The sequence below is a fragment of the Colossoma macropomum genome, unplaced genomic scaffold (genome assembly GCF_904425465.1).
Source record: "Colossoma macropomum unplaced genomic scaffold, Colossoma_macropomum, whole genome shotgun sequence".
In the NCBI taxonomy this organism is placed as follows: Eukaryota; Metazoa; Chordata; class Actinopteri; order Characiformes; family Serrasalmidae; genus Colossoma; species Colossoma macropomum.
This window is the reverse complement of record NW_023494788.1, coordinates 17,606,498-17,872,120: the sequence shown is the minus strand read 5'-3', so window position 1 is coordinate 17,872,120 and position 265,623 is coordinate 17,606,498. Positions and strand designations below refer to the sequence as shown.

General features: G+C 38.0%; 11 protein-coding genes and 1 long non-coding RNA gene across 22 annotated transcripts; 6 read left to right on the top strand and 6 right to left on the bottom strand.

Annotated features, from left to right (window-relative positions):
• The first annotated feature begins 3,207 nt into the window (after nt 1-3,207).
• On the top strand, nt 3,208-5,428 carry her11 (hairy-related 11). Its single transcript, XM_036567842.1, has 4 exons — nt 3,208-3,234; nt 3,373-3,468; nt 3,570-3,663; nt 4,767-5,428. The coding sequence occupies exons 1-4, from the start codon at nt 3,208-3,210 to the stop codon at nt 5,426-5,428; spliced, it is 879 nt and encodes a 292-aa protein (XP_036423735.1).
• A 32,345-nt stretch (nt 5,429-37,773) lies between these two features.
• fgf20b (fibroblast growth factor 20b) lies at nt 37,774-40,579 on the bottom strand. The gene is made up of 3 exons (XM_036568689.1): nt 40,306-40,579; nt 38,813-38,916; nt 37,774-38,646 (listed from the first exon to the last, which is right to left on the bottom strand). Exons 1-3 carry the CDS (start codon nt 40,577-40,579, stop codon nt 38,401-38,403), a joined length of 624 nt encoding a protein of 207 aa, XP_036424582.1. The 3' UTR covers nt 37,774-38,400.
• A 3,049-nt stretch (nt 40,580-43,628) lies between these two features.
• Nucleotides 43,629-69,158, top strand: micu3b (mitochondrial calcium uptake family, member 3b). 2 transcript variants are annotated; one of them, XM_036568687.1, is made up of 12 exons: nt 43,629-43,912; nt 47,535-47,679; nt 49,989-50,020; nt 50,131-50,209; nt 54,500-54,547; nt 54,697-54,779; nt 55,203-55,274; nt 61,874-61,965; nt 62,819-62,990; nt 65,105-65,213; nt 65,360-65,517; nt 66,179-69,158. In XM_036568687.1, exons 1-12 carry the CDS (start codon nt 43,667-43,669, stop codon nt 66,245-66,247), a joined length of 1,305 nt encoding a protein of 434 aa, XP_036424580.1. In that variant the 5' UTR covers nt 43,629-43,666; the 3' UTR covers nt 66,248-69,158. The 2 variants fall into 2 exon arrangements, with proteins under 2 accessions (XP_036424580.1, XP_036424581.1); XM_036568688.1 differs by lacking the exon at nt 55,203-55,274.
• Nucleotides 69,159-70,659: 1,501 nt separating this feature from the next.
• zdhhc2 (zinc finger DHHC-type palmitoyltransferase 2) lies at nt 70,660-89,109 on the top strand. The gene is made up of 13 exons (XM_036568685.1): nt 70,660-70,919; nt 77,371-77,397; nt 77,633-77,727; nt 79,558-79,678; nt 79,873-79,942; nt 80,040-80,072; nt 81,245-81,365; nt 82,351-82,483; nt 84,056-84,182; nt 84,268-84,357; nt 85,328-85,443; nt 86,677-86,740; nt 87,360-89,109. The coding sequence occupies exons 1-12, from the start codon at nt 70,793-70,795 to the stop codon at nt 86,715-86,717; spliced, it is 1,101 nt and encodes a 366-aa protein (XP_036424578.1). The 5' UTR covers nt 70,660-70,792; the 3' UTR covers nt 86,718-86,740; nt 87,360-89,109.
• A 278-nt stretch (nt 89,110-89,387) lies between these two features.
• Nucleotides 89,388-96,594, bottom strand: cnot7 (CCR4-NOT transcription complex, subunit 7). The gene is made up of 7 exons (XM_036568686.1): nt 96,421-96,594; nt 95,161-95,369; nt 94,905-95,098; nt 94,119-94,280; nt 92,575-92,719; nt 92,310-92,420; nt 89,388-90,615 (listed from the first exon to the last, which is right to left on the bottom strand). The coding sequence occupies exons 2-7, from the start codon at nt 95,275-95,277 to the stop codon at nt 90,484-90,486; spliced, it is 861 nt and encodes a 286-aa protein (XP_036424579.1). The 5' UTR covers nt 95,278-95,369; nt 96,421-96,594; the 3' UTR covers nt 89,388-90,483.
• Nucleotides 96,595-96,610: 16 nt separating this feature from the next.
• On the top strand, nt 96,611-103,004 carry LOC118806953. 2 transcript variants are annotated; one of them, XR_005007156.1, is made up of 5 exons: nt 96,611-96,710; nt 98,464-98,591; nt 100,063-100,245; nt 101,949-101,998; nt 102,233-103,004. It is a non-coding gene; the product is annotated as an uncharacterized LOC118806953 (long non-coding RNA). The 2 variants fall into 2 exon arrangements; XR_005007157.1 differs by lacking the exon at nt 100,063-100,245.
• Nucleotides 97,665-120,892, bottom strand: mtmr7a (myotubularin related protein 7a). 2 transcript variants are annotated; one of them, XM_036568681.1, is made up of 14 exons: nt 120,647-120,892; nt 115,726-115,848; nt 113,910-114,072; nt 112,011-112,168; nt 110,498-110,626; nt 108,405-108,539; nt 107,882-108,014; nt 105,843-105,952; nt 105,627-105,752; nt 103,461-103,510; nt 102,128-102,328; nt 101,848-101,982; nt 100,010-100,136; nt 97,665-98,822 (listed from the first exon to the last, which is right to left on the bottom strand). In XM_036568681.1, the coding sequence occupies exons 1-14, from the start codon at nt 120,662-120,664 to the stop codon at nt 98,460-98,462; spliced, it is 1,971 nt and encodes a 656-aa protein (XP_036424574.1). In that variant the 5' UTR covers nt 120,665-120,892; the 3' UTR covers nt 97,665-98,459. The 2 variants fall into 2 exon arrangements, with proteins under 2 accessions (XP_036424574.1, XP_036424573.1); XM_036568680.1 differs by lacking the exon at nt 120,647-120,892 and adding an exon at nt 116,759-120,637.
• Nucleotides 120,893-126,563: 5,671 nt separating this feature from the next.
• On the top strand, nt 126,564-148,045 carry slc7a2 (solute carrier family 7 member 2). Of its 2 annotated transcripts, none has more exons than XM_036568683.1 (12): nt 126,564-126,876; nt 128,992-129,376; nt 129,632-129,787; nt 130,420-130,585; nt 130,678-130,814; nt 130,968-131,190; nt 132,431-132,567; nt 135,124-135,226; nt 139,456-139,646; nt 140,909-141,075; nt 142,695-142,803; nt 144,795-148,045. In XM_036568683.1, the coding sequence occupies exons 2-12, from the start codon at nt 129,013-129,015 to the stop codon at nt 144,947-144,949; spliced, it is 1,908 nt and encodes a 635-aa protein (XP_036424576.1). In that variant the 5' UTR covers nt 126,564-126,876; nt 128,992-129,012; the 3' UTR covers nt 144,950-148,045. The 2 variants fall into 2 exon arrangements, with proteins under 2 accessions (XP_036424576.1, XP_036424575.1); XM_036568682.1 differs by lacking the exon at nt 132,431-132,567 and adding an exon at nt 132,004-132,143.
• Nucleotides 148,046-150,734: 2,689 nt separating this feature from the next.
• On the top strand, nt 150,735-156,922 carry pdgfrl (platelet-derived growth factor receptor-like). Its single transcript, XM_036568679.1, has 6 exons — nt 150,735-150,918; nt 151,834-152,077; nt 152,677-152,828; nt 153,016-153,315; nt 155,902-156,038; nt 156,530-156,922. Exons 1-6 carry the CDS (start codon nt 150,864-150,866, stop codon nt 156,719-156,721), a joined length of 1,080 nt encoding a protein of 359 aa, XP_036424572.1. The 5' UTR covers nt 150,735-150,863; the 3' UTR covers nt 156,722-156,922.
• Nucleotides 156,923-157,310: 388 nt separating this feature from the next.
• Nucleotides 157,311-199,400, bottom strand: mtus1a (microtubule associated tumor suppressor 1a). 7 transcript variants are annotated; one of them, XM_036568672.1, is made up of 15 exons: nt 199,257-199,400; nt 191,282-193,146; nt 190,367-190,598; nt 188,366-188,536; nt 184,680-184,781; nt 184,146-184,253; nt 174,183-174,406; nt 169,817-169,883; nt 162,520-162,734; nt 162,089-162,194; nt 161,870-161,943; nt 161,691-161,786; nt 161,062-161,178; nt 160,766-160,863; nt 157,311-158,767 (listed from the first exon to the last, which is right to left on the bottom strand). In XM_036568672.1, exons 2-15 carry the CDS (start codon nt 192,992-192,994, stop codon nt 158,551-158,553), a joined length of 3,540 nt encoding a protein of 1,179 aa, XP_036424565.1. In that variant the 5' UTR covers nt 192,995-193,146; nt 199,257-199,400; the 3' UTR covers nt 157,311-158,550. The 7 variants fall into 7 exon arrangements, with proteins under 7 accessions (XP_036424565.1, XP_036424566.1, XP_036424564.1 ...); XM_036568673.1 differs by having other exon boundaries at nt 161,062-161,175; nt 198,966-199,398; XM_036568671.1 differs by having other exon boundaries at nt 198,966-199,396.
• Nucleotides 199,401-203,437: 4,037 nt separating this feature from the next.
• Nucleotides 203,438-207,342, bottom strand: fgl1 (fibrinogen-like 1). Its single transcript, XM_036567841.1, has 7 exons — nt 207,092-207,342; nt 206,437-206,608; nt 206,169-206,328; nt 204,823-204,920; nt 204,545-204,633; nt 204,255-204,442; nt 203,438-203,949 (listed from the first exon to the last, which is right to left on the bottom strand). The coding sequence occupies exons 1-7, from the start codon at nt 207,155-207,157 to the stop codon at nt 203,790-203,792; spliced, it is 933 nt and encodes a 310-aa protein (XP_036423734.1). The 5' UTR covers nt 207,158-207,342; the 3' UTR covers nt 203,438-203,789.
• Nucleotides 207,343-211,910: 4,568 nt separating this feature from the next.
• asah1a (N-acylsphingosine amidohydrolase (acid ceramidase) 1a) lies at nt 211,911-215,847 on the bottom strand. The gene is made up of 14 exons (XM_036568669.1): nt 215,721-215,847; nt 215,533-215,579; nt 215,311-215,401; nt 214,540-214,623; nt 214,325-214,403; nt 213,913-213,987; nt 213,773-213,818; nt 213,531-213,675; nt 213,373-213,427; nt 213,137-213,218; nt 212,795-212,926; nt 212,581-212,704; nt 212,414-212,470; nt 211,911-212,305 (listed from the first exon to the last, which is right to left on the bottom strand). The coding sequence occupies exons 1-14, from the start codon at nt 215,787-215,789 to the stop codon at nt 212,216-212,218; spliced, it is 1,176 nt and encodes a 391-aa protein (XP_036424562.1). The 5' UTR covers nt 215,790-215,847; the 3' UTR covers nt 211,911-212,215.
• Between the last annotated feature and the right edge of the window lie 49,776 nt (nt 215,848-265,623).

Here is a 265,623-nt window from a genome sequence, read left to right as displayed (position 1 = left end):
GTCTTTCACTTTGATATCACGGTGGGCTTCACGGACCGCAGCCTTTCAGGCCTCCTCACTGGAAAGAAACAGGGTCCGATCTCATCTCCTCTCTCTTTATTAGTCGTGTGAATATTTCAGCTGCTTGATCGGATCACAGGTTTTAAAGGTCTCTGCTGATTCTTTTCAGCACAGGTGGAAGCAGAGGGTGCTTTGTGTTTGGTATTGGCTTGTCCACTGGAGCGTGCTTACGAGGCTGATGAATAGTGTTTGAAGCCCTCCAACCCTTTGAAAGCTGGACCGCCCGTGTGAGCTGACTGCGTGTGTCCACTTATATGAAGCGGTCAGGCAGAAGACAAAACCGCAAAAGTAATGTTTATTTCTATAGATTTGATGCTACGATAGTTTCAATAGATCAGCTGTTTCTTTTTGCTTTATTTTTCTTCGAGGGACGTTTTCCCCATATTTCCCCAATGATGAAAAATTACAGGGGGACATATTCCACCCACATCATGAAATTATGCAGGATAATTTGGGATGGCTGTGAGCTTATATTATCAATAAAACGTTTTTAAGAATGACTTTTCCACAAAATCTCCCACATCAATTAAGTCACTTTGTCATTGCAAGAGGTATTTATTATGGTCAATTGTTGATTTATACCATAATCCTCTTTCTGCTCAGTTATCATCATATTCATCATCTTTAAGGTATTTTGACCTAATATTTATAGCAGCATGCAAATCAGACTACGAATTTTAGTGACATGCAATGGGAAACTGCTATTGTACACTCACAGAAAACAAAGCACTAAACTGTCACTGGGGCAGTACCCCTCTTGTCACTGGGGTGGTACATCTGCAGTATCTTAGTTCTGGAATATAATTGTACCAGAATTAATTAAAGTGATATTTTTTTAAGGTTGTATTGACTCCAATTATTCTGTCTTGTCTCCACCTCTCCACCCTTTTATTTTATTGTTCTGTTTTAAAACATTACTTTATGAAAAGGTATTTCCCCTGGAGAAAACACATTTAAGGTACACAACTGGACCTGGACAACTGGAATGAATGAGAAAAAGTACCTTATTTCTTACAGTGTTATAAAATGAAAATTGATGTTCCTATTCCTGCAAAAATATTGTTTGCTTTTTGTACTAATATAGTAACTCTAACTGTAGGTCTGAATGTAAGAACTTTGTTAACCGCCCCCCCACACACACACTTGTCAGTCCAAATGTGCACCCCTGCTTTACCCTGAGCTATGAACATCACAACATGGATCACACTGAGTTTTTTTTTATTTGAATCATTTATGCTAAATTAGGTGCAAATAATGCATAAAGCCTGGAAGCATATTAGAGCCAGAATACTGATACTGTAGAAAAACCGAAAGAATTCTGTTGCAAATATTTGGAGTTTTTTGAAGAACTAAACAGACCCAAAGTAATCTGTGTCACTGGATAAGTAAATAACACTACAGGACTTCCAGATGCATGTCTTACTCATCGAAGAATGCAAATAACTTACATACAAACTTCTAATTTAAAATGTGGCTATTTCAACCAATCTGCATTAACAGCGCCCATCAGTTGCGATAAGTGGGTTACGCCCATATTCTACAATGAGCTTCAATTTCATTTAAATAAACCTCTCGAGGAGTCCTTTAAAGCAGCATGCTCAGACATATAGACCAACACCAATTTCTCCCATCAGTTTAATATGTATGCCACTAAATGTTTAGTAGTTTGTATGGTTTAGCAGTATAGTTTGACTTTCTCCATAAGGCTGGGAGCTGGCTGTGAACGGCAGTTGGTGATCTGAATATGATTTATCTGTTGGCTGTTGATGTTGGTGTACGATGAAGCATCGAAATTCCTTTAGTTAAGTGTAAACCTTTGACCTTCTGACCTGGCCTCGTTTTAGGTGCAGTTTGTGCTGCACAACTGGCCCCCAAAAGTTCACCAGGAGTCCATCTTCCCACCACATGACTCTGAGTGCATCAGCACGTAATAAAATCGTTAGCTACACGGGTCTGGGTGACCGATCTGACACTTATGGTTGGTTCCCACGACAGAGATGTAAGGGATGCTTCAGGATTTCTTCGACATTTTTATACCTCAAACATCAACCGTTACACCGCTTTCGCTTAGCTACCGTTAATGAAGCTCTGCTGTTAAGTCCTGTTACTAGAGGTTATTGTAATTATTTTGAAGCAGAGGTTTGTGGGTCAGACTGAAGTCCTGTTTCGATGTGTATCAGCGTGTGTCGGTATGTTGACTCTTGTCATCAGGCCGTTCTCACTTAAAGCAATCCACTCACACGCCAGCACACTTAACAGAATGGGGCTAAGCGTTTGGGCATCACACCTCTGAGCATACACAGCCCACCCCACCCCCAGCCCCCCTTACCACGAGGAACGGCTCTTTTCCTTGTGGCCACGCGCGGAATTTGGGACCAAGGATTTCAAGTTACACCCTCACGTTATGATATAGACACGAACATTGTGAGTAATTGCACTGTTTATAATAAAAATAGCCCATTTTAACGGACATGAGATTGACACCCTGTTGAAACATTTGACCATGGAAAAAAATTAAAATATTTGCTTTGATGCAAAAAGAATATGAAAACTAACTCAGTATGAACGTGAAATTAGACGCAGAATGTGCGTAGATTTCCTAAAAGTTATAATCGTGAATTGTCGGGGCAATTCATTCATTCATTCATTCATTCATCTGCAACATGTTCAAGTACATTAAATAGATACTCAAAGTCCACTAGTTTCCCCAAACATGTTTCCTAAAGCAAGATTAAGCATACAGACTAATAATCTCAGATTTAAAACGTCATTAACAGTACAAAGTACAAAATATGAACAATCAGCTCCTAAATGAATAAAACGGATTTCTCGGTAAACCAAAATTCAGCCCTCTTCCATGTTGTAAGGTTTTCCCTGACATGCTCCGCCTCCTGCCTTCTGATTCGCTAGTAGTTCATTCTGTCAATCAGTTCGTGTTCTCAGTATGAATTAGCCAATCATTTCGAAAAAGGCGTGACTTTTTCCCCGACAACGCTTCGCTTCTCCACCAATCAAGAGCGTCACCTCTGCGCCATATAAGTTCTAGCCTGGTCTTCTTCACTCATACTGCTTCACTAAGATCTTCCAGGACGAGCTTGTTTATATGAAGACACTTTCCTGACTTTATACGGTTCTAGAACTTCCACTATGGCCAAGACGGAGACCCTGAGACGAGTAAGTTACATTTATTCTTTTTTAATCAAAACTGTTTTCTCTTAAACTGCTCGTTATTTGCAGGATTTGCAATGGAATTTGTGGATATGTTGAAACCAAATCTAGTATTTAAATAACGTTTTATTCACCCCTTGTTAGACGTTGAAGCCAGTAATAGAGAAGAAAAGAAGAGACCGAATCAACCAAAATCTGGAGGCACTGAGGGCCCTGCTGTTCAGGAGCACTGCAGACACAGTAAGAACACAACTCTGATTTTCGCTAGCTGTTGTAGTCCAATTGACTCTACCTGATAGTCACTATATAGATAGATATAACTCTCCCCTCTTTCTCCACAGCGTTTACAAAACCCTAAACTGGAGAAAGCAGAAATTTTGGACCTGGCTGTTCAGTATATACGAAAGAACACATGCAGGAGGGCAGATAACAAAGGTATGTTATATTATATTGTATGATATCATACAATATTATAGTATTTTACACTGGCAGTTAAAAAGAATTACTCTACACTGATGTTTAGCATACGTTTTGATGTGTTTATCCTGCGCAAGAAATGATGGCTGTTCCCAAAATACAATGGAAGATGCCACTTTCAGTTTCAGCCCATTGAGATCTTGTGGGGCTACATTTGTAAATGTGTGAAGAAGAAAAAAACAGCCACTATGGATATTGTGTGGATAGCAGTGAACAACATATGTGAAGCAGTCCCTCTAAATGATCCTGGAAAAACTACACTCTTAAAAAGATGGTTCTTCAAGTGTTCTTTAGTAAAGACAATGGTTCTATATACAATCAAAGAATCATTTGCATGGTGAAATTCTTCTTCAGGTTAACAAAGAATGTGTTGTATATGGTTCTATATAGCACAAAAAAGGGTTCTGTTGCTGTTACGATGTCAAGCTTGTAACAATAGAAGAACCCTTTTTGGTGCTATATAAAACCATTTCCAAAAAGGTTCTTCATAGAACCATATACAACACATTCTCCATCAATCTTAAGAACATTTCACTATGCAAAGAACCATTTAAGTGTGAAACGGTTCCATACAGAAATCATTGTTGTAAATAGAACTATTCCTTTAACTAAAGAACCCTTGAAATACCATTTTTAACAGTGAAGTGATGAAGATACTTTAGACTGCTTTGTCACTTTCCTAAAGTTCCTAAAAATGAGTTAAAGGAAGTGCTTTCACACACATTCCTCACTGCTGTTTACAGACCATCTGTAGGAGTTGGATTTTTCTGCTCCACAAATTTTCCAATGCATTCCCACAAGACCTTAATAGGTTTCAAATTGTTGCTGAATTTTATTTTATGAACTGTGTAGCATCTTCCATTGCCTTGCTGGAATATCTGCCATTTGTTCTGGTTTCCTTTCTGTAAGTGAACAGACTGGATAAACACCAGTTGCTAAACATTAGCATTTGGCACATGTTAATGTGAACAGTATTCCAGTGTATATTTCACATTATGCTGGCTTTGTTATGCTTCCTTCATGAATAACTGTGAATAACTAAACATCCTCTTCTTCTGCAGTGTCTGCTACTCCTGCAAACCAGGAAACAACACAAACTCAACTCAAGGCACCAAAACCCATCTATGGTGCTCATCCCCATCAGTGTGTCTCTGAGTTCACCTCCTACATGAGCCAGATGAACCCGTCTGAGAGGGAAACCGTTCTTCAGAGTCTGGAATACTATCTGGACAGTCAACATGAACATTTTGGCAGAGCTGGGAATGAAACAGACACTAAGTCAGCCAGCGCTCTGACAAAGCTCAGCTCATCAACATCATCCCATCACTATAACCAAGATCAAGCCCTTCCTGAATCGTTATTACTATGTTATAAATCTGCCAGTCAAAGCAGCATTGTCTTCACTCCATCAGCTTCACCAAACCACCTCTCCCCTCCACCCTCTCCTCTCTTCTCCTCCTCCACTTCCTCTTTCAGCACCTCTCCTCCATATTCATCTGTTCCCTGCCATCTGCCTTTTGCTCCTTCTGGGTCTCCTCCCTTCACCAAACCTCCCATCACTTTTTTTGCAACGCCATTGTCTGTCTCTAGTTCTGTAAGCGTGCCTCAGTTATTGCAGCCTCACGTCTCCAGAGATCTCCCCACACCACCCTCTCCCAGTCTGGATATGAGAGGAGATTTGCTGCCTGTCTCAGCCCAGTCAACATGGAGGCCATGGAGCTGAAATGGCATTAAGCACCTACCTTTGGTGTCTTACTTAACACACGACCAAGCTAACTTGAACCATTCCTCTTAAATGCCTGGGACCTGCTGGTGGGTCCAGACTTCCAGTGCTCGCTCCTACAGCTCAGTCAGTTTGCATGGTTTTCTGTGCAATTACTGAATGATAAGCTTTAGTTAAAAGTTAAAAATGTGGTGCTCTCTCTCACCTTAATTGAAAAAAAAGGAGGAAGACTTTTAATTGTACTGACTGCAAATGTCTTGAACATTTTGGTTTTGCATTTCCTTGCTTTATTTATTAAAAAGTGGTTCTATATGTATCTGTACTACCTATTTTTCAGTTAGTCTACATAGAAAGCTTTTATATTTTAGTGTATATATTTGTAAATACTTAATTATTTTAAATATGGTGAAAAAAATCCAGACACTATTTTCTACCTTCTATTTCCACTTCTCACTGTGTATTTCATGGAAATGATTAAAAAACTTCTGAAATATAAAGAGCTTTGTCTTTTTTTAATTCCTAGATCAACATTTTCTTGTTTATTCCGATGGTCAGATAATTTTTTAAATAAAAGTAGATAAAGTTAGATAAAGTTTTTTACTGTTTGTTAAGAAAACACATAGAAATACTTTACCACTAAATCGTTAAGAATCATTTGTTATGTTAAATTTGTTTCTGTTTTATTCCATAATAAAATAATCTATACTGCTGGGTAATTTATCACAGCATAACATAATTAAAGTTTAGAAATTAAGTGAAAAGTGAAAAACACTCATTCATAGTTTCTGTGATGCGAAATACCCTGAAAACTGAAAAAAGAACACATTGACACATTGAATTTCAAAGTAAATAGATAACAAACTAACAAGATTTTTTTTTCATGATTACAAGAAAAACAAACAAGTAAAAAATTATAAGAATGGATTCAAATAAAAGAAAATAATTTTAAAAGGTTATCACATTCACGCAAACACACATAACGTCACATGCAAAAGGTTAAAGAAAATCATCAGGCTAAAACTAAAAGGACAGAGAGAAGAAGTGGTGGGGGGGCGAGGGTGAGAGTACTTGCAGGTTTCTTCCCTATCTAACACAGATTTGGTCAAAGCGTTTATAGCTTTATGCAAACTACATCTAAAATAGACAATCTACATATACACAGATTTAGATGGGCTTAGAAACAAAACTAAAGTGTCATTGGTGAGATTTAGTCAACAAATAATAGTGTCCCTCTTAATGACATCAGCAAGAGTCACTCTCAGTCAGGCTGAAGGCCTTGAAGGTTCCCAAATGGTCACCTTTAAACTAGTTATACATACATTTACCCAGTTAAAACATAATAGTTAACTATTTCTTATAATAATAATCCTTAGTTACTAAGGTAAATCTAGTTAAGATCAATTAATTTTGATGAGTCCTACAGACTAAAGAGTCTTGTGCTCAAAAAGCTTTGCAGCATTCCTAACAGTTTTGTTGGTTTCTGTTAATTAACTCTTCATTTTCTAATTTTTAAGTATAATTCTCTTTGCAAAATGTTATTTTGGGGTCATAGCCTACTCTCATGTTAAATGTGAATTTGGAAAGCATTGTGCATGTAAATCAAACTTAACCAAATTAGCCTTCACCCTCCTAGCATTGATAGCATCGTGTGATTGGGGGAGTCCTAACTAGCGGGTGGAATTGGAGACGACTAAATTGGGGAGAAAACCGGGTAAAAATTAAAACTTAACCAAATGTGTGACATCTGATTTTGTTTCATGACTCCAGAGTGGCTCCAGTACATTTCCTGAAATAGCTGATAGATGTGCATAACACATTCTTATGTCATGCCAGAGTGTCCCTCTCAAGGAACATAACACAGGCCTCACAGAGAGGCCAAAAGTCAAAGAACTGTGCTTCTAGGTGTAAGAAATATATTCTTAAGCAAAATATTCTATATTGAAAAGATTTGATTGCAGGAGTCTAGACCCCTTCAATACACTGTAGATTGAAGTACTGTAAGCAAGACACCATAAGGCATTTTGAGATGTTTTATTTAATAATTAAAAGTTTTTTTAGAACTTAGTTCTTTTAAACGGTGGTATAAATAAATTCACATCTGATCACAGGCACAGTATTAACTCTCTGCCATGCATCCCAGGCATACCATACATTACATACAGTACATACATACATTAAATCAAGCCAACAAGCAACAAATTAAGGCTGAATAATGCAGCTATAAAAACCAGACATTTTGAGTGTCAGAAAATTCCTGGAATTAACACATTCATGACACAATTCATGTGCACTTGTGCCAACCAGCCTCAACATGAGGTTAGTTGGCATAAGATTAAAGGGTACAGTTTATGGAATAAAGCTACAAATAGAAATGATCAGAGCTTTTAATTTAAAACATACCACAAATATAATTATTCAGTGGCAACCCAATAATGTTTGTGAATCAATTAAACACCAGGAATGTTTCATTAATTTAATTATTGGCTTGTACCAAGGAACAATACAAATAATAATAAGAAAAACAAACCTCAGCTTACATTAAACCTCACAATTCATCATAAACATCTTTTTTCTATTTATTGAACTAAAAATTGTCATATGTCAAATTGTCAATCATATTTATGAACATAAATAGTTTGTGTTAAAAGTTGTTTTTATGATAGACTCTCACTTATCATCAAATGCAATAAAGCTTCATTATAAATGTAAAGTAAATTCGATATAAACAGTGATATAGTGCAGTACTGTATTCTATATACTATAAAATATGTTTCTGAGAATGGCCCTACACTGGCAGGCTGACACATGTGGCAACCAAGCCCAAAATCAATGAGCCAACCAAACCTAGCCATATCAAGACTCAATTCTGTATTTACTTCATGTTAGCATTACTTATTGTTGGATTTCAAATCATATATTAAAATGTATCATTGCCATTTCTACTAAAATTAATGTTAATGTACAGTATCTCTCTTTAAATCATTTCTATTACATATTTACACAGGAAGTCATTTGTTTTGTTTAAACACTTAAAAATCTAAAGTTTTTTTCCACTTTAATAGATTGTAACGTTTAAAGTTTTTCGCAAAACGAGTGCTGGTCAGCATTTATGTTACCTGTTTGGGACAGTATCCTACTGATCTAGAAGTGAATACTGTGCCAACTAGCTCCATTCTCCCATACTGCCTTATCCAATCTAGAATTTTAACAAGAACTTCAATTAATGAATGCTTGAACTAGTGCTTTGTTTGTCTTTGCTGCCATCTTCTGGTCAGGTACATATAATCATGCTCACTCAAAGTTGAATTTTATTCACAATTTGTTTCAGTAAAGAGGGATTAAACTGATTTTATTAATATTTTTGCATAAAAAGTTATAAACAAAGCCATTCAGAGTGTTTTGATGTGGTTTATATTCACCAGTGTGGTAAATATAAAGTGAGCAATAACATTGCAAAAAAACACATACACATAAATTTGTTGTAAATTACAAGCTACAGTTTAAGCATGATCTACACAGACCAACATATCAGTATACTTACCCCACCTCAAAATGGTTAAAATAAAGCTATACTCCACATGTGTATCTATATATTAATTACTAAAATCAAAAGTGCCAGTTCATTGCCAGTCATTATAGGGTGGCATGGTGGCTGTCGAGTTGTTTACATTATTGAAAATATTTTCCATTAAAGCTGCACTATGTAAGATTTGGGGATTTAGAGGCCTCTCTACTGGAAATGTGTAATTGCAGGATGGAAATGTGTGGAGGAACATTTTGTAACGTGGGTTGTGCACCAACAATCGAATGAATGTGATAATTGCAACGTGTTGAAAGAGTACTGGAAGAGCACTCAAAACTTGGTGAAGGACTATCATTTTAGAGTTTCCCCCTCTCCCAAAACACCTGATACAGCTGAACTAATAAATTAGCCCTTCCTGAGGCCAGCTGGGTGTGGAGCAGGAAAAACACCAAAACATGCAGGGCAGTGGTACTTCAGGACCAGGATTAAGAACCACTGTACTGTTGTCATCATATCTTCATCAGTGTAATGTTAATTTTGTATTTGTATTTGACGTTAATATATAAAGATGTATGACTTGGTCTGAGAAACTCTATTCAAATCTGACCTGGCTGCTCTGACTTCACAATGAATCTTTCAGGCTTTACAGAAAGTGACTCACAACAGCGCAGATATTATATTTTAGCATGTTTTTTTTCCTCTACCTCAGAAATGCTACTTTCAGTTTTAACAGAAAAGATTTACATAGTGAACCATTTTCACAAAGTACAATGAGTGACATAAATAGCCATGTTTTAGTTTTTGTGCTTTGTTGCAATGAATAGTGAGAATATGAAACAGATCGAAGCATTAACTTGAAACAGAGCTAAAATGCTGTAGTAGCCCTGTTTATCACTGTAGCTGCCTCACATGAAGCAGTCTCTGTGTCTGTACAAAATGACAGCAGTTTTTGTAATATTCATGTTTTAAAATGAAAGTAGAACTTGTATATGTAATGTTAGTTTCTTCGTTTACATTTAGCTACCTATGTTAGCTGTTGCTAACAGTAGCTAACACTATCTTCCCAAACAAGGTAGCTTTTATTATGCTGGCACCAGCTGGCTAGCATGAAGCAGTCTCTGTGTACAGCCAGAGACATTATAAACGAGGAGACCCATCTTTGTTTAAAATATGAATGGGAAAACTTTGTTTGTCTTTGTCAGATTTTACCATTGTTTTCAGATCTGTTTTTTAAACAGTAATTTAGCCTTCAATTTGGAGTATTTTTGACTCTCCCCGTTCAAAGAGATAGGAGCCTGGTTTTGTATGGCTGGAAATAACTGCCTGGCAGCTGCTCAGTGAACAGACTTTCCTACAAGGACTTTGGTACAGCATGCCAGCGATTTCTGTAACAGTATAAAAGGAACCAAAACTTTTATACATAACATGTATTTGGTAGACTTCATTTAAGCTCTCTTGTAGCTAATGAAAGACTAGCGGGCTACAGGTGCTAATTAGCTAGCCTACAATTAGCAGTTCAGGGAACACCAGCTTCATATGCGCAGCAAACATTAGCTGGCTGGTTACGTTAGCAATCTGCCACACAGCATCATTTCACTGCTCACTCAGAAACATGGCTCATGGCTTGGCTTGAGCACTGTAGTTATGCTGTGACTTTCTGACTTGCCTTTTCTGTTTAGTTGTTTGTGATGTGGGAGAGCTATGCCATGTCTCTGACATAATGTGCCAGCTAATGTTAGCTGTTCATACCAAGCTAATGTAGGAGAAATTAAATCGCTGATGGTTTAGTGCCTCATTAGCCACAAGAAATGAGCACAAAAAACACTGGTAAATGGGATGCAGAAAGCTGTTTTATGCTAGCTGGATAACAGTTTGAGAATTTAGCCACTATCTAGATAAGGGCATAAATTTCTTGAGAAAACAACATTTGTTATGTCATGATAATAATATACATAACTCAAGCTCTTGAGAAAACAAATGAAAATAACTCATGATGGTGGAAAAATGGAATAAAAGAGACATTTAAATCCATGGCCCTTTAAGCCTTCTGTACATAGTAAATCTGCAACTTTAATGCTTTCATGTGGTGCTAACATTTTATTTAGGCTAGTCCCTTTGAATGTTAGTCCCCATGACTTGTCATGTCAAAATTACCACAACACTTAAAGCAATTAAGCCAGTTTCTACTGCGTCAACTCACGGTCATGGTCAGCAGAGGGCAACATCAGATAGAAAAAGCAGGTTCAGGCCTTGCTCGAGTTCATTTGCCCCCAGGAGCGTCACTCTACAGAGCATAGCGCTCTCCGAGACATAGAGCTCAGCATTGTTACCCACCTGAGCAGCTTTCTGGCGATAAGCCGAAGACACATGACTTCTCTCTCTTATAAATGTCAGTATTTCTCTCGCACTCTTTCAGTTCGGGATAAGTGCGCACCCTACTCCTTATCTGCTGCTCACATCTCTATTACACGACCTGAATATTTTCTGTGCAAGGCACCAAAGGATTTGGCTGGAGAAAACAGACTCTCTGACATGATAGAACATGTCTTTGGATAATGGTTATTTTTTTCTCCCCCCGCCTCCCCGCTTCTCCATCGTCTTCTCTCATCTTCACATTCAGGAGCGTCTCTCTGTACTAGTGCCATTACCTCTGAGGTGGCCATTGTTCATTGTGAGGGAAGCAAACAGGCACATATAATGCCTAGTTCTGCTTTTCTATGATGTCTGTCCACAGGTTGCAATGGGCAGTGCTGACCAGGAGGGGCACAAATTAAAGATCTGCTCTGGCTGAGTAGAAAAGTAGCTCCGCAACAATGATAATTAAAAGTGGAGGGGTTAAAAAAATCTATTGCAGTTGTACAGGACAATTGCTAAAATCCCCTTAGGTGTTTCAGGGCACGCTGATTAAAGTTGATCCTGTTAGTCATAGCTGTGTTAATGCTGAACGCAGCCCATGCATTCCTGATTTGGCCCAAACAGGGAGGGGAGTGACTTAAAGAAAACATTGAGGAAGATCCAGCCCTGGAGATGTCACCGCTTTTGTCATGGTTTATTGGGCTCGGAGGTAAATACATTTGTGTTGGCACATCTCGAAAGCAATTTGTTGAGGCAGAGCTGCTGTCAAACACTTTCATCACACGTGCACACACTTGTACTCACCGATTCCCTCCAAACACATATACACTTGCAGGCATGCATACACAAACATTATCAACTCATTGGGGATGGAACCATTTTTCTGTATCTTGAAGTTGTGAAGTGAAGCTGGCTGGAACTCTGATAGGCCCTCATGTATGTGTGCAGCACGCTTTCTGACAAAAACCTGCAAACCAAAATGTTTAGGAGCGATCCATACTTTATCTGACTTTCCAACATAATGATTAATTTCACATTAACAGACTGTAACCACAACAAGCTATTTTTAACGCCAATGCCAATGGGCCTTCAAGGATTGTGGCAGGAGGTGCTGAACACACCCACATTTGGAAGGCTTGCATACTTTAACCTGCAATCTCAGTCTAGTCAAATAAATACAACTACAGGTATTCAACCTTGTTATTTTACAGCGAGGTAAAGTAGACCTTTAAGCATAAATTATTCCTACTTCCTTGTAAAGCTGGCAGGTCTGGTTAATACAGCAATGGGTCGATTTCATTTCCTCATTCTGCAGATCCAGATCATTTCATGAAGTTCTGGAAGGCCTCCCGAGCTATATCAAAATCAGAGACCACCCTTTTTAATTTTCAGTCAAAATGGCCATCAAGTACAAGTTATTCATATTTCAGGAGGTATTTCTAAAAAGGATTGGATATGATATACCAACTGGCATAAGAAAGGGGAAAGTCACATGAAAATAAAAACCAAGACTTTCCTGAAGATCAAAAAATGATTAAAAGTCACAGAGAAAATGGGATTTCTAACAACCATTAAAGACCTACTAGGCCAGCAAAACTGCAGGTAAACAGTCCTTAAAGCTTTGATCTTTGAGAGAGATGAGAAAATCAAGCTTCACTCTTGCTCCATCCCTCCACTGTTACAAGACAACTCTACACTATGAGTCTAAAAGGAAGTGTAGCTGTCAAGAAGCCATTACTGAGAAAAGGAAACAGACATAAAAGAAGAGCATTTTCAAATCAAACAAAAAAGCTTCTGGCGTTCTCAGAACAATGGACTGCCCACTCCAGAGTCCAGACCTCAGCCTCACTGAATGTGTTTGGGATTATTTGGATTGTGACAAGCAGAAAATCAACCAACTTCTAAGACTAAACTTCTGAGGTGTGAAAAAATAGATTTCTTTAAAAGAAACTGAAAGCAAGTTTCCTGAAAAACATAGAAACTGTGATGAAGGCAAATGGTGGACACAATAAATACTGTTGATAAAAAGGTTGATATTATATGTTATTACTTACATTTCTGTAAAACTATGTTCTGTTTCTTTTCTTATGCTGTAAATGTAACTGACTCTTTCACAGTATTGTTATTGTTATTTTATAATGATCGAAACAATGACCTTTTGGTATCCAGTCTTAAGTTATGCTGAATCAGCTTTCTGGGGATATTTCAAATAATCTTTCTTTCAATACTGCTGTCCATTTACAGTGCAGTAATACATATGCTATAAGTAAGATACACATAAATGCACATACTGTATGATAGTTCACTTGGTTGGTTTTGCTCTGTCATTTCATGCAACATGATAGGTGCCCCTGATCCACTGCAGAACTTTAGGATTGCTTTCATTAGCTGCTGTAACTAACTAGCTGACTGAAGAGACACTTTTTGGATTTGGCCTGGCTGGAAACAGTACAGGAAGACACTGAAGAATGTTGAGCTGTCGCTACCCAAAACTGAATACCATTTTCCCCTCTTTCATTTCTCTTTTTTTTTCTCCAGCAAAACAGGCTTTGAAGTTAATAGAGAAAGGATTCCGGATTGTAGCAAATTACCCACGGACTGGAGCATTTTTGACATAAGTCCTGAGAGGTGGGTGAGCCACTTTTCCTGGCGGCCTGGCCGGGAGCGTTTAATCTCGAGCCACAGGAGACAGCGGCGCTGACAGACTGACAGCACGGCTGGACACGCTTCCAGGGAGCAGTGACGGACATGGCAGCCCCCAGAGCAGGGCCACTGCCCACGCATCACCACACAGGTAAATACAGAACAAGCTTTCACCTGTGCACAGACACAGAGCTACAGGACCATCAGTGCTTGGACCAGAACCAAACTTCATCACGGCTTTAACATCTTTGTATGTCCACATCTTAAGGCTCATTGTTCAGTAACAGCTTTATAGATGACAGTATGACATACAGCACCAAAACCACATATGCAAGTCTATTTAAGATTACCTTACAACTAAGGCAAATGTGATTTGGGAATACAGTTTGCATGATACTAATTGGTGAGGTATACATTTTCATTGTTAGTTACATTAGCTTTGTAGCTCAGTGCTAAGCTAAACTAAAGAAGCAAATTTCAGACACACGTCTTAGCAAATTATCTACATTCAGAGTAAATGGAAACTTCATTTTTTTGGCCAAACTATACTGAGATTCATGAAATCCTATGAAGATTTTTCATGCTTGTATTTGAGGCCTACTTGATTACTTGTTTTCACATTTGGTACATTCTGGTTAACTTTTCACCCTTTGACAATAGAAATGTTATTGTTGGGACGTTTAGGAGATTGTAAGCCATATCAGAGATCTCATAAAAAAGCCTTAATAGCTGCTCATAGAGGCAAAGTGGTAATTCAAAGTCTAATGTAAGCAAGGGCCCTCTCCCAGTTCTGTAGCCCGCACTTAATAGATAGTGTATCCGCCTCCAGTCCCTGATAGTCAAAACAAAGACTACTTAACAATAGCTTTGGAGGCCCAGCATTGTGGCGTTCAGATACTATTTTGGCACTTTGATTCTATTGAATCACGTCTTTCAATAGCCTACTGTACGATTCCTCTGTATTAATTTTCAGAGGCTATTGTTATACAGCCTTACATTGACGTGCAAAAATAAACCCTTTCATAATGTTCAATGCTATTATTTTTCTTCTAAATGGAATTTAGATAGAATCAAGAATATGGAGTCTTAATTGTCTACGTGACCCTTTTAAAAAAGAATCTAACTCAAACTGTTCCCGAAGCTGCCTTAGATGTAAGGTTTGGCTGTGGTGTTTTGTATGTCTTGCCCTGAGGTTGCGTGTTAGCTGAGCAGTCTCTCTGGTGTCTAGAAGCCAGTGGTCCTTGCCAGCTCCCCTGACCCAGGTCCACCAGCTGTGGGTGGGCTGTGACCCAACTAGCCTGCAGCCATGCTGCGCTAAAAACCTCTGCACTCTGCTCTTGTAATCCTTTAGGATGCACTTCAGCTCAATCAAGGGGTTATACCCCCTCTCTCTCCTCTTGCCTCTTTGTAAAATCAGGAAGAATTTAGCGTGTCAAAGGTTGAAACAAACAAAACTGATAGCAGTTAAAAATAGCGAGTTATTTCTGTGGCAGCTAAAAATACGGGAAGAGAATCGTTTTGATCTGTCTGAAGTGCTGGTATGTGGAGCATACTGAAGTAAATCATGGCTACATTGATAAAATAAAAAAATAAAACAAAGACTACAATGTAGTTGTGTGCACGAACACATTTAATTTTGCAATTCATTGGTGCATAGAACAGGAACATAACATTAATGACAGAAGGTATATTTGCTATTGCTGTCAGCAGATTTTAGCGTATACACAACCAATGTAGTGTACACACAATATTTAAAAAATCTGTATAGAGTATCGTGCAAAGGTCAGAGACTGTCAAAACAGCCATTAAGCCTAGTTATTCATTTTTCAGGAGATATTTTTGGAGAAATTAGATGTAAGATAATCCACTTGCATAAGGAAGGAGAAAGTTAAAAGAAAATGATTTTAACAAAACTGAAGTTTAGGGAACTATTAAAATAATATATAGATATAGAGAAAATGGGTCTCCTAATCACCATACAAAACCTGGTAGACCACCATCCTTACACTGTGAGAACACACAGCTCAACACAATGGGTCTGAAAGGGTGTCAAGGGTGGATGGCAAAAAGAAAGATGGACCGTCTGTATTGAACTATAGAATTTTCTATATCATCCTAACAAAAAACGTATGTCACCAAAATGTTAGGATCACAAGATAAGGCTTCTTAACTTTATAATGTAAGTTAATGTAGCAAGATTTTAGAGTCCATTCAACACAAAATGTTCACACAATGTAAAGGACAGTGGCTGTGCTCCAATACGTAGAAAAGTAAAAATGACAGCCTTGATATCAATATAGGGCAACATGTTGCTTGAACATGTCATGATAAAGAAATAACACAATGCCATGCTTCACTGAGCACTGGCAACATCTGCAGGAGAAAACAGCAGGAAAATACACATCTGCCTCCATTAAACCAGCAATGTAGTGTTTTGAGGAAAAAAAAATTGGAGTGAAACAGGGGTTTCCCGAAGTAACACTAGCAAATCCATGCACGAACAAGTAACTCAGAGAAGGAGAAAAGTACAGGCTGGAAGTGAGCCAAATACTGTCTGCTTTTAAGATATTGTCGTAATGCACATGTATGACCACATTAAAGAGCTCAAAAAGAGTCTGTAGCAGCTTTTCAGGTGCTGGTTTTGGAAATGACCCACTGGTCAGGCATGATGTTTTGTGATTTTCATAAGAGTAAAATGTCCAAATTCAGAAGAATTCAGCATGCAGTAGTACAAAGAAATTGGTTTTAAAGAGCATTAAAAAAAGTAGGCCTCATTAAGAACTTCTATGATAAGTATTTCCTTTTATTGGGCTCTTTGTTTATTTATTTATTTTAGAAAGACAGCTTTTCACACGGACTTGTAAAGTCTCCTCAGGGCATCTTCACACTAATTCTGTGATGGAAATCACCTTGTGAGAACAGCTTTTAAAGCAGCCCTCCTTCCTTCGGTCACTCACCTACTGAAGGGTCGTAGGGATCAATGACCAGTGCAGGCCGACTGCTCTGCGGAGAAGACCAAGGAGGCCCAAGAATGTCAAAGCCATTCAGAGCACAAAGCCAATGCCACAGTTCCAGATCATGTACTGGGTGGTCTGGAGAAAGTACACGGCCTCGCTATGGCCTCAGGTTGGGTTAAAGAGTTAAAAGAGCCACTCAGAGGTGTCGTGATTGAGTGAGTGATTTCAGCAGTCTGAGGCAGAAGGTGGGGCTGGATCTTAGGTGCGCACAAGGAGCTTCAGTCGCCTTTTGAAATGGTTAATGCCAGCTGTTTGTGTGATCCTGCTGCCTTTGATGTTTGATGTGGAGATGTAAGACAGAAGAACAGCTTTGCGGGAAGTTTTCCATGTGCTTGTATGTCAGCTGAAATGATGTCTGTTTTGACATCTTCAGTCCGTGCACACAATGCGATACAGACAACAATGGAGAGATCCTGGCAATCAACAATGAGACCTACATCTTAGTATCATCCAAGTGACAGGCACTGGGATGAAACAAAGGATCAGACTTGACAGTGAGCTTGAAACTGCATAAAAATATCAATATCAGTATCAAGACAGTGAGGATTACAGTGTAATTTAACAGTGTCTACTTTGACAAGGTACATCATGACTGATCTAAAATAAAAAAAAAAGATATCAGGGCATCCAGCACTTTGAAGGTTAGCGTGACAGTGTGTGTGGTTCTTCGGATCTGTGGTCAATCCTTTGTTCTTCCTTATTTGTTAACCGAGGTGAAAACACAGAGATCTAACCTTTGGATAACGACAAGAGTCATCATGGAGTATTCAGACTTGATGAGTGGACCACCAAGCGCAAATCTCCACACAGGAATAGAGGCAAAGCGATATGGGCCTTAGTTCCCTGTGTTAAGATACTGAACGGCGAGCTCTCTTTGGCAGAAGCTAAGAGGCAAGGGGTCCTGGTGGCACTTTGTCTGTCTCAGCGAGATGTGAGAGATAGAATGTAATGATAAGTGCCATGAAAGAAGCTTGTCCTTGCCGGCTCTTTTTTTTTTCTGATATTCTTTTCACCCACACTACCACCATGATCCTGACAGAGAGACTTTAAGAACTGAGGAGTTGGCAGAGGCACAGCTGGGGTTGACAAGCAGGTTCTAGCTGGTGACAGGATGCACAAGCTCCACTGAGTCTGCAGAGGCCAATCTGATGAGCTTGCACACTCCAGTGCAAGTAATACTCAGCTTCAGAACAGACTGCATGAAGGACAAAATAAAGGTTCCTAAATGATTCTTGGCTTTGGTGTTCAGTTCTAGGAACTACCTTTAGTTTCTGTATTTGCAAAGGAAATATATTTACATATATTTTTCAAAATACTGTATTTACATGTAGCAAGTTCTGTTCTACAGATACAGACAGTGGTCCATCTGTTTTTTCTGCATACTTTGGTAGCCGCCTTTCACCATGTTCTTCAATGGTCAGGATCCCCACAGGACCACCACAGAGTGGGTATCATTTGGGTGGCGGATCATTCTCAGCACTGCAGTAACACTGATGTGGTGGTGATGTGTTAGTATGTGTTGTGCTGGTATGAGTGGATCAGACACAGCAGGGCTGCTGGAGTTTTTAAACAGTTCAGTGTCACTGCTGGACTGAGAATAGCCGTCCAACCAAAAATACCCAACCAACATTATCATGTGACCACTGATGAAGGACTAGAGGATGACCAATGGAAACTGCAGCAGCAGATGAGCTACTGTCTCTCTTTACATCTACAAGGTGCAGCATCAAGGTAGGAGTGTCTAATAGAGTGGACAGTAAGTGGACACAGTGTTTAAAAACTCCAGTAGCCCTGCTGTGTCTGATCCACTCGTACCAGTGCAACACATTCTAACACACCACCCCCATGTCAATGTCAGTGCTGAGAATGATCCACCACTTAAATAATACCTGCTCTCTGGTGGTCCTGTGGGGGTCCTGACCATTGAAGAACAGGAAAAAACCTTCTTCAATTTTGTTTTGTGTGGGAGATGATGCAAAGGGAAAAAAGCTATTTCAAGCACATTTAAAGGATGGTGTGTGGGTCATGCAGCTTCAGCTACAGTCCGAAAAGCTAATGAACAAATTATGCACAACAAATTGAACATCAGAAACAGAAATATGATTGGGCAAAATGCTAAGACTATATTAGCTGATGAGCAATTTGCAATTATGTGTGAGCAATTTGCAATTTTCTGCTACATTGCGCATATTAAAGCAGCATTAGCAGTAAAAATGCTTAGATGCTGCATCAGCTGCATTAAGCATGACAGCAAGCTTGTTATTATGCAGTTGGTGCTGAATTAGTGGCCGATGGTATGTATACACTGTTAGCTTCATCTTTCTTTACACATTACCTGGTCTCTGAAATTCTCTGTGGGAATTTCACGAGAGAAGGCAGCTACCATACTTAACCTCCTATCTACACGCATGACACAGCACTAATACCTTCTAATATTACCCCAGATATACTCTTCTGCTCTACGAAACACACTAACCCTGTGTTATCAGTTCTAAATGGCAGTGGACATCAATGTCAAGCTTAAAAGGGCTATTTCCTCTTGCCTAGTATGTTACCTATATGTACTGAGGCCAATATTATAGCTGTCATCTCCCCCCGTGTTCCGGCCATAAAGGAATCTTTTGTTCTGCTTGTAACTTAGACATTGTTAAGCTCTCAGGTGCACAAAGTATGCTAAAGCATGGAACAGTATATGTGCTCTTGAACATGGCATAACTGTTTCCTGTTGACAGAGTAGGATTCCTCAGCAAGCGCTTGCTACATGTTTTATTCCTTACTGACTTCCCTGGAACATTTTTATACACTTTACATTCCGCACACTCTTAAAAATAAAGGTTCCTAAATGATTCCTGGCATACAGTTCTAGGGAAACATTAATAGAAATGTTATGTGGAGGGTCTTTAATTTTTAAAAAGGTTCTTTACAGTTCCATGTCAAATTTAAACAGATGTTCTTAAGCCGCAGAATTGTTCGCACCTTTGTGCTCTTGAGTGTGCGTAGATTCCATTCTTTCCCAAGAACAAAGCCAACCTAAAAAGAAAACATTGGTGAATGTTCATGAAAACTGCGTAAGTTGGTTTTAATAAGAAATGTCTTCTTAAGAATGGTTTGTGAATGAGGCCTAATGTTTGCATTCTATATCAACCTCCTTTTTTTTGGGAGAAAAACTCCATGATCTAGCCCCCTTTATGTTTTCACACATTGAAAGGTTCTTTAGGGAAACAAAGTGGTTCTTCTATGACTTCAAGGAACCTTTATTTGCAAGTGTGTAGGTGGATTCTGAATCTCAGCTTTTTATTAAAGGCATAAGAAATTTGTGTTCTTTGTTGTTAGTTTATGCGAATATTTTCACTGAGGTCAAATTTTCCTGGAATGTAAACATAAATAATGAACTGTAAAACATTCAGTGTCTAGAAAGTGACAAAATAAACCTCCCTGGCTTTTTGCCTAAGGGCTATGGATTCTGTTGATTGTTGTGCTTGGTCACCATAGGTGAAGCTCATAGTGGATCTCATAGCCCTCTTTTTTTTTTTTACGTGAGAGATGCTTTTGTTTGACTGTGACAGGGGAATGCATGGCTAAACATCGCTTCAGCTCCTCAAAAAGGCCTTTAATGTGCTCTGAGGTGTACTTTGATCTGGTCGTTCTTACCCATCTGCCCTCAGCCTTAAATAGGTGAGTATACCTGTTACGCTTATTTTGGTCCAAATCAAATGCTAAATCCCTCCAGTGTGAGGACTCAGAAAAGCACAGAAGGTGACAATGTGCTGTTAACTTTCTGAATCCTGTCTTTGTCTAGTGAAGATTATGGAGATACAGAGAACCGTACAGTGTTACCTGACAGTTTAGGCCTCTATTCTTTTACTGGCTGTTAATCTTCTGTTTCACAGTCAAACTGTAAAGCTGGTTAGAGTCCTCCTAAACAGAGCTGAATCCTACTAAATCCAGTCATAAAATTAGACAGAGCGCAGTTATATTTTTTACAAGTAATGGAATGGGACAGCTCCCCTTGTGATTGCACGGGACTAATGTTTACATAATGTCTTTCTCTAACTACGTTTGTATCCAGGAAACTGTCAGCTTAGTCCAACGCAAGCTGCCAAAATGTCAAGCTCCCTTTGGTGCTTCGAACCTTTGCTGTGATATTTGATGTTAATCTCACTTTGAATCCAATTTTAGAAATCCAATCTATTTCTTTCTTCTTATTCCAATTGAAGACCCTTCTGTCCATCAAGGTTATGAGGTTTTTATTATTGCAGGTTTGCGGCAGAGGGAAGATGGCCGGCTGGCTGACAGCAGTGGTGTGATGCCTCTGAGATTAGACTGCCTGCAATAAAACCAGCACCTGCATGGAGTGTGATTTCAGTGCCATCCTCTCTGCCGCAGCCCTAATACAACATTTCCTCCTGCATGAAACAAAGCCCCCCTTCACCATGCGTTCTTCACAAAAATAAAGAGGTTAAATGGGAGATATGGTGATAGCGGTGTAACTATTTTACATAAACAGTACTTTTTCACTGTCAAAAGAAACACTCATTTCTCATAAGTGGATTATAGAAGAAGGAAGTGATGTTCTTAACATTTTGTCATAACAAAGCCTCGTAAAACTGAAATGATAACTTTATACAGGGAGGGAAAAATCATTCTTAAGGGATGTTTCTTTCATTTTTTCAAAGGTTCTGTATAATTCAGTCATTGGAAAGCAAAGAAAGTCAGTCAGAATGTTTTCATGTGAAATGGTTCAATGTTGAGAAAGTTACAGACTTTGATTTCTTTTTTTACAGTGGTGGTGATAGGAACCAGACGTCCCAATGTCTACAACACAAATATAGTCAATGTATTTACTGTCCAAAGTGAATAGTGAACTTACATGATGCTTCTAAATTTTCATATAATGTCAGTAATTATGAAATAGTGGTGAATCTGAAAAAATAAATACACACATTTTGGGCCAACTTTTTATAAAATCTATCATAAAACTATGTCTCAAGCATGATGCAGTTTATTTGTAACAGTTTTGTGTATTAGCTTTCTGTGAGGGAGCTTTTAGAGGTATTAAACTCTTCAGACGCCTGGATCCTATCGCTGTAAACACTTCTCACTTGGTGGGTTTCTCTAGAATGGAACATTTCACATCAAATCAATCTGAGTGATTTAACAACTATTTATGCAGAACTTTTCAAATTGAGAATTCCTCTTTAAAGGGCTCAAAAACAAAATCTCCTCACTTTTTTGAAATTAAAGAGTTTGGTGTAATATGTAAACATTGTCAAAGTTTCAAAATGTGTAGTTGACTCCTCTGTCAATACAGTCCATATATATGGAAACTAAGGTGCAAAAATAGTCTGTTTTTGACTTTACAGTTTTTATGATGTCACAAAAACCAACACATTTTCTTAAATCTACCTACTCAACCTACAGTGGTTTAGCTCCACCCATTTTCACTGAAGTTATAAGGAGTGCTTCCGTGCATACTGCTTTTTAAATGGTACAGGGCCAATCAGAATAGACCATCATTTACATAACATTAAGTAATTTGAACCATTTACAACTAATTTTGAACCGTCTCTTTGTCCATCCATCATGAAATCTTCACCAAGTAAAGGTCTGCCGGCAATTTAAAATAGTTTTTACAAAAATGGGAAAAGATGCCATTAAAAGATTTTCTTATGATATTGACACAATATTTCTTGGTAATGGGAACCTGAAATATCTACCTGAAATCTACCAAAAATGGCAAAAAACATTTCACTTATTCAGCTGGATTGAATGTTATGATAGAAATGGAGCTGCAGCAATGTACAAGCACGCATTTGTAGTGAATACTGATGGCGTGCGGTAGGGAAAGGGCCTGTGGGACCATGCATACATCACGCTGGCATAATTAACATCTAAGGCTCAGGGTCACTCCAAACGGCCCTCTCACGAAATGCTGGTGCAGGCATTCTCTGTCTTCAGAGCTGCTTTTGATCAATCAGTTTGTCTCCACTTTATCTGTATGGACAGGGTATTAAAAGATTACCTGTAACGTAACCATCATAATGGCTTTTGATTTGCACGCTTAAGCTAGGAGGAGTTAAGGGATGTCATTATAATGGTGATCTATGGTCATCTATTACCAGAGACTGCAGTGCTGTGTGATGGTGGGAACCCCATTTATACCTGTCTGCTGTGCAATTTCCCTCCAGATAATTACTGCTGGGATCAGAGTGGTCTCTAAAGAGAAACCCATTGAAACAATGAGCAGGAAGTTTTTCTTTCTTTCTTTTTTTTTCCCAAGCACTTCACAGAAATAACATCTTGCCCATAATTTGAAGTTAACCTGACTCATGGAATGATTAATACCCCTTACCTATTTCATATAATTCATTTATTTGACACATTTCCTATAGTTGGCCCTCTTTTTTTAATTTGATTTTTCTTTTTATTCCAGTTCAGGATAAAGCAAGCGGTTATTTTGAAAAACAGACACTTTTTAAAAGGAGGAAAATACATTTCTACTGTAGATGTGCAACCTTCAGACTTTAATAACTGATCCTAAGCTCAAATTTCTAATTCACCATCATTCACTGCAGACATTCTTTCATATGTCAGATGGCATATATCTTATCACCTGGTGTAGCATCTTGTTGTGGCAGATTGTGCTGCCTTTGATATCGGAGAGCATGGAGGTTTCACCTAAATAAAGGCCCCTTTGTACTCTGCTGATTAACTTCTGTACATGAGCTTTTTGATAAGATGAAAAAGCTTTCTTCATGAGGCCTGAAGCCATGAGTTTGTTCACTTTATGCCTATTTTGCACATTTAAATGGTATATGATGAATATTGCCTTCATTCATTTAAATATAAAACACTTGAAATGCTAAGCTTTAGCAGTTACCATATACACCAGTCAGCCATCACACTCTATTTACACTCTTTGTCCATTTTATCAGCTCCACTTACCATATAGGTGCACTTTGTAGTTCTACAGTTACAGACTGTAGCCCATCTGTTTCTCTGTATAGTTTGTTAGCCCTCTTTTATTCTGTTCTTCAATGGTCAGGACCACCTCAGGTATTATTTAGGTGGTGGATCTTTCATTTATTATTATAAATAAATAAAGGTATTATTATTCAGGTATTATTTGGGTGGCGGATCATTCTCAGCACTGCAGTAACACTGATGAGGTGGTGGCGTGTTAGTGTGTGTTGTGCTGGTTAGAGTGGATCAGACACAGCAGTGCTGCTGGAGTTTTTAAACACCTCAGTGCAGATGAACTATTGACTTTACATCTACAAGGTGGACCGACAAAGCAGAAGTGTCTAATAGAGTGGACAGTGAGTGGACACAGTGCTTAAAAACATAGCACTGCTGTGTCTGATCCACTCTGACCAACGCAACACAAACTAACATGCCACCACCACATCAGTGTCACTGCAATGCTGAGAATAATCCACCACCCAAATAATACCTGATCTAGGTGGCCCTAGGGGGTTCTGACCATTAAAGTCCGCAATTGTAGAACTACATGTGCACCTATATGGTAAGTGAAGGTGATAAAATGGACAAAGAGTGTAGAAACAAGGAGGTGATTTTAATGTCATGGCTGATGGGTATATTTCTCTGATTGCATAGTGAAGCATGTTTTTAGCTTTTATGAATTTGATTGTAGGATTCGACAGAGCAGTTACAACAACAGAAGAGTTTCATTGCACATGTTTCATTAATGCCACACTGTAATCTACAGTGCGGTTGTGGTCTAATTAGACAGTAATACATTTTTTTGATGACTGAAGTCTGTGACTCACTCATTGGTATCATTGGATATATTTCCCGGTGATGTTCTCTCAGGCCTGTAATGCAGCCATTTTCAATTCCTGCATGTGTGTGTCAAATTCAGCTTAGAAACAGTAATTGTGAATTAAAATATTCAGAAGTTTGTTCTCTGTAGATGATGTGTTCACTTATTTTCACTTAGAAAATCAACAAAATGTCATTTTGACTGGGGTGCCCAAACTTCTGCAATCGACTGTATGCCCATACCACCATGTTTCACTCATAAAGTGATTTGGATTATGAGATGTTTTGTTTTTTCTCCGCACTGTGTGCCTGTCATTACTGGTACAGGATAATCTTCTTCTCATCTTTCTGTTCAGCTCATTGTTTTGCATCTTGTGGTAAAACCCTCAGACGTTGACCTTTATTACTATACCTTCAGTGTTGGGCTTCATCGGTTTAACATTTTTTTCCTCATTGAAAGTATTCTTAGCGATCTGCTCCTGTGGTCTTCTGTGGTCTGCCAGGCTGTTTGTTATAAGCTTTCTGGTAAAACTAGTTTAATATTTCAGCCCTGTAGCTCCCATGAACTAATTTTGCCAAGACAGGCCAAGAAACAACAACTACCTAATATCTAGCTGCTAATGGTCTCGTGAAATGGGTGGATGTCTATGCAAAGTGCTGAGATTTCCATATGATTCAAAATTGTTGTTTAATTTTCAACTCCATGAGCTAGAGTATAGAGGCAAAACAAGAACTGTATCACTGTCCAATTGTATACAGACTGCATTGTGTTTTATATGATGTATTCAATGCCTGAGCAGCTTAAGTTGTCCCCGTGACAGGAATGTCTGTTTTGAACAGGCTAACACGCATCAGATGAAAAACCTACAAAGCACTTCTGAAAAAGAGCTCCTTTGATAATCTGTTGGTACACATTTGATCTTGAGCCATTTGAATTTGTCAGCGATAAACTTTCAAAGGAAGTGTATGGGCCCGGGGCTATGTTCTCAGAAGTGGATTAGCACGGAAGGGAAATCATATCAAATTTATTTTGATGTTGGTTTGTCAAGAACTGTCTGAGTCTCTGGTTTGGTTTGTGCTGTGTCCAAGTCACATGGAAATTTACACATCAGCCAGTCAAATAATGTCTCTTGAATATAAATGTCAATATGTGTGGATCATTCTACTGAGCTGGTTCAAAGTCAGAGTTGAAAACACATTTAGGGCTTTTAACTGACTTTGACCTCAAACTTATATCATTTTGCTTTGAGTGACCATATACCTTAAGTATGTTTATTTTATTAAAATAAACGGTTGAACATTCCATTTGTCAATAAACACCATAACACTACCAAAACATTCAGTAGTGACTGTTTTGGTAGTTACAATTTTAGTTAATTTTGAGCGGAGCTCAAAAACAGTAGCCATTACATGATTAGCAAACACAGCTTTGAACAGTTGTACACACAGAAAATCATAACATTTTTCAAAACACAAAAAAAGTTTATGCAATTGCATGCAAAATATGTTTTCGGTAATGACAATTCTTAAGGTTACACACTGATTTTCAGACACATTTACTTTAAAACAATGAGATCTAACCATTCACCATGAGGGACAGGGATGCAGTCTCACTTCTTGCTCTAAAATGCAGGGGTGTGGCTAAAACAAGGCTCCACCTATTGACTAAAACTCTTTGTGTGACGGTAGTGACATAAAAACGAAGCACATTGTTTTTTGGACAAAATATTTTTATTGAGAAATTGAACTCATGATAAATCTAAATCTGTCAACCTCAAAGAAATGAAAAAGATCAAAAAGAACAACATTGAAAAAAAGTGCAAACATTTATCAAGTTGAAATTTAGGGATTAGGTTAATCAGAGTTGTGACTAATCACATAACAGCACAGGTGCTGTCACTCACAAAACATGAGGAAATTAAAATGAAGGAGAGCACATATCTATTCATATTTCACATGAGTATATGCACTTGAGTAAATGGAAGGAGTTACTACCCAGCTCTGATGTAAAGTCCAAAAGTCTCAGACCACATTGAATTTTTTTTTTTCATTAAAACCTGGAAATACACAACAAAATTGTTAGAATCTTGAAAACTTTCAAACAGAGAAAAGTTATGATAATTAAGAAATTAAGAAATTCTGCACTATTTCTGGGTCACTATTCAAACTGAAGAAAATTTGTGTTCAAAAAGGTCAGTTTTTTTTGTCTTATTCTTTCCACTGAAACATGTTTAGATGACTTTAAGATTTGATCTACTGATCTGAGGCTTTTGCCAACCTATGTGGAGTCCATGTCAGCTTGAGCCCACACTGTCATTAAAGCAAAAAAGGGACATACCAAATACAAAGAAATTCTGAGGTTTAGGTAAACATTCAAAGATTTTACCTCTCACTGACATTGTTATGCTGATAATATCATTTGTAATGAAAAACTTTGTTCTTAACTTAGAAACAAATGCAAAATAGAAGCATTTTCACCAGTAGTCTCAGAGCTTTAGACCCCAGTGTATATAGTATGTTTAGTGGTGAAGTGCACCTTTATTCAAAACACTTCTGTTGATCTGCTCTTAATGCCCCCTGATGTGTTCTTTTTTGGTTTTCATAGCATAACTGCTTTGTCAAAGAACAACTTTACAGTGTCTGATGCAAACTATTTCTATCAAGGTGATGGAACTCTGTGCCAGGGGATTTCCTTTTCCTCAGAAGCTTTCTAAATTACTATGGAGGTGGTTTAGTCCTGTGCCGAAGTGCTTGTTTGAAGTTGCTTGAGCGAGTTATGGTTTCCCCTTGTTCAGGTCACATCTGCCACAAATAAGACGTGCCGGGCAAGTTAGTCATGTACGTTGCATCGCCTGCGTGTTTAGATCTTTTGCAGAGAGGCGAGGATGCTGGCATGTTAACTGACGTTTTGCAATGAACTAGATCTGATCTTACTTTCATTCATAAATTTGTGCCTTTCACACAGAACGTCAAGATCCTATGAGGTTTTGCAACTGACATAATATTGCAGCATATTTATTACACTTTGAATGGATGCCAAGTTCCTCTAATGTGAGGAAGCCTTGCTGGAATTACAGGTTGATATGCAGACAATAGACAGTGCTTAAAATCATGTCTTGAATTGGCCTGTACATGTATCTAAACCACTGAGTACCACATGTACTGACCCCACCCCTGTACTGCCAAACTCTTATTATAGCCTTTTCAGAGTAAGAATAAACAGTTAAATGGTCAGGGCCCACTGGCAGGCCCACATTTTTATTACACACTCTATAAACTAAGAACAGCTCAGCCAGTTTGCATTGAAACCCCTGTAGTTACTGAATAATAAGCCTTAATATGTAATGGGATTTTAAGTGGTTAAATGCTGTCCAGTCCAATATTTTTTGTGAGGGGTCATTTATGGATCATTTGTTCATTTTCTACCCTGTTAGCTATAGTAGTGCTAATTCACAAACACCTCTGATGACATGCAGGGGCTTGCCATGCTCAGTGCCGTGATTTATAGTGTGGCTTCATGTGTGTGTGTTTTAATTGCAGCTGTACACATTGACAGGTGGCCTCTCTGTTTGATATCCACACTGTGATCTTATAAAGGACATCACAAAGAAGCATGCAAAGAGTCTTTGTGCACTAGATTTCACAGAAAACATACACTTTACGCTTTAAAGCAGTTGTATATATTGCACTGCACTGTGTCATACTACAGTATGCTTTAATAAGCACATTATCTTATCACTTTGTAAATTTTGTTTCTCTGCTTTTAGCGTTTCAGCTTATTAAACTATGTTCAACTGTTTTCAGCAGTGAAACAGCTAGACCTTCAGTTTGGGCCACAAATGCTAATTTCTTCTGGTGCCCCAATGGGATTTTAGTAGTGTGTTAGCACCAAGCTAATGGCAATTCACGTGCACATGGCAATTCATATTTTTGCCTGGTCCATAAATATTTAAATTTGAGCTTAAAGCGCACACTTTCATCTTTAATTTAAGGGTATTTATTTACATTCAAATTGGATGAAGGTGTAGCAATCACAATCATTTTCATATATAATATGTTTGTTTTTGCTTGTCAGCCTAATGATGGCTTGCTTCACTGGCAGTGACAGCTCTTTGGATTTATTGCAACTGATTCCAAATGCAAATGCCACATTTGAGATTAGCTCTAGAGCTTTTATCTGCTGACTTGTAAGTAAAATAATGAGGTGATAACACACACCTGACCATGAAACAGCTGGGTACTTTTGAGCCCCTGAAAATATATATAATGAGTACATACTCTCAAATAAAAGCTGAAAATCTGCAGCTCATATCCATCTAATTTCAACTCTGATATGCTGTGGTAGACAGCTAAAATAGCCATAACTTTATCAATGTCCAAATATTTATGGCCCTGATTGTATATTTTCCAGTTTTAAAGTGACTTTTTTAGTAAAAAGCCACAAAGTAAAGCTGATGCTATTTTAATTCACTGACTGACACGCATCCAGTGAAGTATCTAGAACTTCCAGAGGGCCTAAAACGATATTTTTTCCTACCAATTGGAGTGCTAGACTGGCTGTATCTGCCTAGACTCCTGATCTCCTGATTGGATAATTTGACATTGTGCATGTCAAGGATTTTAACACTTTAAGCAAAACTTAATGATGAAAAAAGAGAATTACCGCAGTACTTGCAGAATTTAAATACAACGAACACGATGACTGTATTAAATAAATCTGAATTAAAAATCACATCAGTGCCAGTGTGTTTTTATTCCTGCCATTTTTGCTTACCGTTTCTATGCTGCCAGCCGTCTGTTCTTTGGTATCTTTGTAATTATTTATTGTTACTTGTTGTCCGGCATTCTATGTGTACCTCTTTCTGAAATGCGCAATAGACCTCTATCATTTTTTTTTCTTGCTCTCCTTCACACACTTTATATTGTCTGCAGGACTATTCTGGTGTATTTTATCAAAAAATAAAAAAACACACGTCACACTAGACCTTTGCTGTAAACATCTTTGTATTGGGCAATAAGTAGTGCATAGAAAGAATGACACACTTTTTATTCACAATTCAACACGAATAAACCAGAGGGACCAATAGCTGGAAGTACTGTGGCACCAGGAAATCACACAAATGACTGACAAGCGGAAACAATCTTTCTCCAACAGACATCAATATGTTCTGAAGGCTGTTTTGAAACAATCAAAGTTATTTGCATTTAGACAACAAGCAATCAGTCACGTCAACAGAAATCTTTCCTCATCTTTTTCTGAGTGAAAGAGAAATCCATACAGAAATCTAATCTCAGTTTGCTCAATAGCATGCTGTAAAATATTTAGTTAATCAATTTCAGCATCTCTAATTATGTAATCTAATGTGCTAAGTTCCAGTGTAATGCACATTGCGTTTCTAACAGAGCTCAACAACAAAATCCATCTTGTTAGGGTGGAGACACTGGTTGAAGAACATATTGTTCCATGAAGTAAGAAAATCAAGTCCCACTTTACATGGAAAGCCTCCATAGATTATCTGCAGATGGTATTCACTTGATTCTAAACAGTGTTAGTGTTGAGAATCATTAGAAATCATTAGCTAGGGTCAGGTTTAGGACCAAGTGTAGGATTAGGTTTTGGGTTGAGGTTAGGGTTATGGTTATACCCAGGGTTAGAGTTATGGGAAATTAAGATAAATTGGATAGATACTTAGTTGAATGTAAGTTAAATAGAAGATAACCATCCACAGTAGGCCATTCAATTAAAGTGTTATTGAAAACCATTCAAGGTTTAACACCAATACAGTTGCAAAGATAAAGAAAGGAACTAGTGTTAAACCAGAGTTATTCACACTGTAGTGATAGGAACCAGACATCTGAAGAGATTAATGCCTCTTAAAGCTCCCTCACAGAAAATCATCACAATAATTTGTTTGCAAATATTCTGCCTGATGCCTGAGACATTATTTTATCAGTGTTTTGTGTCAAGGCTTTGGCCTAAAACTTATTTTAAAACCCATCCATGGCAGACATGTGTATATATATGGTGTTGTAAGACCAAAAAGTCCTTCAAGAAAACCTTTTTTTTCAGATTTAGGACTGTTTTACCATTATCACTATTGCATATAAAACTCAGAAGACTCATGTAAGTTCATTTTGGATGGTAAATAAAAAGGCTATATTTGTCCTGTAGACACTGCAATCCTTGGCTCCTATCACCACCACTGTGAAGAGATCAGAGTCATTAAGTTTCTCTACAATGAACCACTTCACATCAAACCACTCTGAATGACTTTGCTTAAATCTCAACCACTGAATTATGCTCAAAGTTTTAAAAATCGGTGGAATTCCCCTTTAAATCAGCAAACTGCTCTTGTTATCTAACTGTACTGCTGCAGGTTGGCGAGTCTGTGTGGTCTGTGTGGAGGTTACCGAGTTGCTTAAAAAAAACAACACCTGATTTGTTTTCTTCCACTGGGTACAATTTGTATGCTAAACTGAATTGAAATAGTCAGTTAAAGTGTTTAGTCACATGGCACATTCTTCACACCTATCAGCTTTCCTTGTGTGCAAGGCAGAGCTCCTCTAAACCCTCTTTTCTTTCGCTCACCTCTTGTTTTGTTATTTTACCTGGCAGTCCAGGTGTGAAGGGGTGAGGCCATGGAAAAACATTCAGTTCTGTAAGCTTGTCATGAAAGAATCCATTGATTGACCTCTACATCGAGGAGCACAATGACAAATGGGTTAGCAATTTTCCGCCTCACTTATGGGCAACAATGCACATTTCCACTTTCACTTGGAAGCAGAGAGTGCACGGTGCACATACTTTTCTCAGGTTCGGCAAACAGTGCCCAGGAAGTCTCGCAAATCTTGACAAGCTGCACTAAACTTTCAACGAATTGTGCACATACTGTAGATGGCCTTTCATCAGCAAACCCCAGTTCAAGCTGCATCTCTTTCCTCTCAGCTGTTACTCTTAAATGCTAACGTCATACCTATAAATAATGTACCAGAAATAAGTGCTGAGAAATGATCCTGGCTAACATGCCTGATCACCTCATTGGACCCCTTTGGAAGGACTCATTTTAAAGGGACTGAGCACAGCTTTGGTACACAATCAATTCCTAACGATTTTCTTTTTCATCCAAGGATATTATTCCATGTTTTGGCTGCTGATTGAATTACTCCCAAGTGCCTGAAGAATGTTTTAGGTGAAAACTATGGAAATTAACCAATTGACCTTTCCTCTGACCCCTAGGATAGGAGAACCCTGCGGGAAAAGTCACTCTAATGCAGGAAAATCAAAGAGATCTTTGAGGCCATTCCATAGAGCTGCGGGCAATCCCCCTAAAATTCCCACATGTGAAAATTAATACCACATCATATAGAACACATGAATAAGTTATGCTTAAAAATGATCAGGCAGATACACATCTCAATAATGACCAAAGGAAAATTTAAATTAAGTGACCAGAAAAAATACCACAACTACTACTGCTAAGCCGGTAATTAAAAAAAACAAAACAAAAAAAAGGGTTTAGGTTTTTTGTACATTTGTGTACTTTTTGAAGTGGTAATTTGTATTGGAATGCCTGTCCACCCACTGCTGGACAGGATAATGGGTTTGTCCATCCAGCCTACGAGGGCAGTGGCTAGCTCCAGTCAACAGCGCGCTCATGTCCTGTAGGGATAACCTGTCACAGCACTGAGAGCCTAATTGATGCCTCATGCTTTCAGGAGCAATTATTGCGCCCAAATGTCAAGACCTAATTTGTGGCTTTATAAGTTGGATGCATGGGCCGAGGGGAGGCTGAGCGGTGGGCTCCGCTGGGAGATGCCGCGCGGTTTGCTCAGCAGATGTGGGGTGGTCTGGGTCTGAAAGTCTGGGGCTGAGGAGCAGCCATTTCGAAACATGAGGCAGATCGCCTGAGGTCCTAACTGTCTGCAGGGAGACACACGTACGCATAGTAGAGCAGCTTTAGGAACCTGAGGTGAATGTAAGATGTGGGGTTTCATAATATATGTGCATATATGTAATGTTATTTATTAATTTTATATATATATATATATATATATATATATATAATGATAATAATAAATAAACAATATATGTTACCTGTGTGCATAATGCATGTAGCACCTTTTAAAACAAATTCGCAAAGTTACTTTACAGGGAGAGTTTTTCAAAACCAGCATAAAATATATTAAAATACTTTATTTATTTATTTATTTACAGTGCTGTGCAAATGTCACAGACCACCCTACATCTAATTTCTACCCAAAACAACCACTAAGTATAAGTGATTCATTTTTTCAGCATCAGGAAAACAGCAGAAAACATATATTTAACAGAAAATTACACAGAAACCTCAACAACTTTTGTGTACCCTTTGCTTTTATTATAGCTTCTATTGTTTTCAGGTGACTTGCTTTCAGTTTTTTGAAGACATCTGCAGGGATATTTTTCCACACCTCCAAAGGTCAGTCTTAGAAGTTGGTTGCATTTTCTGTTTCTCACAATCCAAGCAATCCCGAACACATTCAGTAGTGCTGATTCTTTTTTTTTTCATTTGCTTTTCTCAGTATAATATTTTGAATAATTGCTTGAACGCCATTTTTGGAAATTGCTGTTTGTTTTAATTATTTATTTTTAACTTTCCCCTTCCTTATGTAAGTGGGCTATCTCATACCTAAACTCCACAGAAACTTCTCCTGAGAAAAACAAGACTGGAAAATAAATAATTAAATAAGTGAAAGACGGTTTCTGACCTTTGCACATTTATTTATTTATTTATTTATTTATTTATTTATTCATTTACAGCAAATTTTCTGAGACACATTTATTTCCTGCTCATGGTTTTGCAATCAGCTTTTACAGCAGTGTATTTGTGCTCTGAATTTGGTAAGAGAAATACTTAATAAACATTTCCCTCTGATTTTCCATATCTATAACAGTGCTACTCACACTCATCCGTGAACGCATTATAATTGAGTCACAAACTGTCATTAAAAGTGCCCTGGAGTGCTAAAATACTGCAACTCCAGGAAAACCCCAGAGGCTTTTAGAAACTCAACGATTGGCTCAACGGCGTAAGTCTTTTCTATTGTCTCCATAGTGATGGAAACAACTCAACAACATTTCCACTACAGTTGACAGCTTTTAAAGTCGAGTGTCAGGAAAACAAGTGTGCAAAGCTTAATTGCAGTTTAGGAAAAGCACGCCTCAAACATGTCTCACTAAAAAAAAGTGTGTGGCATGTGGTGAAGTTGGGCGGGTGAAGAATCGCTCAGTTTGTTTTTTTTTGTTAAAGCATCCCTTCATAGTATTGCATATATGTCATGAATTTCCTACCTATTCAGTAGACGAAGACTGTTCGGCACTAAGCCATGTAAACAGCATGGCATTGTACTTTGGCTTTAAAGAGGTCATTTACTCTTAAAGGGCTCTAAATAAATACTTGCTATGTGTATTGTCGGACACCACCCTTATGCAAACAGATGCCTATCCTTAGAAGAATCCGCAGCTTTAAATCAGCAGGTGAGCCTTAGTGCCATCCCCCCCGGCCCTTCTCCGGTCAGTCTGTAAAAATACGAATTAGACTTTATTGTAATCCAGACAGACAACAAAGCCATCTAGGCTGTATTATTTCCATGTGCTGGTGTGAGAGCACACACACACACACACACACACACACAGGACCTTACAGATCAGAGACTGAGGAGACGCTGACAAGTGCTGAGGGAACACCTGCACTGCCTGACTGAACTGACGGAAAGAGAGAGAGAGAGAGAGAGAGAGAGAGAGAGAGAGAGAGAGAGAGAGAGAGAGAGGGAGACAGAGAGAAATGAGAGAGAGAAACAGGAAAGAGAGAGACGAGAGAGAGACAAATGGGTGAGAGTAAGAAACAAGACAGAGAGAGAGAGAGAGAGGTAGGACAGAGAGAGACATTGAGATATAGACAGGAGACAGAGGGAGAGAGTGTGAGAGAGACACAGAGAGGCAGAGAGAGACAGGAGACAGAGGAAGAGAGTGTGAGAGAGACACAGAGAGAGACAGGAGACAAGGAGAGATTGTGAGAGAGACACTAAGAGAGAGGCGGAGACAGAGACAGAGGGAGATAGTGTGAGAGAGACACTGAGAGAGAAGCAGAGAGAGAGAGAGAGAGAGAGAGAGAGAGAGAGAGACAAGTGACATCAATCTACAGGCAGGTGTGGAAGTTAGCAATCTCTCAGTCTCACTCACTCACACACTCTCTCTCTCACACACACATACACACACACACCTCTATCTGATTGGATTTCCTTGAGAGCTCTTTGACTCTTTGAGGCCGCGTCTGAAGTGATGAAAATAAGGGTGCATCCATTAAGTGCATGAGGTAGGCCTGAGAGAGGGCATGGATGAAGGATTTAAGTGTTGGCTGTAAAGTGCTTCGGACCACCTGCTGCAGGGACAAAGGCATCATTTTCAACCCAGACAGACTCCAAAACACCGCTTTAACAAGTGCCAAAAAGTATTTCATGGCATCAGGTATCAAACATCCAGAATGTTCAATTGACCCCCCCGCCTTGTGCCTGGCTGGACCTTTTACTGGAACAGCGCAGTAAACACAGTTAATGGCAGTGAACACCTTCTGAAAATTTTACTGTAATATTTTCTATGTTGCATACGCAAACACACATACAGTCTAACTAAAGGTGCCAAAATGGTATTTTTGAGAGATGAACCACATTTGTTTACCTACAGCAATTATAGATATTTAAATAGATAACCTTTAAAGAGTTTGAAGACCCTTTAGTTTAAGAGGGAATTAAAATTATCCGCATAATTAAATCTTAAAGATGTAAACAAATACAGTGTGGTTTGAAATGAAATGCTCCATTGCTCTATGGCAAAATAGCCCCTAAAGAAAAAGCTGTTTTCAGATGTATGACAAATTTACCATTAGCAATATTAGATAGAAAAACTCTCCACCACAGTAAAGAAAATCCAAGTTTGTGTGTTTCTCTATAAAGCACCGTTTCACAACAAACAAGACTTTGTTTACTTCTTAATAATTAAATTATGTAGAAATGTTGACAAATCTGTGAAATTTTCCTTTAAAGAACCTCCACATGATGTAAATTTCTATACACTGTTAGAAATAAAGGTTCTGTGCAGGTGCATTTTTTGTTTATCAAGGTACAAACAATGTAAATGTTCCCTCAAAGGTACAACAGCGGTTTTAAGGTCCAATTTTGCACCTTTAATAAGTTTTTTTCAGGTGAAAAGTATATATTTGTACCTTTTCATAACCTAATGTTTTAAAACAGAACAATGAAATAAAAGCCTGGAGACAAGATGGGGTGAGTCAGTACAACTTAGAAAATATCATTTCAGTGGACAGATTTTGGTACAATTATGTTCCCTGACTGAAGGTACTGAGATGTACCCTTGAGGTTACCACCCCATTGACAAGAGTGGTACTGCCCCAGTTAGTTTCATACCTTTTTTTCTGAGAGTGTACCAAATAAAGTTTTTTATTAGAACCGTACTAGCAAAGAACCATTTAGGATCTTTTTTAAGAGTGTAAACACACAAATTGCTGATGTCATAATAAACCCTTATATTTTCAAAATGCCAACTTTTCAAGAGAAAGAAAAAAGTAGGTTTTTATGTAAGATTTTATTCCAGTAGACTGTTTTAACTGACCAATTCGCACCTTGTGAAGGCTAATAGGTGTTTTGATATAAACAATATGACCACAACAATATGCAAGCATGTGATATGAATAAAATATATCAAAAATTAAAAGGAGACGATGGATTTTTTCACTTTATTTTTCCACAGTGCAATCATCTGCCCATTGTCTATAGATATTAACATGCTTGGGGAGGAAGGAAAAAGCTGTGAACTGTATAGTATTATGTAAGGAGCTTTTGGAATTTAGCTCTGTCTGTAGGTCTGGATGAATAGGAATAAGACGTTTCATTCCCTATAGTGTGAACCCCTCTTTGTTTCCACTCTCTCCCGCCCCCATACACTGCTCGCTGTTGTAAGCTGTTCAGATGGGAAAATCCCACAGTATCACATACCGGTAAAGGTTGGCAGCATGTAGGCTCCCCTGTCAAGACAGCCCCTGGCTCACCATCACACAGATGCTGAGATCACAGAGCGTAGCCTTCATGCTTCGACACAAATACTCTTCCAAGCGTTGTGGAAACTGTAGATAGATATGCTTTTTTGGTCACTGTTGTGGAAATTGCTCATTGAGCCGTTTAAACACATTCAGAAAAAAAAGAGAGGAAAAAAGATTACAGGTAGGTTTAGCCTGAGGTATCTAAATCTCATATTGTCTTTTTGTCCAAGTGATGCTTGGTTTAATTTGTGTATGCTGGTACAGACCTCACTCTTGACAGAAATAGACAATGTGCGAAAGTAAAAATGGAAAAAGGAATCTGAAAAAAAAAGAAAAGCAGTTATTTTGAATATTTTGTTCTTATTATAGCCTTCCACGATAGAGGGAAAAATAAGTGGTCTTTTAAGTGGTCGTATTAAGCCAGACCATGATGTAGTCAACAGAGATTGCTTAATATTTGTCATTTTGACCCTAGTTGTGCCGGGCCGCCAGGCCACCAGTCTACAGCTAAAGGTCAGTTTTTATTCCACCCTGATCTTGTCATTGCGAGGCTGTTACATGAGAAGGTCTCTAAGAGGAGCTTTGAAGTTGATGAGTGCCGGACAAGCCTTTTGTTCTCAGCCTAACTAGTGCCATGTCAACAGCTTGTGCCTGTCTGTGCATGAAGCTATGTTTAAGGGAATAACCCTCTTCCACGTGACATTATATCACTGAAATATGCAGAAAGAAATACACATTTCACCCTATTTCAGTGATATTTAGTCAGGTCCAGCATGTATACCTTATAAAATATTTCAAATCAGTATGACAGGTGCTATTTAAAGACTCAGCACAGATTGAAGTTAAATAGATTGGGGTCAACTTTCTTGGTCCTTCTTGAAACATACTCAAAAAAATGATGGTCATTCTTCATACATCAGTGAAGCAGGATTGGTCTTGCAATTTTAATGGTAGCAACAATATGAGTAATATTTTGCACTTCCATTATATGAGGACATCAGATTTTTTACTAGCTTAAGGCACCTTCTACTGTGATATCTATTTAGATAGGTCTACATTTAGGTGTGAAAATATATATTATCAAATAAATAAATACATCAAATAAATATGTGTGGCATGAACTGTATAAATAATATCCTATAAGATGACGAGTCCTGTTCTGCACAGGTTGCAGTCCTGACAGAGTTCCAGAAAGTCTTTCTAAACCAGTCTCATTTATCTCCAAAGCAGGTCAGCAGTAAGCTGAATCACAAAAATTTCTAAATCTTGTCATGCAGAGCCGCAATCGAACTGAAGTCAGGAGGTCAGGACCTTCTCTTTGCTTGCTTTTTACCAACAGGCCTAGCGTTCAAAAGGTTCTGTTAGCCCCACGTTCACTGGGACACCCACTTAACTCTCAGCACTCAGGACAATCAGGACTGAGCACTTCAGTGCATCACTACTGGCCCGTACTCTCACTGGCTCGTGCACTGGTGCTAAAAGCCAACCATCCGGTTCCCTCGTTCCTATAGGGTAAGAACTGGGCTTATTCCTCTTCTAAAGCCAGGCTGATTGGTCTCAGCTGTGGCCTAGCACTTCTTTGTAGAGTTCAGGCACTTTGTCTGGGTCCACCGGCCTGGGAAGGAAATGTGTGAACTTTTGATGTCGCCTTGATTTTGTCCCGTCCCGTGGCGTCCCGTCCCTGTTGAGGGCCACATAATAGCGTGCCCCCCTTTCTCCATGTTTGTAGAGGTTGGAGGAGTATGTGTTGTACCAGTTCTCCTCAAACTGCTCCCGGAAGACGCACTCAGCTGTCAGCTTCTCCTGCAAGAAGGCAAAGTGAATATTAGGCCACGTGCAAGTAGGACATGTAGAACACAAGGGTTAAAAAGGGCTTATTTGGCTTCAGTAAGAAACACCATGGATACACAAAAAGGAACAAGCATACTATGCACCACTGTAATTCCCATGCACAGTCAGTAACACTTACAGAGCCATAGAGTTCCCCCTTGTCATTCATCCCAAGGTAGAGGCCACTGTCCACTCCTCTGATGCTGATTAATCCAACTGCCAGGCTTATGAATTCCAAAATACCTGGGGAAGAATAAATCAATTGTTCTAGGTATGTTCTCTGAAGTCCAAGCTCTTGTCACAGATTGTGAGTAAGCTGCTGGAGCTATCCTCTCTCACCCACTCACTCACTCTCTCACTCACTCACTGACATTCTACAGACATACCAGCTCTCCATGAACTTCTCTAGAGTAAACTTCTGCTTAAAGTATATTGCTGGTCATATCTCTGCATTGCAACATATCTACTATATATAAATGATAAAAGCTGTGCTAATAACATACTAGAGAAATCTACACCTGTACCAAGTTCAGGAGACTTGTGCAGTTTTCTGCAGAGGTTTGTAGAGTAGCCTGAACTACCCACAAGTAGAATGTTCTATAACTCAAGTCCTGAGTTATAGAACTGAAGTAACTCTGAGTAACTGAAGTGAGTACTGAGTTGTAGAACTGCAGTGGTAAGTCTGAATACATCCAGCATTTTGTTAGGTGCCGTTTGTCTCTTTATGGTTTAAAAATTGCTTAAAGGGGAACTCCCCCAATTTTTCAAAACATTTTGGTTTAATGAATTTGTTAAGATGTAAACAGTCATTTAGAATGATATGGCCTAAAATGCTCCATTCTACAGAAACTTACAGTGTCAGGACTGTTCACAGTGGTGATGATAGGAACCAGACGTCCACCTCTAAAAGCTCCCTCACAGAAGATTATTACATGAAATGCTTATGAATACGCTGCCTGATGTCTAATACATTGTTTTACAGTAGTTTTGTGATAACGTTTTTGGTCTAAAATGTATTTTAATTAATTTATTATAATCTATTCGTGGTGGTGGTGGAGGGATACATAAAGGGTGTTCTATTTTACCATCATCAGCAGTACTTTTAAAGAGACATGTAGGTTCACTGGTGGTTTTGGAAAGTAAGTAAAATGGCTATAATTGTGCTGTGGACATGGCAACCTCTGGTTCCTATTACCAGTGTTAAGAAACCAGTCAGTAAGTTTCTCTGAAAAAATAAACCATTTTACATCAAACCACTTTGAATGACTTTACATCTAAACCACTGAATTATACAGAAATTTTGAAACATCAGTGGAATTCCCCTTTAAGTATGATAATGAGAGGTTTCATCAACATCACTACAGCTGAGGTGCTGAAGACAGAAATTGTGAAGGACTCAGTAGATTCATTTCCTCACAAATATGTATTTATAAAGTATTATGATTACAAATCTCTCAGAATTGAACATAAGCACATGGAACTTGGTACAAAGTAGACTATTTCCTCACAAATGCACTTAATCTGAAGTAAGGAAAGATTAGAGTGAAAGGAACTGGTTCCTGTCCAACTCAAATGCACTTCAGTCGTGTTTAAGAGCGCAAGTGACGGTTCTAAAGACCCCCTGTCCCGTACCGAAGCGGCTGTGGTCCTGTCTCGTGCCCTGCACCGTGCCGTCCGGCAGGATCTCCAGGTGGAAGCCCGTCCTGCAGTAGAGCTGCCGCCTGCGCAGGATGCCCTTCAGGTGCGTGAGGTCTGTAGTGGGGCTGCGCGAGAGCGGCTCCGCGGGCATGAGGAGGCGCTCGGGCAGCAGCGCGAGCCCGTCGGCCAGCGCGGGCATGTGGAAAGGCGAGCTCGCGCCGTCCGCAGCGCCGTGCACGAGCGCGCCGAACTCACCGAGCCCCGCCATAGTCCGGCCTGTCCGGTGAAGGCGAGCAGAGCGCTGGATGGAGCCTAAACGCGGCGGCGGGTCGCTCCCATGCCTGCTGGGGCTGCTGCTGCTTCTGCCGGCCTAGTGTCCCACTCAGGAGCAAGGGAGGTCTGAGGGTGTTAGGTGGGGGTCCCGAGTGAGGGGCAAGAAGTGTAAGCGCGCGGGATAAATCACCTCTGTCTCCGCGTTAGTCTTCCTCACTCAGTAAACATCCAGTTTTAATTCAGGCAGGTTTGGTTTCTGAAGGTTCTCCTCTGAGTCGAGCTGCATCCACCGCGCAGACAGAGCTGGAGTGTGTGCGAGTGTGAGTGAGTGTGAGATCGTAACTCAGGAGCCCCCGATCAGGCAAGGTGAGCGTGAGTGTGTGTGTGTGGACGTGAGTGTGTGAGATAGAGGGAAGTAGTGTGTGCTGTGAGGACGAGGAGCGCGAGGCAGGTGCAAAGCGCGAGCGGTGGGCGGGGACTGGTGGGTTAGACCTGCCCTGTGTGTGCGCGCTCGCGTGTTCTTTGGCCTCAGGCGGGGACCAAATATCCCCCAGATGATGGAGCACATAAACATAAAAATGCTTTTTAAAATGTATGTGTTATGGGTTGTGAGTGTAGTACACACTTTAAAAGGATGGTTCTCAGTGGTTCTATTTAGAACCATTTAGAACAATTTCATGCATGTTTTATATAGAACTTTTTTGAAAGTGGTTCCATACAGGACCAAAAAGGGTTCTTCTGTTGTTATGATGTCAAGCTTGTAAAAATAGAAGAACCTTTTTGGTGCTATATAAAACCATTTTTAAAAAGGTTCTATGTAGAACCATATACAACACATCCTTCATAAATCTGAAGAACCATTTCACCATTTCAGAAATAACAATTTAAATATGAAATGGTTCTATATAGAACTCACAGTTGTAAATAGAACCACAGTCTTTACTAAAGAACCCTTGAAGATTTTTTAATTGTGTACTCATTTCATTTCTCCTGTGGTTACAGTTAGGGTTTGATGGAGGTAAAGCAGAGCACTATAGAGGGGTCAGTGGATCCCACACCCCATACATAGGAATACAACTGGAAAATATAAACATTGGGACATTGTGGGGTTAATTCAGGGATGGATTATTGACCAGACCAGTGGGGACAGTGCCAGGGGCCTCAGAGGACCTCACACCACAAGATCCAAGGAGGCTCAAATACTTGGGGCTAGCTTGTCAAGCTTGTGATGATATAATGCTTATATGCTTACATGTCTAGTGCTTATACTGACCACTGCACATATAAGCATTAGACAAATAGGAGTTGATATGAACAAATGCCTAAAGGAATTAAATAAAACAAGAAATGTTATCTGTTCTCAGGCACCTCAGATCGTATATTAACATTTATTTTATTGCTGCCATCCAAATGAGATTTTACCTTCAATGTGTGTTGGAATACCTCTGTTTCTGCATTACAATTCAGATGAGCTTAAAAGAAAAAGTGAAGAAGTCTTGATTCAAGTCAGTCTTTAGGTACACAAATTTTACACATAAAGCATAAACAGTTACAATGTAGACACAACACATTATCAGACATTAATGATTAATAAGGCTAATTTTGCTTGTGTTTGTCAAAACAAAAAAGATATAAATGTACACAAACACATCTTAAGATGCTGGTGAATGGGAGCATAACAAGAACATGAGCCCTGGGTTAAATGCCAGGTGGTCCATACAAGAAAATTCCCTCTTCCAATACAGAGGTTTTAATTAATTAATTAACAAATATGTTTTATATATATGGTATATATATTTTTTAATATATAATATATTAACTAAATATATTTTATTTACTGGGGTTAGGTTTCAACATCCTTCCTTAGCAAAAAAAAGGGCTCTATATAGTGTGACCCTCTTCAGTGCTACACAGAACCATTTTTAAAGGTTCTTTACAGAGCAGGTCATCCATCATTGAAGAGAACCCTTAACAATGCAAAGCACCATTTATGCATTGAAATGACCCTTTAAGATGTTGTGTTTCTCAAAACAACCAATGCCTTTACTAAAGAACCCTTGAAGGTGGGTCACCTTTTTAAATGATGTTTAAGGGTATTGTGGAGTTACGTGGTAGGTGGTCTGCATATAAGGAAAAGCTCTTTTTCCAAAACAAAAGTTTCTTTTTCTTTTCCCCGATATTAAAAAAATAAAAAAAAAAAACATTTTATTTTATCAAACGTAACATTCTATGAAAAATGTTCTCTTGTAACAATAGTGGAAGCCTTTACAGTGCCATATAGAACCATTTTCAAAAAGACAATACATTCTCCATCAATCTAAAGAACCATTTTACCATGCAAAGAACTATTTAAGCATGAAATGGTTCTATATAAAACTTTTAACTCTAAATACACACTTTTTAAATAAAGTTTTATAAAGAAAACATGAACACTCAGAGAACCCTTTGCATGATTAAAGGGTTCTTTGCATGGTGAAAAGGTTCTTCAGATTGATCGACAGTGTGTTTATGGTTCTATACAGAACCGTTTTGAAAATGGTTCTTCTATTGTTACAGGCTTGACATCATAACAGTAGAAGAGCTCTTTTTGGTGCTATATAGAACCGCTTTCAAAAAGGTCTATCTGTGGCATCTATGGCACAATCTAAAGAATCTTGTAATGATGCAAAAAACCCTTCAATCATGCAAAGGGTTCTTTGAGTGTTCATGGTTTCTTTATAGAACTATTTTCTTTACTAAAAACCCTTAAAGAACCATCTTTTTTAAGAGTGTAGAACCACTGCCTTTACTAAAGAACCCTTAATAGGATATGGGCCCTTTATTGGAAAAACTAAAAGATGATAGCACTGAAAATAAAAGGATACAGAGTGGTACAGGTAACAGATACAAAACACAAAAAGATATAAATATGAACAGCTCACGTCTCTCCAGTTCCCCTGTTTTCATCCATGAGCTGTGAACTGACTCTGTATCAGCTCCAGAGTGAGCGCTGCTGCTGCTGGAGCTGAACGCGATCTGACGGGATGAAGCTGCGTGTAGCGCCACATCTCGCGAGGAGTGAGTGAGCCGCTCTGTCACTGCCATGATGGCGGCTCTGCGTCGGCTTATCTCAGCGGGACACAAATACATCGCTTACACGAGCGGAGCAGGACTCCATCCGAAAAGCACACGCTCGCTGAGACGAGCCGGAACCAGACTGGGTCTCGGGCTCGGAGGAATAGCGGTGTATGAGCTCTGGCTGTCCCGGGACGATGAGAAGCAGGGCAGCAGAATAAGTCAACACTGTGGACTGGTGAGATCACTCCCAGCTGTGGCAGCGAAAGAGAAGGTATGGCTGTGAAATAACGGTTAAACAGGGCGTAAACAAGAGGCCTTTAGCCCTCCGTGCTGTTTCACACGCACTTCAGTATCGCGGCATGTTAAGAGTCAACAAGAGGCTCTTAATGAGTTTTATATGCTCGGTATCAAAGGCGCTCTCCACCGGGAGGGGTGCTGAAAATACCATGTGAATTTGGGTTTTTGAGCAGCCCAAAAATGCCACATATGGCTGTAACGACATGCATATATGACTGTAATAACACCAACCATGTATGAAAAGGAATACAATGCAGTTTGTCACTGGAGCTTAGAAGTACAATGAAATTTAGTTAAGATCAATCATACTGGCTAAACTTAAAGGGACAACTGAAATATGTAACCATGGCCGCCTGTGTTGTAAACATGCCCACTTGTGTTCCACAGCGGTGCTACAGTAATGTCTAAAGCATAATTTTCTGGTATAAAGACGAGGAAACCCCCCTTCTAGTGATGTATCTTGAAGGTGAGAGGAACTTCTGAATAACCACAAATGCTTAGAGCTGGGTTTTGGGAGAAGGCTTTTTTTTTAGTTTTCAAAAAATATTATTATGTTATCATTATTTTTATTTTTAAATGGTAGAGTGAGCATCACATTCTACCATCTCTACCGGCCAGCATGGGTTGAGCACTGCAGAGATTCTCATTAGTTGTATGATGTATTTGTGTAATGCATGCTGGGTATTGTAGTGTCAGAACACTGATAAATGAAAACATGGAAACAGTATAAAATCGTGAATCCTGTCAAACGGATGAGGCAGAGGCTATGGTGCTGCGCTGCAGAATACTGAATTACCTGACACATTACATATTAAAGGTTCATGAGACCCTGATGAAAAAAAGACATGAGATTTAATAAACCTGGAAGCCATTTTGCAAAAGTAGTGATATTAACTGAACAAATGGCATAACAGCATAGCCAGCATAGACACTCTGAAAGTGTACATTCAGTAGGATGTTTCTCATGTAGCACATCATTTTAAGCACTTTCTACTACATCTGTGGATACTTTAAATATGAATCAGGCTAGTAGTGTTATTAGTTCTGGCAGCATATCCGATATCATAGACTACTGTGGCAGTGCTAAAGATTGCAGCATGATTTGGTAACTCTGAGAAATAGATCAAACTAACGTAATTTGAAAACTTAAGCTACCCTTTGCATTATGTTAAAATTTCATAATGAACAGACTAATAGAAATGGTCTAGATGACTTGGGAAAAAGGTATAGTACAAATTAAGAACATTTTCCCCTCTTCTGTTAAGTTACCAATTTGGAGATATGAGATTTTGTTCTGACATTTTGTTTTGACATTTTTCCTGGTCCATTTATGACATTTGTTTTGTAAAACAGTCATATTTAATTTTTACATTAACATGTTACAAACTCTTTTTATCCCAGATTTAAACAGACTGTCTTTGTTATTGTGCTTTCAAGACTGATATATGTAAATGACCTCTGGCTGCCCTTAATTGTGCGTTATTCTGAGGTTGGGAGAAGCATACATTTCCATTTTTGGCCATGGATCATGGATTTGTTTTGTGTTGTACTAAAACTGTTTAGGGTGAGTTGTGAGCTAGTTACCTCCAGTTTTCTAGAAGCTTGAGTTTATTTCTTCATAAATACGTGACAAAATGTTGAATTAAGAAGAAAATAACATCAAACGTTGAATAAAAACATTGAACAAGATAACAGTTTCCATTTAGCTGCCACTAATGTTGTCCACTGTAGATGCCCAGCAGTGTTCGATAGCTCTCATAAACTGTGGAGATCAAAGTAAGATTATCTTGGTTCCAGAAAGCACCACTGAGAGCACTTGTTCAGTTCACTGATTTAGTCCATCCACTCCTTTCTGCGCATAAAAAAAGCACAAGAAGACAAGGGCTGTACCCTAATCATGTTCTTGGCATCGGTCTCTCTGGCAAGTTTGTCCAGCGGTGATCTGTGTGGACTTCATTGGTTTGTTGGATCATTAAACCATGCAGGGTTGACTCAGTCTGCGTTGCAACCTCCCTTACACTGTGTTCCTTTTTGTCTTTGCTCCCTTATCAACTCGGGAACAGGGGCGAGGGGTGGGGGGAGCACTGGACGTAACCTTGACTTGTGGATTGAGACGCAGGAATCCAGGGCTGAGGTAACGGGACACGGCAGCTTGGCAGCAAGGCTGACATTTGATGTGGGTAATAAGTAGCAGGGGCACACATTCCCAGGGTGTTTGCTTGGTGCCCAGTGGGCCTGGCTGCCTGCCACCTGGGAAAGACATCAGCTCTGTCCTCGTGAGCTCAGGCTCTTCATATCGATGCTTCTGAACGTTTGAGTCCTCAGCCATGTGGAGGAACTAAATAAGAGGACATGCATTAAAAAAAAAATACCCAACATTATTCAATCATGTGTGGGTGGAAATGTCATGAATGTAGTATGGGAAGTTTTGCTTGTGGATGTTTTGCTGAACTGATCTTGACACTTTTAAAAATAAAGGTTTTTAAATGGCCCATATTCCACATTTTTCTTGGTCCATTTATGACATTTTACCAAAAGTAGTTAGGATTCATTTTTACATGACCATTTTCCAATTTATTTTATCCCTTAGAATTAAACAGGCTGTTTTTTGTTATTGTGCTTTCAAGACTGATATATATGTAAATGATCTCTGTTCTGACTGGCCGTCCATTATTGTGCCTTATTGTGAGGTTGGGGGAAACCCAGAGTTCCTTGTTGGCCATGCATAATGGATTTGGTCAGTGTTTTCAAAACTGTTTATGGTGATATTTTAGGTAGTTTTCTAGAAGCTTGTGTCTATTCCTTCATAAATGCATAAAACATTTAAATAAACTTTAATTTAACAAGATCACTGTTTTCATTCAGCTACCACTTATGTTGCCCACTGTAGATGACCAGCAGTTGACTAATGTATGCAAATGGCCTCTGTTCTGATTGGCCACCCTTTATTGTATCTTACAATTAAACAGGCTATTTCTGTTACTGTGTATTTAAGACTGATATCTGGTTCATATATATATATATATATATATATATATATATATATATATATATATATATACATATATGTGTGTGTTTGTGTGTGTGTGTGTGTGTGTGTGTGTGTGATCTGATTGGCTGTCCTGGCTGAAACACTGCTAAACTGCTTTAAGCTGGATAGGCAGATATATGTAAATGTGTTTCATGACATCACAGAAACAATGGAATTAAAACAGTTTCCATATACAGACTATATGAACTGTGGAGCAAATGGTCTGTTTTGTAACAGTGTTTACACACTACCTCAAGCTCAAATTTAAAAAAAACACGAGGAAAATTCAGTTTTCCACAATAAGGGCCCTTTAAATAGTTCTTTAGTTCTAGGAAAAGATGTTTAATTGGCATTCAAAAAAATGTTCCTACTTGAATATCTCACACTTGAATATCTCATTTACAAAAATCGTTCTTTAAAAAAACATCCATTGAAAAGTTTTTTTTAGGGAAACAAATGTAGTTTTTTGTATAGCTCCAAAAACCCTTTTGGCACTGCTATAATCAAGGTGGTGGGTCTTAACTTCAGTGTCAGTAATTATTAAAAATAAATTTCTATGTTATAGACCAAGATACATGCTGACGAAGAGGACATGGCAATGTCAGCCCACGAGCACAGATTCCGGTTGTTCAGCTCAGTGGAGTACGAAGGACAGCTTTACATGACACCGTTGGACTTCATTGAGTCAGTCACTATGAGTGAACCAAAGAGTAAGCACTACTCCTAAATTCTTTGACACTGCACAAACAGTTTATACAGTCTTTATCTCTCACACTGCACATACAGAACAAATACATGCAGCTCTCAGAAGCTGCCTAATGATTGAGAAGAATACACATGGAATTCTATTTTAATCACTGATTTAGTTGTTAAACTGAGAGATTATACTCCTTTTCTTATACAAGTAAACCACCCAGTAGATCTTTAAAGGTAGCTATGACTGGTCACTGCTAATGGAGTCATAACACCTGCATGAAGATATCCATCTCTACCAGCATAACACTTAAGGCCCATTTCTGTTACAAAAATCTGCAGAACCATTCCCAAACATGTATTTGATCTCGACAAGATCTCACCTATGAATGAGAGTTTTAAGATTGCTGCTCTACAAGGTGGAACATTAAGACAGGCCTCGTTGACAGATTTATTATTTAACTATGTTTTTTGATAAGTAGCTATTTTTATGTTACAGTGAGAAAGGTTATAACTAGGATATTTTCATTTCATGTAATGATGTTCACCTTTGCTTGGCCCAACTTTTATTTTTTCCCATGAGGTCCACTTTTCTGTAGTGGACCTCATTTCTGTAGTTTTAAGTATCAAAACAGTCCTAATATGCTACTGTTTACATGGCTATATTCAAACCCCTCTTTATCTCTTAGAATTAAACAGGCTGTTTTTGTTTATGTGCCTTTTAGTAAGTGATGTCTTTTTCTGATTGTCTGCAATTCATCATACCTCAATTAAAAAGAAGTCTGGGCTGAAACACCCCTTATGACTTCAACTGAATAGGCAGAGCTTAACTGTTGTGGGTGGACTAGGTGGATATATATCAATATGTTCATGTTTGTGACATCACAAAAACAATGAATTCATAATGGGTTGCTTTTGCAGCTTAGTTTCCATAATTGGACTGTATGGACTGGGGACTGAATGGTACATTGTGAACTATTAACAGTGTTTGCACATTACATCAAACTCTTCAAAAAAGTTATTAAAAAAGCCATTATATAGGCCCTTTAAATGTTCTGAATGGAGGTGTAGAATTCAGCTACACCCATATCCTTGCTGTTAGAACCAACAGAAGAAATGCTGGTTTGAAGCTCTTCTAGTTGCACTGGGGTCATACTGGTATGCCTCTTTGCACCCATGACTCATGGGTAGCAATGATATCTTAAAAATATAAGCAAATTGTCAGCCTAGATTAGGGCATCAGCTTGGTTGGGACACATCAGTAGTGAGTAAACAAGTAAATTACATTGTTTTTTCATTCATTTAAAATAATTGTAATAATTTTTATAATTATTTATAATTTTTTGCACTAGGGTCCATAAGATCTAAATTGCGCCACTGGTTTTTAAACAGCTTTAACAAGCTTTTGTCGTCCTGAAACTTGGAGCACAGTTCTACACTGCTAGCTGGGAGTTGGACTTCCTGGAATGTTCAGAGAGGAATAAAATGTGAACTCTAATATGAAGGGCACACATTGCATCACCGCTTCAAGCACATTATTTTTAATGGCATATGCTCAGCTAAAAGGCATAATGGTATTTATGGTTTTATGCCTTGGCTATAAAGTCTGTTTTGAGTGTGCTGTCACTGTGCATGTTTGTGAAAGTCTGACCAGAGGGCCATTACGCATAATGGAATTTCATTACGTACACACAAGATATGGGTCATATATTAACTTGTGATTGTTTTGTTTTTCTGTTTGCACTAAAATGACTAAAATGTTTTGCATCTTATTTCTGATTTGTTTACATCATGCCCATGAATCTACTAGAATGTTTTTTAACAGTGCACTATAAGATGGCCGAAGCTCTAGGCTGGTTTCGGGTCTGGATTGCTGTTAAAAGCAGTGAGCATTTTTAGATGCACCTGCATTTTGATGGAACAGAGCTGTGGAGCTCTTTTTGCAGACTCATGACTGATTTTGCAATTCATGGAGAAAAGCTTTGTGGTTCTAGTCAGACTGCTGAGAGAGGAGGAATGCTTTCAGTCAGTCGAGCATTTTATGACCCCTCTGCCTTATCGCAATAGCATGGCCTTGCCATTCCTTTGGAACGTGCGTTACAGTATTAAACAATAAGATCACCGCATTGCTGTCATTTTGGACTGGATTTATGATGTGACTGGATGAGAATGTTACCTAGACCCATGTCCAGACTGAGAAATGTATTATACTGATTAGTACACTGTGTTAATATACAGTCCATTGATGCCTATGTTTATGCTGACACCAAAATGCAAGAAATGCAGGATCTGACTCCCTCATGTAATCAAATGTCTTCTGTTTCAGAAAAGAAGTTTTGGAGATCCTTGACAAAAAAGGTACGTTAAAAAAAGTTCTTACTCATTATTGCTCTTATGTTTACTTCTTGACTGTATTTCAATGACAAATATAGGTGAATTGTTTTTTTAATAATCCCTTCTTTTTGAAGGATTTAGATAAGATCCTATCAGACACTCCTCCTGTTTGGAAAGGATCATCTCGATTTTTCAGAAACTTACATGAGAAAGGTGAGACCTTAAGACAGGTTTCTGTCATCCTATAGTTTGTACTCTTAAGGATAGGTATGCATTTACATTTACACTCGTTAGGCAGGGACTCTTATCCAGATTATAAATCCATTAAAAGGATTTATAACCTCAAACAGAAGATTCTTATCCAAGCTTGATCAAGCTGAAGTGTAACTTTGGGCAAAGGAACATTTAAAAGTACAGCAGTACATCTGAAAAAGCAACCTAGGCTTACTTATGTTTTTGAACTAGTGAATATATTATAATAAAACTGCATGTGCACAGGTACTCAGTGGTGTCATATGAGAGATTCATAGATCAGGGTTGGCCAAGAATGAGTCTTAAGAACATAACAGTAATAACACTGGAGATGGACAGGGATGGATCAGGGTGTTGTGAGATGCCTAGACACAAGAGTCCTTGGAGGCCCCCCACATGCTACAGTAACATGTAACCAAAAAAGTCTTGAAAAGTGAAATTCAACATATTTCTATGTGCATTTTGAAACAATGAACAGCCTCATTAAATAGCAATATTTTATTGTCTGTAATTTTTGTATATGATTTAAAGATTTTTAGCCAAACAGAGAAAACCGCTATCACACATTGTCTAAAACATCCTATTAAAATATCAAACGCAACAAAATCCCAATAATAATAATATAAAAACTGATCTGAGAACCAATAACATTAATTTATTTCATTTTTTTTAGTAATTTAACATATTTAAGGGCTATTCATTAATCTAATGTTTACACATGCAGTGGACTTTCCCAGGTATTTGGGTCACCTACAGCCTTGTGGCCTAAATCCCCCCAGGGCCTTGCAGTCAGAGACTTATGGGCACTGGCCCCAGTGGCCCAGTCTGTAATCCATCCCTGTAGATGGAGCAATTTGGACCTGAAAAGGAAGCTTCTCCCACTACTGAGGGGCAAAGGCACTAATGCAGCTCAGTTTTACCTTGCAAGCATGTTTGCACCTAAAAGGAGGATTTTTCAAACTTTGTGCAAAATTCAAAAGTTGAGATGTAAACAAAGTCATTCAGAGTGGTTTGATGTGAAATTGTAGGACATTGTAGAGAAACATACAGTGGTTGTGAGAGAAACCAGAGGTAATGAACACAAATTTAGCCATTAGCTATTCTGCCTATGTGCCAAGTTTTAAAATGGAATGATGATCATGTTAAAAACATGGTTAATGTGGAAAAATGAATGATTTTAAAATAATATGTTTTAGGCTAAAACGTTATCTCAATACTATCATAAAACAACATCTCAGGCATCAGGCAGCGTATCTTCTGACGTCTGGTTCGTATCACCACCACTGTCAATAAGTTTCTCTACAACGCACTGTTTCACAACAGACCTTTTTGAATGACTTTGTTTGCATCTTAACAATGTAATTATGCAGAGATTTTCAAAAATGGTTGGAATTTTCCTTTAAGGAAGGTCATGCCAGGCACCCTGAAGTCAAAGATCTTAGTTAGAGCACTATGTAGTGGTGTAGTTCTGAACCGTGCTTTGAAAGTAGCTGAACCCTTTGAGACTTGGAGAGCAATAACAGTGAGTTTTGTTTGGTGGATAGTTTGGTCCTTGTTGCAGTAGTAAGACAGTGGAGTAATTTCAGTAAGGAAGTTGTGTCAAAGAAGTTCTTAATATTGAAATGCTACAAGATTCACAGACCACAAAGAACACAGGATGGAATAATTTTAGTTATGATTTTCATTTCCCTTTCACATAACTAGGACAGTAAACCTCTTCCAAATACAGCAAACATAATATAGTGTGCTGGCTGTATATCTATATCTTATCTTGGAATCTAGCAGAACTGTGACTTTGCTCTAGGGGAAGCTCAGATATGAAGGTGACAAAAATCCCTTACATACCACGTGGCACCTTAAATAGAAAAAAAGATGTGTTCAGCAGGGGGGTAACTGGAGTACAACGCATTCCACAGCCAGACATTTGTTCACATATTACCCAATCCTCTAATGGCCATGTTATTGCTCTGTTAGTCATACCCTATATTGATTTGATTCAAATGAGTACCTAATTTTCATATGAATAAAATGTATTACATTAACACATTGTTTTAGTTTACTTACGTTTGGGATTAATTGTGTTGGTGCAACATACAGTGCTGTGCAAAAGTTAGAGACTTTTCCATTAACATGGCTATTAAGTACAAGCTATTCATTTTTCAGGAGATGTTTCTGAGGAGATTAGATAAAAGATAATCCACTTGCATAGGAAAGGTTAAAGTCAAATAAAAAAGTGAAAAAAGGAGTTTCTAAAACTGGAATTGAAATAAAATAACTAAGATTCAGAGAAAATAGGGCTAACAAACATACAAGACCTGCTAGACCACCGAAATCGTCACCATCAGATAAACAGCACTTAAAGCTTTTGTCTTTAAGACAGAGGAGAAAATCAAGCTCCACTCTTGCTTTAGATCTGAAAAATCCACAGGTGTTTCTGTCCATCCTTCCACTGTGAGAAGACAACCCAGCGCTATGAGTCTAAAAGGATGTGTAGCCAAGAAGCCTTTACTGAGAATGGAAAAAAGAAGAATATTTGCAAATCAAAAATTGAGCTGCTGGTGCTCTCAGAACAATGAACTGAACATCACAGAGTCCAAAACTGTCCTGGGATTACTTGGATAGTGAGAGACAGAAAATGCAAACAACTTCTAAGATTGAACTTTGGAGGTATGGAAAAAATGTCCCTCCAGAATTCTTTGAATAATCCGAAAGCAAGTCTCCCAAAATGAATGGAAGCTGTAATAAAGGCAAAGTGTAGACACACTAAATGCTGAAGTTGATATTGTATTTGGTTTTTGAGGCTTCTGTGTATTTTCTGCTAAAAATATGTTTCCTGCTTTTTTTCTAATGGTGAAAAATGAAGAAGTTGTTCTTAATGGCCATTTTGACTGGAAATGAAATAAATGAAGGGTGCTTTTTGACTTTTGCACAGTACTGTGTTCTAATAACACAATTTTGTCTGTCAGTGTACATTAGGCCACACAGCTGTGCGTTGTCTATGTAGTGTGCCTTCTATGGCCCCTCCTGAGTGCCAATGCTGGAACCTGGGTTTTTTAATTTACCCGTTAAATTCTGAAGGTGCACTTAGGTTTTTCAAAAAAGACTAGATTGATCTCTGAACAAAGCTTTGCTTCAGATGACAGGCAAAGCTGTTTGAACCCTGCAGTGTTGAGACTTGCCCCAGTGACAGCCCCCCATCACCGAGGACAGTATGAATACTAAGAATGGCGTTGGATTACAGCTCTCACACTGACACTCTATGTGAATTGTCTGTGGATCTTTGTATTCCTGACAGGATCTACTTGAGTATATGGGCTCGGTTTCTTTCTGCAAGACTGAAGGTGTGTGACTTCTTGTCTGGAAGGCTGCAAAACCATTTACCGCCTCAAACAGATTAGGCCTAAACCAATGTTGCCTTACTCCTTTTATGTATTGTTTATCTAGTTTATTGGCTGGAATCAAATCATTGTTTTTTTAAGGCCAGAGTTTCTATAAAGGGATATGACTCTAGATACATCTTACAAAGAGTCTCCATAAAGAGATATGATCCTAAATACATCTTTAAATGTCTTACAAAGAGTCTCCATAAAGAGATATGATTCTAAATACATCTGTAAAAGTCTGCCAAATCTGCTTTGAGCACAGGGCGTAGATGTAGTTACTCATGCTCGCACAGATCGTTTTCTTTTATCCTCTCCGCTAAGCATACCGATGTCCTTTTCCCACAACACTCAGAGCAGTCACCCTGAACTATCTGAGCTCGAGTCACTATCTTTGCCTGCAAACAAAAGCCTGGGAATGCTTTCAGTGGCTGCAACAATTCTCCTTAAGTCTCCCCTGTCCTGACAGTTGCTCTTCCTTTTTCTCGCTTTTTCGCACAACAAAAGGACTCGCAGGCCTGAAAGAAGAACACAAACCCCACATCAGGCATCCGCAATCAGTGACAGCTCACTCGAGAATGTTTTACACCTAGGAAAACAAACAGAAGTTGGCCCAGGAGCCAGCCGCTTCGGGCTGCTTTTGTTTGGGTTTGTGTCCGGCCTGATTACCTGACTTTTAGCGTCTCTGTTTGTGTGGAAAGAACACCAAATAGGAGTTAAGAAGGGAATCCCCTTAGATGTTATCAATTGGAAAAGAAGAGATGTCAAGTTTTAAATGACATATGATAGTTTGTTTGATTTTTAAGGGGAAGTTTTAGGATCAAAGGTTGTTTCAACTGTCAAGAACTCTGCATTCTGTGCTGTTTTTCAGGCATCATCTCATATACAGAGTATCTCTTTCTTCTTTGCATTTTGACAAGTGAGTATATGCTCGGGTTGTATGTTTTGTGTTTTGCAATAGGGTTTAAATTCTGTATATATACTCTATATAAACAGCATGGATTTTCAGATGTCTGTGTTCCTTTTCTACCCACTGAATCTCAGCTTTTGTTGTTCATCATTTTCTAGAGCCTCATGCAGGCTTCAGAATAGCTTTCAACATGTTTGATGCGGATGGCAATGAAATGGTGGATAAAAGGGAATTCATGGTGGTATGCTTTTTTCCCCTTCCGTTTGTTTAACACAGTTGTGTGCAAATGTTCCAACACCCCTGGTAAAATAACATTTTGTTGAGAAGTTAACATAATCTCTGCAGGGAATATACATTTATATGGGAATAGTCTGCAAATTTTACCATCCAATTTGTAGTTATTTTCTGAGTTTAACAAGACAATAAGACATAAAATATAAAATGTGCCATAATTTTTCCCAATATGTTAAATAATAAACAATAATGGTGCATTAGAATGTGCAGAAATGTGTTCCCTGTAGAGGATATGTACTTTTGTTTTCATTTAGAAAATCAACAAAACATGTCCGGAGGCGCCCAAAGTTTTGCAAACGACTATGTCTATGTCTATGACTATACTAGCGCATGAATACATAAAGTCAAAATGATGACTTTTCTCGTTTAGCTGGAGGAAATATTTCGTAAGAAAAATGACAAAAAAGAAAGGGGAGGAGATTCTGACAGCTCATCTCAACTGGTAAGAGAAGCATTTAAGTGTGTCTATCAGCCATCTAATTCATTCCTATTCACTTGACATTCACTTTACAGTCCTCAGTGAGATGAATAACTGTCTCGTTTAGAATAATAAGCGTTCATTTAGCAGAAATGTAAAGTCAGACATGTAGAGTTTGAATAGGATGAATGGGAATAACTGCATCTACTTATGTAAGTTTAACATTGAGAGGAGTCTGATAACTGGCCTGTTTGGAGCATCTTGCAGCATTACTACATTTCTGGCTTGACCACAAGAAAATATGTCTGAAATGTGTGCCATTCTCTTTCCTGTATTGTGCATGCCACCGCCATATGCCATCTTCAAGAGTGTGGAACTGTATGGATATCAAGGTTCTGTCAGCAATGCTGTATGTATTTTAATATGGTTAAGAATCATTAAGAGCATGTTTTTGACTAGCATTCTTAGCCTGCCTGTCAGTGTATGTGGTGTATATCGTGACAGTCCGTAATATTATTGCATGTCCATGTTTTACTATGATGTTTGTACTGGAAACAGTGGTAAAGGCTGGCTTTTTAAAGTAACTTTGCTCTTAAAAATTAAGGTGCCAAAAAAGGTTCTTCGGGGTGATGCCAACACTTTTAGTTCCCTAAACACCCTTCAAAGGAGGGGTCTTTAGAGGGACACTTAGGCCAAAATGAAATATGTACCAGTTGTACACACGCTTAATCGTATCCAACTGTAAACCAGTAGTCTCTAAAGTGAGATTTTCCAGTTTAAAGACAAATTCCCTTCTGATGATGTATCATGAAGGTGGGAGGAACTTCCAAAAAACGACAACTGCTTTGGATCGACTTTTTGGGGGTGGCCAGTTTTAAAATGTTTCATTTTATATTTTTAGTTTTTTTTGCTAAATGCAAAGGGAAGCCAGATAGCTATCATTAGTGCTAGTCAGCTGGATACCTTACCTCAGTTTGGCTTCTTTTCTCTGGCTGAAAGGCATTCTACCTCCCTGGTTCTGGATCTACATTATGGAGCTTCTCTGACAGGCACAGAGCAATGTCCTTTTGCCATCTAGTGTGTAATGTTTGGATAAAGTCAAATGAAGTGACCCTCATGCGTGGCTCAGCCTCAGAAAGGCAGGACAATGCAGCCCTAATGGATCTCGGCCGAATGCAAAGCGAAACATGTCTCCATTGTCTGGCAGTGCAGCCGAATTGCATGGAGAAGAGAACAGATGATTTATGTTACTTGTCTACTGTCAGGTGGCGCTCGCTGAGGCATGGTCTCAAAGATTTCACTTAAAAGGCCTTCACCTGAAGACAGACAATTCCTTCAGGACCCCCATGTTTTATTTTTACAGTTACTTGAAAAGTGGTATTTGGGCTCAGATTACCTTTTTTTGTGATGGCCTGACCATGAAGAGTGGCGTGCTAGTCACAGCTAACACTTGAAGAATGAGCCAGTCCCAGCAGAGAACAGCAAAGCTGGGGATTTTTCTTTTTTAAAACTTGCTTGGGTTTTGTTCAGGGGTGCTTTTTTCTTGTCTCTTGCAATCCCACCCACCATGGTCTTAATTGCAATCTGTGAGTCCTACGATTGATTACAATGCAAGGATAGGAGACTGTATTTGCACAGTATTGACATTTGGCACTGGTTTTTGCAGCATTTCAATGGATCATTGTAGTGATCCTTGAAAGTATGTTGCCTCACCGACTGAACCTGTGCGCCTAGTCATAAATCTTACATTTTGTTTGGTGACTTATAAAGCACTACAGAAGAACAGTGTTTTATCAGGTGTGTTACCTTTCCAAATCCCTGCAGGGCACAGAAGATTGGAAAAAAAGTTATGTAACAAAAAATATATTGTCAGCAAGTATGTCCAAATTGGTAACTTTACAGGAGAAGGCAAAAACATTCTTAACTTTTAATGTAAGTTAAAGAGATTTTATTCCATATAATTTTGGAGCATTTGTATTGGTGTATTCATCAAGAAATGCAACAAAGTACTGTGCAAAAGTCAGAGACCACCCTTGATTTATTTACTTTCCAGTCAAAACATCCATTAAGTTCATTTACGTATGTTTAAAGAGCATACATGTCCCAACAATTAAATATAATGCCGCTTTTATCCGCAGCATTTAGTGGGTCCACTGGTCCACACAGCTTCTATTCTTTTTGGGAGACTTGCTTTCAGTTTTTCAAAGAAATGTGCAGGGAAGTTTTTCCACACCTCCAAAATTCAGTCTTGGAAGTTGGTTGTATTTTCTGCTTCTCATGATCCAAGTAATCCTGATACTAATTTAACATTCCATAAAACCTTGCTCCACATATTTGATGTCCATTTTCAGGGTTCTAGTGCAAATTTTCTTCTTTCCTTTTCATGTACACTCCACACAGAGAGGACCTCAGTCAGGGAATTAAACCCAGGCCCTTCTTGCTGAGGCGACAGCACTACCCACTGCGTTATTTTTCTGTTAATTGTGCTCGCTGCTTTTTTTCTGACACTGGAAAATGAATAACTTGTGCTTAATAGCTGTTTTGACTGGAAGTTGATAAAAGGATGTTGCTGCTTTTTGCAGAGTACTGTTTGAAATGAAGGTTCTTTAGATCATTTTGGATAAATTGTTCTTTATTAGTTGACAGTTAAAAAGACATGAGGCCTTTGATTTCAGTAACGTTAAGTCATGAGGACCCATCACACAACAATGCAAACGGCAAATAATAGTTAGGAGAGGATCAAACAAATACAGACCTTTTGAGGACCAATTTAAAACTAGGTTCTTTTTAAAAGCTTTAAAGTAGCATGTTAATTCCCTGATGAGTACAGGGTTCCTATGATGTTGCCACTATGACCAAAATGAGCTTTTTGTAAATTTGTAGGTAAGTTTTCAGGATATGTATTCAGAATACAGAAGTATCTGTATTGTTGCATTTTGTAAAGGCAGTATTCAGAATGCAGTTACTGTTCATTTTTTGGAAGAATATTGTTAGAATGCTTTCTTGCTAAATTTAAACATATATACCATTTTTCAAAGAAACACCATCATTGCTTGTTTTGTAACTATTTTAAAACCAGTGTATAGAGTGTAAAGACATACTCTAAAGAAGAACTAAAAAAACAGCAACAAACACTAAAGTTACTGCTAAAGCTGATAAATCAATATGATGATCAGTTATTAATCTCAGTGTTACTGAGCTCTGCTAAAGCCTGAGTAGACTGATAAATTAACGTGATGAGCCAGTAATTACTCTCAGTGTTACTAAATCCTTTGAGAGATGATTGAACTGAACAATCTACTCTGAAATGGACATGTTCATGAGTGATAAGCTTAGCATCAGTGTTGTACTGGACCAGTTTCATAGCAAGTTACATTCATGCTGTTAACTGAAATCACATCACTTAGCTAAAGATTTTGTTATGGAATATGGTGAAGGGTTTACTTAGTTCAGGAGATGGTAGTAGGTTAAGGGAGCGGCAGTGGACTGAAGCAGGCAATGAGAGCCAATTTTGTAACTTCATGTAAATTGCCTTTTTAAAGTGAATTTGTTGTTAAATTAATATCAACAAAAGAATTAAATGAAGTACACTGCCAAACAGCAAGGAACAGCACAGTTTTTGCTATGTATGCAACATATATAGTAAATGTATCCTGAATACAGTACTTTTTATGTATTGTAATGGAATACGCTGCTGAATACATTTAGCACAGTATATTCAGTATTCAGCCACCACTATTTTTTCAAAGTATTGTGGAATATGTAAGTGGAGACAGGACTGAGTTGAGCTGTATAGTGTAGAGAGCGCTCAAGATTACCCGAAACAAGTACTGCCTTTATAACCCGTGACCTGCTCTTATAATAACTAATGAATCCAAGTTTACGGTCTCCTTACAAATGTTTATGATCTCTCAACAGATGTTTAATTTGCCATAAATTCAGTGGCTGACTCAGTTATTGTCTCATTTAGCATTTGTTCAGAGTGACCTGCATGTTTTACATGATGATTGTCCTATTATGGCCTATCATACTCTCCACCTGAGGAAAACAGTCAATATTAAAGGAATACTTAAGCATTTTTTAACCTAAGTTCTGTCTGCAACATACATTTGATTACCAGAGACAATAATGTTCTTGTATTTCATAAAGAACAGTCTCAAAATTCACTTGTAATAGAAGCCAATGGGCAAGTGTTTCAGTATTCCTTTAAGATGTTTGCAACATTGCTCTCTTTCTAACTCTAATATTTTTTGATATTATCTATATTATGTTGTAGACTGCATGTCTGTGTGCATTTTCCTGTCTTTTTAATGCCTGTTGTAAAGCCTGTAACAGCTATACTTCTGATATGCAGGTCCTTAAAAAAGAACAGCCTCAGTTTGAACCCAGAAGCTTCTGGGATGTGCTGAAGCAGGGTGCGAGAATAGTTCTCTTTTCAGATCTGGTGGAGGTACAAATACGCTCTGTCTCATCAGTCTTATGATTTCAGTATGCCATTTGTGAATAGCTCCAGTTCCTTTCTGTCCATTGTGAAGTGAAGTTGTTGTATGTCTTTCCCCCTATATGTCATTTATAGATGCCAGTGTAGCCTATTTGTTGAGCTTTGTCACTATCTGGATAGAACAAAGAATCTCAGTTTCTCAGTATGCAGCAAAGAAATACTGTAATTGTGCTTCAGAAACAATTTGCTCCACAACCAATCGATATACCCATGCTTAAGTCACGAATGCGCTCTTTTGTGGCTACTGTTACAAGGTTAGACAAGCTTTAGGCTGCTTTTACACAGTGAAACTTTTATGCAACTAGTTGCATACTGTGAGTCACCTGCAACATAATTTCCATGCAACTTGGCAGTTACACAAAGCAGTTCAAAAACAAAGCTGCTTGCAACACTTTCCATCACTCCACTAGTTAGCCAAATGTACAGATCATTATTTGCATGTTATGATACACCGTGTCTTTCTCATTATATACACTCATTAGTAGATGTAATTGATATATTTGCAGCATTTTTATTATCTTCCTATTATTATATTATCTTTCCTTATTTCCAGCTGTCACTGCCGTTCTTTTTTTCTCTATATTTTTACATGTCTATCTATGGTTCTTTACTGTACACTTGACTTTTTTTCATCTGTTGTATGTTATATTTTTGAAAATTAACATTTAAGTAGCCAGTACCGTTATTTTCTACTTAATGTTTCGCTCATTCTGTACTACAAGCACTGCGAGATCACTGCGACCGCATCTTGCTCTCCCCACCAGTAATAATTTTCATCATTTGGATCCCAAATGAATCTGAGCTCTGTGTAGAATTAGGGGACATCAAGAGAGGAGAAAGTCAGCTAGCTATGTAAATTATGTCAACATCAGTATATATACTGGCAAAAGCAGCTGTTTAACAGCTGTTAGCAAATCACTGTCATGGCTCAAGAAACTTAACAAAATGAAAAACTGCCAAACTTGTGTCAGTCAGTGGGGGTCTCTTTTTCAACTGACCAATAAGCCATCTTCTCTTTTATTTCATTCTACATTAATCTGGTGAAATCAGTGGTTTCAAAGTATGTCATTTGATCACATTGATGAGCTTTTAGCATTTTGAGTAGCTGTTTCATGAAATCTGTTCCATAAGCTTGAGACGGTTGCAACTATTGTAGCTGAGTTTCAAATGAGTTGCAGGATGCTTTACATTATGCAGTTTAAGTGAAATTCATTTTAATGCAGGAAAAAGTTCACTGTGTAAAGCTAGCCTTATAGGTTGTGGCAAAAATCCCATTCAACCCACTGAAAAGCTCAGATTTTGTCAAAGCATAGAGGCAAATTTATTCTTTCCAATTTGCATAATTTCAGTTAGCTACAATACCATCCAGCTCAGTAGCTTTAACTGTAAACTAAACGTTATTTGATCTCCGGCCGATGCTCAATAGTTTGAATGGGATTTTTGGCAACATTACAAGAGAACATGCTTGTGGGAGGAACATGATAGGTCAATCCAAAGCAATCTAGAGGCTAAAAAGGTCAGTGTGCATACAGCTATTATGCAGCCACAGTATATCTGTTTTGTTTTTGGCATATTTTGCAGCGATGGGGCTAGATAAAGTACTGTAAGAGCCTGTTCCCCAAGGAAAAAGCCTCATCATCATCAGCAACAGATGCAGCCTGAAAGGAAAGGACACTGACATGACTATGCAGATTTTTTGCATGAGTAACCTGTTTGCTGTCTGGCATGGGTGACTGCTCCTTATTCTGTCCTTGCTGTTACACAACAGACTACTCAAATAACGTTTAAATGTTTGACTTAACCCACTCAAATGACTAGCTCTTGACACGCAACAAGACAATCTGAATCAATCTAAAAGTCCAAAGCAAGGCTTCTGTTTAAGGATGTGAGACACTGATTTTCACCTCATAAAATACCACAAAACAGAATCAATAGGCCTTCATCACAAAACATTAGTCTGTGCTAAACAATTTTGCCTCATTTCTGTGTCTGTGTACTCATCCTGTGGATAAGCCATTTTGGAAAATGTTTGATGGTTTATTCTGTTACAGATTTTGCTCTCAGTTTGTTGTCGATACTGAGTGATGTCTATGTTTTTCACCATTTGCTTTTGCCTTCACAGCAAGTACAAGAGAATATCACGGACACAACTCTGTTGGTGCACTTCTTTGGAAAGAAAGGAAAAACCGAGCTGAATTTTGAAGACTTTTACAGGTAAAAGACCAATTAGATCAATATTCAAAAATATTAATAAAGATGAAACTCTAGGAAGAGTTTAACCCAGTGTTAAACATGTTTTACAACAGAAATAAATAAGTAATAATTGATAATAATTCCTACTTTTCTAGAAATTATGTATTATGTCAAAATAAATGTTCAGATTTTGTCTTAAATGCCTTATTTTTCCTCAAAAGAATTATTTCTGTTGAAATAATCACATACTTACTTACACAAACTTTTTTTCTTATTTTGTCATTACTTACTAACTCGTTAGGAAATAGGTTTGATCTAATTAGTCACAGTTTGAACTGGATGAACACAGGGTAAGTCTTGCGGAAGCAGGCTTTCATACAAAACAAGCCTGTGAGCCAAAGGCATGGTTATATTTAAGGGTGGGTGATACAGCAAAAATATCAAATCACGATATCATGATAAAGACATTTTCACAGTACACGGTATGTATCACAATATTTTGACACAGACAAAATGGACCAATAGTGCCACATTTTAAAACTGCCATCAAAAACTAAATGGACAAAAATATGGATATAATGATTTGTATTCAATGTTTTTCACACTGCACTGCACTACATCCAATTATACAAGACTAAGTATGCTCTCTATGTAATGAATCATGCTGTATTATCAGTATTTTCTAAGTATGGACGATATCTACGATTTGCCTAGAAAAGCGTGTTGTTTATGTTGGTAATTAGTGCCTCTCCTCTCTGTGCTTAATTTAGAACTTACTATAATTATTACTGCCTGTAGAGCCCGTCTAGTCCTTTACTCAGTTCATGGTACCATGTCCTCTCAGCACCGCATCTGTGTCTTGCTCTGTTGATAGATTCATGGACAACCTGCAGACAGAAGTGCTGGAGATTGAGTTCCTGGCCTATTCTAAGGGCATGACCACCATCAGCGAGGAGGACTTTGCTCGCATCCTACTGCGCTATACAACTGTAGACAACATCAGCAGCTACTTGGAGAATGTGCGTCAGAGCATACCAGATGAGAAGGTAAAGCTTTTGCTCTTTTGCTTTTCTCCTCCTATCTACTGACGTGACTCTGCTCGCCACAGCTCACTGATCTTTGACAGGCCCGTATGTGCGAGCATGCCCCTACTGCAGCACAGAGCGAAGCCTGGTTTTTTAAAAGCATTGTCAGAGTTGCCATACCTGGTGTTGGATTACTTTACAACCATATTCTAGTATGCCTGTAGTATATTTCTCCTTTTTTGTCTTTGTCCCTTCTTTGCATTTGCCTCTCTTTGTAAACCAGTAATACAGCTCAAGTAAATGTATTTTTGTTTGTTTGTTTATTCAATTGTTTTTTGTTCATATGCACATTAATCAATCAAATGGTAAATGTGCCAGTATTAGCAAACTGGATAAATGGCCATACGGTCTAACAATCTTTCAAACACAATCTACATCAAAGACACAAGACAGCAATTTACATGCAGATGAGTTAGCAAAAAGGGTTCGTTCTTTGACTCATGGCATTAATGAAAACCTTTCTGTGCTATACAGAACCATTTTTAAAACGGTTCTTTGAAGAACTATATACGATTCCATTATAAAAAGAACCATTTAACCAGGCAACAGATATTTGAATAGTTCAAATTAAGATTTCAAATAGTTCTTTGAATATTCACAGTTATGTATATAACCACTGTCTTTAATAAAAAAGCCTTGGAGAACCACCTGTTTAAACATAAAGTTGTCCTTAAAAAAAGGGTCAAGGGCTCTTAAGTAAACTCATGAATGGCAATGTTGGGTTCTTTGCATGGTTAAATGGATCTTCTCTATGATGGAAAACCTGTTATATATGGTTCTTTAAAGTAGCAGTTTTCAAACTTTTTAGTGTAAAGCCCCCTTTATGGATAGTAAGTACTTCTGCAGACCCCTTAGCACACCCCTCCCAGCCCCCAGTTTGAGAACCATTGCTATGCTTAAATATATATGAACACAAATAAATAATATGAAGAATGATTAATGATCACATGGAAATTTCAGTGTATAATGACATGAATGAAACTGCCAGTATTAATCAAACGTCTCAGCATAAGAGTGCTGATCGAGGACAAGCAAAATTGATTTTACATATTCTTGTTTTAGGAAGTAATAAATGTTGCCTAAGTTCCAATTATATTGCATAGCGCTGCCCCCTCCAGAGGTCTTAGTCTGGCATTTTTAATTTTCTCATTACTGCTAATAAGTGTACTCAAACTGTGCAGCAAAAATCAATGTAAAAGCAACGGAATCTTAACATGATGCAAAGGGTCTACAAAAGAGAATCCTTGTGTTTTAGTTTATTCTCTATGCAAACTGACCCATGTATTAAAAGGTTATAAGTTTTTTCACCTTCTGAGGTAGCTGTTGGTAGATGGCCATTGATGATGAAGTGTGCCTAATCATTGAGTTAAGAGATTTTTTTATGCAGTTCACCTTGTAACAACAGCAAAGCGTCACATGTTACTCATTAGTTCATTTGTAAAAGAGACACAAGAAGGGCCTCACAGAAAGAAAGGGCTCTAGTGCCTGAAAATGGATGAGTGAGATTCAAAAGACTTCTGGGCTGGTAATCTGCTAGCCTTGAGATGTTTTGGACAGATTCCTTTTGTTTTTGTTTATGTGAGAATCAGGTTAATCTTCTTTAGAAAAAATCTGCAAACAGCTTGACCCTTTCTTAAAGCTTCCAATCCCGTGGTGCTGACAGCTCGAAGTCACAGGTCTGTATCAGGACTCGGGCGGGTACACTTTGACTGTTTGACCAAGTTATTTTCTGCCTTTAGATCTGTTATCTGTCTGATGGCTTCAAGGTCTCTTAGACACTTAAGGTTTCCTCTGATTGAGTCTGGTTCAGATAATACGTTGCTCAGAGCTTGGCATTTATTCTCAGTGTTGGGACATCTTTTGGAGAGCCATTATTTTTATGCGTTTTCTCCCATGATGGCAGGTTTCATATTACAAAGTCTCTGGGTGACACAGGACATTTTGTCTTAATGTCTTTCTAAAAAGGCCTTCATAAACTTAGCATTAAAAGGGCACATCCTTATTGATGTATAAGCAATTTTTTTAAATGCCACAAAGAGGTTCTGATGTTTTTTTGTTGTTGTTATGTTATATAGGGAATCACTTTTGAGGAATTCAGGTCCTTCTTTCAGTTCCTCAACAACTTGGAGGATTTTGCCATTGCCATGCAAATGTACAACTTTGCAAGTCGATCAATTGGACAAGGTAAAACCTATTACAACATAAAAATCCAACAGCACTAATTCTGTGTGTGCGTTTCCTATCCCACTAATCCCTAGCATTTGAGCAGATGATCCGCTGCCATGCTTCACAGACAAACGTATTCACTGTCAATCTTATTTGACTTGCAGATGAGTTTGCTCGTGCTGTTTACGTGGCCACAGGCCTAAAACTCTCTCAACACCTTGTTAACATCGTCTTTAAGATCTTCGATGTGGACCACGATGACCAGCTGAGCTACAAGGAATTCATTGGCATCATGAAGGACCGCCTGCATCGTGGCTCCTGGGTAAATGAGACCGGAGGGTCCGCTGGGGTTGTGTAAACGCCGTTTATCTTCCTTTTATAGCACCACAGGTGACAGCAGGGTTATGAACCCCCAATCAGTCTGGGGACTGCTGGGATTTAGCTGGAGGAAATCAAACAACCTGAAAGTCTAGTTCAAGGCTTTGAACGGTAGCATGATGTGATGTAGACTGAGAGGGTAAAGTGTCATACATTAATCACATTTATTGACAAGTTCATTTAGTTCATTCTTAAAAGTCCAAAGAGCCAGTGAGTGTAGAAGTTACTTGCTTTCTATATCAGAACATGGGTTTTGCTGTTATACTGCACATTCAATCAGTATTTAGATCAGTATTCAGTATAGTAAGGTGCTACCTTGGCTCATTCAGTACCTTGTTTTTTGTACATGTGTACATAGACAGTTTCCTGTGGTGCTGGAAAACATTTGCCTGAAGATTTTGTGCCATCTAGTGGACATGACTGAAATATTTTGGGTATTTTTGTTATACTAGGATGTACTCAGTGTCCTCAGGACTATTGTTCACACTGCCAACAAAAGAACTTTTACTTGCAGCCTTTTTTATTTGATAATATTATAGCATTCCTTTACACATTAAGTGACTGACTTTCTCTTTTTTTGTGTACCATTTCCTCCCAAAACCTAGGGATATCGAGGTGAAGAGAGGTTCACCTCCTTTAAGGCCTGTATGAAGAAAGAGCTGTCTGGAAAATAGATCAATACTCTGGGACTTCGTAGGACTTTGTAAAGCTTAGCTCTCTACTAAAACTGTAACTGTCCTACTTACTATCCATGTTTTTGCTCTTCTCAGTGGATTTAGATGATTTTGTTTTCACTCTTTACAAAATCGCAAGGTGTGGTAGTATGACTTTGCTCTGGGGAATTTTTTAATCGAAGGATTGTTAACCACAGAACCCACAACACAACTCTGACGCAATGCAATTTGACTAAAGGCTCAGTATCATATTGCTATGTAATATTAATGCGCTGGATGATCAACAGACACTAGATACAAGGCGAACTCTGCGAACATGAGGAGGAACTGTCATATCATGGATTAACAATGCAACTGTTAAGCTTCAAGGAAGGAACTAGTTACTACCCTAACATAATCTACATTCACTTATATGGGTCATTCTGCAATTGCGGCAGCAAATGGATTAAGAATACTGAATATATCAAGTGTAAAATGTAGTCTGTTACATTGAGTACACCTCTGACATTATTACTAAAATCTGAGCTTTTCTAAAATACACTTCCACTTTAGTTTCATGGTCACACTGCATGTAGAAAATTACAAATATTGCATTGATGTTATTATCTTATTGTAATTTTAAATCATTTAATATTTAAGCAGTAACACCACTGACATCTCTCTGTGGCACATGAAGCTGTCAGGATTTAGGTCAAATTTATTGAAGATTTTACTAACTGTAGACTACTCTGACTTAGGCTTTTCTCCTTTGAGATATTCATACAAGAAGCAATTTAAAATACCTTCCTGTTCTTTTTTAAGATGACAATTAATGTTCCCATAACAACACATCATGTAGAAAATAGCTATTTTAAACTGATAATGCACATAAAAGTAATACTTGGGAAATCAGTGCTATGACAATGTGCTGTTTTTCATGCCCAACATAAATAAAATCACTTTTTTAAAAAAAAAATATCATAGGTATAATAGAATTATCACACCTTTGTTGGTTTTGTTTTATTGGTTAATTTAAGAATAGAACAAAGATCATGCAGCCATCTTCATTTCCATAGTGTGACACCATTTACCACCACAACCGTAGAAAGACCCATATGTAGGATATGAACTATAGTATTTCGTAGCATGGTGTAATTCTAATCTTTGCAATTAGCATTAGTTACTGATTTCTAAGATTTATATAATATTTATAGTGATATTTCTAGATTTAAATGTAATTTTCCTCTTCTTTGTACAATTTACTACAATATGTTACTCTTTCTTATATCTTTTTATTAACTTAGAACCATAGCCATAATACTGAAGACTGCACTGGACTGAAATGAGTTTTCAGAGCACCCCATGAGATGAAGTTACTGATGTATGTGTCAAAATCTGTAAGCAATTGAATGAGATTAACCTACTACCTCCAAGACTTATGCCTAATACCTTTTCAGTGTGACATTTTCAGTGCGCGCAGCCCTTTAAAAACCACGAAGTGCAAAGATAAAACACTGGGAAAAAAACAGTAGCAAGTGAAATATTAAATAACATTTTGAAATATTTTGTAAATGCAAATGATTTATAAATGTCAGCATATTCAGCATTATTCAGGATTCTGCTCTAGTGCTAATGCTGTACTCCTTAATTAAAGGGACAATTGTATGGGAAAATTTGAACACCGCTGGTCAAATGGCATGTTCTGTTGGAAAGGAAAATAAGTTAACCAGTTGTCCACAGGGAAAACTTAAGTATAACATTTTTCTGCCATTTTTAGTGCACAATTTCAGTTTCTTTGCTGAGTTTAACATATTGGAAAAAATAAAATTGTGTAATAAAAAGGTAAGTGTGCATTAAAGCGTGCAGATGAATGTTCTCTGTAGAGGATGTGTTAACTTATTTTCACTTAAAAAAATCAACACAACATCATTTGACCAGGGGTGCCCAAACCTTTGCACACAACTGTACATTCATAGAAGTCTTACACTGTATTTTTCTATCTAGTCTTATTACATCGTGCCGGGACCTACTGATACTTAAACAATCATTTTAAACTGTTTTGTGGAGTTGCCGTGCTGCAGTAGATGTATTGATCTATTAGTAAATCTAACAATGGTCTACACTATAGAGTTAAAAATGTTAGACAGTTCATAAAAAAAATATTTATTGATTTCAAATGACATATTTATGACTGGTTTTATTTAGCTTGTATAATAATAGTTCGTAGTACTCATATTTATCTTGTCAATTAAAATTGTGACAAAGCTTGCTTTTGTGTCTACCTTGCTGCCACTTTGGTTGCACTATGTGTTCTATTTGCTTCCCTACGAGATCTAAGTCGCATAATCTTCTCTACATACAGGGAGCACATTTCTAACATACTTTCTCTGAGCCTCTCCATTGCCCAGATCAGCTTACAGAAGGCCTAACAACATAGAGCCCAATAATGATCTATCAGATAGCTCTCAGTGTGCTGTACGTGTTCTTGTTGTTCCTCTCAAATGTTAAACCCATAGTTACATAATTATTTTGAATCTTATTTTAAAAAGACAAAAGCCTATAAAACTACTAAGATTTGTCTTCAGAAATGGAAAATGGAGTAGTATAATATTTAATAAATGTATAAAAGCCAACAGGAAGGCATTAATAGACAGATTTGGTTGTGTCTGTGTACATAATATTGAATCACTGGTGCAAGGCATTACATGCACTTAGGCCTGTTGTCTTAGGACTGTTGTCCATGGTAAAGTGTAACCTCATTAAAGGCCACATTTTTCTTCTAGTGTTTTGGTAACACTACTGTATGTATTATTTATGATGATCATTGTAAAAATTAAGTTAAATTACATTACAGTATTTCCAGCTAATTCAGTCTTAAGTGAGCTGATGAACTACTTCAGACTGTATTCATAATAAAGTATTAGAGAACCGACTCACCGTGTCTTTTTCCTGGATTGTAGCCTCCAACAATATGATGCTTGTCATTCATCGTTTTCAGTAAGGCCCTGTGCAGAGGTGGGTACAGTAAAAGTAAAACTGTGCTCTGTTTTAAAGCTATTAAACAGTGTCGTTGTAAAAGTGTCAACCCACTCGAGTATTAGTTACTTTGATTTGGATTGTAGCGTTTTAGGTTATGAAATATGTATTGACCGCTGAAGTGAAGTGAAATTGGGCGTGGTCAACTAATTAGTTTCCGAATGTCGGGGATAAAAAGCTGTTTTCTTTCCTCAAAACAATACTTAAGTATAAGTAAAAGGTTTTATGAAAGAGTTCGGTGTAGTATGTAAATACTGTTTTAGAACGTACCATTCATTCTCCAGCCCAGACAGCCCATTTAACTAAGCTGCTAAAACAACCTGTTTTAAATTCACTGTTTCTAGGCTGTCACAAAACCCAACATATTTACATAGATCGATCTAACCAGCCCTCAGCAGTTTGGCCCATCCACGCTGAAGTTAAAAGGAGTGTTTTAGCCTGGACTGCTTTTTGAATGAGGCACAATACAACACAGCCAGTCAGAACAGAAGTCAGTTTATTTGAGGGGATAAAGAAAGGCTGGAAAATGGTCATATAAAAATGTATTATGACTGATTTTGGTACATTAAACCAAACTCGTGATAAGTGGACCTCAAGGGAAAAACATAAAATGCAAGAAAAAAGGGTCAGAAATATATAAGCCTATCAAAATTGTACTTTTCTAAACTTTCTTATACATCTATAATGGAAACGTGTCCCAGGGTAACTGTTAAGTTTAGTTTGTCTGTAGGAAAGTGATGGATAGCTTATCCTTTTATTTACTTCCATGTATTTTGAGTTGTATTTTCACACAGGCGTAGTACCTGCACTTCTATTCAAATATTTGTGAGGAAAGGAATCTGTTTCCACAGTTCCAGTCCTTCAGTTTATTTCATAATTCGTTTTTTCTGTGTTTAACTGAATTATATTCTGTTAGTGACAGCACCTGGGCTCTCAGTTTTGAGCTTTAACGCGTCGTTCAAGGCCAAATGAATCCAAAACAGAGGAGAATATTAGCTAGCTTAGCAAACTCGCGCTAATAGATAGGTTAGCTAACTACTGTAACCTAGCTAACTAGCTATGTATGCTGCAAAGAAGTTGTTTCACTGCGGTTAGAGAACATATTTGACGAGTTTTTCACTCCTTTTTGCTTTTGGTAGCAACTTTTACTTCGACACGAGCCATTATTTCATGGAAGTAAGACTTTCCTTCTGTTTGAGTCGTTATTTCACTGAAGTGAGAACACTTACACCGGTAAGCACTCTCAGCTGCTGTGTAGTGGCCGTGGCTGTGGGCTGGAGTGCGTACGCCAGGCTTAATGAGCGTCATGGCAACCTGGTGAGAAGGGGCGGGGCTACCACGCTGCACCACAAACAGGACGGATCAGGGCGAGGGAGCGCTGCTGGCCATGGGGCACGGGGCAGCGTCTCCCCGGCGCACTCAGCACACCTCGCCGCCATCCATGCTCTGACAGGCTGGAGCGAGCTTGGCTGTTTTTTTTGTTGTTGTTGTTTGTTTTGGCCACGTTCTGGTCAGCAGACAGGCTAGAACATGGCGCCGTCGGGCTCGCGTAACATCAAGAGGGACTGCCGGAGAGTTTTGTACTGGATCCCGGTGCTGTTCATCTGGCTCATCGTGGCGTGGTCTTACTACGCCTATGTCGTGCAGCTCTGCATAGGTAAGGCTGAACACGCAGCTGTCTGGGTGAACTTGAACTGTGGAAGGAGACGGCAGCTGGCCACAGTCATGTGGCTGTACATGGGGGGAGATGGGAACACGAGGAAAAACGACACTTTGTTTCATTGAAAAGAAAAACGAGCGTTTTTTCTTGCAGTTGAGTTGACTTAAAGGTTAGTGACTGTGACATTGGCGGACACGTTAACGTTGGTGGCCAAGAGATGGTTAACGGTGTAGGTGATTATCAAGGTGTCAAGAGAGGAAAAGAATTAAAACTGTTGAGTCACAGTCCTGAATAGAGATTTATCTTTCAAACAGTGTTTGAGAGAAATGTATTTCCATGAAAATGGCATGCTTGTTCCATTGTGTTCCATAGTGTTAGTGTCACATTGAGTCATTTATGTCCCAGTCCCAAGCGTAATAATAATAATAATAATAATAATAATAATAATGTACCAAGAATGCAGTGACCATTCATCTCCATCAAATTAATGTGATTCTCACAGTCAGTTGTAAGAGAACTGTGTTGAATTCATTTAGCCTCAGTTTCCAAAGAAACAGGAATGGAGTTAATGCACCAAAGCTTTTGTGTGTTTTGTTTTATTTCAAAGAGCAAGAGAGACCCCCACAGCTAAACTGTGATGACCCCAGAGGCTAGAGTGAGTGATGTGTTGGAGGCAGAGAGCACAGTCCCAAGTGCTGATGTTGCTGCTGAGTTATACCACTGTTTATGCTGAACTGCAGGCAGCCAGACTCTGTATACAACCCGTTTTGGTGTGTGCTGTGTGAACGGTCACTGTGGCCCAAGGACAGGATCAGGAAAATTAAGAAAAATGTGATAAAATCACCAAACCGCATTCCAGATCACAGAGTAATGTGGTCATATCACTGCAGGAAGGACATAGATATAGAGATATAGAGTGTATTAGAAGAGAGAACTAGTACATCCTGAATTTTGCTTTGGGGAATGAGATTTAATCAATGGGATTTATTATTTGAATAACTACAGTTGTCTCACTCTAACGTATGCAACACAGTTTGCTAACAGTGAATTGACCTCATTGGTCTTGTGCTACGTTTTCCTCTGCAAGTGTTACTACCAAGCAGAAGGTAATGGGTGAATCATCCTTTAGACAGCATGTGGCCTACAACAGAAACAGAGCTTGTTATGAATGTGTTATCAGATGATTATATGTCTCAGAGCTAATCTCATTGCCTAGCTGTCAAAGTGAACCCCAGCAATCTCTGCTTGACCTATTTTTGGTCGTACAATCACTTGCACCGCACACTGAGTTAACCCCAACATCACCGTAACCAGTGCTGACAGGCAACATTCTTGCAGTCCAGGCCAAGAATATTGTTTCGTTTTTTGAATTATAGAACTTAAATTGTTTGCTTAGTGAGTAATCAAATTTGACTGTTCCCTATACATTTTACATCGAAACGCTCTCCGATGCAAATCATTTTAAAATGTATTGATAAAGCCCTTTTTACAAGAGTGTTACAGAAACTCAAGCCCGAGGAAAAACCTCCTAAGAGCAAGAGGAAGAAACCTTGAGAGGAACCGAGATTGAAGAAAGGGGAACCCTCAGCAATAGTGATGTGTTTTTGTGGTTATTTTAAATAAAGAAATGAGGTGAGCCTAAGCATTAAACAGAAACTTTAAAATTAATCACTGCAAACCAGTGACTGATGTAAGATGTCAGTCATAGGTTATCTAAAACAAAATCCAATTGCCTGTTACTTGTGTGCTGCTGGATGTTGTAATTCAGTGCATCTGTTTTATTTAGTATGACAGGATGCCTCAGACTCTCAGTGTAATAGTGTTATTTTAGGAAAGAATATATTTAATGGCCTGTTTATTAAAGAAAATATTGAATGAATGGTAGATTTACCTGTGAAAATGTCTTGTGTAGAAACACTACAATCACTATTAAGTGTGTAACAATTTTAATACAGTATCAAAAAATCTTCAGTCTGTTTTTGTATTGTTTATAGCTTAGCTGCATTATTTTGTGAGATTAATATAATAATTTGCATGAGGTGTGCTACTTAAAGGGCCCATGTCTGAAAAAACTAATTTACCATTTTTCTTTTATTAAAAGAGTTCGATGTAATATAAACAGTGTTAAAGCTTCAGAATGTGTTAAAGCTTCACTCCTCAGTCATACAGTCCAAGAACAGCTCATTCTGAGTTCACCGTTTTTGTGATGTCACAGAAAACATGCTATTTACATACAGTCGTACACAAAAGAGTGCCCCAGTCAAATAACATGTTTTGTTGATTATCTAAGGGAAAATAAGTTCACATCCTTTACAGAGAACATGCTTCACAATGACTGTTTATCAGCTGAAGTGGACATATCAGGGAAAAAATAACATAAAATGTGGCCTGTGCAAAAGTTATGGCACATTATCTATGTTATGCTTTTTCCCCCAAAATGTTAAACTCTGCAAATAAATAGAAATTTTGCACTTAAATTAGCATAAAAGTGCCATATTTGAGTTTGTTCTCTATAGAGTAGGGGTGTCCAAACTTTTTTCAAAGAGGGTCAAATCGTACCAGGTCAAAATGTCTGAGGGCCGACATATGATTCACAAAGGTTTTCAAAATATCAGTGCATAGGAGCTTTCTGTGTGCTACTGTGTTTCCTATCACTGTATAAAAGATGCCTGAGGCTTCTTTTATCGTTGAATTGCTCAAAGCAGTTTGGATCAGTAAGCGCTCATGACGGATAATTAAATTGTTTAAGAGGAACAATACAACTTGTCTAATGTGTTGAGTATATTTCTATTCAAGTGTTTACTTGTTAAAAATATACTTTGTTAGACAAACTAAAAAAAAGGGTATACATTTTTCAGTTTTGTTAGATAACGTTCTATACGTATCAAATAAATGCAGCAACCGCGTTTAGAAAAAATTTTATGAAACAAGAAGAGCGGAATAAACAGCCTAAATATCAAAGTTTTTGTTCAACCTTTAATGGTTAATATTTACTGATCTCCTGAATTTGCTCTGATAAGGAGTTGTTGCTGTGAGACCCGGGTAGCTTGCCGTTGCTTTAGTTTCTCTGCCCTCTCCAGAATATCTGTTGTAATATCTACTGATATTGAATTCACTACAGTCTTTTGAGATATGGGGCACACGCATTTGCTGTGGCTCTCAACGAAAAAGTTCAAATTTCCATCTTGCCAAAATCGCCAGTTTTCAATATTCAGTTTGTGTTTTACGGCTGTAGTCTTGACTAAATATCATTCAGTAAATTAAACTGCAGGACTAGTCAGAGAATAAAGGCTCTTAAACTTTAGCTAACTTTGTTACCACAGTGTGGTGCATTACGCTGTAATTTTACGGTAGTGCTGCCACCATCAGGTGAAAGGAAAAACTTCAGTATATTGGCTGGCGGGTCACTTGTAACACACTGTCAAACAGAAGCAAAGGGCCAATTATAACCTGAAATCCGAAGACTGCAATTGGCCCTGAGGCTGGACTTTGGACACACCTGCCGTAGCAGAGGTGTTAACTTATTTTTTTAAATTAACAAAACATGTAATTTGCTCGGGTGTCTTTAAACTTTTGCATACATCTGTATAACTGCATATTCAGCCTACAGCAGTTTAGCTCCGCCCATTCACACTGAAGTTATAAGGAGTGTTTCAGCCTGGACTGCTTTTTGAATGAGGCACGATACAGGGCAGCTGACTGATGTAATATTATCTCTCTGGTCGGTATTTGAGCGATCCTGTATTAGGTGGAACATGCTTGGGTTTGAGGGCAACTGATGCTACACATTTTAAAAAAAAGTGGTTCTTTAGGGGTTCTTTATTAAATGCAATGGTTCTGTTTAGAACCATGAATTCTGTATAGAACCATTTCTTCCTTAAAAGGTTCCTTGCATGGTGAAATTGTTCTTCAGATTGATGGAGGATGTGTTGTGTATGGTTCTAAATAGAACCTTTTTGAAAGTGGCTCTGTATGTGTATGCTGTCAAGTGTAAATGGAAAATTCAAAAACTGAATATGAAAATATCATAGATAAATAAAGAGAATCTGATGCACACATAAAAGTCATTTTGAATATGAAGATACATTCCACTGCCACTGTTTCAGACATCTTTCTCCTGATGTTTGATGAATGAGTCAGAATTATTCATTCCAGGTTGTTCTGTATTAGAGAGTGCCAGCAGCCTCGGTGTGATCACAGATATGTCTCTTGTGCAGTCATGCATCAGCACCAGATCCCCCTTGCTTCTCCACTGTGCTAGACAGATTAGCTTGTCAATGCATTGCAGCTTACCTTGACTGGTATCTTAGCACTGTATCTTAGCAGCACCAGGAGTTGAAAGGCTCTTGTATGAGGGTCTAGTGATCTAAGTGATCAGCAGCTTGCTTCCCTGTGGTGCTGGGTCAAGCATCAGCAATTACTGCAACTATACAGGAAACCATCTGCTGCTTACTGACCTTTTGTGTACAGCATATATGTTTTCTGAGATGTTTTCTCTGCATACATTATGAGCCTGTTTACACCTTGTATTCACATGCGTTTCGTGTCCGGATCATAACTGGATAAACTTTGGCCAGATTCCATTTTCTCTTTCCATTAAAATGCATCCCCAGTGTGACCAGATGAGATTTTACTTTCCTGCTTATAAAGCATGTCAGCACATATGTCGTTCCTATTTTACTTTTGTTTATCCTATTCCCCGTTATGATATGAGTGGACAAGCTTGGCTTGGATGCTTTTAAAGGCCTGGAGTTCATAAAGGCCCTTGGTTTAGGCCTAACTTCAGCCACATAACTTTAGTTTCCTTGTTTAAAATATCACCTGCTAGTGAGCACTCAGCAGTTGCGTTTCTGCTCATGAAATTGTGTACAGATTATGAAAACACCTTCCATTTACACTTGAGTTATGAGGGCATTCATTTTGTCAGAATATTCTAATTTTATTCAAGGAAATAACACAGGACCCACATAAGTGCCCCCCCACCAATTCAGCCCTACATTTGTGTTAGTGTTTAATCTCATGTGTTCAGTTCAGGTCCTGAAGTACTGAGTGACCAATAAGAGAGCTGTAACTGTAATAGGATGAGTATCACAATTAATAACAGCTAATTAGAAAGCAGCAATTCATCCCTAGTGGCAGCTTCATCAGTTCATAGCAGTATCAAATCTTAGTCAGTCCCAGACTTAGTATTTTCTGTTGTGGACTATTGCTGTCACAATTAAGAGATTAAAGTCGATTGCTCAGTTTACAGTCATTACAGTAAGAAACATAGTGTGATTTACACATGAAGTAATGCACACGTAGTGGTGACCTGAGTGACCAATGGAAGTGCTAGATAGCACTGGAAAAAAAAGTATTTTATTTATTATTTAGTATTATTTAGTATTTAATTTTATTTATTATTTTTCTGTTGGGCATTTCAAGAATTTCACCCTTTTGTTTCAACCAGAACTCAACAAGGAAATAAGAGTATTACTACAGTGTTTAAAGAGTATTTATTTGATCTCTTCTTATTTACATTATATTATATCACAAAAATTTGCCACTGTTGACATATTTTTAATATAAAAAAGCATAACCATAGGTAAAAGTCAGATTATTACAGAGAGAATTATGTCCAAGAATCAAATATTTTCTCTTGAAACTTGAAATGATATAACGAAGGCTTTTATATAAGATGCATGTAGAGTTCATTTACCAGTCTTGACTTTTACATCTTAAAGGGAACTCTGCTAAATTCAATTATTCAAACATGATAAATGTAATGGTTAAATGGAAATTCCACAGTTTTTTCAAAGTTTCTGCATAATTCCATCATTAAGATGTAAACAAATGAATTCAGAGTGATTTGATGTGAAATAGTGCACCAACGTGCATTTCTTTACAGTGATGGTGATAGGAGCCAGGGGTCACACAATGTCTACAACACAAATATATCATAACTGTTGTTAAACAAGGCACTAGGCAGCATATTCATAACCAATTCATGCAATAACCTTCTGTGATTGAGCTTTTAGGGTTAGACGTGTGGTTTTTATCACCACCACTGTGAACAAAAGTTTCTCTAGAATGAAGCATTTTACACCAAAGCACTCAGAATGAACTTTGTTTACATTTTAACCATTTAATTATGCAGAAATTTTGAAAAACTGGTGGAATTTCCCTTTAAGGATAATTAATTAAATAAAATGCTAATGGCAAACTGAGGAGAAACTGCAAGAATACTAGCTATGAAAACATGCTGATATTTGTGTCTTTCTCAGGCGAGCGTTATCGAGGTCAGCAAAAAAAATGTGTTATTTCCGACAGCTGCTGGACATACAAAATTGAAACACGAACAAGGGGGAGAGCTGGGTACCATGAGACAAAGCTTTCACAAAAATAGCAAAATAAACCTGCTTTTTGAGTCTAACCCCTTTTTTTTCTGTTTTTCATTCTTTTTATACAGAAACAATTGAAAACCTGGGAGAGAAAAGTAAGTAAGCCTGTTGAACAAAAATGTTCTCCTAATCCTAAAAATGTATTGCCAGTGCAGTAATATGATGATGAGATTTTCAGGGTGGTTTTAGTTGGGACTGATTTGTGTAATGTCAACAGAATAACATCAAAGTACTATTTTGAGGCATAGTCATGAAATCTGTTACAAAATATCCTTACTAGGTCTTGCATTCATTAACAGTCATTACTGTGTAGTGTCTTCTGTTTTCCAGTAGTTTACCTCCTGGCGTATCATATGTTCTTCATCATGTTTGTATGGGCATACTGGCAAACCATCTTCACCAAACCTATGAATCCACTTAAAGAGGTATGTGATGAATTTTGCTCAGCAATAAGGTGATTTAAGATTAGCAACCAAGCAGTTAACAGTAATAGGATGAGTATCAAAATTAATAACAGCTAATTTAAAAGCAGTAATTTATCCCTAGTGGTGACTTCATCAGTTCATAGCAGTGTCAAATCTTAGTCTGTCCCAGACTTATTTTGTGTTGTGGACATATTGCTGTCACAATTGAGAGATTAAATTTGATTACTCAGTTAAAACATCAGAATGTGATTTACACATGGAGTAATGCACACGTGGAGTAATGCACGCATATACACCGATCAGGCATGACATTATGACAACCTCCTTGTTTCTATGCTCATTGTCCATTTTATCAGCTCCACTTACTATATAGGTGCACTTTGTAGTTCTACAGTTACAGGCTGTAGTCCATCTGTTTCTCTGCATACTTTGTTAGCCACCTTTTACCCTGTTCTTCAGTGGCCAGGACCCCCATGGACCCTCACAGAGTAGGTACTATTTGGGTGATGGATCATTCTCAGCACTGCAGTAACACTGATGGTGGTGTGTTAGTGTGTTAGGAGGTGGTCAAAATGTTATGCCTGATCGGTTTATATAGTTCTAAAGAGACATTTTTGAGTAGAGTAGAGTAGATATAAGATAAACTACATATACAGAGAAGGAAGATGTCAAAGGAAATAAGTGAAAAAAATACATAGTTATTAAAAGCAGAGAGAATGGAACTCCTAACAGCCATGCAAGTCCTAGTAGACCACCAAAACTGTCAACATCAGAGGAGAAAATCAAGCTCCACTATTGCTTCAGGTGTTTCTGTCCATCCTTGCAGTAAGATAACTCAAAGCTATAAGTCTAAAATAATGCGTAGCTGTCAAGAAGCCATTACTGAGGGGGAAAAAAAAAGAAAAGAAACATTACAATAGAACACCAAAACTGGGCATCTAAGAACCTACGTAAGGCAGTATGTATACCACTGAAGCAATAAAAGACTGAAAATAAAACAAAATTGAGAAGAAACTCATTCTATGCCAAGATGACCCCAAGCACACTGCTAGATGTACTACAAACAAACAAAGAAGCTGCTGGTATTCTCAGAACAATGGACTGACCACCCAAGAGCCCAGACCTCAACATCATTGAATGTTTTTGGGATTACTTGGATTGTGAGAGGCAGAAAATGCAACCATCTTCTGAGACTAAATTTTGACGATTTGGAAAATATCTCTTCAGATTTCTTTGAAAAACTGGAAGCAAGTCTGCAGAGTAGAGTGGAAGCTGTAATAAAGGTAAATTGTGGGCACAGTAAATGCTGAAAAAATGAAAAATTATATAGATTTTTTCTGCTTACTGTCTCGATCCTATCAAATGAATAACTTGACCTTCATGGCCATTTTCAGTGGAAGTTAATTATGTAAAAGGGGTGGTCTCTGACATTTACACAGTACTGTATTTATAGAAATCTTTAAAAAGCTATACATTTTTAAAAATCTTTTCCAGTAAAATATTTTATTTTAAAACTGAGTACCTGATTAATTATTGAAACAGTTAAATTAGTATTTTAATAATAGTGACGTCCCTGCTGTAGCCATGATACCACTGTAAGGTTCAGAAATTACATCCTTATTGAAAAGCCGAACAGGACCCACAAGCTGTTTCTGTCTAGCTTCAGTTCACTAGTCTTGCTAAACTCAAATCTGTTTGAAATGTAAAATTGGACTTATTGGATAAGCGTTCATTCAGTTTGGCACCATGAAGTCATGAAGTGTCACTGTGAACTATGCAAGTGCAAACTATAGAAATCAAAGCATTTTGGTTTTTGTCTGGCCCACTCAGTTCCACCTGTCACACTCGGACAAAGAACTGTTGGAGCGAGAGGATCGTGGGGAATCTCAGCAGGAAATTTTGCGAAGAATAGCCAAGGATTTACCCATTTACACTCGCACAACGTCTGGAGGTAAGCTCTCATTGCAAGACTTTTCTGTTACCAGCCAAACTCTGGTCAGTGCATGCTCTATAGACGAATAAAAAAGAGTCACTGAAGTATTCAAGCTAGCTTTTAGTGAAATGTAACTTGATTTGTTAATTTATTTCCAGTCTTTAGCAAATGCTGTTTTTTTCTTTACCATGCTGTACAACATGTGTCCATAGCTATTCGCTATTGTGAGCGGTGTCACCTTGTGAAACCTGACAGATGTCATCACTGTTCAGTCTGTGATAAGTACGGATTCTTCCAAATAACACACACTTGAAGCTTACTTGCAGAATCATGTTGCTTGCGTAACGGTTCAAGTACATTTCTCATTACTGTTTCGCAGGTGCATCTTGAAGATGGATCACCACTGTCCATGGTATGTACTAGCTCAGAAAATTAAAAGCAGACGAAGAGCAAGAACAGTTGAGCCCTTGCAATGAAAAACAGCATATTTGACATTTTTTGTACAAATTATTTAAGCATGGTATGGCATTGTTTGATGTCCTGTATTTAAAATAAAGTGGTCACTAAAATGTAAATAAAGCATAGTTTGGCTTTTTTAATGTAAACGTTTGTACAAAATAAAATAGAAAACAAAATAAATGACAATCCAGAAAAGGTGGAATGGTTAATATATGTTTTTTTTCATTGGAGGAGCTCAATTATTATGAAGAAAATATGTATACAGCAACAATAAGAATGTGGTAATATGGAGTAATGTAAAAGATTTTAATTTTAAAATTTAATTTAAAGTACAGACAGGTGACAAATGAAAGAAAAACCAATGTAAAGTGTCTTCGTAAGGTCCATCATGAGACATCAGAACAGCTTCAGTGTGCCTTGGCATAGATTCTGGAACTGTACTGGAGGGATGGACTGCCATGGAGGGATGGAGTGTGAACATTATTTACATCATTTTCATACCAGGTTTATACACTGCAGCCCAACTATTGTATCCCTATGTAGTTGTGGATGGACTGTATTGATATCTGCAGTGATATTTTCAGTCGCCTGAGGAACAGTTGCTCGTCTGTTTTTCCTTACATGTCCTTACACTAATGCACACATTTCACATTCACTGAATGTGCACTTTCAGCCACAATTTCTGGCAATTTTACTGATGTCTTTCCCCCAGATCTAAATGCAGATGCCACTTTAGTCACTGTTTCTATTGCAGCTGGGCCTGCTCAGCAGTTTTGTGCATGGCACATGGTAGGAGTATGGAGCATGGTAGGACATTTATTGCTTACCTTTTTTATGCGGTACACCTGTCTGGAAGCATCTGCTTATGCTTAGGACTTTGTTTCTCCACTCATTTATTCAGGTTTTTTCTTTAATTTGTCACCTGTCAGTATCTGCCTTTTGCAATTTTTGAAATGGTGTTAAAATCCTGATTTTAAATTTAGGAATGCTATGATATATTTAGGCAGAACAAAGATCAGTGCAAATAACATTTGAAATAAAATATGGTTGAGAGCTATATATGGCACATTAACATCCTTGGCAGTTGTTCCTGTGTTCAGCTTTGCATTTCATGTTTTCTGACAGGGTAAACAACTGCGTGGGCTTCTCGAACTACAAGTTTTTTACACTTTTTCTTGCATATTCACTGCTATATTGCCTCTTCATCACTGCGACAGACTTGCAGTACTTCATTAAATTTTGGACTGTAAGTATGAATTATCTAAGCTGCTTTTTAGTTGTATGAGTGGGCTTAGTTAACATGACTGTAGTTCAGAAAAGGCTGTCACTTGTCAGATGAAAAACCATTCAGTGTATAGACTTCGAAAGGATCCTCAAGTTAAGGGACCTTGAGTTTTTCCGGAGGCATTCAGAGTGATGTTCACTCTAATAATAATAATCTCCAAAGCTTCTGGGAAATTTGTTTGTTTTCATCTTCAGTGTCTTTTTATTTCTCTGCAAGGTTGATGGGAAAACCCACGAACGTCTGAAAGAATACTGGGTAGGAGTTAGTCACTGATGCTGAGCGCTGATGGGTCTCAGTATGCTCTGTATAGACTTCTGTAGTGGCCTAGGATGCAGAGCATTTGAAATGTAGGGTGCAAAAATTGCATGACAGTCACTGTAGCCAGTCACTATAGATCAGTTTGCTAACTGCTAATAGAGGAAATGTTGATGCTTTAGTGTAGTTTTATCTCTTTCACTTTGCTGTTGTGCAATTAGCAAGTAGCAGCAGAGCAAATGTTCTGTCATCCAGACAAAAAGTAAGATTGGGCAGTATGACCCAAAACATCATGATATGATTGTCACTGCGCATAATCTGTATTATTTAAAAAAGTATATGTAAGAAGTAACATACATAAAAATCAGACAGTTGGTAAAAAATAAAATAATGCCATAAGGGGCTGACATCTAGTCCTCTACTTTACTATGCAGTTTCTAGTTATACATACTAACTGTGGATGCTTACATCAACAGTTTAAACCTGTATATTTTATTATAATTCCCTAGTTCAGTGCTTTGGAAATACCAACAATACCCGTAAAATACATAGAATAACATTTTGCTAAATAATAAAATACATAACTAACTTATTGTCACATTGCCCAACCCTCATCCACAGCAGCCCTGTAAGTTGTGATATGTGGTATGTGTTGATTGGGTTTTTCGTGTTTTCGTGTCACTTTCCTCAGAACGGGCTGCCTGACACTCAAGCCAAGTTCCACATCATGTTCCTATTCTTCGCCTCCTCCATGTTCTCAGTCAGTCTGGCTTCGCTGTTTTCCTATCACTGCTGGCTTGTCTGCAAAAATAGGTCCACTTTGGGTGAGTTGGTTAACCTTAAATAATAAGATTTTTTTCAAACAACAGTTGGTTTGGGAGTGGATTCTGTCAGGGTCTGGTAAAGTCTTCATGTTGAAATTGCTAAATAAAGCCACAGTACCTTTGAAATCTCAGTAAGATCATTATCTGTCCAGGACAAAATACAGTCTTTCCCATTATGCCCATATAATTTTACCAATATACAGCCATATGCAAAACTTTGGGTGGCCCTTGTCAAGTTCCATGTTTTGTTGAAAGTTAGCACATCCTCTACAGAGAACACACTTACTTTTTACTTGCTGAATGTAACATATTGAAAAAAACATAAATGTGACCTGTGTAAAGCCGTGGCTCGTTTTATATTTTATGTTTTTTTTCCCCATATGTTAAACTCATAAAAATAAATAGAAATTTTACACTACTATTAGCAGAAAATGGCATATTTAAGTTTGTTCTCTGTAGAGAGATTTTTTTACTTAGAAATCAACAAAACTCATTTGACTAGGGGTGTTTGCACTTTTGCACACTAATGTATCCACTACCCAAATGTGAGATTTTTTTAAATGTCAACCTGAAGCCAAACTTGACCTTTTTACTTTGATAGTTAATGTCTCTGGTCTTTCTAAGAACAGTTCATCATATGATATCATTTCAAAGACAACGTTTTTCATTTGTTTAAACCTCCTTTGAGCTAAAAAATGTTTTTATATATATTATTTTAATGAACACTGATGAACTTTGATAACCTTTAAACACTTTGATAAACATGAAGCTGAGTAATGCAAATTATGTCTAAACTGTAAGTAAGTAGCAGTTATGTAAACAGTATCTTTATAGGCATTTATTATTTCAAGTTAAAATTCCAAAAGACAGCAAGTTGTCTCCGAATTTATATATGGACACTATGGGCCACTTTCCCAGACCCACATTAAGCCTGAGCCTTAATTGCATGGGATTTTTAATAGCCATTAGCACACAAGTTGCTTTAGTGTTCATCATTTAGAGAAGAAACAACCATAAATCTCTTAGCAGGATCTAATGAGCGCACATTTGCAGTATCTTTTAAAACTAGAGGTAAAAAGTTATTATAAAAAGATATTGAGTTGCTCATTATTATTTATGTGATTTTTCCATTAAAGAATTTCATTAAAACAGTTAATGCTAAAAAGAAGAAAAGCATGTAAGCTGAAGACCATACAGAATGCAGCTGCAGCAGGCCATATATGAGTGTTTCACTGTTATTCTGCTGCTGTTCACACTGTTTGAACACATTGTGACATTTCATTGTAGACCTGTTTAATGTTTTGGCCAAAACGTTTGTAGTTTTTTCTCTTTCAGAATGCAAACAAAAATTTTTGACTGAAAATGGTTGAATATGACAGTTTTGGTGAAAAGTTTTAGGTAGCTGAAATTGTTGCATTATCTTATACATTAAAATTTAAGAACGTTTTTCAGTCTCCTGCAAAGTTACCATTTTAGATATTCTTGAGAGGTTTTTTTCTGACTGTGAAAACCAGTTGAAAATGTTACCATGTGGCTGTTTTTATGTTTAACGTTGTTTTCTTTTCCCCTCAGAGGTCTTCCGTGCACCTGCCTTCCGACATGGAACAGACAAGAATGGCTTTAGTCTGGGAGTCAGCAAAAACCTCCGCCAAGTCTTTGGTGATGAAAAGAAATATTGGCTTCTGCCGATTTTTTCCAGGTGTGTCATGTTACACAACATCTCTATGTACATTACTTTGGATCAGCACGACTCTAAAAGAGTTTGTGGTTTGTTGTGATGTTAGTCAGGGTGACGGCTGCTCCTTTCCCACCTGTCTGGTGAACGCTGACCCTGAACAGCCTGCCTCACCCTCCGGACATGCTGCTATCAAAAGGTCTGCACCATTTTTCATTACACAATGTTTTTCATTCAGACAGCGTTGTGTACCTTGAGACTGTTGACTACTAAAATGACTGTCCATATATTTCTGAATCTATTGCAACCTGGGCATATATGTCTAAAAGTTTGTAGACACCTTCTTATCCAACATTTCTCCTGAAATCAAGGGTATTAATAGGGAGTTTGTATCCCCTTTGCTGCACTAACAGACTCTATTATTCTGGGAAGGCTTTACATTAGATATTGGAGCACTGCTGTAAGGATTTGATTGCATTCAGCCAGAAGAGCATTAGTAAGGTCAGCTAATGATGTTGAATGATTAGCTCTGTTTCACAAATGCCACTCCAACTCATCCCAAATGTATTCGATTGTGCTCAATCACTCCAGAGGCTAATGATGCTCCATGGTCCACAGCCCATTGCTGAGCAGCTTTATACCTCTCAAGCTGATGCTTGGCATTGGGCGAGGTGTCCTTAGGCCCATGTGAAGCTGCTCTAAAGCATCCCATTCTATTGGCAGTGATTTTTGGAGATTATACAAGCTGTGTGTGTGAAAATGAACATCTGTATCAGCAATGCGGACATCTTAAAGTAGCAGAATTCAAAAATTAGAGGGGGTGTCTAGATACTTTTGGATATAGTGCATATAACAGTGCTTTATTTAAACTATGTGTACAGCTCTACTATACATGCAGCCAGGCCCAGTGCTAGAAGCCATAGGCCATCAGAGCCACATATTCAGGAGGGAATCAACAGCTTATTGCACAAAGTTTCACTTTGATTGCCACCTACCAGTGTAGAAGCATGTACAACAGAATGGTTTTAGTGGGCATGTTGACTGGTTGGTGGCGCACTGCCCCACTAAATGATCCCCTGATGCTGGGCCTGCACATGACTTACACTTTACTCAGTCTGGCTTTTATGACATGTCTAGTCCAATGTGTGTCTGCTTCTGTTGACTACTAGTGATGGAGACACCCATCAGTTTCCTGCTAAACCTCTGAGAGAGTCTCAGAGCCGACTGCTGAGTAACGGACAGACATGGACAGACAGCGAGGGGACAGAGGATAAAGACAGACAAGGTGTGTAATAATCCTATCCATGTTACTGCCATGCATTAAAAATAGAAAGTATCTGACATTTACTGGTTATTAATATTGGTCAGTCAGACTCTGAGCTGTCTAATATTGAAGATTTGAATGCAAAGTACTTAATAAAACCTAGATGGCCAAAATCCTAATGCTCTAAAACTTAATCTAGGTCATACCAAGCTCTACTCGAGGATATCTGAGAGTAGCTTTTGTATGAAAACAAAGTGTGTTTTGTCGCCTCCAGTCTCATGACTCTGAGTTTTGTGGATGTATTGTGTGATACCGTGCTGTACTATTTGTAGCCTTATTTGTACTGTTTGTAGGCTTACTCGCTGTTCTTATGACTGCTTACACAACACTGCTTCCATTAAAATGAAATCAAAGGTCATGTCATATACTTCAAAATATATAAAAGAATATATTGTAACACTTCCTGGCTGGAGTTTGCGTGTTCTCCCCGTGTCTGCATGGGTTTCCTCCGGGTGCTCCGGTTTCCTCCCACAGTCCAAAGACATGCAGTCAGGCGAACTGGATATGCTAAATATAGGCCCTAGGTGTGACTGTGTGTGTGTGTGTGAGTGTGTATGTCTGTGTGTCTGCCCTGTGTGACTAGTGACCTGTCCAGGGTGCTTCCTGCCTTCTGCGACCCAGGAGCGCAAGCAGCTTGGAAATCTATTGTAATATAGTTTCAGTGGAAATGGAAGCATCTTTGAGCAACACCAGCTCATCCCTGAAGCGGCAGACCACACAAACTCACAGGTGGAGGCCAAAGTGTGCTGAAGAGCATTGCATAAAAATTGCCTATCCTCTGTTGCAGTTCAAAAGTGCATCTGAAAGCAACATTAGCACAAGAACTATGCATTGGGAGCTTCATGAAATGGGTTTCCATGGCCGAGCAGCTGCACACAAGCCTAAGATGACTATTTGCAATGCCAAGTGTCGGGTGGTGTAAAGCCACTGGACTCTGGAGCACTGGAATGTGTAGTGCCAACAGTAAAGTTTGGTGGAGGAGGGATAATGGTCTGGAATTGTTTTTCAGAGTTGTCCATGGTTTTGGAATAGGATGTCCAACAAGCTTATACAGGTGTGATGGTCACATGTCTGTATACTTTTGGCCATACAGTGTACAGTGTGGACAGTAGGGTGAATTAGTGAGTCCAAACACACAAACACAATGATTACCAATAGTTAATTTTCTGGGTCTTTTTCTTGTCATTTGAACAGGCACAAGCAACCCAGCCATGACTATAGAAAAGGAAACCTAGATCTGTTGCTGAAGGAGAAAAAGGTTTGCCTTTTTATTGGTTCCTTTCATACAATGTATAGAATTAAGGGGACATTCCATCATTCCTGTCCTCATGTGTCTGCTCTAAAGCAGTTGTAGTTCCTCCCACCCTCTAGATCAGGGGTGTTCAATCTTAACCGCAAAGGGCCACGCAGGGCCACGCAGGTTTTCATTGCAGCAAAGCAGGAGCGCACATACTCAGTTGTTGAAAGACTGAGACTTACTGATTAAACGAGTGAAATCATGTGTGCTCTTCTTGTCTGTAACAAAACCTGCACCTACACCGGCCCTTTGTGGATAAGATTGGACACCCCTGCTCTAGATACATCATCTGAAGGGGATTTTTCTAGTCATTAAACCAGGAAATCTCACTCTAGAGACTGTTGTGGCACCACAAGAAGACCAGATGGCATGTGCACAGCAGATTAAGTAATAGTTCATTTTTTCATTTTGGCCAGAATGCCACTTCAAGATATGACACATTTTTCACAAAGCATTATCTAAAAAACTATTGTGGTCAAACACCAAGAAACAGAGCCTAATTATTCATCAGTGTCTTTTAAACAATTATAAATCCACTGGAAAAATGATTTTTTGTGCTGTTTCTCATTATCTTCATCAGATCCCTTTTGTGGTCATGCGCTTTGTCCACGGAACAGTGAAGAATCGTCTGCGTGCTGAAAAGGGTGCTCTGCTGCGGCAACAGACCATTATCCATTGGGTTTCTATCTAATTGCTTGAGTAGGGTGCTTCTTTGTAAAAGCTGACTGTGCAGGATTACCAGTATGTATATTAATGAGGATATGGTTAGGAACCATAGAGTCCTTTGTACTCCGTGGAGACGTTGTGTATGTACACTGTGCCTAAAGCTAACACACACTGAAACAGTTGCACTCTGGGTGACATTGGACTTGCACACTTTGTGATCCAGTTTGGTAGAGCTCATAATCATCAATTCAAATGATCACCAAAGTGATTATTTACAATTAATGCCTTGATCATACCTTTGTGTGGTGGAGATTGTATTTAAGGCTAAATTTTATATAAATTTTGGATGAGCCATTGTGGTTTTGTGCATGCTGTGTGGTGCATATGTATACATGACATTTCCGGTCCGTGACTAGAAAGCCTGTACGGCAACCTGAGGCACTGTAATACATACTGTGATAGCTTTGTCATGAAGTGCTGTCAAAATGCAGTAGAATTCTAAAGACCTTGTTTTTTAAGTTTCTCTTGTTGGCATGTGTAGGCAAAGATATTAGTATTTTTAATGATGTACATGTTCCTGATGATAACCAGTGTCCACTGGGCCCATTGTGTGTATTGTTAAGAACTGCTTCAATGTTCGAAAGTTCTTTACAACAGCAGTTCAAACAGAAAACATTTTGCTGTATTGAAATTTCTCGGGCTCTTGCTTAACTTTCCAAATACTGTACCTTGAACACGCTACTGAGCTGTGCAGGACCAAATAAACAGGCGAGTTTTTAATTCAAGCCGCCTCCATGGAAAGAATGAAGTACAGCCTGCTTGAAAATAAGGAAATGTTTTGACCTCATAAGCACAGAAAGAAAAAAAAAAGTTGGCTCATTTGCACTTTAGTCTTTAGATGTGAATATTACATAAACCTGCTTGCAGTTCTTTTCAAGTGATCAACAGTGCTGATGAAGAACAGTGCATTAAGAATGAGGTTAGGAAATGTAGACCTTTCTACTACAATTTGCATTCTCTGAAAATCATTTTTTATTTAGAAAGTGATATTCCTGTTCCAAAATGTGGCACCGTGTTTTGAGAAAAGACCATTAATATGGCTGCAAATACAAAAGCAGAGTATAAAGACACCATGCTTTTGGTATGATGTTTACAGTTACCACACATTGCAGAACTCTTGCTAGTGGTTTTGGATGGATGGCTGAAACGTTTCTAAGGGCTCTATTACTCTTTGATACTGCTTTTCATTTAATTTGATCCCAAGAATATTGCATGAAATGGGACATCTAACAATGTAACCTTGTTTTTTCACCAAGGTATAATGAAAAAACACAGACAAGCCAAGACTTTCTAAATGTGTTGAGGTGTTTTAATGTGCCTGTTTGTAGTCTTAATCATGGAAGCTGTTCAGCGTAAGACTGACCATCATACTATCCCATGAACCATACAGTATAACCTATAGCCTCTGGTAATGCTATGTAAACCACTTACTTGTAGAAAAAAAACATGCTTTGGACTCAATGAGACCAAATGAATCTGTACTGTACTGTTCTACATAACCTGATTTATTTCTCATGAACCATCACTTATGGATGAGGCTATACCATAGATGTTGATGAATGTCTTCAGTTGAAATAATAAATCCAATGTTTTATGTACCCGTTTGTGGTGTTACTTGAAGGATTTTGTCCTTGTTAAATGCAAAGCATATGGACCTGGGCTGTAACTCACTCGCGTATAGCAGGCTCAAGATTCTTCACAAGGGGTGCTACTAGCACTCAAATAGCTTTTAGTGCTTCAAGTGCAGTGCTTCACAACAATTATACTTGTTGTTTTATGTATAAATGTGTTATGGGTGGCTAGATGTATAAACACTGTACTGCATGCAGGAGAGCACTTGCAAGAACAATACAGCTTTAAAAACAAGGCCCACAACTTTTCAGATGTTAGAAAATCTGAGGCCTTTATTTACAAAAGCTCTAAAAACAGTCACCCTTGATATTGCATATTGTCAACATAGATATTTTACACATTAATGGAGTGGAGAGGGAAAAGGGTTAAGTGTTGTTTTCATCATTCTCCAGAGGTGACATTCAACCAAAGATAAGCAGTGTCCATGCAGTTCACATTTCTGTAAAAGCTCAGACCATGACTCAACACAGCATTTATTCAAACGCCATCAGTACATGCAGCAGATCTATGCAACATAGAATTGTAAAGCAAAAAACTCAAACAGCACAAAATGTGCATGATTGGAATACCAGCACTACAAGTAAATCTAATTCCACTGACACTGAGTACTCGAGTTGGTTAAGATTTTTTTTCTTTGTTTTTAAGAAGCATAATGAATAAAAGGCTTTGAATTTTATACTAAAATACTACAAAACCTTTAAGTCACTTTTAAAAATGAAATGAAGTCTTGAAACAGAAGAGGTCATCTCACTTTAATTAAATAGTGGCAGTTACTCTCCTTGGTTTGTGGTAAAATCTGTGCTAGCCCAACATAAAGGTAAAATCAGTGCAAGGCTTCACTCGTGCCAATAAGTGCCTGTATATTCATTCGCCTGTGTATTTCTGTGGGACACTCCATCTGTCTCAAGCTGCAGCAGACTGTGGAAAAGTGGATGTTGTACTCCTCTGATCAGGGAACAACCATACATGTAGATAACTGGCATATCAGGGTTTGCTGAATCAGTCTATGCACTATTCAACAAAGCATGAGAACAAATGTAATAAATTAATGATAAAAAAACATAAAATGTAGCTTAATATTAAGGCTGAGCTTTGCAGGAAAAAAAAATAAAACACCCAATTTTTTTCCTTGTCTCTTATCATAAAAGAGGAACGTTTTGTGACAAAAGTTTAACATAGAGAAGGCAACAAAGTGGAGGAAGTTCCTTTAGCTTTCCATCTAAAACCAAGAGTCTCATTGGAGTTTTAAAGTGCAAAATCCTATTGAACATCTTATGAAAACTAAAAAAACCCATGTTTTAAGCCCTGCAGGTGAGGTTCTCTACAGTGAGGGGATTCTTGTTGTGTCATGACTGCTGCTTGTTTGCCTCCTCTTCGTAGGCATTGCCGGTGCCGTTCTGGACATAGGATGAGCCAGAGCCCAGTCCGTACAAGTGACCACAGTACTTAGCATCATCAATATGATCCTCAAAAAACATCTGAAACAAAAAGAAAGCACAAGTGGATATGCATGGTACAGGGTGCACATTCTTTAGAAAAACATGAGCAGTTCTTTGTATTAATATTAAATTACATGTTTGTCTTTTTGTGAGCATGAAAATCAAAGGAATAAGAGGTGCAATAACAGCAGTTTTTTAACACAGCACTCAATTCATGCACAACTATGACATTTTCTTAACACAAGGACCATCTGAAGAAGATAAATGAACAAAAGAAGAAAGTGAACCTGTGGTTAGAAATTGTCTCCAATTCAATGAAAAATGCACATGAAGGTAGAAAATGTCCATTTGAATATTTCAAGCTCCCTTTGCTGTGGCTCCTAGTATGTTTGAGACTATGAGTTACTAACATTATCACACACTGACTACCAAACGCATGAAAGTTATATTGCTGTACATGAACAAATAAAACCTTCACAGTTTTAATTAGTTTTAAATATCTAGGAATAGTTTAAATATCTGACAGCTCTTTATCTAACTTAGCAATGTTAACTTTGTACACTGAATAACAGTAACAGGCAGTAAAATATTTTCATTTACAGTAACTTGGATGTTTACACCTTGCATGAACATGTGTTTTTGGTAATCAGATCACGTTCAGATTTCACTTGATCACATTCAAAGTCAAGCGCAAACACACAACGGACACACTGAGCCTGTTCACACCTTGCATTAACGTGTTTCATGTCTGGATCATATCTGGATATCCTCTGGTTGAATTCCATTTACAGATTTCATTAAAATGTGTTCCTCAGATGAGATCTGATTTTACAATGTGTCCATCATCAAAAGTGAATTATCTATTATTGTCTTCGTATTTCCATCAGTGTAATGTTTATTATGCATTTGAGATCTAAACATCCAGCCTTACCTTCTTTTTTAGCACGTGTGCATGACAATAATAGGAAAAAGACGTAGAACATGATTCAAAACACTTCTGTGAAATCCGACTCAACACCTCTGACTTTCAAATTATTATTTCAGGATTTACAGGGCGACTCACAGCAGCACGCACACACCCTATTTTAAAGTGTTCTTTTTTGTGCAGCTTTTACGTTCAGACATGTTGGCATGTTTGACAAACAAACCAGGGTAAAATTCAGCTAAGCTGACATCTTAGAGGTAAACCTGGCCAGATTAAATGAGATATTTATTACACACAAACTACATTCGTTTATTTGTACGATGCTGTTGTCTAGAGTAGTTTACAAAACATGCAAATGTGTATGTCAAATAGAGATGTGCATAATTCAGCACCAAACTGAGTCAGGCTGTCATCAAACAAATAGCGCGACATCAGCTCTCAATGGGATCACTACAGACATGCTTGCAGCTGCAGGGTGAACACTGACAGCTCAGCACAAACACACAAGCTTTTTGAATTACTGGGAGGACTCGATCATGTGGAAAAACACTTAAGCTCATATTCAGAAGCCTGGTAAAGTTCTATACAGCACATGGGCTCTGTCATTTTGCAAACTACAGGGTGATCAAGCTGTATTCAGAGGCCCTCCTCACTTTGACATCCAGTTCGGTTTCAGCTAGGATTTACATTGACTGTATGGTGAGTTATATCACTGTGGTGAAAGATTTTAAAACATGCATATAATTCCACTATTGCTTCAAAGACAGCTTCGAAGACAGACTTCAAAATTTCACAGCTGACAACTTACCTCTCTCATCTTAAAGAAGGCCATTCCCGTGAGGAGAGAGTCTGAGCCTGCCTGATGCTGAGGCCCAATCCTCTCCAGCTCCAGCTGTTCAGCTACCTCCTGCAGGCCACCCTGCACATCACACAACCATCACTTAACACGCTGCTTTCACAAACTCAGAGAAACACCTCATTTTCAGCCCCAATAGCAATGGAGCTTTTATGTTCTGACAACAGACAACAAATTCAATGTATGTGTACAAATAAGAGTCAAAGTGAATGCATGCCTTCAGGTTTTTACAGCTCTTCATGAGGTATTTCACATCATAGATAATGGGGAAAAACAGTCGAAGGATCTCAAAGAAGTCAACTTCTTCCTCTGGCAACTTAGAGTTTGACAAAATTTTTATCAGGTAACCAAAGTCATAGCCACTGAATGGGAAAAACAGACAAGAATTTATTAGATATTTCACCAGCAATAAAGAAACTTAGAATCTAATCATCGCAGAATACATCGCTAACAAAATGCTATGCTAATCACTACGAAATGGTAATCTTGTAATGGTTCGTACTAAGGCTGTCAAATGACAAATATTTAATTGTGATTAATCAGATTATTTCGTTTACTTAATCATAGTTAATCAATTGTTTTATTTGCTTAAATATAAATTGTGTTTTACTTCATTTAAAAAAACAGGGTATTTTGTTACAGTTATATTAGTGAATAACATAACCTTCATGAAAATGTTTTATGTTCAGTGCTTTACCACCATTCACATTAACCTGAACAAAAATCACATGATTTCTATATGGTGAATGCAGTTCCCAATTTTCATCACCAACATCCAGTGAGAGCAACAGCTGCTGCATGATCAAACCAATGAGTGAATATATTATATAGAGCACTTTCAAAAGTTTTAGGCACCTGAGAAAACTAGATCTAAAGCTATTTACCTGGGCAGTAAGAATTTATTTGCTCTGGAAAAAAAATCATTACTAATACAATACAAATGGCATAAATATAACAAGTAGTGATGTTATATTTGTCAATATTTTTATTTAGCCATTTTCAAATCTCTCCTCATGGGAGCCCAGTATTAATTTTGTGACCCTCCGATACCTAGTTTGGTTCAAACTAGCTCACAAGATTTCAATTCCTTTTTTGAAAAATAAATTAATGAATTAATTCTTGTAACCTTTTACTGTATTTATGATCAGTTGTACTTATTCTAATGATGTATGGTGATTTTACAAGCAAAAACACACTTATAGCCAAGTATCTTAAATAATGTGCTTAGGTGCCTAAGACATTTGCACAGTACTGTATATCATATATACAGCCAATGTTCCCAACTCCTCCACAACTGTAGCCCCTCTGTCTCATTTTTGTTCATGTAGCTGGTGTATTCTTATTATAATGAAGGCTGTTAATACTAATTGTAGCTTTCCACTACGCTGTTACTTTTGTCAGTTTGGTGCTTGTTGACTTATTCATAGATCTCCCATGAGCACTGTCAAGTATAGGACAGTTAACGACTTAAATGCTAATCAAAAGCTGTATTTGAGTGAGGGTTAAAATTGCAGATTCTATCATAGCAGAAAATAGCTTGAGCAACCAGGCTTCAGCCAGCTCTGCTACGGATGATTTTACGGAAGTCAATCCAGGAAACTGTCTTAAAAATTCACTGGCATTAGTAATTTCACATGTTAACCTTGACAGCCTGAGTGTTTACCCATGACAGGATTAAATTTTTAAATTCCTCATCTAGGTAAATGAGCACATACTTGGTTTGAATCACCATTAAAATACTGTCGTCCATGGGGGACTTACCTATGGAATGACAACCACTTGACCCCTTCACAGAGCACCACACCTGAAGTCATAAGGAGCTCTGCAAAATACAGTGTCTCAATGCCTTCTTCTTCATGCTTTTTGAACTGGATACCTGAAGTAGTCAGTAGCTCAATTGAATCCTGTGCATACATATCTTCCCTGAAAGAATTTATTGCAGAGACACAGTGATTTGGTCATACTTTACCAAGACACAGAATTCAGTAAGAAACAATATATTAAGGACTTTAAGCATCAATAGCTAAAGGGCAGGCTACAGCGACCGGAAATATATCTGCATTAGCACGGTAGCCGTGGAAACTAGGGTTACTAAGCAACAGCTCTAACACGACGGCAGAAAATATTTTCCTCACCCAATGATATATCTTAATAACAAAACTGGAAAAACTGACTAAATTAATCATGTTTTTGATCATTCTGTGCTTTTATCTAGTTCAAAGGAAATTCTATTCAACACTAGAAACATGAAATTAAGTCATCTAAACCTCACATTTCAGAGACTATGGCAAATTCATGTTTCTGCCATAGCAGAAAAACAGGCTATGGCAGCAGGACATAGGGAGTCAAATTCACACATGCACAGAAAAGCACAGGCTATCCCTGTCACCATTGTTGCCTAAAGTCTCAAAGTTAATATTTATGTTAAGCATTACAGTTGAGAGTAATCTTAGCCCTTCAAGACTCAGGAAAAACAAAGTAGATTTGTATATATAAATAACAAACATGTCTAGTACATGCATGCTTCAGACATCATGCTATACTTACGTGAGGTTAAATCTGAAGTTGAACTGCCATGTCGAGGTTCCTGGTGGGTACTCCCCTTGTTCATTCATAAAGGTAAGGCCAAGCTGGATAATTTTTAACAAATCAACATTACACCGCAGCAACTGGTACTGATAGTCAGCATTGCTTCTGAACTCTCCAATCGGTCTTGCAACTACACCCGGAAACTCTGTGTCCTATATGAAGATTCTGCAAAACTTAAAAAGAATAAAAAGTTAAATAAATGAACAAGGCTTACCATTGCAATGTAATTGTATTTTCGGATCACCTGGCGAATCCTCTTAAGCTCCTCGTCCAGGTTACTAGCCCAAACCTCACATATTCTTTGGCTATGATCCACAGTGGCTGCGGGCATAGTGCCACTTTTAGATGGAAGGCATCAAAAATGAAAAAATGCTCCCTTGGGCACAATTTCATAGAATTGTAGGTCCTGTTCTCCCTTTTCACCTGTAAAAAAAAAATTATCAAACGTGTTACAGCACTGAAAAGACAGTGTTAGAGGCTTTAAGGAGCTATTAATTTGAAAGTGAGCAATGCTGACAAAGTTCAACAGAAAACAGCGTGACAGGGTACTGGGTGCCACTGTAGGCCACTGCATCAATTTCAGTGAAAGTAATGTCTATATAATGCTAGATTTCTCACATGGATTAATGGTCAACAAAGCACAAATTATCACGCGTTTCAATTGAAACGACAATTAAATATTAATTAAATATTATTTGGCCATACATCTCTAATGTCCCACATGGGACACCAGTAAGATAATAATTGCATGTTGTCTACTGATTTAAGTTACTGCTACTGAGGTTTACTCAACCAACGTGGCAAAGAATCATATTAATACAAGATATTAATAACTTAACAAGTTATTAATAGCACTGAAATAACAAGTTATTAATACAAGTTAACCAGGACTCAAACAGTCATATAATAATAAAAGACAATTTATTCAAAGGTGCCAGCTTGGTTGTTGCCATCCAGTTGGAAGAGAAAGAATGCTAGATAACCTAGCTAAGAAATTATCCTAAATGCTTATGTTTTCCTGACATCGCAAAGCTAATTTACACCACATTTGACTGACCTAATTAGATAATAATTGTCTGTGCTGTCTAAATTCTAACAGGCAAGCACCGTTATTTGTGCTTGCTACCTGGCTAGCAACGTGCTACCCAGCTATCTTAGGTTTCCCACAGAGCTGAGCAGCTAAGCGAGCAAACGAGCCAGTTAGCTTGTCTAGCAAACCTACCGTCCAGCAGGCGCCAAACAATGTCCCTTCATCTAATGCTACACCAACTAAAGCCACAGCAAACGAAAGCCGGCAGCTGCGATTGTTGCCTGGCAATTCCATGCATGCACGAGGACCTTTGCTGTCACGTTAGCCTCCAACTAATGAGGTCCGTGCATGTTAGCGGATGCTAACGGAACTGCTGTCTGCCCAGCCACATAACTTTGTACTGCTACATTAGTTTGGCCCAGTTCACTCGTTCTCACGACTTACCTCTCCTCAATTGAGGTACACTTATATGTACTGCTTCAGTAACACACGGTTATCTTGTTTACAGTGGACAGGGCTCTTGCGTCTAACTTTGAAAGAGTTTTATTGGTCTAACACCGACATCAACAACCAGCTGCCACCTCTGAAACTCCATTACGGCGCTGCGCGGTGACGTCATAAAGACACGACCACTGACCTCGGAACGTCACGAGCTGTGAATCCAGTATTTTCTAGACCTGTTTCATTTTCAGCGCTCCGGACAGTGGAGCGTGTTCAGGCTGAGCTCAGCAAAAGTGAGTACATTTTTGGCAGCTACACCAGGAGACATTCATAAAAGTTGTATACTCATATCGTTTGTGGTTTTGTGAATTGAAACAAGCTCAATAAAAAATGTTAAAGTGGAATCCACCATTTTTTAAACATTTCTGAATAATTCAGTGGTCGAGATGTAAACAGAGTCATTCAGAGTGGTTTGACGAGAAATGGTTCACTGTAGAGAAACTTAAGGACTCTGATTTCTTTACAGTGGTGGTGATAGGACCAGGGGTCGCCATGTCTACAACACAAATCTAGTCAGTTTGCCATTCAAAACCACCAGTGACCTACACGTGTCTTCTTAGTTTTATATGTAATGCTGATGATGCAAAAATAGTCTGGAAAAAAGTTCCATTGCGGACTTACAACGCCCTGCATGTGCCCCTCCTCTGTGAATGGATTAAAATACCTTTTTAGCCAAAACCTTATCACAAAGCCATCATAAAAGAATGTGTCAGACTTCAGGCAGCATATGTCTAACCGTTTTCTGTAATACCTTTCTGTGAGGGAGCTTTCGGAGGCATTGAACTCTTTAGACGTCTGGTTCCTGTCACCACCACTGTGAAAAGTTCTGACTTGGTAGGTTTCTTTAGAGCGGAGCTTTTCACACCAAACTGCTCTGAATTACCTTGTTTACATCTCAGCCTCGTAATTATGTAGAATCTTTTGAAAAGTCCAAAATATTGTTTATTTTTTGTGTAATTTTAGGAACGCCATGTTAAGAATGTTGCAACAATGCTAAAGCAAATTGGTGTAGTCTGTATACTTGTGCTTAACAAGAAAATGAAAAATAAAAGCCAAATTAAAAAAAGAAGTCAAACTAAACAATAGTTTAATGATAAATTTTTAAAAACTACTAATAAATTTCTCATGGATATACTGCCTTGCAATAAGCACCATTAGCTTACAGCAATTTACCAAAGAGGCCAGGGCAATGTGTAAAGCTGACTTTATTTACTAATATTTGAGTAACATTGCACTAGTGACAGAAATAAGCTAAGAGTGAGCATAATCTGGGAATCATCTCTCACTATTCACAAGGAAATGTAGCTTAAGCTTACACTCTGCATGTTTTCCTGCATATCTCCCATTACTGCTCATAAGAGCATCAATGTTCAGCATCATTTGCAGGCTGTAATAAACCACTGTGAGGTGATATTCCTACAGTTTCTACATTGAGCATCTTGATCATGTGTGCTTTATAATATCTCTCCTTTTTGGTCTGTGTCAGTTGTTAAATTTTGTTCCTCAGAGCTAGCTTTGTGTTCAGGGTGTAGGTCCCTATAGCACATTGGGTAAAGTGGAATTCTTTGGCCTACGAGCATGTAAGAAGTAAATTTATGGAGTGAAAACTGTCAGAACTCTGTCTGGGTCCTACTTGTGCAGTTCTATTTAAACATGGAAAGGCTATTTTAAAATGTAAAACTCATTTGATGCCTTAGCATGAATATAAGATTCTTATGAGGTATTTTGTAACATGCGGGGTTTGCAATACAAATCATTTCATGCACATACAAAGCTACAATGGCATAAATATTGTAATAAATAAAGCAACACTTCCTTTTTTCACTGGCTACAAGATATACAGACACAGATACTTGTTAATGGAGTATAGAGTGAACAACTCAAGTCAAAATGCATACATGACCTTTTGCCATTTTTAGTATAATTGCACGGTCCCTTTAGAAATCCTATGGCTTTCATTTATCATGTGTCACTTTTCTTTTTTAGGCAGTATTGAAAGCAGCTTCGTCTGAGTCTGCGTCCTTGACGCTATCTTCACTTGGAAATGAATCTCCACCACTGGAGGAATGGCAGCTAAAGTCAGCCACTCCTGACTCCTGGTCGCTGTTGTCGGGGTCTGAGCTTTTTGTAGCATCTCCAAACAGGCTAAGCTCAGTGCTCTCAGTCTCCCTCTGCTGGAAAGGCCAATCTTTAGGACCAGTGCTCAAAATTCCACCAGTGTAATCCTGAGGGGAGTTGGCTAAGCTTAGGTGCGCTGGCTCTGCCCAGAGAGTCTGGCTATGATTTATTGTACTCCTCTTCACACAGAGGCCGTTCGCCTGCTCTTTACCCAAGGCAGCGAGTTTCTAGAACAATACAGGATTCAGTCAGTTAAAAATAAGCTCATATATAAACATTAGATTTAGTGCAAATACATTATTGCACGCTCTTAAAAGGATTCCCCAGTATTCTGCTAGTCTGCAGCATTGGGTCAATTGCCACTGACGATCATTTCAATGTGTTTCCCCGTACTTAGCAAAAATCACAAAACCTATTGACTCAAAACCCTCTTATAATAGAAGCCAATGTGCAGCTGCTTCAGCACCTACCCACTGGCTTCTATTCTGTGCGAGTAAGTTGAGCTTCAAAAACTGGAGAATTCCTTTAAGACTGGATGATTACATCTTAAACAGTGACTAGTTTGAAATTTTCTTAGTTGAAGAGGCACAGATTTTTTATTATTCCTGCATAATTAAGTCGTTATCATTCAGAGTGGCCTGATGTGAAATGCAGTGTTCTACAGAAACTTGCCAAGTCAGAATTGTTCACAGCTGTGGTGATAGGAACCAGATGTCCAAAGCGTTTAATGCCTTTAAAAGCCTCTTACAGAAAGTTATTCTGTGAAATAGTTACAAATTCACTGCCTGATGCCAGAAACATTGCTTTACAATAGTTCTGCAATGAGCTCTTTGCCAAAGATGTGTTTTCTGAAACACAATCATAATGGAGAAGGCAAAATAATACCCCAAGAAAACCTTTTTTTTCAGATTTACCACTATTTTACCATTATCAGCATTACATATAAAAACAGAGAAGCCACGTAGGTTCACTGGTTGTTTTGGATAGTGTATAAAATGGCTATGTTTGTGTTGTAGATTAGTTTTTCCCAACTCTGGTCCTGGAGGCACACTGCTCTGCACATTTTAATGTCTTCCCGGCACACCTAATCCAAGTAATTAGCTCATTAACAAGCCCTTAAAGAGTTTAAGTGAGTGTTTTGAAGCAGGGAAATCACTATAATGTGCAAGACAGTGTGCCTCCAGGACCAGGGCTGGGAAACACTGTTGTTGACATCAAGACCCCTGGTTCCTTTCGCCACTGTTGTAAAGAAAATCAGAGTCGGTAAAGTTGTCCGTAATGAATCATTTTACATCAGACCACTCTGGATGAATCTGTTTACTTCTCAACAATCTTATTATTCAGAAAAATTTAAAAATCAGTAGTATTTCTCTTTAAAGACCTTGCAGCACTCATGATCACATTTGCTCCCTACCTGCTCACAAACAGCCAGCAGTTCTTCTAGCTGCTGTGTTTCCTCTTTTACAGCCATCAAGCAGTCCAGCACAGACTGACGTGGGTGCAACCCTCTGTCAAAATGATTATACAAACCCCTCCAGAACCTGAATACAACACAGAAGAAAAACAGAATGTGCCAACATTAAAAGTGTACTTGCACTGTAATATGTTCGACAGAAAATGAAAAATATTACAGCCTTGTAGAACTAAGAGGTGAGAATAAGACAGAGAAGTTAGAGAGAAATCAGTGTGCAGATCAGTTAACAAATGCTCCAGAATTGCCATAGAAACTGCCAGGCAGTGGTTTAGGTTCAGTGTGTTTGGAATGCTTAAATTATTCTCTACATCAGGCCGATCTGAGAGTGAGAGAGAAACAGAGAGAGAGAGTGCAGCATCTTTCAGTACAAGTATATGGAGCGATTTCTTATTTGTAAACAAGCACTTGTGCCCCAGTTGCGTCAATTGCACCCGGCTCAGGTCAGCGGTTGAGTCAATCAGTCGTCAGAGAGACAGGGCACAGTGGCCCACGAGGAATTTTTCCTGCACGATTTAAACACTTCAGTTCACAGTATGATCCAGGGTGGTCTTAAAGGAGAAATTCGCCAATATTTCAAAATGTCTGCATGATTAAACAGATAAGATGTAAACAAAGTCATTCAGGATGATTTGATGCAAAATGCTCCATTGTAGAGAAATTGACAAGCCAAGGTTTTTCACATAGTTTCTCTCTGTTTCTCTCTCACTCTCCAGTTGGCCTGATTTAGGGAATAATTTAAGCAGTAGTGATGATGGGAACCAGACACCCAAAGCATATAAAAGCCACCTCAGGGTTAGTACAATGGAATGGATATGAATACCCTGCCTGGTGCCTGAAACATTGATTTACAATAGATTGAGTTAAAAGGCCCAAGTAGTTGAGTTTGAAGTAATATGTGAACTCTGTTAAACTTTAATAACATTCCATTCACTACCCAATCCATACAATCTGTATATGAGAACTATTCAGCCTACAGCAGTCTTAGCCCTGTCCATTCATATTGAAATTTTAAGGAGAATCTTAGCTCTGATTGCTTTTTAATTGAGAAACAATACATGACAGCCAATCAGAACAGAGGTCATTTACATACATCAGCCTTGAAGGCAAATAGCCTGATTAATTATAAGGGAATGGTCATGTAAAAGTAAATTATGACCATTCTTGCTACATTAAGCCACACAAACCTTAAAATACAAAAATAAAATACAAGAAAATGAATGATATGGACCATTTGAGGTTTTTGTCTAAATGTATGTTTTTCATATGTTTTTAGATGTGTTGCCATTATCAGCATTATACATACTCATAACTCAAAAGAAAGTAGTTTTACTGGTCGTTTTGGATAGTAAATAAAATGTGGCTATATTTGTGTTGCAGACATTGTGACCCTGGTTCCTATCACCACCCTTTTAAAGAAACCACTGAATGACTTTGTTTAAATCTCAACAAACTATTTATTATAAACTGTTGTGTGATATTGACATTTTTTTTCATTGAGGAGCATGTTCAGATGACTCTGAGGTGGACTTGATCAGAAACTTTTGCACAAACGTATGGAGTCTATGTCAGCTTGAGCGCAGAGCAACCGAACAGTGGGTTGCCCGGGTTTCTCAGCCAAGTTCCTGGTTCATAAACGTCTTCTCAAAATGCTGTAAACATTTTTAGGGGCATTTGAGTTCCATGCTTTGTTAACTAGCATAAAAACTGCCCATTGTGAATTGGTAGCTGTTTACTCAAAAAGTCAAACTTTAACGTTTTATTAACAAGCTTTAACATACTTGAAACAGTAGGGGGTAGTGAGGAGCCGTAGAACTCCCTGAGTCTGACTGTGGTCTGGTCTGAACAGCGGATTCACAAAGTCTGATTTGTTCTTCCATAGGTGAGGCCATAAGGAGTGAGTCCTCTCTCTGATGCTGGAGAAGAAACAAAGTAAGTTATCCTTTAATTAGTGACAATGAGCACAATTTAAAGTGCATGTGTACAATACAGATTAAGTTGTGAGTACTGTACAACACAGACAAGACTGTTTTATTTCATTAAATAAATAAAAATATGTACCCCAGATCTTTCCTTTCTTTTTCACTGTTGCAAATGAAGTTGCCATATTGACAAGAATGAATGTGATTGTGGATGCTGATAAGGAATCTCTCATTGTATTCGAAGGCACAGGGAAACTGCTCCATAAGCTGCCACACACACTCCAGGAACTGGTCTATAACTGGTGACACCTCCTTGGGGTCTTCATCTAGATGACTGTATCTAAATATAGAGAAAAGCCATAAGATCACACAGATAGGTTCCCTCAAAAACATAAACAATCAAGACTGGAAACTTTTTTTTAAATTTATTTTTACAATGGTGGGCATCATATGTCTAATGGGTTACACTTTACAGTAACTACATGTACACTGCATATTCATAAACAGTACAGTAACACTCCATGACAACTAGATAATCATTTTGAAGGCCCACATTTTGAACGAGCATATTATGTAATGAACTGAAAACACGCTCAATGATATTTACTACACACTTCATAATATGAACGTGAATACATTAAAATACATGTTCCTTCTTTTCAAGGAAAAAATACAGTTCTGAGCTCATGATGTCTATATTGTGTTCTTATTGCTCCCTTTATACTGTTTAAAAAGATTTCATGACTGATACAAAAAGGTGCAAATGAATGACATTTCAAATCCTTATACATTCCATGAATCTGTGCATAAGTTTCATAAGATATTCTTATCATAGATCATTTTAGATATGTGATGTGCATTATACAGTAGTAAACAGGAACAATTATATACGATGGGTTTCATTTCATGACGAGTCTCAGATTTAGTTGATTTTCTAAGCTAAAATAAGTGAATACATCCTCTACAGAAAACAAATTTTAATGCATAACTACTGTTTACTTGCTGAATTTAACATGTTGAAAAAAAAAAGTGTCCTGTAAAAAACGTATTCCACATTTTATATTATATGTTTTTTCCCAATATGTTAAACTCAGCAAATAAATAGAACTGTGCATTAAAATTTGCAAACGTGCATTCTCTGTAGAGGGCATTTGCAGAAAAATGCCATATTTACTTATTTTCACTTAGAAAATCAACTGAACATGTAATTTAACCAGGGGTGTTTAATATGATTGTGTATAGGATTTTGGAATGAAACTCTTCATTCTAATTTGCCTGTTTATTCCATGAACAGATGTGCATGTATTCATAATATCTTAAAGTATACATGAAGCATTACTGAGTGTGATTTTAACTCGTTACCTTAAATGCACATTAATCATTAACAAGACATTTAATGAATGTTTCAAAATGACTGTGTAATTGTAATGGAGTGTCACTGTATTGTTTATGCATGAGCCATGAATACTCACCTGTGGGAAAACCGATGTCCAAACGAAACCCAGTCTTTTTCAATCAGCACCTGCATGTGGAATATAAACGTATTATGTATAATAATATGATTTCAATCATTTAAAGCAATTGGGCTATGCAGAGATGCCACCGTCTTGTATTTATTTTGACATAATCCATTATTCTGGCAACCTAGTTTTTCCATCCCTGTGCAACAGGAAATTAAATTTTCTTTGAGATGGGATTCCGAGACACAGCTAATCTATGCCGCGAGGCTTCTTTACCCTGTTCACCCTGATGGGGTTCATTTTTTCCCAGAAGCAATATATTATTCTACAAAACTGGGCCTTGCTCCTCCCTGTCTGATCTCCCGGAGAGGTAGAGCTCTCTCTGGCAGGAGCCTAGCCAGACAGAGTAAATCCTTATGATCAAAGGAACAAGGCCTATGAGCACAGCTTGGCAGTTATCCTTGCCAAGCCCATCTCGCTTCTTTGCTTACATTTTGATGCTTGAAATAAAACTCTTAGGGTAAGTAAAGTGGGCCTATCAAGTCATCATGTCCATCAATATTTACATACCAATGCATGCTTAAGCATTACGAATTGCTTATCACACTGGGACCCATTTTGTGGAGTAAAATTAAGTTACATGAATGTACAGCACTGTGCAAAAGTCAGTGATCATCCTTACCCAAGTACCTTACTTAGAATTAAGTAGTTAGTGTAAATGAGTGGACTGAGCTGCAGTGGAGAAGACAGAGTTTTGTTCCACGTCAGAAAAGCGCTTCTGCATAGCTGTAAGTAAAATACGTTTCATAGTTTCAAACCCCAATCTGTATCTTTCAACAACAGTCTCTGTAGCACAGTGACAGCAGGAAACACATCTGAGGTTAATCTGAGGAGCTCACTTGTGTTATGTCTGAAGTTATTTGATTGGCTGGTTGAGCTGTAGCTGAATCCTCTAAATCCAGGCATACACGTGATTTTAGAAATCTTGTTCTTTGGTGACTCACACTGTACATTTGAATAGTCCATCATGTATGGACAAAACCTATGCTTTATATACTCACACTGTACGAAAATGCTCCATCCATGGTATGTGAAACGCAGCCTCTACAGATAGCGCAGCTTTGTCCATGAACAATTCCAAATAAAGCTGTTTTATTCAAAATAACACGCTGAGATCAAAGTACTGAGCAGAGAAACTGAGCAGCACTGCTAACACTGAGCACTGAACCTAAACCAGGAAGGTAGGAAAGGTTGACTTTTTTCCATCTTCGTTTCAATAGACTACATGTCTCCACCCATATTGGGGAAGTGGTTGTGTTTATAAATGGGCTAAAATCACACAGTGTAGGTCTGGTGAGAATATACCGATGCGGAATGTTTAAAGTGACCAGTAGCTTTGTATCCAATAGTCATGGAGTCAGTAACAATTCTCGGTGTGAACAGAGCCTCCTTTACTGCGTTTCTTCGATACCAGTATCTGTTTCGATGCATCCCTACTTTTGCTTACTTAATTTTTGGTCAAAACAGCCATTAAGTGCAACACATCAAATCTGTCAGTATTTAATTGATCCATTCTTTATTTTGGTGCACTTTACAGACACTCTAACTCTTCCAACCTTCAAATCTTAAAACCAACCAGTTACAGCTGTGTCCTCCCAACAAAAGCTGCTCCCAAAAGACTCATTGACATCATGTTCCCCTTCAAAGAGACACTAACATTCACAAAAGCAATTACCCAAACATACCGTAGCTGCCCTGCAGATTTGAAATGGCTGAAGGAGATATTTCTGAGAAGATAAGATTTAAGATAATCCACTTGCATAAGGAAGGGGTAAGTCAAAGGAAAATAAGTAGAAAAACAGTTCAAATTATCAAAAGATATAAAAAATGGGACTTCTACGAATCATGTAAGACCTCGTGGACCACCAAAACTGTCATGATCAGATAAACAGTGCTTAAAGCATCTTTGAGAGAGAGGAGAAAATCAAACTCCACTCTTGCTTCAGATCTGAAAAAACCACAAATGTTTCATGTGTCCGTCCTTCTACTGCGAGAAGACAACTCAACATTATTAGAAAAGATCTGAAAAGATATGTATAATGTTTGTCCCTTCTTCTACAAAGTCACTATTTCAGAAACAGGAAAGTGCAAAATGTGCATTTATGACAGTGCGTTTACCATAAATCCTTTGAGAGTCCTGTAGTAAGGGTCAAGAAGTATGCTGGCCACAGAGCACACCTGAGCTGTCCGATCCCAACCATCAGAGCAGTGAACCAAGACACTGACCCCTTCCTCTGCCACAGCCTGCATGCACACTCAAACAATTAGTACAGAAAAGTCTCATAAGGTCAAGCATGCATAGACTACTACAGTTCTGAATCAGCTCAATCCTACCTTGGCGATGAACTTTCCAGCAGTCAGTATGGTTTGGATGTGTTTCAACCAGTCTGAATTTTCCAGTCCCATGAGGAATTCCCCCATGGAAGGAGACCGAAGATCAGACACTGTGAAATGAGCCACCACACAGTTAAACACATCCTTGGGAAAACTGCCCAGCTCTTATCACTGGATTATATTTAAAACATTTAGTTTGAAAAGCATGAAAAATTACCTCAATTTACATCAGACAGTTGTTATTTTAGACACTGAAAAAATCTGATGAAAAATGTTAAACTGTTTCTATTTCCAGAAGAAAAATATTGGCGAAGTCTCCAAATTTATCAGCACAGAGTATCATTAAGTTGTCCTCTTTCCCATCACATATTTGTGTGAACAATAACTACTAAACTTTTTTCTTTTTTGTTCTCCCTTTGTTTGGTTTACTTAAAACAGTTCTGGGTGATACCTCATCTACACTGACACTGGTGTCACAAAACAATATTTGTTTTTAGTTTTTGCGGTAATGATATATAACAAAAACTTTAGATACAATGCATGTCATTTTTTAGGTGCAAAACACATGATAACAGTTCAAAATACAGTTAAAAAAATAAATAAGTAGTATATGGAATACATGATGACAACAATCATATCAGTATTGAAAGATATTTACTGTAACCCCTTAAAAACCCCTTATTACATACTAAGGCTTATTATTCAGTAATTACATGGACTACAATGCATATTGGCTGAATTATTCTTATATAGAAGTGTCTAGTAAAACTTTTGATCCGCTGTTGGGTCCTGGCCATTTAAGGGGTTAAAATACTAAAATCCTCTGATATATTGTTGTATTGATGTTATGGATGTATTTATTGTACTCTGGAGGAGCAGAACGTTTAAATAATGTAGGGCTTCTGTGCTAAAATCTGCATTTTATTCTTTTTTCTGGAAGTTTGGTTTCTGCCTGGTTAGTGTAAGTTCCTTTTGGTGAATTTTTACAAGAAGAAAACATGACAAAACAGTCCAAAAATGTTTGTACAACATTTTTTTAACATACAGTGCCAATGCAGATTAATCAACTCCATTAACAGAAACTTAAATGTTGTCTGATACTGATAAAACATGGACATATGGATACATTTTATCACTACCCAGTACTAACAAACATGCAGTGCTGATAAATTTCTCCTTTAAGAGCATGAACAAGAGCTTGGTGCCACTTTCATTTGAAAGTTCATTGCTGTGCACTGACTGCTTTAGCATGTGCACCTCTCTGTAACAGATATTCTTATGTTGCACTTCCTTTCTAAACAAACAGAAATATTCTATGGTGAGCAAATGGCTCCCTATGGTTGCCTTCATGATGAAAGTGCATCAAGCTGGGATTAACAGGTGAGTAGGTTCAGTCAAACTCTGATCTCAGGGCTAATACAAACCTGTGTTGAAGGAAAGTGCCATTCTGGAAAGAATTAGAGCTGGAAAAGGTTCCAACTGGCTTTACTGTAACGAGAGCTAGAACTGCCATGCAGTCTCTGCTGGACAGCGACTCAGTGGTATTCACCCAGTGGACTCCCTAGTGCTTTCTAGGTCAAAATGCTATCACAGCTAGTACTAACGTTATTTTTCCAACACTGAATCAAATCATTCTCACGCCCCTCTTTTCCTCATAAGGGGGAAAAGGGTCCCCAATCGTCAACTCAGCAAAACCAAAATAGCCGGGCAATGAAAGCCAGATGGATTCAAAGATGTTTTACTACATCCCCCTGCTTTACTGTGAAACCCTCCTACGGTCCAACTGTCTTTATTAATGAGAACACTAGGTGGTCCAGTATCCTGGTAATCCGATCTCACTCCAAGCTGAATTATGGGAGGATCTAAGAGAAAATGATGGGAAGCTGTCATTCGCTTTGGCTCCACTTTATCCAGCATCCTTTTTTGTACCTCTGTGGGCATTGTACAACCCATATAGCATATGTTCTAAGTGCATCAGCCACAAACAGTTACAAGTTAACCTGACATCAAAAAAGCAGAATACACAGGTGACAATATACCTTCAATCAGCTTCTGTTGACTGTTCCTCATCACATGGATGTTTTCAATGCCGATGAACTGAAACTTGATGTTGGTGTAGTTATCCTCACTTTCATAACCCTTTCCTGTAGCCCGGTTTGCCATTGCATTTAGCTGAAAGCATGCAGACATTTAGAAATTTTTGGACAGCTTGTGAAGGCACTGAAAAAAGCGATGCACTGAATTTCCTTTTTCCGAATGTGTACATCATTTCTACATGAATAAAATATATCATAGCCACACAATTACTGCCAAAATTGTGTTAAAAATAAAAACACAAAACAAGATTCCACATGTCTAGTATTGGAGGAAACACCAATCTTCCAAAAGGTGGGATGCGGGACACCTGTCTGAAAACACACGTTACATTTCTACACTTATTTATTCAGGAGTTTCCTTTAATTTGTCAACTGCCTGTATTTTATTCATGCGGAATGGCTGTTCATTTAAATCAAGTAAATTCATAAGAATGTTAAACATATCTTCTTATGCAAGACAGCTCACCTTGGGTCTGGTGTCCACGACATACATGAACCGGCTGCCAGGGTTGGACTTCATGATGGCCTCTAGCATCTGCTCATCTTCCAAGCAGCGGGCGCTGAAACCGGACAGAGGCTGGCTGCTGCGACATATGGCTGCCTAGCATGGAAACAAACATTTGGCAAAACCAGGTCTGGATGGACTATACCACAGTGTGAAATACACTATAGCTTGTTTCTACACCAATGAGCGAAAACAAAAATGACCACCTGCCTAATATGCTGTTGGTCCTCTACATGCTGGCAAAACAGCTCAGACCTGCTGAGGCATGGACTCTACAAGACCTCTGAAGGTGCCCTGTGGTATCTGGCACCAAGACATTAGCAGCAGATCTTTTAAGTCTTGTAAGTTGCGAGGTTTAGCCACAGCGAATCAGACTTATTGCTCCAACACATCCCACGGATGGGGAATTTGCAGGCCAGTAAAAACTTAAACTCTTCTTCATGTTCCTCAAACCATTTCTGAACAATGTGTGCAGTGTGGCAAGCCAATGGTGATACCATTACCATAAAGGGGTAAATTGTGCACGCATACCCGGCCTTCCACGTGATGTAAAAGAAAATGGGACTCATCAGACCAGGCAACCTTCTTCCATTGCTCCAAGGTCCAGTTCTGACACTCGTGTGTTGTGACATCAAAATCACTCAGGTCTTCATGCCTTCCCATGTCTCTTGCATCCAGCATACTGACTATGAGAACCCTGGTGATGCTACAGCTGGGAGTCCAAGAGAGCACAATTGGCCTTGCTCTCTCTGGGCGGGTAGGATGGCCCTCCTTCTCCCCCATCACTAAATGCGATACTAGTCAGCGCAGGCGTCTGTTAGCTGACGTAACGTATCTGGCGCTTGGCACTCTCCTTCGAGCATGTGCAACTGCCCAATGACGTTGCGTGAACGGCAGTTCGAAAAGAAGCGGTGGTGCTTCACAGGTCTCGGAGGAAGCCTGTGTTAGCCTTCGCCCTCCTAGCGTTGATAGTATCGTGAGATTGGGGGAGTCCTAACTAGCGGGTGGAATTGGCGACGACTAAATTGGGGAGATAATTGGGTAAAAATCCAAAAAAAAACATGCACTGCTGTTACGAGATCAACTTTTGGCACAGTTGTGCATATCTACACAATCAAATGTTATGAAAATGACTCAAACAGTGGTGTGAAGTAATAGGTTATGACAGCTCTAGTTTTATGTCCCTGCATTTGCACTTCTCTGATGTATGCACACTTCAACTGTTTCTATACTCAGTTTTAGAGCTCTTTTTTGTTATCGTCTTACAAAGATGGAAATGAAAACTATCACCGTAAAACTTTCTGTAATTTATGTTCTTCCACTCACAGATGATAAATCAAACTGAGAGCATACTGTCCTATTTACAAACTGGGCTCCATTTCATGAGAATTTGACCTTGGTTGTGCTGGCGATACATTTTTTTTTAGACACTCGTTTCAATCACATATGGGATTAACTGAACATAGATAAGTGTAGAGGCTATGATATGACCAAGCCATCTGGGTCACACCACCCTGGTTTGTATGTAGAGGTCACATTTTTTGCTTTACGCTCTTGGAACCAACACAAACATGAGGAGTCTATGGGGAATATTTGACCTCGATAAAAGGAATGGCCTGTTCTGAAGAGGCCAACCCACACAGAGCAGGAACCTGACCAATCTTTTAAGCAATCCACTTATCACGGTTATAATACTGGAAGCTTATGCTGTGCAATATATTATGGAGGCTTCTGGCAAAGAAGATATAGCACAGCCTAACTCTGAACACAGTTTCCGTAAGTGCAGTAGTGGCAGGACACATTTAATACCCAGTGGAGTATTGGAGAGGAAACCACAAGGAAGAAAAGAATGGTGTCATATTAGTGTCAAAGACTGTTGGATGTTACATAACAAATGTACCATACGTCATTATATTATCTGATGACAGAAGACCAAATACATGCAGCCCAAAAGACACTGAAGAACAGGGCCGAATCTCAGAAGCCTCATTAAACGGACCCACAGAACCTCATGTTCCTCAAAAAGAATGCGCTGAAAATTCAGTAGCACTCACTTGGGTTTCTTTGCAGTAGTATGACAGCGTGGGAAATCGGCCTCTGCTGCGAAACTTGGAGCTCCCGACAATGACAGGGAGGGTGGCTGATTTAGGCACAAACAGGTTTGCGGGATATGTATCACACACCTATCTCAAAGCAGGAGAAGTTACACATGGAAACAAAAACAGATTAGTGATTGCGTTACATTTTCTGCCTTACACTGAAAAAAGCAATACACTAAAATCACTTAATTCAAATTTCCACATGAATAAAACACAGAATCAAAACTCAGGAACATACATCTTTGACATGATTTTCTATTCTGTGGTCAAGATTTGGTTCAATGTTTAATTTTTTAATGTGTTAAAAATGTCTTTAATCTATAAATAACACAGATTGTTTGCAAAGTAGGTTAAATTTTGATCTTAAAAAGCAGTGTAACTGAGATCATTGTCAGTGGTTTCCTTAAAACACAGATAATGAGATACCCTTGGTTGCCAACTAAAATTTCACTACATTGTTTAGAACATTCATTTTTTTTCTTTTTTTCAATACTCAGGAATAGCTGTAAGATTCTGAATGTTCTATTAGTCTCATTATTACCATTACACATCAGAACAGTGAGTAACAAAGTACTGTGCAAAAGTCAGAGGCAATCCTTCATTTCTTTCATTTCCAGTGAAAAGGGAATATTAAGTACAAAATATTTCAGAGGAGATAAAATATAAGAAAATCAGCTTGCATAAAAAAGGGAAAGCCAAAAGAAAAAGAGATTCCAAAAGGCAATACAGAGAAAATGGGACACCTAACAACAGTGCAAGACCTGCCAGACCACCAAAACTGTCCCCATCAGATAAACGTCCTTAATCTTTCCTCTTTCAGAGAGACAAGAAAATTAAGCTTCACTCTTGCATCAGATCTGAAAAAATCTGCAGCTGTTTCTGTCTATCTGTCCACTGTGAGAAAACAACTCAACACTATGAGTCAAAGGTGTGCAAAAAGCCATTACTGGGAAAGGAAAAAGACAAAGAAGAAGAATATTTGCAAATCACATGAAGAAGCTTCTGGTGTTCTCAGAACAATGGACTGACAACTCCACAGGGCTAACCTAAATTTGACTGAAAGTGTTTGATATTACCTGTATTGTGAAAAGCATAAAATGTAGGAAAGGTAAAGGTGGACTAAGCTAATACTGAAAAAAGTTATTAAATTTAATTATTGAGGCTTCTGTGCAATTTTCTGTTAATTCAATGGTGCACTCATTCGTCTAATACATAATAGTAATGATAATAATACATTTTATAAATGTGGAAAATTTATAGAGAATATAGACATTTGAATCAAGTAAATTCAATGCTTCACTATTTTCAGTGTGTATACATACATATCATATGAACATAAGCAAAATTGTGAACTTTCACAGTACTACAGTCTGACATATTGTCAAATTCTGAAATGAAGACAAACATCTGTATGTAACAGCTGAGATACATTTGTGCATGAGCAAAAGTATTTAGGTTATTGACTGACCCTGTATTCTCGGTTGATGGGGGTGACATGCCAGAGCTTATTTGGTACTCCCATTCGACTGTATTCAGCCCTCAGGTCTACAAAGTCCCAAGCCTGGTCTCGCTCAGCCTTGTCAATGTTAGGCTTGAAAGAAAAACAATACAGTTCCTCATATCGTTCTGAAAAACAGAAAAACAGAAAACATGACACAATTGTAACAGTAAAGGTCATAAACAAATAACAGTGGAGGTGGAATGACCCTGAGTTTCTCTGGCGATACTTTTGCTGTTACTGATAAAACAATGTCATCAGAGCTTGTCTTTCTGAGATTGTTGTGCACGGATTCAGCACCGGTAGTGTGTTAATGATCCAGTGTACAGAAAAGATGCCATATACTCATCGGAAGAATCGCATAACTACAGAAGCAAGAAAAAACAAGTGATAGAAAAGTGCTAGAGCAGAGGTGTGATTTAATAAAGTGGCTAATTGGTTGGTGCTATTGCTGGAGCTATTTCCAGACTCTACAGTAGAACTGCGTTGCTGTTACCTTGTCTCAGTACCACTATAATCAGTAAGCACACAAGGCATATTCTTCTATTACTTGTGGTTAGGGCTGTCACAGTTACTACATAATTGCCTACTAACAATTATTTGAAATGATCACAATTATTTGATATAGAGCTTGGTGATATGACAGTATATCTCAGTGTCATGAGAAATTTCATCACAATATGTCACAATATGCTTTTCTGAGCATTTTGTCGATATCGTCAGTACTTAAAAATAATTTTCCAACTGCATGTTTGACTAAACACAAAGCATCATTAGTCCTGTTTAATTAGTTTTAGAGCAGCACAGTGTGTGAAATGTTGAATACAAGTATCAGATTAATAGTTTTTTATAGTTTTTTTTTAAAAGTGGCACTACTTTGTCTGTTCTCACTTATTGGATGTCAGAAAAAATAAATATATTGACACACTGTGTATCATAAAAAAACTTCCTTAAGTATGGCAATATTACATTTTGCCATATCACCCACCTCTAATGTCAGATGATTGCAATTACTTAAGCTGACTGCAATAATTTTCCACAGTTGTTAGATTCCACAGTCATGTTATGCTTCAACAATGAAAATGTGTAAGCATGTAAGCTAGTACCGTATGAGTATTTTGCTTAGTTTTCCACTCTTTCCATTTTTGCTTAGAACTACTCTACTCATAATTCGGTATAACTGTAGTATTGATTCAATAGTGCAACCAGTGGTAACTACTAAGTAAATATAGCTAACAAGTAAAGTGGCTATTCAGTAAATTTGGCCACTTTATGCTTGTAAACAGTGTCAAATTTGATAATGGGAAAACTCTGGGCCTGCATGAGTCATGCAATAATTGGATTTCTGCTTTACAACTCACCAATAAACTCACAGAAGCAGATGTAATGTAAACGTACAGTAAAACACTTATGTCATGCCATGGCTTTAAAAAAAAATCACTTCAGCGGAAAATATATATATACATCAACTAGAAAAAGTATATTCAAAATTTTCACTTCGTCAAGCATGAAGTTGGTTTCAGCATCGATTCAAAAGTATTTTGTTGCCATCTTGCAGGTGCTGTGTTAAACGCTGCCTGCTAATCCCCGAAAGGCCTCTGTTTTTGCACATGTGCACATTGAGAAAAATGAAAGAAATCAGAGCAAGGGTAGATATGCACCGAAAAACCTGATTACTGAGCTAAAAGTCCAGCTCTCTTTATGGGATTACTCGATCAAATTTGTAGGCCTTAATTCGGTCTAAGAAATCTGAGTATGCTGTTTACATGACCTTTGAATAATCAGATAACTGCTCAAATCTGATAATGATCAGATTAGTGAGTGCAAGTAACACTTGAACACTTGAAATTTGTTAAATATCATACTTACTTGCCCTGGAGAGACGTAAGAGTGACATAAGAACATCGTTGCAGTCATTCTCTTGTGGGATGATGAGTTGAATGACCTGGAAATTCTTGCACTGAATGAGAAGTGGATAGCCCAAGGCAGTAACGCTTTGCTTCTCAACATTACACACTAAACTATGCAGCACCTGTGATGAAAAATGAAACCATCTGTAATTTTCTTTTGTCACAGTGCGACATACTCAAGTACAAGGCCTAGTACAGGGGTCAGCAACCGAAATGTTAAGAGCCATTTTGTCCATTCAACAAAAATCAAACCACCTTGTGAGCCACAACATTTTATGTCCATTTTACCATCTTGTCTGTAAATATGTCTCAGTATGTGCTACTAGCATAGGCTAAAATATAAACGAAAATGCAGACGTACTTTGCTCTGCTTTAGGCTTTGGCTCAGCTATAGCCAATTTTCTCACAGTTTCTTGTTCTAACATTCCCGTTCCACCTAAATGGTGCCTGAGGTGCCAGAATGTAACTGCTGCACCATTTAAGGTGGAACAGGAAAATTTAGACAAGAAGCTGGTGAATGAGATCCTCGAAGCTGACTTCAGCTTCACAACTTTTTAGTGTTTGACAGTTTCTCGTTGCAGATTAAACGTATCAGGAAACCAGCTGGAGTGCTTATAAATGCAATTAAGTCCATTAATCTCAAAATTATCGATGTTCATCTTACTACTAAGCTACTAGCTAGGCAAGATTGTTGTCTGCATTGCTATGTCGACCAGCAGTCTGCACGCCAGTCTTCAGAGTTAAAGGGGGAATTAGCAGTTATACATTAATTATACATTAACTCCAACATTTAAGATTCTTTATCCTTTATATTAACATTTGTTGTTAAAACTGTGTTAGAACGACCAGCAGAGCTTTATTTTACTGCAAAAGAGGATTATTTTATTTTTACCTAATAATCTAATTCAGCTTGGAGTGGCAACTCGGAACACAAGACACTTCTCCACTTCACCTCAGTCCATTTTAAATGAGCTAAGGCCCAGAGAAGGTGGCAGCATTCCTGGATCCTGTTCATATGTGGTTTCTTCTTTGCGTTTTAGAGTTTTAACTTGCATTTGTGGACGCAGCAACAAACTGTTTTCACAGGCAGTGGTTTCAGAAGTGTTTCTGAGCACTTCTTCTACAGAATCATGTCTGTTTTTTATGCAAAGTGCCGCCTGAGGGCCCAAAGATCATGGCCAGCAAACACTGGGTTTTGGCCTTGTCCCTTGCATAGAGAGATTTCTCCAGATTCTCTGAATCTTTTAATGATGTTTTGTACCGTAGATGATGAAAAGCAAAAGTTCTTTGCTATTTTATGTTGAGAAACGTTATTCTTGAATTGTTGGACTATTTGCCCGTGCAGAGTGGCAAACCCCTCCTCATCTTTACTTCTAAAAGACTCAGCCTCTCTGTGATGCTCTTTTTATACCCAATCACGTTACTGACCTGTTGCCAATTAACCACCAGGTGTTTTTTAGCATTACACAATTTTACCAGCCTTTTGTTGGCCCAGTCCCAACTTTTCTGGAATGTGTTGTTGGCATCAAATTCAAAATGGGCATATATTTTAAAAAAAACAGTGAAGTTTCTCAGTTTCAACGTTTAATCTGTTGTCTTTGTACTATTTTCAATTACATATAGGGTTTAAATGATTTGCACATCATTGCATTATATTTTTATTTACATTTTTCACTGCATCCCAACTTTTTTGGAAATGGGGTTGTATTTTAAAAAACTACTTTATCAACTAAACAATGCCAATAAAGCCTGGTATGAATAACAAATCAACTTACCCATATTTCATTGCGAACCTCAGTCTCGTTATCCACAAAGATAGTATGAGAGGCTGTCAAGTACAATGTGCCCACTTGTGCCCGTCGAGAAGAGCCCCTGTCCACTAACTGGACTTTTTCAACCTGCAACATGACACACACAACACTGGATGAGTTGGATGAGAATGAAATTAAACACTGCCAAAGGGCTGCAACACATATGGGCATGTGCAAAACATGCACGTTTTTGAAGCTTATATGACTTCAAAGGACTAAAGTACACACATAAAAAGATGGTTCTTCAAGGGTTCTTTAGTAAAGGCAATGGTTCTATTTAAAGGCAGTGGTTCTATTTAGATCTATATAGAATCATTTTATGCTTAAACGGTTCTCTGCAAGGTGAAATTGCTCTTCAGATTGATGGAGAAAGTTTTGTATATGGTTCTATTTAGAACCTTCTTGTAAAATTGGTTCTATATACCACCAAAAAAGGGTTCTTCTGTTGCTACAAGCTTGGCATTGCTCTCTAGAGAACCATTTCACCATGCAAAGAACCATTTAAGCATGAAATGGTTCTAGATAGAACTCATGGTTCCAAATAGAACCACTGCCTTTATTAAAGAACCCTTGAAGAACCATCTTGTATACAGCAAGTGTGTAACTTGGCTAATTTCATGAGTAAATGCACCTTTTCACCTCTGTGGTATTAAAAGATAATTTATAAAAAGGCATTTCAGAAAACTGACCGTTTATCTTGAGCAGTAGCTTGTGATATTCTCTCCATGAAGATAATTTTAAGGCTTTTAAGAGGTGGTTCGTGGTGAACAGGAGCAAAATATACTGTGTTCTCATGCTACATAGCACATCCTTACATCATTCACACTATAAAACTATCAGTACCAGGCTTCAAAATTTGACAAACACAGTGACACAGATGCATCACGTCATTTGAAAGCTAACGGCACTCTTTAAAAACGCTGAGTAGAAACAGACCAATGTGAACTTTAAATCATGTTCCTGGCAAATAACAGCAATTTTCTGGTATTGTTTTTACCTTTGGCAATCTGATGTGCTCCATCATTCACTCTCAAATCCCTATGCAGATAAAATTTATCTCAAGCTTTCAGAAGAAGCTGCCAGTGCTGTTACCTGCTAAAAGGGCATTTTTCGCTGTTATACTCTCTCATAACATTTGGGACTAAATAAACGGAATATATAAAGGAGAAATCGTTGAAGTGCTATGAATGCTAGCTGATTGGGACATGGTTCCCTCTGTCATCAGTGGTGAATCACCAGTCGCTCTCACGCGCCGAGCAGGGTCCTAAAGCCCACCGGTTTAGGCAGCTCGACTAAAACAGAAGGAGGGAAACAAATAAAGTTGCTGTGTAGTTGTCTTATCATACATTTGAGCCGGATTTCAGAGTTAATGTCAATTAGAAAGCTTCTGTGGCCATAAGAGATTTAGCTTAGCTAGGCCCGTAGGTTAGCCTACTGTTACAGCTGCCTTCCCTCATAACGACAACTAAAGCAAAACGTTTTTAGTTTATGAGACATAGCTGTGTTTTAGGCCTAGCATTACACATAAATGTCGTTTTTCACGTTAGACCACCGAAAAACTACGTGCCAACATGGAGCTGAGCTGTTTTAATTCTTTAGGGTAGCTTTAGTCCGTGTTGGAATGCTGTTTATAAGGGCTGTGATGAGGTTTCTTAAGAACTGGGCTATTTCTTGAGAAGTGCAGAGTACAGACAGTGCTGAAGGCGTTCTTATAAGGAAACAGGCATAGTCAGTGAGGTCTTTAGGAGGGTGGTTTTGTCACTGACTGACTAATTATTTATTTTTACTTTATTTTATTTGTTTATTTTTACAGCTTAACATTTTGAACAATACAGTGGCCCCAAATAGTATTTGGACATTTGCCCAATACACAAAATTGTATGAAATTCACTGTGTTAGAAATCTAAATGTCAAACCAAATGGCATTAATTGTAAACAGACAGTGTGAAGACTAATTATTTAAAAAGGCGACTGGTGCGTTTCCAGTCCAGTCCATGATCTGATTAGTGAACACAAGCTCAGTGACACCACTGTAAGAAAAGCAGCTAGACTTTGACATTTCCACCTCTGTAACTCCTTGTGCAGTCTGGTTGGAGTTCTTCTCCAGGCTTTTACCACATAAAGGGTCTACTGTCATGTTGCACTAAAAGTCTTTTCTCTAAAATAAATATCATTTTGTTAAACGTTTGTATGGAGTTTCCTAAAGAACTTCATTAACCTCTTAAATGGCCAGGACCTACCGACTGGTCCAAAGTTTTACTGCACACTTCTATAAGAATAGCTCAGCTGGTTTGCATTGTATTCCATGTAGTTACTGAATAATAAGCCTTATTATGTAATAGGATATTAAGAGGTCAATGTTTACCAGTGGTTAAATGTTCAAAATGTCAGTGTAGTTTTTGGGTTTACTAAATGTTGTGCTGGATATTAATTTCCTTAAATACCTTTTTATAGGAGAATCATGTTGGTATGCTTGTACAACATATTATGTTGCACTGCTACATCATACTAATATGATTCATTTATAAACATCCAATAATATAGACCATAATGTGTTATAAGAAACTTGTTAATATTAATATTTTGTTTCTGTTGATTATAGAATAACCAAAGCCTGTGTGTCTTGTAAGTCTCTGTTCTTCTCTGTGAGTCAATCATTATCAGTAAAATGAGCAGCATTCCTTTTCAAATATAATACATTTCTTTTAATTTATACTCCCCCCGTATACCACACGTTCAGCTTATGCTGATACATTTGTCTACCTAATGAATTGGCAGTGCCCTTAAACATATGCTATAAATAGCTTTCCTTTGTAACAAATCTAGATTAATCATAACTGAATAGAGGTAGTCAGAGATATCTGTATGTTCCACACGTAAGTAATTCTAGACACATTATGACAGGGTTATCAGCCTTTACGATGATCAGACCAATAAAGCTGTTCAGGTAAACTAGGCAGAAGTCATTCAACTTAGCAGCCCCTTTTTTCCTTATCTCCTCTTAGTTCATTCATTCAGAAACCAAAGTGGATCCACATTCTTATTAATCATTCCTAAGCCTTGCTTTGAATGATTTTATTTGCGTTTGTGCCTGACTGAACGTGAATGTCTTGTGCGACTGCGAAACGAGAGTGGGAACACGTGCAAACATGCAAAAGTATCAAAAATGGCCTTATATCAGTCTTTCCATTTTTTTTTATTAATCTCTGTTAAAATTATAAGCCTCAGACTTAAATACCTATGTTCTTCTTCTCGTGATTAGCATGTAAAGTCACAGACATTGTAATTGTTTCAGATGACTGTGTACATTGTGCAACCAGAACAGTGTAGCTATAACATCTGCATGTACTGATTTGAGCAATTAGAGAATTAGGCCTGTCACGATCATGAAACTTTAAGTGGTGATTAATTGCCACACAAATAACTATAATGACAAATAACATAGTGTTTTATTCATTGTATAGAACTATTGTATAACACAAGCCTGACGTGGCCAAATTGACTGATTAGTTACAGTACCGTGCAAAAGCCCAGTACTGTAACTTTTGGACTTTTGCACAGTGGCTGTTTTGTGTGGTAATTAAATAAGTTTTGTTAAATTAATCACCAGACAAAACAGCCATTGGGTACAAGTTATTTAATTTTCCAACATCAGAAAAAACAGCAGGAAATATACTTGTAACAGAACATTACAGATGTCTTTAACATAAGTATAATTATCAAATTAATCAATATTTAATTTGTTCATCCCACTGCTAACTTTTCCATCCATCCAATCTTAAAATCAACCAACTTCTAAGACTGAATTTTGGAGATGTCTTTAAAAATCTGAAAGCAAGCCTCCTGAAAAGAACAAAAGCTGCAATAAAGGCAAAGCGTGGACACACTTATTGCTGAAAATGCGATATTATATTGAGTTTTTGAGGCTATGTGTAATTTTCTGTTAAATATATGTTTCTGCTTTATTTCCTGATGCTGAAAAATTAATAACTTATACTTGATGGCTGTTTTGACTGGGAGTGAAATGAAAGGTGATCTCTGGCTTTTTCACAGTTCTATATGGTGCTTCATTTTAGAGACACAGCTCAAGTCTCTAACTATAATTAAATAAATGCATATTGACATACAGTGCTGCATGTAGATTTTTCAGTTTTTCAGTCAGCTTGTTGAAGCAGTTGACCATTGGTACATGCTGTTAAGTACATACTAGATCAGCGTTGGGAAAGAAAACACTGTCAAGGACTGCAGCTTGCCAGTTGAGCCTTTTTTCCCTTTGATAAGTAGCACAGCTCTTCTCTGGAGTGTGTTTGCTTATGCTTGCAGAGTTTGTACTGTTAAAGTGCTTTATATTTTACATTTACATACTGTTTGGAGTTTTTCATTTACATCTGAAATTGTTATGTATCTTTATATATTATTGTAGGAATATTCTGACAGTCACTAGATTTCTCTGTATTCCCTTGTTTTATGATATTTTACTCTCTTTTAGTTCTTTTAGTTCTGCTATTCTTATAATACAGACTTCTGCAGCTTCTGACAGTCGGTAATAATGTAAAATGTAAAAAAAAGTTTTTAACTTTATTACAACATTAATACAAGTTTTTAAATTAAAGATCACAGTGCAGACTTGAACGTAACCTAGAAAACATCTGAGAAAAAATCCCACCTAAGAATTTGTAATCTAACAATGTCTCACAGTGCTGTTAACAATGGAAAGCTGTTTTAAGCACCCACGGGTTAGACTCTCATCAAATATGCTGCCCACCACAGCAGTGTACAGTCCTGTGTAATAAAGAGCGCATTAAGCTGATCTTAAACACACACAGGTGATCACCGCAGGCTCCAGACTGGTATTAGAATACAATAGGAAATACATTTCTCTTACCAAGTCATTTCGGTGCATTGAGGTGGACCCAGGGTAAGTGCGCTACCGTCTACAATTTGCAAAGTGATGCATTGTTCCCCATTTCTGCACATCATTCGTTCATGCTCTTTGTTTTCCCTCCATTTTCTTTAAATATGTTTTTACGTGTTGGACAGCTGCAGTCGCTGCTTTGGATTTGGAAGGTTGTGCTCTGATATATGTTTTATCCACAGGTGCAGTTGCTTAATTTCTTGGAACTAATCTCTCTGCATGTTCCACTTCTGTAGAAAGAGCAAGAGAACACTCAAAGTCCAGACCTTTAAAGGAGAACTCCAGCATTTTTCAACCTGGTCTCGATCTGATGAACCTATAGCATATGCTTTATTTCCTCAAACAACAATTTAGATATGTTTGAATATTACACTTATACATTTGCATTTATAATAAATAAACACATTTTTAAAGATAATGAATGGGTAGGTGGTGAAAGATCTTTCCATTGGCTTCTATTACAAATGATTAAGTGCTCTAGTCCTTTAATTTCTTTATTTTAAAGGGGCACTCCGAACAAAATGAAAAATGTATCTATCGCCACATCTGTTGTAAAAGTAATCGCATCCTACAGCGGTGCTGCAGCAGTCTCCAGAGTAAGCTTTTCTGATTTAAAAAGCAGAAAGACTCTCTTCAGATGATGTATCTTGAAGGTGGAAGGAAAATTAGAAAAAACTTTAGGGTGGTTTTTAGGGGTATTTTTAATGTATTTTTTCATTAACTGGTAAATATACAAGGAAAGCTGATAACCAAAGGAAGTTGAGTGTCTTACTTAACCCCTTAGATGGTCAGGGCCTACTGGCAGGCCCAAAGTTTTACTGCGTACTTCCATAGCCTAAAAATAGCTCAACTAGTTTGCATTGAAGTCCCTGTTGTTACCGAATAATAAGCTTTAGTATGTAATAATCATGGGATTTTAATTACAATGGGGCTTAATTACAATGGAGAGAACGGATTACCTGAACAAGAGAAATGACTTGTCAGATGAGGCTGACAACAAGTTAAAAGCTAAGATTGGTAAGGTAGCTACCTCACTGTCTAGATACCTTCAGTTTGGTGGTGAAAGGGGAAAAAATTGACTTTGGTATCAGTTTTGTGTGGAATAAAGAATCACAGTTTTTATCATTTTGGTAGAGAAGAGTTAGACTAATGCTATCTTTGTTGTATTTATGTGTCTTTAGCTCAATGGCTAGACTAGCAGTCACGATTGGTTGACACCGCAGGGGTTCCCAATGCTTACTACACGCTGAGTATTATAGGGAGAGAACACTAATGAACAGAAGCATGACATCAATATACAATTGTGAATTCTGAGGCTGAAGGATATAATGCTGTGCTACATAATACTGTATAACATCACAAATAACGTGTTTAATTTTAAACCGCAATTCCCCTTTATAGGAAAATTCATTTAATCTGCTAGGGGCAAAAGGATAGTTTCCTTGTAAGTGCTGTTAGACCTGCAATCTATTAGTCAATTTGATCAATTTTAGATAGCATTTTGACAACATTATTGCTGCTTGCCTAAAGAAATTGACAGAGGGTAGATGAACTTTAACCACCTATCAATAGTAGTTACAACATGAAATCCAGACATGCACATGATGACGTCCACTGAAGGGGAAGCTGTTTGTTTAAATATAGATAGCGGTTAGTTCACATGCAGATGGTGAGCATACATCATCATGCTAGTGACATTCAAGTTAGAATATTGACATCGTAGGTATAAGATACAATTGACTGCTTATAGGTGTTGAGGATCTTACACATATGTCTTCTCTGCAGCAGCTATTATAGCTCATATTGTAGGTCAGCTTTTTGGTGAACATCTGTTTTTAGTCTGGTCACTAATAATTGACCAGGACATTTCCTGGTGACGGCACGGCTAAGTGGTGCAAGGTGTCCCCTATGCAAACAGTGTTAGCGTAGCGAGGTCAATTTGTTGTCAAAGGACCAATGTACTTGATGGCCTAGATTGATCATTACATTGGTTGTTGGGTTAATGCATTGGCAACACTTGAGCCTAAGCAATGAAAAAATAGAAATAGCATGTTCTTAGCAAGTTTGGTGAAACATATAAACGTGTAGCAATGAAATTAAACTATTGAATAGGCATTTTTTGTGGATTACTGGGGAGGAGCAAAGGTCTAAGATGCTTTCTATTTGATGTAAGTTTGATGTAAGCATATGGGTTCTGACAGTGGGGTACCTTGAGGGCCTTTTAGGCCTTCAGAGAAGGCAAAATGATTTACCTGAAAAAAAAGACTGTCTTTTAGTTTATCTTCTTGCATTTAAACTCTGCAGGTATTTTAGTAAAAGTCTTATTTAATTGTTAAGTTTTGATTGAAAAACAATATGGTTAAATTCTTGAAATGCCCAACAGAAAACGATCCAGTCAGGATTTTTTTTCTCAGTGGTATCTAAATAGATACAGCCAAGCAACCTTTCCCATTGGTTTGATTTCATACAGCTGAATTAAATGCCTATTGCATCAGATTAACTACCAGCATAATTAGGAACTGACAGAGGAATCAGTCGTGTTTTGATTTCCAGTAGGTGGGACTAATTTTGGAAGAAGAAAATGTCATTCTTTAGGCCTTCTGGAAGTTCTAGATATGTTACTGACTGTGAAGTGACGGCCTAACTATTATGTTTCAGTCAGATGTTAGATATGTAAAACAGCGGCAGCATTATTCCAGCGCCCTTTACTGAACTGCAAAACTGCTGCAACTGTCAGAAAGTGAATAAAACCACACAGCATGGCTGCTTACAGTTTGCTGTTGGGTTTGTGATCTAAAAAACTTGGAATTGCCCCTCTTCAGTGTCAAACGATGAGCGAAGCTGCTCAATATTGTCCAAGGTTTTAGAAACTGTCTGGAGTGAAATGTGCAGAGCAAACTAACAGCTTTGAATACAGCGGATTAAAGTTGTCCAGGATCCTGTTAAAGAAGTGGCAGCTGAAGTTGGCTTCCTATTTCCCAGCTTGTTTTGCAAATTTTCCATTCGACCTTAAATGGTGCCGCATTTACATTCTGTCGCCTGTAGGAATAGGAAGCCAACTTCAGCCTTGTTTAAAGATGAACATCAGCCATGCCTGTTGACAGTTCAGTTCTTTGAAAAGGGTATGAAAAGTGCCTACATCCCCTTCACAGCCTGGAGTGGTACATTTCTGCACATAATGTGCCATTTTCATTGTTGTTGCTCTGTATACCTGCTTGGCTAGAACATGGGCTGGTGTATGTAAATTTTGAGGGCGTACATATTAATCAAGATTGTTAGATAACAGTTTAAGATTTTGGAATTGGCCCATTTTACTACTCTCTTTTGCTAATGCAGGATTTGCATTTGAAGGAGGAGAAAACAGTGTTTGAGGTTTACTTTATTGTCAGTTCCATGTACCAAACTCTCCTTATTCACTCATGCCAATGGTAATTATAGTTCTCCATTCTATGGCACATTTACAAATAACTCATTTTCCATTGTACACCATGTAGTAGGCATTAATAAGTCTATGTTTCTGAGGGGTTAATTTGTGCCTAAACAGACTACACACTACACAGGATGTAAAAAGTTAGACTATTTTGTCAGGACTTGCTGACTCATGACTTGGTCAGTGCTACTCCAAAACCTTATAATGGTCATTGAAGTGCATTCACTGATTGTCTTGGGTCACTGATTTCCTTTTAAATTTGCATGTGCCCTTTCGCATTAATGTTGTTTTACTTTTACTAGAATATCCCATGTGCACATTCACAATCTGTAGCCTCTTTCTTTTTGTCTTTTTTCATTATTTCTGACACAATTTTACATTTTGAAGGTCCTTTGAGCAGCTCTTTGCAACTCTTTTGTTTCTTTGTCAATTTATTCACCAGTTTCTGGCAAAAGCTTTTAAAAGAAAAACATTCACTGAGGTTTTAAAACTGCATCATGCCTCTGTGTCTCCCGGGGTGGTGTGCGTATGAATGTTTGCGGTCATGGCTCCAACTCACACATCTATCAGGGGTGGCATTTGCTTTCACCCTGGCATTCAGGACACATAATGGGCTCAGAGCTGGGCGGTGATGGACTGAACTCAATGCCGGACACTGCTGATGGATTAAGCAGACTACAGCAGTTGAAGGCAGACTGGCTGCTTTAGAAATCAGCTGAATGCAGTGGTTTGCACTTTAACAACCTGACTGTTGCATCAGGATACTTAAGTCGTTTTTTTCTTTTCTTACTCATACCTTGCATATAGATTGATACCAATACAGAGAGCACAGTTTATTTTCTTTAAAAGCTAATAAGCATTAAAATGGACTACATTTAATTTAAGCACTTCACTTAATATGACCCACTAAAATGGAAGAATACACAGCCGTCAACATATCAGCAAATAAACAGTAATTTTGCATTAAAGGTTCTCTGTAGAGGATGTTTTAACTTATTTTCACTTGGAAAAATCAACAAAAAATGTAATTTGGCCAGGGGCACCCAAACTCTTACATATGAATTTATGACAGTTCTTTTAATGCGTTTAACCCCTTAAAAGGCCGGCGGGCCCAAAATTTTATGACCTACTTCTATAACCTAAGAATAGCTCAACCAATTTGCTCTGGAGTCCCTGTAGTTACTGCAAAATAAGTCTTAGTATGTAATAAGCCTGGGACTTTTTCCCTTTCAGGAAAAAAAATACATGTGCAAATGTGTGTAAAATTAAACTATTTACAAGAGAGGAATTGGAGTTCTAGTATTATGCTAGCAGCTTGCTAACATTAGGCTACATGTGGCTACTATTGTTATCACATGACATACTTTGCTTTACCTTTAAAGTTGTTCTGTGATATTTCAGGCCAGATTTGTCACAGAGACCAATACACCACTGCTGATACACCGTATATCATATTATATTTTTAAGAATGACTGCAATCTTCAGTAGAACTATTTGAGCTAGTTTTACAGCCCTAAAGTCCTGCAAAAGTTTGGGCACTGCTGGTCAAATTACAGTTTAAGGGAAAATAACACATCTGCCCAATTTAATATACAATTACACTTTTTTTGCTGAATTTAACATATTGAGGGACAAAATAAATAAATTGTGGCCTGTGCAAAAATTTTGGTACATTTTATATTTTATGTTGATTTTTTCCAGTCTGTTAAACATAGCAAAATAAATTGAGCAACATGTCATATTTAAGTTCATTCCCTGCAGAAGATGTGTTAACTTATTTTCACTTAGAATATCAACAAAACATGTCATCAGCCCAGGGATGTATAAGCTTTTGCATATGACTGTAAATCTGATCAAGCATTTATGCTAATTTGTAGCTTTTCTTTCCCCTGGAATTTAAACTCATGATTTGTAGTATAACGTATTCCAAATGACCTTAACTTTGATTCATTGGACTATCTGTGCTCAGTGACCTAGAGAAACAGTCTCCCATAAAGGCCTTTTACCTGCGATCACTCCTCCGCATTCGCTTGTCCAATCAGCAGCCATGCTTTTAGCCACTTGTTCACACTGCGTTGGGCAAACAGATGTGTCTGTTTCAATGTTTGTCAATGTCAGTTGCTTAACCATTTTTCAGTGGTCAGTAAGTGCTCTGGCAGCTGGACATGTGTGCATTGGAAAAAGCATTTTTTTCAAAGAAGGCACACAAACGGTTATTTCTGCCTCCTTCTACACATACACATGCTTGCATGCACATACACACATATACTCACACAGATGTGTACACACACACACACACACACACACACACACAGTCCACAGTGCTTTGCCTCCTCTGGACCCTGGGTGACCCAGTGTTTCATGCTTTAAAGACCAACATTGCCTCTCAGTCCATGCTACCAGAGTAAATCCACCCCCATTCTTCTTGTTGCCTCCTCCTTTTGGGGCGGTACAGCTCTCAGACCAGTCCTCTGGAGTCCAGGCACCAGGGCAGAGCAAGTTAAGACTCAGCCAGGATAGAATGAAAGGAGAGGTAAAAATAGAAGAGTTGGGGGTTCACATGTCAGTAGTTAGGGCTTGAGCCTGAAGGAAGTAAGGGTTAAACTTGAGACAGGACTTTATAGATAGACCCACAACTCTCCCGCCTTTAAAGCAGTCAGTGACAGGATTCCCTAAGAGCTGTGTTGGGGTGCTGTAAGAATTCCTTCAGAGCCAACACTGCCTACAATATTAGACTTGCAGCTACCTGTTTGATTCACACCTCTAACAGGTAAGTACTGTGACAATTTCTCATGGCCTATGAAGTTTCTTTTTTATGTATGAAGTTAGCGTCTGTGCAACTTTAATAGTCTGTCAACTTAGTATTTATGCAGCAGTAACTGTATTAATGGTGAAATTAGCATAGTTTGAATTTCAGCAAAGAAGTTATGCCTACTAACTCCTCTTTAATGGCTATTATATTAAAACATATTAGACTGTGATTTAATAGTACTGTAACAATTTCCTGTTCCCAGTATTTATGCTACTGTAACTCTGTTTATAGTGAGAGTGCCGTATGAATTTCTAGGAACTTAATGCTTCCACTAACTCAACTAATCTGCAAGAGCTAGACTTTTCTGTTACGTAGGACTGGAGAGTGGTGATTCAGGTAGCACACAGTGTAGACTGATGTGCCCCCAGGGCAGGTTCCTGGAAGTCTTCCTGAGTTACAGAGCAAGAAACTGTTCACAACTGTCCCTTTCACAGGCTTTACACAAGCTTACATTATTATGCTAATGTTCTTTTCAAATGCACCAGGGAATTCCTAAGCCTTTGACAAAGAGCATATTTTGTGTAGCAGCACTTATTTAATGGAACTCAGTTGAGGTGTTTCATGTGGGCTTGGTATGATGCAATCCCAAAGACTGGATCTGCAACCTGGATCTGTGAAAGAACATGTATTTGGCCGTTTGCCATTTATACAAGTTGAGAAAAGCTCGCTTTCTTGACATTCTGGTGCGGAACAGTGGAATGATTAATGTGGCAATGACTTATGGAAACTGATCAGCCCTCAACACTGAGATTCCTGTATGTACATGCATTGTCCCAAACTGGGTATAAAACACATTTTATGCCACACAAAATGGACACAACCACGAACACAGATTTGAAAATAGTTATTAATGAGTCAGTAATGAGATGATTCTGTAGTGACCTCTGAGCCACAAGTGGGACGCTTCCTTGGCAAACACCCAGCGAGTTAACCGATACTCTAACTTTATCAGCCTACAGCTGTCAAAATGATTTTTTTTACACATCACATTATGTAATACTTGCTCAAGCCTTTGCTTCTTTTTTTGTTGAGGCATAGTATGAAGGCCCTACCCCGAGTGCAGATATGTGTTAAAGCAATGCTTGAAGTGATTGTGTTTCACTGTTCTCCTGCATACTGTACAATGCAAACTGACTCAAGAATGCTGGGTGGGTTAAACCAATGTCATGTCAATGTCTGAATATGGTGCAGAGGAGTTACTCTGTTAGTCCTTCGAGAGTTAAGTTCATGCACTGGCTGAGTGCAGCCTTTATGAGCTTTAAAAAGGAGTTTTTTGGACTTTTAGCGATTTATTTTTTCATCATTAGAGTTAAGTTGTGCAATGTGGCAAACATACATGTACATTTGTGAACAAGTAGAAACGGACAAAATGTACCAGAAAAACTGCAGTGCCACATTTAGGAAAGGGCTATGAAAAATGATGAGTAGTCTACAAGATTTTTGCATTTCACAAAATAAACTATTCAAAAAGAGAGAGAAGAAAAAAATAAACAATTGGTCAAGGTGAATAAAATGATGGCATTATGGGCTGATGCCCAGTTAGCTATTTGAAACAATGCAGCTTGTGAAGTTACTATTCACTGGTGGTTGCTGTTTACAGGGTCTTACAGTCTTTTATATTACACATGCAGTTTTCCAGAAGTATTGATGAAGTATTGATGACAATACACAATTAGATGTTACCCACACATTTGAATACTCAAATACAATTAACCCCCTTATGTCCAACAACTAAATAAAGTATGATTAGGGAAAATTGCCACTGAAGTTTTTATGATTCAGATTCGTCTAGAGCAGTAACACCTTGCATGAACATCTAACAGTAATGTTAGACTTATTTTGAATACTTGGAATTTTCATACTTCTATTCATAATTAAAATTGGATTTTCTGCTGTTTTATTGAAAATGTCTATGTTTAATATTATGATATATTAAACTCACTGTTTAGCTGTTCATATTTGTGCTCATGCAAGTTCAGAGAACATATGGACTAATTCAGATATGGACACTAACGGTTTAAATTATTATTATTTACTTTATTATTATTTATATTATTATTTACATTTCTACAGTTTCTAGTGTTAAGCAAAAGAATGCTGGCCCACTTGCTGTCGTTCGGCCGCTCTCTGGTGCGTAGGAAGAATGTGGACTGTCTGGAGGACTCCAAGCTGTGCCGCTGCCTCTCTACGGTGGACCTTATCGCCCTAGGAGTGGGCAGTACGCTGGGGGCTGGAGTCTACGTACTCGCTGGAGAGGTTGCTAAGGGCAACTCAGGCCCCAGCATTGTGGTGTCTTTCCTCATTGCTGCCCTGGCCTCCGTAATGGCAGGCCTGTGCTATGCTGAGTTCGGTGCTCGGGTGCCCAAGACAGGCTCAGCTTACCTGTACAGCTATGTGACTGTAGGAGAACTCTTGGCCTTCATCACAGGATGGAACCTCATTCTCTCCTATGTTATAGGTGAATATAATAAGTTGTGGGACCATTTGGGTGTCATTTTAATGTTTTTTAACCCCTGAAACCCTAGGGGTTGGTATAGCTTAAGATTGATAGCTGAAGAATAAACCTAGGGTTCAAGGGGTTAAAATTCATTGCATTGTCTCTTAATTTTCAAATTACTATTTGAAAGTATTGCTTTTTGATCTTGGATTTTCAAGCACAATATTGCATTCATTTTTTTCATTGTAAACACACAATCTGATTGTTTTGATGCAGGAACCTCAAGTGTTGCCAGAGCTTGGAGTGGAACCTTTGATGAACTAATTGGGGGCCATATAGAGAAATTCTGCATAACATACTTCAGAATGAACTTGCCTGGTCTAGCAGAATACCCAGACTTCTTTGCAGTTTGCCTTATCTTACTGCTTTCAGGTATTTTCTTTTATTCAAATGTCTGTTGACCACATGTCAATGCTGTGACAGTTAATTGTTTCTCATATCAACAATTTTTTGTCTAGTAGATACGTTTGGGCATGTCCCTGATGTGGGCGAATGTTTTCTCAAATCCAGTAAGCAAAGGTAGAGCAATATCTAATAGTGGCTAAGAAGGAGCCGCATTCACACAATGAATAGAACATGTCAGGGGATTTTGTAGCACGGAGCATCTGGCTTTGTGTTAAGATCCAAAGTCAGTTGGCATCTGTCCCAATCTACTATTCCCGAAAGACTGACATTTGACTTACTGGACTAAGCACGGTGTTGCAAGAGGACACTCTGGACACTATGTAAACAGAGCATTTCTCTTTTTATTTAATCGTAGTAAGGCCACTAAGCGAGTTTTTTTTCATGGCCGCCATGCTATATGAAACAGCAAAGCCATGTTGGATGTGAGAAGCTGAGGTTTACACTTTGTAAAGGTTAGAGCACGCAGCCCTCTGGTTCCTCTTGTCTAGGCTATCTCATTACTCCCAAACGAAAAAAAGAAAAGGGGACCTAGAATGGAGCCTTGTGGAACACCATGCAGTTATGTTGACTGCTCTCTTATTTCTTTGTTTTTTTCTTAGGTCTTCTTTCCTTCGGCGTTAAAGAGTCAGCGTGGGTCAACAAAGTTTTCACAGCTGTAAATGTGCTCGTGCTTATGTTTGTCATTATATCTGGGTTCGTCAAAGGAGATTCTCTCAACTGGAACATATCTGAAGAATCCCTCATAAATGTCACTATTGTGACAAGGTGAGAAACACCTTGTCCCAGTTCTAATACAGATAATAGTTTCAACATGTGAAGAAATTACATTCTACTCATACATCTGCAAATCATTACAGGAATTTGTCCTACACTGGAAATGTCACTAGTGATTATGGAGCCGGAGGATTTTTGCCTTATGGCTTTGGAGGAACACTAGCTGGTGCAGCCACATGCTTCTACGCCTTTGTAGGATTTGACTGCATTGCAACCACAGGTATAAACATAATAATACCTAGACATAATAAAAGAGATTGTCCTGGTTTTAGTTAAAGTCACTAATTGTTAATTAGTATGTATGTAGTGTATGAATCTTTCATTTTAATGATGGAACGTAGCAACATAGTATTTCCTGTGTTCTCTTGATCAGGTGAGGAGGTGAAGAATCCTCAGAGGGCAATTCCCATTGGTATAGTTTCCTCCCTGCTGATTTGCTTCTTGGCTTACTTTGGTGTGTCTGCTGCCCTCACCCTCATGATGCCTTACTATCTTCTGGATGAGAAGAGCCCACTACCTGTGGCCTTTGAATATGTTGGCTGGGGACCTGCTAAATATGTGGTGGCAGTGGGCTCACTGTGTGCACTATCAACCAGGTAATTATCGTTCCCTCTCTCCGACTCACCCTCAGTGATTTGCTTTTAGGAATATAAATGTAACTGTAATTTAAGGGCATATCAGAAAGCAGGCTGTTTACAAAGGTGAGGGTATATCTAATTAGAAAAATGTCATTGTCTGATGTGATGTGCTTAATTGGGTCTATTGTGGATTGATTCCTAAAAACCTCTAATGGCTCTGTGGTGGTGGTTTGTGTGAAAGAGCTGCAAGCATACACGGCCTTGCACTAGTATCCAATCTCAGCTTTGTTGTTGCACTCTTTCAGGACAAAACCTAAGCATGCCTGGTGTCTTTCGTTTTTCCTGGTGAGTGAAATCAGTGATCGATTATGTGCTCAGGTGAAGGTTCAACAGTAAAGTCTGTGTTGTAGTAGAACTGGAACTTAACTATGCAGGGTGAATGCTCTAAGGCAAGAAAATTGGCTACTCCAGTTCTTCAAAAGTATTTGAAATCTACTTACACGTAATTTCCACTTTTATGAACACAGTTGAGATAGAGATACCCATAACTTTATTACAAAGCCTAGAGATGATCCAGGAAAAAATAAAGATGCCAAGATTGAATGGCTAAATCCCTAAGTTCTCTTTAAATGCTATATAGTGTCCACATTTGAAATCTCTAAAAGGAAACCCACCAATCATGACCACTATATAATGCATAAGAAGAGCTTTTGGGGATCTGGTCTTTAGCATGTAATTGTAATGCTCTGTGGCTGTGGTGCGGTGTGGCTGGTGTGAGTGGGTAGCCTGACTAACGTGTTGGTCCTATGCATGTCTCTGCTCTATATGCAGTCTGCTGGGCTCCATATTCCCAATGCCACGTGTAATCTATGCTATGGCAGAGGATGGGGTGCTTTTCAAAGTGTTAGCCCGAATCAATCCTAAGACGAAGACCCCACTTATTGCCACAATGACCTCCGGTGTAGTTGCAGGTGAGAGCTGGGGGTAAAACTTGCTGTGTAAAACTGGCGGCATGTTCCACGAGGCAAAAGTGAATGTTGAATATTAGGTTATATTTGGACAGTCAGAAATATTCCTTATCACACAGAAACAAACTCTTAATGGACACAGAATGGAAATATCAAAAGAAAATTATACAGCTAAAAAAATTGCCGGAGCTTGGCATTTATTTGCTCATTCACAGTTGCCTGTGGTGTCGCATATGTTCACAACTGTCAAGACTTTGTGTTTGAACCATGACCCCATGTTTTGTCTCTAGCCTTTTGGGCGCCATGTTTCCTCTGCCCCGCATTCTGTTTGCCATGGCGCGAGATGGCATACTATTCAGATTTCTTTCCAAACTGAGTAAGCGCCAGTCACCAGTAGCTGCCACTATGGCGGCGGGCTCCACTGCGGGTAAGCTCCAACAGAGAGAGGCCTAGCACGGTCTGCTGTCTGCTGTCAGTCTGGGTGGCGGTACAGTGTGTGCATGCTTGGGCTTGAGGTGGTGGAGGATGCATGCTGTTGGTCTGGTGGTGGTGGTAGTGTTGCTATGAATCTGGATGATCTATATCTATTCAGTTGTAGATGTGGGGAACCCTCTGTTGCACGTATGCCTTTTTCTTGCTAGTAATTACCTGCGCCAACTGAATCAAATGCATTTAGTTGCTGTCATATCAAAAGCTCGTAACTCCAATTTTTTGTTTACTTGGTGCTGTTCACATAGTATAAACACTTTACAATGAATGGATTGATAGAATTCCTCAAAAAGAATAAAAACGCTTTCTTCAAAAATGCTCACATTGCTAACAATACGTGAAGATGAATAGCTACTAATTAGATCACATTAGCATGGTGTGACTTGTTGTTGTGGATGACCAAACTTGGAGCTTGAAATACTGATCTAAGAGGTTCTGGAGAGCAAAATAGTGCAGAGAAAGTAAAACACTTACTTCAACGTTAATGGTTTGACTTGGTCTTTCTCCAAATATAACTTCAGTTAATGAAAAATGGCAAAATGTGAAACAAACAAACGCATGCAAAACTATTACAGCTACAGTATTATGCTAACCTAGCAAAAATCTGTAAACTAACCGCTTATTCTTATAAAACATGATCAGTTTTTCATGCCTGTACAGAATTTATGGTCCGGGCAGAGTTCTCTGTAGTATCAGCTGTAGAGAGATTCTCAGAGAGAACAGGGGAAGTTGAAGACTTTGATGCTAGCAGGGGTGAGTTCAGTGGGTGTTCAAAGCTGAATGGTGGGTAGGGAGTAGAGTACAGCAGAAAGCACCGGGCAGAGGGGTTCAGGGAGTCCAGCTTTGCTTTGGGAGGCCCCTGTGATTGTCATGAGTGAAGTCCATACTGGAGTGGTTTGGGTTTATTAGTGTACAGTGCAGGCCTGCTGAGTGGAAGTTTGGGCACCTGTATCAATGCACAGGAGTCATGGGGCATGTCTGGAACTGATTGTTCACTTTAAATCAATAAAGCATTTGCATCGTGTCTTCATGTCAGCCTTTGGTGTAGGATTCTGTAATCATTATACATAATTTGTTGAGAATGTATTGAAAGTATGATGACTGCTGTACTTATTTTTTCTTTATAATAACTACTGCACTGAAAAAAGGATGATGCATTGAATTTACCTGATTCAAATGAGTACGTCATTGGCATATGAGTTGTATTAGTTACTTTGGCAGCAATTGGGTTGCTATGTCTTTTATTTGTGTGGAAATGAATCGAGTAAACCCAAAGCATTTTTTCAATGTGAGCACTCCTTTCAAAGATAATAACCTGACGTTAAAATTTGATTTTTTTTTCATGAATTTCAATATTTAGATAACGTTTTCTTGAAAAATATGCACGGAGATTTGTAATGTAGTGTCAGCGCTTAATGTGCATCCATCAGAGCTTACGGATATTTGCCACAGTCAGCAGTACATGAGACATATTTCTTTTCTGGTTCTTATTTTTTTTAATTAATTTTCCAGTGGAAGAATTTTATTCTAAAGAAATCTAAAATAGTGCTGTCCTCATTCAGCGCTATATCTATAAAATGAATAAAGGCAATATGTGCTCAAGTAAGTGTGCATGCTTCCAGTGTGTTGTACTAAAATCCTTGATTAGGATTTTCATAATCTATGGACCTGTTCTGTTGTTGGTGTTTGATACAATTTGTGGTTTGAAAGATGCTCACCAGGAATTCATAATATTTCAGTTAGACATTTATAACAACTTAGTTGCTTCAACAATTTGGCATAGCCCATCTTAGGCCTGTTATGTTCAAATGAATATGGTGAGTCTCATGACTGTGTGGATTCCTGATTAAGCTCTTTTCAAATACATTCTCTTAAAGTCTTGTTTGTGTTCTATATGTGTTTTGCACTTTTCCTATCAAAGGAATAGTTCATGTCTGGTGTTTGAAGTTTGTTTCTTTAGCTTTGTGTTGGCGTTGTGAGACTAATGTAGCTAATAATTAATAGATGCTTATAATCACCAAATAGCATCATATGAACTACATGCCATCATTTAATGTCTATAGAAATGGACAAAAGTACAGAGCTATTCATGCGTAAAGAGAGCTGATAGTACAGTTTTAGCTATGTAACATATTGTTGTCTATTTTTATAGATAGCAATATGTCGTACAGTGTCAGAAACCACATAAGCAAATCTATTTGAGATTAACAACTCAAAGTGTTTAATGATTTAGACATGCGTGTTGAATAGTGTTAATTGGTGACATATAGCTGCTATTATTTGTTAGCTTCATTAGCCTCTAAACCTAAAAAAGCAAGCTTTGGACACCAAACATGTCTTGGTTGCAGTTTTTACTATTCCTTTAATATGGACTTTACATTGTGTGTGGAGTGGTGTAGTGTAATGTAGTGTCATTTGTAGGACTAATGTCATTTAAATTCACTGTAATCCCTTATTATGTCTAATCTGTGTTTTTTGTGTATCAACCTCACAGCTATCATGGCTTGCATTTTTGACCTCAAAGCCTTAGTGGACATGATGTCTATTGGAACCTTGCTGGCCTACTCTCTGGTAGCTGCTTGCGTTCTTATTCTCAGGTCAGTGCCCGTGTCTTCACTCTGCAAATTTACTATGTACTGCAAAACAGGCTTCCATGCTAAACAAACCTGCAAGCAGCTGTAGCACAGTCTTGAAGACACGCCCCAGTGTTGCAGCGAATGTTATTGGATTAGGCCTATGATATAATCAACTGAATACAACTATTGTGCAAGTCTCTGGGGCTTCTCTAGTTCGTAGCTTTGTTTATTCAGCCTTGTTTTTTCCGACAGGCCCACCTTAAAGGGCTCAGAGTTATGTTTACCAAAGTCATAAAAATGACCCGTTAAAAAAAAAAAAAGGAATTTTAAGAATCTGTGAGGTGTTGACCAAAGAACACACACCTCTAATACTCATACACCAAGAGCTCTTTCAGCAGTTGGTAGGAGGGAGGAGGGCATGCAGGCCTATGAGGGGCTAACAGGGGTTTTGCGGGAAGGGTGTCCTAAACATGAAAACTGTGCTCACTAATATGATTATACCATAACTTACTGCAAAGAAATCAAACTTTTTGTGTATACCTACAAGTACTGCAGGGAAAAATCTGATTAGCAACTCATGTAAAGATATTTTGGTGATGAAATTGCTTTGTTTATTATTTTAACCCATAGAAAACTTATTACTTTTGTTATGCAATATCTCTTATTACATAATTACAAAGTGAGTTACGCAATAAGTTACATTTGGAGTATAGATTTCTGATTTATTTGTTTGTTTATTTATTTATTCTAATATCAGGTGACAACAAAATCATTGTAAAAACATTAAGGATTTTTTTGTCTTTCCACAAAACAAGACTGCATGTACAACACTAATTTTAAATCAAATTCAAATGATAATAAAACCTTTAGTACTTACATAATCAAACATTGTATTGATTGATAGTTTGGAATGTAGTAACTGTGACTAAGAAATAATATATGATGTTGTTATTGTCAGGGACTTTTAAGGGTTATATTATATGTCCAAATACAACCCTGTTTCCAAAAAAAGTTGTGACACTATGCAAAATGTAAACAAAAACAGAATGAAATGATGTGAAAATCACTTCAACCCTATATTTAATTGAACATAGCACAAAGACAACATTTCAAATGTTGAAATTGAAATTGAATGAAATTTTATGAAAAACATATGCCCGTTTTGAATTTAACACCAGCAACACATCTCAAAAAAGCTGGGAGGGGGCAAAAAAGACTAGGAAATTTGTACACAAAGGGGGTACACAAATTTGTGCAATGCTAAATAAAACACCTGATGGAACCTCTCACAACTAATGGGCAACAGTTAGTAAAATGACTGGGTATAAAAAAGAATCCCAGAGAGTCTTTCAGAAGTAAAGATGTGGAGGAGTTCACCACTGTGTGAAAGACTATAGTGCAACAATTCAAGAATAATGTTACTCAACATAAAATAGCAAAGAACTTGTAGATTTCATCATCTGCCATACATAATATCTAAAAAAGACTCCAGAGAAATCTTTGTATGCAAGGGACAAGGCCAAAAACCAGTATTGGCTGACTGTGATCTTCAGGCCCTCAGGTGGCACTGCTTTAAAACAAGACACAATTTTGTAGTGGAAATCTGCATGGACTCAGGAGCACTTCTGACAACCACTGTCTGAACACAGTTTGTTGCTGCATCTACAAATGCAAGTTAAAATTCTACCATGCAAAGAAGAAACCATATATAAACAAGATCCAGGAATGCTGCCACTTTCTCTGGGCCTGAGCTCATTTAAGATGGACTGAGGTGAAGTGGAAAAGTGTTTTGTGGTCCAATTTTTTTTTTTTTTTGGAAGTCATGGAAGCCTCATCCTCTGGACTAAAGAGGAGAAAGAGACTATCCAGCTTGTTATCAGCGCATAGCCAGCATCCATGATGTTAAGGGGGTGCATTAGTGCACATAGCATGGGTGACGTGCACATGTGTGAAGGCACCATTAATGCTGAAAGATATGTATAGGATTTGAAGCAACATTTGCTGCCATCCAGATGACGCCTTTTTCAGGGAAGACCTTGCTTATTTCAGCAAGACTCCGCCAAACCACATTCTGCACTTATTACTACAGCATGGCTCTGTAGTAAAAGATTCTGTGTACTAAACTGGCCTAACTGCAGCCCAGGCCTGTCACTTGTTAAAAACATTTGGCACTTCATGAAACGAAAACATGACAAAGGAGACTCTAAACTGTTGAGCAGCTGAAATCCTGTATCAAACAAGAACGGGAAAACATATCACTTTCAAAACTACAGTAATTGGTCTCCTCAGTTCCCAAACCCTTACAGAATGTTGTTAATAGAGGAGGTGATGCAACACAGGGGTAAACATGCCCCAGTCCCAACTTTTCTGAAGGTTGTTGCTGTCATCAAAACTGGCATATATTTTTTAAAAAAATTAAAATTTCTCAGTTTTAACATTTGATATGTTGTCTTTGTACTATTTTTAATTAATTATAGGGTTTAAACAACTTGCAAATCATTGCATTCTGTTTTTATTTACATTTAGCATTTTGCAGTCCCAACTTTTTTGGTAACAGTATTGCATACAGTCACATGCAAAAGTTCAAATGACATTTTTTGTTGATTTTCTAAGTGAAAATAAGTTAACACATCCTCTACAGAGAACATTTTAATGCACAATTACTGTTTATTTGCACCGCGACCCAGAAGGATAAGCGGTTTAGATGATGTATGTGTATGTATGTATGTTTATTTGCTGAGTTTAACCTGTTGGAAAAATAAATAATGGATAAAATGTGGATTATGCAAAAGGTATGGTACATTTTATATTTTATCTTTTATATTTTTGCAATATGTTAAACTCAGCAAATAAACAGAAATTGGGCACTAAAATTTGCTGACAAATGCCATATTAAAGTTTGTTCCATGTAGAGGATGTAGAGGACTTACTTTCGCTTAGAAAATCATCAGAATGTGTCATTTGACCTGGGTTGTTCAAACTGTTGCATATGGCTGTATATAATTAAATGGCTGTATATAAATAAAAGCTCTTTTTATATACATTTTATAGATAATTTGTCCTGTTAACTACTGCAAATCATTTGACCAATGGTATTCGGACTTTTGCATACAACTGTAAGTGTGACTTATGGGTCCATTAGTGGATAAAAAGAAGTGCTGAGTGGTTCAGGCAATGGGCAAAGTAGTTCAGTGCTGATTAGCTGAATAAATGTAAATACAGTGCAATATAAAATCTGTTTAAACAGGATGACTTTAAAGAAATAGTTCAGCAAAAAATCACAATTTTCCCCATAAACCCAAAAATAGTTAATCAGTCAGGACGTATGTCCCATCTGAAGCTTGCTTCTTTAAATATTCGCTGCAGCAACAAGGCTAATGTAGCTAATAATTAACAGAAACTTAGGGCAATATTAAGAAAACACTTCTACTACTTGTCCCCACATTAAAAAAGAATTTCAAATTTTTTTAGAATTTCAAACTAATTCAGAGTGGTTTGATGTGAACTGTGCATGGGAAAGAAACGTAATGGATTTACTTTACAGTGATGGTGATACTGCTGTATACAACAATGTCTACAACTCAAATACAGCCATTATATTTTCCATCTGAAATGTTGAGTGAATCTACGTATCTCGTCTGAGTTTTATATGTAATGTTGATAATTGTAAAATAGTGGTAAATCTGAAAATAGATCTCAGATCTGAATGAATTTCAGGAACATAAGTTTATCTCAAAACTGTCACAAAACAATGACTCTGGCATCAGGCAACGTATTTATAACCATTTCATATAATAGCTTTCCGTGAGGGAGCTTTTAGAGGCATTAAACTCTTCAGACGTCTGGTTCCTATCACCACCACTGTGAACAATTCTGAGGTTCTCTAGAATGGAGCATTTCACACCAAACCACTCTAAATGACTTTGTTTACATCTTAATGATCTGAATTCTGCAAATGTGTTGATAAAATCGTTTTGACCTTGTAGCTTGCAGAAAATACTCCTTCATAATCAAATGCTTTTATCATTTCTCACCTAGTGCTCATTATTTATTGAGCCACTTTACCCTGATTGTAATATTCACATTTTTTAGATATTCTGTTTGGGGGGTTCAAAAGCAACAGTTCCCATTTGTATAGTCATTTATTATACAGCTAAACCAACTGCACCATTTGTCATATTAATGTCAGGTTCCACTAGCATGGACACAACAGACATTATGTTTGATGATAATCCAGTCCTTCGTTTCAGGTATCGTCCAGACTCTGTACTTGAGAACAGCAGGATGAATAAAGAGGGAGAGGAGTCAGAGCTGACTGAGTCTGAGTCTCACCTCAACAGGCTGAAGGATGGAGAGATGACACTGCAGTCGCTCCTCAGCCCCTCTCTGCAGCCCACAAAAGGCTCCTCCAATGCCGTCAACATTGCTGTTGGGGTCATAGGTCGGCATCATGTCTTTTGCCACATCCTCTGATTCAAATGTCATTGATTACGTGTTCATTGGTTTTCTTACGTAGTTATTTAAGTAGCATTTCATGACACTTTGTTTTCTCTAGATAACGTAACAATTTTCTTCTGAGATGTGAGAGCACTGGTGCTCTGACCATGTATTACCCGAGCAAGATTTGCATTTTCTCTTTTTGCGGCCTCCGTTTGTGAAAATTAATCTCACAGCTTTTCTCAAAACAAAAATAAAGTTTGTTTCAGAAAAAAGCTGCTACACTGCAAAGTGCTACAGCAAACACAAAGGTCACCTCAGCTCCTAATTGCACCACCAGCGCTACTGGTGCCAAACTACTACTCAAATGAAAACTTGCTGACATAAAGTATAAACAGGCTGCTAAAACTGATGCTAAGTAAGCATCACCAGTGGCTAAATGTCACACATTTTCTGCTGAATGGAGCGATTGTTCAGCTTGATTGCACTGATCCAAACAATGGGGACAGTATGCAGTGTGTAAAGTGTGTAGATGTGATGTAAAGATTGCAGCATCAGGGCTGTAAGAACAGAAAACAGACTGTATAACTGTACAGTCACACAATACACAACAAAGATACATACACAACATAAAGATCACAGCATCTGGGCTGTAAAAGCAGAAAACAAACAAAAATTACTTGTTATAATGTGAAATAAAATGAGTGAATCCATGACATTTTAGGACTTCAATACTCATCAGCCTCTTGGGTTTCAAATAATTTTAGAAGGCTGTACAAAATTAAGACATTAAATGTGTCCAAAAGTTTGAACAGAGCCATAGATCATTCTGAATTAACTGAGAAAACTGTATAATGTGGAAAACAAGTTTATAACAAAATCAACACCCTGAATGCTTTAGGTTTGCAAGTGGTGATCAAATCACAACACAGATAACTTGACAAAAATGATCTATTAATAATAATAGCACAACATAATTACTATATTTTAAGTAACAGTAACAGTGTATTATTTATCAGTGAATACCTAGTTTATAGTTTATCGTATGTCTTTGCAGGTTATTTATTGATTTGTGTGTAATATATTGCTTTGTATGAGTTATCACTGAGTATAAAAAATATCAAATGAGAAATGATTTCAAACTTTTAAGTGGTATGTAGGTGAGACACTGAATGACATTTGTTTGAAAATATGTACATTTCAGATTGCTTGAAACTGAGCCTCCTGCCGCACAAATACTGATGTATATGTTTTCTCTTTCTACAGTTGTCACAGTATGTGTGATCAGTGCCATCACTACACATTACGGACAGGCTATTCTCAGCATGGTGCCCTGGGTCCTGGGAACACTAGCAGCGTCCTTTGTTGTGTTTTTCATATGCATCATCTTGGTCTGTAGACAGCCACAGACAAGCAAGAAGGTGTCCTTCATGGTATGTAAACTAGAAAAAGTTGAAGGTGATGAAAATGTGCATGACTTACAGCAATGGTTTGACCAAAAAGGAAATGTGCACTGTTTTCCCCAATACCCCAGATGAAGTCAATCAGTCAAGATGTTTGGTGTCAGAAGTTTGCTACTTTAGTTTTGCACTGAAGCTATAAGGCTAATGTAAGTAACAAGTGATCGAAGCTCATACTCAACCTGTTAGCACTGTGCAAACCGCCCAGCCACATCATCACATATTAAAAAACTGCACTGTGTTGTTAATCAATCTCTATTTAACTGTTTTCATTGTTTCTGACACTTTCTGACATTCTGTTATCTATAAAAATTGGTGAAGGTGTATATAACAGGCTTTAGGATGGTTGCTACTATTGGTTTTATCTAAGCAATGTATTTTTGTCCATTTTTATAGGATAACAGTAAGTCCTACAGTCTCTGAAGCTGCATAAGCAAGTGTATTTGAGATTACTTAACAACAGTGTGATTTGAAGTAAGTCAGTGGTGAGTTAAGTATTATGGACGATGCTAAACTGGTGCCTATAAGCTTCTATCAGCTACATTTGCCTCTTAGCTCCAGTGCAAAACTAACAGTTTTCTTGGGGACTATTTAGCTTTATAACTCCCTGCTTGTACCTCTCATGGATGCACCAGTCATGGATCTGAATAGATAAAAAAAAAATATGTTTGTCATAAAACTGTCAGAAAACAATGCCAGGCAACATATTCAGAACCATTTTATATAATAACTTTCTGTGAGGGAGCTTTTAGAGGCATTAAACTCTTCAGATGTCTGGTTCCTATCATTTCAAGCAAGTCAGTGGTGAGTTAAGCATTATGGACGATGTTAAACTGGTACCTATAAGATTCTATCAGCTACATTTGCCTCTTAGCTCCAGTGCAAAACTAAAGAAGCTAATACTCTCAGTCCCAGAGGAAAACAATCATATCTTGGCTGATCAACTACATTTAAGGTAAAATGATTTATTTATTTAAAATGGTTTAAATTTGTTTTTTATGTCACATGTTTTGTTTTAATGACCTGAGTGGCAATAGAAGAGATCTGTAATAAGTTGATAGGAAAATAGATGAAGAGAAACATATGCCATCGCTATGAAAAGCACATGCTTTTTTTGGCACAGCTGTAAATAGTGTTTGATACCATTTGGAAAATGCTTGTGTAGCACAGTGAATGTAGTTATATAAAGCATGTTGAGATGAAAAGAAAGGTATATACATAAATGAAACCATTATTTATACTTAATCTACACACTGAATATATTTCAGTAACATATAAATATGACATATATGTATATTTGTACTTTTATTTAAATTTTAAAAACTCTAAACATTCATTTATTGCACATGTATGTATTAGTACATATTGCAATATATGTACTTATACTTTTCTTATATGAAAAAGCATTGTTGGGGAAAAATGACAAGACATGCCCCATTTATTTAAGCCACAGCCAACATCAAAAGCAATGAGGTGCATCAAAACAAACCTGCTTAATTTGCTCCCCAGATACCCTGGCGTCAGTGTATTAGAGATGACCTGCGCAGATGTTCATTGCGGTCTGTTTAAAAGTGTGTTTGTTTGCTCTGCAGGTCCCGCTCTTACCCTTTCTGCCCATTCTGAGTATATTTGTCAATGTTTACCTCATGGTGCAGCTGAGTGGAGACACGTGGATCCGTTTTTCTGTCTGGATGGCTGTGGGTAAGAGCACACGCTCTCTCTCTCTCACACACACACACACACACACACATACACACATGCACACACACACACCACGGACATTTAGGACTCCAAACAATTTATTTAAGCATGGCTGGCAAAACTGATGGAGTAGCAGTTCATTAATACACATAGCAGAATGTTAACTCTAAAACGCCATACACATAAAATATGATACACTTTATACCCTCACATATATACTATATATCTTTATACCCTCCTGTGTCATTATCTAATAGAATGAGATGCCCAAAACCATACTGTATCCCTTTGGATGCTTGTGTTTGTAAAATACAGTGCTCTGCAAAAGTCTGAGACCACCATCTCTTAATTTCATGTCCAGTCAAAACACCCATTAAGTATAAGTTGTTCATTTTTCCGGAGATGTTCCTGAAGAGAGGAAGGAAGGGGGAAGCCAAAGAAAACTGGGTGAAAAACTAAGATTTTCCAAAACTTAATTTTGAACTTTGAGCTAATTATAATTATGGAGAAAATGGGACTCCTAACAACCATTCAAGACCTGGTAGACCACCGAAACTGTCACCATTAGATAAGCAGTACTTAAAGGTGCCATAAAATTAAGAACTGTATTTTCACTGGCACTTTACAGTTGAATGAATGTTTAGTACATGGAACTGTGAACCTCAAACACTGTTGTCTCTTCCTTCAAATACAAATCCCACATTTGCAAAAGAGGGCAGTAAAACCAGCTAATTCCAGAATCTTAAACTGTTACGTAACAGTCTTGACTCATTAATATTTTTTTTTTCATTAATTTTAATGCCCCCAAAATTTACATACACCAGCCCACATTCAAGGCCAGCAGCGAATTATGATAATGGAGGAACAGCAATGAAAATGGCATATTTTCTGCAAAAATGTACCATTCCAGGCTGTGAAGATAATGTCGGCACTTTTCATGCCCTTCTCAAAGAATCTTTAAATGAGGCTGAACTTGGCTTCCTATTCACCAGCTTCTTAATTGAATGTTCACTTCCACCTTAAATGCTACAGCTTGTACAGGTGTCATAATGCAACTACAGCACCATTTAAGGTGGAACAGAAAATTTGCAAAGCAAGTTGGTGAATAGGAAGGCAACGTCAGCTGCCACATCTTTAACAGGACCTGGACAACTTTAATTCAAACATGTTACTTTGCTCTGCACATTTCACTCCAGATAGTTTCGCAAACGTTAGACATTATTCAGCAGCTTCACTCAGTGTTTGACACAGAGAAGAGGGGCAGTTCCAACTTTATTAGCATCACAACCCCAACAGTAACCTGTAAGTAGCCAGACTGTGTGATTTTATCCACTGTTTGACAGTCAAAGCCAGATCGAAAGTTTCATAGTAAGCTAACAACTTTAATTTAGTTCCTGTTGTTGTTGAGTTTGTAAGCGAGTAGCTAGTGTAGATAACGTTAGCTACTAGCAAGCTCCAAGTAACTAGCATAGCTAACTAAACAGTGTGACGACTGAGCTTATTTATACAGAGGTTGATTTTATTTCCCTGCCTGTGTCTTTTTCGACATGTTGCTTCTGTGTGAGCCATCGTGGTGCCTGTAAACCAGCAAATCTGAGCTGAGCTCATCAAATTATTTATGAGCCCCCCATAAAAGGCTCTAGGGCCAAATCATAGGGTTGTAAATGGGAGTGTAAAACAAAATCTGTAGTAGTTCATGGCCATTTTGACTAGAAATGAAACAGATGAAGAATGGTCTCTGACTTTTGCACAGTAATGAATTTATTGTACATTTTTTTCAGATTCCATTTTTATATTGTTATATATGAAAAATATATAATGTTTTTTATTTAAAAATAAAAATGGTATAAGTGCATTATTATTATTATTATTATTATTTAATGTGTTAGACTTCAGGGAGTGTTTTTAAAATCTACAGTAGGACAAGAAAGGATGATGTGGGTGGACTATAGACACGTAAACTGATGTGATTTACTCTCAAACTTCAACAGGTTTTCTCATTTATTTTGGATATGGTATGTGGCACAGCAGTGAGCTCCAGAGACAAAGGCAGGCCGCTAATGCTGCGCCAGATAAAAAGGCGATGCAAAAAAAGGACGCCGCTGTGGAAAAGTTTGTCCATCCAGAGAAAACCAGTCAGTTTTAAAAAATTAAGAATTATGTCTTATGACTGTTTCTCTTATCAGCCATTGGGCTTTGTTAACCCCTTGACCAGCTGACAGTCCAGCTCTGCTCTGGACCTCCCCTAACAGGCCCGGTCTGGGCACGCTGCAGAGAAATGTTTTGCCGCTTTTCTCTTAAGATTGATATCCTCATGAATGATGTGATGCTTGAATGTTATTATAATGCACAATGTATGAAATATGAATGTAGTTCTCAGTCAGCACTGTGCATTTTAATGAGGAGAGAGGAAGACAGTCTCAAAACGAGTGATTGAGTTTAACATAGTGACATACTAACTGTTGCCTCCAGTTGTAGTATACTTGTACGCAATACCTTTAAAGGAATACTCCATTATTCTCCAACCTAATCTCTGTCTGCCACATCTATAGCATACTGTTACCATGGGCAGTAATTTCCTTGTATTTACAAAAGGATTGCACAGCCTTTGATATAATGGGAGTCAATGGGCCGGTGCAGGAGCGGCCATTATAAATGTGTTTTCAGTAGTGTTGTTCACATGTTCATAGCATGTTAAAATGCCTAAAGAGTAACACCACTGCTTTTGTATTTATATACTAACTTCACTGTATATGCATTTTTCTTTGAATCATCCTTTGAATCATCCATAGTTCCACCCTGAAGCCCAGCTGTTTGCGTGCAATTGCTATGACACTGCAACTGTAGCCCTCTCATTTAAACACAGCTTTTAAATGGTAAGTTCCATTGATGACCCCCTTGACAAAACTAAACAAAATGTCCAACTACTGACAAGCCATGAATTTGTTCATCATGGAAGTACATTGAGTCTTAAGTAAGCAAAACACAATGCTGATACCAGTAATACCAGTAACATCAATAATGCTAGCAGATGCCTTCAGCAGTTTACGCTGGACAGTGCTTGCAGGAGATCTATGGATAAACCAACAAGGAACAAACTAACAAAATCCATAGCAAAGTGTAAAGCTCTAGTTCCCCTCGAGACATAACATAGTGGTGTGAGAGCAAGAGGCTACAGTTGTGGAAGAGTTGGAACATGCAGCCGCTGTTGCTCTCACTGGACATTGGTGATGAAAATTGGAAACTACGTTTAGACTACGGAAAAAGCATGATTTTCATGTTCAACCCTGCGTTCATGTGATGAAAAAATATTGAAAAGTAGTAAATACATTCTGATGAAGCTTATTTTGTCCACTCATATAGCTATGACATAAATGTACAGTATGCATGTACTGTACAGTTTGAGCAAATAGAGCCCTATTCAAGCTGGAATCGGTCTGGTGGTAGAGGTGGTTTAATTTGAAAGAGGTTCGGCAGGCCGATTTGTATAGGACAAAGTAATTACCCTAAATGATCTCAGATAGCCAGGGTCGAATTGTCATCAAGGATTTGTTATTATACTAACATTAAGGATGATTCAAAAAGGACTAATATGACTGATGGAGCTCTGAGTTACAGATAATTTGCTTCAGAATTATTACTAAGCAAACTTGGAAATGGAGGATTTGTACTGGATTAAAATCATGATGTCTTTGGTTAGCACTCAAATTACAGAACCCTTCCAAGTAAAACTAATCCAGCTTGAACAGGGTTTAATGCAAACGTGATTATTGCAATTACCCACACAAAATATAGCGATTAATTATGATTCATTATTTTAATTGTTTGACATTTTTTATCATATAAGCACAGAGAAATGTCAAAATTATGCTACAGATGTGGCAGATAGAGAATAGGTTAAAAAAATGGGAGTATTCAGATGGTGAACAGACAGCTCAGAGAGTGTTTGCCAGTGGTAGAATAGCATTGTCAAAATTGACCATTGATTTACTAATGTAGTTACTCTGAGTTACTTCACTTTTTCTTAAATCTACTGACCATGACCAGTATTTCCAGTATTTCTACTAAAAATATATGTATATATTTTTCACTGTTTTCTTTCCCTTAGCGCTTTGTTAAAGATAACAAAAAAAGAAGAAAGTCACATTCACTTCAAAGACATTTTTTTTTCATCTTAATACAGTGTGGTGTACCCGTGTCTATACTATGCTGCAGAGTTGATGGTGTCACTTTTTAGCAAAGTGGCGTGTAGTATAATTAGAATGTATGCAGCTCTATTTTGGTAGTCTAACTCTAAGGTTACATTCCTTGCTCTGTTTATGTTATAGATTGTCGTGTCTTGTTTTGCCGTGGTCACTGTAGATATAGTCAAGTCCAAACAAATATTCTTACAGACTCACAAAAACAGTATAAAAAGAATCAAGCATGTTTGTCTTTACCCAGAGCACAGAGAGAGTGTTATGTATGTAAGTATTTTGTAATAGAATGTGATATTAATAGCCTTTTTTGTCTTTCTTTGTCATTTGTAGAGGTATAAAGACGTATATACAAGTGTAAATATTTGAGAACAAGAATGGAACAGTTATTTGATGAAAATGTCTGCGTTGGTAATAAAGCACCAGCTTTTGTCTGTTTTGCCAAATAATCCATGGGTATTTATAATGTGGCCTTTATGCATTTTTTCATCTATTTCAATTGAAGTGCTTTCACCCCTACAGACTGGCACTCCAAGTGTGCTCTGTGTGTCTTACTGCTGTACATCACTACTGCTTATAGTCTTATAGTGTGATCTAATGATCTAATGATCCACATCACTGATACTTTAATTGACTGCTGATACGCTGGAAAAATAATGCACTGAATTCTTTTTTTTTTCAAATGTGTACATTATTTCTACATGAATAAAATATATATAATGCCATTACACATTTATCTTTCAGTTTACTCTATTTTATTCATCTAGAAATGATCTGCACATTTGCATAAAGCAGATTCAGTGCATTTGACCTTCACAAGAAATGCTGAGCTGCTTGTTATGAACCAGTGTTCAGTCTGCACCACTGTTGTAAGATTCAAATGGCTTGAACATTGAGACCCTTAGGAAGCTTGTGCTCAAAGTCATCCAGAGATTTCTGCTCAAATACTGTTGGCTTTGTATCATTTGTAAAAGTGATCCTTCTGAATTTCTTCTGTAAGACCTGTACAGTGCCTTTTGAAATAAACAGTAGTCTTAATAACATGACTGTGTCACAGAGTGGTTCTATAAAATTCAAGCATCTTTTTCTGTACATATTTCAAAATTATTACTCCAAACAGAATGAAAAATGTAACCATCAGTATATCTGTTGTAAGCATGCTTAATTGCCTCCTATAGTGTTTCCACAATTGTAGAGTAAGATTGTCTGGTTTTAAAACTGGGAAACCCCCCTTCTGATGATGTATCTTGAAGGTGCGAGGAACTTTTAAAAAACTAGGCTGAGCTGTTTTTTTCCCTGCTAGCTGGCTAATGCAGAAGGAAGGCAGGTAGCTGATGTTACTGTTAGAAAGCCAAATATATGTCTGTTTTATTAGCTTTTACATCAGATGGATTTCGTTATCCTCAGTGGTTGTATGATACTGTGATAGACAAAAAACACAAAAATATACAAACTCATGTCACACTAAAGGATGCAATGCAGTGATACAGAATATTACATAACACAAAAAGTTACGTATTAGAAATTGTAGGGTAAAATTCCCTTTCAATGTGCTTTTTCAAACTAGATCAGGTTATTCAGAAGTTTAAACACATCAAGAAAATATCTAACATGTACCCTGAACCACATGCTATAACAGGAGAATAACTGTAATTTAATTCACTAGCTCAAAATAGATATACATAGCTAGATGCCGCGTTGCCTGTTGTTCTCTGTCTGAGGCGACACGTCTGCGCGTCCGCCATGTTGGAACGGTCAAGATCCGCTTGTGAACAAATTCACTTGCATTGAAAGATGATGAGTCTCAGGATTAAATCGGCCACAACTTCCTTATTACTCAACCGATTTTCACCGAATTTGTTTTGTTATAATCCTCAAACATAGATTGATCTAGGTTGCACGGACTGCACAGTCTGCACCTGACGTTTAAACGTTTAGCGCGAGTTTAGCGCGGGTTTAGCGTGAGCTACGGTCTCGCACACATCAGCAAATCCATCAATGTGTAAATCACTTCTAATCTTAATACACATAAAAATAAAATAAAGCCCCCAAAACACAGTAAGGACGAAGATAAAGTTGGCTTCTTATTCGCCAGCTTCTCGTTCGAGTTTTCCCGTTCCACCTTCAGTGGTACAGCAGTCACTTCTGGTGCCTGAAGCTGCACCATTTAAGGTGGAGCGGGAAATTCGAACAAGAAGCTGGGTGATGCACTATTTAAGGTGGAACGGGAAAATTCGAACAAGACGCAAAGAATGCTTTAACTTACCTAGCTATCTACAAAGCCTTAACCATCACGGTAAATAAATAACTACATAAAGTTAATGTGTAATTTTGGACAGTATCTTTTTTAAATTGCCGCTCTGTAATGGTACTGAATGCTGTCCAGCAGTGATGTTGACCGCCCTAACGTGGCAGCGCCGTTGACGTGTCTGGCTGAAACCAACGCGGCATAGGTACGCATTTCTATGTAGCTCAGAATGAAAAGTCATTCACACCACATTTTACCTTCATTCCAAATGTAGTCAATTACCCAAGACATGTTTAATGTCTGAAATCTCTTTAGTTTTGCATAGGAGTAAGCTTAGACCAATAAACTACAAGCTACATCAATTAGCATCATGCAAACTGCACGGCTAAAACATCACTCATTTTACTCAAACTTAGACTTGTGTCTGAAACAATAGCGTACTGTTAACCATAAAATGCAAATTCAAACTGCTAGTACTATGATTAGCTCAGCAACATATTTTTTATAGACAAAAGTGTCATAAAGTATCAGAAACCACCTAAACTGAGGCAAAGTAGTCATGCAGTTTGCACAATGCTAATTGGCTTTACTTGCTATCTACATTAGTCTTGTAGCTCCAGTGCAAAAATGAACAAGCAAACTTTAAATGCCACAATGTCTTGACAGACTAACTGCATGTGAGGTAAGTGGATCTGATTTTTCACCAAACTGTTTCCTTCAGAGTGCTTTCTATGACACTAACAAGTGATTCTAATATCTCTCTCTGCAATATTCTAAGCCACCAGCTGTGGGAGCTCTTTCCTCTGTTGATCTTTTTGTCAAGCCATAGACCAGTGTTTCTCAGTCCTGGCCCTGGAGGTCTACTCTCCTGCACATTTTAGTTATTATACTGCTTTGACACACCAACTTTAACTCAATAGTGGACTGTTAATAAGCTGCTATGTTGGAAGCAGGGAAAACACTAAAATGTACAGGGCAGTGAGCCTCCAGGACCAGAGCTGAGAATCACTCACCACAGTCCTTCACCCCATCAGCACTGCAGAGTTAAGTGCTTCTCCATGCAACAATGCTTCATCTAATCAGGAAATTATCAAATACTTCATGAGCTTAGTGTGAGACCAGGAAAACCATCAATCCCCGCAATGCTGTAGGTTCCCAAGGAGCAGGAGTGAAGAACAGTGCCAGAGAGGTTATGTAACAGCAGTATTATATGAATATTTGTGCATTAACCAAGAGTTTAGTGGAGAAACCAGAGGCATTTGTTACCTCATTTTCCACTGAAAGAAATCACTGGGTGCCAAGGCTTGGCTGTTTCTGAATATTTGATCTTTAATGAAACTAAATTGGTATCCCACCAAGCAGTAAGTCCAAGTTTATTGCATAAATCCTGCTGTTTTAGGACAGAGTGTCCTTTGGCCCACCAGAGGGCACCAGAACATTTTACATAATTTTCAGGGCTGGTGGGGGAGTTGCAGGGTTGAAGGCATTCCCCTTTTCTTGCAGAGGATGACTCCCTCAGTGTTAACAGGTCACTTGGTGCTTGTGGAGAAGGTTATGCTGCCTGGGCCTTCTGTAGAACCTGAAAAAAGCTTCACCGCCGGAACTGTCTCTGCACCATGAAGCTCTGGGTCCTCCTCACACTAGCACTGCTCTTGCTGGAGCTCCAGAATGGTGAGCCTGTCTCCTTTTTCTTTCTTCGGCTTTGTTGTTCAACTCCCACGAACATCCTCAACTATAATTTTGAAAGTAATTGTGGGCATGTGGCTTGTGGAGTTTGCCAGGAGTGATATTGGTGTTGGTGGAAGCGATGAAGGTTCCAGACTCAGGGAGTGATGTTGGGGAAAAGAGCAAGCTCTACTTTGAAAAAACAAAATTTGTTATTTGGGATTAAACTTCTTTATCTTTCTCATGTCTAGTAGAGTGACATATTTCATGTCCACATGCCTATTTCATGCATCTATTGAAAATATGTTCCTTTTAACTCTGAGATACCTTTAAAACCCAGCTTTAGAGAGCTAATTTTAGAAACAAAGCTTGTTCACCATTAACAAGCACTGTGCACATCTTTTATAAACGTGCACCTATCAATACATCAAATATGAACACTGTCTACATCCTATGGCACCATTTTGTGCAACAGACAAGTTTTGTGTTAAGTGATCTGATCTTTTTTGCACATTTTGCATTGGTATAAAGAACAAAAAGCCATATTCCCTGCAGTGCTGTTTATACAGCTGTGGGTTGGAAACATGAAACGGAGTAACTTTCCAGATGGGAGAGTTCTGCTGAACTGTTCTCCTTCTCCACTCTCTGGCTCTGCTACTGAAACACTGAAGGCAATTAGACACACATTACTGGTGAAATGGCATTGCATTTTCCATTCCTTCATTACATGGCAGAATAAGGGAATTTTAAAGTTGGGATGCTAATTTGGACTCTGTTAATTTTCATTAAGATTCTATGTTACCTACATGTCTGCCATGTAATCTACATTTCTTCTCATTTCCAGATTGTTATAAGCTGCCAATAAAACTCAGAAGTTCCACTAATGGCTTTGCATGGCACATCTTTCTCATGCTGACCCAGGTGCAAGTCAACACGTCAAGAGTGAGACAGATGCCCCTGAGAACCGTCTCAGACAAGGACGAAGTAGGAAAAGAGGAAAAGCTCACTCCATTCTCACCCAGGTTCTGGACAAGGGCCGGTTCCTACGTCTTGGTGATACTCTAACCTTAAAGCCTGGGAAAACGTTGGAACTAAGATGTAAAGGAACCAAGATTGTTTGGGCATACCCTTCTTACTTGGACACCTTTAATGACTCCCGCCTCAGGTACTCCACTATTTTGCTCGGCAAGGATTGGAGCTGTGGGTCTTTCATTCAGGTCCCTCTTAAGATCTAATACTATTTAAACTGTCGCGTGTTGATAGAGATTCCCATGAATTTCAGCAGATCTTATTTTTTAATCCAAACCCCGAACTAACAAAGCATACCATCACCTACACCAGGGGTCACCAATCTTATCCACAAAGGACAGATGTAGGTTTTCATTCCAATCAAGCAGGAGCTCTCCTAATTAAGAATGTGCATTCTGACCAATTTTCATATTCAAGTATCCATATTTTTGATAGAACAGATATCTGTGAGATATCCAGTAAACTGAATAAGGAAAAAACTGGAAGGGAAAAATACAACCATGACCTCTGCAGCCATGCTGACCCTTTGCACATACCATTGGTGACCCCTGACCAACACCAAGAATGTCCAACTCTTTTGGGATCCTAAAGAGCTGACACCTTTTAGACTTTAATTTCAACCTTTTAGTCTTTTCTCTGAAGACTATGAAGTTATTAGTGATGCTAATTAGGACTGAAACCCAGAGTACCTTGTGTTACATGTATTTGATGACTCCTTTGTTATGTTTGTATCAGCATTAAGCAGCATGAGAAGTTTGGTCAGTTGACCCTGACGTCGCCCTCTGCAGCTGACACAGGAGAGTACAGTTGCTGGTTGGTCCTCTGTGATGGTGAAGAATGTGAGAAGGAACCTGATCGCACCTCTGCCACTTACATATACTTTACAGGTACACTAGCATGTCTTAGGATGAATACCAGGTTAAAATACTGTTCCTGATAATGTTGCCATACTAATATGTGCATTTGCATGTGCAATTGATGTTTGGCCTTAATTAATTAGCAGGAAGATCCTAACAGTTGATGTTGTTCATCTCAGAGCATAGATCATGCAAATATCTTTGTCTCTCTGCAAAGACAAAGATGAGCTGTTTGTCCCTTCGGCTATCCACTTTGAGATTGTGTACCTGCGGCCCGATAAGTCAGCCACTGTGCCCTGCCGGGTGACCACTCCTAAGGCCACAGTCTCACTGCACAGGGAGGTGCCTCCAGAGGAGGTCTTTGCTGATGGAAGGTTCATCTCCTACAACCCGACTAAAGGTTTCATCTTGGAGAACCCCAGCCCAGAGCATGCAGGGGCTTTCTACTGCAAGGCCAACAGCACCACCAAAACCACCCCTCAGGTCTCCACTAAGTACCAGCTGCTCTATGTTGAAGGTCAGAAGGATACTGCTTATAAAGATGCAGGCATTTCTGTTGAAGCACATGTAGAAGACTGATGGTTATACATTATTTTAAAGGAATACAACATTTTTCATCTGCTGCATCTTGATCATGCAGTCAGTTACCATAGCCAAAAGGTCATTTGGCCTCATTTACCAATGTCCTCCCAAGTTTTTTCTTAAATTTGTTTTTGAGAAATGTGTCAAGAAAAAGTCAGTGTCAGATTCATGACGTGTTCTTAAACCTCAGAATTGTTCATACCTTTGTGCTCTTGAGTGTGTGTACATTCTGTTTTTATCTAAGAACAAATCCCAAATAAGAAAACATTGGTAATTGTCAGAATCTTTGTGAGAACTGCATGGGTTTTAAGAAGAAATTTCTTCTGAAGAACGGTTGGTGAATGACGCCAATTGTTTTGCCTTGTACTAAGAAAAGAGCTGAAAATCCATTGACTCAGAACTTACATATACAAACCCAATTCCAAAAACATTGGGACAGTATGTAAAATGCAAGTAAACACAGAAAGCTGTGATTTATAAACATATTTTGAACTGTATTTAAACAAAAGATATATGATGTTTTATCTCATCAACTTTTTTTTTGTGAACATAAATTCACTCTAAAATTGATGCCTGCAACATGTTTCCCAAAAAAGCTGAGACAGGGGAAATTTAAGACTAGGAGCACTCTGAAATGTTTTCATGTCTTAAACAGGTGATGCAGTCATTTTTGGGTGTGAAAGTAACATTCAGAAAAGGACTAGTCCTTTACGAGCAAGGATCGGTTGAGGCTCGCCACTCTGCCACAGATGCATTGGCAAAAAATTCAGCAGTTTAAAAGTAATGTTCTTCAGCAAGCGATTGCAAGCATTTGGGGTATTTCACCCCCTAAAGTGCATAATAACATCAAAAGATTCAGGAATCCGGAAAAATCTCTGTGCATAAAGGACAAGGCTGAAAAGAACAACAACTGAATGCCTGTGACCTTCGACCCCTCAGATGGCACTGCATTAAAATCCGGCATGCTTCTGTGAAGCATATCACCACATGGGTTCTGTAACACGTGCTTGGGAATATTTTGAAAAACCATTGACAGTAAACATAGTCTATCGCTGCATCCACAAATGCAAGTTAAGACTGTACTATGCACAGTGGAACTCGTATGTGAACAGCATTCAGATGCTGCCGACTTCTCTGGGCTCGATCTCATCTGAAATGGACTGATGCACGGTGGACAATTTTGTTAGACCAAAATACATGGAAATAATGGACGTCGTGTTCTCTGGGCCAAAGAAGAAAACACAGGCCTGAACGTGCTGCACCTTCACACAGATCCCCACATCTCAGTCAATATAGAAGGGCAGTCTTGGACTGGAGGTTAGGGAACCAGCCTTGTGTGTGTGTGTGTGTGTGTGTGTGTGTGTGTGGTGTTTCACTGCACGGATGGGTTAAATGCGGAGGTCTAATTCCGATGTGTTCAGACACAGTTGGCTAAAAGGTTCATTTCATTCATTTCAGATTGTTACCAGTGTAAAGTTCAAAAGCCATGGCATGGGAGTGTGTTAGTGGGTGACCTGCACATCTGTGAGGGCACTGTTAATACTGAACACAGTTTGGAGCAACATATGCTGCCTTCTAGACAACGTCTTTTTCATGGACAACCATGCTTATTTCAACATGACTACACCAAGCCACGTTCTGCATGTGTTTCCAAAGCATAATTAGAGAGTGTGGGTGCTAGACTGGCATTTATGCAATCTAGACCCGTCTCCCATTTAATTGTGTGCGAAATACACCAATGAAGGACTTGTATGGTTGAACAGTTGAAGACTTGTATAACAAAAGAGTGGCAAAAAATACTGCTTTCAAAACTGAATTGGTTTGTTTCTTCAGTGCCCAAATGACTATAGAGTGTTTTTAAAAGGAAAAATGTTATAACACAGTGGTAAACATGCTCCTGTTTTTTTTGGAATGTGTTGCAATCATCAAACTTTGAATGAGAATATATTTACAAAAAACAATGACGTTCATAAGGTAAAGGATAACATTTTATGGTTTTGTACTGTTTTCAAGGTAATGCAGGTCAAACAGAATTTACTAATCACTGCTTTCTGTTTAATCAGCATTTCATATACCATCCCAACGTTTTTGTAGCAACACAGTGAAAAAGCGGCTCTAATTACTTTTGATTTTCAGGTATACATGCTTGATCAGGCAGGGGTCTCTGAAAACAGCACCCACACCACTACATACATAACATATTACCACAGATTCTTCCCTCTGCAAAATTAGTTCCATCTCTAAAAGAATGAAGTGAAAAAATATGTGTTTCACATAAACGTTTCCTGACAGAATTCACTGGCTGCCCGGTTATAAGAGGTTTGAGCCAAGGTGTTTTCCATTCTTTTTCCTAAGTATAGAGAAGCATACCAAAATTTTTGTCCATAATAATCAAGAGTACGCTACAGACGTGGTAGATGAAGATTAAGTTAAAGAAACACTGGAGTATTTTGATGACAAGCACAACGTGATGTGGTTTGTTTACTGGTATGTGTATCCTCTCCCCACTTCCACATTCTAGTACCCAGTGGTCCACCTTTTGCAACTATTCAGGCCTCTTCAAATGAAGTGAGTGGAGGGGACATCTTTAACATCACCTGCACTGTTCTAGGGGAGCCTGAGGTTGAGGTCAGCTTCAGCTGGAGATATCCAGGCCAGGTAAATAGCAAATTGCTTTCTGGTAAAGAAGAGAAAGAGACTGGACAGTAAGACAGTTGCATGCATGAATGTTTGCTAATTAAGGTATCTAAAATGTCAAAAATGGTTGCCAAAGTAATCCATGGCACATTTCACTAAAAAGTGTCTTCTTGGACAATCCTGGTTCTCTAGCAAGGTTGAATTTAGCAAGGGCTTGTTGATAAAAGATTACTTCAGCATTTTTCAACTTAATTTAACCAGCCATATGTTTAGCTTATGGTTGATTACCAAAGGCAACTTCCATGTATTTGGAAATAAACAGAAAACCAAAAACATTGAAGCGTCTACCAACTGGCTTTTATTACGCAGTGCTTGAAATGGTTTTGGGACATACTCTATTATCATGTTGGTACAATTAATTTCACTAAGTTCATTTGTACATCTTTCTGCATTTTCACAATTAGTAATGCAAGTAACTCAGCCTGTTTACCTTCCTTTACATTCCATTGCAGGACCAGAGACCCGTCAGTATTCACAACTCCTGGAGGCTGATAAACAGAGGCGTAGGCCACACCACTCGCATCTCCCAGAGTGTCATGACTGTGGATGATGTAGAGACTATTGATTTTGGGAACTACATATGCACAGCCAAAAACATCCATGGAGAGACATCTGTGGCCACACTTGTGAACTCTTATGACTAGTTTTTCCTAAACACCCAAGAAAGCATTAAAACTGAAACGGACTGCATTTACACCACAGGCATCTTACTGCTGATTTGTATTGCTGGTACAGTAAAGTGTTACAGGGATTATTCATCGTAAGGCTAAGGAATAAATAGCTTTTTGAGGAGAGAGATGATGTTTTCATGGTAAGAAAAAAATAAAGTAAGGTTTTGTATTGTCCAGAGTGCTCATGAGTCTACGCTCTTTATAAATGCTATAATCATTATGTGTAATCCCTCACAGAAGTCAGTGTGTTACATGTCTGTGCATTGCTGGCAATGAACACAAAATAGGGCTGATGGTGGAGCTCAGTGTGGAAAGTGTGCTAAGCCCCTAATGGACTCCGTATGTGGAATGTGCAGTGCAGACTCAGTGCTTATTTTGGTTCAGCCTTAGACACTTTTTCTCGTTTTTCCTTCTCTCGCACCAGTTTTGCTGAATCTTTTCTGCATTACTGCTCCATCGCTAACGGATTTTACCATGAACATATATTCATAGAAGCCTCCTACACATTCAAATACTTTCAAGAAAAGCAGGGAAGGAAGAACTTCACATTGTAAGTAACAAATCAACTTAATTGCTTTTAATATGACTTTATTTATTTGCATATTTCAAAGTTTCAGCTTCACATCAATAAATTTAACACCCACAAACATATCGTAGCTAAACATATCCAAACAAACTCATACATGTTCCCTCTTCATTTCACTTACTTGTACAACCCTGACATACACATTTGAAATAGTCAGACCTTAAAGCTGCAGTAGGAGGTTTCAGACAGTGAGGGGTGCTCTTGAGGCCATTGGAACATGCACAAACAGTCATTTCTTTTGGTCCCATGGTCATATAGGCTAGATAGGGAAAAACAAAGTATATCATCTCTTTCTTCTGGGCTCAATAAGATCCTAAACCTGTATTCATATTTTAATGCAGTTCTTATAGTGGCAGAGTTTCATTACTAACTGGAAGCAGTAATAAGGCTTCTAATGCTCTGAAAGTTTAAAAATAAACAACACTGACTTCAAATTCATGAGACCATTGAAGCCAGGCTTAACTGCAGTTTTCCTCAATCAAATATCCTCAGTTGCAGTCAAGCATTATGCCGAGTTCAGGTACATTTGTATTATTTCTCTCAGACTTATATATCTCGCTCTTCAAATATAGGGGATTAAAAAGAGACAAATCTAACTGTAAAAGGTCATCACTTCTGGGGAATTTCCATGGCTAGTTGATACTACGCTCTTGTTCTTATGGTAAAATAAACAACGGTACACAGGTATGCGTAAAGGCTGCTAGTGGTAAAGCTTCTCAAATCACTGAAGGCCTTCATTCTTTGATTCTGATGGCACACTAGTCCTCTGCATAGAAACTGAAGACAGACTTTGAAAAAAGCATTTTGTCACTCCATTCATTTACAGCCATTAATGCATATTCCCGCATAACGCAAGACTGAGAACAATCCAGTGAAAGAAACGTCTAAAGTCAAAGCAAAAGAAAAGGGTACTAAAAAAAAAAACAGAAATTATGTACAAGCCCTGAGATTTTTTTTCCTTCTTCCAAAATCAGACATGAAAGGCAAAAATACAAAAAGGTAGCCTCATTGGTTAAGTGCTTCTGTGCAATATTTTCTTCAGTTTTTTTTATTGTCATTCAGCTGTACAAGATTCACCTGAGAAAAGATCCATTTTGGATTAATGTCCTTCAGGTGACAGGTCCCAGACCCACACACAGCTAATATAGCTTTCATAGCTTTCAGCATAGAGGCGGAAGTCTTTTAGTAGCTGCTTCCAGGAAGCTGAGGGCCAGTGTTATCTGGGTGAAATGGGGGGGCTCGAGAAGAGGCCTGAGTTGCGAGGGCTTTGGAGAGTGATGGAGGGGGAAGAAGGAGAGGTTTTGCGGGGGCTGCTCAGGTCTCCGTTCTGCAGCTTCCAGAGTAGCTCCTCGTTTTCCATAGACAGACGCTTGTTGACTTTGGTCTCCTTCTGAAGAGATTCCTGCAGGACGGCCTGCTCCGTGGAGAGTTGCCTGAAGAGGGAAAAAGCACACAATTGAGTTTCTCTAGTACAAACGTAAAATCACAGGGAAAACAAAAAAATCAGTTCCCGTGAGCAAATCAAACCTATCTTCAATTACCAGCCACAACTATTCAGCAAAACCTTCAATACAGTCCGGCACCTGGGCACACTTCCACAGACTTCAAAGTAGCACTCTCTGATTAAAGCAATCTTAAAGCTACCCTTAGGACAAGTGTTTGGGTAAACACACTACAACAAGCACTTTGCATAATCACGTCAAGCCTTTTTTAAATGGCCTGGAGCAACTATCTGTGAGTGAGCGAAGACAGGAACTAATTTCTATGGTGTGCAGCAAGGTTAGAGAAACCCGGTGTACACTGAGTTGGCCATTAGATAAATACACCTACCTTGTACCTACACTCATTGGCCACTTTCTCAGTTACACTTAGAGGTGGGCAATATGATGGTTGAATCATTACTGCAATAAATTATGTGATGTGTAACTGTGTAATTGACATGTAACTGACGTGTAACTGTGTTTCATTACAATTTGAGAACAGTTAGTCCTCCCATACAAAAAGAGATATAGGTAAAGTGTTCATGTAAGGGTATGTATGAAAATGATGAAAAAAATGTATTATTGCTTACTATACTTTAGAGTTTGAAATACATGTTTGAACGAAACAATATATATGAAATGTACATGACATGTATTTAATAGAGTGGTCAGTGATTGGACAGTGTTTAAAATCTCCAGCAGCACTTCTGTGTCTGATCCACTCTGTCAGTGCAACACACACTAACATGCCACCACCACGTCAGTGTCACTGCAGTGCTGAGAATGATTCACTACTTAAATAATACCTGTTTTGTGGTGGTCCTGACCATTTAAGTACAGGTAAACCAACCTACCTACCAACCTTCCGACCAACCCACCCACCCAGGGAGATTCACTCGAAAGAGGCCCCGAATATTCTGTTCTCACTCCTATTAGGATGAAGCAATCTGAACCAAAAAAAACACGCTACATATCTTGATGTGTGTGTAATCGATTGCATTACATGCGATGCTGGAATTGATCTCCTTTTTCTGCCAGACACATTTCGGCGTGGCGCTCCATGTTCCTGAACGTATCGGCAAGCATTAGAGTGGTTAAACGTTGCGACAGCTGTCCGGCGCCTACCCCATCGCTCCCACACAGGGGCATCCTGGCTTGTTCGAAGCTCCATATACTGAGGAGCACATTGCATATTGTTTCGTTCAGATTGCTTTGTCGTAGCGAGAGTTATTACAAAATACTTGGGGCCTCTTTCGCGTGAATCTCCCTGTATATATATATATATATATATATATACACACATACATATACACACACACACACACACACACATACATACATACATACATACATACATACATACACACATACACACACACACACACACACACACACACACACACACATAGAAGGCAGTATATATATATATATATATATATATATATATAGTCAGCAGTGTTCCTATGGTGGTCTTTTTTTCATTGATGGACACATATACACACATATATATATATATATATATATATATATATATATATTCTCAGCGACCTTCTATTGCATCCATCAATGAAAAAAGACCACCATAGGAACACTGCTGACTATATTTTTTGGGTGATGGGCCATTCTCAGTACTACAACATGGTAGTGAGTTGTTAGCATAAATTGCACTGGTACTAAAATCAGGCACAACAGCTTTTTTGGGTTTTTTTAAACATCTCAATGTTAGTACTGAGTTAACAGCAGTCTGCCAGACATAAATGTCAAGCCAACAGTGATCCTGTTGACAGAAGCTGAACACTGATAAAGGCCTAGGGAAGACCAGCACAAATTGTGCATGGAAAAAGATGAGCTACAATCTTTAAATATCAACGTAAAGAGTGCATCATCAAGGTGTGTCTAATAAACAGGTCAATAAATGTACACAGAAAGGGAGCAGAGAAAAATGAGTACCTCGATAAGGCAGCATGTCTGTCCATTCTGGCTTTTAGGTCTTCATTTTCTTGTTGGACTTTCTTAAGACATTCATCAAGCTTCACATTTTTCTCCATCTGGAACAACACATTCAAACCAAATTAAAGGAAGGTCTGGATCCAAGCCCTTTGCATCACAAGTTTAACAATCTGAATCACAACATGGTGTAATATGAAATGGCTGTTTTTCATTTATTTTTTAGCTACTCTTAATTTTATTAAGCAGGGAAATATCAAGGATGAGAATCCAAAGGCCAAAATGAGAGCTGAGCTCACCAGTTTGTCCATTTGCATTAATTTCTTGTCCTGTTGGTGGATCTGCTTGTTCTTAATGTCCAATACCACTTTCAGACTTTCCAGCTCTTGCTCCAGGTAGAGTGTGTGGGAGTCCTTCTAGAGACATCAAAGGTTAGTGAGCAAGATTAGAATATTTGCCAACATCTACAAAAACCTGCCTCTTTGACTCATGCAGAGGTTAAACAGAGGCATTGACAAATTCACTAATTGTTGACATATAGCCATAATCTTTTTCTTTTAAAAATGCACACAATTTCTTTTTTATAAATAACTTGCATACGTGAGTCTTTTGGGTCATTGTAAGTAAAAATAAGTGACTGGGTTGCTCTTGTTACTGTCTCGCTATGTATGTAAGCCTGCAAGTTCAATGGAGGGTCCTTATCTAAATCCTATTGTTGGCACTTTCAAAGCTGTAAGTGTCAGAACTCACTTAACACTCTTTAGAGAGGTCTGTCTAATATTAACCCGTCACTCCCTGAAAATCGTTAGACCCTAAATGGAGAGAAGTGTTCAAACTTTGCTATCAGTGGGCACTATTCCTGTCTACCTGATAACACAGATAAACAGTATGGCAGCAGGCTAGAGCTGAGAGATGGTGTAAAACAAACCTGACATTTCTCAGCCAGTTCTTTCCTCCAGTCCTCCTCTGCTTTCAGCTTCTCACTGAGCGAGCTGTTTTCAGCTGTGAGCTCCTCTATTTGATTCTGACAGAGGTGAAATGCATCAGTGTCAGAGTTTTGCTTTGCGATTATATTAAGATTTAACTTAAATCCAGTTATTGCCTTACAGATAATGTTGTTTCTGCATCTTTTAGTGTTTTTTCTAGAGTGTTGATCTCCTGCTCATGAGATTGTCTGAGTTCTGAAGGAGACAGAAAACATAACCATCACAAGGTTATTTACGTAAAGAAAAAATTATAATTATGTTTCAGGGTGAAGATATATGAACTTTGCATATGGAGCACTTAGTTAAAGGCTTGGGTGGAGAGAGAAAACATTTGAGTCACCTTCAAAAGATTTTTCATAGTGTTGTTTAAGGCTCTCCACCTTCTCTCCATGGCTGGCTTCCAGTTCTTTCTTCAGAGCTTCATGCTTGGCTCTCAACTCCTCCAGCTACATAAGCAGAAAAACAGTCTCAGTATGTGAAGCACTCTGCCAAGTGTTTGAATGTTCGAGAAACCAAACAGAATGGGTACACACAACCTCGCTAGCTTGTAAGCCCAAATATAAATCACTTGCATAGTAATGTTTCAAGACGAACGGAAACTTAGTCACCAAAGACCAAGTAACAGTTAAGAACATAACTGAAGAAATATAGGGATCCTGAAATGAAAATAGCTCTCTGGATGAGTTTTAGAGTAAATCACTGGGACATCCAAAAGAACCTCAAGTAAGAATTCCCAGAATTATAGTGAAGAAAACCATGCTTCTTACTCACCTGCTGCTCCATCTGGGCTCTGCACTTGTCCGCCTCCTCCTGGTATGTCTGGTGGACCTTCTCCCATTCTGCCGAATAGAAAGTCTTCAGGCGCTCCTCTAGATCCGCCAGGTCGGAGCGGTGTTGCTCCTGTACTTTCTGCAGGACTCTGTCGAAAGCTGCCCGCAGGTCCTCCTTCTCCTGCTCTAGACGTTCGCATGACTGTACAGAGCTCACTGTGGGAAACAAATCAATCCTTCATTCAGTGTCAAAAGGTACATGACATTTTATCCAATCAAAAGTAGTTTCTTCTATTTTTCATATTTGTTATGCTTGAATGTTTCAGAGCATCAAACTACTTTTAATATGAGACAAAATAACCGAAGTAAACACAAAATGCTGTTTTTAAATGACGATTTTACTTATTGAAAGAAAAAGGCTGTTAAGCCTGATGTGGTCCTGTGTTTAAAAAGTAACAATCCTCTTAGTTACTAAATCAACCAGTTAACCAAATTCAATTGACTATTGTGTTCAACTTCACTAGCCAAACCCAGGCATGATTACTGCCAGACCTGTTGGATCTAAATATCACTTAAACAGAACCTGTCTGGAAAAGAGAAGCAGCTAGAAGGTCTCAAAAAGCAACACCTGATGCCACCTTCTAAAGAGATTCAGATGTGAAACAGTGATTGAAATCTGCCAGTCTGGAAAGGGTTACAAAGCCATTGCTAAGGCTCTGGGACTCCAGCGAACCACAGTGAACCACAGTGAGAGTGATTATCCACAAATGAGGAAGAGTGGCGAACCTTTCCAGGAGTGGCCTACCTGCCAAAATTTCACAAAGAGCGCACTGACAACTCATGCAGGAGGTCAGAAAAAAGATGAACATCTAAAGAACAGCAGGCCTCACTTGCCTCAGTTAAGGTCAATGTACACGATTCCACAATAAAAAAAGACACTGGGCAAAAATGCCATCCATGGCAGAGCTGCAAGGCGCAAACCATTGCTAACCCAAAAAAAAAACACAAAGGCTTGTCTCACACGTGTCAAAAAACATCTAGATGACCCCAAAGACTTTTGGGATAATATTCTGTGGACTAATGAACCAAAGGTGGAACTTTTTGGAAGACATGGATCCCGTTGCATCTGGCGTAAAGCTGACACTGCATTACACCATAAGAACATCATACCAACAGTGAAACATTGTGGTGGTAGTGTGATGGTCTGGGGCAGCTTTACTTCTGCAGGATCTGGACGACTTGTCATAATTGATGGAACCATTAATTCTACTCTCTATCAGAAAATCCTGAAGGAGAATGTCCACCATCAGTTTGTGATCTGAAGCTCAAGTACAATTGGGTTATGCAGCAGGCCAATGATCGGAAGCACACAAGCAAGTCCACCTCTGAATGGCTCAAAAGAAACAAAATGAAGGTTTGAGTGGCCGAGTTAAAGTCCTGACTTGAATCCCACTGAGATGCTGTGGCAAAATCCAGCAAAACAGTATTCATGGGCATAAACAAGGATTTGTTTAAAAATAAATCAATAGAGAAAAAGTATTCAGATAAATTAATAACACCAGCACTTTGTTGCAAAGCTGCTGTTGGCAATATCAGCTTCACAACATTCATGGTAAGAAGTAAATGTTTGGTTCAATTTTGGCCAATTCCTCTTCACAAACCATATTCGATTCTACAAGGTTATAAGATAACCTCTGATGGACATGGGATTTCAAAATCCTCCATTCATTTTCAATGTAAAGAAGCTAGATCATGCAAGCACCTTCACTTGCTTTTTTAGAAAACAGTTTTGAGTTATTTTGGCTGCATGTTTGAGGTCATCTTGAAATATGTACCTTCTCACCAGACTCAGTTTCCTTCGTTGACATGTAATGCCCCAGTACCATTTGCAGAAATGCAGCCCCATATCATGATGCTCCCACCTCCTTACTTCACTGTGGGTTTGGTTTTCTAGGGGTCATACATGCAATTCTTCTTTCTTAAAACACACTGAGCTAAATTACGGCTAAAGAATTGTTCATTGTGTAATGTGTTGTTTCTGCTGCTTTCGGGTCATCCGGCACATTTTAGAATGACTAATAGCTTCTTTCTTATTTTCTTGATCATTAGTCTGAGAGTGCTTTGTGAAATCTTGCATGTCCAGGGACAATTAGTTGTAGTTCCATGAACATTTCATGTGTGTATTATTGAACCAGTTGTACTGACAGGAAGGTTTAAGGTCTTTGCTTCTCCCATTTGAGTGTTGTTTAATAACCTTTATCATGATTGTTGCTTGTTGCGTGAAGTCTTCCCAACCAAAAGCAATACATATCTGAATACTTTTTCCCTGTTGTTTTTTTTCTTTTTATAAACATAAGTTTATGCTTACACATACTTTTCTGTTCATATTTATAAACACAAAGTCCAAAGACATTACATGCGTATATCTGAAGTGAATATATATACACAAACACACACACACACACACACACACACACACACACACACGAAGCACATTAAATAATAAAAACAAAAGGAAAATTGTTTCTCCTCGCAGTAATTTATCACAGAAATGCTAAAATTATATTGCCCAACCCTTAAACCCACATAACATGCTTTTATTATTATTTTTAACCTTTAAATACTGCAAGTGTTTATTAAAATTTAGTGCACGACTTTAAACCAGAGCTTCAAAAGACAAATGAAAACCCATTTGCTGCCTTGACATGAGGTTCTGCCAACACTCTGTACTATGATTCATAAGAAAAGCATTCTGCTTGGACACACAGTTGTCACCACTGTTATGAAATAACTGACAGCTCTACAAGTAAAGCCACAACTGTTACATGAGACTACATGTCGAATTACAACTAAGAAAAGAGTTTTGACAGATGATAGCGTGATAGTTCACAAGCAGGGACAGCGCTTGAGTTGTACTGTGTTGTGTGTCAAAACCAACACTTCCACAAATATTCTTTTTTTTCTGAATAGCTTTTCTTATTGTTGGTAACAGATGCCTCTTAATCGACTCCCAGAGGGATTAGAGACACACTGCTGTTGCAGTGTGTACACAGTTAAGCGACTGCTGGTATCACAGCTGCAGCTGCTGCCCTTTGTGTTGTACACTGTGTATAAGGCTGTCAAGTCAACCATTTCAAACTAGGAGGCTAATCTTGTGGGACCACTCAGATTTCTGGATCTAAATGCATGCCCAGTGTCCTTCAGCAGTTCAGTTGCCAGTGTAGAATGGTTGCCCTTGGCTACAAGAAAAGTGTAAAGTTGGCAACACAATTAAATGTAGGGTTTGCACGTTTAATTTTTATCGTTACTGTGACAGGAGTTGCTACAAGAAACATTCATATTACAAGTGACGTAATTATATTGGTGAGAATGTAGCGTTAGAAGCCCAACAGGTGCTTCCCTGTGCTGAACTTAACCTCTGGTCTTCTGCTCTGGAGAGTGAGTAACTTAATCATTCGGCCAATTACAAAACACACACGTGCACAGAAAAACAACTGCTTCAAACAAGTTTATTCTCAGAGTTGTGTGCAAAACGTATGAAGCAGCAATGGCTACCATCACAACAAAACTACACCATCATGAGGAGCTTTTTTAAGAAGGTAAATATATATTTATTTGTTTTGTAGGTCTACACAGAGACCAAAAATATACATATTTACTTGTTTTTGTAGCCAGTACAGAAAAAAAAAAAAATATATGTTCAGGTAATGCTAACTGTTTTTGTAACAGCTTACAGTGCAGTGCGCCTTAATGTACTTGCACATCTGTTGTCAATAGTCAGTACTTCATTATTTTTATTTTGCATCACAGTTAATGGAGCTTTTGTAATTTTATATTTTTGCTATTTGCTTAAAGGAAATGTCAGATTAATATTTACAATACCATTTAGTCAGACGCACACTATTTTAATTATCACTTCTTATATCACTGTGATATCCAACAGCTTTGTGAAAGGTCTCATTTTATGTCCATATCGAGTTCTAACTGACATGTGTGACAGGTGAAACCTTTCTTCTCTCCAGATATGAACCAATAATATCAGATCTCCACATGTAAGCTATTCTCAACACCAAAACTGGCAAAATAACACTCTTTTCAAAACTAGCTTGCCATCAATATTGACTCACAGGACAAAATGTCTTGACTCTCATCTGGTTCTAATCAGAAGTCAAAAGAAGGCACTTGGGGTCAATCAATTTGTAGCTGTAGCACAAAGCAGTCTATTAGACAGCACCTGGGGTAAACAGTCACACCCTACACAAATACCTTAATCAAATATTTTTTTTAGCTAGTGACAATCATAAAGGAGTCTTGAGCAAGATCTGGAAAAAAGATCACTGATCAGACATACTGTATAGTGTCTCCTCTACAACCTGTGCCCAGTATAGACATAAAAGAGACACCAGAGACAGCAGATCAGCCAGAGCAAACACTCACTAATGGCTGGATGCATTTCATAAATCTGCAGTGTAATTCTATTACAGGGTAAATTTATGCTGCAGAGCTCAGATGCATAGCCTATAAATAATCCAAATAACGTGAGTGAATGGAAAAGCAACAGACGGAGGAGGAGTCTGCTTGCCACTGAACAAGGGGACAGGAGAAAGCATGGCATTACTTATCAAAGTGTTACTTATCATGAGTAGAACTGATATGAATGTGTTTCACATACTGGAGAAATCCACTGAGATGGCTGACAGCTGTACCAACCAGAGTTATTGTAGCTTTAAAATCTTCATTAGTTTTTATTTTTATTATCATTTTGGTTTTTGATTTCACTTTAATTCAGTTAGTTTTAAGCCTGCATTAACAGTTTTAGTGTTCTAATTTTCTGAAAAGTAATAGTTTTAGTTTAGTTCTTATTTAGTTTTAGGTATTATGATGAATGCTGTGATATTAGATGTATGATAAGTGTAGAATAAAATTAGCACAGCAGCAGACTGAGCTCAGCTTGAGCTTTCCCTAAAGCCAAATACAGAAGAGGTTCACTTCTAAACTCTCATTCATGCAAAAAGAAAAACACTAAAGATTTTAGTAATTCTATTTAGTTTCAGTTACTTTTGCAGTGGACATTATAGTTTTGATTTAGGTTTCGTGTTTCGTGTGTCATTTTTACTTTTATTACAGTTAATAAAAACATTTTTTCACTGCTAGTTTTAGTAATAGTTTTAGTTAAGCCTAATAACCCTGCTAAGAACAGCTATGGAAAAGAGGTTGATCACATTTTGAAGAATAACATAAAAAACGTCTAATATAGGAATCATCTTTTTGGGTTGCAACCCTAGCCAAGTTCAACCAACTAGTGATGCTCAAGGAGGTTCAGGAGTATCATGGCTTTCTGGCTTGGTGTATGGACTAAGTCCACTAAACCTAAACCACTTAATTATACTCATTTCTACAGAGTGAATGAATGTACCAACAGCTCTGCATGTATGCATGTGCAAGCCACAGGGGAGCTAATTACATATAATTACAGCAAGTTTTAAAGTGTGGTGTGGACAAGGGCAAATTCACCAGCCATAATCAGTGTTCCCCCTGATAAAAGGCTTTGTAAGAGAAGGACCAAAGCTTATGTGGTAAACAGGACTATGTTTTTCCAGAGAGATCTTTTTCAGAAAATCTACAGTACTGCAATTTAATAAGACTAAGCATTTTATCAGCCCAATCTGGAGAGAAGCCAACATGAAATGTCTCATGCTCTAGTGCTTACACTTCAGTGACATCAGTGAAACGAGAAACTCATGATAGCTATATTAAACAGCAAGTGGAAATCAATATTTGAAGCTTGCACTGGTAACAAAATAGCACTCTCCATATTAGCATGGCTCATGTGAGGTGGGCAAAGGGAGTCGTATGGGTGGGTGTCTCAGGCTTTTCTAGACGGCTGGAATGTGCTAATAAGCTGAGACGGTGTGATTATAACGGTAAAGAAAAATCATGTGCAGGATTAAGAGAGCCAGACATGATGGCAACAATGCAGAGTAAAAACACAAAATATAATGCCTTAAAAAACAGGTAAGGAATGGATACAATAAATACATCACGTTTCTGTCAAAAAAACAATAACAGCTAGAAGACAATAAACAGTTTCTGTCACTGATAATCCCCATGAAGAAGCTTGTGGTACTTAAAGAGAGACTGAACCCTAACCCCCTCCTCTCCTCCTATAAGTCAGCGCACTTAGACCAACTCCTACAGTAACTGTCCCTTCCTACAGACATAAGTAGGGCCTTGGCCTTGGGGTGCTCGTGCATGCCAGGACAGATGCCTCTCCCAACAGCGTCTGGAGGAAAAGGCATGTGGAAGAATGTGCGTCTCTGAAATCACCCTCAAGGGAAAGCAAAGCTCTAGTGACTTTGCCCTGCCATATTACAAGGCAGTAAAACAGATCGCTCTCCTGCCTCCCTGCCTTAACATCACAAATGGTTCACTGGCTGGTCCATGTGTAGTGGTGGGTAGGTGAAATTAAACAGAGGAGGATAGAAAAATCGAATTACAGGACAGCAGGGGAAGCCAGGCCAGTCGCAGTGTTATTGTGAGGAAACAGCACACCCACTGTTCTGTCCATTGATTACTTCCATTCGTGACAAGCAATCAGTTTATTAAAGCCATTCGCTAAGGGCTGTAGTTTTGTTGCTTTTTCCCTTTTCCTTCCACACATACTGGAAACTGAGTGTCACAAACAAATGTAGCATATCACTGTTGTCATATTAAAACAGCATCTGGAAATGCCAGCTGCCCTTACCTTTTCATGACAGATGGACCAAAATATATGGTTCAAAATTATATTGTTCCATTAAAGGGCCTATATCACGTAAAATTGAACTTTGCTCACATTTGTTAAACAACGGAGGTTAATGCCAGTATGTAAACATTGTTTCAAAATGCACTATTTACTCCCGAGTGGATATATAGGAAGTAAGCTCAAAAAACAGCCTGTTTTGGCTTCATTGTTTTTGTGATGTCACAAAAACCAACACATTTACATATATCCACCTATTCAGTCCACAGTAGTTTGCTCCACCTTATTTTGAAGGTACATCGAGCATTTCTAGACTGTTTCTTGAACAAGACAAAATACAGGGCAGCCAATCAGAACAGAGATCATTTACATACATCAGTCTTAAAGGCACAGTAACAAAAAATTGTTTAATTTCAGGGGATAATGAGAGGTTGTGTAACTGTTTTTAGTACATAAACCCACAAAAATATAAGTGCAAAAAAAAAAATGGAAAATTACCATTTTGTAAATAAGATGTTTTGTCATGACAGTGACAACATACAGCCTCAGTACTCACCAAGTTCCTCACGTAGGTTGAGCAGCTCCAGAGAAAGCTCCTGGCGCCGTTTCACTGCTCCTTCATGCTGCAGACAGAGAAGAAAAACTCATATCAGGAACTCACATACAGTATATGCACTTTCCTTCTGTGACTTTGTACAGGTGATCTTGTGACATGAATCAGCAAATATGGGTGAAAAGTAACAATGCTGCTTTTGAAATGTGATATTACATTATTTGGCCAACTGATGCAATCAGTTTTTCCTCCAAAATGCGCTTCCCACAGGACTAAAGAAACAGGACTGAAGAAAGCTAACAGATTAATTAAATCAGAAACTAAAAAAGCCAACTACTGCGCCACAGGATAACAACTGCAGTATTCACCAGCACTTACACTTCTGCATCATCCTGAGGAGGAGACAAACTTGGCTAAAGCACAATGTAGAATGAGAAGCATCTGAACAGAGTGTAATTGGTTTCCTCATGCAACTGGGTAAAGAATGATGCAGAGTGGTGTAATCTCCAAATGCCTCACACCCCTACCACTTGGCTTTTGCTTTCTTTAAGTGGAGGACAGCCAGACCCACAGCTGCAGTGCTCCAGTCAGCCTCCCAAAAACACGCAGAGGAGATCCAAAAAAACGTCCACAAGCTTTCAACCTGTGCCTTCCCCCGCAGATCAATAAAATCCCCACAGACACATGCGTCTACATGAGAACTGATAACCACTCAATTAGCAGATTGCACAGAAATGCATGAAACAGACTGTCTGCCAAAGCCAAATGCCAGATGATGAGTCACTTATAAACTCACAAACCTCACTGCCCAAGATTAATTATTAAAAACGAGAGACAGACTGTACACGCTTTAGTGCAGGCATCTACAGATATCTTATTTCTCGTCCTACCCTTGTCCCACAGGAGAAGCTGAAATGTCTTTACCCTGGGTCCAGCGCAGGGAACATTAAGGCACTCTTTGCTGCCGGAGCAGCCCATCGTCCAGCAGTCCTCTGCAGCTCTGCTCAGTCCAGAAAAGCAGGGGGGACAGCAGCCCAGGTGGAGGAACCACCACCACCTCCACCTCCCCACACAACTGCTCTCTCGCTCTACATCAGAGGGATGCCTGGATGAAGCCTTTCCATTGGCCCTGGCCTCCTCCAACCACTCGCCTCTTAGTGGCAAGGACTTACCGTAATGTCGCTAACAAAGGAGCCGTACAGGAGGAGGCTGCACTGTACACAGGGGCAGCATATGTATCCCTGCACTTTTAGACAGCCACCATGGGCAAAGCAAAGAAAAATAAATAAATAAAAACAGGAGTCTGACAGTACGCTGATCAAGTGGCACTTACTGAAATGCAGCATGTTATGGGAGGAGTGTGCAATGACCTTCCTGTGGGAGAAGAGAGGGGGAGAGTGCCTCCACTTCAGTCTTTCATCCCAGTGAAAACAAAGCAGTTGGTGCATTAACTGAGAACTATGTACTTCCTCACAAATCACTGCATCTATCTCTCTCTCTCTCTCTCTACATGCATATAATATATATATATAAAATTACAAGTATTTTATTCCACTTGAAAAATGCTACCTGCCCTTTATATTGGGGGAATATTTCATGTTGACTTGTATCTCATCATTTTTTTGCATGATTTGAAAATGCCAGTTACTCTTTGCAATATGCTAAAATGTCAATGAATGACATTTTAACAATTAAAAAATTATGAACGGAACGCTCAAATCGACCAAAATGACTTAGAATACAACCTTGTTCCATTAACTTCCATTCCAAGTCAAACATGTTTTTTCTATCTCCTGTAAAGTTAACTTTTTAGAGATAGATTTTGTTTTGACAGAAACAACAAATTTAGTACCTACATAATTTCAGGCAGTCTTTTCAACTTCCAAAGATACTTTTAGTTAAAAGCAAAATAAGAATAAATATCTCATGATACTGCACAACCAAGACTACAGAGAGAGAAGTCACAAAAGCCACTTCTATTAAAAATATGTATCACCAGAGAGCAGTTCATTTCCACTAAGCTCTTCAGATTCTTCTCAAAGCTCCCGCTGCCACAAAATAATTCACTATAATGCATTAAATGTCCAAACGAGACAAAATCAATATTAATCAACTGATAAATAAACTGCCTCAGACTTCAGTAATAGCCCTCCTTCAGACAGGAATGCTGGCAATGCATTTCTGTGCACTGTTAATACAGTCAATGCAAAAGACACAGCTGAACGAAATGAACATGCACGCACCGCCTCATAGTAAAATTATGGCAATGTGCTAAGTGTTGACAACTCTTTGCAAACAAGTGATATGAACCAGCCCACTCCACCTTTCTGAATGCCTGGCTCTGCCTGTAACCATATCGAGTCAGCAGCTGTACATTCTCACGCACATGGCAAGGCCCAACCCACTATTCTTAGGCTAATGAATGTTTAACGGATTCCACCGCAGGACATTGTGTTCCCATAACAAATACAGTCACATATGTGCTAACAAGTCACATTTTACATCATTACCTGCCGACAGCAAAAAGTGAAGGTGATAAGGTTTTTGTTGTCAAGGCACATATACACTTGCTAAACACAAAAGGATCACATAGTTTAAAGCTACCTCAAACTGAGTATGATGTGATAGTCCCAGTATGTAATACCAGCTGCATATTAACTGTGGAAACCTGGAGAAATCCCGAGAGATTCCCCTTCTTCACTAATCCATTTCCATTCTACAGTTTCTCTGTTCCTGGACTGTGAATCAATAACCTTCATGCTAACTTGTACAAAACATCAATAAAAGGCACATGAGCATTAGTATCAGTTCTCATGAAATTATTTCAAGAGTGGCAGTGATCCAAGAACTGGGTCCATGCAAACTGTGTGTAGTATCGTGTAGAAATAATCACTTATGAGCTGCACTGTGTCAAGAGCTCCGCTTAAGGCCTGACTAGCAGTGATGTCAGATAGAATAACACTTAAGAGGGCAGATAACAGAATGCAGAGGGTCTCTGGGAGTTGCAGAAATTCACTGTCAAACTACACTCTCCTTAACACTTCAGAGTATTTTCAGGCACATATGAGTGTGCTTACAACTCCCAGTATTAAATATGTCTAGGCTGGGTATATTTCAGACATGCTTTCATGGAGACAAAAGTACTGTTTACATTAGCGTTGATAAGAGATCATAAAAAGGCTGCCCACCTTGTAAAAGCTGTTGGTTTTAATATTAATAATAACACCACTAACATAAATTGCTGAATGTGTTTAACCTCAACACTGCCAAAATTCATCAAAAGGCCTTCATCCTGGTTAAGAAAACACAAAAATATACTACCGCTGTTATTTATGTATATATTCATTTATTCACTTATTTATTAGTGCACATACAGTACTGTACAAAAGTCAGAGACCAACTAAATATAACATCAAAATTTTCAGGATTTAGTGTGTCCAGTTTCATTACAGCTTCCATTCTTTTCTGGAAACTTGCTTTCTGTTTTTCTCAAAGAAATCTGCAGGGATATTTTTCCACTCCTCCAAACTTTAGTCTTAGAAGTTGTTGTTGCTTCTCACTATCACTACGTGATCTTAGTAAATTCATACTCCACACCTCAGATGTCCAGTTTCTGTGTTCTAGTGTAAATTTCCTATTCTCAGTAACATCATCTTCAAAGCTACATATTCTTCAGACCCATAGCGTCTTACCACAGTGGAAGGATGGACAGAAACTCCTGGGAATTTTTTTTTAAATCTCATGCAAAAGTGAAGCTTGATTTTCTCCTGACGTTCACACCTACTGTACATTGCTACATTTTTCAAGCTCACTATACTAATGACACACACCATTATGGCATTAACAAATAAGTAAAGAAACAATGACACAATAACATGTCAAACACAGGCAAAATACTTTTGATACTATTGATTTTTATCAATCAGTATATATCACTCTACATTTACAGTACTACTTTGGATGTAGTGCAGAACCCGTCCAGCAGGGAGGCGTGGTTAATGGGATAAACTTGCCTTCCAAGAAACCTACTTGTGAAAGCTGATTACTGAGCCATGCGAGGGCATCACCACAACAAACAGAGCAGGGGAGCACTCTCTCACCACTGCCTACACAGACGCACACATGCACACACACTAAACAAAACACTCCACTTCAACAGTGCATGCAAGAGGGCTGCAAACCCCAACCCAACACAGTCTGTGCTTGGCCCTAAACAGCACAGCCAAATACACAAAAAGCTCTCAATTTCTTCTTCAAATGTTCATGATCTTTTAATGTCAGTATCAAAAAACATCTGGAGCCCTCAGAATAAATATTTAAGGGCAATAAATACTGGATAACACAGAAAAACAAAGCTCTTGTTGCTTACCTCTGCACAAAGGTTTTGTACGACCACAGTGATGGCCTCAAATCTGCAGTTGTTGGCTTTGAAACTGTTCTTCAGCTGCTGGATTGTCTGGTTCTTCTTCTCACACAGAGCTTTGTAGTACTCCACCCCTCGTGGCTTGGTCTCTGGCGGCACCAGGTCCGGATGGCCATTCGCCTGACCCTGCTGCTGGCTTTGGGAGGTCGTCTTTGCCTTGCCCTTGTCAACTGTAAGAGACAACCCATTTAGAGAGGCTACAACGTTCAGCATCTTATCCACCTCTGCAGTTTCATGCATCTTTGTTAGCTCCACTGTCTGCTGGTGAACTGAAGTTCCAGCTCTGAGATGAGCTGTGAGGAAACGTATAGACACATTACTCTGGCTCCAAATAGGAGTGCTGAATGAGATTACGTCCATCTACCGATCATATCGCCCCCTCTGTCCCTAGCCAGACATCAGAGCACTCTTATTTCAGCAGGGCCGTGCCACAGCAGTTTTGATTTACATCAGCTTTATAAATACAACACCAGGGCATAATAATGGCCAGACTCCCTCTAATGAGGTGGCATTACCGGTGAGTGGATAGAAATAAAAGAACACAAAAGGCACCTTCACGAAAGTCACTTTCAAAAGCTGACTAGAACATGCGGGGAATGTATGCCTTTATGATCCCACCTCTATATATAATTTTTTTTCTTTTTTGACATTGGACACCAGGAGCCTGGATAGAGGCAAGTTGTTCTGTCTGAGCTATTACATAACAGCTCTATGAGGACTGGCTGGAAAGGACATATCTGAAATGCCTCTTTTAATGAGGGAAGAGTAGTATCAAAGCCCTTGTGAAACCCCCACTCACCTACCTTGACATCATTGAGTGTGATTTTCATAGTTTTACACATTTGCATGTCATGTCATTGGTGTGAAAAAATAAAAAATCCATGGCAACACAATTTGAAGGGTGCCTACATAACATACTCATAAAATCTTAAATAAAACACTTCATAAAATGTTCATGAATGATTAAATCAACATTCAACATTTTTTACATGATATTAATATGGACTACTATGTCATTTTGACACTGACATTTTTCAAAATAAAAGCACTCATTTTTCATTGTAAAAATCTTTTTTCCAGTAAAGTGCCTAATTTCTGGACAGCTAAAATAAATATGAACTCTCTTCGGTCATTAAGTGCTTTTTATAAGGCTTATGCTTTCAATTTCTTTTTAATTATTTGTTTTTTTTTCTTAAGCATTTGTTTCCTTACATGCTACTGTATGGACAGTCAATTACTCATAAATATGCTATGAACAACCATTCAACTGAATCTCACTGCATGAAGGAATTTTACAGGGTCACAAAACTCATCTATTCCCTGTAGATGCTGGATAGCCACATAAATGTAAGTAGACCACTGTGCATTGCAATTAAAAGATCCACATAACATGCACTTCAGTCTGGTTAACTTCCATCACTTTTGAGCTAAAGATAAAACAGAATGTATTAATCAATGCGATAACTGTGCAACGTTTAACCTCAACCTTTTCATTTAAACATTTATGAACATTACGAACTGTTTATATAAGATGATATGAATGTGTTATGTAGACACCCTTCATGTAAAGTGTTACTGAAATAATAAAGGCTAGAAAAATGGACAGTGTACCAAATGAAATAGAAAATTTTATGTTCACAGTTTCAAGAAAAACAAACTGTTGAGCTCTTGTACCACTGCAGACATTATGCCGGGTATTCTTGGCACAAACAGCAGTGGATTCGTCCTTCCGTTCTGCACACGCTACTTTCTAAAAGCAAATAGTAAAAACCACTGCATTGCATTGCATGCTTGTTCAGCTCTGTGTTCTCACCCATAAAACAAATAGAAATGTTCATCACATGTACTGCCATAGCCTGAACATTGCACACAGAGTGCACTCAATATCACAAATTCTAATAAAAATTTGATTTCCAAATTCCAGCTTTGGCAACAATTCACTGACAGACAATATGAGCTCAGCAGCTTTTCTTTAAACCAGCTGTCAGTTTGGACATGCTGTTATGCCACTTACATAACATTTAATATTCTTAATGAAATATGGCCTATTCCAAGCTACCACATGGTGCACATCAAAACATAGAGCTGTGCTGATTAAAGAAAGAAAAAACACAAATCATCTAAATCATATTCTAGTTGTGCGTTATAGTGACCTTTAACCTGTAAATGTTGCGTAAATGTCAGGGCAGTATCTCATTCCTAAGCAGTGTATTCATTCAGGAAGGGGAAAATGCAGTGGAAAATGCAGCTTTAACTATAAGGCATGTCTGCAAACAACTCTTCCACAAGAAAAAAATAGACTATGAAGAAGCTAAATCATAAATATTCCAATGCTGGTTTGTGTGTGAAAGCAAATGCCTTCCATGGCTCCCTCTACTGGTCATTATGTAGAAACATCATTGCAGTTTAATGTTCTTCAACAGACACATATACAACTGCCTGGGTGGTTAGTGTTTGTCAGTCAAACAGCTTTTAAGTTACAAATATAGAATACTGAAAGGTAGGGGCTACATTCCCAACCAACTCTTCCAAATCAGTGTTAGGACGATGCTGTGAGATCAGTTCCTGAGATCCATCAACACCCTCCATAGATACTTATAAATATACCCCTGCCTTTACTGACCTCTAGGGGTAGACAAAACATCTCTGTAATAAATAAAATTAATACACCTATCAATAAATCTAATCTTCAAAACTACAGGGTATGCTTTTTTAGCATGCCACACTCTCATTCTATTGTCTGATCACAACCTCAGCTAGCACAAAGTGAGTTAAGAAAAAATTCTGATGCCAGTTTAGTTTAACCCTTCTTTGCAAGGAGCCTCAGGGGAGTATTCTGGAACTTGGAAATGCACAGGGCCCGGGTTGCTGAGCAAAACAGCTCTAAGGTTGCAAATGCATAATAATAATAATAACAATAATAATAATAATAATAATAATAATACAGGACAGATTAGGATAACAAATTCAGGACAAAGCCAGTTTGTGCCCAGAAAACTGTTTCAGTCCTCACAGCAAATGTTTCAACATCTACAGTAAAGCCTTCTCAGAGGAGTAGAGGCTGTTGATGCAGCAAAGTGGGGAAAGAAAACTTACATTAGAGCACAAACTTGGTTGAGATGTAGTGATGACAAGTAACAAGCAAATTACATTTTTCCTTCCCATTCACTGAAGGTACTTTTTCTATGTGGAGCCCACTGGGACTCCACTGAAAACAACCAAAGCAGGGTTAATATCAGAACAAAAATGAATCATTCATAACCAGAAACTTTTTCCAGCTGATTAATATGTCCGTTTGGTTTGCATATAGCTCAAAGGTAAAAATGCATAATTTTACAATGATGCATATGAAGTTCAGTATAATTTGGGAGGAAAACAGTGCAGTTTTTTTATATTTTCAGTATGGATTTCTTACAGAGCATTTCCAATAAAGTAAACAAAGTCTGGTCTATATCTACCACAGTAAAGCAGACTGTGCTTTATAGAACCGATAACTGCATGCTGTTATAAATGATTAATTCACATCTTACAACTGAATTATTCAGACAGGCCTGAAAAGGCAGATACACTCTCAGTCAGGACTGACATTTCTGCCACAGACAAGACTTGTATAGCAACTCAGACCATGTTCAGTAACCTGCAGTACAGATTTTGCCTACATTTGAAGCTTATGCTATACATTCTGTTGTAGGCAGAAAATAAAAATCACTGAAATGTAAGGCTCATGTTTTCAGAGAGCATGCCATTTTTGCAATATTTCCCATAACACATACACACACAAAAAAAAACACTTTAACCGCAACATGATATTTCTAGTTTGTCAAAGAGGGCTTTAGTAATCACAAAAGGAGTGACATAATGAGTATTCATCATTCTCTTGTACCACTAGGGGACAGCTCTGTCAGTCTGTGTGGGCTGCTGGTCTAATTCAGAACACTTGTTGTGCAATTTGTCTTTCAAAACTGAATTAAGTCAACAATATATATATATATATATATATATATATATATATATATATATATATATACACTAACAGCATTTAAAATTTGATTTTGTGCTTTAATACTGGTTCTCCTATCATCCATACTATGAGATTAAAGTTATTCTTTCTAATCTGAGGCGGTATGCTGGAGATAATCAATCTTGAGAAGATTAGGCAAGGTCCAAGCATGATTGTGAAATAATCAAAGCAAACTACACAAGTATGTCAATTAACTGATCAACAAAAAGATTAGATTATTGTCTGATTAATGGCTACAATGGCTAGCATCCCAGCTGCATGTTCTACCTTTATAAAAGCAAAGCACTGACAAAAGTACAACAGGCATTAAAATGAACCTTGCTTAAACGTATCATCTAACAAACCTGAGAGACTCACTGACTCAGATTTATGTTCTACTGTGAACATATAATGCATGATGCAAACAGCCCAGCAGGAGTACTATCAATATACCTTTATTTGAGGGAGATATTTCAACAAGTGAAAGGAGATCTTTTCATAAATCACTCACTTTAAATATAGTAAACATGGTCTAATGCAAGAGGAATAATTACAGCACAGTCTCTCTCCAACAGCCCTTATTTGGTCATTCGCTATAAAAAGAAGAAGAATCACTGGTACAAACAATCTATGAGTCTTTTCTATGAGAATTTTCCCCCAAAGAAAAAATGCTTACAAGAAATTACTCTCGACCCAGTGACTACAGCCTAAAATAACCCTCCCTTAAGCTGCTAATTTGACAACTGGGGTTTTAGACTATGGTGTGTGCACATAAATACTGAAAAGCAGCTGACAAATTAAAACAACATCAAATGTGAGGAGGAAAAAAAAAAAATGGTATTACATGTTTTTACTTGAAAATGATTACTTCACAATTACTTAATAGCTAAGAAAACATTTGCCAGTCCGTAAAAGCTCCTTGACTATTTTAGGACAGTAAGTGGATGCCTTTTGGGCATGTACACAAGCAGCAAATATCAAATACTCTTCAGCCGCAAGAGTAAACAGCCAGACTAAAAATAGACTGGAAAACATCAGAGGAGACAGCACCTTGCAAGGAAGACTAATAAATTATTCCAGCATATCTATGCATAGTAAAGGTAAATTCATCAAAACAGTAATATTTTTGGTTAAAACTGCACGCTGCTGAGGAACAAACCTGCTCGAAACACCACTGTGCTCTTCTTGCAGCCAGACAGCAGCTGGAGGTTCCGGAGTAAGCCTTTAGCAGTCAGCTTCACGTGGATGTTGGAGAGGGAAAATTTTGGAGAGAACAGCATCTCGGCGGTCCAAAAAGAAGTGTAACTAACAAGGCTTTTCAAGCAGAACAAAAAGAAAAGCATTCAGAGAAGCAGATCTGGTGTGAAGCCACACATCGTGGGCTCAATGCATCATGAAATGATTCGCAGAAGCGCTGAGGTGTAGGAAGATACGTGGGGGGGAAAAAAAAAACTGCACTAACAGCAAAGGTTACAACGAGACGAGGTCTTCAAATCCAAGAGCCTCCTTCAAAACAGTGTTAAAAACTGCCTTGATTTAAAAAAAGAACAAACAACAAGAAAAAAAAAAAAAACACTGCACTAGCCTAGCCAAGGGCAAATGCCTGAGAAGGGGCTACTGACACTATAGCCCTGCAGACAGATGCAGACAGCAGAAAGCAGACAGCCCTAATCCACTGATCAGAGGCGATCTTTCAGCCAAAGCTCTAGCAGCATCTCTCCATGGTACTGCTGCTATGGAGGTGGAGGATGCTAGGGGAGAGAGTAGGGAAAGAGAGGGAGGAGGGGGAGTGGGAGGAGTGAACAGCAGCGCCTCGAGCTGTGACACACAGCTCCCTCTCTTGCCTTCACACACATGCTCGCTCACCCTCTCATTTTCCCCACATGAAAGAGGGCGACAGGACAAAAATGGCAGGAGTGAAAGCAACAGCTCACAGCAAGGTTGTGCCTGGTGTAGAGCTGAATTCAGCCATGCCGGTCCTCCGCCAGCCTCCTCTGTGCATTTTAGCCTACAAAGAGTACATGACATTCACAAGTGACAGAATCATATCTGGTTTTTCTTCAATATTAATAAATGAGAGTATATGCAAATTAGCATTTCAGAGAAAGCACCACCTTATATGGCTATAAAACGCATTTGATTCATGAATCCATTAACTCTTAGGCAATGAATATATCAAACAGGTTCATGAACCTCTTAGCACTGAACAATAAATTAAGTAACAGTAAAAGATCAAAGATCATGCTATAAAGAATATGTTTTAATCAACAGCTACGGCTAGAAGCCCAGGACAGTGCGCATAAACATAAACGTATATATATACACATATATATATATATATAAATAAAAGATACCAAATAGATACCATATTGTCACAGAAAAGAACAATACTAAACAAACATTGCTGAAACTACAGACTGCTCCTCTACACCATAATGATGTAGAGGAGCAGTCTAGTCCAGTGCTGACAGAGTCTTAGGCACAATGTAATGCGTCCAGCTGGATGCAAGAAAACAAAGCCTGCACCCCAGTGGGGCCATAATCTCCCGTCTTTAGCGAGATACTGTTTATAAAGAGAACATGTGGGCAGTTGCTGACAGCGTGAAACACTGCATGCCTACGCAGCCCAAGAGTGCTGTCCAGATCCTAAAGACCATCTTCCCAAAACAAGCATCTACAATCAAACCTTGGCTCTCTGAAGTGTGTAATTTCACAAATTCCAGAGGATATGTAAAGATCGGAATGCTAGCATACATGCGCATTCTATTAAAACAAAACTCTGGGACACAAAGTAAACACTCATTACAGGCAAACAGAGAAAGGAGAACTTCAGTGACAAGTAAAGTGCGACTGCGACATTTTTGAAGAGAAACGCACTTGGGAAGCCAGATTTAATTAGAGTCTATGCAGCACAAAAGTAGGGCTCAATTATACACACCACAAGACAGACAGCTTGCCAGACAGACAATCCAACCCCCCCCATAACCTAAGCCCAACCAATCACTAAAAGAGCTCTCTAACAGATCACAAGCATAGTATGGTCATTCATATGATTATTATTATTTATATATTATTGGCTGTCATTATCAATTGTTTTAGTAATGATGTAATCTAGTGATTTTTTGGGTGATTCAGTAATCTGAATTTTTAAAAAAGACCAAAAAGTTGGTGATGAATTGTTATTAAATACCATGTCTAAAATCAAGGACACAACCCATTAAAATATCAGTTATAAAACGGATAGTTCCATTTCAGAAATCTAATTGAGCCACGTTCAAAGCAATTGTAAAAATACTCAATATGCACACTTATGAGTGCACACATCAACTGTCTTCTGTATTAATGCATTGACATATTAAAAAGTGTCCCTTGTATAAACTACCAAACATAGTAATGATACTGCATATAAAATAAACAGGCTGTAACCATATTCTTGCATACAAATACACAAGAACTTGAGGATTTGTTTAGATCGAGGGGCTGACAACTATAACATATTCATGACATTACCAAAAACCAAAAAGGTGATATGATAACTGAAATACAACAACGGGCTACTGAAAGTTCTATATTCTAAAGTTCTAAATTATGGTTGAACAATAAATCATATTTTAGCATTATCGCGTTAAGGGCTGTGAAGACAGAATGGCTCCAATGCAGAGTTAAAAGCCCAACAAGTGCTTCTCTGCACTGTGCTTGAAGCCTGCTCTCCCATGTTTAGCTCTTGAAAGCCTCTCTATCCACCAAGTCGTTCTTGTTGCTTGTTAGCTTCCTATTCAGATAAGAATGGTTGCTTATTGGTAATAAAATAAAATGTTTTTTAAACCTATAGCTGGTCAAATAATTATTAATTTGCTAGTTAATGATTAACCAGCTAATCATTTACTTCTCTAATAACAAATTGTGCACTGTGTATTGGCACCGTTGGTAATCATAAGCAAAATTTGCTAAAAATCTTCTTAATTACTTACCCTTTTGAGATTTCATTTAAAATATTAGCAAAAATCTACCTGCTATTTAAGCTATAATGATTGCTATTGATTAATTGAAAACTAAATGTTATGAAACAGATATTTTTGCACTCACACAGCAAAAACAAAGTTTTTGAGCTGCCAAAATCAGGAAATGGCTACAAGAACATAGCTAAACAGTTGAAAATGCCCATTTCTACTATCAGGGCAATAATTAAGAAGTTTAAAACAACTGGAAATGTTAAGAATCTGCCAGGAGAGGATGTATGTCTATTCTGACCCCACGCACAGTGAGCAGGATTGTTCAAGGGAACAAAGAATCACAGATCGGAAATTGCAGAAATTAGTTAGGTCTTGGGGTCACAACATCTCCCAAACCACAATCAAATACCACCTATATAACCACAAGTTGTTTTCGGGTGGAAGAGGGGTGGGTAGTTGCCACGAAGTAGGCCTCTGCTATCAAGGACCAAGAAACACAAGTGCCTGCAGTTTACCAAATGTTTCTGGAACTTTCAGTGGAATCGTATTCTATGGTCAGTTAAGACCAAAACAGAGGTTTTTGGCAACAAACACCAGAGGTGAGTTTGGTGTGGACACAAAGATAGCCATGCAGAAAAGTACCTCATTCCTACTGTGAAGCATAGTGGTGGATCTGTGATACTGTGGGGCTGTTTTTCCTTCCAAAGGCCCTGGACAATTTATTCAGATACACGGTATCACAGACTCCATCAAGTACCAGCAGAAATAAAATCAAAAGCTGACTGCCTCAGCCAGGAAGCTTAAACAGGGCCATAGATTGGATCTTCCAGCAGGACAATGATCCAAAGCATGCCTCAAAAATCACCACAAAAATGGTTCACTAATCACAGAATTAAGGTTTAGCCATGGCCACCCAAGTCCCCTGACCTAAACCCCACAGAAAACTTGTAGACTCTCCTTTTCAATTCATCCCACAAGTGTGGACCTTGAAATCTGAGGGATCAAGAGAGATTCTGTACATAGGAATGGTCTCTTTGCAAAGAGAGGCTGCATAAAGTATTAAATGAAGGGGTGCCCAGATTTATGTCATACAGATTTGAAAAAAATATTTATTTCCTGGTAAGATGTAGTATTTTTTTTTTTCAATCATTGTACTTCAAATAAAGGTTGGATTTTTGTTAATATTTTGAACGAAAGATGAAAAGGATAAGCAATAAAGAATGTTTTTACAGCCTGCTTTGCTCATGTTTACCAGAGGTGTCAATATTGTATATACAAGCACTATATGTGTGCTCATGAAGATCCATTTCTTACTGTAAGACGGACCAGTGTGAGAATTTAAAATATGCATCATCATGCAAACTGCCAGCATAATCACTGCCAATTCTCCAAGCAAATAAAATGTAACTTGTGTTTTAATCAAGTGTATTAGGTTGATCATGACAACCCTACATTCCAAGCACAGCACCAGAGAGAGTGCTATATGAGAACACAAACAGCGCAGTGGTATTGGCAGCAGGCTGTGCAATGATACTGTGGCTGCTTTCCCCGTCTCAGCTGTGTCATACTGACTTGGCCGCAGCACTGTCCCTGCACTGCTGAGATGGCAGTTCAGCAGAGCCCACATAGCGAAAACCAACTGCCACCACATTCATATTGAAAACCACAAGTACAGAGATCTATAGTAATGATAACAGTAAAGGGATTATACACAGTCACTCAAGTCATTTTTCTTCTTGGTTAGCAGTGTCACACTGATTTGGGGTTAAAAAAAGATTATGTAGTTTCAAGAGAAACATTTCATTAAAATCACATACTAAGGGAATCTGAAAACTGCGATACAAGATCCAGGTACATCCAATTAACATTGTACCAAGGTCAGAATGACCTTTAAAAAGGTAACAAATTCCTGTAAATGTTTCACCGGTGTTAGTGTTTAGTAGTGAGTTTAATTACCTGATAAAGCCCCAGTGAGTCGAACATGTCGTGGTGAAGCAGGGGTTTTCAAAACACTAGCTGAAGACCTCACAGATGTTTGGGAAGATGCAGATGTGTTCTTGCATCCTGTTTGACAACACAGAAAAGCACAGGTTTCAACAACATTTTTATTAATGGAGGAAATGGGCATAAACCTCATCACTAGCTTTTTAAGTAAAGTGTACTAAGGGTGGATAAACCCTTTTGGCACTTGGGTTAGTGCAGTGTAATGCAATTACAGTTCTAATTTGGAACTGCTTCTACTTCTGTATGAATGATTGAGTAGACTATTCCTACTAAATCATATGGTCATTCACTGTATTTCAAAGACCATAGAACAATAATGTATAAAAGCAATGTATGCGGGCTACTGTCAATATCCTTAGTTTTGGAATGGGATGTCCAACAAGATAATATTAGGTAGTCTGCTCCCAATTTCAGCTCAAAAGTAGACAGACCCATTATGTATTAAAGCAAAATGTAGAGCACTTCTTTGATGCATCTGGGTTTTACCTGATGAGGCTCTGGGAGGCATACTTTGGAGTCTGGTTCTTACTGAAGCGTTTCTGTTTGTGGGGGGTTTGCCAACGACTCCTGGGGAAGGATCTATATAATCTGAGAACAGAAAGAAACAAATCACAATTTTGCTCAACAGGAAAGCTTTTCACTCAGATTTTTATATGTACTGTGCATCCAAGAATGTTGTAAACACAAAGGCATCAATGCTGTAAAACAAGTGAGTAAACACTATTGTCCCTCTTGGATGTTTCCATCATGCTATTGCTATGTTTCCATGGCAACGTGGACTACATTACAGTTTCACTAACATTGACGGTACAAGCAATGTATTGAGGCAGCAATAAAAAAAATAAATAAATAAAAAAATCAAACAGTAAATTACTGAAGACTCACTAGGCTACAAATCACAAGAAGCTTGTATCAAAGACCTACAATACAGTTTCATGCACAAAAAGTATAGACAGCAGGATACGATTCTTTCAGCCAACAATTTTGGTCTCAGATAAAGATCGAACACAAGACTTACTTTTCCATAGCTGAGCCTTAGGCTTCCTATTACAGGCAGCTAACAAAGGAATGATACAGAAGCGATAGGATCCAATGAGGAGGCATGTCAACAGAGTGAGATCACACTCAGCACATGCACTGGATTGGGGGATCAGGGTCGAGTTGGTGAAAATGTGCACGGAAAATTCGGTCCAGGTGCAGCTTCGGAGGCCTCCATATGCTGCCATGATCTTATCCAGTAAATTCAGCAATGCACAAAGAAAATGGGGTTCTCTGGTTTGCACTGACCTTCTGTGGTCATACTGTTCTGCACTGTTTTCTAGCTTCTCTCCAAGTGAACTAGAGTGGAACAAACCCTGCCTCCAGACATCTGTGACTGTGGAGCCCCGTTCATAGAAAAGCATGGACATCCACCAATGAGGGAGCAGAAGGGTAGTGAAGATGCTCAGGGAAAAAAAAGCCCTCTTTGTCTGTTTGGGGTTCCCCCGCGCTGTCTGCACTGACAAAATTGGCCTACATTTCAACTGCGCTTTGCTTTAGACTTAGACAAGACTGGTCAAGACCCTGGCTCTACAGTCACAGGCAATTTATACAGATAGAAAAGAATTTAGTTGATTGAGTGACCGATTTAGGTCTCCTCCACATTCAACTACAGAGACACTCACAGCCAGATGTGTGTGCTTTGAAAAAAGACACTTTAATCAGGTCATTACAGGCCACAAAGGCTCACATCAGTATTGCTGTAAATCAGTGGATATTTTACATAAATTCAGTAAAATCTAAATTGAGGATGACTAAATCCTGAAGGAAGGATTTAATTCTTCAGGCCTCAGCTTAAAGATGCCATCAACCAGCCTGGAAAAGTGGGTCAGTATGTTTAAGTGTAAGGTAGATCCTGTCTGCAAAGACTGTGGATGTGACATACGTAAAAAGCTTAGCAGAGTTTAAGCGGCGATAATAAAGGCAGATTCACCATTGCAGCAAAATGCAAGCACACAAGCACAATTCGCTATCCACTGGGAAAAGCCTTAGTGTCTCGTTTCAATTGGCAGCACAAAGTCAGAGCAGTGTTTCAACTACTTAACTTTCTATTATTTTTGCCCCTCCCCCAGGTGAGTAATGCACATGTGGAAATTGTAGAAATTGTACTGAAAACTTAACTTGGTCTTTTGCAGCTATGCTGTTCATAATCGATGCAATAAAGACTGCAACTGCAATGTTTGCAATTACCAAACACAGAGCACTGTTCAAAATAGTAAAAGTTAAAACTCTTGACTCTTGAGCCAATTCAAACATACACGTCGAAAGTTTCTACTGTATCCTCAGCAACAATGATGGATTCTGCAAACAAAGGACAAATTGCTTGATCAGTCCTAGCCTAGTACCAGTGCCAGATCCACCAAATAAGCAAATTAAGCTGCTGTTTAACTTCTAGATTATAACTGTGCCATTATGTTGTCTATGATGCTGCTCAAGTGAGGGGAAACGAGTGACTGGTTAATCATGTCTAGGGACAAGACTTTAGCTGCAGAAGTAAAAAATAGAAGATGAGAAGAAGCAGCTTAAATATTGAAAGGTATGTTTTTGTGGTGTTAGCATTATGCAATTTGTAGAAGTAGTAGTGGATCTGGGGTCTTTCTAACAAAGTAGGTTCAAATTAGGCCTTCTGACTGAGTTTCAGCTTTATGAAATCTAACAAGCAGGTACAATTAACTCTGTTTACAACAGCGATTAACAATTTTCTCTGTTAATTAGGGCTGGACAATATGACAACATGTATCGTTATTGTGATAAATTATGTCACAAAACAATACAATATGCTTTTCTGAACATATCGCACATATCATCAGTACATGTAGAGCATGGACCAACTGCATGTTTCATTATAAAAAGAGCAAATTTAGTCGTATTTAACTGGATTGAGTGCAACACAGAATGCAAAATACTGGATAAAAAGCATTGCATTCACAGTTTTTGATAGTTTTTTTTTAATGGTTCAACTGATCAGATGTCTGAAATATAAATACCATGACATCATGTATTGCAAATTTTAAGTATTGCAATTATATTTTTGCCATCTCGCCCACCTCTACTGTTCATCCAGGTTTAGATACTCAGGCTGTAGTTAATCCATGAGTAGACACTCAGGCTGTGATGAATTCAGGTTTAGACACTCAGGCTGTGATGAATTCAGGTTTAGACACTCAGGCTGTGATGAATTCAGGTTTAGACACTCAGGCTGTGATGAATTCAGGTTTAGATACTCAGGCTGTGATGAATTCAGTTTTAGATACTAAGTTTAGATGCTCAGGCTGTGATTGATTCTTGTGTGTATGCACATGAAAGTGTGACGTGTGTGAAACATGGCAAAAAAGTTGCCAAAGAAGGAAAAAGAGAGAGAAAGTAAAACCTTTATAACAGTAAAAAGCCACTACCCCCAGGGTTAGAGTGAACTAAACTAATACATGGTGAGACAGACTCCTGGATCAAGAATGCCGAGAAGGTTATCTGTAATTAAAACTGCAACTTATTAGAACCCCAAACGAACATTCAGTAATTAGCAATACACAATTAATATTTTAGACAGCGTATCGCTGCTGTCGGAAGAAAAACTTCTCCAAAATGATAACTTTACAGGAATTTACCCTTACAGGAGTTTACCCTTAATGTAAGGTGTTCTTCCAACAGCAGCAATATGGTGATCATTGTTATTTGTTACAGTACATCAGCTAGCAAAATAGGCAGGCCCCCTCCAAAAAAAATAAAAAAAATAAATAAAACTCCTTAGGGCCCCAGAAAGGCTAGAGCCAGCCCTGCCTATTACCAAGTGGAAGTGGTCACGTACACTAATTGTCACAAAGAAAATCCATCTCCAAAATAGTAACTTTACAGGAGAAGGCAAAAACACTTACCTTTCAATGGAAGTCAATGTAAAGAGAGTTTGTTGCAAGTGATTTTAGAGCATTTCTATGGTTCCACACAACATAAAGGACAGCTGGTGTGTTGAAATGATGTAAAAAAATAAATATTTACAAAAATGGAGATACGTGGGACACTGATGTTATATTAAAAAGGTAAATTATGTGAAATCCCCAGTGAGCAGAAAGTTCAGCATGATAAGGCAGTTTTGCACACCATCACATGAATGATTCGAAAAATAATCCTTTTCTAACCTGGCTTTCTATGTCCACCAGAGGCACTGGCGCTTTTGAGTGGGCCTCTCGGCTTCACAGGCAGTTTTGAGGCTGAATTATGTGGGTGAGCACCATTTAGAGAGAGTCTTGGATGGGTTCCCCCTGAAACCTCTGCTCCTGTACCCTCAGACAGTCGCATTTTCGTATTCCCTACAAAGGAAAGGGAGTTGAACATTATTAGCTATTTTTTAAAACTTCATTTTAGGATAACTTCTGTCAAGCAAAGCAGATGAATGGACATTCAGGTCCTCTGCAAAAGCTGTTGCTTTTTCCAGACTGAAATAACAAAGTCAGTACAGATAAAGGGCAAAGGTTGTACTTCTAAAGGGTTTGGAAGCAGTCCAAGGTTACAGAAGGCTCTGTGAACTTTACACTGCTCCTGTCCTCACAGGCTTTTTAAAGGGCCAAACAGTAACAACCAATGGCCTCTGAATATGTGGCCAGAGCACTCAATAAATGTACTGGGGTTGTTCAGACAGTGTGGCTGGCTATGGCGATGTGGTTCTGGGCAATTCACCAACTTTCCTCTAGTGGCATGTTACATAAAAAGAACAACATGTTCCCCATATGGAACAAGACAGCAGAAAAAAAACAACACAGACAAAATGGCCAGATGGGAAAGGTACTGGAAAGTGATATTTAGATATAGTATCTCAGCAGTTTCATTTGCATGTAATGAACGTTTAATGACCAACAAATAGGTCATTCTGACAATGTCCATGATACGTCTGTGAGAAGAACTGTAATCCTTCATTTGTTTCAACGGCAACACACTAAAAGGCACCGTCTTTTACAACCAAAACACATCAGAGAAAGATTCAACACCCTTTTCCTTCCTTTGGTTTTCCCATTAAGCCTGCTTTCCAGAGTACTGACCAACTTCATATGACTCATTCTTCTGTAACTACAAGAAAGGACAGTAAACACAGAAGGGTGCGTTTGGATAAAACCTGCAAGGGACTGTAAAGGTAGGAAAAGTACATCTGTATCCTCCACTAGTCCCCTGGGAACACAACATAAGCTTTGGCCATTAGGAACAGGAAAGCCTATTGTCAATAGTGTGTAGCGCATTTGCCTCCTTGTGGCGAACAAAGAGAACTGCAGCCAGACTGAAAACAGTTCAGCTCCTCACTTTAGTACATCAAAATCAGAGTAACCTGAACAAGAAACTCTGCAATTCATAAATAATAACAAATTTCTGCTGTCCTGATCCTGTACCCTACCAGAGGTGGTGCAAAATTAAACAGTGCGGAACGTCAGCTTTAGTGATTTATGACCAGTTACTTACAGACTGCACTGTATAGTTGATTTAAACATTCTTAGTCAGCCTGAACAATGTGAAATAACTACAACTTAAAATAAAGGGTAAAATTAATTTTAAGATTTATGCTTTGGGAATGTCAAAATAATATCAATTTATGATGATGTGATCACATACTGTAGACAAGTAGCACAGTAAACTGGAGAATTTCAACAGAAACCAGCTAATGATTACAGCTGAATAATTCTAAGGCAACCAACTAGTAGTAGTAAGCAAAGTCCAGCATCTCTCTTCTCATTCAGCTGCTAGAAATCTCTCTTTTGTATAATAAAGCAAATGAGCAGTGCAGGTTTATACTCACTTAAAACTATATTAAATTTACAGCTTACACACCAAGTTAAACAGAACTTTTTCGAGTAACATCGCAATTGAAGACCCCCATCAAGAAGCTCTAGTGTACAAACTGAGCACTTATTGAGTAACAGTTTTAAGAGGTATCAATTACATAACCAGCTGCGACATCCCACAGTGTGCTTGTATAAAGTTAAACACAAAGTTCAATATTCTTCAAAAGTACTACACTCCGTGGCAATAGCCTTACCAAACCAAGTCAAGTCAACTCAATGAAAACCCATTCTCTAATGCCCAACATGGAGAATAAACTGGGGGGAAAAAAGACTGGGCTGCACCGATGCCATGCAGCAAGCACTTTTCCTTACCTCCAGACGCGCTCTGTTTGCTCCTCGGAGAAGGCATGTCAGTGGAGGCGCAGCCATTTTTCCCCGCTGTGCCAGGCTTGAGCTTTGATGCGGACGAAGGCGGCTGCCGAAGGTTTGCAGCTGGTGCGCGAGCAGCAGGAGCACCTCCTGCCCTGGATGATGATGGCTGGGGGCCAAGTCTGCCTTTGCTCCAGTCACACGGTGTCGGTTCTGCCAGTCGGGACGCATGTGTCTGTAAGAGGAGTTCCCTTTCAGTCCCATACTCCCAAGTGAAAAGCCCAAAATCTGTGTGCCCCACACTCACTACAGTGTTGGCCATAACAGAGCTGAAGAGTGCGAGCAGTGCTCAAGCTCACGCACGCTCAGAAGTCAACTCGCTATTGTACTACAGTCCTCTTGGGAATTTGAAAGCCCCTGCCAAGCACCCCCCCCCCACCCTCTATAAACACAGTGAGTGTACACATTAAATATATTTTCCTTAGACTCCAGGCAACAAAGTAGTAAATAACCAATTTCCTTCGTTGCTCAATTTGATTTTTTTTTTGACACCACATTTGTAACTACAAGTCATCTCTTTTGAGGATTAGCTTTGATTCACAAATTTTAACACTAACACACGCTTCTGCCGATTGTCATAATCAAGTCATGACTTGACACGGTATGAGAAGCAGACTCAGATTGTCAACAGCTTTATGGCACAGCCTTAAAATAGGCAGGACTGACTATTAGACTGTTAAACTAAAAATACAAAATAAAAGTAATGAGTATCCTTAGAATGTTTTCACACATCCTAGCATGGTAAACAAGTTCTGCCAGAATAATGTAAAAACTACAGTGTTTCTCCAAGTGCAACTGAAAAACATTGTTACAGAGTAATTTTACAGATTTTCTACTCAATTTCAAAAATGTACTCACTTTCAGAGTGGTTTTTTGAGGTTTCCCGGAAATGTTGAGTGACCTATCCTCTTGTTTTCCTTCTCCAGAAAAAGCATGTCTGTCCGCATCTTTGGCCAGTCCAGTCTGATTCTGTTCACTCACAGCAGATGAGGGTTTTGCAGTGGTGAAAGCATTTATGGTTCTACTGACCTGTGGCTCTATCTCAGCAGGTTCCTCTTTTGCAGCTTTAGATGAAGTGGATGCTTCAGACCAGGTACGAAGTCGGGACTTTGGAGCAGGCGCTCCTTCTTGGCAAGTGGTTGAGCGGACTCTCTTACTCACAGTGCTTTGATCCTTTTTAACACTGCTAGAGGTAGATGTGATAGTAGGGTTGGAAGAAACGGCAGATGTAGATTTGGTAGGAGATGTTTTGCGTTGCATGGAATGAGGAGTTTTTGTAGCCTGGTTCTTCTTGACTTGGTGAGAGATATTTGAGGAAACCTTAACAACTGCCACACTTGAAGGTTTTAAGGCACTGTTGGGTCTTGATGCAATTTTAGATTTCACATTACTGAAGTCAGGCTTGGCAAACTTCTTGACCTCTGACTTGTTACATCTAGGTGGTGCAGTCAAAGATGTTTTACGTTTCTGAGAAACAGAACTTGGCTGTTCTTTTATCACTTGTGCCACTGGACTCCCCAATTCACCCTGACCCTTGCTAAGAGAAGAGTCTGAAAGGGACGGAAGGCAAAAGGTCTTTGAGCTCAAAGACTGAACAGGAGTAGAAGTTTGGACATTACCACTGATGTCTAATTCCTCAGAAGTGGCGAGTTGGAAAGTCCTTCCCTCAGCTGGTGTGGAGTGAGGGGACCCATTTTTGTGGCACTGAAACCTTTGAGCTTCTGTCTTACTTTTGTTACAATTAACTGGTGTGACACATTCAGATGGATCAATACCTGGGACCAAGTGTGAAGACCTGCTGTCCCCATTTCCTCTTTGAGGAACCAGATATCCTGAAGTTGTCTGAAAGACTTCCTCTTCCATGATGAAAGTCTGATTGGCTGGCTGGATGAAGGTGACCCCGAATTCCTGATGTTTAGTGTCTTTCCCTGAGGCACTGACCATATTATTAAAAAGACCCTCGCAGACATCAGGTAACAAACCAGGCATCAGGCCAACATCAGAAGGGATATCTGACGAATCCTCTAGGAGTGAGACACTGAGCAGTGGCTCAGACTCATGGAGAAGGAAACTGTTACTCCTAATGACCATCTCACCAGAGCTCACTGAGCTGCACCTCTGATCGGAGCCACAGTGTGACAGCTCAACAGAGCCTGGGAGAAAGACCTCTTGCTCTGCAGAGTCAAGACGGGTCTCTGATCCTCTGCCATTTTTCTGAACAATGGGTCCACAGACAGCAGCAGGACGCTCTGCACGTGCAGAATCAACAGTGCCACTCTGCAGGCCTGAGACCATTAAAGTCACATTCTGACTACAGTTGCCATTACCAGTTTTTTCAAAGACCACTTTGGCTATGTTGTCCGAGTGCAGAACCATGTTTTTATTGGAAGTCACTTCACTGACACAGTCCTCTGCCATTTCCACATCATCAGGGCTGTCTGTGCTGACATGACTCAAACTACTGGTGGTTCTCAAAGAATCAGGGGAAGGGTCAATAGAGCAAGTAATGTCATTTCCATTTCGGTCTTCCATAGTGAATGTGAGATGCATGACTCTGCAAGGAGCCTCCATGCCTTTGGCTGTTTAAATGTTTAATTTTCACCTCAGAAGAGCTGAATTGAATATCCAAATCTCTATCTTCCTTTTGCCAGCTTACTGGAGTAGTACGCCTCTCTCTCCGCACCTAGGCAATGTTCACTGAATAATTTCATAAATGGAAGCACCTAAGGGAAAAAAAAAAACAAAAACAAGACAAGACTTCAAGACTTCAGTGGATTTAGCAACGGACTGTTTTTCCCTCAACAGCAACACACTTTACCTCATTTTCACAGCAGATACAGGAAAGCCATGTTCATATTCTTCAATTTACCAATAATGTTACAAGCAAGGTTGGGACATAATGAAATACAAATATGAAAAGAATCTGTATTCAGGATACAGAAATTAATTATCTGTATTCAGCCCACATTACATTTTGAAAAGGAAATATTCAAAACATACATACATTTCAGGAGAATACTTTAAGAAAACTTAAAACTTAAACTAAAAAAAAAAACTCTTAAAGAAACATCAATTTTCAGTATTGGACATGTTCGCATCTGTTGTACTGAACTCATGCTTGAATTTCATGGTATGGTGTTACACACACGTCATAAACTGAAAATTGCATATAGTCAACATTTACAGTCAAATTTGCAAAACTTATATTTATTAATTTATTTACAATTTCAGCTATAAATTCAGGCAAAAAAGTTGCCTAACTGTTTTCCAGGTTTATAATATTTAAATAAAAACTATATTCAGTTTTAACACATTTACATTTAGAGTGCTTCTGACAACAATAAAAACATCTTTTATGTGGGTTCCCTGCTGCATTTACCAAAAAGTATTCCACTATTGCTTAGTTTACCGAGACTGGCCGCAGTCCTGCTCTAGGCACTATGGAGCAGCAGTGGATTAAAGCTGATGATGAGAGAAAGAGAAAGGAAAATTTGCGATTTTCAGAATTTCATTCAAATGATAAGCACATTTTTTTTAAAACATTAACGGAAGAATTACATGAAGATAAATATCAACCAGTTACAGTGAAGGTTTGGAATGAATTAAGAAAAAATTATAACACTGTTTTTCCCCCATGTGCTTTATCAAGATGTATAAATGAATTCAAAAATAATGTTGCTTTTTAAAACATTTTAATGGAACACGATACTAAATACATTTAAGTATTCAGTATACAGAGCACATTTGAGTATTTTGCTCAACTCTAGGCACAGGCTACTAAAAAGGACTATTAAGGTTAAGACACTGGCAGTATGACATTAGGACCAATAACCAAACAGTACACTGGAAACTGTAGTTGTTCACCAATTGACTAAGAAAAAAAAGACCTTCCAATTTGGAGCTAATTGTTGCATAATCTATTCAGTGAGATACCTTTCCAGTAATGAGGACATGATACCCTACTGCATTTTTAATATTTCCAGGAGCAACTCCATTCAAAATGTATAAGCAACAGAGTTTGGACAGCATGGCTATCACCCATAGTTGATCTTTCTTAAACTTAAGACACCATTGTTGATATAATTTAAACAAACCTGGAGAGAAAACACAGCTGTACCATTAGTTTGTCAGAATCATAAGAACCTAAAAACACACCTGAATACAAATATCAGGTTAAGTTTATTTATTTATTGACTTGGACTTTAAACTAAAATCCTTTTGCTTTGAGTAACCTTATATCTTAATTATGTTTATTTTATTATAAGACATAACTGATCATTTCATTTTGTCACTATCACTAACACAAAAATGACACCACTGAAACTAAATATTTTATATTTTTATTAAAAAGTTCACATAGGAAATGTCCTCCGCCTATTGACTAAAACTCTGTGTTTCGGCAGTGACAACTTCGTCTAATGAAAACTGTCGGACAGCATTTTTGAATACTTAACTTATAATTTGAATACTTAACTCTACTTAAATAATAAACACCTGATAAATCTTCCTACACTAAGGTTAAAGTCATTAAAACTCATATTTATCCCCTCCACAGATTCCATGTCAACAAACTATAGTTTTAGCAAGTTTTTTAGGATATCTACTTTGTACATGACCCAATTTATCCAACAAGTGTTTATTTCACTTATAATTCACTATATCAAAATTTCAGCATGTTGTGGTAGTGCTTTGCTGCAGTACAGACTGATGCACTTCACAAAATAGATGGCATTGTGAGGAAGGAAAATTATGTGGAGATTTTTAAGCAACATCAAGACATCAGTCAGGAATTTAAAGTTTGGGTTCAAAATAGGTCTTCTAAATGGACAATGACCCCAAGCATACTTCCAAAGTTGTGGCAAGATTGCTTAAGGACAACAAAGTAAAGGTAACGGAGTAGCCATCACAAAGCCCTGACCTCAATCCCATAAAAATTTATGGACAGAACTGAAAATGCATGCGCGAGCAAAGAGGCCTATATCCTGACTCTGTTATACCAGTTCTGTTTGGAGGTATGGGCCAGATTTCCAGCAACTTATTGTGAGAAGATAGCCGAAGGCTACCTGAAACATTCGACCCAAGTTAAACAGTTTTAAAGGCAATGCTACGAAATACTAACCACATGTATGCAAGTTTCTGAGCCACTGAGAACGTGATGAAAGAAATAAAAGCTGAAATAAATAAGGGGAATATGTACCAGGATTAAATGTCAGGAATTGTGAAAAACTGAGTTTGAAAGAATGTGGCTAAGGTGTACGTAAACTTATGACTTCAACTGTATAAATGACTTTGTATATATTTAGCTTACCACTATCTATAAATTAATGCCTCGGGTTTGTACAAAGCATAACAAAATCCTTGTAAATATCTTAGGTCTGAATGATTACTTATTCTTTATTTATTTATTTTTTTTAAACTGTGGGACTGCAGTTTGAACTAATTTGGTAAGAGGGTTCATACAGCTACTGGACATTAGCCAAATTATACCATTCAGAGGAGTACCATGCTACTAAGATGTATGTTATAGTGAGTTTAAAGCCTGGTGAATTTAATTGCATGAGTGGTCACCGTTCTAACAGGAGGCCATGAGGAACTGGGAGCGGGCTCCTCTATTTAAAAGAGGGGCGGCTAAAGCTAATCAAAACAGCTCACTGTGTTTTGTTGAGATTGACTTAACTCTGTGATAGCGGCTGTGCTGCCAAGCAGACAAACCCCTTCTCTAAACAAAAGGCTCACTGTGGCGTAGTTAGAGCATGATGATATCAGCAGAGCAACACTCACAAAACTTGAAACTTGCCAACTCGCCAAGTCATACTGCAATGAGCCCAAAACCTTCTGGAATGTTCAAAGAAAAGCATGTGCATATACTACACTAAATATATTCAGAAAGCTTAAACTACACAATACGAACTAGAACAGCATGGAAAATTTGAACTTAAACTGTCGCATTAGATTTAACGTTGTGTCTGCTTATGCCATGATCACAGTAACAGTCCGCAGGGGCGGAAACAGTTTGGCATGACTCTGAACTGTTGGAAGAAAGAACCTGCATGCTCCACTGCACTCCTGTCAAGCACAATAAGAAAGGAAGGGAGTTTACACAAGGGGTAGAGAGAGGTTCTCTGCTGCCAAGCCTCCTACCAGTACATACTGAAAATCAGCAAAACAACATTTGCATAAAACTAATAGTAACATTTCGTAATCAAATAGTCTATTAAAAGGCTCAGGCTGCTGAGGGAAAGTAACGAAAACCCTGTGTTGCAGATTAAATGATTCTTTCCAACACAACCAGCATTGCATCAACAAACAAATCAGGAGAACAATGTTTCATTCTGTGCTGGAACCGAGGGAGGTGCCTTTAGCACGCAACAAGTTACAGGTACCAACAAGAGGAAACAATTAGCCACTGGGAAAAGGTACACGTCTGTCTCAGAGACCCGAGACAGCTGCTTTAAATTACACATGGTTATTATATATTTAGGCTAGCTGTAGGGCTGGGATTGCCTCTCTAGAGGAGTAGATATACCTGCTGAATTTGGGGGAGTGTTACATGCTTTACGTCATGGAAACCTGATGCTCAATGCATTAATCACACATCAGAATGGTAAACTGCATGTAGTATGTTTGTTGTGGAGGTACAGGCCCACTAATGAGGCAAGATACTGATGCTCAGGTAATCCCTAATTTATCATGGCTAATAATATCTATTACTGCTGTTTGCCAGTTGCTGTTAGCACAATTCTCATTAGTGAATGCAGGATCCTTAGAAATTTAACAGCACCTAATGTACCCTCTTACATAATGTCTAGGAATGTAATAATGCAACATGTTGAACTGTATAGCAACATATCATTTTGTATTGTATCGTATCACCATATTGTGACTAGCATAGCTAGGGGCTATAATAGCTTACAGCTAGAGCATTAGATGATCAGTATCAGTATCAGACATTATCAGTCAGTTTTCTGAACACAGTTTAAGCCTAGTCCAGGATTAAAGTGCAAAGTCAGTAATGATTTACCACTGAAAAGTGTTTTTAGTCTAGGATTAAACTTAATCTGGACCAGAAAAGCCAGACCTAAAAAGCACAACTTTTTAAATATTATTTGACAATATGACAACTGCAGGTTTCATTACATAATTAGTCCTGTTTTATTGGATTTAGTGTAGTTCAGTGGGTAAATGTTGAATACAACTCATTGTATTCATAGATTTAGTAGTATTTTTTTAACATTGCACTAATTTGTCTGTTACAACTTTTCAGATGTTAGAAAAAAAATATTGTGACTGTGTATCATGAAAACTTTAGTTTGGTATATCGCCCAGCACACCATACTTTATTGTACTTGTATAATGTTGAACACTAAAATAACTTTAATGTAAGGCACATTTACAGCCACTGATTATTTATGCTTTATGGGAAATGTATTGAATCGAGACACCACCGTATCATATCAAATCATTTAAATGCATTTTGCAAATCATTATACCTGTAATAATTTCACCACAGCAAAGCAGCTCTGCCTGCAGCTCAGTCAGTCGCAACCAGGAGTGCAAGTGCTTATTTTCAGTTTGCTAACAAATCAGTGTGGACTAACACTTTGTTCTTCTTAATCCTCCAACCAATAAAGCTGAGCAAGAATTAATTCCTAACAGAGTGAACAGAGTGAAAGGTTTCCCTGGGAACAGACAGCCTGCTTAGTCAATTACAGTCTAAAGCAAGGCATTAAAGGAACAACCACCTCTCTGTTAACATACTACTAAGAAAGGAACAATCATTGATGGCCATATCACAGTACACCTCTACTGGGACATTCATACATTCAACAGTCATAAAAACGCCAGCTGAATTCTCAGTGCACAGAGAGCTCATTTATAAACGCTGGTCAGGGACTGCACTAGTCTGCTAAGATTTTATTTACACTGAACCTGTGCTGAAGCGTACAATGGAGCCTCTGTTTACGGCATAACACAGAAATGTCACCCATAGTAATAAAAATCACCTCTAATACAACACAAGAATATTATGGTATGTTATCTTAATCAAAAGAAGCACACATTACTGGGGATACAGGAAATAGTTAAACATGCAGTGGATTCCACCAGACAGAATGAAACAGATGCTTACTACTGCACACAGACACCTCTTTGAATAGTGCAACATTTTACATATTATCTGATGTGCCTTAAACCACTCCCCGAGGGTTCAGAAGAAATGTTATATCGGCTTTTGCAATATACTACAGCCTTTCTCTTATTGGTACTGAAAAACAATTTGAAATGTGTACAAAAATACATCATTTACATCAACACAATTATGTCTTTCAGTTTACTTTTGGCTCTAATTGTGCTAACGTATTTTTTGTAATGCTGAAGTGATGTACACATTCAAATCAAGTAAATTCAATGCACAACTTTTTATTGCTTAAAGCAATTATTAATTTGCTCGTTTGCTAGCATATGTTAATAATTCACAATATATTCCAGTCTTAGAAATAAAAACAAACGAAGCTAATCAGCTGAGAAGCGAAAATAGACCTACCCATCAAAGTGCTGTTATATCCGACCTGTACATCCTCTTCTAGTCTCTCGTTCATCAAGCCCTCACGCTTTCCTGAGTCAGGATCCGCTCTCTCTGAATCAATCCCATTAGCGCTGTGGTAAACACTCTCAAGCACTCAGCTCTGTGTACATGTAGACCGGCAGCAGTAACTCTACTCCTCTTAGACGCTCATCAGCCAGCCCAACTCAAAGCCAAACTCACCAGAGCATCAAAAACACACTGCTGAAGTGGAGGGGGGTCTTGTACAAGCTTACAGCAATGGTTTCTTACCTAGCAATGATTCACAGCCTTGTCTCCTGTCAGCACACCTTTGGGCACTCTGGCTGTGCTCGTTTTAACACGCGTCTACTCATGCAGCACAGTTCAAGGTCCAGCTCAGGCCTATGGCAAGTTGCAGGGCTAAGTTTACTGGGGACAGCCACTGGTTACCTTATCCCTACCAAGTCCCAGTGCAGAGAGGGAGGGGCCTCGGCGCGTCAGGCCAAGAGCCGCATTCGCTGTTGCTCGGCAACCCAAGTCCTCCTTTTATGAGAGAGTTCAGGCCAGCCAGCTTTTTTGTACAGGACTGAAACTGAGACCACACACGCATGTGTGCACACACAGACTTGGGGCCTTTCAGTTGACTACAAAACACGTGGTCACACTCATGACAGACAAACATTTAAGTTTTGAATTCATTTCATTTGGCACAACCAAAAAAGTTCTTTCTAGTGGTGTGTGATATAACAAAAATCTTATATTATGATACTTAAAGACATTTCCACACAGACACAAGAGCATCATTTAACAACAGTTATCAAAACACTGGGTACGATTATCATTATTCAGTATTTCACATAACCTGCCAAATTATGTCCAATTGTACAGAACTACTAATTATTTTTAACAAAGCATGCAGTTGGTCAGTGTTCTTTAAATACTGACAATTTCCAGAATATGTTCAGAAAAGCAGACTGTATCACGACAACTAAATAGATCACAATAATGTCAAAACTTCAGCATATTGGCCACCTCTAGCTGTTACTGTACTATTATTACATTAAAAAATAACAGTACAAGAGTTAAACATATGAACAACAAAAATGTAGACTTTTTTCTGCTTGACTCCCTGCCAACACACACACGCGCACACACAGGTTATGTAATTTCTGGGGATAAAGGACATCAACTAGTAAGCTGTAGGTCTAAGTCCTAACCTTAACAACACTTTTCTAGAACACAGTTCTATTCCTGCCTAATCCATATAAAGCCCTTAGAAACACCTGAAAATACATAATCTTAGCTAACAAATAATACCAACTAAATGCTGCAACCCAGTGAAGCCATTGCTTAATGGGTTACAAAATAAGATTAACTTCAGTCAAATCAAACATGGTGCACTGATTAAAACTTCCACACTACTTTAAAGTAAGGCAGCAGTAAGATGACTGGAATAAATTGTCTGCAGTAGTTGAATGGGTTGAACAGCAAAATACACACAAGCACATATAGCACTTCACATAAACAGTGATTATAGTAGGACCAAAGACCAAAACTGTGGTGAGATTAGACTTAAATGGAAAATGACTGTTTGCAAGTTCCACCGAAATGTTCTTTTATACATTCCAAACATGTATTTTTTACAAACACTGGGGGTTAAAATAATCACATGAATGTTTATTCGTCAATAATAGGTCCTTTTCAATGATTGGGTGGACTTTGGAGATGAGACTTACTCTAGATAAACTTTCGCAGCATTCAGCACCACAGTCAAAATGTGAAGAAGACAAGGTCTTTCTGAATAAAATGGCAATACAGCTTTAGCCCTTATTAAGATATAATCCCAAAAGCAGTAATCCACATTTACTGCCATAATAGAAGTTCAACATATTGCCATTCATGCTATTTTTGTGACTTAAATGCAGTAAATCTAGCTATAAATGCAAATGGGGGGAATGGAAAAGTAAAATCTAATTTAAACATCCAGTGAAAAGGGAACCTGTTCTAAAACCTGCAGTGGCATCTTAAAGAAAAAAAAACATGCCATTTAAGTTCCATGCGGATGCCGTACAACACCCTCAGGGCTGCAGAGCAGCGTGTCAAGCCATGGCTTGCCAGACCTACCCCATTCTTCTCTGGGTGAAGAGATACAAACTACAGCGCTGTACTCTAAAGCAGAAAAGCACAGATTCTGTGTACAGCTGCTCTAGACACCTGCCTTTCAACACAAACTTATCAGGGCCTTTCAGGAAATATTTTCTCCTAATCTTGCCAAAAGATCTCAAGACAGTCCATTCAAGCAACTGCAACTTTTAAGTCAGTTCTAACTGGCAAATGGAATAAGGAAAAGAGACTACTACAAGAAATGGAGGGAAACAACTTTGAAAGGATTACTTTAGTTCTAGTAACTCATTTCTCTCCAGCTCCTCTTCCTCATGAGGTCACCGCTCCCTCTGAAGCACAATCTATTTCCTGAACCCTGCCAGTCAAATTGTTTTTAGCACCTGACATACACATATCAGAAGGCTATCTTGGATGTCTGGCAGTGCTGTCTAGAAATAGTGCCGGGGTGTAAACATAGTTGTAAACCTACAGGAGGCCACTGCCTCCAGGGCAAGTCAATGAATGAAACAAAGTAAGGATTTAAGACTGAAGAGAAGGAAACACATACTATGCTCATTTTTTTCATAGCTGTATTTATGTACAAAATTGTATTAATATTTGATGATGATTTACAAATTACTTAAGTTACAAATTATAAAAACAAACCATGAAGCAATTCAGAACACATATCAACACACATACACTTGAGTAAAAGGTAGATTACTCCATTTAAATGGACATGTTCTTAAAAAGTATGAATGTAAAAGTACTGTGAATTATGCTACTTTTCAATAGAAATAGCAGTTAAGAAGTGTTAAGAAGTACTGACAATATCCATGATATGCTCAGAAAAAGCATGACATCTGTAATTTTTGACGAAAACGATAAATATTGTCACAGCTCTGTTGTGAATTAACTTACGTTACATTTTTCATGAACAATTTCTATTAAGAACTGTTCATGTTAGCTGTTCATGGCTGCAAGCCACACTGGTCTTCATAGAAACTGTTCATTAAAATAATATAGCCAATTGCAATAGCTAACAGCACTTTTGCTTTTATACCTAATTACATTTAACCGCAAATACTTTTAAACTTACCGTTAAACGTATCAGATTTTACTAAAAAGCTTTTAAGAACTGTCACATACCGACTGAGGCCTCAAACCAGAGTCAACGGCGCACAGCAAAAGTCTGGGGAAAACGTTTTGAAGCGTTTGAAAAAGTAACGTGTAACGTCGTTTTCTTACAGCGCAGCGTTTGACGATGTACGATGTTCACATAAGGCAAAGAGGGTCACAACATTAAAACAGGAGAGGAAACTGGTCTTACTTCAGTCTACAGTAGCAAACACATCTCCTTATGCTATGCTATGCTAACGTCCTGAGATATCCGCCTCACCTACTGAACGCAGCGGCTTCACGCGACCTTTACTTGCGCGGGCAAAACGACACTTCCGAGGCTCTGATGCTGGTTTATACAGACCACCAAGAGTTGAAGAGCTCAGCTAAACTGTGTCCTTAATACATTTCGTTCTTACAAGTTCTAGCTTTTTGCCATTTTTGTTTTTCCCCACAACATCAGAACACGGTCATTGTTTACATCAACCCTGCTAACTACATTCCACGGCATGTTTATAACTGGCTACAGCAATAACATTTACTAGGTATAACACAGCCCGATGTGTTTTTATTTTGACGTTACCTGGTGAAGATCACAGCTAAAATAAGACTTACAGTGCTATGTATCTGGTGAAGTGAGTGAAGCCTGTGACTCTAGAGAAGAGCAGGCCTGGCGGTCTTTACTGAATTAGCCCACAAACGCGTTCTTTCGTAGTTCGTAGCAACTGTTGCCAGGTTGAACAAGCTTTACAGAACGCTGGCAAACGTCATGTTCAGTTACGGGCCATTTCAATCTGATATAAATTAGCAAGGCTAAAATCCACCGTTTCTGCAATAAACACACATTCCATTTCTCTCTCTCTCTCTCTCACACACTCACACACACACACACACACACACACACACACACACACACACACATACATATATATATATATATATATATATATATATATATATATATATATATATATATATATATATATATGTGGGGTTTTACTAAGCTGGACTATCAAAACAATAATGAATTTGCCACCACATTAGCTTGATTACATAACAAAAAAATCTACACCTGAACTACCCTAATTCTTTTGCAGCCTTTCACATCTATAGAAAATAATAATAATAACTCTAAATATAAGGGAAAAAAAGATGAAAATGTCCTAAAGTTTTTATTATGCTTAATGAAATTTTGGACAAGAATGTGTTTGTGGGTGAAGCATGGATAGATCAGTAAACTTGAATAAGCCTTTTTTTTTTTTTGAAAAGCATTTTTATGTTTCATCCTGTTACCTTTAGTCCAGTTCAAATAATCACATCCTTATGTTTATGCATTTATTTATTTTTATAATCTCACCACCCAGACAACAGATTCATATTATAAAGTTGCCTTTAGATTCATACCATAAAGTTGCCATTTTACAGACAAATGTATTTTTGGGGAAAACAAAATCTTATTAGCATTTGTGAATATATAGGCTAAGCATAAACTGAATATCAACTTTGCTAAAAGCTACTCAGTGCTCTATATATGACAGTTATACTAAGTTTTTGCATATATATGTTCTGCAAAATAACTGGGCAGTGGTCAAGCATGTGAAGTTAGATATCATTTGGTTCAAAGTCATTTGGTCTGATCTTCATCTCCACAGACTTGAGGGAGTACCACCAGCCGTGCCATGTGTACCACACTATCCCGTTGTCAGTCACTGCACTGTAAGGACCCTTATAGTAGAGACCATTCAGGTTGGCAGAGTGACATCTAGAGGAAGGCAAATGAAAGAACAGCTTTAAAACTCAGGAGCACCATTCTGTTGATAGTAAGACTTGTTTTTCCTCATTATTGCTGTAAAGGCAGGGTCAATGTTTTAGCCTTATTTATTTATTATTTATTTTACTCTTACTGAAATTAATATATCAAATTCATGTAAAGAATAACTTAATAATAATAAAATAAATTCAACCAAACTTTATTAATCTCTAACACAATCTGTAGAGTCTAATCTTTCAATAGCCTTTAAAGACTGTATCTATTAACAGTGAGATCACAGCGTCTGGAGCACAGACCTGTTGAACCACCAGCCGGACTTATCCTCAAGGGCACAGCTGCGCTCATAGCGATCGTTGTCTTTATCCTTTGTGCTGAATTTCATCCCCTGGTGGCTTGCCCACCACTGGACTTCAGGGTGGTAGCTACCTGAGAGCGCGTCTCCTGCAGTCCCTGTGTATGTGCCAAAGTGCAGCTGGTAATGGTTCTGAAAAAAAGGAGGAAAATGGGGAAGTTATGGATCAAGCAAAAATACACTAGTTTAAATACTGTATTTGTTTAACAGGGGGATAATTTCACAGCTTGATACCTGTTCATTGTCAACTTTGAACTTTCTGTATATGGCAAAACGTTGGCTGCCTTCAAAGTCCTCCAAGTTGATTCTCAAGATGTAATCACCTACATGGCATAATATCACTTTATATAGGAGCACATGACTTTATGATGCAAATGAATACATTTCATTTTATAAAGTTTATAAAAACATATCCTTTTCAATTGACTTTAAAGACCAAAGAATCTCATTTGCATGTATACTACATGCACATATGTTATTAAACTTTGCTCATACATAAAGAAATACATCACCCTGGGATGTCAGATAATGTAGGTTGTCATTTCCTAACCAAAATTCTCCATTCGCAGATTTCAGATCACCAAATCCAGTCTTGTAATCATTCCAATCCCTGCAAAGGAAAACAATGGATTCACTGTAAAAGACCAGCAAAACAAACAAATCTATCTTGTGTTTTTCATATACGTATATACATATCATACTGTTGCTGTTGTTAGAAAACCTTATATGTTAAAAATAGTAACCTTGTATATTAGAATGAGTTCTTTGTTTTAATGCTGGGAAGAGCAGGGCACAAACTAACATGAGGGGAAAATGTAAACTAGACTTTTTATGTATTTAAAAATGCCCAAGTACAATGTGCTTTTGGTCATGTTCTCATTTACCCAGATCAACATCTTACATTTTGACAACAGTTGAACAGATATTTCAGATATTATTTAAATCTTAATAAATGGTGCCTGCATCATAGCATCATTTTAAAGCATATTAACAGCCCACAGTGAGATCTAGCTGGACTAAAGTAAAGCCTCCATATGGTGGGGTTTGTAACACAGTGTTCATATCCACCCATAATAATTCAAAACAGTTTTTTACACAGACTCAACAAAAACACAATATAGATGTAATGTAGATAAATCATATTTAAATGTAATCATTTTGACTTTGTGTTAAATAAACTGGCCTTGTTTGACACAGACTCTTTTCACTAATCATGTTAATTTTGATTAATATATTTTTATGTATTTAGGATGGGAAGCTCACCCCATCTAAACAACATAGAATTGTATTAATTGTTTTGCATTTACCAGACTTTTTAGCAACTGTTGCAACTAACCCCTTAGTCCATTACAGTTAATCCCATCAAGGGATAGATTGTGATTTATACACACTGCTGAATTGTTCACAAACAATAGGTGCCCCACTCTCCCCTACATTAAATTATTTTTGGATAATTTCTATTGTTCTATTTGTCATGACATGCTCACACAATGTAAAGGAAGGCTAGCATTTTCAAATGATGATTTTTATTAAAATTTTACATTGAATTATGTCATATTACATATTTTCCACTCACCTTGTATCTACACTCTTTGTCCATTTTATCAGCTCCACTTACCACACAGGTGCACTTTGTACTTTTACAATTACAGACTGTAGTCCAGCTGTTTCTCTGCATACTCTGTTACCCCCCTTTTAGCCTGTTCTTCAATGGTCAGGATCCCCACAGGAGATCAGAGCAGGTATTAATACTACAAAGTGCACCTATATGGTAAATGGACAGTGAGTGTAGATACAAGGATGTGTATTTAACAAAGCGGCTGGCTGGTGTATGTTTACAATGAAGACTTGTCCTCACCTGTCAAAAGACTGGCTACCATCAGAACGTCTTTGGAAGACTGTCCATCCGCCCCCCTCTGTCATATCACAGTAAACGCTGATCTGCGCTGGGCTCCTCAAAGGTTTAATCATGTAAAATCCACTCTCTTGGTTTCCGCTATTGAAAATCTGAGCACAGTCTACAATGGAGAAAACAGTATCAGCAACCACTGCATCCCAGCAAACTCATAAAGACCAGAACACAGACACATCTCTAAGAACCAGTATGACCTCCTTCATAAGAATACCTGCATATTGTTTATCTCCCAGATCAAAAAAGTTCTCCTTTGCAGGATTCTGGGTTTGCTGCGTGAGGTTCATCAAGCGCTGGATCATCTCCTGCTGCTTCATAGCACGAATTTCCTTAGACTTTAACTGTGCACGAAGCCTGTCTCTCTCCAGCTGACAGTCATCAGGGGACTGCATACAAACACAATGTAAAACAATATATGTAATCACAATGTACAGTGTAATCAAAATCATTAAACAAAGAGTTCAATGACAAAGTGACAAAAAGATGAAACAAATAAAGATAATAGAGAAACAATAACCATACACACTTAAAAAGGGTTCACTGGTAAAGGTGATGATTCTGTTTAGAACCATGAGTTCTATATAGAACTATTTGCATGCGTGAAATGGTTCTCTGCATGGCGAAATAGTTCTTCAGATTGATGGAGAATGTGTTGTATAAGGTTCTATATAGCATCAACAATGTTCTAGGACCATATACAATACATTATTCATCAATCTAAAAAGAACTATTTCACCATGCAAAAAAACATTTAAGCATGCAAATGGTTCTATATAGAACCCATGGGTCTTTATAGAATCATTGTCTTTACTAATGAACCCTGGAAAAAACATCTTTTTAAGTGTGTCAAAATTTGACATAATACTTACAGAATCAGCCAAGTCCAAAAGCAAGACAATCCAAATGAGAATATTTAACATTTTAGATGCGTCCATAGCAAAATTCTAAGAAATTTAGGAATGAAACAGAGTTTGAGACATAAAAAACTTAATAATCTTATACGACAGTGCTTTCAGATCCTTTATTCCAGTTTGTGCAATGAAGATCCCCCAGAAGCCAGTGTGGTTCTACATGCCTCTTAAACCCTGTTGGAAATGGGAGTGATCTTTATAGAGCAACAGAGATGAACAGATACAGAAAGTCTCCAACAAGCAGCTCACAAACAAACCCAAAAGCAGGAAACCAGTCAATTTGAGCATTGTGGCTTCAGTTTTCCACAGGATGCACTGTAAAAAGTGGAACAAGTAGTTATCTGAGTTGAATTAAAGCAATTTATTTCTTGTTACTGCATGAAGTATTTTTTTTTTTACAGTGTATTAACTGAAGGATCATTTTTGTTTAAATTATCTTAGATCCTGTTTTAGATTATACACATTATATAAAACATTTTCTTAAATAGTTGTGACATTTCGTTGGGCAAAACAACAGACAAAGCAAAGAATTTCTTAAAAAAAACAAAAGACCTGGAATAGAAAAGTTAACTTTCCACATGCACACAGCCGGCTGGGGTTCAGAGAAGAATACCTGATTTGATACACACATAAAATGGAAATGTGAAAAATGTGTGTCAGGTACATTAGCATGTGGTGAAGCACAGCATTCATCAAACTGACCTCCGAGCAAAGAAAAAAAAACATAAAAAGAAAAGTGGTAAGGAACAAATATTCAGAGTAACAGATTAACCCTGTTGTAAGACTGTAATCCTGTTTACCTTTATTCCTCTGCTATGAACCAAACAAACTAGCCAAGTAAACTGTTATTACAAAATGCTGTCAAGTCAGTTCTGACTGCTAGCAACCATATGGATAGTGTTTCTCCAGAATGTCCTGTCTTCTATTTGGGCCTTTGGGCCTCTTAATGGCTCATTCATGATATCTCTGATTGCGTCCACTCATTTTGTTGATGGCCGTCCTCTTCTTCTTTTACTTTCAACTGTTCCATGTATAATTTTTTTTTTCTCCAAGGAACTGGTTCTTCTCCTAATATTTTAAAAAAGGGAACCTTTGGTTAACTGGGCTTTGAGTGAGAGGCTTGATTAGCTTGAGAGTCCATTTGCTTTCTTTGCCATCCAATGTACTCTTAAAAGTCCTTGCCCAAAGTTCAAAGGCATCCGTGCTTTTCCTGTCCCACTTTTTTACTGTCCAACTTTCACATTCGTAAAGAACCACTGAAAAAAACAGCCTGGATGATTCTGATCTTTGTTTGTAGAGACACAAAATTACATTTGAAGAGCTTTTCAAGCTCCTTCATTCTTGCTCTGCCGAGTGCCAATCTGTGTCTTATTTCTTGACAGCTGGATACTTTGTTGTTAATAACTGATCTAAGTAAGCAAAAGCTGTCCACACTTACTGAATTTTCCCCATCAGTGGTGAAGTTAGTGGTCTTTCCTGTTGTCAAAACCTTTGTTTTCTTCATTTTGAAGAACTTCTTCTTTAACAGTCAATATAAGGGCCTTCAGTTCTTCTGACATACCACTATGAGTGTGGTGTCATCTGTTTTTTTTTTTAAGGTTATTAATATTTATTCCACCAATCTTGAATCCTTCGTCATCTTTCTCCAGTCCTGCTTGTCTTATTATATATTCAGCATACAGGTTGAACAAGAATGGTGATAGTATGCAGCCTTGTATAACTCCTTTGCTGATGTGGAGCCAGACTGTCTGTCATGACTGTGGTGGCTTGGTGATCAGTGTGGAGTTCCTCATTAGAACAATGAGCACAGCTCTTGTATACCCATTTTCCTGAAGACAATTCATAATTTGATGTAATAAAGCATAAAAAGGCACAGGGGGTATTTCACAAAGCAGCATTTCTCAGTTAGCCAGATAACTTAAGCCCAAAGATGGGGACTGTCCAATAAAAATGTCCCTCAGCTCTTTTCCTATTGGACAGGCTTAATTTAGGCATAAGCTGAGAAATCCTGCTTTGTGAACAACCTTTCAAGGCTCTAAACCTAGGTAAAAATAACTGGAATTGCAAAGAATGACAAAGGAGCAAAGGATAAGGCTGTTACATACATGGAAAAAACTTCATTGAAGTTTCTGTTAGCATCAAAGATAAAGACAATTATATCAACTTCAGCAAATTTGTGCACAAATAACATTAATATCAACTAATATAATTTACAGCAGACGAAAATTGTATTTGTTAACACTTTACTGAAGGGCAGTGTTCATGAGGCTGTCTTAACTGAACAGATCAAATGCAAAAGATGGTCTCTGAACCCCCATGAACAAATTATGGTTGATCGTCACAGTGAAAATTAAACACATCATCTACGGAGAACACAAGTAAAAATGGTGGATTTCTGAACCTTTTTGTGCACACGTTCTATTTATTTGCTGAATTTTAGTGAGTAATCGTGCAATAAAGCATGCAGAAGTGTGTTCTCTATAGAAAGTGTGTACTTACTCACCAAAATTATTATGAACTGTTAGAGTACGTGCTCTTCTTTGTGAGTTTATTTCATGACATTATTAATGTCCTCGATAAGACTTTATTTTCTGAATTTCTTGGGGCTCCACTCAACCATGGGTGTTAAAGCAACACTATGTAGAATTTGGGGATTTGGAGAAGAAAATTTTGTAGCGTCGGTTGTGCTTTGGACCCCCCACGAGCGGATGAATCCTACTTTTGTGAGTGTGCTGAAGGTGTCTTCCAAGGATGTGAGTGAGTTATCCATTACTGTCATCAGATCTTCATCAGTCAGACCTTCTGTTAGAGCCTGTGCATGTGACATTATGTAAAGACGTACAACGTGGTTCGAAAAACTCCTGCCAAATTCATCCTGGTACCACTTTTAAATGATTATTTCAGGTTTTACAGGGTACACCATATTTTAATGTGTTTTTTTCTCCAAACTCAGTAATACTACTTCTTTCAGTTTTAGCAAAAATATTAAATAGTGCTGCTGAACAAAGGCATTGTAATAAGGCTGACAGCAGGTTTGGAGTCTCCTCCTTGCTTTAGGGCTATGTAACCCAATTTACATTTCAAACTGACTTGCTTAGTGTGGTTGATGACGTCTTTCTGGGATAATACGGTCAAGTGCCCTGCTAGCCAAAGTATGCAAAGTATCTGTCCTATCTGTCTTTGTATTGTGTTCAAGCATTTCCCAAACTGACTTGCTGTCAGAAGGTCTAAAGGTGAGGTGTTCTCTTCAAGGGCCAAATTGACCTTTATCTTTTTCCTACTATACATGAAATGACCATATGTTCTGTCAAGGGGACAGCAATCAAGAGAGATCAGCGCAACCTTTACATTAAGAAACTGGATTGGACTGAAACAGGAGTGGTTCATTTTGCTGTATATGAAACAGGCCTTTACTCTTATAATCTTATAGTGGTGTCATAGTATTATATTATTTTGAAAAAAGTGTAAATAAAAAAGTATAAATAAAAGGTATACAAAGTGTATATATATATATATATATATATATATATATATAAATATATATATATATATATATATATCCAAAATCCAAAATGATAACTTTACTTTACATTTAATGTAAGTCAATGGAGCCAGACTTTTTTCTCAAGTAATTTTGGGCCATTTCTTGTACAAAGGACAACAGGCATTTTCAAATTATGTCAAAAACTGGAAAACGTCAAAAATGGAGATACGAGGTTTTCTTCCAGCAACAGCTATATATATATATATATATATATAAATTTTTGTTTTATTTTTTCAAATATGTTAAACTAAGCAAAATAAAATTCACAGAACAATGCCACATTTAAGTTTGTCCTCAAATATATCCACAAAATACAACTGTGTTCACTTTAATATTAATATACTAAATTTTTGTAGTGTTTTTTTTTTTCCCTCATGGTCTACTATAAAACCAATTGCGGTTTTATATAAAACAAACACTAATAATATGACAATTTTTTAATTTCTCTTATCCCTTAAGACTAATATATGTAAATGCCCTCTGTTCTGATTGACTGCTCTGCATTTAAAAAAGCAGTCTGAACTGCAATGCTCCTTCAGTGTGAATGGGTGGAGCTAAAGTGCTATAGGCTGAACAGAAGGATATTTGTGGATGTGTTGGTTTTTGTGACAACACAAAAACAGTAAAATCAAAACGGGCTGTTTGTGAAAAGATTAGTTTCCATAAATAGACTTTATTAACTTGGAGTGTTTGTACATTTTGAAACTTTAACAATACTTACGTACAACATTAACATCCTTTTTTTTTAAAAGAAGCAAGGAAAACTCAGATTTCAAAATCATTGGCCATTTAAGTTAGATTTCTTAATGCTGCACTGCTGATTTTCATCTCCTCTTTAAAAAAAAGCTCTACTCTCTCTTGGTCAGCTGATGTGTGGGAGGACGAAGGTGTAATAAAACAGATGAGGAAGTGTGCAATAGGACTGGCAGTTCCTCATGCCCTCAGCCAAAAAGTGAGAAGAGTGACACGGCTTCTCTGCTGATTAAGCTGCAGCATGTATGACTTACACACTCTGTAAAGACTTGATGCATCACATTAGATAGAAATGAAAGTTTAAAAAAATCACATGCTTTGTTGCTTTTTTCTATTTTAGTGCTGGTGAAATATTGGATATGTCACAAATTTCTTGGGTTAAACGCACTTCCCACATAACACTAAATGAGGAACAGAAAAAGGGAACATTGTTTACAGCTGTCCAAGAAATAAAAACATTTATTTGGAAAAGGCAAAAAATCCTTATAATAAAAATTATAAAAATTAATTTATTACATTTTAATACAGTCAAGATCATACAGTCTGTTGTAATTTAATAAGTAATGCAACTCCTTTCCATTCACAAAACCAGTGGCTACTGTCACAGTGTGGTCACAAAATAAAATATTTACACTTGTATTACAAGATTTTTGGAGAAATAATAAAAGTTGCCATAAAAATGACATTTAATATTACTTGACGATATTTAAGAGGTAGAGCAATAGCCATCATGGTATTTAAAACAGCTTTTCATTTGTGGTGACACATCACATTGTGGTGATGAATCACCAAGGGTTACATGGATTTGGACAGGCTCTGATGTAAGACTCCAGTTTACCAGTTGAAACTTCCATTAGTGAAGTGTAGGTAGTCAGCTAGACAGTGATGGAAACAAAATGTCCACTATTAAAAGATCAAGCTTGAATTTTCAAAGAAAATCTTGGTTAGTTCTTACTAATGAGGGGAAATTAAAGAATTCTCACCTTGTTTAAAACAGGTTTTGTTGAAAGGACATCATATATTGTCTGCAATGTGATGTTCTGAAAAAACATACGTTTCATTGGTGAGTGCAGTACAGTATAACAGTAATGAATAACATTAAACAAGAACTATATGTTTTGAATACATATATTTGAGTGAAATCACTTACTGCTTGGGTGGTTTTATTCATGCATTTCATAGCCGGTGTCCGCCGGTCATCCAGAAAGAATGGCTCTTCCCAGTGATCATAGTTTGTTTCAAGGACGTACCATCTGCCAAGCTTCAAGGCAATCCTTCAATACCATAAAAATAATGTATATGATAAAATAATGTAGTGTAGATCATTTAAATGCTGACTCTTTAGTGTGATAACGTAAGCTTACTCCCAGATGTCCAGCGTGTTGATTCTAGTTCTGGTTATTACACAACCCTGACCTGTCTGGTTTCCGCCCAAGATGAAGTAGGCTGGGGCAAGTAGCTTGGTCTGAGCAAGCTGGTTTTTGGCATCTTCGTAACTGTTAAAAGACACCCATTTTTGGTTAGAAAGATTAATTTTGGTTTATAACATGAATTTCATCACTGTCACATTACATGCAGGAGGCAAGTTAACTCTGAAGTTGAAACAGAAGCTTTTCATACTGATAGAGGAAAGAAAATTGATTAGAACACCAAATACTAGGCTGCTAACTAGAGATGCAACAGAAAGAATGGAAGACTGACTCAACCTGGTTGCATTTTCCAGAACTCTGCGAGTGAGGAAGCTCATCCACATTCCATCTCTCTCGCCAAGAATCCATTCCAGGATTCCTGTGAGAAATTATATGATGTTATCTGTCTCTTCAACAAAGCAAGCACTGAGTGCCAATTGAGTGCCATTCTGAAGACCACAGTCAAAGTGAAGGTCTAGAAGTACTGTCCATCAGTAGCATGCAAAATACTGTACCTTCTTGTTATGCCTTACCTATGTACCCTCCATCAACGTTGAAGCGCTCATTCATTGTTAGAGTAAACTCTTTCTACAAGAAAATAAACGTTTCATTTTCTTCTGCTTCTATTAAAAAAAACAAAAACAAAACAGAGATGGGGTAATTTCATCTATCTAAGTCTTGAAACACTTACAGGTCTAATGCCAGTGAGCATTCCCACATATCCTGCAAAGTTGGTTGACTTGAAGACTGTTCTGTTATTTCGTTTGAAGTCAACATTCACAACAAGTGGCTTTAGCTTCTCAGTTATGGTCCAGGTTTGATTTGTTCGATCCCACCTTTCAGAAAAACACAAGGTGGTTCAAGTCCATTGTGAATTAAAATGCTAACACACAGACACAAAAAACCTCTATGATATACACAAACAAATTTTACCCCATAAACAATCCAAAGTCCATATTCCGTGCATGGTATATATTCCCTGAAAAAGAATGTGTAATTAGATTTATAGATAAATGCATCAAACTAAGTATGACTCACATGTGGACAAAGACTGCCACACAAACACTTCTCACCTTTTAAGTCTTCCACAACTACTGATGTGCACACAGTGAAAACCTCATAGAAGATATTAAACAGCACAACTTCTCCTAAAGGATTAAACACAAACAGAAATTTGTCTGCATTCCAGTCAAGAGTTTTAAAAGAGTAGCAATGCAATCTTAACATCTAAAAAAAAAAATTCTAAAGTATTCGTTTGGCATGTGCATGTAGGTAAGGCAACACAAAAAACAAAACATATATGCAATCAATATACAGGACAAATATATATGTAACACCTGCACATAGGCACCTTATTTATCATAAATCTCCAATGCTTCAACATAGCTGAAATTGAATGTCTATTTTCCAGAATTTCTGATAAGTCATTTTAATTTTTCATTATTTTATTTTAAAAATCATTCCTAATAAATGAGCAAACTCTACCCAATGGGACACCAGAGACAGCAGCAATTCCTTTAATTTCTTCATTAAAAGGGTAAGGGAGTGTGTCCACTATCAAAGGCTGCAATCAGAGCACAGAGAATCACAGCAATCCAATAAATACTAAAATAGTGATTGAACACTTGAATAATACATTTTTTTCTGGGAAGATATATGTGTCACAGAGTGCAACATTAACACTGAATCAATCTACTCACCAACTCATTGTCCACTAAATGAATCAGTTTTCCATGGAAAAAGCCACCAGCTAAATCTTTTATTGCTTGTATCATTGCTACCAGCTGAAAAACAAAGTTCACATCCAAATTACTATAAATTGCGTGCAATGTCATTTAGGGCAAAGAGAGTTCAGTTTTCTGTTCTTTGTTTCAGCTACCTCAGACGTACATTGTTCCCTATTTCACAATCACTCAATGAATCAATAAATCAACAAGTAAGTAAATAAAAGAAGAAAATTATGTCCCTTGATTTATGTTAAGGTGCCATACATCCAGCTCAGAAAAAACAGAAGGGACATTGTTTTCTTGTTGTATTTATTTGTTTTGTTGAATTATTGATTCATTGAGTGATTGTGAAACAGGGAACAATGCACTCCTGGTACTTACACTACTCATAATGTTTAATCTCAGGTCAGAAGGGCTTGTATTCTATGTGCTTTCAACTCATGAAATAAGTTGAATAACATGAATAACAGTTTATAAAGTTATATAAACCTATATTTATTTTGTGAAGGTACAAATGTGTGTCAAAATCTGCAATGAATATCAATAACATAAAATAGTTTTAAACCACAAAACACTTGTCAAACCCAACAAAAGACAGAAGTAGTATTGATTAGTGAGCACAGATTGCTTTTTTAAGTAGGGTTCAAGCACTGTGAACCACAGTGCCAGGATAAGATACATTTTGACAGACTCTTCGCATTAGACAATAGATATCACAGTGCTGTAAATTTGTTCAGAGCTTACTTCAGCTTTTTTCTCCTTTACCACATGAGTCCACCTCTCACTGGGGGGTAAATCAAGATTTAGGGTGTACCAGGTGACATTACCTTTAAACCTATAAGGAAATATAAAAACAGGACATATAGTCAGATTCCATGTCTCACATCATTAATGAACCATTACTTAACATGCTGGCATGGTATTCAATTTTCCCTTATAAAATATACATAAAGGGGTATGGCCTACGTTGGGCCCTTGGGAGGATACATGCTGTCTCGGCACTCTTCAGCAGACTGAAAATTAAAGAAATATGTAGTCTTCACGTACGGGCAACATCGCAAACTGTAGCCGGCTGGCCAGCCAATACATAAAACACATTAAACTATATGAGGTTCTCTTTAGTAATATCAGACAAAACGAGAAAAAAGACTTACCCCACAAGTAAGCTGTGAGGAAAGACAGATAAATGTTATGAAAATGTGACGAAGGCTTGACAGCTCCATCTCTCCAAGTCTCTGTTTTGATTCTGTGGCTCAAACGGGTTCCGAAGCGAGATCCCGGGTTGGACTGTACCACAGCTAATAGGGGTGGACAGAAAGGTCGGTTTTATTGTACCAACAATAAAACGGGATTTACGCTGTTGGTTAGATCTAAAGTATTTTATAAAAAGAACAGACGGGTTTTGGCATTCACAAGCAATTATTTTCGTCGTGATTGCCTTACAGAGTTCTTGTAAATTCTTACACTGACCCCTCGAAACGACAGTAATGCTTTTGTCCGATAGAAAACAAGGAAGTTAGTTCGTAACATTACAAAACTTAAACGAAAGTAACTCATCGAAACAATAATATTAGTAGACTAAACTATTTTATTCCCATATCTTTTGGAACGTGTTATTGAAATATTCTTTTAAAATAAATAATAAATAAATTTAAACAAATAAAACAATGTTCTCGCAGGGGCGCTGTGTGCTACCGCGCATGCGCTACATCATCCTGCATATCCTACGTATATGCGCATGAAGGGTTTCGTTCCAAAAGACGTTGTAGACCACTTTATCATTAAAAAAAAAGAAAAAAATCGTTATAGTTTGCTGGAACAATGTTTTAGATATACAAGAAATATTAATCTCTAATTATATTATGATGATTATTTTTATGAATAATGATTAATTGGCCCACCACATTTGTTACAGAAATAAAAAGGCATTTTCCAATATCCGAGAGAGAGAGTACTGCTAGCACTATCTAGTTATACTCATCGGCTAATAGTATTCAATTATTTCAATGCCAAAATATGTTATGTTGTTACATATATACAAGGACAAAAGAGGGTTACGCAGGTACTCAGGCCAGTAACACACTAAAACAGCTTTACCAGCACAAAATAGTATGGGGTGTTTCATACTATTTTTCATTGCAGTGTTCAGTATATAAACCTTCGAAATTCATTCCAGTGTTCAGTGTACAAACCTTCATTTTATATACCTTGTTTAATAAAAAAGGCCTTCACTTTGTTAGTAGCTTTACTGCTGCTATGACATAAAAAACACAGTTAGCGCCTCTATCAAGGCATGTTTGACATTTCTAGCCCAAACAAGGACAAGTACATATTCCTTACTTCTTTACTGCAATTATATATATATACACAAAGTGCACTTCAAGAATTTTTCACAGCTCAATTTCAAATCTATTTGGCTGTAAAATGTCTGTAGAATTGTAATTCAGAAACCCTTAAGGGGAGACCAGCTTTACCAGCCTGAAGCAAAATGTACATATGCTAACAAAGCTTCTCTCTCACACATACAGCACCACTGAAAAAGTTTGTTATTAGTGTAAATTAGCACAAAGCCTTTTTTGTTGCATATACATGTGTAAAATGATTCCAGTATGACGCAAGTATCCTTCATAGGCTTCAGATAATTTGTTGGAAGCTATAAAAACATTAAGATAGCCTATTTAAAATGTGTCCAGAATAATTAACAAAGCTGTAGATGATTTTTAGGAAACTGTTGTTCTTTTGATTTACTTTTGACAATAATTGTGTTGATTTGATATATTTTATTCATGTAAATCAGTGTACCATTGAATTCAGTAAATTCAAAGCACTACTTATTTCAGTCTGCTGAGATAATCATCTATTTTTTTTTTAATTTCTCATCAAAGTATCTGTCTCAAGATTTGATACACAAACACCTGGTATATCAGTATTGCTTATACTGTATAAGTATATATATTACAATATATCCATGTAAAAGGTAAGGAAAACTATTTAATACGTGGAATTAGTAGGAGTGTAGATAGATATACAGGTACATGTCTATGCAATTTGTCCTTTTGTCTGTCTGTCTCTATCAGTAGCAAAGGGCAGTTCTGAGGTCCTACTCTCTAACCTGATCTGGACATAATGCTTCAAAATACTAGATGAAGATGCTGTTGAGACAATTTCAGCACATTTAGGTTTGCTAAATATGGATAGCTTTGTAATCAATGCCAAAGCAAACCCTTGTTTTTGTTGTAATTCACAGTTCTACGTAAGTTAACCAAAACTGAATTTTAGTTTTGTTCCACCACAGCACTTTCCAAAGTTTTGCCAGACTTCAGATGTTTCAGTCTGCTTGTTATTGTTGAGAAGAGCTTTCCTCTCACAGCTCTTCCAAAGAGCTTTTGTATAGCAATGAAACAGTTTCAGGAACTCACAGTTCCTCAGCTCTGCCACCTTAGAATGTTTTTTTCCTCAGCATCTTCCTCAACGTTCAAGTTTTAGTTTTGTTCATTTCACTCATTTATTGCAAATTTTTAGTAGTAAATATATATATATATATATAATATATATATATATTATATATAATAAATTATATAAGTATTAATAACCTGCAAACAATATAAATGTACCCTCAAAGGTATAACATGGTCCTGAAGGTCCATTTGTGTACCTGGAATGAGTTTCAAAAGCCTATAATCTACATTTTTCTTGTATTTGTGTGGTTTCATGTAACAAAACAGTCATAATTCATTTATTCAGCCTTTAAGATCGATGTCTGTAAATGAGCTCTTTTCTGATTATTATATATTATATTATATTATTATTATTATTATTATATCTGCTGCATTATTCCAAAAAGTAGTAACATTCCTTATAAGTTGAACATAAGTGGGCAGGGCTAACTTGCTGAACAGGCAGACATGTAAATGAACTGGGATTTGTGGCAACATGAAAACAATTCATTTAGAACACATTGTGTCGACAGCTTATTTTCCAGATATGGACCACATGCATACTACATGCAACACTTTTATTTTAAAATTTCATTCCTATATCATTGTTTCAATAATATGGGCCCTTTAAAGGTACACACTTCTCATGGCCCAGACCTTTGCACACAACCTCACAATGAGTTAAGGGCATTCAATGTTACAATGTCATTGATAGATAGTAGAGAGACTGGACACGCTTTATGAAAGAAATCACTCCTTGGCTTGACAACCACAGCTTTAGTGAACACAGAGAATGCCTCTGGTGATGTGAAAAACAGTTTATAGTAATCAGTGCCATTCCACCTCTTGTTGTTATAGCCAGTAGGGGTCAGTATAAGCTTTTATGTGTAAAATTGGTTGGCAAGTGCCTGAAGGGATCAGTTCTTTTTCTTATTCAGGTTTAAAATGTTACAAATTAATATGTGAGATTTGTTGAACCTTCAGTGATGTAATTATTTCATTATTTGAATTAGTTCATTACATTCACATCATACATTTTTGAAAGAAACCACCCTCAGATTTGCAGGCACATCCAACACATGGAGTAACAGAAACCCTCTCCACACACAGTGGAGTCAATATGAGCTAGACTACCAGAATTCAACTGAACCTAGATTCATACACCAGATATCATTTACACTCATTTTTTTCATAGTTACTAATTTTCTTTAGGCATGGTGCAGGAAAACATGGTGAGCGAAGAAGAAAGTGAATAAGATGCCAGCATCACATGCAAGAAAACATGCAACCTTGTGCATAATAACGCCGACTTCAATAGCTTACATAGCTGTATGTCAACTGACTCAGCAGAACAGTTCAGTTCCAGCCAGCCAACTGTGTATATTAACACCAGACGCCTCATTTCCATAAAAGAAAAAAAAAAGAAGTTCAGTAGTCACATCAACCATAAGGTTTGTAAGATTTTGCAGTATGCTCAAAACAACCAAGGCTAATATCCATAAGACACACAGGTTATACAATTAAAACAGACTAGTTAAACAGTAAAATCTGATACAAAGAGACAGTGTAAATCAGAAATATAATAAAAAGAGAAATACAAATAAAAAATTGAATACATAGAGAAACCTACATATAGAAAATGTAAAAAAAGGTCAAGCGCATATAAACAAAACTTCTAAATACTGTTTCATCAACACTGTGGACAATAGTTACATATGTGCTGTTTCTGAACTGGTCCTGGCCTTGAGTATCTCACCTGGAAAAAGTTTAAACAAGGGTGAGCCGGCAGGGATGAGTCTTCTAGAATTATATGTATATGGGCAGCATACACTTGTGAGCGAGATGGCAGCTGACCTCCAATGACTGCAGAAGCTGTATAGACAATTTTGTCCTGCTGCTTTTCCTCCTGGACCATGATAGACATCTACACACAGTACTGTACATCCTTTACTTTCCAGTCAAAATGGCCATTATGCACAAGTTTCTGAGGAAATTAGATAAATAATAATCCACTTGCATACAGATGAGGAAAGAAATTAGAGAAAATGGGGCTCCTATCAACTGTGCTGGACCTGGTAGACCACCAAAACTGTCACTGTCAAAAAACTAACACTTAAAACTTTCATCTTTGACAGATTTGGAGAAAATCAAGCTTTACTTTTGCTTCAGATCTGAAAAAATCCACAGGGGTTTCTGTCCATCCTTCTACTGTGAGAAGACAACTCAGTCTGATGTGTAGCCGTCAAGAAGCTGTTACTGAGAAAATGAAAGACAAAAAAAAAGAGCCAATTTGCAAATCAAACACAGAAGCTGAAGAACAATGAACTGACCACCCCAGAGTGCAGACCTTAACATCGCTGAATGTGTCTGAGATTACTTGGATCGTGAGAAGCAGAAAATGCAAACTTCTAAGACTGAACTTTGGAGATTTCTTTGAAAAACTTTGACAGGAATATAAACAAATGAATGGTTGCTGCCTTTGCACAGTACAACACAATGAGTGCGTTAACATGCACTTAATAATCCAATAACTGCAGAAAGATTTTGTCAGTAATCTGATCAACGTGTTTCTATGCACTTGAGCAATCAGATAATGGGGAAACTCCAGGTCTACATGAGTCAGACAGCAATCAGATTTCTGCTATGCAACCAGCCAATAAACTCACAGAAAAAGACATGACGTAAACATAATGTAAAACTCAAACTTCATGCTGTGGCTTTTTTTGAAAAAACATTGCACCATTTTTACCTATAAATACGAACATACATCATTAAATATGTAATTGGTTTCAGCATCCCTCCGAAGGTGTTTTGTTGCCATCTCGCAGCAATGCTGCTTGCTTATTTCTGGTACCGCAGTCTGTTTTCGCACAAGCGCAGACTGAAAAATCTGAAAGAAATCAGGATAAAAGTATACATGCACTGAGAAATTACTGAGCTAAAATCCAACTCTCTTTATTGGATTTCTTAATTGGATTTATGGACCTTACTCTGATCTAAGAAATTGGAGGATGCTGTCTACATGACCATTTGAATAATCAGATAACTGTAGAAATATGATTATGATCGGATTACTGAGTGCATGTAAATGCACTCATTGTAAGCTACTGAAAGAATAGCTGGAGTTGATATCTTTTTTCCTGGTTTCCGTGGTTAATGGCTGAAAGTAGAAACTACTTTGAATGGCAGTGGATTTCACATACAGGCTGACACTGTCATTCTTCCAAAGGTAATAAATCATTCAAAGTCCTGACTGCTGAGAACTGAATACATCTCTTTGACCTAAAGATCTTAAGACTCAGGGATCAGGCATTCAGAGCAAGAGGCCTGGTGCAACATTTCGAGCATTTCGATTTTATACCTGATAACATAACTGTACCTGTATGTTGAGCATGGACATTCACAGTTAAAGAAACTTAGTGTAGAAGCCGAGCAGAGCGCTGGCCACATCAGACAAGTCTGTGAATCTTTCACACATGGGAGATAAAAGCTGCCAAGCCACTCAGCCAGCTGAGGATCCTTCATTAATTAAACACTTCCCTCTGATTATCCTCTTTGATAGAACTTATCTCCTGAGTCAGGGGGAGTGCTGGTCTCTATTGCAGCCTGGAGCACTCACCTAACGTAGAGTTACATTAAACCAAAGCACTTCCAGGACAGAACTGCTGCAGGCCAGTACTTACAGCAAGACAAATGACATATTTTCAGCTTTATGGTGTGAAAAAGCCAAATTCTCTATAGTTGTGAGAGTCTCTGGGTGAGAATTTCCCTTCGGATTTAGATTTTGATTACTGTGTCGTAAGTAATTAACATAAAGTTCTTTCAAGGGCAAACCAACACAACACATACTTCATTATTTGCTCTGATTACTTGTTAAGGGGACATATCCTGCATTCTTTTGCACTTTATTTTCCATCTACTACATTTAGGTGATTTTACATACTAATACCTTGTGTTGCGGTATTCGAGGTCTTGGTCATTGACTTCATCCAGACTCTGTCTTGTCTGGGTTTTGGCATTATTTGGACTCTGTCTTCTCCCAGTCTCAGCATAATTAGGACTCTCTCTTGTCTTGGTCTTGACAACAGTTGGACTGAGAAATAGTCTAACTTTCCTTTTAAAAAATGTGAACTAATGCAAAAATGTCCTGCTGCTTTTTCTCCCATCTTCCATCAACACAGCATGTAGTTTGAATGTTGAATGTCAAAAGCAATGAATTCAAAATAGGCTGTTTGCATATATGAAGTGTACGAGCGAATGGTAAGTTTTGAAACTTTAACAACATTTGCATACTGTGTCCAACATCAAATTACTTTCAAAGAGGCAAGAAAATAATTGTAAAAAGTAAAAAAAATCAAATTAAGTGTGTTTTATAGATAGACCTTTGACAAAGTCCAACTGTTTATTACTATGAACCTTTTGAAGCAGTCTCTCAAGTTCTCCCTCCTTACAGACTCATAGCATTGAGTCCTCTTCTCACAGTAAAAGATGGACAGGAACACCTGTGGATTTTTTCAGATCTAAAGCAAGAGTAGAGTGATTTTTTCCTCTTTCTTGAAGATGAAAGCTTTAAGTACTCTGACAGTTTTGGTGGTCTAACAGGTCTTGCTTGGTTGTTAGGAGTCCCATTTCTTCTATATAGATTTTCTCCTCTCTCTCAAAGATGAAAGTATTGTTTGTTTGATGGTCACAATTTTGGTAGTCTACCAGGTCTTCCATGGTTGTTTTTTTCCTGAGCAATGAATGAGGTAAAACCAAAATCACCACACTTTGCTGTCATGTAAATGCAGAATTAAACAGGCTGGTTATTCTGATATATGTAAATGATGTCTGTTCTGATTGGAAGCCCTGTATGGTGCCTCATGCATTAAGCAGTCAAGGCTGAAACACTCCTTATAACTTCAAAATGAGTGGGCAAATCTAAACTGCTATAAGCTGAACGGATGGATGTGTGTTAATAAATTAAATTTGGAATGAATTCTAAATGGGATGTTTATGCGGCTTAATTTTCATATATGAACTTTATATGAAAGTGAATTTTAACATTTGCATAATCAAGCTCTTTCACTTAAAAAAAGCTATAGAATGCTTTTGAAAAGATTCCACCCAGTGTCTATGATTATGAACAACAAATAGCAGCCCTGATTTAGATCTTGATTTATGTTTTGTATGTTCCAGAATGTACTATTATAAACATATATTTAGACCACCCTGCACCATAGGTAGTTTTGTTTCAGTGTTTTATAGTTCTCAGTATCTCAACCATCCAGCTACAGCATTCTTATCTACATTGTATGTTCTCATACTCATACATGTTAACACCATACATGACCACAACCTGTCAAATATGCTTCGCCACTCTGATTGATATTAATTTTAAAAGCAGTGTATGCACCACCAAAAACTGCTTTGCAGATGATTTTTTCTTTTGTCAAGTACCTTTATCTGATAGATTCCCAACAAGAGTCTTGTTGCTTTTCTCTTTTCCTTTTCTGATTGTTTGTCATCTCATACAGGATGCTGCCAAAGATAAGGCCTGCAATCATCAAAGCTAGGTGTATGATGTTCATGCAGAATGATGGATAATGCACAACACATCAAACAAGAATGCCTGTCAGTGTCAAGCTGTGTGAGCTCCTGGCACTGAGTTCAGAGTAAGAATAAGAAGAGACATTTGTTTACTTTTATATATATATATATATATATATATATATATATATATATATATATATATATAGATATATATATATATATAGATATAGATATATAGATATATAGATATATATATAAAAGTAAACAAATGTCTCTTCTTATTCTCACTCTGAACTCAGTGCCACATAACCAGGAGCTCACACAGCTTGACACTGTATATATAATTCACTGTATTTTCCTAATTTTTTCTGCTCTTCACTCTTTGCCATTATTGTGCCTTCCATTTGTTTTGGGACACTCATTTTCAGTTTTTTAAAGAAATCTAAAGGGATTTTTTTCCATACCTCTAAAGTTTAGTCTTAGAAGTTGGTTGCATTTTCTGCTTCTCGTGTTCTACACATACACCTCCTTTCAGATTCATAGCATTGTCTTCTCACAGTGAAACAGATAGACAGAAACACCTGTGGATTTTTTCCTCTGATGAAAGTACTGTGTATCATTTTTTGAACACCATTTTAAAGAAAAATTAAATAAATGGTCTTTGACTTTTGCTCAATCATTCAGTCATCTATCAGCGGTTACTGAACACTTTTTCAAAACCTTTCACACTTTAGACAGACATCACAAACTTATATGAAACGAGGTTTAATCGTCAGTATTAAGTGGAAATGAATTTCAGCCTGATCTGCATAGGAAGTGACATAAAACATATAAGGTTGCTTCAGCCAGAACATCACATTTCATAAACTTATGATCTGCTCAATAACATAGTAAGGAGTTCCATTTCTGTTCTATGTAATCATCTGAGTAATTGAAGAGTGGCATGAGGTTAAAGTGCAGAATGTCAGGCTTTAATTTGAGGATATTTACATCTATATTGGTGGAACCGTGTAGGAATCGCAGCGTGGAAGTGTTTAATTAATGGTTGCCAGTGGTTTTTTCAACTGACCCCTGCTGAATAAAGACCTTTCAACTGAAGCCCTGTGTGAGTAGCTGGGATCCAGGTTCTGTAATACTTAAGGTAATTACCAAGTAAGTTAAAAGAAGTCTAAATGGACATGTGGTCTCTGATGCTCATTATAGCACATTCTTATTAACTCTGTTGGATTTCAGTCCCCATGAGTCTGAAGCTCAGTGAAGAATCCCAGGACACTGCACTGGCTCAGACTGAAACTGCTGATGTAATCTTGAGCAGTCATTCAGAATCTCTAATGCCTCATTTTGGGGCAGAACGTGCCTTTGGGGTACAGCCATGCCCTCAGGAGTTTCATTCTGACAGCCAACACCATTAGAAACAAAGAGGAACACTGCTTGAGATGGATTCCTATGCTGATTGTCATGTTTTTGTAATCATAATGCACTTATTTACTGTATCATGGCTTGATTGAGGGGCACTGACATTTGTTTCTAAAGATCACTGGGGGATAAATGAAATCTTGCTGTAATAGTGTTTTCATGTCACAACTGTAATCACAATCAGCGCCAATCAGCACCTGGTTATTGACTCTGAGGGACAAATTGACACTATACCAAGCACAGGGACCACCACCATGCTCTTTTTTAAAAGAACAGAAACTATTTCATTTTATTACCTTTTTTAAACATAGTGTATCTGAACAATTCCATACAATCACATGATGATGGTGCACTGGCTTTGTAAATTGCAGCAGTTAGGCAAACTTTTTGTTTAGTTTCATAAAATTCAATATTTTTCGTTGTTTTATCAGCTGAGCCAAACTGCTGTTTTATGTCCTTAAGTCTAAGGTCAGTTGGTTTAAGAAGAATTCCATTAAGTCAAGCACCACAGGATGTCCCCTGTAATGGACTGTTATTCCATCTGCACCTCTCATCTGACTGGATTGCATTTATATTTTCAGGACAAAAAAAAAAAACCTGTTCCTGTTATTCAGCCTCATTCATGGAAACAAACTCACTTAAAAACCTTGATGTCCAAAACATCTACTCCAATAACAGCAGTCAATGGCCAGTGATTCATCTCTGACCAGAGTGCCTATATTGCCAGTGTTGCTAAAGTTGAAAATGATTCAAACATCTGTCTTGCAGAGCAATAAATCATACAGCAGTAGAACACTGCAGGCTAATGGCTTAGATGTATTGGAGTATTTTCATTTGCCTTCAGTCTCCTGAGCCCCCCACTGTTTCTCTGACATTGCTGACTGCTCCCACATAGCAAATTGCTTATTGTTTGGCAGGCCAACTGGGCCATGTCTGCTTATCGATTCCTTTCCAGTTGAATTCTTAGTGCTGACATCCATTACTAAAATGCTAAATTACAGATCATTCACTACTTTTTCGCTTACACTCAGACAGGAGACTGGCATTAGTACACAGTGCAAAGTTACCATGTGCTGGTTAAAAACATGCTGACTGTCAGTTGAAAAAAAGGAATGGCAAAACGAGAAAACAGGGGCATAGTCAAGGGGGGGCTATGGGTTGAGATTAGGTGTGTCGTTTGACCTACCCTAAAAAAACAGCAACCAAAAAAAGTCACATTAAATCACAGTGTACCATAACATAACCACGTAGTCATTGCAATATAGGTACTTTTGGGGCCAATATGGATCATTTTGGAGCTTGATTCAATTAATTAGCAAAAAAACAACCTACTGAATATTGTCAACATATTTATGAATTTCAGATCACTTGTTTCAGTGTCTCATGTAGTGTAATGTAACTTACCTGTCAGACGGTGGGACACTAATTTTGTTTAGGTTGCATGTTAAACACAGGTGGTGTGAGCCTTATTTTCCCAGAATATAGAACAGTTGTTCTCAAAATTAACCTCTTTCTGCAGGCCCCTTATTAACTCTGTTTTTTTTTTTAGTTCAGTGTGTGCACATTGCACTTTAACTGGAACTCACTATACATGAATATTTAAGCTGTATATTCTCTGTACTGGAACATTTATGCTGTAAGCTGTATGCTTGAACATTAAGCTGCTAATGCTCATTTACCTGCACCTTACACGTTGTAAATATAAGATCTGTGATGCTGTTTACAAACAATTATTATAATCTGCACATCAGACCTCAACATACTGTACACTTCCAATTAGTACACACTATAAACACCTAAGCCGTAGATCACACAAGTCTACATATTTATTTCAGTATAGTAACCATAGTTTGCACTTTAAATTCTATCTCTCCCTTCTGACCTACAGACCTACAAACTGTCTATGCACCTATTGTCTTTGCGCTGGATGGAGAAGTAGCCAGACACTGTTTTCGTTTTAGTGTACAACCCTATATTAGTATAATGACAATAAAGTTATATTAAAGATTCTAAATCCAAATCTGGCTGAATATGGTATTCATAGACTGCAACACTATACTATTGTTATTCAGAATAATTAGCCAACATACGATACCAGATGAGAGTTAATAAGCTAGACAAATTTTTGTGCAAACTATATATAACATTGGGTATCTTATGTAGGTGAGCCCTTGACCTGATGCTACTGCTGCATTATTAACAACAGCAATTATGCTGGCTTTCTTTTTCCCTACCCATGTCCAACACTTCCATGATTTGCTAGGAAATTAATATTGTCCTGTTCCGAAAATATCTCAAAATAAACCACCAGATTTAAGGCTCACCTGTGTGAAAACCCTGTGAACAGGGTCCACTTTTTGGGGAAAATAGACCCACCCCTTCTAGTAGACCGGCTTAACTCTTACTGTCCAGGGTGGATTGCATGCAGTTGCAGGTCACTGATAAATCTTTAGCACTAATCTAAGGATCTGCAACTGTAAGTAGATAAAAGAGATGACCACCTGGACCTTGTTGGCCTCAAAGCCAGTTAGAGTAAAGCTCTTTAGCCATCTCGGACGATGTTTTAAGGCTTTAGGCTAAATACAAACAGGCATTCAATGTGATTTATTAACACAGTGTCACGTCACATTAAGGAAAACGAAGCAGCTGGCGCCGTGAGCATCCATGATCATTCTTGGTTGCCAAGAATGCATCTGCAAGGATCTGTCAAATGTCATTTAAATGCTCTCCCAGGTGGAGAGTTCATTCCTCTTTATCTCTGGCAACATAGACATTAGTCTCTGAGGGAACTGCAGAGGAGGTAGAGAGCATTCACACTGTTGACGCCTGTCTTGCTCCATTAACGTGCACACAGAGCGCAGGGTCTCTAGTGTAATGAATGAGATGTGAACACATAGTAACGCTCCAAATGAGCTGTCAGTTCGCTGTCATTTCGCCTACTTAGCTTTGTAACATGAGCAACCGTGCCACCGCTTGCCCAACACAGGGCCTTTCCTCAGAGTATGTGTGGCAAAGTTTAATCTCAGATCCAGCCCCCAGGACAAATTCTTAATGGACTGGAAACAAGTGTAGTCATTGTGTGCCAGACTACTTCCTGTTCGTTGGGCCACTCGATGCAGTGGAGAAATAGCCTGAGAGTGGAGCCGCAGCATGAAGTGGATATTGGTCTTTTGCCTCCAGGTGGTTGCTTAATGGCTTGGAACCTCAGGTCCTCAGATGTGAGAATTGTCATTGGTTGCGGTGACAAAAACACAATCTAGCCACTTTCTTGTTGCTGAAAGTCTTAGTTCCATCTGGTCTCGAGTTCCTTTAAAACTCTGGTTCTGTTAGAGCAGAGATTTACAATCTAGCCCTTGGGGACCCTCAGCCAATTCACACGATCAGATAGATACAGTGCAGGGGAACAAGTATTCAGACAGTTTGGTTTTTGTTAATTAATCTAGTTTCTATGCATGTATTCATTTCAAATGTACACTTTTGAATTCAGACTTTGTACTTAGAACTATGAACAAAAGACATATATACTGCATTAGTTAAGCAATTTTAACAAGAGAAAACCAACAAGTATATGTCTAAAAAATTAAATTTATAGGTTAAAAAAGTAGTCAGACATTCAAAATTAATAATATTAGGACTTTGTTGCAAATCCATTGTTGACAATTACAGCTTTGAGATGTCTACAGCAAGAAGTACTTACCTTTTTCCAGAATTGTGGTTCAATTTTGGTTCATTCCTCTTGGTACAGCATCTTCAACTCCCCAAAGTAATGAAGGTCCTCTTCATAGACTCGCAATTTCAAAATCCTTGAAAGTTTTTCAGGGGTACTCCAATCAGGACATTGGCTAGGCCATGCAAGCCCCTTCACTTTCTTTTTTAAACACTAGTCCTGAGTTTTTCTCAATGTATGTTTGCAGTTGTCTTGTTGAAATTTTCATCACCTCCCCAGATTCAATTTCTTGACCAATGACATTAAATTCTCCTCTAATACATCTCCATACATCGCTCCATTAGCTTCTTTCAATGACATGTAATGCCACAGTACTGTTTGCACAGAAGCAGCTCCTGATGCCCCCATCTTCATACTTCACTGTGCATATGGTGCATTTCTATACTTCCTTTTAGCAGTGTTTTGAGTGAGTTGTAGGAACGGAGATGATTGTGGTCCATTTATTATGTATTGTTCTTGGTGAAGTGTTGTTCTTGCTGCTTTTAGGTTGTTCTGTAGCTCTTGTTGAGTGACCGCTCTCTCTTGCACTTATTGGGAACTTTAGTAAGCTCCTGCAACATTACTATAAAGAAGTTGATTTATTTATTATTTAGCATTTATCAGATATTTTGAGATGAAGTGGGTTATTGCAAAATCCACACACCACCACCATGTCAGTGTTACTGCAGTGCTGAGAATGATCCACCACTCAAATAGTACATGCTCTGTGAGGGTCCATGGGGGGGCTAACAAAGTATGCAGAGAAACAGATGGACTACAGTCTGTAATTGTAGAACTACAAAATGCACCTATATAGTAAGTGGAGCTGACAAAATGGACAATGAGCATAGAAACAAGGAGGTGGTCATAATGTTATGCCTGATCTGTATATATATATATATATCAAAGAAGGAGAAAAGAACTGTGCAAAACGTATCATTCATAACAGTACTTTACTTTACGTGTTGATGACCTGACTCAAGTGTATTAGAAAAGGAACCACGACAAAACATTCAGTCTTCAATGACTGGATTGAAACCTCCATGTTTTAACAGTTTCACAGTGGCAGTGAGTGGTGTGGACTCTTACATTGTAGATTAGTTCAGAGCTCTACCACCAGGTCAACATTGTCCAAAAACAACTAACAGCAATAAATCCTGCCTCACAAAACCTTCCTCTAACAGCAATAAATCTTGCCTCCTGTTTAGTGCTGTTTAAGACTATTTGCTCACAAATATTCTCAAATTCTGCTCTGCCAAGCAGAACTATTAGCAAAGAGTGTAATTAATATTGGAAAAGAATTTCTATAGCTGTGAAATCTGAATGTGTGAACTTCAGTGAAAATGATGATGCCTCTTCAGCATTGTGTCAAACATGCTGTAGATGTCTACATTCTGTCAGATGCAGTTAAAACATTAAACGTCTTCTTCTTTGTGGAAAGTATCAGTGGGATCTGTAAAGATGGACTGATGATGTATAATATACAGTCACATGACCCAAGGAGTCAAGGTTAAATGCTGTAAACCAAAGCCAGTATATTTAGCATTTGAGTCCTCTTGATGGGGAAGATGTTGCTTTAGAATGTGGATGAATCAATGAGGATTTTCCATAGCTTGCTTTATTGACCCACCTTGCCTGGAAAGTTGGATTGAAGTCACTTTACTAATGAAAATCAATCAATTTAAGATTGGTCTAGCCTCCGGAGAATATTACATAAATAAAACAGCTACTTCATTTTGTCTATGCCATCTCGATCCATCATATTAAATTAAAATTCCATGAAAAAGTCAAATTGGTGTTTTTGATGGATGTTTTGAGAATTGGGAGTGAAGCTGCAGTAACTTGGTTGTCTTTTGTCTTCTCTCTGAGATTCAAGGAATGGATTTGCACAGCAGAGCCTCTTTTTCAGCTCGCAGAAACCAGTGAGAGGAAATAGCAGCAGCATCTTCCATAAAGCACAGCATCACTGTTATATATTTAAGCAGGTTAAAGTAAGGCTTTATAGAACCTTCCTACGCTGCATAGTCACCCAAATATATATTTTTTTAATTTCTCAAGGCATAGCTCTTTGTATAGAGATTCACTCTTCAATATGAAGTTTCCTAATTGGTTCTTGGCTTGGATGCATGGTTCCAAAAATACGTAAATAAAATAAAAATAAATAGTATAGAATCTTTACATTATGTGGTGGTTCTTAACCCTCTTCATAATGTCATTTACAAGGCTGTTCTTTGAATGCTTTTAGGGAACCAGAAGTAGTTCTTCTAAGGCGTCACTCCAAAGAAACCATTTTGGCACCTTTATTTGTAAGAGTGTATTTTGAGGAAAGAATACATTCTTTTGATAAGAATCGTTTCTTCTCAATAAGAAGATAACTAACGATAAAAATACAACCCTGTTTCCAAAAACGTTGGGACATTGCAAAATGTAAGTAAAAACAAACTGCAGTGATGTGCAAATCATTTAAACACTAGCGTTAATTCAAAATATTACAAAGTTAACATATCAAATGTTACAACTGAGAAATGTTTATTGTTTTTTGGAAAAATATATACCAATTTTGAATTTTGAAGCCAGCAAAACATTTAAAAAAAGTTGGGACGAAAGCATGTTTACCACTGTATTGCATCGTCTCTTCTTCTAACAACAGTCTGTAAGCGTTTGGGAACTGAGAAGACCAGTTGCTGTAGTTTTGAAAGTGAAATGTTTTTCCATTCTTGCTTAATATAGACTTTCAGCTGCTCAACAGTTCGGGGTCTCCTTTGTCATATTTTTGTTTCATAATGCGCCAGATGTTTTCAGTGGTGACAAGTCTAGACAGCAATCAGGCCAGTTCAGCGCTCACACTCTTTTAATATGGAGCAATGCTGTTGTAATAAATGCAGAATGTGGTTTGACATCGTCTTGCTGAAATAAGCACAGCCTTCCCTGAAAAAGACGTCGTCAGGATGGCAGCATATGTTGCTTCAAAACCTGAATATATCATTTAGTAATAATGGTGCCTTCACAAATGTGCACATCACCCATGCCAAGTGCACTAATGCCCCCATACCATCACAGATGCTAGCTTCTGAACTGTGCACTGATAACCAGCCAGATTGTCCCTCTCCTCTTTAGCCCGGAGGACAAGGCTTCCATGATTTCCAAAAAGAATTTTAAATTTTGATTCATTGGCCCACAGGACACTTTTCCACTTTGCATCAGCCCATCTTAAATGATACTCTTTATAAATGGTTTCTTCTTTGCATGGTAGAGTTTTAACTTGCATTTGTGGATGCAGCAACAAACTGTGTTCACAGACAATGGTTTTCGTAAATGTTCCTGAGACCATACAGTGATTTCCACTACAGAATTGTGTCTGTTTTTAATGCAGTGCCACCTGTGGGCCCGAAGATCACGGCCAGCCAGTATTGGTTTTCGGCCTTGTTCCTTACATACAGAGATTCCTCCAGAGTCTCTGAATCTTTTAATGATATTATGTACTATAGGGGATGATTTCCACAAGTTCTTTGCTATTTTACATTGAGAAACGAGCCCACGCACTCTCCCCCTCCACATATTTACCTCTGAAAGACTCAGCTTCTCTGGGATCCTCTTTTATACCCAGTCATGTTACTGACCTGTTGCTAATTAACCTAATTAATGGTGAGATGTTCCACCAGGTGTTTTTTAGCATTACACTTAAAGGTAGGATAATGTTCTCAAAAAACGTTGTTGCAGTTGAATTTTGCCTTATGCCTTAGTTAACATTCAACCTTATAGGTGCATTATTTAAAATGATAAACATCCTCAAAGCATTCTTGAAACAATAGATTAAAAGGTTTATTTAAAACATTATTAGAACCTGAGGTAACGTTTGCTGAATTTGTGTGAACACTCTCTGCTAGATGGGTGGCTGCTAACTCGCTCACCATGGTGGCACTGATGCTAGCTTCAGTGGTGCTAGCTTCTAATGTTTGGTTCGATAATTCCTTTTCTTGAAATGCTCTTTTTTAGTTTGGCAGTGTGTTCGTCTGCACATTTATTGAGATCTCACACATCTCCTCTTTTGTCTTTGGTTTGAGAAATTAGTAAAATTCACTCTCTCCACCAAACAAGTTTTCAGATTTACAAATATGCCATGGCATCTTGTAAAGCTTTTCAGAGGTGCACTATGTGGACAAAAGTATTGGGACACCCCTCCTAATTTTTGAGTTCAAAAATTTGAGTTCACTGTAAGTGCTGTTATTGTGAAATGGAAGCACCTAAGGAATAACAACAGCTTAGCCACTAAGCGGTAGACCCTGCAAACTCACAGAATGGGGCTGGCGAGTGCTGAAGCGCACAGAGCCTATCCTCTGTTGAATCACTCACTAACGAGTTCCCAATTTTCTCTGGAAACAACATCAGCAAAAGAACTGTGTAGGTGCCCCAATACTTCTGTTCATATAGTGTATTCTGGGTGTAGTTACAGTTGCTAGGCTATGAAGGAGCAACTAGGTAAACCAATTTGCCACAGCTCCACCCTGAAGCAGGCCAGTGCTGCATCTGTAGATAGTTAAGAATACCAAAGACGGAGCCTTGACGATTGTGCTAGAAGAAGGCTAAACAATGCCTTTACCCTGAATTTGTATTTGAGAGTCTATTTTTCCTTAGCAGACAACGTAACATCATAATAAGCATAATAAGAATTGATTTTGAGACATTCAGGGGGCCCAAGAGGTAAATTAGGAGGTCCTGGACCCCCAAGAACCCCTTGTATTTTACACCTTGCCTCTACACACCAGTTCAGCAATTGCTGATTCACGTCAGCAGGCGAGATCCTCCATATTGCACGCATATGGTGCTGTGGGCTGAGTGCTTCCACTTCTCAGATCACGAAAAGTGGAGGGCTGTGGTGCTGCTGGGATTTGAACTCATGATCTTCTGGCGGGGTTCAAATTATGGCAGAGGTCTTCCCCTGGTGGAACATGTGAAAGTGAGGCAACCTATACATTAATGAAAAATTTTTTCACAAGCACTACTAGGCAGATGTCACAGCCTACTTTTTCTCAGCTAATGCATTAAGATATACTATTTAGGCAGTAATTAAAAGGTTTAGTCTTCAGCAGGTTTGGTAGGACCGGTAAGAAGTAAAATCAAGTTACAGCTCACGTTGCCAAACAAATGGGTAAAAAATTGGCTGTTGCATAAAAACACGTCATTACCTTGAGCTGGTGTAAAGCAGTATCAATTCTCAAATAGCCTATAACTCCTTGCTAACACAAAAATATTTGTCGGCCAGTGGCCTGGTAGCTAACAGCATTTATTTTCTCTATGTTGATGGCTACTGCTGACTTCAAATGCATTTAAAGTTTCTCAGAAGCTTTGCTTGAGCTTTAACCCTCTCCAGTTTTAAACCAGTTTGAAAGCCTGATGTGAGTAAACTGAGGAAAAATCTATCAAGAAATATAAGCAGGTTCAGGTTATAAGGAAGCAGCACATTCACTGTTTTTTGTGTAATCTCTACTTAAGTTGTACAGTTGACCTAACTGAGATACAATAATAAATAATTGTTGAACTGTTGAATTGAACATCTGACTAAACTAAGCTGAGATAATAAAAAAAGATAGCTGTGCAGCAGGTTGCCTTGAGATTTGAAGTTGACTTTTGACTGTTTTAGTTTTATTTTAGCTTTAGTTTTGCCGTAACAACTAATGATTGCTTTATAAAACTTCCTTTATAGCAAAAGAGCTCAAATGAGCCCAACACAGGGAGCACAGTGTTCATCAGATATTCATAGTCATGCAGATCCTAATTGTAGAACATGTTTCCTAGTTAATCAATCTAATCACATTCCATTAGTATCTGTCAGAAAACACAACAATAATAGCTAATCAAGACAGTCATTAACCTTATCTGAGTCCTCAGACCCTGAGTGCTGAGCGTGTGCACAGGAACAATGATTAAGCTACAATCTACATAATGCAAGATAAGCAACAGCATCTCATGAATCTAAACTCATCAGATCCATATGAGTGCTGGCTGAAAATGAACTAGTTTACAGAAATCATCACTGTCATGTCCAAAAAATGTTCAATTTTGTATGAACCATTTATGATGAATGGACCAATAGTAATGGTCCAAAATGATAAAATATCATTATGTTAATTTGCATTAACATTCCTTTCTCCAGTAACATTACCATTTTGGAGATACAATATGCTCTGAGGAGGCTGATTGCCTTGAATCAAGAGTTTTTAGCCACCTTTTTATGCAATCTGTTCTGTTGAAGCACATATAAGCACTTTTATCTTTTCTGCTTAACATCAATCAAATACAACAAAGTCTGAACATCTACTTAAAGTGTATATTTGGGGTGTTATTCAGAGACGCCGTTCACTTCTGCTTAAAATGTGCTCGCTGTACAAACATGAATATTACCTCAATAATTACTGGAGAAACCAATTTGAATCCCCATATCTGACTTGGGAGATCATTGAATAACTCTATATGCAGTCATTTCAGACTTTAATACACAGGATATTAGAAAATTGATGAGTGGATGGAACATTGATTTATGCTGTTTCTTTCGCAGGGACAGAAATAGAAAAGAGAATATTGTATCAGTTTGGCTCTCCATCATTGTCCTCCACTGACACAAGATGTATGGATGTGGACTTAATGAAAGTGTCTATCAGACCTGGGTAGAAACTTCACCCCAGGAAGCTCCTTCACTTGTTCTGATAGGGAAGCTTTAATCTGTCATTGTCTGAAGGTGCCACCGACAGATACTAATCTGGGACTAAAGCTACGGAGAGTATTTAGGATATTGTGCACAAAAGGGCAGCAAATCCAGTAAGGTGCTTCCAAAAGTAGAGAAAAGATTTAACACTATCTACTCAAAACTGCTAGTGGAGTATTAAGGGTGAGAGCTTGAATGATGAACCATTTGCGGAATGTTGCAGTTGCCATGGCAGGGCTTATCAGCAATGATTCACATTCATTTTCATTTTAAAAGAGAATTCCACATTTTTTTTCAAAATCTGTGCATAATTAAATCATTATGATGTAAATAAATCACTCAGAGTGGTTTGGTGTAAAATGCTCCATTCTGGAGAAAGAATCAGAGCTCTTCACAGTGGAGTTGATAGGAACTAGACGGCACAAGCTTTTAATGCCTCTAATAGCTACCTCACAAAAAGATAATACACAAAATAGTAACTGAAATGCGTGTTTTATTGGATTGAGGTCAGGACTTGGCCATCGCTGAACATTCAGCTTCCTTACCTTAAAAAAGTCTTGGGTTGATTTCATAGTATGCTTCAGATCACTGTCCAACTGCACTATGAAGTGCCATCCAATGCATTTTGAAGCGTTTGGCTGAATCTGAGCAGATAATAAAAATGGCCATATATATTTCACAGTACATCCTGTTGCTTTTGTCAGCAGTCACATCATCAATAAATAAAAGGGAACAAATTCCATTGGCAGCCATATGTGTCCATATCATAACACTACCTCCACCATGCTTGACAGATGGTATGCTTTGGATCATGAGCAATTCCTTCCCTTCTCCAGACTTTTCTGTATCTAAGTTGATCTTTGTCTCATCTGTTCATAAGTAGAGGCTTTTCTAGATTTTTTTGGAGAAGTATTCCAGGGGGTAGATGTAGAGGTAGTTTGTTGACTTTGACACAGACACATCTACCTCCTGGAGGGTATTCTTGATCTGACCAACTGTTGTGAAGGGATTTTTCTTTGCCAGAAATAATTCTTATGTCATTCACAGTTGTTTTCTGTGGTCTTCTGTTTTTAGAATGTACCAAATAGTTGATTTGTCCCTATTTAATTGTTTTGCTATTCTCTGATGGGTTTGTTTTGATTTTCCAGCCTAATGATCACTGAAAGTGACAGCTCTTTGGACTTCTTATGAGAATTAAGAGTAACATATATATATATATATGGACATTTTTGTAATTCCTACAACATTCACCCAATTTGGATGTATTATCCTCAAATTAAAGCTGAAACTTTAATTTGACAATAACTTTGTTGGCATCGAAATATTTTTGGTCCTGACTGTAAAATTTGGCCTAAACTCTATGTATCTTTTTTCATCAATTTATCACAGAGGTAAATTAAGGATTTTGTGAGGCAAAATAGTCCCCAATGAAAATGTTTTTTTTTCCAGATTTACTACTACTTTACCATTTTCCACATTACATATAAAAGTCATGTGTAACGATGTCTAATGCATAGATTAATTTTGGACAGTAAATAAAATGGCAATATTTGCAACCTCTGGTTCCTATCACCTTTATAAATAAATCTGAGTCAGTGAGTTTTTCTACAATGAACCACTTCACCTTAAACCACTCTGGATGACTTTCTCAATGACTAAATTATGCAGATTTTTTTTATTAATTGGTGGAATTCCCCTACAAGAAATCAAAATTGACTGTTCAGTTACAGATCAAGTGACAAGTTCAAATGATTTCATGATAAAGCAATAAATGGGATAATGTGGTTATCATTGGTAATACATTACTAATACAAGCGCTGTAGTAATAGGGGAGCAAAGACAGTGTTTCTGAAAGTTGGCACTGTTATCTTATAATGCTGGACAATGAAGTGTGAAATCATTTAAAAAGGGGCTAATGTAATTATGGTGAATTATGAATTAATGCATTATGGACCATCCATGCATGTAATTGTTTTTGGATTTGACTCTACGTTTGGTGACTACAGAACACCTCAGTGTAGTAAAGACATTCCCCTGGAACTCAGTTCATGTAATGTAGAAGTACATTACAGACACAGAGGTGAGTTTTTGCAAGCTGTTCTTTGTATCCAGCAAAGGAGTCGATACAGAGAAATTCACTTTCTGCCTCTTTGATTGTCCTGTAAACGTCTCCCTGTTCATTTCTGTGTGCCATAACTGATGGAAAACACTATTTAATCTCTCCAATGACAGTTAATGATACATTTGGGTTTCATCAGCACCTGCAAACAAATACCTGCTCATATATCTGTGAGAAGCAGAAAGGCACCAAATGTGGCTCTTCATCTATGCCAGGAAGCTGAAAGGTTATTCACTCCATAGATGTATAGAGCATCCATAAACTGAGTAAGGAGACTGTCAATGTCACTGAAAGTTCCCAGGTGTACGCTTCAAACCATGATTAATTCCTGAAGAATATATTAACACATTAATGCCAGCTGACCAAAGATCCACTAGCAAACACAAACAATATTCCCACCACATGCCTCAAGAAGCCATTTGCAATGGTGATCACCCTATAAAAAGCTCGCAAACAGATGGGCTGGAGGAGTCTCCTGACTGTTGATAGTCCCCATCCTGTCCTATTACGGGCTCTCAAAACTACATTTTAATGCACCCTCCGAAAAATATTACCAAGTCATTTTTTTTCTCAGATCTGTTTTCTAATGTATTTAGCATCCTGAAAATGTAGACAGCCATGAATGAAAAAGTACTTTAAATTCAGTATGATGCTGCTTCCTTTTCCAGTATCTGAATTTTGTTCCTTTAAACAAAAGAGTTTGATGTTATACTTAACCATTGTTAAAGTTTCTGTGATGTCAGAAATACCAACACATTTACATATTATGCCAAAACAAGTGTTTCCAAAATAGTACCTTTACAAGACAAGACAAAAACATTCCATACTTTTTTGTAATCAAATTTTCCAGGGAAAACATATATAAAATGATAATCAATAGACGTATTGTGAACCCCTTTCACACACCTCCACCCCATCCCACCAAACTCCACCAAACCCCACCCCATTCAACCCTATCCCACCCAACCCCACCACATTCAACCCCATCCCATCCCACTGCACTCCAGCCATTCTTTACTTGTAATGTAAACAAATGCAAAGATTTTATTCCAAGCAATTTTGGAGCATTTCTATTCCATTCATCAGGAAATTTTCATGTAATTTACAGGGCAGCTGTTGTGCTCAAATGACATAGAAAAATAAAAACACACTTGTTTTTGTGTACAGCAATCATATATCCTCCTATTCAGTTTACAGAAATTTAGCCCCACCCATTTACACTGAAGGAGCACTTCAATCTGAACTGCTTTTTGAAAGAGGCACAATACAGGGCAGAGCATTTACACACATCTGTCTTAAAGGCATAGCAATTAAAGTGGAGCTCTTAAAAGTCAACGTTTCTACTGATTCTTGGATTAGATGTATGGTTCTATAAAAAAGGTAAAAAAACAACAACTTTAATGGGAATAGAACTAAAGAAGAAACAATATAACTTTTTTTTCTTTTCTGATACCGGGGCATACCAGTACAGATCCAGTATTTTTCCTTAAAAAATAACTAAACGTATTGAAGAATTTCACTTAGGATGGACATCTGAAAGTAGGCTATCATGCTAAATAATACTGCTCAACTGTATTGTTCTCAACTGTATTATTATTAGGCCCACTTACTATATAGGTCAGGACACCACAGGACCACCATAGAGCAGGGATTATTTGGGTTGTGCACAGCACTGCAGTGACACTGATGTGGTGGCAGCATGTTGGTAATTGTGGTACAAGGATTAGACACATCAGTTTTTCTGGACATCTTTGTCCACTCACTGTGCACTCTATTAGACACTTCTATCTTGTTGGTCCACCTTGTAGATATAAAATTAGTGACAGTGGATCATCTGTTGCTGTAGTTCTCCTACATCCTCTAGTCCTCTAGATCCTCTAGTCCTTTATCAGTAGTCAGTTTCTGGGCACAGGCACTGTTGGCTGAATAATTTTGGTTGTCTGATCCACTGTGTGCCAACCTACTACCATGTCAATGTCACTGCAGTGCTGAGAATCCACCAGCCAAATAATATCTGCTTAGTAGTGATCCTGTGGGGATCCAGACCACTGATGAAGGGGGGCTAGCGAATTATGGAGTGAAACAGATGGAGTGCAATCTGTAATTGAAGATATATAAAATGCACCAGCAGTACTGTGCAGAAGTCAGAGACCACCCTTCATTCATTTCATTTCCAGTCAAAACAGCCATTAAGTACAATGTATTTGTTTTTTAAGGAGATATTTCTGAGGAGATTAGATAGAAGACAATGCACTTACATAAAGAAGAAGAAAGTCAATGGACAGTAAGTGCAAAAGGAGGAGTCTCCAAAACTTTCAAGAAATGATCAAAAGATACAAAGAAAACGGGGCTCCTGACAACCATGCAAGACCTGGTCGACGACCAAAACTGTCCCTATCAGATCAACAGTACTTAAACCTTTTACCTTTGAGCTCCACTCTTGCTTTAGATCCGAAAAAATCCATAGGTGCCCCTGTCCATCCTTCTACCGTGAGAAGACAACTCAGCACTATGAGTCTGAAAGGATGGATAGCTATTTCTTTTTCTTAGAAGTTGTTACTGAGAAAAGGAAAGAGACAAATCAAACAAAGAAACCGCTGATGCTCTCAGAAAAATGAACTGTCCATCCCAGAGTCCAGACCGCAACATTACTGAATGTGTTTGGGATTACTTGGATTGTAAGAAGCAGAAAATGCAACCAACTTCCAAGACTGAACTTTGGAAGTGTGGAAAAATCTCCCTGAGAATTCTTTGAAAAACTCAAAAGCAAGTCTCATGAAAAGTATAGAAGCTGTGCTGAACGCAGAGAGTGGTCATTTTCTTTTAAATGTGTGTTTTCTGCTTTTTAAACACCGTGATGAATAACTTCATAGCTGTTTTAAGTGGAAATTAAATAAATGAAGGCTGCACACTTACTTTTGCACAGTATTGTATATGGTAAGTGGACCTGATAAAGGACAAAGGTTGTAGTGGCATGGTAGGCGTACCTAATTAAGTGGTCAGTTATTTTATTTTAATTATTTTAAGTATATTTTTTTCTACATAGTTACAACTAGGAGAGAAATCAACGTGTAGACAGGCAGACAGCACAGCAGTGTTCTCAAATTGTTGTGAAATTTAAATGGCACCCTGAACTCAACAGACCATTTGGTGCAATTTTGGGTAAATAGCTGGCTAAGGTTATGAAAGCACACGTTTAGTTTCCTTTTTACAGCAGCAGCAGGTGAATAAATGCACATTCCCTCCTGCTGTATGACATTACGTGTGCAGCATAGTTTTGCTGAGGGAACAGAGTATAGCACCTTTATAGAGAAACAGATGGTAGACCTGCAGCACTCCTCTGAGATGAGAGCGTGCAAATGAGCATTGCAGGTACACAGCGAGGAGATGGTGAAGCTGAAAAGGCATCTAAAAGCTTAAGTATTCAACTGTGACAGGTTTTTTGACAGTTGCATTTTTTCAAACATCTCAAATGAAGAAAACAAATGAAATATTCATTTTATTTTTAGACTTAGTATAACTTTACTCTGTTTTAAGCATCTTACTCACTTTGTTTAAAGAAGAGTTGCTGCATTGATTAGAGTTCCTTTCCTCTAGCACAGCCGATTCTACTCATCAGCTAATTATCAAGCCTTTCATGCGTTGAATCATGGGTGTTATAGCTGGGGAAACAAGAAAAACATTTATCTTCGCAGTCTTTTAAGCATAATAAGCAAATGCTACTGTGCCTCATACACTCATATCAATTGTTGCTACTAATATGGTATAATTGCTGTGCTGATAATGGTCCACCACCCAAATCATATCTGTTTAATTGTGGTCTTTTGATGGTGCCTGTCCATTGGAGGGGGGATTGATAGCAAGAGACGGACTCAGTCAGTGACTACACACTTTAAAAAGATGGTTCTTCAAGGGTTCTTTAGTAAAGGGAATCGTTTTCTATAGGAACATGGGTTCAGTGGTTCTCCAGATTAATGGAGAATGTGTTGTATATGGTTCTATATAGAACTTTCCTGAAAATAGTTCTATACAGCACCAAAAAGGTATTGCTAAAAGGTTGACATTGTAACAATAGAACGATACTTTTAGTGCTAAATAGTGTGTACATATATCTGCTGTGTAAAAGTTAAGCACCGCCTACTTATTTAATTAATTTCCAGTCAAAATAGCCATTAATTGCAAGTTATTTGTTGTTCAGTATCAGAAAAAAACAGGATATATATTGCAGAAAATGACAGAAAAGCCACTAAGAACCAACAATAAGATCTAATCTATTAGTATTTATCATTTGTCTCTTCCAGATGAGGAGATTAAATGTAAGATAATCCGCATGCAAAAGGAGAAAGTCAAAGAAAAAACGAGTTCAAAACTTAAAGCTTTCTATTTGAGAGAAAATCAAGCTTCGCTCTTGCTTCAGATCCTTCTGTCCATCCTTCCACTGTGAGAAGACAACTCAGTGCTATGTCTGAAAGGATGTTTAGCTATCAAGAAACTGTTACTGAGAAAAGACAATAGACAAAAAAAGAAGAACATTTGGTCGAACATTGAAATTGGACGTATGAGATGTGGAGGTTTTATGGTTTTATGGTGTGATGGAGCTAAACTTGTAATTATTTGGATCGTGAGAAGCAGAAAATGCAACTGACTTCTAAAACTGAGCTTTGGAGGTGTGGAAAAATATCCCTGCAGATTTCTTTGAAGAACTGAAAGAATACAAACAAAATATGACACAAATAAAAGGTAGTTAAGTAAGCTGTGATGCTACCTGTTTCAGTGAGCACTTCTGCACACTGACAGAGATTTTTTGGCACAGCATGGTGTTTTTCACTTGAGTAGTTGCTCTCTGTTTTAGCTCATATGACAATGCAATATGACTAGTGTGAGATTTCAAGGGAAATGTTATTAATTACATAAGCTATATACTTTTTTCTATAACCATCTTTCTCACACAATGTCAAAAAATGTATGTGTGGAGGATGGCATATACCCTCCACAAACCACCCCCCCACATAGCTGTAATAAAGGCAAAGTGTAGATGCTCAAATTTGATATTACATTAAGTTGTTGAGGCTTCTGTGCAATTTGCTATTAAATATATGTTTTTGTTTTTTTTCAGTGCTTAAAAACTAAAAACTAGTACCTATTGGCTATTCTGACTGGAATTTAAATAAATTAAAGCTGGTTTCTGACTAATGCACTACATTGGATGGTAGGCAGGTCTGGAGTGGAATTTGTTTTCAGACTGGGAGTTACATGAAGCAGAAATGCCAAGTAACTGCTAAGTAAGCTAAGGTTTCTCACTGCCCAATTGCTCGGATATGTCCTCATCCTCCTTAAGTAGCCTTAAGTAGCTTTTTCATTCTTGTCCCCTTAGTGCCACCATAGTTTTTGCAGTTCTTGCTGCTGCTGTCCATCTCCACATGACTCACATAGGAAAAAAAAGTGAAAGAGTAAAAGATGAATAAGAAATGCTAATCTCTAAAGGCTGATAGTGCCTCATTCAAGTTTCCGTTCCACCTTAAATATTAAAGCAGCTACATGCTAGTGCCCGTACAGACATCTGAATGTAACCACTACATAATTTAGGGTGGAATGGAGAATGAGAATGAGACGCTAACAGCAGCTGCATCTAATTTCTAGTCCCTGTACGAGACTCAGTTACAATCAGCATGCTTGACTTGGGGGCCATTGGTTTAACCCCTAAATTATTACAGACATACACCTGGATGTAACATCTATGGTTTGTCTGAGAGCATTCTTGTGCTTGTATGTGTAACTTTACACGTGAACTCACAAAGATCGGCCCAAAATACTACTGGCCTGCCAGTCTCTCGATTACCCACTCCGTTATTGATGGTAGGTATACCTGATAAAATGGCCAAGCAGTGATGTACAAAGGCAAGGTACCTAAAAAACTGGTAACTCAGTGTACATTGTTCTCTTGCATGTTGGTTTAGGCTTTTCTCTTCCCTTGTGCACAATAATGCATAATTTACTCATAATTCTGACATCATTCATTTTACATTTACAGGCCATTTGCAATTAAACCTCACTTATTTAGCACAAATGTTTTACTACAGCATGCATCTGGGTTGCTAAGTCAAAATTCATATTTCGACACGATAGTAGTCACAAGCAGCTGAATTTTCTCCACTATCATCCCACTCCATGTAAGCATTACATCACTCCCTTATGATCAAAAATGCATGAAACAGCTGCATATCTCAGACAGACTGAAACCTAACGGTAAAAGAAGACGTGTGATCAAGTATGTCAGTGCAAGCCCGCTGACAGCCTTTCTCCTCTGGGAGAGTGATAAAACCACAGGCAGAGGAATGATAATGCTAGAGGAGGCCAGGACATTAAGGTTTAACCTAAAACACTGCATTAATGTCAGTTGTGAAGTCTAAGAGCAGACACTGTGATCATACATGACCATATCACTGCGCTCGACCAACATAAAAAGCATCTATGAATGCATAAAGCTGTAAGCATCAATGTGCTGTTCTTTAAATAGTCTTAATGGAACTAAATAGCAAAAATTTGTAATGCATAATTCATTTGCTTGCTTGTTAAATTAAATGTTAAAATGCCACTTGCGACTGCATTTGACGTTAGTGAGTGTGACATTTTTAAAAGTGAGTTGTGGCATAATTTACATGTTTCTCTGTTTGTGAGTGCTTCTCTCACCTAACATAATTGCATACTAACAAGGGGCATTGTCATTTCATTAAAATGACAACTATGAGCTGCAGAGGTTATGTTGTCCCTGAGCTAGGTCGTGCCACAGCTGGATGCAATGGTGACCGTAATGGTAATTACACCAGGATTTGTAGCAGGTGAACACTGTGTTTGACAGTTTAATATTAGTGCACAACACTCAAATAAAAGTGTGCAATTAACTGTAATGTTCATACAATATTCCAGAATGGATGTCACAACAAAGCTGTGCACCTACTTATATCACTTGTACTTGTACCCGCCATTTCATTAGAATTACTTACCCTGCTGGTGCACATGTAGAGATTGTAGCCCATTTGTTGCCATGGACAATTTATGTTGGCCTTCATTCTTCAGTTTCTGGCTATATTTTGGACCACTCTTTAACTAGCAGTGATACTCCAGCAAGACTTCTGTGCCTAATACTAGCAACACATGATTGGGATATAATGGAATATGGTAGTAGTTAGAATATGCATTCAGAAAACAGAAATTAAAGGGGAACTCCACTGATTTTGCAAAATTTCAGAATCATTAAATGGTTTTGATGTAAACATTCAGAGTGGTTTGGTGTGAAATGCACCTTTCTAGAGAAATTTCAAAATTGTTCACTATTGTAGTACTAGGAACCAGGCATCATTATGTCTGCACTACAAAGATGACTATTTTTGCTACTAACTTACATGTGTCTATGATTTATATGTCATGCTGATAATGAAAGTAGTAGTAAAACACTGCTAAATAAAAAAAAAAAAAGTTTTCTTTGGGTACTGATTTATCCTTACAATGCCCTGCATGTACCTCACTAGCTTGGAAGTGATCCTGGAGTAATAGTTTATACTAAAAATACATTTCATGTCAAAACAATCACAAAACAATGCCTGGGGTATCAAGCAATGCATTTATAACCATTTTGTGTAATAACAAGATGTAGCCTTTAGAGCCATTAAATGCATCGGACATCTGGTTCCTAGTACTATAATGGTGAACAATTCTGACTCTGTAAATTCCCACCGAACCACTCTAAATGATTTTGTTTACATCTAAACCACTAAATTAGTAATTTTGCAAAATTAGTGGAGTTCCCCTTTAAGTCTCTGTAATAGTTACATTTTGCAAAGGCAGTGTTCAGATATTTTAAAAAAGAAACACCATCAAACAATTTTTGTTTACTGTTTACTTTTATTTTTTTGTCGGTTTTGTTGTTTTGAAGTTCCTGCTGAAGCCTGAGTAGACTGATAAATCAATGTGATGAGCCAGTTATTAATCTCAGAGTTACTTAGCTCTTTTTGAGAGATGACCAAGCTGAACAGTCTTCTCAGTAGTGGACACATTCACGAGCTTACATAGCTTATGTGGATATAACTTTAATGTGGGTCACTTGGTGCATTTACATGAAAGTAACTTACTTTCCTGCTTGGGAGATTGCAGAGCAGCATTGAGAGTTTCAGGACATCATTCAAGTAATAAGCAATTATTTCATGAAATGACAAAACGATTACACAGAGAAATGCCTGTCAGTTGAGGACAACAGCAGAATTTTCCCATATACCTTAAATTACATGGCAACAGATGGGCTATAGTCTGAAAGGTAGGTGTAAGTGCAAAAATGGAAAAGCAAAATATTGGAACAACAGAAATGTAATATATGTAGTATTTGAATTATTATTAAATGCATAAAAAATTTGTGTTCATTTCCTTACTTTTTGTTACTTATTTATAGAATACTTTTGACAAATCTGCATAAAAACCACCAAAACAGAACTATTTTCAATTTATACACTCTCAGAAAAAAGGCACGAAATTATATTTTTGTTGTATTGACTCCACACAACCCGTCTCGCCTCCAGGCCACTGGAAAAAAAAACATATTTAAGGTTCACAATTGGACCTGAAAAACACTGTTATACCTTTGAGGGAACATTTACATTGTTTGTACCTTGATGAACGAAAAATGTACCTGCGCAGTATCATTATTTCTAAGAGTGTATAAAGTGAATTTACATAGACTTCTCTCATTGTTTATTTGGGGAATCTTAGCTATATAACAATGTTAAAACTAACACCTTCGTGCGGAGCGCTTGGACCCGCCTAGCAGTCACTGTGAGTTATTTACATGTCTAAAAATGGTGCTGTGTGCTATGGTGCTATAACGCTCACCGCTATTAAAAGAGGCACCTTTGTTTTCCAGCTGTTGTCAGCTGCAGTCATGCCAAACACAAGTACAGTTTCTCTCTCCCTAACAACTTGTTCTCTACCCAGCTCATGTGTCTCTCTCTCCACACACACACACTCGGGGCGGTCCCTTTATCATGAAATAAAAGGGAACAGGCCACGTCTGGCCATGAAACTGCTTATCAGTCAACTGTCTAATTACTTTTGAGTCCATGAAAATGCAGGGACTATGTAAAAATGGTTAGGATTCCTAAACAGTCAATGCAATATTTTTGTGAAAATCCCTTGAATTAAAGTTGAAAGTCTACACTTCAATTACAAAAAAGAGGCACAATTACAAAAATGGTCACTGTCCAATTACTTATGGACCTGACTGTAATTTAGACAACTTGTGTTAGATGTTATTAGTTAGTTTTTAATTTGTAGTAATCAGCTAGCAACCCTGCCAGCATACACCAGCATAGTCTAGGATGGTCAGCAGCAAGACTATGCTGCGAACTTTCTGCTGAAATCTGCACAGTGACCGCGGACTCTCTCCTCTGTGTGCACTGAGAGCTGGACGGAGGGCTAGATTATGTGGAAGTGATGGTCTTTCCTAAACAACAATCACATCCATCACAGTGATGCTTGTAATTCTTTCACCTCAGTGGAAGTTTAATAATTGAATTCAGCTTCGTCCACGGTCCGGTCAAATCTGCCGCCCACTTCCTCTAGGGCCGATTTGGTCTGTCACATGGAGAATGCACTTCTGCACAAATCCATCTTCACGCGGCGCATGAGCTTTGGCTAAAGCCGCACTGTTTGAGAGTGTGCGCGCGGCGGACGGGGCGTAGCGGAGAGCGCATGATGGTCCATTAGGAGAGGTCCAGCTGGGCAGCGGGTCAGGCTACACCATGTGACAGGCTGATTAATAGCTTTCAGCGCGCGCTGGGCCGTGTAGATGGTGGAGAGGGCACAGGCGTGGAATAGAGAAGCCTGCAGGTTAAGCCTTAATGCCCGTGTGATTGAGTCTCCATTTGGCATGGCAGCTCGAGTTTTCACCTCTGGAGTCCAGAAGCAACAGAGTGAGCGTTTCAGCCACTCGCAAATACGCGGGGAAATGCCAGATTTATCCTGCTAGCAGCAGAGAGGCCATATTCAAAGGATTACACAGTGGCCCCAAAAAGTGTTCAGGCATTTGTGTTATACTAAAAGGGGAATTCCACCAATATTTCAAAATTTCTGCATAATTCAAATTGTCAGATGTAAACAAAGAGTTTGGATGTGAAATGTGTTTCAAAAATGCATTTTAGGCCAAAAGATTATTGCAAAACTATTCTAAAACAATGGATGCATATGCACAAAATGGGTTACATCAACACAATGCTTGCCATAAGAAGCAAACTGAAAGTCAGAAACAGCTGTATTGAAACAACCATCTTTGTTTATTTCCTTGTTTTATCAATAGACTGCTTTGTAGGCCTCACTGATAAAAAAAAAAAATAGTGCTTTGAATTTACGTGATTCAAATGTTGCTTGATTCAAATGCTGCTCTGAAAACGGTACATATTACATCAACACAATTATCGCCAAAAAGAAAGACAGCTGTCATTGGTGTGAAATATTTTATTCATGTGCAACTGACTGACACCTTTGAATCTTTTTTTTCAGTGACACCTACTCATCAGCAAGTCGATTACACTCAAAGAATGAACCAAGGTGGTTGTTTTCACTACCAAGAAAATAGCTTGCCATGAATTGCATTTGAATTTTATACTGAGGTGACAAATTACGCATATGCATATTATATTTGTGTGCAAATGATTTACACATTTGAATCAAGTAAATTCAGTACATTACCTTTTTAATGTAGTATAGATTCTACATTAAAAAGGTAATGTGCTGAATTTACTTGATTCAAATGTGTAAATCATTTGCACACAAACATAATATACTACAAGACAAGTTGTTAGTAAGTAATGTCAGTAGTGAAAGATAAACCTGTGTTGATGGAATACATTTCATTCAATCACCATAGTTAGTAAATGCAAAGCATCCTTTTGTCAATGTATTGGAATGGAAATGTGTTGCATAATTGAAGTAGTGGCCATTCCACCAGCAGAATAGAAATGTACTCAGATATTTTCAGTTAATGTCATCAATTAATGTATTTCTCCCCATTTTCAGATTAACTAGGACACTGTTGGCTTTTGTGTGTGAAATATGGTGACTGAGTTAAGCTGCTAGTGAGCAGTGAGGGGTGAAAGGGGAAGGGCGGGAACTCCCTGCTGTGAAAACAGGATTCTGGATTGTGTACTGACGCAATGAAAAGCAGGTTTCGAAATAAATAAATAAATAAATAAATAAATAAATAAATAAATAACATTACTGAAAACAAAAAGGACATATTTCAGCTGATGGACCACCTCCAAAACAAGAGGAAACTTACTTCTTTACATTTCATGGCTAATGTGAAAACAGGTTAACCCATTTGTGTCCAACAACTATTCAATCATTTATCATCTAACCTGCTTATCCTCCTGGGTTGCAGGGTATACTAGAGCCTATTCTAGTGCTCACTGGATGGAAATCAGGAAACACCTTGGCCACACAGACACAGGAAGAACAACTCCACACAGAAAGTCACCATCTGGTCACTTGGCCAGGAAATGGAACCCAGGCCCTTTTTGCTGAGAGGTGACAGCACTACCCACTGCTACCCACATTGATTAGGATATTTCTCCAGATTTGTGCCAAGGTAAGCTCAGAGAACATTTCTGGAATGGACATTAATAATATTTTGTTCTAATTGTCACTGTCCAAAAATAAAACTGTTCACTGACTGTTCGTGTCATTTCACTGCGCTCCCTTTCTGTAGCTGTGCACTTTGGGTTAGATACCTGATGCTTACCTACAAAGACTTGCCTCACTGTCTTCTAACTCCGACTGAAGACTGAACTCCTTTTGAAGCATTTAAGAGAACAGCAATATAGCACATGTAGAAATATACTGTATTGCACTTATGCTGTGTCTTAACATTGTAGTTTTAGCTTTCTTTTTGAGGTCTGAGCACTGGGTTTTGTTTGTGGTGGTGTCTTAACTCAAGGGTACTTTGGACTCTTAATGTGCTTGTACTAGCTAGGGTGCATTGTCTGAGTGGACAGCAAAGCACTTTTGTAAGTTGCTCTGGATAAGAGCATCTGCTAAATGTTGTAAATGTAAATGTAAATAAATAAATAATGTATGCCTAGAGAAGCCAAAATTGCTCTTAAAGGGGAATTAATTATACTGATTTTTTAAGATGTCTGTCTAATCATTCATTGATATGTAAACAAAGTCATTCTGAGTGGTTTGATGTAAAGTGGCTAACCAAAACCACCAGTGTACTTGCACATCATCCGATTTTTTATTTGTAATGATAGTGATGGGTAAAATATTGTTCATCTTAAAAAAAGGTCTTCTGGGAGCTATTTTGCCCAACGACACCCTGCATCTACCTCTCTGCCCTAAAAATATAAAGAAAAAAATTAGGGCAAATATTTCTCTGAAAACTACCTTAAAGTTCTGCCTAAAATTGAAAAAAAAAAAGTTCTGTGAGTTTTTAAAACTTTAAACTCATTTCACCACCGCTGTGAACTACTCTCTCAGTAAGTTTCTTCCAAACCACTCTGAATGACTTTGTTTTCATCTTAACCATTTAATTATGAATAGCTTCTGAAAACAATGGTGGAATTCCCCTTTGACCTTCAATGGAAGTTCATGTAAAAAGATTTTCTTTCAAGTCATTTTGGAACATTTCTATTCATCATGAAATGTTTGCACGATGTAAAGGGCATCTGCTGAGTTCAAATGATTTGAAACTGAAAAAAAAGTTAGAGACATATTTTTCTTTGGACAGTGGCGAAATAATCATTTATTTTTTGAGCATTGTCATTTTTTTTCATGGTACAATATTCACTTTTAAACATCTCCAGAAGTCTTTCTTAGAGTCTCTTTTCAAAACCTCCACGGGAGGTTGCTTTGTTTGGGTCTTTGAAAGCCTGTGTTGTAGTGATTAGTATGGGGTGTTTGTGTTTGGAGCATTTCTCAGCTGGCGTGACAGCTGTGAGCGAGGTAGCGCAGCGGAAGGGCCGGAGGAGAGTATTTGCTGTGATGTGATTACTTATCAGATCCCCATAGTCGCTCATTAAATTGGCCATGACTAACAGGCCAGCTCAAGGACAACTTTTGCCTTGACGTGGTTGATAGAGTACACGTTTCAGGCACAGATATCCCTCTGTGATGTTTATGCCCTGCGTCTGAGCTTATTATATACTGAGGCTGCTTCCAGACTTCCATGCATTCTGGGTGGATATGTTCAGGCAGTGACTCTGTAAATGCATTGTTTTCACCACTTCAAGAGTTCTTATGACTCACTGAATGAAAGGCATTCCATCTGTTTATCCTTTCATCCAGCTCATCTTTAATTTATATAGCGAGCTTGCCCCTCAACACCTCAATCTGTTTCTATTTAACGGCTGCTTAAATAAGCCGCTCTTTAAAGCTGCCTTCACGTTTAATCATATTTTGATAAATTGCCTGCGTGGGTTCGTACGTCCAAAATGACATTGTGTCATTGAAAGCATTTGTTTTTCCTTCCTTTGCAATGTTACAACTGCTGGTGGAGCCTCCTATCAGCGTGACGGTGGGTTTTAAAGCAAATTACAGATGCACCAACACGGAGCAACAAAAGTAAAAATGTTCTTTATATATTTTGTGGGAAAATTTAAAAGGTGCTTGCACGAATCCATGCTTTCACTGCTGTTTCCTCTGACTACAAGTTGGACATAAAGGCATTTACTTATTAGTCAATTTCTCTAACCACTGGTCCACAGCAGCTTATTGTCTTTGTGGTGCTTTGTGTTGGCTAAGTTGTGTTATATCAGCAAAGTGCAGCATTCAGGGGAGAGTGGTGAGCTTTATTGTTCCCCAGCATGCCGGCCAACACTGCATTAGAATTCCCTCAGAGAAGTTTCAACTGGCTTGAGTGCTTAACATGCTGTCCAGTGAAGTTGGGTTAAGAATTAAAGTTGGGGGCATTTTCTTCAACTACTGTGGTGGCCAGAGGTGGGTAGAATAGCTTAAACCCATACTCAACTAAAGTACTGTTACTTTGGTCAGGTAAAGTAGAAGTCAAAGTACCTTTTCCAAAAAACAATTTGAGCAGGCCTACAAAACTACCAGGTCAAACTAGCTAATGTGGAATTCTACTAAATTTCAAGATGTAAACAAAAGTCATTCAGAGTGGTTTGCTCTGAACCACTCCATTCTAGAGAAACTTGAATTGTTCACAGTGACTGCATTTACACCTGGTCACTTCATGAGTCTTGAGTTTCAGGATTTTGTCTGGATAAGGCACATGTAAAAGCACCCAAGACGCTGAATAGTGCTGAATGGCGGTTCTCCCTTGCTGTATGTGCAATAAAAGAGCACTGCACACATATGCAATGTTTCCCTCTGGTTGTTCTTTGCCTAGACACTGGAATATGATTTACCTTGTAACAGTTTTACAGTGATGCTTTCAGCAAAAGCGCTGGTGCTGTTTTCCATTTCTCACATCTAACTAAAACGTATTGGTCAGGCTACCACTCGTACTCACAGTCTGTGATGTATCTAGAACTTCCACAAGGCCTAAAGTGACATTTTTCTCATGAAATCATATTAGAAATCAAAACATGATCAGTTGATTCAACTGTCAGATCCTAATTATGTTAGAGATTTACTTAAGACATTAGTCCTAAACAATGAGAGAGTTCACTTGATGTATCTACCTACACATCTCGGATTATTTTCAAAATAACTACGAAATAAGTAAATAAGTATATTAATACATACACTAAATGGTGTACAAAAGTACTGGGACACCTACACATTACACCTACAGGGGCTTTTATGACATCCCATTCTAAAACCATAGGCATTAATTTGGAGTTGATCCCCTCTTTGCAGCTACAACAGCTTCAACTCTTCTGTGAAGCTATCTTCAAGATTTTGGAGTGTGTCTGTAGGTTCTTTTGACCATTTATCCAGAAGAGTATTTGTGAGGTAAGACACTGATGTTGGACGAGAGGGCCTGGCTTGCAATCGCTTTTCTATTTCATCCTAAAGGCGTTTGATTGGGTTGAGGTCAGAGCTCTGTGTGGGCCAATCAAGTTCTTCCACACCAGACACACCCAGTCATGCTTGAACAGACAAGGGCCTTCCCCAAACTGTTCCTACAAAGTTGGAAGCACACAATTGTCCAAAATGTCTTGGTCTGCTGAAGCATTAAGATTTCCCTTCACTGGAACTAAGGAGCCTAGGGCAACCTCCGAAGCATTATCCCTCATAGCATTATCCCTCCTCCACTAAACTTTACACTTGGCACAATGCAGGCAGGCAGGTAACGTTCTCCTGGCATTCATCAAACCCAGACTCGTCCATCAGACTGCCAGATAGAGAAGTGTGATTGGTCACTCCACTGAATACGTTTCCACTGCTCCAGACTCTGGTGGCGGCGGGCTTTACACCACTCCCCTGATGCTTGGCATTGCACATAGTAATCTTAGGCTTGTGTGTAGCTGCTCAGCCATGGAAACCCATTTTGTGAAGCACCTAATGTGCAGTTCTTTTGATGATGTTGTTTCCAGAAGGCAATTGGGAACTCGTTAGTGAGTGATTCAACAGAGGACAGGCACTGTATGCTTCAGCACTCGCCAGCCCCACTCTGTGAGTTTGCGTGGTCTACCGCTTCATGGCTAAGCTGTTGTTGTTCCTTAGGTGCTTCCATTTCACAATAATAGCACTTACAGTTGACAGGAGCAGATCTAGCAGGACAGAAATTGCACAAACTGACTCGTAGCAGAGGTACCATCCTATGACAGTGCCATGTTTAAAGTCACTGAGCTCTTCAGTACGAACCATTCTACTGCCAGTATTTGTCTATTGAGACTATAAGGCTGTGTGCTTAATTTTATCTACCTGTTAGCAATGAGTGTGGCTGAAACACCTGAACTCAATACTTAGGAGAGATGTCCCTATACTTTTGCCCATATAGTGTACATGCAGAGTTTAAATACAATTTGATGAGCAATAATGAGACATTGTTTTACAGTTGTTTTGGACTAAAACATACTTTTTAAAACACATTAGTGTCAGAGTAGTAGATGTAGGGTGTGCTAAGACAAAATAGTCTCACAAGAAAACATTTCTTCATTTTTCAGCTTTACCAATTTCATTTTATTTTCCCATAATTAACATCATACATAAACCATGTAGGTCCACTGCTGATTTTAGATGGTAAATAAAATGGTCACTGCGACTGTAAAGAAATTAGTGTCACTAAGTTACTAATGTTTATGTCTGAACAACTGAATTATGTGGACATTGTGAAAACTCACCTTTAAATAGTGAGTAGAACTGCAATAGAACTTCTTAGTACACCCAGCATCTATCAGCACATGAGCTGGAGTTTGCTCAGCTCTATTTTTATTCTTCTCTTTTTGTCAGTGTGAGAGTAAAAATAATGCCTTTTTTTAAACACCTGAGGGCACTTGCAAGAGAGTTCAAAATGAATGCGTTCCTAAGGGGCTTTTAATAATAAGAATAATCCTTTTGTATACAGCATTTTTTTTACACCAGTGGCAGCTCAAAGTGCTTTACAGACAGGTCATAAAGATTAACAGTAATAAAAGAAATTATGAGTACTAATTTAAAATACTCATACAAGAAAATGACACAGATCAAATTAAAGAGATAATTACCAAGTGACACAGAGTTTCTTGTGCAAAATCATAGTTTGTAAATGTTTAATCATGTCATACGATATTTTAACACTTCAATTCCACTTCACTCAGCCAATGAGCTGCTCGCCAACCAAGCAGCACTCAGTAGCAGTAATGCTAGCGTCCTAGCCTACTGCACCTCTTTGTCTTAAAAAACAGAAAGATACAGGTAATTTTAAAAACAAAAACAAAAACAAACAAACCAAAACGTATAGTTTTTCACCATTTATCTACATTTATCCCCATTGAATCAATCATGAACAACTGGAAAAACAGGGAACTGGCCAGTTTCTGGTCTGCCTAGTGGATCCAATCGCCCAATGCACCCTTGTGCATACAATTCAAAAAAGTTCCTCAGTTTGAATGATAAACCCACCTACTCAAATAGGAACTGTTACTTATTGGAATTGAAGTAAAATTAAATGAGCATTTTAGCTGATAGCATTGGTCAGCAACTGTTTTTTTGTTGGTTAATCAGTTAATCGTTACATCTCTAGACTGTACTATGATCTGCAGATCAACTATGTGATGAATAGACTGAATCAACTAACAAAGTTCCAACCCAGCTGCATTAACACCCTCTCACCTTTTCATGTATTTTTAACCTCCTTGTCAAAATCCATTCCTGTGTTATAAAGGACAGAAATATATATAAATGACAGAAATCTCAAGCTATGTTTGACATGGAGAAGCTCTGCATAAGTTGACGTACAGGCACTGGGAAAAGGACCGGCAAGCAGTTCAGATCCAGACTGATTGGACAGGCGCCCGAGGCCACACGAAACCTTGCTGCAAAAAAGAGGCACCCTTAGTCCCAATGAGGCAACAGCGGTGGAAGCTGCAGTCAGCAAGATTAAATGATAGATTGACTGCAAATCAATGGCAAACTGGTGCTTTTTTGCCTCCCAGATAAATCTTCCCTAATCTACTCTCTGCAGGTGTCCCAGGCTACCCAGGTACTGAGTCAAAACGACATCCCTGCAAATTACATAGCAAATTACATAGGAGATAACCCAGCAATGATGCACAGCACACAGCACAGCATCCAGTATTAAGGCTTAGGTTCATACCTTCACTGCTTCACCATGGGTGGTGTTTGGAAATAAAGGGAGTTGCAAAAAGTGTGAGAAAAACAGCTTTAAGAGAGCATGAAAAGGTATGTTCACATAACAGGCACAAAACAGCGGACTGTGCAAAACTGGGTCCTGTGTATTAATCCCTAAGTGTGGCTAATGCGAAGATGACTCATGTTGTCTCCTAAATTCAAACCTAGGAAAAAATCCACCATAAATAGTTTCTCCAATGCCGTCACATTTCCAAAGCATTCACTGGAACGTAATCATATTTTCCCCCTTTTACAGAGAAACGGAATCCGCTGAATATGTGAGTGGCACCTCATTGACTTTCAGTTTAACCCTTTTTAGCTGCTGAGATGTGAGTCAGTCAACGGCAGCGTGCATTCTCACTGCTTTCATTACTGCAAATGCTGGTCTAATATTACCCAGTCATCTAACAAAGCATGTGTTGTATTAAGCCTGTGAACAGGAAAGGACACCATTAAGGCTTATTTCAGGCGTTTTTGATAGAAAATCATTGTGTCATTTTCAGGACAGATAGATTTCTTTTGTATTAAATGAATAATGTGTTGATGTAGAGGTTTGGCCCAGTAAAAGTGGGTCAGGATTGAATCGCTGAAACTTGTCATCTGATAACTATGCAAGCAATGGTTAATGTAAGTCAGATGGTGTAATACAACTGGTGTCTTGCCTTGCATATCATAACCTGTAAAACCGCCGTTTCAAAAGATTTAATAAATAATTGAAACTATTCACTGTCATATGCTCCTCTGCAGAGTTGCCTCCGCCCACACTCTTCAATCCTCACCTTCATTCAACACCTTCACTCTCAGTCTCCGGAGATAAAACAGCCAAGCTTTCTGCAGGAACAGATAATTGACACTTAAATCTGATGCTTCAGATTTTTTTTCCTGGTTTCAAAGATGCTTTTCATAGATGTGCTAACATGTTGTTTAATTCATTAATGAAGAGCACATTACATGAAATAGTTCCTCTGTTTTATGCACTCTGGCTGGAAAAAAGAAAAGGCAGAGCTGCCGCTGTGCATGATAGATCCCCCGAATGTATATCATAGAATATAAAAGCATAAATGGAGCATTCTACTGAATTAGTTCAAACTGCAGTCCTACGCTAAAAAACATATTTACGGTGAAGCTTTCAGAGCTTAGATATTTACAAGAATGATGATGATCTATTTAAACCCAGTGCATTAATGGAGATTGTAATAAGTGAAATAGATACAAAATCATCATTTATAGCATGCTTTTTATTAAGAGGTGTTTCAATGTGAGTTTTGAAAAGATTTTTTTGATTTCTTTTAAAGTCAAGTTGAAAGATTTTGATTTATTTTATTTTATCATTTTTAATTTAAAGAATAAAAAAAAATGCTGTCCCACATTTTCATATCACTACTGAAGCACAAAGAATTTTACTCCATCGGTGGAGTTTTATTTTATTTTAGAGCAGGAAGAGGCTGCATCCCTGTGCCTCATGGCCAGATAGTGAGCACTTTGATCCCGTTTTGAAGTAAATGTGACCCAATGTCTGATATTTTCTGTGGTTATGTAAACCTTTTTGCATTTTAATGAAAATCATAATTTTTATGTGTGCAACTGTTCAAAGCGTTGCTGACTCAGGCTCACAGTTGCAGTTAATAAAACAAACAGTGTACAAGTTGTAGTGTTTCTGATTAGGGTTTTGGCTGTGTATGTGTGTGTGTCTTCACAAAGACAAAAACATTGCTGTCTTTATTAATCTACCACCATACCCTCATCATCTGAAGATATGTGTCTTGAAACAGTGTAACAGCTTCTAAACTCTGTACAATCTCTCTGTACTAAGACTTCCAGTAAATATCAAAAAGTGATGCATGATCGCCCACTGTTTTTTGCTCCAGACAAGCATTCAGCAATTATATTTATTTTCCGTGTTGTAACTGATGTAAACAACATGAGACTGGTAAGTGCATTCATGCTGTATTGGAATGCTACTGCTACACCTACATCCAAATATTGTGCTAAACAGTCAGTTGCCTCTTACTTTCAATGCAGCTGTTTAGATAATTAATATTACTTAAAGCTGCACTATGTAAGATGGAGAGACCTCTCTGGTGGAAATCTGTAATTGCACACAGCATTTTGTAACATTCTATGTCAGTTGTGCTTCAGTCTGTATTTATAAAGGAAATGTCCAAAAATCCGTCATCGGACAATTTGGCTGTAAAGAAATTGGGATTCATGATCAGTGCACAGATCAAAAAAGGGTGTAATTGTGTGCAAAATGTAAAATTCTATTTGCTTTAATACAGCAGTGTCTTAATACAATACGTTTTTGATACAGCAAAAATGAGGAGTGCCTGAGCATGTGCCTTGTGTTCATATGTTAGTGTTAACATGTATGCACATCTGCTGCACCAGCCTCTAACAAAATGAATCTTAAAAAAAATCACAACCCCTAAAATTTATAAAGTGATTTATAAAAAGCCCATTTGCGCATAATAGTGTATAACATAAGCCTCTGCCCCTCCCTGCCCATTTTACTATGTTCTGAATATGGTGTCTTAGGCATCAGGGTGGTAGGTGGTATCCTATACTTTAGCACAATTTTTCATGCCATTCTAGGCCATTCTAGATGATGTTTTCCATCCTTAATTCCACAACTCTCATTCTCCTTCATCCTCCTTCTTGATTTCGAGATCGGTGCTTTCATCACTCTGCTGGACAGGTGAAGAGCTTAGCTGCACCACTTAGCTGCCCCAATTGCATGGCATCAGGTGGACGAACCACAGCCAACCGTTCAGAACTCTTGGCCTGCTGGCTGTTTGAGGAGGACTTGGCTGAAAGATGGGAGATGGAGGAGGAGCCAGGGGGATCTGCATATCTTTCATCTCTAGTGCGAAGGGAATGCACCATTATTGTAATGAATGCATCTTATATTTTAATGTCCAGTAAGCTCACTTGTAGTCTATGCAAGTTTCCAGCTACATTCTTCACAAGCAGTAGTGGAAACTTTGTGGGTCTTGAATGATTTGAAGGCTTCTTCTTTGGTCTGGGTTCTTTATCCCAAATGACAGGGAAAAAAGAACCTTTGCCACACAGTAGGTTGACACACAGTCTGAATGCCATCACAACCCATCTCATCATTAGTAACCACAAAGAAGCAGTACTTCCATTATTAGGAAAAATGTATATATTTAAATGTATAAGTTCTACAAACTCAGTTCCAAAGATGTTGGGACAGTAAGCAATGATTTATACATTTTCTTTGATCTGTCTTTGAATTAAAAGTTGCACAAAGACAAGATATGTAATGTTTTTACTTGTTAACATAATTGCTTTTTATAGCAATATAAATTTTAAAGCAATTAAATTGGATCAATTTAAGACCAGAAACATTGTAAAATGTTTAAAAAAATATCTTTAAACAGGTGGTGCAATAATACCTGTATATAATAGAATCATCCAGAAAAGATTTAGACCAGGGTTTCTCAACCTGTGGGCCGCAGCCCACTGATCTTTTTCAGGCCCTAATTCTCAGGTTTTCAGTGTCAGCGCTTAAGAAATGAAAAAGACATTTTTATTTAAAAAAGTTGATTTTAGTTTTTCTGTGGGCCGCCATGCTTTGTAGCCATAAACAGGTGGGCCTTAGGATGGAAAAGGTTGAGAACCTCTGGTCTTATGAACAAGGACGGGACAAGGCTTGCCACTTTACTAAAATATACATCAGCAAAAATCCAACAGTTTAAGAATAGCATTCCTCAGCAAGGCATTGTCAGGATTTTAGATATTTCACCCTACAGTGCATAATATCATCAAAAAATTCAGGGAATCTAAAGAAATCTTTGTGCGTAAAGGACAAGACCGAAAGCCGCAAATGAATGCCCGTGACCTTCTAGGTGTTGTCTTATTCAGAGACATCATGCTTTTTTCAACACGTCAACACCAGTACACATTCTGCACGTGTTCCAACAGCATGGCTGCATAATGAGAGAGCATGGGTGCTAGACTGGCCTACCTGAAGTCCAGAAGTGTCCCTCATTGAAATGAGTGTCTTATTAAGCTCACAATACAACAACAACCCCATACAGTTGCACAGCTGAAGATTTGTATTACAGAAGAAAGGCAAAAAATTCTTGATCAGTTTGTGTCTTTAGTCTCCAAAAAAATATTAAGAGTTGTTAAAAGTAATTTAACACAATGGTAAACATGCTTCTGTGCCAACTTTTTGGATAATGTTGCAGGCATCAAATTTAGAATGAGCATATGTTTACTTCAAAATAGTTAATAAGGTAAAACATAATATACCATATTTTTCAATTTAGTACAGCTGTATTAAAGGTGTGTATGTTTCTATTATCATTTCACATACTGTCCTACCTTTTTTGGAATTTGTATTTCTAATTACATCTAATTTTAAAAGAACAAAAATCAGTGGTAAAAAAAACAGAAACAGCCGTTCAGTCTGGTGAAAATGCAAATATACAACCCATCTAGTTGAAATCATTGACCATGATTTCAGTGAAAGCTGATGATGGAAAGTCTATCAAACGAGCATGTTGTATCAGTGATAGTTTTAAATTTCAACACAGTTTCAATTTCGATGTTTCAATACGTATTGAAATCAATCCCTTAATATCAAAGCATTCATCGCTGAAACTCCTTTTGCTTTTGGAAGTGTTGTTAACAGGATTTGCTGGCTAAACTGCAACACTATGCGTGGCTCCAAAGGTGGCGACTCGATTAACAAATGAACTTTGTGTAGTGATTAATGAGACGAATCAGACGCTGAATGCACCATACAGGGAGATTTTATGTGTTTACCGGCTCAAGGCCAATCACAGTCAAATCATATTTTCAATTTAACCCTTAATGCTGTACAGAGAATACCGAGTGCCCAATTCAGCCTGAAATATAATTTGCAGGAATGGGATGAAAAGATTGAAGAGATGCTCGAATTGCCGTAATCCCCTTTGCAATCCTTCTTTGTGCTCAACATTTTCCAGCCGAGCTTTCGGATCATCTTCAGCTGTGCTTAAGCAGAGCGGGCAGAGGTATCAGGAGAGGATATTGGATTGTGTGGAGGATGCTCAATGGCACATTTGATCTCTAAAATGAGAGGGGGGGCACACATGGAAAAGATGTGCTTTTCTGCCATCTCCCTGTGGAGATGAATGCAAATGGCATATTAGAACATGAGAGAAAGGCAACTGAGAACCCTAAATTGGGAGCATTTGCTTAGTGGCTTATTCAGCTTCATCCCACTCATATAAACAGAGAGTAAATATCCTACAGCTGCCATGCTGGCAGCATCAATTCAGAATGCCAATGTCAACAAAATTAGGGTTATGGTATGTTAACTGCAAGTATTAATGTGTAATTCAACCAAAGTCACACTACAGCTAACATCCCACACTAGTTTGAAAAGTTACATGTATTTTTCAAAATAAATCACATAATCCTATGACACACAACATGCCTAAAAGTATCCAGACATGCAGCTTGTATAATCTGCATAGAAATGCATTGCCAACACAATGAGATGATCTTTAGCAGCTGCACATGAGTTAAAAGTCACCATTCCCAATGCCAAGCATCGGCTACAGGGGTATAAAGCCCATCAGCATTGGGGTGTAGTAGTGGAACTGTGTTATCTGGAGTGATGGAGCTCCATTCGAATGAGTTGGAGACTTAATCATCCAACATCAGTACCTGACCTCACTAATGCTCTTGTGGCTGAAAGCAATCAAATCTTCACAGCAATGTTCCAACATCTAATGTAAAGTCTTTCTAGAAGAGTAGAGGTTGTTACTACAGCAAAGGTGGGACAAACTCCTATTAGTACCCTTGATTTCAGAAGAAATGCCAAATGAGTACAAATGTTTGGAAATATAGTGAATAACATCATAGACTACAATTAAACAAATTCTTTAGACCAGTATTTGGTGGAGTGAAATGTTGGCATATAATGTGCCTTTCTTACACATGTACATACCCTCTTGAAAGTAAACTTTCCTGAAATAGTTGGAATAGCCTGGTACAGATTCTTTACAGTATGTGAAGGTTCCCTACATTTCAAAAAAGTTCTTTGTGCTCATTTAAAAAAGTGATTTTGCAACGAAGCCGGACCCACATGTAGAAGTACTGTTTGCACTGCTGACCATTTTTTTTGCAAACTGAAATGAGAAAAAAAATCATAAGCTTTCAGTCCACTTTTACTCGATATTATTTTTCTGTTTCAATGAAAAAATGCAATAGCATACCATGATAAAAGAATGAACCACGCATGGGTCTACTCTGGTAAGTGTGGATGCGAAAAATAATCAAATCATGAGGACATGTATTTGTCCCTTATCTAGATGTGATCCATTCAGCTTTTACCTTCAGTGAACTCAGTAATACTTTATTGAAATAACCATGTCAGGATGTTGTTCAGTAATATGATAGTGTTATGTTACCATTACCAGTAATTGTCATGACAGATGTTAGAATGTTTGAAATTATTACAGCTTGTGTTACATGCTCATTTTTGTAAAGTGTGCTCTAGGTAGTGTGTTTTTGTGACAAACAGCAAAAAACATGCACAAAACTTTGAGCCACTCACACAACACTCACTGGCCACACTTCAAATGCGTGTGACCACACTGGTTAAAGGCCGCACCGATAACACAAGTTTGATAGTGTCAGTGTTGTAGTGCAGAAATGGCATGGCCACCACTTCAGATTTGCTATTATAAAAAAAAAATGTGTGTGTGTGTATATATATATATATATGTACAGATTTTCTAAGAGAAAATAAGTTAACACATCTAGTACAGAGAACACAATTAACCCCTTAAAACCCATCAGTAGGCCTAAAGTTTTATTACACATTTCTATAATCTAAGAATAGCTCAACTAGTTTGCAATTTAGTCCATAGAATTACTGAATAACAAGCGTTAGTATGTAATAAGCCTAGGATTTTAAGGGGTTAAATAGGTCATTTTATAAAATGTGCACAGGCCACATTTTATGAGTTGCATGATATACCTAATTGTGCATTAAAATGTACAGAATTGTGCTCTCTGTTGAGGATGTGTAACTTATTTTCACTTAGAAAATCAAGAAAACATAGCAGCTTCCTCTTGACCCAATCATCCCCACAGTGTGACCCACCAGTGGGTTGTTTGAAAACCCCATGCTATTATGAACCATTCTAGTGAGGTTCCTCAGGGAACCAAAAGTGGTTCTACTGTGAAATCCCTCCAAAGAACCACTGTTGGCAGAGTGTAGCTGTGCTTATTGCACTACCATATGCTGTGTTGAACACCTTAAATTACCTGGTGGCTTTCCCAAATGGCACTAAAAGCATGCCAATTCCTGCTAAGGGACATAAAGAAATGGAGGGGTTTAAAGCAGGTGGCGTGTAAGCCGTGAACAAAAAGCAATGAGCCCTTTCCAACATTATTTCCACAGAGAGGAGCTTCCACACAGCAGGAATTCTGTCTCACGCTGTTAACCTCACCATTCTATAATTGACAACAATGAGAAGCTCTGATCTACTATTAGGTTTGTGAGGTGACACTGCATTTTCATACATTGTCATGCATGTGAAATCATCTACTGATGTAGAAAACAGACACCTGGCAGATGGTGCATAATATATGGCAAGCTTAAAATAAGGTAATTCATATTCATTGACTTTATTGCCTTGTGCCTGAAGAAACACCTAACAAGACCAAGAGCAACAGTTAAAACTGGAATGGTTTGGGAGAGATCATGAGCTTCAAAGTTCATCTAATCAGATATGACTCTCTAAAACTTCCTGTTAGCAAAAAAGTTCACAGCAAAACAAATTGGATATTCAAATACATATTTGCTTCGATATCAGTTGTTCAGTTTTTTGGGGTAGGAGAAAATGAAAATAAAAAAATCTCATCACATGAACACTATACACAAAGTGCAGGCTCCTGTATCACATTCTGAGAGATGCAAATGAGCAGACGTTTGGCCTTTGTTGTTAGGAAGGAATTGTTGAAGTTCAACCCACTGGAAACAGAGAGTACCTCCTTCAGCATCTGTTACCCCCAGATAGAGAGTCCAAATAGAATTTCAGAGCAGAAATATTCTGGCACATGCACCCTGCTAAGATTGCTAAATCTCTATCTGAAATAGGATCTCCTTCTCAGATTCTTTTGACTATGCAGGCATGACTGAGCTTTTCTGCAAACACTAGTCTCTATTACATGGCTTTACAAATCTAAGCATGTAAATCCCTCTTGTAAATGTAATATAGCGATTGCTTTCTTGCTTTTTATCTCCACTGGATTTTCCAAGAGATTTACATGATCCCGTGCCAGGTAGTTTGGCCACCCCAAAACCAATGTGGCAGGCTTACGGCAGATGGTGCACACTGAAACGCAAGCGCAAAATACGCTGATAGGCTTAATTAGGATTGTATTCATTGATTTTATTGCTCTGTGCCTGAAAATAACACCCATTCCACAGTGAGTTCAACACAGAATTCCTCCCACCAAGATCTGGTCTAAAACTGGACGTTATTTAAAGCTTCTGAAATGCATAATTTTCCCTTTATGCATCACTAGAGCATGAATAGACATCATTCACTTTAGTACAGAATACCTTTATTAAGGTAAAGAGTAAAAATACAGTTGGAGTAAAACCAGAGATCCTCTTATTACCTATATGTATAAGTAAGAGTAAAGATATTTCAAGAAAAATGTGCATGATTTAAAGGCTCAATATGATTAAGTATCAACATTAAAACTTAATTAGGTATAAAAATTCTTCGGCTTTTTGTTCTTGTTCAATGTACAGTGTACACTTTACTTGTACAATGCTATGTTATATGAGAATTCTGCCTCATAAACTTTTGTTGAATGCCTAATTAAAATGGTCATTTTTATAAAAAAAAAAAATCAAAAAATATACAGTATCTTATAGAATAGAGGCTGCGGAGCATGAAAAGAGTGTTACATCTAAAGAAAATTATAACTTAATTGCCTTTCAATAAACCTGCCAAAGTAGAAATAGAGACCACCAAAACTCCAATACATACTATACATTGTGATGGAATACAAGTACAATACTTGTATTCCAAATAAATACATATTCAGAAAATACATATTCAGAATACCCGCGACCCAGAAGGATAAGCGGATTAGAAAATGTGTGTGTGTGTGTGTGTGTGTGTGTGTGTGTGTGTGTGTGTGTGTGTATTCAGAATGCAAAAAAATATTTGCATTCAGTCTGTATTTAGTCTGGCGGCACGCTGGCGCAGTGGGTAGCGCTGTTGCCTCACAGCAAGAATGGCCTGGGTTCGATTCCCGGCCGGGCGACCAGGGTCCTTTCTGTGTGGAGTTTGCCTGTTCTCCCTGTGTCTGTGTGGGTTTCCTCCCACAGTCCAAAGATATGCAGTCAGGCCGATTGGACATGCTAAAATCGCCCCTAGGTGTGAATGTGTGTGTCTGTCTGCCCTGTGATGGACTCGTGACCTGTCCAGGGTGTATCCTGCCTTCTGCCCAATGACAGCTGGGATAGGCTGTGACCCAGAAGGATAAGCAGTTTAGATGATGTATGTATGTATTTAGTCCAAGTTACATACTGTAAAGGCAGCATTCAGAATACAGTACAGTACATACAATTTTCAAAATAAATACCATCAGTACTTGTTTATGAACTATTTCAGAATCAGTGCACAACATGTAGCAAACATACTGGAGAGGACATATATATATATATATATATATATATATATGTATATATATATATATGCTCTATTAAATATTGTCACTTTTTGTGTTTTATGAAAAATATTATTATGTGTGTACAACTGGTCATGTATTGGCTAGTGTTTCTGAGTTCTGCTCAAAATTAGCTAAAATTGTTGCTACTGAAACATGTGGTAAAGTTTTGGAAGCGTTGTGACTGTGTTGTTAGTGAAACCATGGAATGTTCAATCATAGTTTAATAAAATAAACATAATTAAGCCAGTCACTCAAAGCCAAAGAATGGCTTTAGTCTAAAATCCAAGTCAGTTGAAAGTCTAAAGTGTGTTTTGAACTCACTAGAACTCGGTAGAATGATCCATGTAGAACTGTGACAACCCAAAGAACCATTTGAATGTTTAAGTTGTTATTTGCATGGCATGGAAAACCTGTTTTATATGGTTCTTTTGCACCAGAAAGGGTCCTTAATTCCTTTTTGTGGTACTATAGAATCATTTTGCTAAGAGTGTATTAGCAGAGTAATATTTTGCATTAGACTTGATTATTTAATGTGTAAATTGCTGATGCTTCTTTAGAAAAAGTGTAAATCCAGTAGATCTGCAAGGTTTACAGTAGACCTGTGCATACAGTATGCAGGCTAACCAGTTTGGTCATACACTAGTTTAAC

Bases quoted from the DNA above. Each gene is read 5' to 3' on its own strand.
- asah1a (XM_036568669.1), bottom strand. From the start codon at position 215,789: ATGGAGCTGTCAAGCCTTCGTCACATTTTCATAACATTTATCTGTCTT. The intron at 213,988-214,324 runs GTAGAGTTTGCT...TTAATCCTTTAG, and splicing joins TGTCTCTGGTGTCCCATTGG to GAGAAGTTGTGCTGTTTAAT. The intron at 212,471-212,580 runs GTAAGTGATTTC...ATGTTTTTTCAG, and splicing joins TGAATAAAACCACCCAAGCA to AACATCACATTGCAGACAAT.
- her11 (XM_036567842.1), top strand. From the start codon at position 3,208: ATGGCCAAGACGGAGACCCTGAGACGA. The intron at 3,469-3,569 runs GTAAGAACACAA...CTTTCTCCACAG, and splicing joins TCAGGAGCACTGCAGACACA to CGTTTACAAAACCCTAAACT. The intron at 3,664-4,766 runs GTATGTTATATT...CTTCTTCTGCAG, and splicing joins CAGGAGGGCAGATAACAAAG to TGTCTGCTACTCCTGCAAAC.
- fgl1 (XM_036567841.1), bottom strand. From the start codon at position 207,157: ATGGACGCATCTAAAATGTTAAATATTCTCATTTGGATTGTCTTGCTT. The intron at 204,921-206,168 runs GTGAGGACAAGT...TTTCCTTTGCAG, and splicing joins GGTAGCCAGTCTTTTGACAG to GGATTGGAATGATTACAAGA. The intron at 204,443-204,544 runs GTATCAAGCTGT...CCTTTTTTTCAG, and splicing joins TCAAAGTTGACAATGAACAG to AACCATTACCAGCTGCACTT.
- slc7a2 (XM_036568682.1), top strand. From the start codon at position 129,013: ATGCTGGCCCACTTGCTGTCGTTCGGCCGCTCTCTGGTGCGTAGGAAG. The intron at 131,191-132,003 runs GTAATTATCGTT...CTCTATATGCAG, and splicing joins CTGTGTGCACTATCAACCAG to TCTGCTGGGCTCCATATTCC. The intron at 139,647-140,908 runs GTCGGCATCATG...CTCTTTCTACAG, and splicing joins CATTGCTGTTGGGGTCATAG to TTGTCACAGTATGTGTGATC.
- pdgfrl (XM_036568679.1), top strand. From the start codon at position 150,864: ATGAAGCTCTGGGTCCTCCTCACACTAGCACTGCTCTTGCTGGAGCTC. The intron at 150,919-151,833 runs GTGAGCCTGTCT...ATGCTGACCCAG, and splicing joins CTTGCTGGAGCTCCAGAATG to GTGCAAGTCAACACGTCAAG. The intron at 152,829-153,015 runs GTACACTAGCAT...CTCTCTGCAAAG, and splicing joins CACTTACATATACTTTACAG to ACAAAGATGAGCTGTTTGTC.
- micu3b (XM_036568687.1), top strand. From the start codon at position 43,667: ATGATGGCGGCTCTGCGTCGGCTTATCTCAGCGGGACACAAATACATC. The intron at 54,548-54,696 runs GTGAGTATATGC...ATCATTTTCTAG, and splicing joins TCTTCTTTGCATTTTGACAA to AGCCTCATGCAGGCTTCAGA. The intron at 61,966-62,818 runs GTAAAAGACCAA...CTCTGTTGATAG, and splicing joins AATTTTGAAGACTTTTACAG to ATTCATGGACAACCTGCAGA.
- zdhhc2 (XM_036568685.1), top strand. From the start codon at position 70,793: ATGGCGCCGTCGGGCTCGCGTAACATCAAGAGGGACTGCCGGAGAGTT. The intron at 80,073-81,244 runs GTATGTACTAGC...GTTTTCTGACAG, and splicing joins ATGGATCACCACTGTCCATG to GGTAAACAACTGCGTGGGCT. The intron at 81,366-82,350 runs GTAAGTATGAAT...CACTTTCCTCAG, and splicing joins ACTTCATTAAATTTTGGACT to AACGGGCTGCCTGACACTCA.
- cnot7 (XM_036568686.1), bottom strand. From the start codon at position 95,277: ATGCCCGCAGCCACTGTGGATCATAGCCAAAGAATATGTGAGGTTTGG. The intron at 95,099-95,160 runs GTAAGCCTTGTT...ATCTTCATATAG, and splicing joins AATACAATTACATTGCAATG to GACACAGAGTTTCCGGGTGT. The intron at 90,616-92,309 runs GTAAGTTGTCAG...TTTTTGTTTCAG, and splicing joins CCTTCTTTAAGATGAGAGAG to ATGTTTTTTGAGGATCATAT.
- fgf20b (XM_036568689.1), bottom strand. From the start codon at position 40,579: ATGGCGGGGCTCGGTGAGTTCGGCGCGCTCGTGCACGGCGCTGCGGAC. The intron at 38,917-40,305 runs GTACGGGACAGG...ATTCTTCCCCAG, and splicing joins ACAGGACCACAGCCGCTTCG to GTATTTTGGAATTCATAAGC. The intron at 38,647-38,812 runs GTAAGTGTTACT...GCCTTCTTGCAG, and splicing joins AGGGGGAACTCTATGGCTCT to GAGAAGCTGACAGCTGAGTG.
- mtmr7a (XM_036568680.1), bottom strand. From the start codon at position 116,785: ATGATGGAGCACATCAGATTGCCAAAG. The intron at 115,849-116,758 runs GTAAAAACAATA...GTCATGTTGCAG, and splicing joins AGCACATCAGATTGCCAAAG to GTTGAAAAAGTCCAGTTAGT. The intron at 112,169-113,909 runs GTAAGTATGATA...TCTGTTTTTCAG, and splicing joins CTTACGTCTCTCCAGGGCAA to AACGATATGAGGAACTGTAT.
- mtus1a (XM_036568672.1), bottom strand. From the start codon at position 192,994: ATGGAGGCTCCTTGCAGAGTCATGCATCTCACATTCACTATGGAAGAC. The intron at 162,195-162,519 runs GTGAGTAAGAAG...CTGCTTATGTAG, and splicing joins GAGCCCAGATGGAGCAGCAG to CTGGAGGAGTTGAGAGCCAA. The intron at 161,179-161,690 runs GTTTGTTTTACA...TGATGTCTCTAG, and splicing joins AACTGGCTGAGAAATGTCAG to AAGGACTCCCACACACTCTA.